Below are 282,365 nucleotides of genomic sequence, written 5' to 3'. Positions count from 1 at the left end.
TTGTAGCTTTCTGAAGCCGCCTCATGTATACGTAAAGCAAAAGAAGTATACCAAGATAGAGGTATAAATTGGAACCCTGGGTGGTGTAAATGGTGTGAGTAGGTATATAATCTGGTGTCAACTTGAGATTATTAAGAGTGAAGCGGTGGGGTTTAGCCTGTCAATCAGGTCGCAGCTTGATGACCTCATGTGGAGGCATGAAGGAAATAAATAACTCACTGGAGGCCAGATACACTCTCTACTTGGTCTTCCTGCTGACAAGACACGTGGAGCTATGCTAATGGAAGCCAGAGCCTTGGAGCTGGAGGAGCCACGTGGAGACCCACGCCAGCGCTGAGCTGCTTCCTCCACCACTGGATCCACTAGACTTTCCACCCACTGGCTTGTATCTTCCTGCATTGGGCATCATTGCATGTGTTGCGTGAGTCTGAAGAGAAATTTATAGACTGGTACCAGACATATTGGCTAATATCAGACTTACGGACTTGATCTGAACCGGGGCTGGGATGTTCTCTTAATATACAACTGCTCTTTGATATAAGGTGCTCTATTAAACACATACGAGTGTCTCTGGATTTGTTTCTCTAGTCAACCGGGATGAACACAACATGCATGGCTGCTAACTGAAAGGTTGGTGGCTTGAGTCCACCTAGAAGTACCTCAGAAGAGCGGTCTGGCCCTCCACTTCCCAAAATTCATCTATCGATAACTCTGGAAACTGACATGAGTCAGAATTGGCTTAGTGGCAGCTGGGTTGTATCAGTCCATTCTGACTCAGCGACCCCATCGCTAGAGACAGACGCCACATTGTGAGAAATGCTGAGAGGGTCGGGGGAGGCTTGCCAGGAGGGGGATCCATCAGTTCTGGCACCTACTGAGTGAAAGCAGGCGTGACCCAGGTTCTAGGGTGAGAACTCATTGAAAAAGAGGAGAATTCCCTGTTCCTCAAGACCCAAAGGAAAAAAAAACAAAAAATACAAAATCCTCACTGCCACCAGGTTGATTCTAATGTATAGCGACCCTGTGGACAGAGTTGAACTGCCCCTTGTGGGGTTCCAACATTCATCATGGGAGTAGAAAGCCTCATCTTTCTCCTCAGAGGCAGCCGGTGGTTTCAAACTGCTGACCTTGCCCTTAGCAGTCCCGTGTGTGAACCACCACACCACTAGGACTCCTTTGTCGCCAAGGTGCAAGCCTCCAATCCCAACCTTAACAGTCCCCCCAGCATTTCCTGGACAACGGAAAGATCATTCTTAGACGAGGGACGGAAACGGGTATCTTTGCTGCGTTATTTACGCTGCGTCACTGATTGCTTTCAGGAATGAAAGGCTAGTCGGTGGCTCACCCTTGACTCTGAGCCCGGCATCCCCGCCGGAAGTGACCGCGAGGCCTGGCGCTCTTCCTGGAGACTGCATCCTCCCTTCTAGGACCCTTCAGGGCTTCCTAGTTCCTTCTGTTGACCAATAGCTGCCACTGCGACCATGTTCTATGGAAGGTAACCCGTGATGTGATATCTTTCTAAGTGTAAGAACCCTGTGCCTCCCTGCCAGAATTCCTCTGCTGGAGGTTCCTCTCGGAGGTAGACCCATAACAGTGTCTCTTGTGCCCTGGTGGTACAGTGGGTTAAGCACCGGGCTTCACACCACAAGGTCAGTGATTCAAACCCACCAGCTGCTCCGTAGGTGAAAGTTGAGGCTGGCTGCACCCATGAAGATAGGCCGCCTGGGAAACCCTATAGAGGATCGCTATGAGTTAGAATCGGCTCAATGGCATGGACTGGGGTTTTATGGGATGACTAGCCGTTGGACTGCAGTTCAAACCCATCCAGCCACTCCTCGGGAGAATGATCCGCTCTGTTTATTTTATTATTTTTTAAAGATCTGCTCTGTTTAAATGTAGTCAGGTTCCTAAAAGTAATTTCTCAACCCCACGAGCCAAGATCTCCGGAGAAGGGTGGTGGTGGGGGGGTGGGAATCAACAGGAAAGAAGGAGAAATTAGCAGTGCATATGTTAGCTGTAGGAGAGCTTCAGAGTGGGCCGGCCGACAGTTTCTTGGCTTGGGTTATGTATGGACTCATTACCAAAATAGCAGGGAACACTTCTTTTATGTAATTTCATTCTTAAAACAGAAGAAGAACTTGAGGAAATAGCTGCCCACTTACAGACCTCGTTTATATCACCATGAAATTCCCTGCCCTTCAGTCTCGTAACTCAGAGCCTGGGGTCGGATCTTTTGGGGTATTCCCCAAAAGGATGTTTCTTTGTGGGGTTTTTTTTTCTTTCCACTTTTCATCTTTGCTTTCGGGCCTCGAGCCTTTGCGTTCACAAATCGACCCAGTGGAAAACGCTGCTTAAACCTAACGACGATTCACCTAGGGTGGAAGCTTAGAGTCTGGACTTAAGAGAGTAGTAACCTGCTATAAGGAAGAAGAGGACCCAGGTCTGGGAGCCGGCTGACCAGGGTTTGAATCCCACCCCTGCCATTTGGTACCTGTGTGGTCTTGGGTCGGTTACTTCCCCTCTCTGAGCCTCCGTTTCTTCCTCCATCCGATGGAAACAGGGGAGGCTGGGGTCCTTCTCACCCCACAAGATTGCCATCGAGATGAAAGATGTTGGCATAGAACACCCAGCAGCTCCTGGCACCACCACCCAGTCTTTCAGTTAGCGCTTCCTGGGTGCTGCCTGTGCCATAAGTGCTTGGGGGGGAAAGTGGGATGGGGGGAGGACAAAAGAGATGCACCTCTTTGCCTTCCTGAAGGGAGGCTCCAGCTTCTCTAACTGATGAGCAAGCCGTGGCCATGCCATTGTAGTCTTGGTTCAGCTCTGGCTCCTCATGACCCTGTACCTACAGAATGAAATGCTGCCTGGCCGGGCGCCATCCTCCTCTCTGTTGGTATGTGTGAGCCCATGGGTGCAGCCACTCAGTCCATCTAGCGAAGGGTCTTCCTCTCTGTCACTGACCTTTTCCAAGCATGCTGACCTTCTGTAGGGACTGGTCCCTGCTGACGGCATGTCTAAAGCCCATGAGGCAGTCTCACAGTCTCTGCCTCTAAGGAGCATTCTGGGTGTACTTCTTCAAGACAGATTTGTTGGTGCATCTGGCCGTCCACAATACTTTAAGTATTCTTCACCAACGTCACGACTCAGGTGCATCGATTCCTCCGTCTTCCTCGTTCAGTGTCCAGCGTTCACATGTATATGAGACACAATGGAAAAGCACAGGGCTTGGGTCAGGTAGAACTTGACTCAGTCCCCCAAATGACAGCTTAGCTGTTGAATGCATTAAAGAGGTCTTGGGCAGCAGATTTGCCCCATTCCGCACTTGACCCTCGACAAGTCATGATATCTTTGCAAATGGATGTGTTCTGAGAAGGAAACAGTACCAAGACAAAGGCCACCTGCGACCACACTGTGACAGTGGCATCGTGTCATAAGCTTAGTCAACATCCTCCGACAAGCAGCATCCCTCAGCTTTATTCCAGATTCCTTTGATCCCAAGGTGCCTTGACTTTGTCAGTAGAGTCTGAAACATACTGGCAAACGCGAGTGGTGATGGTTAGTCGTTAAGTCAGCTTGGACTCCTGGCCACTCGGTGGACGAGAAGACAAAAGTTCGGCCCTGTTCGGTACCATCTCCATGACCCCTGGTCTGCTCAAGTCCACTGTTGTGACCACTGGTGTATTTTGAAGGCCTTACAATCTAGGGACTCAGCTTCCAGCACTCTCACTATCTGACTGGGAGCCATTTCCTAATTTTCAAAAGTAGACCACCAGGTCTTTCTTCTGAGTGCCTCTCACTCGAGAAGCCCTGCTGGAACCTGTCCATGAGAAACCCTGCCAGTATTTGACATACTGGTGGCATAGCTTCCACCATCCTCGTGGCACCCAAGCCACTGTGGTTTGGGCCGGCAGGTGGTGGAAGTGTGAGTTAGAGGCTAGGTTATAAACAAGTGGATTGGCTTTGTCTCCTTCACGACATGGCCGGAGACACTTTCTGATTGGTCTGGTGCGAGAGGAGCCTTCTCGGAGGCTGGACCTCTGCCGTCAAATGTTTAAGGTTCTACCCACAAATGAAGGAGGTGCATGTTCAACTGGGACCCCAAGACCAGGCCATCAGCTACTGGGTGTAGGGGAGGAGGAGGAGACCATTTTAACTCCATAGAAAGGGGAGTCCTCTCTCAGGCAGAGAAGTCCAGAGATCAAAGGACTCCTTTAGGCGGTAATGAGCGCCCCTTCATGAGAGGCATTCAAGGAGAGGCAGGTGTCCCCTAGAGTGGATTCGAGAGTAACATGATGCTAACCTTCAGGCAGCACCTGAGAATGCTCGGACCAAACCCAAGTGTCATACAAATGTCCCTAAATGACCCCTTCAGCAGCCCATGAAGAGTCCACTAAGACCTCCTCCCCCCAGTTGATAGGTAAGCCAACTGAGGCTCCCAGAAGTTATACCCATTGGTGAAGGTCCCCTAGATAGCAAATCAGGAGCCCTGATGGTGCAGCAGCTAAGCGCTTGGAGCCCAGCATTCACTCGGCTGGAAGTGTGCTCTGTCAACATGACAGTCTTGGAAACCCCCAGGGGGGGGCAGTTCTACTCTGTCACATGGGGGGTGGGGGCTGCTGGAATCGGACCCCACAGAGAGGATACAGTTTACTGGGACCCTGAACCAGGTTGCTCCAGAGCCAGTAGTCTTAACCAATCAGCTGATGCATCTCTGAAGGCCACAGACACCCCGTGGGCACCGACGGCAGTGCAGAGTCCCTCCAGGGCCAGCCTCCAGACCTGCTGCTTCGCAGCTGGTTACTGCCGAGGAGGGCCTGGAAACCCACACTGTCCTCCACACCAGTTTGGGACCCCCTTGAAGGCTCTCTGCCCTGCATGTCGTCTGCGTGAGTCACTGTCCAGTCAACTGGACTCATGGCGACCTTCCAGGTGACAGAACTAAACGGGACCTGGCCCTGAGCCACCTCCAGGCCCTTTGATGTGTAGGAGCCCATTCCCAAGGCTGCGGTGGCCGGGTCCCTCTTATTGAGGGCATGCCGCATTTTCTGCTGACCCTCTACTTTATCAGACATGACATGGTCTTTCCTGAATATCTCAAAAAACGAACTGCCATCCAGTTGATTCTGACTCAGAGCAACCCCATAGGACAGGGGACAACTGCCCTGGGTGTTTGAGACGGTGGTTCTTCACAGGAGCAGAAAGCCCCATCTTTCTCCCACAGAGCAGCTGGTGGTTTCGAACTTCCGGCCGTGCAGTTAGCAGCCCAACACATAAGCCATTACACCACTCTGGCACCTTCCAGAATGTCTGGAAGTCTGTGATTAATAGAGATTTTCGCACAGTGTGATTTTGTGTTTCCTGCCACCTTTATCAACTTGGCTAACAGTGAGCTTGTTATTTAGAGAGTCACGAACCTATACTCTGGATACATATAATATATAACAATAACAAATGCTAGTTCCCACCAATTAAACCCTTAGCATATATTGGTAGCTCTGCTCAGTACTGTATGAACACCCTATCCAGGAAACTTTTTGCCCCATTGCTCTGCCCACTTTCCAGATGATGAAACTGAAGACTAGCTTGCAAGTTAGTAGAGGTAGGATTCAAATCCAAGCTGCTGGCATAGAGAGCCCACGGGCTTAACCACTCTCTGACAGGGCCTCAACAGAAGGCGGCAGGGGAGGGGGGTGATTCATAGGCTTGAAGAGGCAGAGGGCCTATGCTGTAACTTTTCCAAGAGATTATCTTTGTTACTGGCCTTCGTGACGAGATCACGGAAGAGATGAAGGATAGAGAAGGTGTGGTGAAGAAACTAGAGGATGTCTGGCTATCAGAAAGAATAGTGTCTGCTCGGGAGGGTGGAGGAAGGTGAGGGAGAAAGGTGGAACAGCTTACGAGGATCGACATAGATCTATATATACATGGGGGATGGACAGCGGAGAAGTGGGTGAAGGGAGACGTCAGACGGTGTAAGATATGACAAAATAATAATAATCTATAAATTATCAAGGGTTCATGGGGGAAGAGGGAGCGGGAGGGAGGGAAAAATTGAGAAGCTGATACCAAGGGCTCAAGTAGAAAGCAAATGTTTTGAGAACAGTGATGGCAACCTATGTACAAATGTGCTTGACACATGGATGGATGGATGGATTGTGATAAGAGTTGTATGAACCCCCAAGGAAATGACTTTAAAAAAATCTGAAGTGTAACTCCTGGAATCTCCTTGTTCATAGCACAAGATAATGAAGACAATTCAAGCCATGAGGACACCATTAGTTGACAAAATTAGAGGACGATTGGAAGCTTAGCCTCCACTGTCATAAGAAGACAAGAATCCCATGGTGCCTAGCTACAGAGGCAACCACCCTAAAAGGGATCAAGGTAGAAGGACTTGGCGACAGTGGGAGTAAATGTGGAACGACACCCAAAATCACGAGAAAAGGAAAACACAGGGCTTATTGGCCAGATAAAGACGATTGAACTCCTTAGTCACTGTCCCGCTCTCAAACTGAACTCACTTGGGTGGCTCAACTTTCAGCCAAACAGTACACAGGCTGTAAGGTAAACCTGGCGATGTTTGCACGCCTTAGAGCAATCAATTATAGGAGATAAAAGGGGCAACATTTGCCCAGGGATAAAGCTCAGAGGCAGAAAGGGATTAAAAAAAAAGACAAATGGAGACTGAAAACAAAGGAAGAAATGGGGAACGTGTTGCTACAATGGTTGGGGTTGTAATCAATGTCAAGAATCAAAATATGTATGGAGTGCTGAACGGAAAATAAATTTGCTATGTAAACTCTCACCCACCTCACAATAATAAATAAATAGTCTTGGTTGACACAGAATAGGCGGGTGGCGGGGGAGAATAGTGTCTGTGATCTTAAAGGCTTGTCTTGAAATAAGCAGCCTGCTACGCGCGTCGTTAACTAAGTCCACATGGAAGAAGCACACCAGCCCTGTGTGAGTCAAGGATTTCAGATAATATATTCCAAATCCGAAGGAGGAAATTGTATCAGAGCTCAAACTGAACACCTGGTTTGCAGAAGGCTATAGGTGATATTTGAAGTCCCGAATCCACGCGCGGGGTCCCCACGTAGATGAAGCCTCTGGTGAATCCCCTCTGACCATAGGGGAGGGATGTGAATAGCTTGTTATCAGACAGAGAAAAGGATAGTAGATATAGTTAGGCTAAAGTGTAACGTCTTATTTGATCCCCCTTGGTCCCATTTAAATGTTGAAACCGTTTTTGTTTTTTTTAAGTGAAGGGGAAATATACATGGATTAGGCCTCTGGCGAATGCCCTATGAACATGGACCAGGTATGTGCATAGCCCTGCTGTCATGCAGAGTGCAATGGAAAGTGGATCGTGGCAGATGTAGCTAGGCTACAGTTTAACACCTTCACAGTGGATCTCTCTTTTGACTCATTTTAAAATTGTTCTAGTGTTTCCTATTTTCTCCTTTCTTTTCTATTGAGGTTTTTCTCTCTTTTGTTATTGTTGTTAAATTGTTTGTGTCTTTGTTTTTGTATGTTTTTCAGTGTACGAAATTCAGGATGGGTGAGTAATTCACTATAGAGACGGTAACTGGATTCGTGGTTTCTTGGGGGGCACGGCGGGAGAGGTTGGGGGAAATGGGGAGCTAATAACAAGGAGTGCAAGAAATATGAGAAAAAATTATAACAAAAAAGAAAGACAATCGTGTTCTAACATTGATTATGGTAATGATTGAACTGTTGAATTGTATGATATTTGGATTATGTCCTGTCGTAGTTATATATCTGGTGTCAACTGGAGGCTATTAAGAGTGAAGGGGTGGAGCCTTGTCTGTCCATGTGACCTGCCGATCAGGTCACAGCTGATGATGCCTCCTTGTGGGCATGGCCTTCTCGTGGGGATTCTGGGAACTTCTCTTTCTACCTGGAGGTGAGACACACTCTCTGCCTTGATCTTTCTGCTGACAAGCCACGCTGATGATGGCAACCAGAGCCCTGCAGATGCGTCCACTGCCATTGGATCCACAAGACTTTTCACTCACTAGCCTGTGGTCACCCTGCATTCAGCATCATTGCATGTGCTGCATGAGTCTCAAAAGGAATTTACAGGCCGGTATTGGACATAGGGGCGAATATCAGACTTACAGACTCGATCTGGACTGGGCTGGGAGGGTTTCTCAATATACAATTGCTCTTTGATATAAAGCTCTCTCTCTCACACACATGAGTGTCCCTGGCTTTGTTTCTCTAGTCCACCGGGACTAACACATGTCCCAGTAAAACTGTTGAGAGAGAGAGAGAATCATTGTAATTTATTCAGCCATATGTTCGTTCCACAAGCCTGCAGAGGGGACATTATACGTGTCTGAGTTCCCGTCATTCCAACTCATGGCTGCTCCCTGTGATTCGGAGAGCGGACATGCATCCGACGGTTTTCCTGGTTCTAATCAATACAGCAGCACATCGACAGGACTTTCTTCCAAGTGCCACTGATTAGCTCAAACTGCTCCACCTTTCCTGTCATTATGTGGTGTCATCGAGTCGGCTCTGACTCAGCCACCCCACAGGCCACGGGACAAAACACTGCCTGGTCCCACACCATTCTCACAACTGCTCCTATGCTTGAGTCCCGTTTGTTGCACCCACTGTGTCAATCCATCTTGCCCAGGGGCTTCCTCTTTACCAAGTATGATGTCCGTCTCCAGGGACTAGTCTCTCCCGACAACAGGACCAAAGTGCAGGAGGTGACGTCTCGCCCTCCTTGTCTCTAAAGAGCACCTGGCTGCACATCTTCCAAGGCAGGTGGCAGAAGGTATTCATAAATCCATCAGGCCCATCCCCATAGCCCAGACAGCCCCGGGCACGTTCATCTGGAAGGAGAATCGCTGGTCATTAAAGCTGAAAATGCCTTTCCAGTGGCCCAGGCACCTCCTGCTATGGCAGGAAGTTAAACCACTTGCCTCAAATCTGACAGTGATTCTTATGCAAATCTGCATAGTACTTTTAGCAGAATGTGGCTGGAACCCTCCTCCCCCCAGAGCTAAGGTCACTCAAGCAATGACCACTTTGCTAGGGTACTCTCTTTCTCTGTCCTTTAGACGAGTCCCTGTGTTGCTGAAACAGCCCTTAGATGAGAAGTTAAATGCATGGTGTCAGGAATTTGGTTTTTATAAAGCAAATTCTGAAGCTCTTCAGACTATTATAACCCCTGACTTTCTTGGATGAAGAAGGAACCCTGGTGGTGTAGTGGGCTATGCATGAGCTGCTAACCATGAGGTCTAAGGTTCAAACCCCACCACCTCCACTGTTCTGGGGAAGGAAGACAAGACTCTTCATCAAGAACCCATGAGGCAGTTCTAGAGCGTGATGACAGACCTTCATCTCTCCTCCTAGGCCAGAGATTCCCCCCGTTCTGCCCTACTGGGCCTCAGGGCTTTAGAAATCAATATAAAACCTGATGTGTACTTCAGCCACCTCCCCTGGTCCTGTGCTTCTAGATGGACATCAGATTTCAAGGCAACACACCTGCTTCCAGCCCCGCCCCTCAAACTTGAAATCCAATCCCTAATGGGGTTAGCCTGGGCTCCCACTGCTTTGGGAGAAGTTCAGGAACAGTAGCTCCGCTTTTTGGCCAAAATGGCCATCTTGCCATCATTGTGTCGCAGTGCTAGGCGTGAAGCAAAGAGGCAGCTGTCTGACCGGATCAGGCTAGCTCCTAGCAGCAAATGACCTTGAATCTCCTCCACCCATGCGGAGCTGGCCAGAGCTGGCTGAAACAACTAGCAGCGAGTGACCTTGAATCTCACACACACACCTGTGGAGCTGACTAGAGATGGCTAATGGCCCGCTTTGTTCTCGGCCCACCGCTCTGCACCTAGCACGAATACACCCGGAACCAGGAAGACACCTTATAGTCCAGAAACCCGGACATACCTGTAGCTCCCAATCCCTGACTACTTTACCTTATATGGACTCAAGACAGCCCAGTCACATATTCCCTGGCCATATAAGCACCACCCCTGTAGCCTGGGGCTCAACTCCCTCGGCCCGGACACTGGGGACTGTGGGACTTTGCCCAGGCTGGGTTTTTCTCCCCAATAAAGCCTGTTTGCTCAAATTCGACTGATTTGGTCTCTGGCGCCTCTCGACTACCATTCATTGGTGCCGAAACCCAGGATAGAGGCCCCCTCAGTGGTCAGGGTCCAGCCCCGCACCCCCCTCAAGGGACCCTTCTACAACCGAACCTTGGCAGTAGAGAAGGGCACGATAAGTTTTGGACTCAGGTAAGTCCTGCCCTGTCACCTCTCCATCTGAGCCCTTCCTGTCCTGTGTCGCGGCTGTACCAGGGATGGCTTTCTACTCCCGTTTAGGACCCTGTGACCTGGGAGACGTCTCACTAGCAGGGGACCACCTCCGTTTATTCTAGAGTTTCCTCTAACATGGAGGATGCCTTGTCTTGGGGGATAACTCTCCGGAGTGTCGGGGCATCATGGGCAATACCGAGTCCAAAACAAATCCTAAGACCCCCATTGGGTTGTCTCCTCCAAAATTTCTCCAAATTAAAATTTTCCCAAAGCCTCTGTTTAAAAAAAAAAAGGCTAGTCTTTCTGTGTACCACTGAGTGGCCTCAATACCCCTTAGACAATCAGTCTAGGTGGCCCTCCGAGAGCACTTTTAATTTTCGCATCCTCACTGACTTGGACAATTCTTGCCACCGCTCAGGAAAATGGTTGGAGATTCCGTATGTTCAGGCTTTCTGGGATCTCCAAGCCCACCCATCTCCATGCATCCAGTGTTCCACCTCACAGGTCCTTTTAGCTAAATCAACTGAGAGGAGCATGGCGGCGAAATCAAAACTTAAAAATAACCCCGACTCTCTTGCGCTTACTGAAGAGCCAGACACTCTTGGTCTCTGGTCCTCGACCAATTCCCAATCCTCCTCCTCCCTCCCAGCCTCCGCCACCATATGCACAACCACTCCCCCTCCCTTCGCCATCATCTTCCCCCTCTGCTGCTGGACAGCTCCAACCCTCCACTCTGGTCCTGCCCATTTCACCACCCTCTGTGCCCCGTATCTCCTCTCCTGTGTTAGCGCATACTTGTTCCCACCTCCTGCCACTTAGGGGAGTTGGCAAGCTGAACCCTAACTTCGGATTGACTCTAAGGGCTGGGGCACAAAGCGGGAAAGGTCCAGCTTGCTGGAAAAGGGGGAGCCTTGCGGAGCGGGATGGAAAGGACAGTGGGGGCAGGCCCTGGCAAGTGTGCCCACGCAAAAACCAATAAAAACTGAGACGGCTCCAGCCGTGGTGTGCGCGCGAGCCCTGCTTAAAACTGGTGTGGACCAGGGGAATCCGACTGTTTAATTAAAACAAAGCATCACAAAGGCCTGCGGCGGGTGTTGACATGATGTGATTTCTGCCCAGTACTCTGTGTGTTAAAGTAAAAATTCAATAAAGCATGGGTAAACGGCGGAACTAACTATGACTCTCTTTAGGTAGTCAACTTTGAAAAACTTAAAGAGGTAACACAGTAGAAGGATAAAAATCCTGCCCTTTTCCTAAACTGCCTCCAGGAGGTCCTCACCCAGTTTACAAAACTGGACCCTCCAAGTCCCTGCCAGGGCAGCTGTCTTGGCCTTCCACTTTATCTCTCAGTCAGCTCCAGATATAAGGGAAAAAATTAAAAAGCAGAGGAGGGACCACAAACCCCATCACAGGATCTGGTAAAAACAGCCTTTACAGTCTGTAACGCCCTGAAGGAAGTGGCTGAATCAGCCGACACTCCAGATTACAACAAAAGGTGGCGCTGCAAACCCAGGCTCTGGGAGCTGCCCTGAGGCCGGCAGGGGAGGGGCCAACAGATCCTTGCACAAAACGGATGCAGCCCCAGCGGGGTCTTGTTTTAAGTGCGGTAAGGACGGACATTGCCCCGCCAATGCCCAAACCCTGACCCCCCCCCACACCAAGTTGTGCCAGGTGTGCCATAAGAAAAGGCACTGGAAGTCTGCTCACGGGCTTCCCCTGGCTGCCTCAACAGCCAGGGTCAGCTGGAGCCTCGCTACAGCCCTTTCTGGCTGGTGAGTTTCTGGGGCTTGATGAAAAAGACTGAAGATGCCTGCACTCGGATACCCCAATAACCCTAGCCGGGCCCAGGGTCACCATCCAGGTAGCGGGTAAGTCCATCTCTTTTTTATTGGACATGGGGGCTACCTACTCCATCCTTCCTTCATATGCCGGGTGTAGTCTCCCTTGCCTGGTCACTGTAATGGGGATTTGATGGCACTTCGTGAACACCCAACAAAACCCCCCTCTTGCCCTGTGTCTTAAACCAATCACCTTTTCCCCACTCATTCCTAATAATCCCCTCGTGTCCTGTCCCGTTGCACAAATGCAACATTTTACAACGCCTTAAGGCCTCCGTTTCCCTAATACCTCAGCAGCTTCACACTGCCCATCCCTTTTAGCCGCTGTAGCCACCCTGGGGCCAGACGCTCCTCCCAGAGCAATATTCAGCCTCCAAAAAACCTCCACCAATTCCATGGGCACTTCCCCAGTGAGGACTGGACAATTGATTTTGAACACACGCCTAAACATAAACATCTTAAATAATTGTTAACTTTGGTGGATATCTTTTCCGGGTGGATTGCATTCCCTACCAGCCGGGAAGCAGCAGATGTTGTTGCTTGAACTCTCCTGGAATCTGGAATTCCTAGGTTTGGCCTTCCACACTCTATCCAGGCTGACATTGGCCCAGCCTTTATTTCGCAGGTGTCCCAACAGGTCTCAGCTGCCCTGGGAGTGGATTGGAAACTGCATATTCCTTATCGCCCCCAGTCGCCAGGCAAGGTTGAGCCTGCCAAAGGACATATAAAGTCCCAGTTAACTAAGCTCTCCTTGAAGGTCTGTCTCTCGTGGCCTGATCTCCTTCCTGTTGCCTTAACCTGCCTCCAGGCTTCCCCCAGGGAGCCCATGGGTCTCAGCCCATTTAAAATTCTATACGGCCGTCCAGTTGCCCTAAATTATTCTCTGCCTCAGAATGAAACTCCGCTTTCAGCTAATTTACCCACTCTATCTTTGCTCCGCAATTTACTCAGGTCCTACGCAGACCAACACTTTCCGGACATAGAAAACACCTCTTCTGGGCACCCAACCCCTAACCTCTCCCCAGGAAATCGAGTCCTAGTAAAAACTCATCCTGCACCTAGCCCTGGACTCCAGACATGGTCTCCCCTGGCAGCAGTACTTTTACCTCAACCATTTAACTACACGGAAAAAACAGATGCCTTTCTGCCAGTAATTGAAGTTCCCCTGTTCCACAATCCACTACTAAAAAATGGCCGTTGTGCTATTCCTACTCGGGACAAGGTTGTAACAACACCACAAGTAAGCTCACTTTTCCCCTCAATGTCCCCCCCCCCCCCAGGAGGATTCTTTTGCTGTAATAGCACCCTGACAAAAAACCTTTCCACTCCATCCCCATCCCATCTATGTATGTCAGTTCCCCTGGCTCCCCAGCTAACTTTGTACACAGTCCCTGAGGTAAACGCTCTGCAAAATCCCTCCCATGGCACTACCAGTGTTCCTCCCTGTCATGGTTGGTTTAAAGGTAGCCTCTTCCTTGATTGGCTCGGGAATGGGGGAATAAACCCTATCCCACTCTCTGAGCTCTTCACAAAGCTGGTCCTCCAAACTGCAAGAAGCAATTGAAGACACTGCATTATCTTTAAATCTCTTACAGCACCAAATAACATCCCTAGCTCAAGTAGCCTTACAAAACAGAAAAGCCCTAGACCTCTTAATGGCCGATAAAGCGGGAACGTGTATATACCTGAATGAGGAGTGTTGCTATTATGTTAACGAATACGGGTTGCTGAAAACCAGTATAAACAAACTTCGTAAGTTAGGAAATAAGCTATCTGGTCAGACCCCTGGTGTCTTATAAGGAGGTTGGTGGTCTAATCCATTCATTGGTTGGGTTGCTCCCTTAATAACCATCTTATAACCATCTACGCTCTGCTACTTCTGGTGCCGTTTGCTGAACTTTTTTCACAACCGAATGCAAGAAATTTCTCGCTAATCAAATGTTATTGCACCCTTACAGTCGTCTCCCACAGGAGCCAGACATTCCCAACCCATAAACCCCTCCCACGCTGTCCCAGTACCTGCAGGAAGTAGCCAGAAGAGTTGTCTCCCCTATCACCAAAGAGTTGGGGATGTCTGGCTGGATCAGGCCAGCTCCTAGCAGCAAGTGACCTTGAATCTCCCTCACCCATGCGGAGCTGACCAAAGCTGGCTGAAACAACTAGCAGCGAGTGACCTTGAATCTCACACACACACCTGCGGAGCTGACCAGAGTTGGCTAATGGCCCACTTTGTTCTCGACCCACTGCTCTGCAGCCAGCATGGCTTATTTGGCTCAGTGCCTGCTTTGTTCTTGGCCCGCCGCTCTGCACCCAGCACGAATACACCCAGAACCAGGAAGACACCTTACATTCCAAAAACCTGAACATACCTGTATCTCCCAATCACTGACTACTTTACCTTATATGGACTCAAGACAGCCCAGTCACATATTCCCTGGCCATATAAGCACCACCCCTGTAGCCTGGGGCGCAACTCCCTTGGCCCGGACAATGTGGACCGTAAGACTTTTCCCAGGCTGGGTTTTTCTCCCCAATAAAGCCTGTTTGCTCAAATTCGACTGATTTGGGCTCTAGGCCTTCTAGCAATGCACCTGTGGATCTCTCAGAGAGGTGACGTGGTAGCCATGCAGGGAGCTGGTGCTGTTCAAAAGGGAACCACCCCACTGCTTCCTGTGACTCTCAGTCCTCTTCCAACACATAGGGACCCCACGAGGGGCCATCCACTCGCAGCAGCTAGCTAGAATAGCAACATGGCAGGCCAGGAAGGCCCTGGGCATGAGAGGCAGTTCCGACACCTAGCAAGCCCACATACAGCAGAACCAAACAGAGCCCTGGCCTGTGCCAGCCTCACAATTTGTCCTTATGTTTGAGCCCATCAATGCATCCCCGGTATAGATTCATCTCGTCGAGGGCCCTCCATTTGACCAAGCACGATGTCCTTCTCCAGAGTCTGGTCTCTTCGATGACATGTCCAAAGTCCGTGAGACTTTTCTGACACTCCTTGCTTCTAATGATGTGGGAAGGTGACAAAAACTGCAACCCAAACTCATTGCCATCGAGTTGATGGGTCTCACAGTGACCTTCAAGGACGGGGCAGAACTGGAGTTTCTGAGATTGCCATTCTTTACAGGAGTAGAAAGCCTCATCTTGCTCCTAGAGAGTGGCTGGCGGTTTTGAACTACTGACTTTGGGGTTAGCAGCCCTACACATAACCACTACACCACCCAGGCTCCTTAGGGATGAGTGATGCTACAAGTCAAGTAGCCCATGATGCTGGAGGGTGGGGGCAGAGGTTGCATCTTGAAAGAAAGTGATGCGCCTCGGCTTTGGTGAGAACGTATGGCTTGAGAGTTGACCAATGGAAAGCATATACCATAGAGAAGAATTTCCTGAAGTCTTGAAGCTGGACAGAGCCTGCCCGGTGTACATAAGGAATAGCAGTCGCAGAGCCACATGAGGGAGGGAGGGGAGGGGGTGAAATGGGACAGGGTCTCAGAGCCTGGGGGGCCTCGTGGCCACTGCAAAGACTTGGCTTTTTTGCACATGAGATGGGAGCCATGGGAGGCGTTTGAGCAGAGGAGGGCAGCGATCTGACTTTTAAAGTCTCCCTGTGGCTGCTGTGTTGGGGACCAGGCTGTAGAGAGGTTTCAGGGAAGCCAAATCCACCAAGGGGCCACTTCAAGTGACCCTGTTGAGAGATTAATTGAGTGGGGGTGGGGGCAGAATGAGCCTGGGGCAAGGTGGAGAGAAGAGGTCTGAGCCTAGCTGTAGCCAAGTCCAGGCAGGACCAGCAGGCTGTCTTGATGGATGGAAAAGGACCTGTGACAGAGGAGAGTCACAATAGACTGCAGTTTGGGCCTGAACAAAGGGATCAGATCACCATCAGCTGAGAGGGGAGGCCAAGGGTGGATCACGGCAGAGAGACCAGGAACTTGAGCTTAGGTACGGGCCTCCACATAGGGGATCATGACTTTCAGGTGTTTACTTTGGGGTCAAGGGGTAGCATGAACCCAGGGTGAAGGAGGACTGGCTGGCATCCTTGCCTGGCTCTGTCTGTCTGTCTGTCCACAGCTCTGCACTGTGCTGAGACCCTTCCAGGGATGCCCCCCACGTGTCTCTGTCACTGTCCCCACTGATCAGTTGACATGGGAGGGAAGGGGGGGACTGTCCAACAGTCCAGGTTTGAACCCAGAAAGCTTGGACTCAGAGCCCCACAGTTTTACCCTTGCTGTAGGAAAGCCAGGACGCTTCGGGAAGAAGCCAGACGGACAGTCACAGAGGCAATGAGCCGCAGCTCAAACTCAATTTTGGAAACTGGGATTGCTAGGGAAAGACCCTGAGGGGATGGAGCAAACACAGGATACAGTCCCGACATCTAGTTGTACCCTCCGAGGTCTTGCCCAGGCTTCCCCGGGCTGCCCCCTACAGCCTCACCAAGCCATGAGCTTGTTCCGCTGTTTCCCTGGCTTGTCTCAGAGGACGCCAGGTGCAGCGCACACATCCACTCACTGCCCCAAAGGCCCCTCAGTAGAAGGCTTGATGGCCTTCCAGTCGCAGTCATGGCCATGAAAACCCTACGGGGCACAGCTCTCCTCTGGCACACACGGGGCAGGCGGGCAGGGGACTCGCATCAGTCGGAATCGACTCAGCTGCAGTTAGTTGCTGGTTGGTCTGATTTTGGAACATACCCAGCTTTTTTCCACCTCCAGGCTTTGGCCCACGTGGCTCCCTCCACCTGGAGTGACCTTCCATGGACCCCTCTTCCTGGGGACTCCCAGACATCTCCGGAGGCTCAGCTCAAATGCCACTTCCTCCAGGAATCCTTCCATGGCCACCCTCACTCCCATCTAGCACTAGGCCTACTGGATGCTACACTTTTCCTTCGCAGGTTCTAAGCCATGTGCAGAAATCTATATCCAGTGTCCAGTTCTTCCAAGAGACCAGTGCTCTCCAAGGGAACTTCCTGCGATGAAAAATGTACCAGAGACCTGGACTGCCCAATGGGGCTGACAACTAGCCACCTGTAGCCATTGGATCCTTGAATGATAATTGCAACCGAAGGACAGATGTTTACATTTTATATATGTCAACTATTTGGGGTTTAAATTCAAATAGCCCTATGTAGCTAAAAAAAAAAAACACCCAAAAAACTGCTATCGAGTTCATTCCGACTCACAGCAACCCTATAGGACAGTGTAGAACTGCCCCTGTGGGTTTCTGAGACTGTAACTCTTTTTAAAAATCATTTTATTGGGGGCTCGTAGAATTCTTATCACAAGCCATACATCCATCCATTGTGTCAAGCACATATGTACATTTGTTGCCATCATCATTCTCAAAACATTTGCCTTCTACTTGAGCCCTTGATATCAGCTGCTCATTTACACCCTCCTTTCCACTCCCCCCTACCTCATGAACCTTTCATAATTCATAAATTATTATTATTTTGTCATATGTTACACTGTCCGACATCTTCCCCCGCCCTCTTCGCTGCTGTCCATCCCCCAGGGAGAAGGGTATACATAGATTCTTGTAATCAGTTCCCCCTTTCTACCCCACATTCCCTCCACCCTCCGGGTATCACCACTCTCACCACTGGTCCTGAAGGAGTAATCTGTCCTGGATTCTCTGTGTTTCCGGTTACTATCTGTACCAATGTACATCCTCTGGTCTAGCCAGACTTGTAAGGTAGAATTGGGATCATGATAGTGGGGGGTGGGGGAGCATTTAAGAACTAGAGGAAAGTTATATGTTTCATTATTGCTACCCTGCACCCTGACTGGCTCATTTCCTCCCCACAACCCTTCAGTAAGGAGGTGTCTGGTTGGCTGCCGATGGGCTTTGAGTCTCCACTCTACACTCACCCACATTTACAATGATATGATTTTTTGTTCCTTGATGCTTGATACCTAATCCCTTCAACAGCTCGTGGCCACACAGGCTGGTGTGTTTCTTCCATGTGGGCTTTGTTGCTTCTGAACTAAATGACCACTTGTTTATCTTCATGCCTTTAAGACCCCCAGATGCTGAATCTTTTGATAGCCGGGAACCATCAGCTTTCTTCACCACATTTGCTTATGCACACGTTTGTCTTCAGTGACCATATCAGAAAGGTGGGCACCCACTGATATGATTTTTAGTTCTTTGATGTCTGATAACTGGTCCCTTTACACCTCGTGGTCAGACAGCCTGGTGTGCATCTTCCGTGTGGGCTTTCATGCTTCTCAGCTAGATGGTCGCTTGTTTATCTTCAAGCCTTTAACACCCCAGATGCTATATCTTTTGATAGCCAGGCACCATCAGCTTTCTTCACCACGTTTGCTTATGCACACATTTTTCTTGAGCAATCCTGTCAGGAAGGTGTGCATCCTGGAATGTCAATTTAATAGAACAATGTGTTCTTGCATTTAGTAAATGCTTGAGTAGAGGCCCAATGTCCATCTGCTGCCTTAATACTAAACCTATAAATATATGCACATAGATCGGTTTCCCCACACTCTTATATAAATATATTTACATATGTACATTCCAGTCTTTAGACCTCTATAAATACCCTTTGTCACCTATTTCTTTCCTCTATTTCCTTTTACTTTCCTCTTGTCCCACTATCATGCTCAGCCTTCATTTGGGTTTCAGTAATTTCTCTCTGTTACCTTGCCCTTGCTGAATCCCTACCAAGCCTCTCACACCCTCTCACACCCTCCACTGATTTTGGATCACTAGTTGCTCCCCTGTCCCTGGGTTGGTCAGCACCACCTTCTTAACCCCACCTCCCCCTCCTGCCTGTCCCCACGGAACCATTGGTCCCGTTGTTTTCTCCTCCAGACTATTCATCCAGTCTATCTTATCTAGATAGATCTGTAGAGATAATAATATGCACCAAAAATCAAGCCATAGCAAGATAGGCGATGAGTGAGAACACAGTGATGACAACAAAAAAGGAAACCAATTACCCACAGAAGAATAAATTAATTAAAACAATTTTTTAAAGAAAGAAAAACCTGTAAATAGATCAAGGTCTGATTTTTTATCTCTAACCGTGTCCTTCAGTAAAGTCTGATGGGGTACCATGCTCTGGCCCCTGAGTCTGTCCTTTGTACTCCCTCGGTGGCTCCCTGCTCTGCTCCCATGGTTGCTCTGCCGCATGCTTGTAGTGGTTTGCCTCAGTGTCACAGGGTCAGTCTGGGCAAGTCCCAACCCTGAGTCTCCGATGGTGACTCTTTAGAATAGAAAGCCTCATCTTTCTCCCCCAGAGTGGCTGGTTTCAAAATGCTGACCTTGCAGTCAGTAGCCCAACACGTACCCGCTGTGCCTTCACGGCAGGCAACCACAGTGGGCTTGGCAGCCCTAGACTGTGAGCTGCTCTGGGTGTGGGATCCTCATCTACCAGCTGCAGCTGTAGGACCCCCTCGTACCTAGGATTGTGTCCAGGTAAATTACCCTAGAAATCACCCTAGAAAGGAAAGACCCAGAAAAGTCTAGCCTGCCCAAGGACATGTGATCAGACGGGATGCACCGTCTCAGTTTCTTAAATCTGCCCTACGTGGTTCTGCCCCTGAATGGACAGCGGGTGAAAGGCAGGCTTGTCCGTGGTCTTCAATGAATCATCCTAGAGCTGGGTGGTAGTGTCCACAGGCCAAAAATGGACCATATCTCTAAGCCCAGCCTTCGTCTCTTCCCTTCTCCCCTGACTCTAAGTTTAGTGGCTTATAATCTATGGACTCTTGGCCTTCCAGGGGACTTAGCCCACTCTAAAGTTCACTCTGGCCAGCCCTCTGCAAAGTACTGATTTTTTTTTAAACCATATTGGTTTCAGAAAACCTGCTGCCGCCTGCCATTGTGCACAATACACGTGGGGTGTGGTTTTACAGCCTCCATAAGTCGTGGTTTGTAACCCACTCAGATTCATGTGACTACTTCTTTTACTTTTGCTGGGTTTTTTTTTCTTTTATCTACTGAGGCCAACACACTTTTTGCCCTTTGCTACGTTTGCCCTTCATTCCAGCATAGTCTGAGCTGTATACATTGCCGTCTCAGAGAGTCTAGCATAGTACTTTGACAAATGGTTTTTCCAATGTAATAAGAGCAACTACTGTACATTTGAGAGCCCTGGTGGCATAGTGGGTTACACATAGAGCTGCTAACCCCAGGGAGAGCAGTTCAAAGCCACCAGCTGCTCCATGGTGGAAAGATGAGGCTTTCCACTCCCACAAAGAGTCACAGTCTCAGAAACCCACAACGGCCATTCTCTCCTGTCCATAGGTCAGCGTAGACTCCTTGGCAGTGAGTTTTGAGAATATACATTTAGTGTTTTGCATCTGCCGGGCTTTGCACACAGATTGAATTTTCACAATAACTTTCTAACTCAAGGACGATTGATATCCCTAGCTCAGGGCTTGCAGAACTGAGTCTCAGAGAAGTTCAAGTATTTGCTCAAAGTCACATGGCCCGGAAGTGACGATCCAAATGGAAAGCCAAGCCTCTGATCCAAGAGGCAGCATGCTTAACCAGTACACAAGGTTGCCCTCCTAAATGGGTCACCGGGAGAGTCAATGACGGCAGTGGTTTCGTTAGAGGGTATTTATAAGGGGTGGTGGTGGTGCAGTGGTTAAGCACTCAACTACTAACGGAAAGGTTGGTGGTTCTAACTCTCCAGCCATTCGGTGGAAGAAAGACAGGGCAGTCTGCTCCCCTCAAGGCTACAGCTGTGAGAACCGCACAGGGAAGTTCTTCTCTGTCCTAATGGGCAATTGTGAGCGGGGATTCCCCTCAGTTCTCAGGGCCAGCGATGGAGAATAGGTGTTGGCTGCCTACAGCATGAATGTCAGATGAGTAAGAGTCATGAAGAAATTGAATCCAGGCTCTTGGACTTGGAGTTGGGAGTTAGGACTTGAGGTTTTATTTTTTGTGCTTCCCTTTGAACTTTGTCATATGCCTATATGACTTTTCTGATCGGAACCTAACTTAAGTTATAAGTTCAAGTTAAGTAGAAAAACCTCTTTCTATTTTTATCTCTCCCGCCCCCCTCCCTTTAGTGAAGGAATCCTTTGTCATAATAGGGCTGTGCTTAGGGACTCAATCTCACTGCCACAAACTGAATCTGACTCCGATTAGCAGATTAAATATGCATGGCTCGTTGCATGATTTGCAAAAGTTCACCTGCTCTGCCATCATTCGACAATTCATCCCGGTAAACGGGCAGTGACACCCCACCACCACCCCCGACACACGCACACGTACTATATTCTCATCCCAGGGGTCAAATGGTATGGCTTTAGCTTCTAGTTTATTTTGCCTTTCTTCGTGGGCCTGTTCCTCAGCCTGACATTTTTCTCTCAATGAAAGCACCCCCGTTTACACTCATTTGCATCTTCCCTGCAAGAGCTGCCCTCTGGAGCTTGTAACTGAGCATCTCTGGGTGTCGACGAAAGAGCTCTGGGTTACATAATAATATCTGATAGGTGGGGATTGATGCAGGAGAAGCTCAAAATCCAAACTTCAAGCCCCCTCCAGCCTTGGAGAACTGCACCCACCCGGTCACATGAAACAGTATCTCGGGAGAATTCTTCATTGGGAAAGAAAAATTTTTTTTTCCTCTTTAATAAAATACACACATGCTAAGTAATAATGTCCCCTGTTCCATCAGACCAAATGGAGTCTCCTTTCCTCATCCAAATGGCTAGGGATTCTTAAAATGAAAACAACCCGGCCCCTGAAATGTTCATTTTAGTGCCCAAGCACATCCGCTTGGACTCCCTTGGCTGGCTCACCATCTGCTGGTACTGGGGGGCCGGGGGGAGGGGACAGGGGGCGGAGAAGCTGGAAGAAGCCCCTCCTCCCATTTACAAGACCCCTGCCTTTCCCTTTCCCTTGTTCTAGCCCCCCACCCCCACCCCCTCCATGCGGTCCAGAGCGTGTGGAGCATCCCTTGAAAATCCCCCTCCTCTAAGCATCGCCACCCTGCGATTCCCGTTGACACCCTCACTAGCTGTTACAAAAACCTTTCATTCAGAAGAAGGCAGGCAGTTCCGGCCACGGGGCACAGCTCTCTCATTCAACACACACACACACACACACACACACACACACACACACACACACACACACACACACACACACCAGGACTTGCTGCAAAGAAGTCCCCAGCTTTTCAGAAACCACCTTGCCCCATCAGCACCGCTGCCTAGTCAAAGACCTTGCAGAGGAATTGGGAATTCCACAGCCTGGGAGAAAGGGCTGGAAAGGACCCGTATCATCATCATCATCATCATCATCATCATCGCACGGGTCCATCAATTTCAAACCCACCCCCTCCGCTTCACACAGCGGCCCCTAAAGCGCCCGTAATGCCCCAAACGCCAAGCTTCCTGGAGGACAGAAATAGTGACCGTGGCCAGCGCCATGCCCGCGGCTCCCCATCCCATCCCTGTGGGTCTGGAAAACGGGATGGAGCCAGCGATCCGGAGGCCAGGGCTGCTGGGGTTGGAAAATGGCTAGTCTTGTCCAGGCCATCATCCCTCCTCCGAGACAGTCCCTTTTAAATGCAAGCAGCCAGGCAGGGATGCCACCCACCTTCCCTGTTGTATTTTTTTTCCCAAGAACACCTCGCTGTCACCCCCACGCGACTCCATACTCACGGCAGCTGCCTGAGCTGGAAGAGGTCTTCCTCCATGTCCGCGCTGCGCCAGGACCAGCCCTGTGCATGGCCCTTACATGGTGGTGCTGGACGGAGAGCCGGGGACCTGGCTTCTGCACAGCGCCCGCGCCGCGTCCTCCCTCGGGCGGCAGCTGTTCGGAGGAACGGAGCCCGCCGCCGCCGCTGGGGTGCAGCCCACGAGACAAAGCCGCCGCCGCCAGGAGAGAGACCGCGGAGAGAGTGGGCGGAGAGGAGGAGGAGGTAGGCTGAGCCAGCTGCGAGGGGGGTGGGGGCGGTTAGGCGGGGAGGGACCTTCTGCTTAGAGGGATTGACAGGCTCTCTGCCCCTGGGGGTGGCTTGCTGGCCAGGGTGCCCATGGGGGGGGCATCACCAGCCTGTGAAATGACCCGTGGGTCAAGATGCCGCTCTCAGTGTTTGTAGGGATTCATGAATATTGTTTTCTGTCTAAGTCTCTAGACCCGGGCTGCTGGCACAGGGAAAGGTCAACATTCAATATCAATAGTGTTTCCTTTACTAAGCAAACAAGACACGGTACACAAAACCAGTTGACCCTCCCATGGTCTTCAGGACGCTGAAAAGCCTCAAACCAAATGCACCGCCATTGAGTGGATGCCTATTCACAGGAAACCCATAGGATGGGGTAGAACTACTGCCCCTGTGGGGCTGTTAAGGATGTAACTGTTAACTGTTTACAGGAGTAGAGAAAGCTTTGTCTCTCTCCCATGGAGCGGTTCGTAGTTTCCAGCGGCTGGCCTTGTGGGTCACAGCCCAGCACACACCCACTAGAGCTCCTTTGCATCCATCAGTGCGTGGTTTTCCCATGAGCCACAAGCCCTCCTTGTGGGTCTGACCAGTTGCCTCGCTATCTCTGCTGATTCAGAGAGACCAAATGTGTGTCAATTTTGAACTCTGCGCCTACGATTTTCAATGACTGGTTTCTCTGGAAGTGGATCACCAGGCCTCGCTTCCAAAATGCCTCTCAGTGGGTTTGAACTCCCAACCTTTCGGTTAGCAGTCGTAGCCTTAGTTTCCAACTTCCTTACTTGCAAGTCATCCTGCATGTTCCTTGGCGGTATGGTCTGCTGAAAGACCAAACCCACACATCCACAGAGGAGCCAGCCACGGGAGCAGGCGCAGAGAGAGGAGTCCCAGGACACCCTCACGATCTCCGCCTAAAGCAGCAGAGACTGAGACGACAGGCATCAAAGACTGGGGGACAGAGCAAAGGAGTCTGGCTGAGGCAAAACAAGAGGAGCAGCGGTGAGGCTAGACCATGGGCTGTGAGACAGAGCAACAGGGGGGCTTTCCTGGTCCAGAAAGAGGCCAAGAGACCAGGTGGCTGAGAGGCTGAAGACCAGAGGGAGCTTTGACTGCTGGCTGATAAGAGGCACTGCTGTGGACCAATTATATCCTTACTGTTTACTGATCCTGACTTGTAACCCGTTACCTCCCCTAAGAAAACTCCTTCATCATGAGTACCGTGTATGAGTTCTGTGTGGCCATTGCAATGAATTAGCAAACCCAGAACAGAGGTATAGTGGGAGGAATGATTGGTGTCAAAATCGGTAATATAGAAGATGGGGGTGAAGGCCTGTCAGACTCCTGCCTTGTGGCAATAGGGAAGCCAGAAGAGGTCACGTATGCCCCACCCCCACCCCATGCCGTTTACATTAAGTGGGTTAACTCTTTGCAAGACCCAAGGGACTCCTTGTGGATATAGTAGTAGGAGGAGAAATTTGACTTATTGAAACGTTGGAGAATGTTTCATGAACGATCAGTGCAGTGTGTGGAATTACTTGATGTGGCTCTTTTAGCTACAGTGTTTGTTCCTCCCAAAGGAGTTCTGGTGGCACAGTGGTTACACACATGCCTGCCATGCGCAAGGGCAACAGTTCGAAACCACCAGCCTCTCCTTGAGAGAAAGAGGAGGGGTTTTAACCCCATCAAGAGATATAGCCTTGGAGATCCACAGGGGCAGTTGGTTCTACCCTGCCCTATAGGGTCGCTGTGAGTTGGTTGGCATCAACTGGATGGCAGTGAGTGTGGTTTGGTTGCTCCCACCAAATGCTTTCCCCAGATGATTCTGGGTAAGGCAGGGAGGGAACGATCCTGAGAGGATGACAGGATTCAGCTGTGAGTGATTGAAAGCAGGGTTCGTTGTGATTGCCACCCTTCTGGGTGTAACACCAGTCAGCTCAGCAGCAGGAAGGGGGGCTCTCACTACCAATGACAGAGAAGAACCCCAAATCCCCACGCATTGAACTAGGAGCCAGAGCCGTGGACTCCCCAGTCCACAAAGCAAATAGAGCTAAGCGCCTATGGGCAGGAGGCTGGTCTGTGGAGTAGGATACCTCGAGGCACTTAATTGGCAGAGCTAAGTTTGCTGACCCACAGAACTAGGGGTGTGTCAGCTTGCCTTTTGGGCATTTCTTGGCAGGCCTAAAAGGGTTTTGTAACATTAGATGGGCAGGGCACAAGCTCAGTGAGCCTTGTGGGCATGTTTGTCCGGTCTGAATCATTGCATCCTGAGAGCGTTCTTAATGAAACCCACAATAGTGAGTACTGTCTGAGTTCTGTGCAGCCATCGCAATGAATGATGGAACCCAGCTGAGAAGTAGAGCTGTGGGAATGGGCTTTGGGCAATGCCAACATAGAATCTGCTAGTCCCCTTCCGCTTGTGAAGCCAGAGGACGTTTGCTATTACCCCACGTCATTTCGTTCTTGTTAACAGTTGGGAAATATTATAAATTATAAAACTCCAGCTCCAATTCATTCTTAATCCAGCGGTCTTTAATTAAGCAATAGCTATGTGCCTGCCCTAAGGCTAGTATAGATTAACGTAGTCAACGGCTGCTTCCGACCAATCACAGCTTTCCCACCCTCCTTCACTGTCCAAAGGAACCTGCCTCACTCGTGTGTGAGCACCCCATTCAGGATCACAGGACTTCTGGCCCTAGCTCAAGAGTTAGACACGGTCCTAACATATCCAATGCAAACACTGGGCAGTAGCTTCTGGTTACAGAGCTGGCTACACAGAGTAGACACATCAGTTTGTTTTCAGTGATGGTATTCAGCCAACTCTGAGAGCTCCTGCCCTCCCTGCCCCCCACCTCTTCCCAGTTCTTCTAGCCAGGTCAGCTCCTCCTGGTTCTGTGAACTCCCTGACTCACCCTAGAGTAGTGGTTCCCAACCTTCCTAATGCCGCGAACCTTTCATACAGTTCCTCATGTAGTGGTGACCACCCACCCCCCCAACTATAAAATGATTTTCATTGCTACTTTTTCACTGTCATTTTGCTACTGTGATGAATCGGGCAATCCCTGTGAAAGGGTCATCCCACCCCCAAAGGAGTTGCGATCCACAGGTTGGGAACTGCTGTCCTAGGGAATCTTCTCACGGTCCAGGTTCTGGTCATCTCTGAGGGAGGATTTGAGGGGCATCTACACGGGCCGACTCAGGTTCCTTCAAAGAAAGGGGAGTTGATTGCGGCCTGAAGCGGCAGTTCCGAGAACCTCCATGTGCATCAGAAGCACCTGAGGAGTTGACGATGTTGATACAGTGACACAGCAGATGCCCAAGGACAGATCCCCGTTCTACAGGACAAGGGCAGAGCCTCGAGGGCTGCTGACCCACGGACTACCCTGAGCCCTAGAGTGGTGCCCAGAGTGAATCTCCCAGCCTACAAAAGAGCAATACCTCCCTGTTGGTCTGTTAGAAAGATAAGATGCTCCTGGCTTCCATGTGGTTTCCTGGACTGGCTTCCCCAGGATTTTCTGGAGCTGCTCCTTCTAATTCTACATCCAGTTCCAAAGAGCTTCCAACAAAGTGGAATGCCCAGTTCTGGTCATAGACCTTCTATTTGGTCTGACGATCCAGGACCATAAAATCACTTAAACAATACAATAAAAAGACACCCAGGGATTCTAGATCCTCCTTGTGGCTTTGCCTGGCCACGGGCTCACAGGTTCGGAGGTCTTCCCCCTGAGACACAGAAGAGCTGCTGCTGGTGGCAGCTGGGGGCCATCGAGCCCGTTCTGACTCACAGCGACCGTATGTCCCACAGAACGGAATGCTGCCCGGTTCTGCGCCCCCCTCACTTGTGACGTCTGAACCCCTTGTTGCAGCCATGCGCTCAGTCCATCTCACTGACAGCCTTGCTCTTTGTCTCTGCCCCTCTACCGGTCCTGATGTCCTTCCCCGGGGACTGGTCTCTCCTGACAAAGTGCCCAAAATACACGAGACAATGACATGTCCTCCAGACTCTACGGAGGACTAGAGACCAGAAGAGAGAGGGAAGAAGACCCTGGGACCTGGCTTCGTCTCTTGGTCTTTGGACCACTCTCTTCTCTGGGTCGCCTTTGAATCAGCTTTGAGTTTTACATTTCAAAAAGAATAAAGTACGGGGGCGGGGGGGCCACAGTGAGAGTGGTGCACAGTGTGAAAAGGGCTCTCTAGACACAAACAGCTCTGATGGCCACGCACATGCTATGTTGTCTCCTGCAATAAAATAAACCAACTGAGCAGCAACGGAAATACATACAAATGAGATGCATCTATTGAAAATAGCTGCCAAAGGCGGATGGATGTGGGGCTGTGGGGTTAAGGCCAGCCCCCCCCCACAACTAATTGCGGGTTCGATAGGCGCAATTGGACGGTTGAGTTATAGAAAGATTATAATAAAGTCATCGAGAGCACAAGAAATAGAAGAGAGATTGAAATAATGGAGTCAGACACATTTCATGGTAGCATGCTCATCTCAGCCCCGCTTGGTGGTTCACTTGGAGAGAGTGGGAGGGGAAGGAGGGCACGAGGAAAGGGAACAGGGAGAGGAGAGGGGGAACCAATGAGAGGCCAAGGGAAGGCCGAGAGAGAGCTCTTCATTGCTAACCCAGGCCTATATACCTTTGGGGGGAGTGCAAGCCCACTAATTACAGGTAAAGGCATACATCACAGGAAGGGGTTGCACTATAGGTGATACAGCAATGAGGAATATACACGCAATAGGGAGCGGAGGGATTTGGGGTATACATGTGACAACATGGGCAGATTCTAGATTCAGGATGGGAGCCTAACTTTGGATGTCACTGAGCCAGTTTGACCTGTTCTCGGATCTCCATAGAAACCATTATCAGTAGGGTGTATAAACCCTACCTACAGGGATCAGACTAATGGTCCAGAGCCCTTAGGGAGAAGTAGCCCATTGTCCTTAACAGCAGGGGGGGGGTCTCTTCCTGTGGTGGGCCCAGACAGTAGTCTGGCAACTGACTGCCTGCAGGGAAGGTAACTTGACCATCATTTACCATTTACAGCAAGCACTGTCTTAAGTCCACCATATATTTGGGGGAGATGCCTTGGGAAAATTTTTCTGTTTCCCACAAGGGGAGAATTCCGATTAACTCCTAAGAGGGACCACTGAGAAGTGATGGTTCAGAATTCGTATCCTAAGGAACTGAGCCTCTGAGCGAAGGAACCCTGGTGGCGTAGTGGGTGATGCGCTGGACCGCTAAGCACACGGGGTTTGAAACTAGCGGCTCCGCGGGAGAACGATGAGGCTTTCTCGGCTGCTGTGAGGATTGACAGGCTCAGGGACTGACAGCAGCAGTTCTACCTTGTCCTGTCAGGTCACTATCAGTCAGAATCGACTCCAGGGCAGTGAGTTTGTTTTATTTTTCTCTTTTTTTCCCCATGACCCATTAGCTGGGAGAATGATCACGGCAGCCAAGCTGTCTCTAAAGTCCTGGCCAGTGGCCGTTATCTTCTGAGCGCCACAGACGCTGACTCTGTCTGATGGATGTCAGATGGGTCCTGCTGGTAACTTGCTGCTGCATTACCATCATAAATGACTGCTGAGTCCCTACATATAAGAGCATCCACAAGGCAATGAGTAGGAGAAAGAGGAGGTTTTCTACACCCATAGGGATCTCAGAAACCCACAGGGGCAGTTCTACCCTGTCCTGTAGGGTCACTGTGAGTCAGAATTGACTCGATGGCAGTGAGGTATTTTTTTCTTCATTTATTTATTTACTTTAATTATTTTATTAGGGGTTCATACAACTCTTATCATAAGCCATCCATACATCAATTGTGTCAAGCACATTTGTACATTCATTGCACTCATCATTCTCAAAACATTTGCTCTCCACTTAAGCCCTTGGCATCAGCTCCTCATTTCCCCCCCTCCCTCCCCGCTCCCCCTCCCTCATGAACCCTTGATAATTTATAAATCATTATTTTGTCATATCTTACACTGTCCGACGTCTCCCTTCACCCACTTTTCTGTTGTCCATCCCCCAGGGAGGAGGTTATATGTGGATCCTTGTAATCAGTTCCCCATTTCCAACCCACCCTCCCTCCACTCTCCTAATATCGCCACTCTCACCACTGGTCCTGAAGGGGTCATCCGCCCTGGATTCCCTGTGTTTCCAGTTCCTATCTGTACCAGTGTACATCCTCTGGTCTAGACAGACTTACAAGGTAGAATCGGGATCATGATAGTGGCGGGGGAAGAAGCATTTAGGAACTAGAGGAAAGTTGTATGTTTCATTGTCGCTACACTGCACCCCAACTGGCTCGTCTCTTCCATGTGACCCTACCGTAAGGGGATGTCCAATTGCCTACAGATGGGCTTTGGGTCTCCACTCCGCACTCCCCCTTCCACAATGATATGATTTATTGATCTGATGATGCTTGATGCCTGATCCCTTCGACACCTTGTGATCGCACAGGCTGGTGTGCTTCTTCCATGTGGGCTTTGTTGCTTCTGAGCTAGATGGCCGCTGGTTTACCAGCAGTGAGATGATCACACAATGACAGCCATGCCTCCTGATTCAAGGGACAGCGAGAGGCAGGCAAGCAGGGTAAATGGTCAAACTCTGTGAGATGCAGAGTGTTGTTATTGCTCACGTGGTGATTATAAGAACTAAGGTGTAGCCCAAATTATTTTACCTACTGTAGTTAGGGGGGAAATCCCCCTTATTAAATGCAGTTAATCTAAGGTTCTTTACTGAATGTCGTCTCTATGGAACTTTTATAACTCACTACATTGCCCAAAAGCAACAGGTTGGATGTGGGTGACACCGAAAAGGACCAGTTAAGGTCAAGGGTCTTCTCTAAGTTACCTGTTAGTGATGAAAGCTAGGCCCTGCGATCTAATCAGCAAAGACATCCTGAGACTCACCTAAGACTGAGCGAACCTTGTTCTGTTTGCTTGCTCCTTGTCGGCCATGATTTCCACGGCTGCCCTGAAACCTGAGTTCATGTAAAACATCTAGACAGGGTTCCCCAAAGTGTAAATATCAAAACCAAAGGTATAGATTCTCTGTGTGTTCTGATTTCAAACAGGACACCCCAAGTCTGCTTTGAATTGCTGTGGCCTCTTCACTTGTACACATCCCCAAACCTTCTCTTTCTTCCGTGGAGTGGGGAGACTGGCTGCATCCGATTCAGGGTAAAATGCCTGCATTTCAGGTCACAAAGGGGACAGGGCATGGAAAATGCTCAGAAATATTTCTGCCTTAACTTTTAAAACCAAAAACCCACTGCCATTGAGTCGATTCCCATTCATAGTGTATTAGTCTGGGTACTTTAGAGAAACAAATCCACAGAAACTCATGTATAAAAGAGAGTTTTATATAAAGGTTAAGTGCACATCAAGAAAACATCCAACCCAGTGCTGCCCAAGCCCACAGTCCAACATTAACCCATATGCCTGCCACCAGTCCACAAAGTCCTCCTCCATCTCACAAAACACACACTATGACCCCGACTGCAGGAGGAAAGCCAAATCCGTGAGCATGTAAGCATCTCAGTGCTGGCAGGGGTCTCCACATGGCTGCTCCAGCACCCAGGGCTGCATCGGGGTAGGTCCATGTGGCTTCTCCTTGGGGATGTCTTGCAGGAAGTGAGCCTTGCCAGCTAAAGCAGGAACTGGCTAAGGCAGCTTCACCCTGTTCCGACCATCACAAAGCAAGAGATCCAAGAACTAGAAAGGCGAGGCTCACCGAGCCATTGATCCCTCCGCCCTTCAATGAACCCCACTAGTGTTTATTGGCCAGATTGGCATAATAAACTAACTATCTCAATCCACCCCTTGCCAACCTGGCACCTGTACATAATTCTTTAGCTTCACAATTGAAATTAAGTAACACCTACACCTTAATCCTATAATCCTGTGAATATGTTCCCCCACCTATGGAAGTTTATAAGTCAAGCACTTCATGCCTTTATTCCCCCAATTTTGAGTATCCAATTTATATACTGCCCACTTACACATAGTAACCCACGACTTACAGAAGAGAGAGCCTCATCGTTCTTCCACGGTGGCTTTGAACCGCCGACCTTGCCATTGACAGTCCAGAGCTTATCCCCCAGTGCCAGAGGATACTCGATAATGTTAAATCATTTTACATTGCTTAGAATGGAGAGGCCACGCAGACTTGCTGGCAGCCATGGCACATCCATCCCAGGTCATATTATTCCTAGAACAGTAGTTCTTAACGTGCAGTTTACACACACACACACACACACACACACACACACACACACACACACACACACACACACCCTGAAAGTTCCCCCAGGCTTTTTCAGAGGGTCCTTGAGGTTAAAACTCTTTTCATAACAGTGCTAACTTTGCATTCCCCACTCGTAGTCTCTCGTGCGTGTACACTGAGTCGTCTAGAAGCTACACCAGGTGTGCTGAGGTCATTGCCCCCCTGGCTAAAGGAAGGTGTGCTCAGGGCGTCTGTTAGTTCTCACCTGTCGTGGGAAATAGGATTTCTCATGTGACTTCCAGGGTCCAGTTTCAGTACTATGTTTGCCAAAGCTCACGCCAAAACAGGGTGGATACGACTGTGTAAATTGTATCTGAATTTAAAAACCTTGATTGTCTGGTGGGATCCATAGGCGTCCTGGTGGCACAGTGCTCACGAGTTGGGCTGGGCTGTGCCATCTGCAAGGTCAGCAGTTCAAAACTGCCAGCTGCTCCATGGAAGAAAGGCGGGGCATCTTACTCCCACAAAGAGGTACCAGTCTCTTTAAGACCCCAGACACGATATCTTTTGATAGCCATGCCATCAGCTTTTTTTACCGCATTTGCTTGTGCACCTGCTTTGCGGCCATCTAGCTGAGAAGCAACAAAGCCCACATGGAAGAAGCACACCAGCCTGTGCGATCACGAGGTGTCGAAGGGATCAGGAATCAGGCATCATCAGAGCAAAAAAATCATATCATTGTGAATGAGGAGGGGGAGTGGAGGCCCAAAGGCCATCTGTAGACCACTGGACTACAGAAGAATCTCGGGGAGGAGACTGGCCAGTCAGGGTGCGATGTAGCAAAGATGAAAGATACAAGTTTCCTCTAGTTCTTAAATGCTTCCCTCCCCAAACCCCCCCACCACCGACTATTATGATCCCAATTCAACCTTAAAAGTCCCGCTAGACCAGAGGATGGACACTGGTACAGATAGGAACTGGAAACACAGGGAATTCAGCACAGATGAACCCTTCAGGACCAGTGGTGAGAGGGGTGATACTGGGAGGGAAGGTGGGGTAGAAAGGGGAAACCAATTATAGGGATCTACATAAAACCTCCTCCCTGAGGAATGTCAGTCAATGTAAGATATGACAAAATAATGATCTTTTATAAATTATCAAGGGTTCATGAGGGAGGGGGGAAATGAGGAGCTGATACCAAGGGCTCAAGTAGTAAACAAATGTTTTGAGAATGATGAGGGCAACAAATGTACAAATGTGCTTGACACAATGGGTGGATGGATGGATTGTGATAAGACTTGTAGGAGCCCCCAGTAAAATGATTTGAAGAGAAAAAAAAGAGGTCCAGTCTCAGAAACTCACAGGACAGTTCTACCTGCCCTATGAGGCCACTGTGAGTCAGCATCCCCTGAGCCAACCCCCTCTCTCTTGTATCACAGAATATCCTGCAAGGGGGTCCAGGCACCTTTTCTTGCTGGTACTAGCTCAGGCAATGACCCAAGTCTTCTCAGTGTTCTGGATCTTTCCCTGTTTCTTCCCTCCCATCACTGAAGGCCAAGACATGCATCCTGGACCTGTCTCTTTGAGACTTTGGGTCTCTAAGTAATAGAAGCTCTTTAACACAGGATCCTATTAAAACAAAACTGTTTTCCTCGCTTGACCCTGTCATTCTAAGATTCGCTTCTGCCTGGAAGAACGGTTTCACTTATCCTGTGAGAACAAAGAGCTGGGAGATGGACATTTGGAAGAAGAATCCCTGGACTCATCCTCCATTCCCCTGCAGCTGCAAATAACACATGGAATCTTTTGAATCCATCTGGTTTCTGTAATCTGGCACCGGTCACCGGGCGATCTGGCCCCTCTTGTGCCCACCCTACAACAACCACGAACAGACAATTGAGGCGCCTTCTGATAAGCTGACACCCACCAGTTGAACTGGTCCCTGCCAGTGGGGAGGCTCCTGTGTATTGTTCTGGTTAGAGAGGCTTGAGACAAGACAGGAGCCCACATGCCCTCGAGCCACCACCAAGGGGGCGTTAACCCCTGAGAACTCTTCAGGTAGCTGCCGCTCTGTCTCCCCATCGCCTGCACCCAGGATTCAAGATTCTAAGCCTCTGGTTTGCCCCCACCTCTTTTGAGTAGGTGCATGCTCTGTCTCTGGTAAGCACACGAGGCTGGAGCTATAAAGGGCCTGCATCTGTCACGACTGTGGGGCTGAGTCTGGGAGATCTCATCTGTGCCACGGGCATCTGTTTAAGAGACCTCATCTGCGTCTGGCGATTGGAGTACTGAAATAAGATGGTAATTCTAGTGGCTTGGGGTAATCTGCGACAGTCGAAGACCTGTGGGCGGACAGCTATAGACCTGACTATGGTCCTCCTTGTACTGTGTGAGAGACACCTTCCTTCTGTGGGGCCAGTTTAATACTAGACATCTGTCTCGTACAAGTTTCTTTCATCCCTCCCACTGGCCCTATATTTATTTTGGAACGATTCCTCTCCTGTAGTCGGAAGTTTAGTTACCAAGAGACTAGCCCGCCTGCTTCTGGAGAAGCGTCCTTTGTTTAAAGCGCCAGTAATATAGGTCCAAGCTTCACCTTTAGAAGCCAGGTGGGGCCTTGCCCCTTTAAGACAGTGCAGCCTCCTCTCACTTTCTCTGCTCAAGAAAAGAAATAGGAAGCTGACTCACAGTGACCCCCTGTGGGTTTCCCAGACAGGAACAGTAGAAAGCCGAGTCTTTCTCCCACAGAGCTGCTGCTGATGGTTTTGAACTGCTGACCACATGGACCGCAGCTCAACATGTAACCATTGTACCGCCAGGGCCCCTAGAAAAAGAAATGAGATTGGGGAAAAGAAAAGCTCGACCAGTTGGCTTGCATTTTACAAGCTCAGGAACCAGGGGAGGCCACTTCTGCTCTATCCGAGAGGTCACTCTGTGAGTTCAAATTAACTTAATAACCAAGTTTATTTTAAGTCAAAATGTCAAAACTTTAAAGAATCTAAGGAAGCTGAAATTGAATTGAAAGCGTTATTTATTTTTTAGAAAAACAAGTTTAAAGCGATTGACCTACATTTCACTAGTCTAGTAGTATGTACATCGTTTTAAACTCTTTTAAGTGATTTGCAAATATTATGATTAAGTTAATAAATATTTCTATAATTAAGAATATATACACCCCTCCCCCCGCAGAAGAATTCATTTCAGAGGACATAACTGAACCTGCAGCTCCAGGAGAGGGCCATGTCTGATCAGAGCACACGGAAGCAAATGAAGGGGGAGGAAGAGAGCATGGAGCACATCCTGGCCGACCAACCCTTGAGGACAATATTCCCGTTCAGAGCAGTCAATCCACAGGGAACATATGGCTGACCCCACTATGAGACACAACATCCCTCACTGAACCAATAGTCCTATAGGGGACAACACTGGAGGCACAGTGTAGGAATTCCACCCGATCTGATCCCACCACACCAAGGCAAAACACTAAGGGCATGCAACAGAATAGCAAGGGAACAAAGCAACAAAGTCCCCAGGGAATACCAAAAATAGACTTTGGGGGCAGAGCTTGGCGCCCCAACAGACTCGATTGGAAAACACACCTAAAGGCCAACAAATAGTCCTTGAGCTAACTACAAGCTTTTCTTTCTTGTTCTGTTTGTTGTCATTGGCTTGTTGTTTTGTTTTATTTTGTTGCTTGGTTTTGCTCTGTCTTGTTTTTGTGCATGTTATTATCTCTGCAGGTCTGTCTAAATAAGATAGGCTGGATGAGCAATCTGGAGGAGAAAACAACGGACCGACAGTTCCGGGGGGACATGGGAGAGGGGGAGGTGAGGGGAAAGGTAGTGGTGTTAACAAACCCAGGGACAAGGGAACAACCAGTGATTCAAATCGGTGGTGAGGAGGGTGTAGGAGGCCTGGTAGGGCGTGACCAAGGGTAATGTAACCAAGAGGAGTTACTGAAACCCAAATGAAGACTGAGCATGACAGTGGGACAGAGGAAAGTAAAAGGAAATTGAAAGAGCTAGCGGGTAAAGGGCATTTATAGAAGTCTAAATAAAGGTATGTACATATGTAAATATATTTATATATGAGGATGTGGAAATAGGTCTATGTGCATATATTTGTAGGTTTAGTATTAAGGTAGCAGCTGGACATTGGGCCTCCACTCAAGTACTCCCTCAACGCAAGAATACGTGGTTCTATTAAACTGGCATTCCATGATGTTCACCTTCCCGACACAATCGCTGATGACAAAGCGGGTACATAAGCAAAGGTGGTGAAGAAAGCTGATGGTGCCCAGCTGTCAAAAGATATAGCATCTGGGGTCTTAAAGGCTTGAAGGTAAACAAGCGGCCATCTAGCTCAGAAGCAACAAAGCCCACATGGAAGAAGCACACCAGCCTGCGTGCTCATGAAGTGTCAAAGGGATAAGTTATCAGGCATCAAATAACAAAATATCATATTACTGTGTGCTCACCTCCCTGATATAATCGCTGAAGACAAATGGATGCATAAGCAAATGCGGTGAAGAAAGCGGATGGTGCCCGGCTATCAAAAGATATAGTGTCTGGGGTCTTTAAAGCTTGAAGGTAAGCAAGCGACCATCTAGCTCAGAAGCAACAAAGCCCACATGGAAGAACACACCAACCGTGGGATCACGAGGTGTCAGATGGATGAGATATCAGGCATCATCAGAATAAAAAAAATCATATCATTGTGAATGAGGGAGAGTGCGGAGTGGAGACCCAAAGGCCATCTGTAAACAACTGTACATCCCCTTATGGAAGGATTGCAGGGAGAAGATGAGCCAGTCAGGGTGCAGTGTAGCAATGATGAAACATACAACTTTCCTCTAGTTTTTAAATGCTTCTTCTCCCCAATATCATGATCCCAATTCCGCCTTACAGATCTGGCTAGACCAGAGAATGTACACTGGTATAGATAGGAACTGGAAACACAGGGAAGCCAGAGTGGATGATCACTTCAGGACCAGTGGTGTAAACGGCGATAGTGGGAGGGTGGAAGGGGGGTGGGGTGAAAAGGGGAACCAATTACAAGGATCTACATATAACCCCTTCCCTAGGGGATGGACAATAGAAAAGTGGTGAAGGGAGACGTCAGACAGTGTAAGATATGACAAAATAATGATTTATAAATTATCAAGGGTTCATGAGGGAGGTGTGAGCAGGGAGGGAGGGGAAAAAATAAGGAGCCAATGCCAGGGGCTTAAGTGGAGAGAAATGTTTTGAGAATGATGAAGGCAATGAATGTGCAAATGTGCTTTACACAATTGATGTATGCATGGATTGTGATAAGAGTTGTATGAGCCCCTAATAAAATGATTTAAAACAAAAAGGAATATACAGTTAATAAATATATAGCTACATATATGTCTGCCAAGTAGTGCGTTCGTTTGTCTTAACTATAAAAAGCTACAAGAGGTACGCAAACACAATGGCTCATTGTTAAATATAACTAAAACTTTACCTGTCTGAAAGTTTAATTAATAACATTGACAAAGAGTTTTTAGGACCTAAAGAAAATACCTTTAATACTTGTTTGGAAATCTAATTCATTCTTTGAATGGTCTGGCCTCTAGGTGGAGGGTGGATTAGATTTACCAAAGCCCATGGTCTCAGAAGGAGACGATGACCCAGCACTTGTATGGTTTAGCCTGGAGAGCCACTTGAGGCCATTCTGCACTCATTAAGGTGTACAAGAAGATTGATAACAAATTGTAAATGTTAGGCAAGCAGATTTGTCTAGATGCTGTAATGTATCTAGTGAGTGTCTTTTTTAAAAATCATTTTCTTGGAGGCTCATACATCTCTTATCACAATCCATCCATCCACCCATTGTGTCAAGTACATTTGTACATTTGTTGCCATCATCATTCTCAAAACTTGAGCCCTTGGTATCAGCTCCTCATTTTTCCCCTCCCTCTCCCACCTTCCCTCCCTCATGATAATGTCTAAATTGTTCATTGATAAATTGTTATTATGTTTTCATGGCTTACACTAACTGATGCCTGCCTTCTGTTGTCCATCCCCCAGGGAGGTGTTATATGTAGATCATTGTGATCGGTTCCCCCCTTTCTCCCCCCACCTTCTCCTTACTCTCCTGGTATCGCTACTCTTATTATTGGTCCTGAGTTTATCTGTCCTGGATTCCCTGTGTTTCCAGCTCTTATCTGTACCAGTGCACGTGCTCTGGTCTAGCTGGATTTGTAAGGTAGATTGGGGTCATGATAGTGGGGGTGGGGGTGAAGCATTAAAGAACTAGAGGAAAGTTGTATGTTTCATCGGTGCTATACTGCACCCTTACTGGTTCAGCTCGTCCTTGTGACCCTTCTGTAAGGGGATGTACAGTTGCCTACAGATGGGCTTTAGGTCTCCACTCTGCACTCCCCCTCATTCACAATGATATGATTTTTTTGTTCTGAGTCTTTGATGCCTGATACCTGATCCCATTGACACCTTATGATGACACAGGCTGGTGTGCTTCTTTCATGTGGGCTTTGTTGCTTGTTGATGGCTAGATGGCTGCTTGTCTATCTTTGAGTGCTTAAGACCCCATATGCTATATCTTTTGATAGCCAGGTACCATCAGCTTTCTTCACAACATTTGCTATGCACCCATAGGTGAGCATCATGGAATGCCAGGCAATTAGACAAAGTGTTCTTGCATTGAGGGAGTACTTGAGTAGAAGCCCAATGTCTGTCTTCTACCTTGAGACTTAATATGTAAACATATGTACATAGATCTATTTCCCTATCATTATATATAAATATATTTATATATGTACATACCTGTATTTAGACCTCTATAAATATCGTTTGCCTCCTAGCTCTTTCTTCTATTTCCTTTTACTTTCCTTTTGTCCCACTATCATGTTCAGCCTTCATTAGGGTTTCAGTAATTCCTCTCAGTTACATTGCCCTTGATCAAGCCCTACCAGGTATCCTATGCCCTTCTCGCTATTGATTTTAGATCACTTGTTCCCTTATCCCTGGGGTCATTAACACCCACTTCCTTCCCCCACCACCCTCCACCCGCCCCTCTCCCATGTCCCCCCAGAACTGTTGGTCCATTGTTTTCTCCTCCAGATTGTTTATCCTGCCTATCTTATCTAGCTAGACTTGCAGAGACAATAATAAGCACAAGACAGAGCAAAACAAAGCAACAAAACAAAATAACAACAAACCATCGACAAAAAAGAAAAGCCTGTAAATAGTTCCAGGTCTGTTTGTTGACCTTTAAGAGTGTTTTCCGGTCAAGTCTGATGGGGTGCCACACTCTAGCCCCAACAGTCTATTTTTGGTATTCCCTGGGGACTTCATTGCTTTGCTCCCCTTGCTGCTCTGTTGCACACCCTTAGCATTTTGCCCCAGTGTGGTGGGGTCAGAGTGGGCACAATTCCCGCACTGTGCCTCCAGTGTTGTCCTTCATCTCGCTGTGGGTCAGTGAGGGACATCGTGTCTTGTGGTGGGGCCGGCCCTCTGGTCCTCTCTGTACATTAGCTGCTCTGAGCAGGCATAGCCTCCTCGGGGCTTGGTGGGCCTGGATGTGTTCCACTCTCTCCTTCCCTCTTCATTTGCTCCTGTGTGCTCTGATGAGATGTGCCCCTCTCCCTGAGCTGTAGCTTCAGTGCTGTCCTCTGAAGTGAATTTTTCGGGGCTGGAGGGGCAGGGGGAGTCCACGTAGTTGGGATTGGGGTCGGCCCTGCATGCCTTATACTAAGGTACAGTTATGATTGCTGGCTTGTTTCTTTTGGAGCTCTCTGCTTGCCTATAGTGTGATTGAGATTTGCAGTTTGTCTTCCTTAGTTTGAAATGTAAGTGTGCATTCAAGTAGTAGAGTGTAACATTTAAGGTGCTAAACCCACGGGGGGAACCTCATATGGTCTGGGCTGAAGGACCGGAAAGAAGACACAGCGACTGGTATGTTTTTTTGTTTGTTTTTTTCAAAAAAAAAAAAAAAGAAAGTAGTCATGTCCTTGAACAGAATGTCTGGTTGTACCAGAATGTGCAGGATAGAAAACCCTGACTTGAGGGTGTGCCGTAAGTTGAAGAAAGTGAGAGATAGTAAACTTTGCTTAGATGTCAGAAACAAGAGGCACGAAACAGATTAAAATCCTCTATGGCATTGAGTTGTTATTCCTGGAATAAAGAAAATTCACGCCTGGCTGTGAATCACTGCGCCATACTGCAGAGGTGATAGTTCATTCTAGTCGTAAACGCAAATGATCGTATTAGATGTGTTTGGCCAGTAGAAGTAAAGTTGAGAAAAGATGGCAAATAGGTCATTCCAACAATTTCTCAGTCATACAGCTGAGAGACAGTGACAGAAAGCTATGGTAACTGAAGTTTGGTTAGATCTGAAACTTTTGAACGTGGTATTTTAAAATGTTTCCTCTTATTAATTGACTTTGTTTGGTTTACATTAGTTTGTGGATTCTCCACTTACATCTTTTAAAAATTGCTGTGTATTTGTATATAAATTTTACTCTGACTTAACCCAAGCTTTTTCACTTACAGATAAACTTTTGATTTGATTTGTAGAGACCCACTGAGGCACTTAACAAAAATTCTTGGCAGAAAATGGACCAAATTGGGCTTTTTATTCTGAGTTGGAGGCCACCAGTCTAAGTCAAGATTCCTGGAACTCTGGAAAGTGACAAGATCGTGAATTATAGACGATAGAAAACTTGCCAAGAACAGAATAGAAAAAGTTACTAACCAGACTGGATGTTTCTGGAGGTTCTGTATGTGGAAACACTGTGGGCATTTTGAATGTGTCTTTTCACAGTTCTCTCAGATTGTTGAACTTGCAGGTTTAAAAGATCATGACTCTCAGATTGAAAGCTTCTATTGGCAGATGTAATAAGTTCATAAAATCATGGTTAAAAAGCTGGTAAGGTTAGAGATATAGGTTGTGAAAAAGAATGACAACAACCAAAATCATCCTGCTAAGTTCCTTGTTCGTAGCTGAAGCTTTCCAGCAAGTTGCTACCATTCCTGTTCATGAGTTCTGTGGTACTTAATGCTCTTTCCAAACTTGTTGCTGTTGTTAGTTATATTGTTAGCATCTCTGTTCAGTCGCTGGCCTCCTTAAAAATTAAAATAATCCACGTGTGTACAATGCACACTAAAATGTTTTCTTTTATGTTTTAGTTTGAGTCTTAAGAACATACCCAAAAATGGATGCTTGGAAGGCATCGTGGAAGTAATTGATAGCCCGGGAAGACCAGTAGCCTATTCTGCTGCGAATCTGCTGCGAGGCTGCTGCGAGGCTGCTGCGAGGCTGCTGCGAGGCTGCTGCGAGGCTGCTGCGAGGCTGCTGCGAGGCTGCTGCGAGGCTGCTGCGAGGCTGCTGCTCTACTGGAGGTTTCAGTCTGTTTAAAGAAACAGACACAAGAAAAGGAAAATCAGACTACTGTCCTCAGAGCTTAGGGCAGCTACATAGTCTTTTAATGTGGTCTCTCAACAAGCAAGGTTATAAGGTGTCTGTCTAGTGCCTATGGTCCATTTGTCACTCCTATATTCGTTCCGCCTGCAGCCAGTCCTTCAAGGGTCTCGCTTCAGTCGGAGACAGTTTTCATTTAAGTGAAAGCAGGGAAGTGCATGACCGGAAAGCAGCTGTGAAGAGAGCGCTCTCATCACCTGTTAGAACACAAACCTGAGAAGAGCAGCCTGCCTTTAGAACAGCGGTTCTTCGCCTTCCTAACGCCGTGGCCCTTTCAGACAGTTCCTCATGTGGTGGTGACTCCCCGACCATAAAATTATTTTCGTTGCTACTTCCTAACTGTAATTTTGCTACTGTTATAAATCGGGCAACCCCCGTGAAAGAGTCATTCAACCCCCAAAGGGGTCACAACCCACAGGTTGAGAAACACTGCTTTAGGGAAATGTTTAACTTGGTTTTTGTTTTGTTTTTTGGAAATTGTTTTTCTTTTTAAAAAAAATCTTTTTATTGGGGGCTCATACAGCTCTTATCACAATCCATACAAACATCCATTGTGTCCAGCACATTTGTACATTTGTTGCCATCATCATTCTCAAAACATTTTCTTTCTATTTCAGACGTTGGTTTCAGCTCATTTCCCCCATCTCCCGCCCTCCCTCCCTCATGAATCCTTGCTAATTTATATATTTTTTCATTTCTTACACTCACCGATACCTTTCACTCACTTTTCTGTTGTCCATCCCCCTGGGAGGGGGTTATATGTAGATCATTGTGATCAGTTTCCCCTTTCTCCCCCCCACCTTATCCTTCCCTTCCTGATATCACTACTCTCATTATTGGTCCTGAGGGGTTCATCTGTCCTGGATCCCCTGTGTTTCCAACTCTTATCTGTACCAGTGTATGTGGGAGGAGGTCAGATGCTTACAGACATCCTCCCTGAGGGCAGTTAGTCACCAGACTACAGGGTAGGCCTAGCTCCCTGCTGCTGGGGACAATGAACTATTTCTCCCTGAGGCTTGTGACCAGACCAAGCGTTCACACCCTACCAATAATGTTCTCTATCAGTTGAGCCAGGGAACAGGCCAAACCGGCTCAGTGACATCCAAAGTTAAGCTGCCATCCTGTATCTAGGATCCGCCCATCTTGCCACGTGTGTACCCCAAATCCCTCCTCTTGTTATTATGTGGATACCCCTAGATCACCCCCTCCCATTACTGTATTACCTATAGGACAACCCCTCCCTGTGATATATGTCCTCACCTATAATTAGGGGGCTTGCATGTCCCCAGAGAATATAAAAGCCTAGGCTAGCATTAAAGTCTCTCTCTCCCTCCACGTGGACCACCAAGCGGGGCTGAGGTGAGCATGCTACCATGAATTGTGTCTGACTCCATTTATTTCAATATTTCTCTTCTATCTCTCATGCTCTCTATAACTTTACTATAATCTTTACTTATTATCGCTGTACAATTGCACCTACTGGACTTGTAATGGTGTGTTAGGGGCTGGCTTCACCTGGCATATCGTGCCCATTACGTGGGGCCTCGTACGTAAAGAACTCTTTTGAGTTATATCCCGTGTAATGATTGTATGGCCTCATCAGACAGTGAGGGTGGATCGAGACATTTTTTAAGTGTGAATTTTTTAGTCCTAGTGAGATATGGGTCAGGCAAAGAGCAAGGATACAGAGTAAGCTATCACTCTTTGCCACCTCTTGAAGAAACAAAATGTAGTAGCAAGGAGTAAGATAATGAAAGAGTTTCTTCGAGTGGTAAAGAAATGTAATCCTCTTTTCCGGAGTCAGGAACCTTTGATACGGAGATCTGGGATAAGGTAGCCATTAACTTAAGAAAAGCTCACAGGGAAGGACAGAGCATAACCATGGAGACCTGGGATCTGTGGGTGCAGATTAAATCAGTGTTGGAACCGCTGCAAGGTGAGATAACGAAAGATCAAGACCAGCAGAGTAATGAGAAACCTCTAAGCTATGCAGACTTAAATCAGGTGAGAAGCAGGCAGAAGGAGTTTCAGGCACATGAGAAGATTTTAGGTGTAGCTGAGAAAACTAAGTTTGAATCAGGAGATAGCAGAATAGAAGCATCTTTCCCGCCAGAATACAGCACAGGGAATCACAATACTATCAAGGAAGAAGAGATTAGATGCAAAGAAATTCAAATAGAGAAATTTAACCTAGAAAGTGAGGTTCAGAAAGTGAGAAGTGAAGAGTCAGGGAGTAGGAAAGCACGTTTGCTCTCACGGGTGGAGAAGAGTATAGCTCAAGAAGCAGACTTAGAATTCAGAATGGTTTATCCCGTTAGAATTATAGACAGGGAGCCTGATGAGCAGCACCCCGGAGGGAGTCAAGAAAGGCGATGTACTGCCTTTCCCTTTAAGCTACTGAAAGACCTCAAACAAGCAGTATCTAGTTATGGTCCAGACTCACCATGTGTAATTTGTAATGGTCAAGAATATGGCAGATATGGAATATTGGATCCCAGCAGACTGGAAAGCTTTGATGAAAGTGTGCTTTTCTCCTTCAGAATCTTTACGATATCAGATACTATGGAACGAAGCAGTCCTTGCACGAGCACGCAGAAATGCAGAAGACGGCATAGATATAGGGGTTCATCAGCTGCTACGAGATGAGAATTATATCACAATTGAGGCACAATTAAAATTTGATGAGCAGACTTTTGCACAGGTACAGGAAGTCTGTCTAAAGGCCTGGGGAGAAATTAATACCACCAGGAAGCAGACAGCCAAGTTAAAGCAAAGGAATGATGAGCCTTATATAGATTTTATATCCAGGTTGCAGGATGCTGTCCACAAGAATGTGGCGGACAAAGGGGAAGCGGATAATCTTATTCTTACAATAGCATTTGAGAACTAGAATACATTGTGTCAGACTGCCACACACCCTTTCAAAAAACAGAGCACGCTGTTAGATTATATCAGGCTATGCAGGGATGTAGGAACAGATGGGCACAGAGCCAATCTCATGGCTGCTGCTTTGGCAAGTTACACCAGACCTAAAGGGAGATGCTTTACATGTGGAGCAGAGGGACATTACCAAAGAGACTTCAGGCAGATATTACAAAAGAACAGGACGATTCACGGGAAAAGACTAAGGGAAAGAGTCCGAGGAAACTGGATTTTGGCCCTGCTGTGATAGAGGTGAGCATTGTCATGTTAAGTTTAGCAATAGAGGACATTTACCTGGAAGTAAGGCCCAGCCCAAAACTGTGTAAGGGGCATGCTCTGAGCCCCTCTGAAGGGAGCACAGGTCATAGAGGAAGGAGCTTGATACAGACCCCTCCAAGCAGAGCATGGGAGGCAAGGTGTCTGCCTGCCTGAGCAAAGAAGATCTTAGAGAGAAACTGCAGGTATCCCCCTACCTCACAGCAGGAGACCAAACCTAGCCAAACAGGCAAAAGCCCAACCCCTGTTCTGGCTGCTATAACCCTGATTAACAGAGACAAGGCTCAGAAACTCTCACATCAGTTTGCTGATTCTGAAACGCAGGAGCCTCTTATTGAAAGAGTAATACAGTTTTTATCAGGAAGTTTTTAACCTAAGTACTCAAGAAATTAAAATTAATACTGGAGTTGATCAGAGTTGTGAGGAAAAGCCAAAAGCTGTGAGTAAGCCAGAAATTATTAACAGCGATAATTGAGGTCCGCTACCTAGATCACCCCCTCCCATTACTGTTTTAGCACAACCCCTTCTTGTGACATACGTCTTCACCTGTAATCAGGGGGCTTGCATGTCCCCAGAGAATATAAAAGCCTAGGCTAGCATTAAAGTCTCTCTCTCCCTCCATGTGGACCACCAAGTGGGGCTGAGATGAGCATGCTACTATGAATTGTGTCTGACTCTATTTATTTCTATGTTTCTCTTCTCTCTCTCATGCTCTCTATAACTTTACTATAATCTTTACTTATTATCGCTGTACAATTGTACCTACTGGACCCATAATGATGTGTTAGGGGCTGGCTTCCCCTGGCAAGTGTACATGCCCTGGTCTAGCCAGATTTTTAAGGTAGATTGGGGTCATGATAGTGTGTGTTTGTTTGTGTGTGTGTGTAAGCATAAAGAACTAGAGGAAAGTTGTAGGTTGCATTGTTGCTATACTGTAACCTGACTGGTTCATCTCTTCCTTGTGACCCTTCTGTAAGGGGATGTCCAATTGTCTACAGATGGACTTTGGGTCTCCACTCCGCACTCCCCCTCATTCACAATGATATGACTTTTTGTTCTTTGATGCCTGATACCTGATCCCATTGATACCTCATGATCACACAGGCTGGTGTGCTTCTTCCATGTGAGCTTTGTTGCTTCTCAGTTAGATGGCCGCTTGTTTACTTTCAAGCCTTTAAGACTCCAGACACTGTATCTTTTGATAGCCAGGCACCATCAGCTTTCTTCCCCACATCTGCTTATACACCCATTTTGTCTTCAGCGATGATGTTGGGAAGATGAGCATCACAGAATGCCGGGTTATTAGAATAAAGTGTACTCAGTTGAGGGAATATACCTTGGCTTCCATAGGTTCCCAGTGAGAGGATCTGCCCTGTATAATGTTACTAATCATTGATTTCTGACAGAATTTATTCCCTGTCTCATGCAGGCTGGCTGCCTGGATTTAGGGTTCATGTTTTTGAAGGGGTATACAGATTTCTTCACAGGTCTGTGTTAGTTTGGCTAGACTAGAGAAACAAATACACAGAGAGACTCATATGTGAATAAGAAAGAGCTTTTTACACAAGAGCAACTGACTATTGAGAAAACATCCCACCCCAGTCCAGATCAAGTCTTTAAGTCCGAAACTAGCCCATATGTCTGATACCATGCTATAAATCCTTCTTCAGACTCACAAAACATGCAATGATGCCAAATGCAGGATGATCACAGGCCGGTGGGTGGAAAGTCTTGTGGATCCAGTGGTGGTGTAGGCATCTCAGCGCTGGCAGGGCTGGCTTCACATGACTTCTCCAGCTTGGAGGCTCTGGCTCCATCAGCCTGTCTTCATGTGGCTTGTCAACCAGAATGCCTTGCAGGGACTGAGCATGTGTCCCTTTAGCACCTCCAAATGAGGTCGTCAAGCTGTGACCTCACTGACAGACTAAACTCTACCCCTTACTCTTAATCCTCTCAAATTGACAACAGATTACATAATTACCAAAAGGTCCTACCAAAGACTTTTTGAGGACCTCACTGAGTGAACTAGATTTTGCCTTAAGCACACTTGCTGCAGATGAAAAGGAACTGAAATACTCCTTTGGACTTTAAGCTGAAACACCACAGGGTGAACAGCAGCAGAGGACTACTATGTGCAGGGAGTGGACTTTGAAATCATCAGACTTTGGTTCAAATCTCTATTACTTTGAGCTTACCCAACAATTAACTACTTAAGACTACCAGACATTAGTCATTTCCGTTTTCTTTGCTTTCTGCGATGTCTCAGTTTTGCAGATAAATTTTGCCCTTTGGTTCTGTGTCAAACCCTTATTTTCTGAAAGTGTTCTACCATTTAAATGTTGAACCTGTACCAGTAAGATTGCATGTATGGTAGTTTTAAAAGGTTTACAGGCATTTAGATTCTACTCCACTGGCTAAGTTAATATTGTTCTCACAAATATTAAATGTCCCATAGAGGTGTATTTATGTTATTTCTGAAGCTGATCATGCTGTCTTTGAATTGGACCATGAATATATGTAGACCTTAGACCAGTGGTTCTCGACCTTCCTAATGCCACGACCCTTTAATACAGTTCATGTGGTGCTGACCCTCAACCATAAAATGATTTTCATTCCTTTTTTTTAAAAATAGCTTTATTGGCATGCACGTCACATCTCATACAATTTATTGATTCAATCATATTAAGAAGATTTGTGCAATCATCGCCATAATCAATTCCAGAATATTTTCTTCTAACACTTATTGTTAATAGCTCCCACCATAAAATGATTTTCATTGTAACTTCATCACTGTCATTTTGCTAGTTAGGAATTGAGCGACCCCTGTGAAAGATAGGTTGTTCAACCCCAAAAGGGGTCTCGACCGACAGGTCGACAGGTCTCGACCGACAGATGTATGAATGGATCTTAAACTTACATTTGCCCTAAGCCCTAACATAAGAACAATCTGTTCTTATAATGACCCTGCTCCATATTCAACCCCTGGTACATTGATCACTGATCACGTAAGTATGTGGCAAAGTGTAGTGATGAGATCAAACGGTTCCTGATGATCAGAAAAAATAGTGTCGGGAGTCTTCAAGGCTTGTCCAAAGGCAATCAAGGCATCTAACTGAAGTTTCAGCCACGTCCACAGAGGCAACACATCAGCCTGCCTAGTCAGAGGATGATTAATAGTATAATCATAATCAGAAGGAAAAACTATATTTGAGCTCTAAATTCTCTGTCCTTTAAAGATTATGATCATGAGGAGCAAGGTCTACTACAAAGTTCTCACATGAATTGAATTCCTACAGAGTTCTTGTGGTCTTCGACCACAATATGTCCATCCCCAGAGCTCACAGATAGGAGAGTCAATCACTATCTTTTTTTATGGTGGAAATATAATGTAATTGGAAGGATATGCCATATATACTCATATAAAAGCCTACTTTTTCAGCACATTTTAAATGAAGTTTTTGTGATAAAATTAGGTGCCTTGGGCTGATATTCGGGAAGGCTTATCCTTGAGTCTATACGGTACTTTGTTTAGATGGAACTGAGCTAGAATTCCTCCAGAGCCGTGACCCTGAGTTAACCCCTCTGTCTTGTCCCAAGAGAGCGTCCAGGCACTTTCTCTGGCTGGCACTAGGTAAGCCAGCCAATGACCCAAGTCTTCTCTGGGTGTTAGGAATCTTACAGGCTTCATCCCTCCTCTCACTAAGGGCCAAGACCTGCATACCTGGCCCGTCTCCCTGAGGCTCGGGGTCCCCAAATAATGGAAGCTCTGAGGGGCCCTGGTGATGTAGTGGTTCCATGCTGGGCAACGATCTTCATGGTTGGCAGTTGGAAATCACCAGCAGCTACTTGGGCGAAATAATGGAAGCCCTATAACACACGATCTTTTTTCAAAGAAAACTTTATTTTCCTAGTGTGTACCTATCATTCCAAGATTTATGTCTGTCTGAAAGAACTGTTTCACTCACTTGTACATATACCTCTAAGAAAAGAGGGTCAGGGAGATAGACATTTGGAAGAAGTACCCAGTACACCACACACACACACACACACATTCTCTTTTCCCATCTTTCAAATCCACCTGGTTTCTGTAATCTGCCAGTGGGAGCCCCACCCTAAAACAGTAATATTTGAGTGTACAAAGAATTCCTGTTTTCAGAGACAAAAAGAGACCCCAAACCTCAAAACTAATTTAAGAACATTTATTAAGTCTTAAACAGGAAGAGATCAGACAAAGACACACCATCCAGATGAGGAAGGCCATTAGTAGGAGACGGAAGGGGTAAGGAAACGGTCGCAAAGCATTGGTGGCAGGTCAATACATCATAGTCACGTGAGACGACAGAAGCAGGCAAGGGACTCCTACTGTGTTAGAAGAGTTTACAAGACTGGTCAAAGGCACACCTTCCAAGCAGTAAGGATGTGACTTATTGACTAAACAATCCGTCACTCAAAATTCCACCCCGACAGTCCTTGAGACAAATTCTTTTTTTTTTTTTTGAGGCAAATTCTTAAGAGCTAGTCTCCCCAGTCCTACTCCGGTGGACTGGTTAGGTGAGTGAGTGGTACTAATCCACTCTCTACTGCATTCTAGGGCAGTGGTTCTCAACCTTTCTAATGCTGCAACCCTTTTATACAGTTCATGTGGTGACCCCCAAAACCATAAAATTATTTTCATTGGCACTTCATAACTGTAATCTTGCTACTGTTATGAATCAGGCAACCCCTGTGAAAGGGTCATTCGATCCCCAAAGGGGTCGCGACCCACAGGTTAAGAACCGCTGGTCTAAGGTCAAGGCCAGTCAGAGGAATGAAGCAGGGGTCCTCAACTTTTAAAATAGGGGGCCAGTTCACTGTCCCTCAGACCTGTTGAAGGACCAGACTAGTTTAGAAAAAAACTACGAACAAATTCCTATGCACACTGCACAAAAACACCCGGAAGGCCGCATGTGGCCGGCGGGCCATAGTTTGAGGACCCCTGAATTAAAGGGAGGCTTCATACAAGTGGCGACTCAAAATGGATTTGGGCTCCCACAAACCGGGTGCTCAGAATGAAGCTCTAATACCGTCCTGTATTTTCCCCACCCCCGCCCCCAGGACAGTTGTTATTATACCTTCTGGAGTTAGGGAAACTGACTAAATTCTCTCTAGTCCTACTGCTCCCAAGGCTGCAAGGCCGGTATGATGTCCACTGACCACTTGTGGCTGTTATACGGGGTACCCCCCCACACCGCACACACACAAAAGGATTTTTTTCAAAGCTATGCATTATTTTAACAAAACCACTTTATCACCTTCAAAGTCCTCTCCATCACCCTTAATACATTTGTCAAGTATGTGATTCCATTCTTGAAAACATTTCTCAAACTCATCTGTTTGGATGGCTGATTGCACCTCCCTTGGTTTTTGAATCGCCTTCAGAGGCACTTAGCAATAAACAACTAGAGATAAGGTGGCTTTGATTAAAGACTCCAGTTTTCCTAACAGTAACATCAAAGTAGGGCCAGCTAGAGAGGACACTCGGCGCTAGCGGACGTCTGGGCCTGATGCGGCCAGTTTTCGGGCGGGAGCAGCCCTCTCCGCCCGGAGCAATTCACACCAGGACCCGCGGCCCTTCCTGCAAGCGCGCACCTGCATCCGTACGGAGAGCCCCGGGTAAAAGCGGGAAAAGCAAGGAGCGCAGGCCTCCGAGACGCCCTCCGCTACCTTCCCCAGCGCCCGGGGCAGAAGGCCGGATGTGGTCCGGCGGCGAGCGCTCTCCGGGGGCGGAAACTTCCGGTCCCTCTCGCGTGCCGGTCCGTCGTGGCCCGGCCTCCCCCTGGGAGCCGGGCGTCTGCCCGCGGGTTCCGCAGCGCGGGAAGCAGCAAGGCCCTCGCTTCGCAGGAGCGGGCAGTGCGGGGCGGCTGCGGCCGGCATGCTGAGCTCCGGCGGGGCGCAGGCCGCACTCTCGGCGGCCGACAGAGCCCTCCATCGCTTCCTGCGGACCGGGGCGGCGGTCAGGTGAGCTTGGCAGCGGGGTGGCCGGGGTCCTCAGCTCCGGCCAGAGACAGCTTCTCCGGCGGTGGTAGCCGGGGCGTCCAGCGCCCGGGCAGTCATTCCAGAAGCTTCCACGACCCGGAGGCTGGGAGACTCGGGCCCGGGAGGCGGGGGGAGGGGCCGTGGGCCTCTCGGGGCTCCCAGACCTTGGGGGAACAGCAGTTCTGTCCGCCCGCGCTGTCGGCTGGCGACCCCCATTCTGCCAGCGCATTCCCCGCTGTGCCAGCGCCCCATCTTGTCAAGGCACCGAGGCCTGTCAATGCCCGGCCCTTCCGAGTGCCCCCCAGGACTACTAAGAACTCCACCCCCACCCAAGTCTTTCTAGGAATGCCTCAAACCTGGGTCCTGGTCATGTCAGTGCCGCACTGCCAGACCCCCGCCCCCCTCTCTCCTGCTAGGACCCCACAGTCCTGGTTGCCCCACAGCCTGCAGCCACTACACAGTGCTGTCAGCAGCACCCCCCTACCCCCACCCCTGCTCTTTCCTGGGCTTCCCCTAGCTTTGCTCCCTCCCCGGGTTTCCCAACATGACCCTGCCCCCCAAATACCGCTGGGGTTGCTGCCCTCACTACTTTATACTCAGCCCTCCTCCTGCCGCTCCCCACCAGAACCTTCCTTGATGGATCAGAACCTAGTGTTCCCAGAGAGCTTAACTTTTGTCTGCTTTCTCGCGCTTAGTCATGACCCCCTTTACTCGCTAGGATTCCTGAACCAATCACAGCCCCTGCACCTGTTAAGCAGATCCCATCCTTTTAAAAGCCTTCCTCCTGCCAGGGCCTACAGTGCCCCCAGCCCAGCAGGCTGCTAGAGCTCCCGTCTCCTTCCTGGTTACCCACCTTTCCCTGTTCTCCAGGTCTCTGCTCTTCCGTACCGCCTGCACTCAGTGCTGACCCTAAACGACCGAGGCTGTTCCTCAGATCTGCTTCGCTAACTGGGGCAGGTCTAAAAGAGCTATTATCCCAGGGCTGGAAGCAAGGTCTCTGTTCTGTGCCGCTTGGTGCCCCCGTTCCATGCGTGGGAGCTGGGTCGTGAGACAGCCTTGCCTGTAGACTCACCTTTGAACGGATCACAGAGTTGCTAGGAGAAGCCAGATCTCACGGCCAGGCCCCTGTAGCTCCCTGCCCCCCACCTGTCATTTGGCACAGAATTGGAGTTTCCAAAGTCTTTGTATGCAAACCCTGCAAGCCGCCAGTTACCAGTTGGCATTGAGTTGATTTCAACTCCTGGTAACCCCCTGTGTGTCAGAGTAGAATTGTCCTTCATGGGATTTTTTAGTGGCTAATTCCTTTTGTTCTGAACTAGATGGCTAGGTTTTCCTCCTGAGGGGCCGCTAGTGGGTTCAAACCAGGGACCTTTCCATTAGCAACCAAGGACTTGACCTCTATGCCACCAGGGTTCCTTATGCTCTGGGGGGGTGGGGTGTCAAGATCTGAGGGAGAGCAGTGCCAAGGCCCTGGGACCAGAGCATGCCTGGAGAGGTGGCCAGTGTGTTGGAACAGGGGTGAGTGGCTTTTCCTCCGAGTGACATGGGTCCGTTGGAAGATTGTGATCCGACTTGGGGTGTCAGTTCTAATGTCTAATCAAGTCGATTTCCAAGACATAATTCTAGGACCGTGCGGGAGATAGATCAGCTATCCCGCACCAAGCTACATCTGAAGTGAGGAGTGCAGATTAAAAGAAAAAAGACAAGTACAAAGTTTGGGATTGGGAGGGCAACAGTCTGCTTGACTGAAGCCACGAGTTTATTTTTTCATACTCCTTATATCCATGCAGAAACAACCCGGGGTTGATTATGTCATTGTTAAGCAAACACATTTGATACACATAGCAACTCTATCTTCTGCCAAGCCAGACATTCTTGAGAAAATTAAACAACCTGTTTCTCCCAGACCTTGCGTACTTTCTTGTCTTTGACAGTCTGTTCAAAACGTAGTTACAGAAGAAATCAGCAAACACTGACACATAGGTCACGAGACTTCTCGGCTGTTTCAAGGCTGAGTCTTAATGGCCTTCAACATCTCTCCCCCTCTTTTATTCACTGAAGACGTCTTTACTCAACATGTCGGCAGATGACTGTGCCTGTCAGGTTGTTGAGTCCTGAAATCGCCCTTACCTGTCATAAGTCACAGTCCTCCAGGCAACTATGACCTGTTTTAGGTTGGGACACTCAGACTCGATCTTACCTGTCTCTGACTGACCAGTCTCCGCCTTACACCCCTGTTTGGGGAGGGGGCAAAGTGCGCAGGTGCACTTCATGAAGCTTTGTTCTTAAGGCCAATATTTCAACCATAACCTTGCACAGTATCATAGGGAGTATGCATAAGATCAACAATGCACACACTCCTGCTGTGACCATGGACGTAAGCATGTGAGGCAGGCCTCCGAGATTTCCTGATGAAGGGAAAACATCTAGAAAATGCTAGAGCCAATCCTCAGCAACCTTAGCGGCATCAAAATCAAGAGACTTAGCATCTTTTATGGCTAATATTTCTTGATGGAGTTGTACTAAATCTAAAGACTCATTAGCATTGTGCCAAATACCTTGAAGATGACTCTTCACTGTAATCCAGCGATGCTGCCTGCTGTTTTACTGTTTAGGAGTAACACAGATCCATGCATGTACAGCATGGCACTGTAGACTAGACCTGGCCTTAAGCCCTTGCGCCTCGTTACCTAAATAGACCATGTCATAAAGAGCATTTGCTTTTTGTTCTAACTTCCTGTTTATATATCTTCTTGAGTACCCAACACATTAGTCACATTGTTGGATAATTCATTTACACAGTGGGCCATTTGTATGTTTTGTGAAAGTACAATTGCTGAAGTAGTAGCAGTAGCAACTAAACTTAATATAGCTAAAATACTTGCTATAAGCGAACCTACAAAGCACTTAGGTCTGGTTAATGCTTTTTCAATCTCTTCTAATACCTGTAACCCTCTTCTGAATACCAAGGCCCAGTAATATTCACTGGCAGCGTAACAAAAAAAGGTTGATACAAATGGCGATGACAATACCTTCAGAGGTCCAGGTAATACAATTAGACAAATTACAATTATTACAAGACATGTTAAACTTAGAATCATCATGATCTATAGTAATATTCCCTGCCAAAAGTACATAAGGCAGTGGTACGCAGGCAGTAACGTTTCCCTGCGGTCTGGAAGAAGGGCCCATAAGCGTCACGTCTCCCAAAGCAGCCGCCTTTCCCATTCAGCAGAATTTTTTTGAGTATTGTCCTGGTTGCCGGACCAATTGATGATATATCTCTCTTTTGTGATGTTATACTGGATGGGCTTGTCCGTGAGACATGATCTCCACAATATGGTTCTATTATTCTTTCAAGTTTCTAGTCCACGAGGAGAAAAAGACTGCAGAGTGGATGAGATTACATTTCCTTCACCTTGTGCAGAGAGGGCGTGATTCATTAACCCACACCGTGATTTCCAGACCTTCCCAGACAGCAGGATGTAAGAGGGGTGGATCAGGAACGTAAGCTCAGTACTGCTCACTGCGCGATGTCCCCAGAAGCACTCTGAGGCAAATTACCATCTGCATGGTTTGCAAACAACACCAACCGTTCCAGCAGCCACCGCGCTCCATCAGCATCCTGCGGAAAAACACAAACATGCCCTCTTCCCCATATTAATACCGGGTCGGGGCCATGCCATGAGGCAAAACAAGCCGATGATATCTCTTCATTTTGAAGAGAACTTTGAAGTTGGTGGAGGGAACACAAAAGGCAAATATTTTACAATCATTTGGATCCAACGGCATAGTATAAAAACTATCTTTTCCGTGTAAGATGATCTTACATGTATTGGCTGGAGTAGCAGAGAGGGAAGGGAGCCCAGGCTGCAGGGCTCCCATAAGCTCCATAGAATCCTTTATCCTCCTTTACTGTTTTCCTTGCAAAGCAGCTGCTATAGCAAGCCCCTGGGTAAATGAAGGTCCAGTGTCCGAGCACAGTCTGACATAATTGGACAGAATGCCCTTTTTTCTAAAAGATCTCAGCGCTGCCTGGCAGGCAGTGTTTGCATTTTCAAAAGGCAATTGTTTCCATTCTGCGGGCACCCCTACTGAAAGTGAATCTAATAAAGATTGAGTAAAAGGAGCAGTCGGGCTCTACTGGGCACAAGCAACCTTGAGTTCTTTTAGCTGTTTGAAAGGAATTGGAGTATGATCTCTAACCAGATTACCCTGGGCATCCTGTCGCTCAATCACAGGGAACAGCATACTGAACTCCCCTACATCCCCTCCTTGTTCTGCTGCAGCAGGTACGGCAGCACTAAGATAGATCCTTTCCCTGGAGCCCTAGTCACAGCTGGTGCTACAACTGGCAAGTCTTCTAGAAAAGGATTCTTCTCGCTGAATGCACTCTGAGGCTTCTGAAATACCTTGGCCCCAGTAAGTTTTGGCACCCATTCCTGGGTGTCTATCAGAGAGTGCTTTTCTATTAACTTGACTTGCATCTCCCTCACTTTTGCATAAGCTTAGGGATGCATAAGCTTCCTTCCAGCCTACCACCTTTGCTTCATCCTGGCAGGACTCCTGAGTCTCTTGCACCGGGTTATGATTCTCAGGTTGAAGTGCCTCGGAGGTGGCAAAAATTCCTAAGTCCTCATCATGATAATGTGCCCTCTCTTCCTCTAACTGCTTCCCATCTCCAGGATCAAGGGGCTCCTCGCCCTCGCTTTCAAAGCCCTCAAGGTTACTTTTCAGCGGCTTCAGCAACGGATGGGGAGGAAGCGGAGGCAGAAGGAACTTTACTTTCACTTTTGTTTGAGCATGCAAATGAATTATTCTCACCCTGGAGTCCCTCATGCCTAGGGTCCAGGCTATCCCTAACTAAATTCCACAGACTAAACGTGTCTATGGGAACCTTACTAGGTCCATTAGCGGTGTAGAGATCTTTTAACCGTTGCCCTACTTTTTGCCAAATTTCAATATTTACAGTCCCGTCCTCAGGAGACCAAGGACACACCTGTTGTATAAAGCAAATAAATTGTTCCAACTGATCTCTACTGACATTAGTTCCTCTATTTTTTAATATATGATGTAGCATATTTACATACATACATTTACTAGAAGTCTGTCCTATTATTTATTACTCCCAACTTTTCACCACGTACCCTTAATTTTCTCTGTAAAGATTCATGGTCATGCTACTCAATCGTGTCCATCACAGGAGCCTCAGTTTTCCTGCCCCACATTGGGCACCAAAATGCCCGATAGACCAGCTATACCGCACCAAGCTGCATCTGAAATCAGGGGTGCAGATTAAAAGAAAAAAGACAAAAAACAAAAGAAAAAAGACAAGTACAAAGTTTGGGATTGGGAGGGCAACAGTCTGCTTGACTGAAGCCATGAGTTAATTTTTTCATACTCCTTATATCCATGCAGAAACAACCCGGGGTTGATTATGTCATTGTTAAGCAAACACATTTGATACACATAGCAACTCTATCTTCTGCCAAGCCAGACATTCTTGAGAAAATTAAACAACCTGTTTCTCCCAGACCTTGCATGTTTTCTTGTCCTTGACAGTACACTGACACATAGGTCACGAGACTTCTCAGCCGTTTCAAGGCTGAGTCTTAATGGCCTTCAACAGGACCGTGTGTTACCATTAACGTGAAAGTTGAGTGCTTGGTAAGTGGTGGGTTATGTTGACTTATTTCTCTGTAGCAGTGTATTTATAGACCAATGGTGCTGTCGGGTAAGCCTTGGTTAGTTAACTGCAAGGTCCGTTAAAACCCACCACTGCTCCTTAGGAGAAAGATGAAGCCGTTTGCTCCCAGAAGGATTTAGAGCCTTGGAAACCCGGTGTTCAGGGTCACTGTGAGTCAGAATCAGCCCGATGGCAGTGTGGTGTTTTGCAGGGGTTAGGGGAGAGAGAGGAGAGAGAGAGAGAATGTATGTGTAAAAGGTTCCTGGTTGGCACCGTTTGTACTGAACTGCAAATCTAAAAAGGTCATCGGTTCAAAACCATCCAGCCCAGCCTTGGAACATAAGGACTGAGGGCCTGCTTTTGTTAAGATCGGCTGTCCTTAGGTGCCATCCCATTGACCCTGACATTGCGAGCCCACAGGACAAAGTAGAACTGCCCGTAACATTCCCAGGGCTGTGTCAGTCTTTATGAAAGCGTACCGCCCTATCTATCTTCCACAGAGCCCCTGGTGGGTTTGCACTTCCAACCCGAACACTCAACCACTGTGCCACTGGGGCTCTTTCCGTACGATTACAGCCAGGCAAGCCTCTGGGGCCGGCTCGCGTCTGTGGCCCACGGGGCCCGTGAGGTGGCCTTAGTGCTCAGCCATGGCCCGCGCTCACGACGAGGGAGGACAGTAAACGCCTTTTGTTTTTTCAGATATAAAGTCATGAAGAACTGGGGTCTTATCGGCGGTGTGGCTGCTGCCCTGGCAGCAGGAATCTATGTCATTTGGGGCCCCATTACGGACAGAAAGAAGCAAAGGAAAGGTAAGGGAGGCGAAGGGGGGCATTGCAGGGACTGCTGCAGACAGGACCCACTCCCCTAGGAGCCCCTGATCGCCAAACACTGTGGCACGAGGGCAGCGGGCCCTGCTTCCTTCTCTCATATCCTTAAACCGGGAGCTCGGCCTTGAACACAGGCCTTCCTTTGAACCTGACCTTCATTTCAGTGACTCATTATCTTGCACCCGGCGTGAGTCGGGAGCGTTCTCCGTCATGCGAAGCCCGAGTGGCTGACGGTCACTCTCAAGTCTTGGGCACCATGGCGGTTGTATTGTTCCAGCTGCTCCGCCTCTGAGTAGGCGATGCAGCCGGGGTGTGGTGCCGGCAAGACGAGGCAGTCTCCGATCTCAGTGGACAGACGGGGCGGGACTCCTCGGCCGCCACCGTCATGGATGCCCACCGCGAGGGCCTTGCTCCCTCCGCACTGCTGGGTGACTGTTGGGTTAGCAGCTGAGCCCTCCACCGTGCGGCCCCCAGAGCTCCTTGCCTGGCTGCCCCCAGCACACGGTTCCAGGGAGCTTCTTTGTAAATCACACATTGCTGCCTGTTGTTGTTGTTTTATAGTCTCCTTTGAGAAAATGTGGTGGTTCTACTATCAATTGACACTCAGCAAAAAAAAAAAAAAAGGTGGCGGGGAGAGGTTCAACGAAACAGGTTCAATCTAGGGGCAGGCCCGATTTGCTTTTTGCGTCTCATTTTGTGTGCATCTGGGGACCTGGGTCATAGAACGTTGGTAAACATTTTTTTTTTCCAGCAGGAGAGGAAGCACTGCTCTCTATCGTGGCCTCGTTCCCACTGATTGGGAGCCAGGGAGCGCAGTCCTCGCTCTGTGTGTGACCACAGCACAGTCGCTTTCTCCTGTGCTGGGGGCTGCTGCTTTCTTACTCACGTAGAGAGACATGCCCACCCTGTGCCAGCACCTCCATGGGGTCCGAAGTGACACAGGCAGGGGACCCTGCTGTGACAGACAGTCTCCCTTAGAAGCAAGGGCAGGGCCAGGCCTCAGCCTGGGCAGAGCTGTTGGCCCTGGATCTGGGGGGCAGGAGGCTCTCTGAGACTTGAGCCCGGACGCCAGGGCACCGAGCAGAAATGGGCCCCAATGGAGAGCTGGGCCCCGGGGTGCACTGTTCTTCTTACCTACCTCACCTTGTCCTTTCTTTTGCTCGTAGGCCTGGTTCCGGGCCTCGTCAACCTGGGCAACACCTGCTTCATGAACTCCCTGCTGCAGGGCTTGTCGGCCTGCCCGGCTTTCATCAAGTGGCTGGAAGAGTTCACCAGCCAGTACACTCGGAGTCAGGCGGAGCCCCCCCCACACCAGTATTTATCTTTAACGCTGCTGCACCTCCTAAAAGGTAGCCACTTGGGCGTGGAAAGGGGGTGGATTTTCAAAGAAGCCCAGGTGGCAGGCAAGGGGTTCACAGCCTTGGGGTGGTGCCAGAGGGGCAGGGGGTAAGGATAGGAGATCACACAGATCTTGACGGGAAAACGGGCAAGTGGACAGCTCCTGGAAGTCCAAGCAGGATGGTTGGTTCTTAAATCAAAGATGCCACCATGCATGTTGAAAAGTTGCCAGTTATAACGACTGCATTGTCGGGCAGGCAGCAATACACAGGGTGCAGACACATGAAACCGTGTGTCTCGGGCTGGGCATTCGTCCCCGACAGACAGTCCACGTCATCCCAGAGACGCACACCATCAAAGGTCTCCTGTTGGCCACAGCCTCGTGCGGAGCATGCGGTGCCCGGTAGTGCCATGTCGCCGGTGATGGGCAGGAATGTGGGCAGGGACTGGGACTCATCAGGACAGTGGGGTTCCAGGAACAGGTTCGGGCGCTGCCAGCCACCGTCCTCGGGCTGGAGAGGCGCACTGTCTGCTGTTGGCTCCTTACAAGTGTAAGCCGCCTCTTCTGACTTTAGTTCCTCTTGCCCTTGTTGCTGTTGTCGAGAATGCGCATGGCAGAGCAGACGCCCGTTCAGCCCGAGTTCACGTTGAAGCTAGTTCGACTGTCGAATTGGCCTTGTTCTCTCCTCCTAACTGTTAGCACCCCGAAGGCTTTTCACAGGAAACGCTCGTGAACGCCCAGGTATCTCCGACCCCCAGTGATAGGGAGCATGATGAAGGCCCATTCACTTAGAAATCGGGAAATTATATCATATTGGTTCATGTTTGTTTTTCTTCCCATAACCAAATAACATCACATTCCATGAAACCAAAACCAAACCCTTAGCCATCTAGAGAATTCAATTCCAACCCTACGGGCCCAGGATAGGGTTTCTGAGGTGGTAAATCTACCTGAACAGACAGCCTCAGTTTTCTCCTGAGGAGCAGCCGGTAGGTTTGATCTGCCAACCTTCTAGCTCAGGGGTCCTCAAACTTTTTAAACAGGGAGCCAGTTCACGGTCCCTCAGACCCGTTGGAGGGCCGGACTATAGTTTTTAAGATATGCACACTGCACATTTCTTATTTTGAACTAAAAAAGAAAATGAGGCAAAAGCACCCGGCGGGCCGGATAAATGTGGGCTGTAGTTTGAGGACCCCTGCTCTAGCTAGTAGTCCAGTGCTTGCTTGCCCCACAGCCCACCAGAGCTCCTTGGGATACTATGTAGCTGACAAGAATCCTCTTCAGAAAGTGTTTTTACGTTTGGGAACTGACAAGAAGCACAGGATACAAAGTACAGAATTTGACTTCTCTCCAAGAGCTTCCACAGAGAAAAGCTGTACAACCAAAGTCCCGGTGTCAGCAGTGGCACTTGGGGTTGTTCGTTTATTCACACCGCTGGGGGTGCGGAGGGGCCGGCCTTTGCCCTTCACTGAGGCAGTTCCCGCCAGAGCTGTGCTGGCCCGTGGGAGATCTTGGTGAAGCCAGTGCTGCTCTTCTGAGGCGGCCCGGGGGTGCCGTGGGTCAAGTGGTGGGCTGCCATCCACCAGTTTCTCTTCGGGAGTCTGCTCCGTAAAGACTCAACGGCCTTGGGCAGCCCTAGGAGCAGCCCTGTGCTGTCCTACGGGGTCACTTTGAGTCAGAATCGACTGGGCAGCAGCAGTGAGTGTGCGAGTCTTCTGTTTACGAGGTGACGTGGGAGTCATTTTTTTTTTATTTCTTTTTTTTACTGTACTGCGGTAACAGGACGTTCCAACACCTGAGGAACTGAGGGCTTCTGAAGTAGGGCAGCCACACGTGTGGCTGGGGATCAGAGCCACCCTGGGCAGCTGCCCTTCTCTCGCGGGCACTGAGCGGCGGTGGGATTCTTCCCCGATGGTCTCGAGCCCCTCGTGCATGTGTTCGTCCGTGTCCTCTCCTCTTTCCTTAATTGTTGTTGGAAAAATCCCTCCAAGGGGCTTGTGTGGGACAGTGGAGATGAGAGAGAACATTGTGACAGTGATCGTCAGTGGCTGTCCCGGTGAGGGCAGTGCAGCGACACGTTATCCCCCGTTCAGCCGTCGCCAGTCCCAGCCCCTATCGGCAAAGCTTCCATCACCGCCGACAAGAAGACAGCAGCATCGGGCTGCTGGGACACGGCCGACTTGACAGCAGACGGCAACAGCGTGGAAACGGTAGCCTGGCGTCCTGAACAGTGGCTTCCCCTACCTCCCTTCACGCCACCCCTAAGCCTTCCCCCCACCCCAGTGTCTTGTCTTGGGGTTTTTAGACGTCATTTTTTTAACAACACAAGCAGAGCTTGAATTCCTTCTCCATGTAAAACGGAAGCATGACCAGCAAGGCCAAAGTCCTCTTTATCACACGCCGAGTCTGTCCCTGCCCGTCCTCCCCAAAGGGGGATGAGAGCATGTCCTCCCAGACCATGTTCCATGTCCCCACAGAAACCATGTCCTGCCGGTGGGTGCTGTGTCAGTCCGGGTGGACTAGAGAAACAAATTCATAGACACTCGTGTGGATAAGAAAGAGCTTGATGGACAAGAGCAATTGGATATTGAGAAAGCATCCCATCCCAGTCCAGATCAAGTCCCTAAGTCCGATATATCCAGCCCATATGCCCGATACTAATCTATAAATTCCTCTTCAGACTCATGCAACACACGCAATGACACTGAATGCAGGCAGATCACAGGCCAGTGGGTGAAGAGTCTTATGGATCCAGTGGTGGTGTGAGCATCTTAGCGCTGGCAGGGGTCTCCACGTGGTTCCTCCAGCTCCGAGCTCTAGCTCCATCAGCGTAGCTCTTTCAGGCTGGTCATCAGTAATGTCTCACAGGGAGTGAGCGTGTGTCCCACCTCCAGCGAGAGCTTTATCTCCTTCGCGCCGCCAGATGAGGTCATCAAGCTGCGACCTGATTGGCAGGCTAAATAAACTCCACCCCTTCACCCTTCATTCTCAGATTGACCACAGGTGATGTAATTGTCACACAGGCCCGCTTCATGCAGCGTGAGCGCCTTCACTTTTTTGCCTTTAGCTTTGACTTTGTGAACCAGGTCAAGGTGTACAGAGCCATTCAGAGTTTGACACTCGCAATTCAGACACATTTTGTTTCACCAGTGCCCTCCATGGACCCTGGCTTATCCAGCCGGCTTCCTCCCCTTTCCCACCTCTCTGCACTTGGAGGACTGCTGCCCTCAATCTTCCGTGGGGGTGACTCTCACAAGACACTGAGTTCAGCGCCAGACCCGAAGGGGGACTAAGTATCATAGCCTTGATTTGCCACCAGCATCGATCCTACCAGCAAGCCTGGTCTCTCAGGATTGTGAGTTCTCATCCACATTTCCCCTACTCTATCCAGGACCATCTAATGTGAATCCTTTTCAGAGCAGCTGGGCACCGTCCAGTTCTTCTGGGTCTCTGGGTAGTGGAGACTGATGTTCACGTGGCCCATGGTCCATCGGCCTGCTTGTTTCCATGCATCTGCTCGTGTCCATCACCCTTTTTCCCTCTGGACTGGGAGAGGCCAAGAGGCGCCCTGTGGATGGCCACTCACAGCTTTTGAGACCGCGGTCGCTGCTCATCACAGTAGGACGTGACACACTGTTGTTGTGACTTGTTAGACCAGTTGACCTCGGTGGCGCAGAGACTATGACCCTGAGCCCCCAGGCCCGGTGACTCATTCCCTCCAAGTGTTTGCATATGGCTAGACACGGCTCATAGCTCTGCTCCCTGTAAGCTCCACATTCGTGGAGGGATCGGTAGCAAAGGAAAATGCCTGTATTCAGCTATCCTCTGCCAAACCCACGGGTACCCGTGGGCACATCCCACCCTCCCACCCGCTCAGCCTTGGGATCTCCTTGCAGGTCCCCACTGTTGCGGGACTGCGCGTGTAGCTGGATTGCCTCTGATGCCTCTAACTCGTGCGCGCTCCCCCATGTTTCCCTAGGCCCTCATACTGACCTCATGCCCACTCATTCACATTCAGGGTAGCTGCACTGAACCCCTAACAACACTTACCTAGTCACTTGCTCCCGTTTACTGTCTCGATCCAGAGGTGGCAGTCAGCACCCTGCCCTTGCTGTCTCCAGCACATGGGCACCTGTTTCTCTTGGATGTTGTCTGCCACACAGTCAGCCCCTAACTCCTGGGGACCCCCGTGCCAACAGCGAGCTACTGCCTGGACCCGCATCATTCCCATGGGGGACGGTAGCTGTGCTGGAAATCCAACTGGGGGCTCCCGAGTGTTGCGTTACGTGCCCTGCAGCCGGCTCTGACCCATAGCAGCCCCGTGTACAACAGGACAGGACACTGCCCAGTCTGGCGCCAGCCTCACCATTGTTAAGCGTGAGCCCAGGTTGCAGCCACCATGCCAATCATCTCCTTGAAGGCCTTCCACTTGGTTACTGCCCCTCCACTTTACCCAGCACGATGTCCTTCTCCAGAGACTGGTCTGTCCCAACCACACGTCCAATGTACGTGAGCTGGGAGTCTCACCATCCTCGTGTCCAAGGAGCACGCTGGCTGTCCTTCCTCGGGCGTCTCTTCCTGTGACCCGTCTGAGGAGAATGGCGGGGCTTTGATGGCTATCAGCAGACATTTGCTTGTTGGCCCCTGAAAGCAGCCTCTGAGATTTTTAGACACTGGTTGATTATGACTCCAAAGAGGAACCTTACAACCCCTCCCACACCTGGAAGGAGCCCAGTGCCACAGTGGTCACGCACCTAGCTGTTAACCAAGGTCAGCTGTTCAAGACCACCTGGTGCTCCTTGGGGAAATACGGGGCTTTCTGCTCCCGGAAAGAGTTACAGTCTGGGAAACACGGGCAGTTCTGCCCTGTCCTGTCGGGTCGTTGGGAGTGGACAGTGAGTTGGTTTGGGGTGGCCACACCTGGGGGTGACTTTGTTGTGCTGGGCAGGCTGGGCTCCCTGGTTGGACTGCAGAGGTGGGGAGCAGCCTAAGCGTCTGCCCTTCTGTGTTCCCAGCTTTGTCCTGCCAGGAAGTCCCTGATGACGAGGTCTTGGATGCAAGCTGCTTGCTGGACGTCTTGAGAGTGAACAGGTGGCAGATCTCCTCATTTGAAGAACAGGTGAGTGCTGTGTCCTCAGTGGGTTTACCTGGGGTGGGGGGGGGGAGGATCCCAATGGTGGCTGACTGGCCTTGACCTGGGCTGCTCTTCTGAGACCAGGGGGCCCCTCTGCCCAGTCCTGTGCTCAGAGAGGAAGCAACACTTTCCCACCGAGAGGAGGGGGTGAGGAGCCCTGGGAGGCCTGGTTGAGTGTGTCCCAGGCTGCTGGGAGGCTGTGTCTGGGACATGCTCCGGGCCAGTGACCCTGCAGGGGAGGGGAGGGGGACCAGGGGAGCAGTGGGTTTCAGGGGATCAGTGCAGTTGGAGGAGAGTGGTGGTGCCCGGGGCACATGGGCATCTGGCTTTTGTTCTGCATTGCTGCGGTGAGCAGGGTCCTGGGCTGGCGGGAAACTGGCCGCTGGGGGGCAGTGGAAGTGGAGAAAGATGTGGTCCTGGAGGGCCTTGGGATGGGCAGGCTCCTTGAACCCCAAGGTGTCACTCAGGTGGGACTGAGGCAGGGCAGCAACTTTGTCAAATTGGCTAGGGAAGGTGTCTCTGTCCCGAGGAAGCCATGGCCGAGCCCTGAGGCTGCGCAGCGTGACTGACTCTTCCCGCCTCTTGGGCCTGTTCCTCCGACTCTGGAGATGCCCAGGATGCGCCCTTCCTGCTGGATGCACCGGGCATTGCGATGGTGGCCCTGTTGGGTGCCAGAGTTGTTTTTGACTCGTCGACCCCGTGACAGAAGGTAGCTGACACCGAAGCTCCAGGCTGTCATCAGAACCGCCTGTCACGCTGTATTTGTTTCATTCTTTATGTTCCGCAGGAAGAGAGGCCTGTTTTGGATGGGGTCTCTGAGGAAAGCAATTCCAGTTGGCTCTTCCCGGACAGTTTTCTTTTTTTATGTGCCTAAGGTGTTTCTCCCACGTGCCGAAAACAGAAGGGGTGGGTTTTGAAGTCAGCTCCATAGGCGGCACCTCTCTAAGACAGCTTGTATTATGGGGTCACCTTACCTCACCGGCTCAAGTGCCAGCCTTGGGGTGAGTACCTGCACCCTGAGCTGGTGCACCTCCTGGGCGCCCTCTAGTGGCGGCGGTGAGCACCGCGTGCACCTAGGGCTACATCAGCCTCAGAAAGGCTGCGCAGGGCCTGTTGCCCTGGAGAGACTGCCTATGGACGGCAGGTGGAGGCCGAGCGAGGGGTGACTCCACCCGGGGCTGCTAGCTGCAGAGTGGGCGGTTCAAACCCACCAGCCACTGCAGGAGAAAGATGCCAGCCTGGGAGACCCACGGGGTCGACTTGGCGGCAGTACGTTTGGTTTCTGGTTGAAGAGAGAGCAGTGCCGGGGTCCCTCCTCGGAGGCCCTGCTGCTGTCCCAGGCCGGCCCCTCTGATGCCCGCTGCCCACACAGGACGCTCACGAGCTGTTCCACGTGCTCACCTCGTCGCTGGAGGACGAGCGGGACCGGCAGCCCCGCGTGGCGCCTTTGTTCGACGTGCACTCCTTAGAGGTGAGACCCGCGGCACCCGGGGCCCTTTGCCCGTGTGGAACTGGGCCATCCCGGCATGACTTGAAAGGCCGAAGCTAAGAAAAGCCAGGTGTGGGAGGGAGGGAGGACGGGAGGGGGTCAAGGCGCCCTGTACAGCCGGTGATGTGGGTGAAGTGACAGCAGGGGGAGTGCTTTAAAGTGGCCCCTGTATCAGCTCTGGGGAGAAAGAATGTAACACACACACACACACGGAAACCCAGGGGCTTCAGAACCTCAGTCTCATTAGCTATGGCAAAGGGGACTGCGTGCCCCGAAACCATGGGAAAGCAAGGTATTGACCAAAGGGTGGGGACACTTTTAGTGAGGGGAGGGTGTGGATCACCCTTGGTGACAGGGCCTGGCCAGCAACCAGCCAGAGGGGCTGAGGGAGACCCCTGTGGAAACACGTGGCTTCCCTAGCCACCCTCTAGGACAGGGTAGAAGCGCCCAGACTGCCATTCTTTATGGGAGTAGAAAGCTCGTCCTTTGGAGGAGCGGCTGGTGGTTTCAAACTGCTGGCCTTGCGGTTAGCAGCCTGATTCGTATCCCGACACCACCAGGGTGCCTCCTTTGTAAGAAGTGAGCCTTTAAACCGCTGTGCAGTTAGCACAGGGCGCGGGGGAGTGGGGACGGTGTGAAACTGGGACTGCAGCCTGGGGGGGCCTCAACCTGTGTCTCTGGTCCCACAGCAGCCCATGGAGGCCGCCCCCACACAGATCACCTGCCGCACACCAGGTAGGCGGCGTCCGTCCGGGTGGGGCACAGGCGATGGGTGCTTTGGCAAGATGACTGTCATTTTCATCTATTTTTGCCCTGGTGACGCCCAGTCCACAAGGAACCCAGGCTCTGCTTGCAGAGGCACCTGTTTGGGACCCACCTTTAAATGAACAACCACTTATGAGGTCTAAAACGGGACAAGGACAACTGTGCGGATGAGGGAGACGTTAGCCCAAGGTCACCATGGGGCCTAAGAGGAGACACGGAGCTTTCAAAGGACGTGGGAGGGCAAAAGAAACGGTCACAACCACACAGCTGGCGGCAGGGGAAGCCATCCTAGCGATCCGTGGGACTCCCAGAGTGGGATCGGGCCGGGACTGGCACACGTGCGCCACGTTTGAGGAGCTTGCAGGGTTGGTCTGGGTTGGAGACACCTTTCAGTGGCTCCCTGATGCTTACTGCGATGAAGTGGCCTCCCCTGGTGCCACAGCTGCCATGGCTGAGCCAGACCCCAGCCCGGGGCTGGGGCCGCCTGCATACTGCACCCCACCTTCACAGAACAGCCTGCTCTACAGGCCACGCTTACCCTGAGATCTCAGCCGTTTCTGCCACCCACTGAATGGTCACTGGCACCACCCTGCTTTTGGCAACTCGCACATGGGAACCCAGTCTCTCAAACACACACCCACATTCACTGCTACGCAGTGAGTCCCCATTCAGAGCGAACAGGGCAGACCTGCGCCTGCGGGTGTGTGAGACTCAACCTCTCGAGGAGAGCAGAAGGCCGTCTTCCTCCCGAGCGCCTCACAGAAGCGTTGGGCGGGTGTTGCGGGTTCAGATACCTGGCAGCACCCTCAGGTCTCGATATTGAGAAAACTCTATTCGGTTGTAACCAGACTGCGAGCATCTCAAAGGGACTCCTTAATTGCTTTCCCAAGTGGACGTTTCAGTCCCTCGTTAAAGGCAAACACTCGTGCAGCATTGTCAGGACTTCAGCAAGCACGGACGCAAAAGCAACGTTACTATTCTTTAGAGTCAGTGAGCGCTGCAGGGTATAGCACTGATTTTAACATCCTGATGCTGAATAAAACGGGAATAGTGATATCCTGGTTACAGCACCAAAAGGAACAACGTGATTAATTACGATGTTCTGATCTGGAGAACCTAAGCGTACATTCTAAAGTCCATTACAAGTGGGACTTTCTGAGATGGGAGGGGAAAGGAGGCAGGCCATTCAACAAGATGGCCTTACAGTGGCTCATGCTAGTCTGTCTCCCAAAGTCAGCAGTTTGAAACCAACATAGTTGCTCCACAGGAGGAAGGCGAGGCTCTCTGTTCCCGGGAATAGTGACAGTCTCGGAAACCCTCGGGGGAGGGTCTGCCCTGCCCCCCAGGGTAGCTGAGAGGAGAGACTGGTGGCAGTGAGTGTGCCCATCACGCATGCAGACAGGACATGTACAGACCACTAGCAGTTCTCCGGCAAAGGGGGCAGGGTATCTCTTTGGATGGAAGTCAGTCAGGGAAAATCCATTTCTGCTGACTCTTCTGGAACTTTGTTTATCCACGGGGGAGCTCCTACCACGTGCAGACGAAGGCGGGTGGGTACTGAGAGCGGCCCCGAGGACTGAAGGTGGCCTCAGCGACATGTCTGTGTTCCAGGGCCAGTGCCGCCCCCGGCCAGCCACTTTACGTCTCCACACCCTTTCCACGGGAGACTGACCAGCAACATGGTCTGCAAGCACTGTGACCACCAGGTGAGCCTGGCCCCGGCCTGGGGTGGGGATGGGGTGTGGGGGGAGTAACACAGGTGCACGCAGGGGCTGGGACTGATGGCCATGCCCCCCTCGAGTCACCACTGGCATGCCTTCTGGTCCTCAGATGGCGAGCGCCTTCAGCACCAAGCAGCAGCTGCACTGCACCGGCTGAGTCTGAGTCCCAGCGTTTAGCCGGGACTGCGCTCACAGACCGTCCACATCCTGGGTCTAGCCTCCTTTGGTTTCTCTAGATTTCCCATCACTGATACTATACAAACTGCCCTCGGGAGTACAAGTCGGAGAGAGCTGTAAAACCATCAGCACGAGCAATTTGTAAACATTGTTGTACCTGCTCAATAGCCATTAATCCATCAGCAGTCTCTCCCCCAGGGCCCCTCCCTCCAAGTGCCTAGCCCAGGAAACCACTAATCCATGGTGTGTGTGTGTGTGTGTTGTTGTGGGTCCCCTCCCCCAACAGCCTGAGGTCCACACTGCCTGTGAGTGGACTCATGCAGTAGAGATCCTCTGCACAGGTGTTCTCAGCAGGGTGCCTTCAGAGTTCTGCCACAACCTTTCATTCATTCATTCGCCTTTGTTCCTGAGAAATAGTCCATCCTATGAACGCGCCCCAAAGGAGCCCTGGTGGTGTAGTGGGTTATGCACTGGGCTTCTAACTGGAAGGTCAGCAGTTCAAAACTACCCGCCCCTCAGAGGGAGAAAGAAGGGGCTTCTCTGAGTGGATGGCAGGGAGTTTGGATTTTTGAATGTGCCGCCTGTTGATTCTCCATTTGGGTTGTTTCTGCTCTGACTGCTCTCGTTCCTTGCTTGTTTTCCTTTATAAGGAAGACCTTTCCCTCCTGCCACACCCATCTTAGAATGGGGAGCCTGTTTGTGTTGTTAAAGAAGCCCGCAGGGCTGAGGATGGGGATGGCGCCCAGTTTGGGTGCGGGTGGGTTTCCTAATCTGTGACAGCCTGGTTCCACTCTGTTGACGTCTTCTTTAACCCACCCGGGATCCTGCTCCGGGTGTTCCTCCTTTACATGGGTGGATGCTAGTGTGGGTGGGACTTTTTTTTAATGTTGCCTCTTTGCCACAAAGTATCTAGAACTATATCCTGGATACCTCTCTTGACCTTTTATCTAGAGACCTTGAAAACCGTCACTTCCTGTTCTGGAGGTTTTTGCTGTGGCTGCGGTGGAACTCCACGTGTCTATGAATCACTGGGCTTGGGAAGGCACAGCCTGAGCATTATACCTTTTGTTCACTTTGTAGCCTCCTCCCCGGATGACTTGCGATGGCAGCATCCTCCTCCCTGCAGTGCTCTCCGTCCGCGTGCCGTGGCTTATTTACCGCAGTGCCCGAGACGCTTATAGGCACTGTTGCCATTTTATGCTGGCGCCAGGAGTGCAGGCACGGCCGTCTCTGTAGCTGTGCCCAGGGTTACTTACTGGGTAAACCCCAGAACCTCAGGGCCAGGTGTGTGCGCTGCCAGCTTGCGCGCCCACGTTGTCCGCTCATGTTGCAGGCTGGGTCTCAATGTTGGGCATCTACGCGGGAGCCTGTTTCATAGCCACTCAACCTCCCACCCCTAACGCCCCGATCTTCGTGTAATCCCATGCATCGTTCCTATTTTTTCCAGAGCCCTGTCCGGTTTGATACCTTCGACAGCCTCTCTCTGAGTATCCCGGCCGCCACGTGGGTACGTACTGCTCTTCCGTGCACTTAGCATCTGTTTCAGAGACTGTTAAATGGAGCGGGCCTCAGGCGTTTGGTGTGGCTCAAACCATGCGGTGGCTTGAACTCCGGCTTAGCTGCCATGGGTTGCTGGGGCCCGAGGTGTCCCTGGGTGGTGCCCATGGTTAGCACACTGGGCTACTGACCAAAAGCTGGTGGTGTGAGTCCACCCAAGGGCAAGGTGCCTGAGGGAAAGCCTAGCACCGGCTTCTGAAAGATGGGCCATTGAAGGCCCACAAAGCCAGTCTGCTCTGACACACTGGCACCGCGAGTCCAAACGCACGAGAATCCTCAGATGGCACTGACTGCCATGGCCCTAGTATGGGGTGGGGGGGCGTTGGCTGCAGAAATTGTGTGTGTGAGGAGAGAGCACATGTGTGTACACAGCTCGTCTTCAGAATTGTAGAGGACACTGTGGGACCAGACGAGAGAGAGAGAGAGAGAACACACATTCGGAACTGTAGGGAGCACTGTGGGGCCAGACTTTCCCGAAGTGTTGGCGTCCTCAGAGCAGGAGCCTGGCAGCATGGGGCACTGCAGCTATGCTGAGCGCCACGTTACTTCTGGAAACGTCTACGTGTAGGGAACTCCCCTGGCTCCCCGACTCCATCGAGAGGCTTTCCTTCTGCTCATGCTCTAGGGCCACCCGCTGACCCTGGACCTCTGCCTGCACCACTTCATCTCCTCGGAGTCCGTGCGGGACGTGGTGTGCGACAACTGCACGAAGGTATGGCCCTGTGCAGCCCCTCGCCACGCTGGCCCCCCTCCTTGGTGTGGAAATGGGCAGTCCGTGGGCTGCTGCTTCGCCCTCCCGAGGTGCTGTGGCCCACCCACCAAAAGCATTCCAATTCATGGAGCCCCACAGAGCAGGCTGGGCCCCGTGGGTTTCTGAGGCCGTCTGTCGCCCTAGGAGCAGTCGGTCTTGTCTGTCCAACCCGTGCACTCGTTTGCCACTCCCCCCACCAAGCTCAAGTGTCTTGCCCTTTGCCTGATCCCCCCCTCCTCCTCCAACCCCCAAGAGCAATGGAATTTGACCCTCAGAACTAAGAGCATCTGTGTGCATCTCCAGTGGCCAGGTGGGATACACTTTGAGCTGCTAACTGCAAGGCCCGCAGTTCAAAACCACCAGCCTCTCCATGGGAGAACGATGAGGCTTTTCTGTGCCCGTTGAGAGGTCCAGGCTCGGCAGCCCCAGGGGTAGTTCTTACCCCATCCCGGAGAGTCACGCGTTGGAAACGACTTGAGGCAGTGAGCTGGGTATGTGAGTGAGGAGCCCTAGTGGTGGAGTGGGTCACGCGTTGGGCTGCTAACCACAAGGTCAGCAGTTTGAGCCTGCCAGCTGTTGTTCCCGAGAAGGATGAGACTGAGCCAGGGCCAAGCCAGTGGCAGTGGGTTTGGAGTACGGAGCAGAAAACAGCGTGGTAGTGCAGTGGTGCGGCCAACAGGAGGGCCAGCAGCCCCTCCGTGGGAGAAAGGTACAGCCGTCTGCCTCCATGAAGATGAAAGCCCCCAGCCGGGCCCTGCTATCCAGTGCCGCCGGCGCGAGCTGCCCAGGGCAGAGCCGCCCTGCCGCCCAGGGTGTCCATGCCTTGAAGCTTCACGGGAGCAGACCACCTCGTCTCCTTCCCACAGGATAGCTGGGGGGCTCGAACAAGCAGCCTTTCCGTTATCAGGCAAGCATGGAACCACTGAGTCACCAGAGTTCCGCCGCTTCAGGTTGCTGTGAGTCAGAACCAACCCGATGGTGGCGGGCTTGGTCTCTGGCTCTGGGGTAGAGTTTTTGAAGACAGAATAGGGACCATGGGCCTGGGGACTCCAGCTTTCAGGCAGCCGGCCTGGTCTGCTGCTCGCTCTCCACAGGCCTCGCTGCCAGGAGCGCTGTGTCTTCCCTTTCAGGTGGAAGCAAAGGGCACCTGGGACGGGGACAAGGTAGAACACCAGAGGACGACTTTCGTCAAGCAGTTAAAACTAGGGAAGGTGAGGCCGCCCACCCAGCTTGCCAGCGTGGCTCTGCCCCTGGACCTTGGGTGCCCGGTCCACACGGCTCCTCTCCCCACAGCTGCCGCAGTGCCTGTGCATCCACCTGCAGCGCCTGAGCTGGGCCAGCCACGGCGCGCCCCTCAAAAGACACGAGCACGTGCAGTTCAGTGAATTCCTGACGATGGACGGCTACAAGTACCACCTCCGGGGACGGAGGCCCGGCCCACGCAGACCCACGCAGGCGGAGGAGCCTCCGGCGGGTAGGTGGAGCAGAGTCCCCTGGCATCTGTGGGGCCACTCCCTTCTGGAGCCCCTGTGAGATGAGGGAGTGCCAGCCGGTGTCCTGAGAACAAGATTAGGGGACGAGGGGCTCTTCTGGGAGGAGGGAATTCCCTGCCACTGTGAGGAAAAGGCCTTAGAAGAGCCTCACTTCTCTGCTCTCCTGCCACCGTCGTCCCCCGCACGTTGCTTACTCCGACAGGGCTTGCCTTATGAGCCTCTGCTGCCCTCACTGGCCAGAAGTTGGGTGCAGTTCTGACTCATAGAGACCCAACAGAACAGGGGGAAACTGCCCCTGTGGATTTCCAAGGCTGTAAATATTGGTGGGATAGGAAGCCTCATCTGTCTCCCAAGAAGTGGCTGGTGGGTTTGAACTGCTGACTTCTAAGTCAGCAACCCAACAGGTAGCTCACCGTCTATGCCAGGGCAATATAGAATCATCCAGCCACCCAAGGTCTAGATCAGAAAGCCACTCAGTTGGCCGCTGCTTACCTTTGACCCAAGTCTTTAGCAAACGGAATGTCAGTGGCTGCAGGTGGTGGTCGAGGCCCGCGGTGGGCCAGGAGCCAGGCGCACTTCCCCCCTTTGGGGCTGAGAGCGGGGCCAAAAGGCAGGCGAGGTGACGAATGGCTAGACTCTGAAATGCCATCATTGTCTTTGCAGCCCTGTCCCAGAGTCGCCTTCCTGTCACCTTTCTTTGATCCAAAGGGACGGCTGCTCTTAGTCCCCTTGGGCCTCTGTTCTCTTCCAGCTCCGCATCTTCCAGGGGGCCCCCCGAGACAGATGTTCATGAACGGTGCCTGCTCCCCAGCCTTACTGCCACCCCTGCCCAGCCTGAGGCCCGTCCCCGTCCCTGTCATCCCAGACTACAGGTGAGTTCTGTGGTCTGAGCCTGGCCTCGCTCCCTGGCAGCTTCTGAAATCCTTAGAGACCGGGCTTCCTGTGAGTTGGTAACTAAACCCACAGGGTAAGAGGCATCAGCCATTGAAGGGCACAAAAGGTACAGCGCTGACCCTCCAGGTCAAGGGTCAGAAGGTGAGGAGAGGAGGAACCAATGATGCAGGAAATGCAGAAGTAAGCGGGCTGGGTGGGGCTTGGTGCCCTGAGGGGTGGCAGTGGTTGATTGGTCAATCAGAATGTGTCTGCGTTGTGGATGGTCAGACTGCCCTCGCCCCATTCACACAAAGTCCAGCGCTCCAAATATAAGCAGCTCTGCGCGGAGACGAATTCACGAGAGCGCAGCTGCAGCTTCCTCTCGGGTTAAGGTAGAACTTCATTGCTTTGCTCTTTCCCCAAAGTCCCCGGGGGCGGAGCACAAGCGGTTTGTCTGTGACTGAACCTCAAGGTTGGGGGATCAGACGCACCCAGCGGCAGAAGTACTGAAAGCGAATGGGCCCAGTGATCTGCCTGCATCTTGCATCCACGAGGGCAGCCAGGCAGGCACGCTGGAGCAGCTAGGTCTGTGGCATAGTGACCCCAGCCAGAAGTCACTGCCACTGCCACCTTGCCTTCTCTTAAAATGCAAACAACTGTGAATCCCTGAGTCACCCACTGCCCCTGGAGATTTCCCAGACTGAGTCTTCAGTGTAGACAGCCCTGCCTCTCTCCAGCAGGGCGGAGCGGCTGCTGGTCTCCAACTGCGGACCTTGTGGCCAGTGGCCCATCAAGTAGCCCGCTGCACCACAGGGCTCGCACACACCAAGATTCAAATACGTTGTCGTGTTGCACGTGACCGTGCCCACCGACTGACTGAGTTCCCCGCCTCTCGCAGCGCCCTGCTGGAGGACAGCGCAGACATGCCCGTGTGGGTTCTGAGACTGGGTTCCAACCTCAGACCTTGTGGCTAGCAGCTCAGTGGGAGTCCTCTACACCACCAATTCCAAGAAAAATGCAAATTCGAGATGCCACCCAGGGATCCCCAGTTCTGTCTGTAGGGTCTCCCACTCTGAGTGGTGTTGTGTGCGTCCACAAACGCACCCCGGCATCCTGCCTTGCTCTGTACTGTCAGGGCGCAGTGGGCACGTACCACGCACGGTGTGGGTCCCCAGCCAGCAAACCTCTAGGAGGCACCATAAAGCCTGCCCGGCTCAGTTGCCAACGGCAGGCCTCTGCTCCTCCCTTGCAGCTCTGCCACCAACCTCTTCCGGCTGATGGCAGTTGTCGTCCACCATGGAGACATGCACTCGGGACACTTTGTGACGTACCGGCGGTCCCCACCCTCGGCCAGGAGCCCGCTCTCCACCAGCGGCCAGTGGCTGTGGATTTCCGACGAGACGGTGCGCAAGGCCAGCCTGCAGGAAGTCCTGTCCTCCAGCGCGTACCTCCTGTTCTACGAACGTGTGCTTGCCAGCACGCAGCCCCAGGGCCAGGAGAAGAAGCCCGCTGAGGAGTGACGGCCCAGCACCAGCCAGCTCAGAGCCAACTCCCTGGGCCACCCCGCCCCATTCAGGAAAAAGAAAAGGAGGCCACTCAGCTCGGTGTCCTGCAGCTGGTGCCCCGCAGCCGCCCAGGGTGTGCTCACAGCAGGGGCCGGGGGGCTGGGGTGCCCGATCTCAGCACACCCGCTCGCTCGGGGAAGGAGGGCAGGGAGGTAGGAAGCGCGGGTGCAACCACCTCACAGTCATTCCAGACTCTGGATTTTAGAAGCCCTCGTGTCCCCCGACTCTGGGAAGCCCTGCAGTGTAACTGTTTCTTAACGAGCAGGCCCAGACGATGGCTGACAAGAATCAGCGGCGTGATTAAAGGCAGCAACCCGGAGGAAAAAGTGCCTTTCCCGTCACGGACAGCGTTTGTGGCGCCCCGTTCTGGACGGTGGCAGCAACTCTTTTTCAAAAAATTCTGTTTCTCAGTCATGTAGACAGAGCAAGAGCAGCCCTCGCAGCCACCGAAGAGCACAGACGGTCCCTTTTGTACGCCTTTTAAGTCTTTGGATCGTTTATACGTAGTAGCAGGGGCATGCTAGCCAGACCCCAGACTGGGTCCCCACGGTGGGGAGGGGGCTGTCTCTGCTTGGTCAGTGCCCATGTGGCCGGTCACGGAGGGAGAACCCTTTGAGAAGGAGAAGCCAGACTGCCTTTGTCCTGAGGACACCCTGTAGCTCCCTGGGCTCCCCTGAGCTATCTCCGCATTCACTGCCTGCCCGCGTCTGAGTCAGGGACACCCACCAGGAGGCCGCGCGGGCTCTGGAAACGGGGTGATGTTGGACAGCCACCTAAATACGTGATTCCTAGTCTGTCCCACAGACAGGAAAGCGGCTCCCTTCTGACTTACTCATTGCCTCGCGGCCACAGCTAACCTCTGGCATCACCTGGCCAAGGTTGACATCCCACTGACCCCCCTGTTCCAGTAGCCTCATCCAAAAAGACATAGATGCCGCACGTCCCTCCCTTGTGAGGTGCCTCAGGAAGCCCCGCCCTGGGCCACAGGGTTCTGATGGAATAACACAGTACTACCTACAGTTCTGGGAGCCCCACCACCACCACTCTGCGGAGGTGGGAGGGGCAGCCTGGGGAACCTTGGGGCAGCTCCATCCAGTCTCAAGCGGGCTTCAAGTAGGAATTGACTCTGGCAATGGGGCATGGGATTGCCTAGGGTGCAGTTAGGTTTTTAATCTTACAATAAAAATGAATACTAAATGCATGCAGACTCTCAACAGACAAGGCTGGGAGCTAGCCTCCCCTCCCATGACCTGGCTGCTTGGGGTGAGTCGGTGTGAAGCTGCCCAGTCCCTTCAGGGTGACACACTGCCTGGGTGTCAGCCGAAGGTGGGAGAAGCCCCAGCCCCAGTGTGCTGTGTTGAACCACCTGCTGCCCCTTCAGCCCATGACCAGCCCTGCCTTTGATGTGGAAGTGAACACACCTGCCCCACCCCCACCCACCCCCACAGCTAACACAGAGACCCAGGCCAGCAGGGGGCAGCCCTTTGAAGTCAGGAGACTGACAAAAGGGTGGCTCGGAGTCAGAATCAACCCAAGTCAAGGCGGTGGAGCCAAGGCTGTGGGTGTGAACAATGCCTGCACCCAAACGGACTGGCGGCAGCGCCCTCATCCGGGGAAGTTGTGGGGACCCAGCAGCAGCCGAATGGACCGCCCAGCTGCTGCTGTAAGTTATTTACACGGTTCGCCATGGTAGCGTCTCTGGACAGAAGCCTCCGTTTAAGCTAGTAGTTGATGCCGTCACACGGCTGACATTCCTATGTTTGCCAAAGGGGCGTTTTGTACCTGCCGTGCACTGTAGCAATAAAAGCATCGTTTTGCTAGGGGGAGACAGACAAACCTCAGTTATCCTTCCGTCATTGACTGGTTTGACACCCTCATCCGCTGCGGGAATCCTGCTTGGCCGTGTTGGCCTGGGCCTCGGCTCTCCCGGGGGAGGAAGGCCGGCAGGAGAGGCATCGAGCCGTCTGCAGTGGCTGGTGCCTTTACTTTGCCGGGGGCAGGATGTGTCGGAACGTCAGATTGATCCGTGCAGCCAGAACCCTCTTGCGGGTGGGGAGGCTGTGGTACCAGTGGGTGTTGGTCGGGGGGTTCATCACCAGTAAACTCCCGTGGGCCAGCGGGAGCCTGACCACGTCCACCTGCCGAGCAGGGCTCCGCCCTCGAGAGTCCTTATGCCGGAAGATGAAGTCCCTGCAGGCCCCGAAGGACACGGAGGCGATGGGGCTCCCGGGCGCCAGTTCCCGCTCGTCATCCCGGTGCTCACCGATGTGGTCTCTGCCGTCTGCGTACCTGCGGGGACACCGCCAGGGCAGGGTGTGAAGTGCTTGGGCTCCCTGTTGGTTGTCTCCCAGAGGGTGACACTGCTGCGAGCAAGCGCTGGAAGTCTCGGGAGAGTTTCGCAGCGGGGCCCGGCCACAGCATTTCACCTTGCTGTCTTGCCGCCGTGATCTGCCTTAAAACTCACTGGAAGCCAAAAACGGGCCTTAGGGCTTTCCTCGTCGGGTTGCTACACACAGAAGCTGTGCTGGCACAGTCTGGCCCCTCCCTCCTGCCCCTGCACCCGGCTGTCCGCTCTCAGGTTGTCCCTGGAGCTGGCTCACCCTCCACCTGGCAACCAGCCCACATACCACTGCTTCAGGGAACCCTCCCCGGCCCCAGAAGAGGGGGCTCTCTACACAGGGGGCCACGCGCCATGGAGACACAGGAAAATGGCGAGACATCACTGGTGGCCCCGACTCCGGGAGGCCCCTCGGTAGGGTACAAGGCACAGGCCCGCCTCCATAGCCCGGAACGGTCCAACCCCAAATGCCAGCAGCAATGCTCCGGAGTCACCTGCCTGACACCCCGGAACCGCCCACGGGCCTGCTCACTCCCTTCGAGTCCCCAGTGAAACTTCCTGAGTCTGCTCACCAATCCCACCCCTCCCTGCGCTGTGGGTGCCATCGCCCCACTCGTGCCACGTCCCCGAGTGCTACAGCTGGATCCACCCTGCCCAGGGCCACAGGCCGCCGGCCTCTCTCCTGATGGCAGCCACGCCCACGCAGCACAATGCCACTGACACGGGGTGACCGCAGTCACATGCAGTCCACACGGAAGCCGCCCCATGTGTGCGAGAGGGTCTGTACCGATACTGGAGGTGTCACCTGTTCACCAGCACGAAGTTGAAGGTCTGTCCGGTCACCCGAGAAACACGATCCCGCACGCGTTCCAGGACGGGAGTCCAGGGCTTTGGGGACAGCATCAGGCCGGAAAAGGAGTAGGTCATCCCTGTGTCGCCATAGGCTGCCTGCTTCCTGGGCACCTGGTACCACTTCCCGAACACCTGCACCCTGGCCAGCGCCCCTGTTCAAAAGGCAGCAGTCAGCACCACGCTTTGTAACCCAGCCGGCAAGCACCCCAAACAGGGCTACCGTACTTGGGGGGGGGGGATTTATTTTGTTTTTGAGAAAACGCACCCACGTAAATAAAACAGCAGACACACAATGTCCCCACACTAGAACACGCAGGGAGGATGGTGTCACGCTGCTCTGGCATAGAGACCATGTGTCTACCCTGCCCAGCGTGGGACACTTCCAGAGGTGAATTCCGGCCTGGGTCACCTGTTGTCGCCCCGCATAACACGCACATCTCACCCGGCTCGTTTTCTGTAACTGCCTGCTTGTGTATGTAACATTCACAATTCCACACTCTTGATCAGAACCGGAGACTAAAGGTAGAAGCCAGGAAGGAGGCAGGCTCAGGAGGCCCTGAGAACCAGGAATAAACCATCCCAGCTGCAGCCATTCCTGGGCCTTCGAGGCACTGTGCCTACTGTCAATGAACTTGCCAAGTGATAAGAAATCAAAACTGAAGACAGCAACACGGGAAGACAATAACAGAATAAGGTGTTTACAGGGGCGGGGGCAGGGTTGGCAAAAGAATGTGTGTGCGTGTGTGTGTAAGGCGGGAATCCCAAATGCCCACTGCCCGTTCAGTCGTGTGTGTGTGTGTGTAAGGCGGGAATCCCAAATGCCCACTGCCCGTTCAGTCAAGTGTGTGTGTGTGTAAGTGAGGTGGGAATTCCAAATGCCCACTGCCCGTTCAGTCAAGTCTGACTTCAGCCACCCTGGCTAGGGTTTCTGAGGCCGTCAGTCTTTACCAGAGCAGAAAATCACCTTTCTCCCGCTGTAGTTTCCCTGGTGGACTTGAACTGCCCACCTTGCAGTAGCTCACCCAGCAGCATCACCAGGGCTCAAAGCAGGGATAAGTCAAACACGACCATGGAGTCAAAGTTGACCCCAGCGACCCCTGCCTCTGTGGGTTTCCCAGCCTGGAATTCTTTATGGGATGGAAAGCCATGTCTCTCTCTTTGGAGCAGCAGCTGGTGGTTTTGAACTGCTGACCTGGCAGTTAGCAGCCCAACACGTACCCACCGCACTACCAGGGCTGCCTACTCAAAAGTCAGCATGGATTGCGTAGAGTTCCACGCAAGGGCAGTGGGCCCTAGTCTTAGAGAAAGACTGCCCAGGTCTGACGCACTGTAACCGCTGCCCTCCCGAGAGCAGGCTGGGAAAATAAAGAGGCTTTGCACTGTCCAGTCGGTTCTGACTCAGAGTGACCCTGCAGGACAAAGTACTGGCTCCGCAGGGCGCCTGGGCCTGTCCTTCCTTCCAGAAGCCAGCTGCCACCTCTTCCTCCCACGGGGCTGCTTGTGGCTCCCAACTGGTGACGTTTAGGTTAGCTGTCAAGTGCTCCCCGCTGCAACACCAGGACCCCGGTGGCCACACCCTCAGGTGCCACAGACGGTGAGGCGCTCTACCGGCCCCTGAGGGGTGGGCTCCAGGAGACAGGCCTGTCCACCTGCCCACTGGAAGGCCACAGCCCTGGAAACCCTACGAGTCAGACTCGCGAGATGGCAATGAACAGCAATAGCAGGCGGGGGGTAGACGTGGGGAGGGGGGCCTGTGGACCATGAACGATGGGTTCACACTGCTCCGGCTATCAGCGGGGTGGGCAGCTCTCCATGTGCCCTGTGGGGTCATCGCAGGTTGAAGCTGTGGGTCAATGTGTGGGTTCCTGGCCAGCCCAATGTTAGCAGCAGCACCGGAAGCTCTCTACATTCCCAAACATGGCTGGTCACTGGAACCAGCCGGAGATCCAGTGCCTATGCAGATCCCAGGGCTCCATGTGGCACCTGAACAATCAGGATCTCTAAGGGGAGGGGCTCAGGGATGGGTGTTTTCATCAGCGCCCCTGGTGATTCCAATGGTCGGCCACATTTGGAAACCCAGGCTGTTAGACAGCGAGACTGAGGGGCAGGACCCAGCACTCTGAGTGCCAAACAGCAGCCCCCTTCTCTCCCAGGGGCTGGCGAGGGACCACCTTGCTGCGAGATCGTCTCTCTCACCAAAGCAGTGAGTCTCCATCCTGAGGCACAGGAGAATCCCCTGGGAGCCTTCAACAAATGCCAGCATCTTGGTTCTTAACAGAAAGTGGAAAGTGAATGTTGGCCAGGATGCAGGTCAAGAGCTCTGGTGGCCTAGTGGGTTACAAGTTGGGCTACTAACCACAAAATAAGCAGTTCGAACCCACCAGCCACTCCATGGAGGAAAGAGGAGGCTTTCTGCTCCCGTAAAGAATTACTGAGGCAGGAACCGATCACAATGATCTACATATAACCCCTTCCCTGGGTGATGGGCAACAAAAAAGTGGGTGAAGGGAGACATCGGATAATATATGATTTGACAAAATAATACTAATTTATAAATTATCAAGGGTTCATGAGGGAGGGGCGAACAGGAAGGGAAGGGGAAAATGAGGAGCTGATACCAAGGGCTCAAGTAGAAAGCAAATGTTTTGAGAATGATGATGGCAACAAATGTGCAAATGTGCCTGACACAATGGAGATATATATAGTGATAAGAGTTGTATGAGCCCCCAATAAAATGAATTTTTAAAATGTATTGCTACAAAATTATAGAAACTTTATTAAACAATGATACCAAACTGTGAAGAAGGAAAAATTTAAAAAGTTACCGAGGCTGGGAAAACTCACAGGGGCAGTTGTGCGCTGCTGTTATCGGCTTGCTGCGGGAGCTGGAGCTAATGTTATATTATACTAGTTATACGTAGCACAGCCCTAGCGTTACACCACTACAGTATTTACGCCTAGGATGAGGGTAACTGGGACCCTGGTCCACGGCAGCTGGTGCCATTCCTATGCCCACGAAGCAAGAACACGGTGAGACCCCCAACCACCCCCACATGTTGCAGAACTGACCTGCGCTCCCCAATCTGAGCTTCTGGATACAGTCTGCCTGGTCTTTTTTCTGAGGCACTGCCGGTTAGTAACCCTTTGGTTAGCAGCCACACACGACATTACCCTAGGACTCCCGAAACTTCCTCAAACAAGCCTCTGAAACGCACACACCACACACACAGCCCTCCGCTTACCTGTAAAATAGTCTACTTCTTTCTCCAACTGCTGGAATATCTCACTCGCCTCTGCTCTCTCAAACAGGACAGTGTAGTCACAGTCTAGGCCCTCAGCCCGAATGTGCTGCCAGCGGAGGCCTCCCTCCTCCGCGGGCTCTCTCCTGAGCCTCTTCCTTGAGCCCCCTGCCTCTCTTCCCAGCAGAGCCGCCGCTTCACCTGTCGGATCTCGTTCTTCCTCCAAGCTCCTCTCCTGACCCTTTCCCAAATGGTCCCCAAGAGCCTGCTTCACCAGGAATCTGTCCATCCTGTCTCGGCAAAGGGAAGGATGTGGCACGTGGCTGAGAGCCTGGGAGAGGTTGCACACGGGCTCGCTGGTGGGAAATGTTCTGCAAAGTGGTCTCGCAGCACTCTATCTCCTCTTCGCTAATTTTAAGTTCCCATTTCAAAGCTGCAAACCCCAGCCTACGAGGGAAACAGAGGTGGTTAAAGGAATCCTTGGGATGGTCCCACCCCATGGGTGGGTGAGGCTCCCAGACAGGGCTGTGCATCAGATCAGCGGGTGCTAGCAACAACCTTCCAGCCTACACCCCGTCCCCAAGCACCTGACCGCTTAAGGAGCTGGCGAGGGAATTTACAGGCCACAGTCAAAGGTGGAAATTACCCTCCAGTCCAAACCCCCTCTTAGGGATACTGACTCCATCAAAGCTGACAGGATTTGCCCAAAGTCACCCAAGAAAGCCTGCCCTTGATCGCCTGGTTCTCACACCTACTCCCTGTCCAGCCCACTTAGGAGAAGGGGTGGAGGTGGGATGGATAACGAACTACCCACCATCAACACCAGTTTAAAATGGACCAGTATAATAAAGTTTAGAAAACCTGAACCCAATGCCTAGAGTTGATTCCAACTCATACTGGCACTGCAGGGCAGGTACGAACTGGCTCAGGGAGTTTCTGTTAACTGCCAGGTCAGCAGTTCGAACCCACCAGCTGCTCCACGGGAGAAAGAAGAGGCTTCGTGCACCTGCAAAGATCCAGTCCCTGAAACCCACGGGGCAGTTCTACTCCGCCCTGGATGAGTCGGAATCGACCCGCTGGCAGCAAACGATTTAGGAATCTCTACGAAAGCAGACTGCCACATCGTTCTCCTTCCTGTGCTACCAGGACTTCTTCAAACTCAGACGCACTGCCATCGAGTCAATTCTGACGCACGGCGAGCCAGGGTCGCCCTGACCCCCGGGGGTCTTGAGACTGTCAATCATCACGGAAGTAGAACGCCTCGCCTGTCTCCTGTGGGGCGGCTGGCGAGTTCGAACTGCTGGTTCCCGAGCTTCGCAGCCGGACGCGCATCGCGGATATACTTAAGACCGCGAGGGTCTTAATTAATCGCACACGCCGAAATCGAAAGTCAGAACCGTAGCAAGTGCGAGGGGTGCACGCACAAGGGGTGGCGTGCTGGGTTCTCCGTCAGGTCTCACCGTGGCACTGGGCATCCGGCGAGCACCCGCCTCCGAAGGCACCGCCCCTTCCGGTAGGCGTCGGCACGCACGCCGGAAACGCGCCGACGTTGCAAAAACGAGGCGGTCTCTTGGCGCCACCTGCTGGCATCGCGGGCATTTCCGTTCTTTTTAACCGCCTCTGCGCTGCAACCCAGGAAGGTCTTTGGGTGAATGGGGAGCTGTCGTTGGTGTTCCCGCTGCACTGGGGACGATTTCGGTGTCGTGGGCGGGTGGCAGCGGGAGCTTTGCTGTCGGACCCGTGGCTCCCGTTTCTATCTCCTTGGCTCCAGCTGTGTGGCCGCCCTGCAGCCGGTCACTTAAGCACTCTGGGTTTGAATGGTCCTCCTTGTGAAATGTTTGAGGACTCCAAGTCTACGTCCCTCTGATTTGCTTTTTCATATCCAGGACTGGTTTCTTTCCTGTGCCATGCTTTTGAGATGTACCCCTGTTGGGTTTTTGTGCCCGTAGCTGCGGAGGTGGCTTGTGTATAAGCAAGCACGTCATACGGTTCGGTTCAGCCGTTTGGAGGGCTAGGAGCATGGTTGCATGAGATACTCCAGTTAATTGGTCTCAGAACATCATTTGTGACTGTATTCTACCTCTTAATTCAATGCCTAGTGCCTGGGATCTTAAAACCTTGTAAGTGGCCATTGAAGGCATGGCAGCTGGTCTCTGTTTACCTGGAGACTCAGAGGAGAGTCAGGATGGGGGAGGGGAGAGGCTATGAGACCAGAAGAATTGGATGGAGCCCACCTACCATGACTGGACGTTTTGATCAAAGACTCCCAGAAGAATCCCGAACAGGAAGGGAAATGTATAGCCATTTCAAGTTCTCTTAACTCTAGAGTGAATGGCTCACGTAGAAACGGTGAAATTAGTGTATGATTTGCTGCATGTATTCTCTAACACAAAATGAAGGAAACACTGTTGACGAATGGAATTGAGTCCTTGCACACATCTGTGTGCCAGTTTTTGTGTGAATGTAGATTTTCCTTTCACGTGGAGCAATACCACAGTCAGCGTACAGTTGACTTTAGAGAAGTCAACGATCTATCCAACTGTTCTCCAAAATAGCTGTGGGGGCGGGTGCCAGAAAGTTGGAGGTTCAAATCTACCCAGAGAGAAACCTGCGAAGAAAGGCCTGGCAAGCTAATTTCAAAAAGAACCGCTGAAAACCCTGCAGTGTCAAGAATAAAATAAAGGGAACCAACTGCTCTAGAGGACTAGATTCCCAAGAAGGCAAGAGAACAAGGGATATCGTTGCTGATGTCAGATCGATCTTGGCTGAGAACGGAAGATACGCAAGATGTTGACTTGTTTTACTGACTGTCAAGAGGAGCTAATCTTCCCGGCTTTTTGTTTTTAGTTTTAAAAAAATTTTTTTTAAGCTTAGTCAAGTGCAGTAGTGAGGGGGGGGTAGACAAATAGGTCGACCAGTAATTGACTGTAAGTAATCGTTGTGAGATCTCACTACCTTCAAACCAGCCTAGTTTTTTAAAAAAAATTTATTTATTTTTGAGCTTCCGGTTTTGAGGGGAAGTGGACGCATCTTGGTGAAACTGCTGGGTAGGGACTCGGTGGGAGGGGCCTGAAGAGAGGTGGGCGTGGCTCGGAGGCGCTTGCGCCTTTCGACCACACTGCCTCCACTGCATCCCTGCAATGCTCTCTACGGCCAGAGAGGGCGCAAGGGGGCGAGGCCGTGCAGGAAGAAGAGCCTGCCCCTCCCGGAAGGAAGTGGGCGGGGTCGTCTCCAGGCCCGCGGCTCTGGTTGGTCAGCACATCTCAGGGGCGGGCCCTGCGGGGGGCGGGTACAGTGGCCCGCGGAGCTGAGCCACCTGGCGTTCTAGGTTGGAGGTTGTAACGGAATATTTGTAACGGGAACTCGGGCGGTCGCAGCTCCTGAGGCTCCTGAGGCTCTGGTAAGCGGCTCGACCCGGTTGCGTTTATCGAGCTGTGTGTGCGCTCTGCGTCCCCAGAGGAACCAGATGTGGGGTTTGTCCGCAATGGACCCAGAGGGGACCCCTGGGCCCAGCCCTAGAGAGCTCAGGAGCGCAGCGATGGAGGACACTGGGGCGACCCAAGGCGGCGCCTCCAAGATACCATGTCCTTAGGAGTCAATGGACTTGGGACTTTGGCCAAGAACTGAGTTAGGGTCTCACTGCCGGTGTTATTTTAATTTCATGGTTTAGATACACAGGCGGTCACTTCCTTTTCAACCGCACCCCCCCCCAAAAAAAATTTACTCAGCGCCTCCCTGGCAATGAAAATGTTCGTACTGTAAGGTCTTTCAGAGACAAGAGACAGAGAAAGACCTTTAATTAGTAAATTTATTGAGGGAGGTGAGGTGTGTACGAAACAGGAAAGCAAAAGAAATGAGGTGAAGCGTGTAGGATACCCGCATAAAGGTTAGAGCTGCCCTTTATCTAAAGCCGAAGAATTAGCCAACTTAAAAGGTGCAGAAGCCACGAGAGCTGCTATCACAGAAAGGAAAGGAAACAGGTTTGATACAGATAGACCCACTAACAAACTACAACAGAGCCTGGCGAGGAAAGAGTTAAACGGCTCTGGTGCCCCAGCCACTGCTTTTGCTGAGGGATCAGGAAAGGAACTGCGGAAGGCGTCCTAAAAAAAAAAAAAAAAAAGAGCTGTGGGAACTGATTACAAGGATCCACATGTGACCTCTTCCCTGGGAGAGGGACAGCAGAGAAGGGGGGAAGGGAGACTCCGGATAGGGCAAGATATGACAAAATAACGATGTATAAATTACCAAGGGCATATGAGGGAGGGGGGAATGGGGAGGGAGGGGGGGGAAAGAGGACCTGATGCAAGGGGCTTAAGTGGAGAGCAAATGCCTTGAGAATGATTGGGGCAGGGAATGTATGGATGTGCTTTATACAATTGATGCATGTATATGTATGGATTGTGGTAAGAGTTGTTTGAGTCCCTAATAAAATGTAAAAGAAGAAAAGAGAAAAAAATGATTAGGGCAAAGACTGTACAGATGTGCTTTATACAATTGATGTATGTATATGTATGAACTGTGAAAAGAATTGTATCAGCCCCAATAAATTGTTAAAATAAAATAAATTAATTAATTAAAAAAAAGCTGTGAGAGAGAGAGAGAGAGAACACAAAGGAAATTCCACAGTATTGATGTTTTGGGGTCATCTATACATTTTGTAGACATGATGAATCCGGTTGGTGCGGATAACTGGCCTGGCCGGGTGCCAGCTTCGGTGAGCTGTCGTCACTTAACCTGGCGGGAAGATGGGCGGAGTATGCTTTGTAAACCGAAGATATGTCTGCCTCTGTCTTCAGTCATGCTGCTGCCGGACCCTAGATGTACTATAGCCCATAATCCAGGATAAAGTGTAGGTATCTGCTTTTGCAGCCACTGAAGGACGGGGGGGGGGTGGGGGGGGCGGGGGGGTGTCGAGTTGCGGGGACCATCATTGTCGTGTGGTCCCAGTGCCTCCCAGGGGACAATATGGGTCACTTAGGGAAAGTGGTTTAGAAGACGAGAACCCACCATTCACATTTGAAAAACTGGTCTAGGTTGTGGTGGTGACTGCTGGTTGGACTGGCTTTGTAATTGCATTTGTGTGGGTGTGCCAGCGTGCGATATTTCTGGCAATGTTGAGAGATTTCTACGAAACACAAATGCACACAGCTGGGTAGGAATTAATGGAAAGCCCCGCCCCCCAACCGGTGGTTTAAGTGTTGGGCTGCTAACTTTTGTCTCCACCAGATGGGCACGCACCACCAGGGTGGGGGTGGGTGGGGCGGAAAGTGAGGCTGTATGTCAGAAACCCCAGAGAGCCCTTCTACTCTGTGACTATGAATCGACTGAACAGCTGTGGGTTGCACAGTTGTGTCCTTTTATTTGGCGCTGCAAGGAGAGGTAGAGAATGGGGAGAAGGTGGGGCGGGGGAGGGGGGGGTTCTGTGTGCCCAGGTATTGGACAAGCCGTGGAATGTGATTGGGCCATCCCAGATTCCATCAGAGCCCCGGACTCTTGTTTCTTCCGCCGTGCTTTATGCTGTGGATGAGTGCCGGAGGCACCTGGGGCAGGAGCAGTGTTTGCAGCTGGCCGGTGGGGCTTTCTGGAAGGCTACTTGTGACTGTAGTGTCCGATGGCCTGAGTCTGAAAGCCCAACTCCAGGTTGATTCACAGATGCGCTGCTCTCTTCTCTGGCTTTTAGCAGGTGGGGAGTTGGGGGGGGTGGATGACTCAGTTGGAGAGTCCGAGGGGTCCCACACCTGGGCCACAGCTGTAGAATCTTGTGCCTGGGGGGCCTTGAGATGTCAGCCCTGCCCTGATCTTGGTTTCTGCCTTGAGATTGCATGTGGAACCCTGACATCCCATTTCTTCCTCTGAGTTGTCACTGGAGCCGAAGAGCTAGACGGATGGCCTGCTGTGTTCAGTTGTTCACATTCCTTGAGGAGCTAGTCTGAAGGGTCTCCTTTCTTTGTTTAATGGCTGGGCCTCTGTGGCCCTTTCCCCCTCTCCCGCCCCCAGGCTGGGGCTGAGCGGTGGCAGGCGTCCTCCTCCTCTGTTTCCTGTGGGAATCCCTGGGCGGAGCTGTAGGAGCTGGTGATGGCATTGAGTTAGGGACGCAGTCTCTAACAATTGGTTTCAGGTGGCTTGATGGAGTGCCCTCTGAGTTCCTGGATTGGAGAATTCTCTCCAGATGCTCAGGCTGGGGCCCAAGGGAAGAGAGGACTCCATTGACAGTCAGGGGCCTCCAAGTGCCATTGGAGGCCCCTTCTCTGAACTGCCTGCCTTGCCCCCAGTGCAGGATCGTCCTCCTCCCTGGCCAGCCCATTCCCACGCTAGCTTTCTTGGCCATCCTTCAGCACAGCCTTCTCTGAGCCAGAGTCCTGGGGCTGAACCAAGGGTGGATTTGTCCACTGGGATTTCTGGGCTGCCCCAGCCTCTCCTGACTATCTGGGGTACAGGTCCAGGCAGCAATGCAGAGTCCACAGGACCCTAAAAGACTGTGTCGGAGCTGCTGTGACAGATGGCTGGGATGGGTTCACTGGATGTTGGTAAGGTAGCCTTCCAGGCTATTTAGGGGTAGGGACAACTCGGGGACCAGGACTAGCCAAGGGAGTTGAGTGGGAGTGGCAGTCTTACTAGAGACAGCCAGGTACCTCCAGTAGCTGCTTACTCCCCTGGGCTAGGAGTGGACACAGCTTGCTCAAGAAAGTGCTCTTCCAAACGGAGGCAGGAGAGAAAAGCGCAGAGCCGCCTTCTTGAGCTGCAGGTTGGGCCAAAGGCAAAGTAGGTACGCACAGGGTGGCACGAGGCTGAACCGCATCTTTGGAACCTGGCATCGAAGCCCGGTGAGCCACAGAAGCTCAAGGTGTGGACACAACGCATGGAGGAGGGAGCTAGTAGTTCAAGTGCACAGAAGGAAAATCACGTTGGGGAATGTGTGCACAAGGCTTCCCGAAGTCCCTCTGCCGCCGCTGCAGGTGCCAGGAGAGATGCTCACTGGCAGAAATCAGTGTTCTTCTAATATGGCCAGATCTGTCTGGGGACTGAGTAGGCCCTGGTACAGCGAGGTGTCCCAGGTGCTGAGAAGAGCCCAAAGGGTGGGAGGTGGCTCTTAGGAGGTCAATGTGTGTATGTCCACCCCACCTGGACGGTGAGCCTCCCCAAAGGGCATCCTCCCCACCAAGAGTAGATGATGTGGGGGGACTGACTGGCCAGGTTCCGTTAGGGTGCCGGGCAGGCAGACACTGGCCACAAGACTCAACAGATCAGCTCCCAGTAGCCAACCCAAAGAAGCATGGCCCCACCCAAACCTGGAGGAGGATTGATTCCTGTTTGCTTCCTGTCTCCTTTTGTGTTAACACCCACCCGGGCTGATCCAGGCTCCCCAAGGGGCATTGTCACTCACTGGGGATTTAGACTTCTGCTCTACATTTTTCTCCCACTCTATCCAGGAACTTCTAACGGGATCCCTTTCAGAGCCGGTGGTGGTGGTGGCCGGGCCCCACCTCATTCTTCTGGCCTCAGGGCGGTGGAGGCCGGGGTCCACGTGGTCCCTTAGTTCATCGGATGAATGCAACTGTGTCCAGGCCTCGCTCTTCCTTCTTCCAGCTGGTGAGAGACCCAGTAGTTGCTCCTTAGACGGCCACTTGTAGGGACGCTAGCTAATGCTCCCAAATGGTCACACCCAGTTAATCAGACTTTCCCAGTGTGCCCCTGGCTCACCCAGACACCTTCCCCACCTGTAGCCGGGCCAGCGGACAGCCAGGGGCATGACGAATGCTTCATCCTCCCCTCGCCCCCCAATCACAAAGATAACCCAACGATGAGCTTCAAAAACCTAACTTCATAGCACAAATAGTTCCACTAACCCATTCCCTGAGTGGTGTGTATATATACATATATATATTTTTTTTAAAAGAGCCCCCATTCTCACACGGGCCACCAAAAACATTAAAAAGAGCCCACATAGTTACCCCTGTCGGGGATCCTTTCTTGCTTAGCCGACCATCAGTGCTGCTTGCTGACTGTAAGCCATCGGATGCGGTTGAGCGAACATCTCTTAGATCCTTCTCTCAGTCTCTGTGTCTAAGGGGTCTCTCCCTCTTTGGGACTTGAGCCCAAACAGTTGGCGAGCCAGCCAGGCGATCCGGAAACCCTAGAGCCTCAGAGATGGGCTGGGGGTGGGGGGAATCTGGGAGCAATCCTGGAATGGCTAGAGGCCTTGGCACTGGGTCCCTTAGCACAGCCGTTAGAAACCTGGGACCAGCACGAGAGCCAGGGAGGCCTGGGAAAGGTTGCAAGGATTGTTGACTGGAGTGGGGGTGGATGTGGCTAAAAAAAGACACCCCCCCGGGGGCCTGGTCACCTGGGTAGCCTGCTGCAGGCAAGCAAGTGACCCAATGTTTCCGCATCCATGGCTTCTCCCAGCTGTGTGCTACCTAAGGCACCCTGGCAGATGCTGACAGCAACCGGGGACCCTGTTCACCAGACGCAAGGTACGGGGCTGGCTGACAGCATGGGCAGAGCCTGGCATACCCTCGTCCCCTTACCCTGGCAGACTCATGGACTGGACGCACGGAGTCCTGAAGAGAGCAATGCGACATGCCACCCTCCCTGCAGCTGGGGGCCAGCTGCCTGCCCACTAGAGGCCACGTGATGCCTCGAGGAGTCCTAAGGGCATGCCTTCCCATTGCTGAACCCAGGACCATGGAAGGCCACGGGCCCTCAAGTATCTGGGAGAGCCGATGGATGCCTTCTCTGCCTAGGACCACCAGCAACCTCCTGCTGACCGAGCCCCTGGGGAAACTGTTGTCTCCCCTCCCCCCATGGATGAGCTGTCCTAAATAGCTCCATTATTTGGGAAAAGGGCTAGAGTGGGGGCTGCAGGTGTCTGATAGTTACACCCAACACCTGGCTCATGATTGCAGGTGACTAATCCCAGTGGGGAGACAGTCCCCGCAGGCTCCCAGTTTTAAGCGAGTGGAGCACTGAAGCTCTGGAATTGGATGATGCTGGCCTCCCTGTGTAAGAGGCCCCACAGGGACTGTGGCTCTGTCTCTGTGATGGCGAGCCTGGAGGACTGCCCGGGACTGGGGCAGTCTGCGCACCTCTCCACCACGGCCTGTCTTCTGCTGGATGCCCAGAAGAGTGCCTCTCACTTCTCTGTCTTTCCGCCCGGTTTTCCTGGCATCTGTTCGTCAGCTGGGTCGCTGTGTTTGCTGATGTGGGGAAATCCCATTGTCCTCCCTCTGCCAACAGCAGTGCCCAGGCCAGCCGATCTGCAGGCCGGACAGGACCAGTGCACCCCCAAACCACTTTCTCTGCTTGGCTTAACACTTCACCTTCCGCACAGCATACTGCATGTTTTTGTCCATCTTGGGACTCCTGGATCCTGGGAGTGGTATTTTGTTGGGTTTTATTTGCTGTTGTGGTGGCTGGAGGCACATCCCTCGATGCCCAGGCCTGAGGGATCATGCGGAAGAAAGGCGGTAAGACTGTACGGGCCATTGTTGGGCACTGGGGCAGACTGTAGGGACAACTAGCTCACACTCCAGAATGGCCACACTTCAGCGAGGCAGGCATTCCCAGGGTGTCCTCTGGCCTCACCTGGAGGCTGCTCCTAGGCTGGAGGCCAGCCAGGGGCCTCGTGAATGCGTCCTCCTTCCCCGTCACAGACATAACCTGACGAGTTTCAGGTTCCTAATGTCATGGAGGTCTTGTGGGTTACGACTTGGGCTGCTAAGAGCAAAGTTGGAGGATGAATCCAAATCAACTCAACATTTTGGGGGGTGGGGTTATTTATTTATAAAACATTTTATTGGGGGTTCTTACAGCTCTTAAAATAATCCATACATCAGTTGTATCAAGCACATTTATACATATGTTGCCATCAATTTCAAAATATTTTCTTTCTGTTTAAGCCCTTAGTTTTTGAGTTTAACGTCATAGTGTAAATAATTCCAGTAATCGACCACAGGACCTGGTATAAAAGGAGGTCGGTCCTTTCCTGTCCAGGTGGCCACCCCTGTCTGTAAGCCTCCTGATGCCAATAAAACAATGTCTCTTAGATCGGCTCCAGTCAGTTTTTCATTCTCTCAGCCTCCAGTTATAGAGTTTCTCTCTCTTTCTTTCCCTCCCCGGCTCCTCACCAATCATCTTGGTCTTAAGCCCTGGGACACAAGAGTGCCTAGGGGAAAGGACCAAGTCTCTGCCCTGAGAGTGGTTATACTTTGGAGGAAGAGAAAGATAATAAACAGATAATTTCCGGTCATGAAGGAGAAGGCCTCTCTGAGGAAGGGTTCCCCGACTAAGACCGGGGCAAGGGGCAGGGGGAAGCTTTGCAGCCAGGGGACAGTAGGTGTAAGGGTATAAAGGCCATCTGGGGGGACAAGCTGGGTGTGTGCAGTAGATGTGCAGAGAGGCAGGGAGTTGAACTCTGTCAGAGCGAGAGCAGTGATCACAGTGCAGGCCACGGGGCCTTAGGGGGAGGGGCTGTTGTAAGCATATGTAGAAGGAAGCCACGGGAGGGTTTGAACCAGGGACTGTCCAGGCCTGTAGGAAATGGACCCACTGGGAATGCAGCTAGAGAAGGGGGCAGAACCTGGGTGGAACTGGCGGTAATTTTTGCTCTAGAACCAAAAGGACACGTTGGGAGTTTGTGGGGGCAGAGGGCGGACAGGAGCATGTCAGGTCTACTGGGAGGGCCAGTGGTCCATTGGAAGATGATTTAACCTCCAGTGATCTCACAGTCTCCCCACAATCCCTAACATCTAGGCCACCGAAGTGATTTGGTGCAAAAATAGTCTGTCAGCTGTACAATCTACGTATGGGGCAGTGGCTCTCAAACTTCCTAATGCTGCGACCCAACTATGAGATTATTTTCATTGCTACTCCATCACTGTCATTTTGCTACTGTTAGGAAAGGGTCATTCGACCCCCAGGTTGAGAACCGCTGATACAGGGCTTCCAAAGGAGCCTACGTCGGGTTTCTGAGGCTGTAAATCGTTGGGAGAAGTCCTTGTGGCTCTTGTTACGCAGCAAGGTCAGCAGTTGGAAACCACCAGCTGAGGCGCTGGAAACCCACAGGGGCAGTAGTTGTACCCCAGTTCTACGGGGTCGCTCCAAGTCTGACTCGCTCCACAGCGGCAGCAAGCCAAATCTTTGCGGGAGCAGACAGCAGCCTCACCTCTGGCCCACGAAGCAGCTGGCGAGTTTGAACCGGGTGACCTAGCAGTTACATCAGCCCAACGTTAGGCAACAGAAGCGCGCTGTGAGAGTTAGATGAGAAACGGTACGTCGTGCTCAGGAAGGATCCTGATGCTCGTTTTTTCCGCGGCGACAACCCCACAAGCCCAAAGACAGAGGTGGGACGAATAGAGGTAATGACGGCCGTCCGAGATCAGTAGAAGGAACGCACAACCGCGACCACTCCGAATCCCACCCAAGGCCCGCCCTGCACACGCGCACGAGGCCCGCCCCGCCCCCAGCCAAGCCCCCACCCCGACGCCCGCTCGGAGCATGCGCGGGCCGATTGGCGCCAATTGCTGCGACCTCCGCGGACGCCTGGAAGCTCGCGGGCTCCGGGAGCTGTGCGCGTTCGCTCCTTGCAGCTTCGGGATGATCGGCCAGAAGACGCTCCACTCCTTCTTCTCCCCGAGCCCCGCCGGGAAGCGACGAACCCGCAGCCCCGAGCCGGCCGACCCAGGGGCCGGCGTGGCCGCGAGCGCTGAGGAGGACCGGGACGCGGCGGTGAGGCGCGGCGGGGCCGGGGTGTGGGCTCGGGGACCCGGGGCGGAGGGCTGGGCCGCGGCTGCCGGCGGCGGGGCACCGTGTGGGGACGCGGGCCGGCTCGGCACTCGCGAGGCCCCGTGTGGAGAAAGAGCCTCCACGTTTTCAAAACAGGCGCCGCCGATGCTCGGCGGCGGCCATGCTTAGAAAGCAGCCAATGGGAGCGAGCCTCGAGGCCCGAGAGTCCAATCAGCGCGTGTCGGCCCGCCTACCCCGCCCGCCGTCCAATGGGAAGAGGGCGGATGTGTGCCCTCCCTGTGGGAGGGTTTTGCCGCGAAAAGGCCGCGTGGGGATGCTGGAGTCCGGTCCGGCGGGGCGGGGCGGGGCGCGTCCCCGCTCTGTTTCCCGCGAACCGCTCCGCAGACTGCGCGGGGCTTCGCCGCCGCCCTCCGCTTTTAATCTGAAACGCACCAAAGTTGGGGCCAGGGTCAGCTGACCTGGGGCTGGCCCCGCCCGGGGATTCCCGAGCGGAAAGACCCCTTCCCACATGGGCCTCCTCCGCGCACGGGCCTGGGGCTGGAGCCGGAACCGGAGCCGGGGGCAGCGCGCGGCCTGGGCCTGGACCGGGCCGCCGCCGCTGATCGGCTGCCGCCGGCTGCACCTGCAGGCCAGCCCCGCCAGGAAGGCCCGGGCCGGGTCGGACACGCCGCCCTCGTCGCCGCTGAGCCCGGAGCAGCTGGCCCGGATCCAGAAGAACAAGGCAGCGGCCTTGCTCAGACTCGCCGCCCGCAACGTGCCCGCGGGCTTCGGGGAAAGCTGGAAGCAGCAGCTCCACGGGGAGTTCGGGAAGCCGTATTTTATCCAGGTAAACGCGAGCGCCGGCGGCGGACGTGGCCCTGTTGACGGTAGAGGTTCGAGTCGCCCTCTGCAAAACAGACCCATGGTAGATGGAGGGTTAGCTCCTGTGTTAGGTGCAGATTCAAGGGCCGCCAGACCGTAGTCACAAGAGGAGCCCCGGCGGCAGTGGGTTAAGCAAGCAGGGCTGCTAACAGCAAGGTGAGCAGTTGGAAACCACCAGCCGGGAGAGAAAGATGAGGCTGTTTGCGGAGCTAGTCTGGGTGGCCAAGAACCCTGATAGCATCGGTAAGTGAAAGGGGTTGACAATCTGAATCTCCTGCTAGACCCTGGGGAAGACAGGTAGGGCAGTCTTCTTCCTTAAAGACTGCAGCCAGGAAAACCCAATGGAGCAGTTCTAAGTCTCCCAGAGTGGCCGGAGTCCATTGGACTCCAGGACACACTCCACAGGGTGGCCCAAACAAATGAAGTTATGTGCAAGGCTACCCGAACTGAAAGGCTGTTGAAACTCCCCCGTCCATAGGTACCCAGGAAGAAAGGCCTGGTGATCTGGCTGCCTAGAGAACCCTATGCAGCACAGCTGTACTCTGCACCCAGGGGTCCCAGGAGTCTGAATAGACAGATGCCACGGGCAACTAACAATGGCATTAGGATGTGATACAGGCACATTTTAATCCAGGGAAGATTGGCACGTGAAATCCACCAGCGGGACCTTATGAAACCTGGCAGTGCTGCTTTTTTTTTTTTTTTAACTTTTTTTTAAAGGCGTTAATAAGAATTGAAAGTAGCCGGGGAAATGGTTTGATCCAGTGAAAGAGAGGGGGAGGGAAGGAAGCAAAGTCACTTTCACTCCTGCTGACCGAGACCAGAGTAGAACTTTGTGTCCCAGGCTGTAAGTCTTTATGGAAGCAGACTGCTACATCTCTGCCCCTCGAGGGGCTGGTGGACCCCAACCACTGACCTGTGAGTACCTGTTGGGTGCTTTAACCACTGTGCCACCAGGACTCTTAAAGGAAACCACTGCTGTGGAGTCCGTTGCATCTCGTAGTATGCAGCTTTTAGGGCAGGGCGGGGTAGGCCTGTTCTTGTGAGTTGAGACGCTCAATCTTTTTTTAAATTTATTTAATCATTTTATTGGGGGCTCATACAATTCTTTCACAATCCATACATACATCCATTGTGTCAAGAACATATGTACATTTGTTGCCATCATCCTCAATCTTTTTTTTTTGAAAACCAGATCAGGCCCAAAGCTTTTTTCATTTCATTTATTAATTTCCTGTTTGGGTTTTTTTTATTAATCATTTTATTGAGGGGGGCTCTTATAACTCTTATAACAATCCATCATTCGATTGTATTAAGCACACTTGCACATATGTTGCCATCAACATTTCCAAAACTACTTGAGACCTGGGTATCAGCTCCTCTTTTTTCCCCCTCCCTTGAGACTCTCAATCTCTACTGGAGCAGAAAGCCTTGTTTTCTCTCCCGAGGAGTGGCAGGTGGTTTCAAACTGCAGCCCAATGTGTAACTCACTTGGCTACTGGGGCTCCTTCAAAAAAAAGAAGGGTGAGACTAGAATGGGATGCAGGTAGTTGGTTGTGTTTTATGAAAACAACGTGCTTGTAGAACTTGCCAAAAAACCAGGTAATTCAGCCACTTTGTGTTAGAAGCTTTCTTCCAGAATGCTTTGGGCTTCCTCAAAGCCTCTGATTTGAATCCTGATTTATCCTTAAATCAGCTAATGGGATTTGTCGCAGAAGAGAGAAAACGCCACACTGTGTATCCACCGCCAGACCAAGTCTTCACCTGGACACAGATGTGTGACATCAGAGATGTAAGTACAAGAAAGTGACTTGTTTTCTTTAGCGAGCAGAAGCAGTAAAACATTGCTCTCTAACTTAAGACTCTCCAGGTAAGCCAAGGTCTGCGATCTATAAGACACAGATTGAAATTGGTTTGACTGGCTCAAAAAAAAATAAATAACTTTAAACTTAAACTGCCATTGAGTCGATTCCAACTCACAGTGACCCTGTAGAACAGGGTAGAACTGCCCCGGTGGATTTCCAAGACTAACACTACAGGAGTAGAAAGCCTCATCTTTCTCCTGAGGAGAGGCTGGTGGTCTTGAACTGCCGAACGATCAGATCACAGTCCAGTGCGTAACCACTGTGCCACCAGGGCTCCTGGCTATACGTGAGTGAAGAATATCCATTCAGTTCTAGATTGCAGCAAAAACACCCTTCCATTGTCTTTTGAATTCCAGTTTCCTGTGAGCTTGTTGCAGCCCCTGGCTTGTATGTTAGTGTGGGTTCACACGTTGGCTGTTGTTTTGTGCTGCTTCTGCAGCCAAAAAGAAAGGAAGAACCACGTGGCTAGAACAAGTGTCCGCGATTCTCATTTTTCTTCTTTTTGAAGAAGCTACTGATGGAGTCTTTGTTTGCTGCACGTCAAACTCAGAAATTTATCGCTTCTACTTTTCAAGTCTTTAGGAGTCTCTATTTGAGCATCTGGTTCTGGTATTAAGCTCACCCCACGCCACTATGAAGTACTGTGCTGTGAGTGATAAGAGCGGAGCCCTGGTGGCGTAGCGGGTTACGCTCAGGGCTGCTCACCACGAGGTCGGCAGTTTGAACCCACCAGGTCGCTCCATGGGAGAAAGATGAGGCAGGCTCCTGGGAAAGATTGACAGCCTCTGAAGCCCTTGGGTGTGATCTGCTCACTCTGCCTTAAACAGGGTCGTGGTGAATTGGGGAGGACTTCATGCTACTGGGGTTTTTAGGGGGTGAGTGGGTTACAGGCCTCCCTGTCCTAGTTGGTAGTGCCAGGCCTAATGTTCCGAGTGGTCAACTAAAGGCCCTGTGTGCACGGTGTCACTGGGGTGGCCCAAGTGGTTAAGTAATCAACTGCTAAGGGAAAGGTTGGCTGCTCAGTTCCACATACTGGTTCCTCAGAAGGCAGCCTGGTGATCGGCTTCTGAAAGGCTGCAGCCTTGAAAATCCCACGGATTAAAAAAAAAAAATAAAGAAAATCCCACGGAGCCCTGATCTGCTCTGACCATGTGGGGGGCGCCCGAAGTTGGACTCGAGGGCAACTGTTGGGGTTTTGGGGGTAGCTGGCCCCACCACTGGCCCAGTGTGCTCTCTGTCCGACCACACTTGTCCGTGTAGTTGGCACTTTGAAGCTTCCAGCTGGTCAAGTCTCCGTAACCTGCGCACAGATACCTTTGGCTGCCGTTTGTCCTTCTGCACAGACGCTGCTGGTGGGATCTGTGAGTGGCTGGGCCGCGTAAACCAGGCAGAGCTTGAACACGGACGACCCGCCGGATGTGTGGCCATACCCTCCTTCCCAGTCTCACTGCCACCTCAGGGGTGGTGGACCAGTGTGGTACCACCCTCTGCGTTTTGGTCTTGAAAACCGGTTTCATGGGCCCATGGCTGGTACCTACTCGGAGCCTCTTAGGCGTGACCCTAGTGAGCTGGAAATCCCTGCCCTGGGTTCCGGGTCCGCTCACTCGCGTTGCAGCACTTGGGGTTTTGTCCTTGGTTCCCTCCCCAAATGGTCAGCTGGAGGCGGAAATCCTGTGGTGGACTCGAGGTCTCTTAACCAAACGGAATCGGTGGATGAGCCCCTTGCAAAACAAGCCGCACATGAGATGCTTAGCAAACGTCACACAGGAATGTGGGTCGTGTTGAGTTTGGATCGACTTGTGACTTGAACGAGGAACGTCACCCATCCAGAACCAGAGCCCTGAACACCAAAGCCCTCCTGCCGAGCACAGCCTGTGTCCCTGTAGAGAATGTACCAAGGACTTAAAGAAAGGCCGAGTCCACTACCACGTGACACAGCAAGACATCTACCTCCTGGCGGGAGTCTTTCTCCCCCAAACTGCTGACCGCGTGGTAAACCTTAACCTAGGTTTTTGAAAGATACGGTGTCAGCTGTGGAGGAAACCGGAAGCTGCTGGGCAAAACCATGAGAATGACAGAAGATGGGTGTCCACTAGACAGAAGGTCAGCTCTCCCATTTCCACATCGCCGGGCCCTTCTCCAGCTCTCCTCAGCCTTCATCCAAGAGGGAAATGCGGGGAATGGGCATTCTTCCTGCACTCGCTGGGGCCTACTTGAAATGGTCCCACTTCACTGACAAGTGATTTGGGGAATCGATCTGAAGTGTATTCTTTGAGCGGTATCTCCACTCTTAGAAATGAAAGGCAGAATTTGGGGTGCCGAGAAGGAATAGTGTGGGAACATGCTGGTTACGCACGTGATGGTCTTGAAAGACAGCCAAAATGTCGGACAAGGAAAATGGGAAACATTGGGCGGTGGGTACCAGACAGCCGGGGGGTTTGCAAGGGGGAGATTGGAGTGGGATAGGCTGACCTGCAGAGAATGGACACCTGGGTGCGTCTTGGATGGCGTGTTTACTTGTGCGGGGCCATTGTGATTCCGAGATCCGTCGGTCCCCCCCAAGTAGCGTTTGCAAGGAAGTTCTTCCATCCTTAGGGCGCTCAGGTGGGTCAGGAGGCGATGGCCTTGTGTGTTCAGTGAAAACCCACTGCCTTCAAGTGGATGCCACCTCCTAGCGGCACCGCAGGACAGAGTGGGACTAACTGCCCAGAGGGTTGCTGCTGGCCTTCGGGGAGCGCACTGCCACAGCCTTCACCCACTGAGGGCCTCATAGGTTCAAACCGCAGGCCTTTCGGTTGATGGCTAGGCACTTGACCACTGCAGCACGAGGCAGGTGTTCATTCAGTGCTTCCCACAGTGGGCGGTGCTGCCTGGGCAGGGTGGGGGGCAGGTGGTAGTTGTGGGTGCAATTAGGGGTCATTGAATAAAACTTAAGGGGGCGGTGGAAGCATGAACTGTTTGTACATGTCTCATCTGTTTCCAGACACGGGCTGCAGGTGGCAGGCCAACCAAGTTCAGGAACCTCCGGCCTGCACTCTGGTCTTGTTCTAACTTCCTACCATCTGGCGTTTGCAGGTGAAGGTCGTCATCCTGGGCCAGGACCCATATCACGGACCCAACCAAGCTCATGGGCTCTGCTTTAGTGTTCAGAGACCTGTGCCACCTCCACCCAGGTACGGTCATGCTGCAGATGGTGCCGATGGCTTGTGAATGACAGACCGGTCAAGGGTGGCTTCGAACGGCTGACCTTGCAGATCGCAGCCCAATGCATAGCGACTACGCCACCGGGGCTCCTAAACGCTTAAGGAGACTTAAGTAAATGAGCAAGCACCAACTATCTCTCACAAATGCTGCTTCCAGCTTTATTTGATTCTACACAGGCCTGCGTGCAGACACGGAGCCCTGGGGAGTCGCACTGGTCCTGGGAGCCGGGTTCCTCTGCCTCATCTCCATCCTCCATGCAAGTGCTCCCTTTGTGTTAGCCTGGCCTGTCCTGCCTTGTGTCACCTGGGACAGTTGGCAACACCCCTGCCGCTAGAGGGCAGTAGCACCCTTCCCCTGCTCCCAAGCGTGTCCATAGATAACTACCCAAGGCTGCCCTCTTAGAACCGCCCGCACTACCTTGGAGGATTGTGGGAGCTGAGTGGGGAGTGGCAGTCAATGGCAAACCCATTGACACTGAGTTGACTCCGGCGACCCTATAGGTCAGGGTAGAACTGCCCACAATGGTTTCTTGAGTGTAACTTTTCACAGAAGTAGAAAGCTTCATTGCTCATCTGTGGGCCTGGTGGTTTTGAACTGATCTTTCCATCCATCCACCCATTGTGTCAGGCACATTTGCACATTTGTTGCCATCGTTTTTTTTTTTTTCCTTTTAAAATCATTTTATTGGGGGCTTGTACAACTCTTAGCACAATCCATCCATACACCCATTGTGTCAGGCACATGTGTACGTTTGTTGCCACCATCATTCTCAAAACATGTTCTTTCTACTTGAGCCCTTGGTTTCAGCTCATTTCCCCCTTCCCCCACCCTCCCTCGTGAACCCTTGATAACTTGTAATTTTATAATTTTTTTTTTCATGCCTTACACTGACGAATGCCTCCCTTCACCCACTTTTCTGTTGTCCGGCCCCCTGGGAGGGATTATATGTAGAGCCTTGTGATAGGTTCCCCTTTTCTCCCCCTGACCTGCTAATCTTGTGGTTTGTGGGCCCAACCCATGGCCCACTCTGCCGCCAGGGCATTGTGTGTGCATGCGCACTTGAGATTAAACTGCTCCTTTGTGAGAGTAGGCTGCCTGGCTCGTTTCCATAGGTCCCCGCCAAGTGCAGGAGCCGTGGTGGCGCAGTGCTGCGTGCTGGGCTGGAACCCGCAAGGTTGCATGGGCAGCTTCACTCTGCCCTACAGGGTCGCCATGAGTCACAGCCACTCGATGGTAGAGAGTCGATTTTGGCTTCGTGTATTAGGCTTGTCCAAACGGGGGGGGGGGGGTCTTGGGCAGACAGATTGCGCTGTCAGAGAAGACCGGCTTTACCTCCTGGCTTTGGAGCTCTGGAATCCACCCCACAATGACCCACATCGGACTTTTCACTCTGACCTGTGCTGGCTGGATTCCATCGGTTGCTGCCCTGCTCTGCACGGCAGAAAGCAAAGGGGCGTGGGGGGGGGGGCGCTATGTAAACATTTGCTAATCATCTGGGGCAAGTGTGCAGGATTTAACCTCTGACCTTTTTGCAGGTACCCCTGCAGCTAGTTGCTGGCTCTGCAGAATTATTCTGAAAACGCTCCCTGTTCCTTCTGTCTTCCAGTTTGGAGAACATTTACAAAGAGCTGTCCACGGACTTGGATGACTTTGTCCCTCCTGGCCACGGCGATCTGTCTGGGTGGGCCAAGCAAGGTAGCCATGCTTCAAGTTCACTCCCAGTGGCCATGGGGATGGCGCAGCTCACTGAGGGCCCCTCACTTTGGGAGGGCCCCGACCAACCCTGAGGCTCGTTTCTACCTGGGGGGCGGCGCTAGCGAGGGAGTCGAGGTCTGTTTGTTCTTGCTTCCGGGGAAGGTTCTGGTTTGCTTTCTTCCGTTTGTTCTGCTGCGCGACTCGCCACCCAACTACGGCTAGATACGCTTGTGTTCTTTTCAGCGGCTGTCTTTCCGTCCTGCTTGCTGTGTTTTGAGAGCGCTATAAAAAAAGATTAGCGCACTCTTGAAAAATGGTTAAATTGTATGCACTTAAAATTACATGTATTTAATTTTAATATATCTAATTTAACTTTAGTGAGGCGGCAGAAGGGCAAGATTATATGTATTGTCTTTGTTTAAGGAGGCTTGGCATTGAGCTGCCACCTGGCAGGCCGGTGGTGTGAATCCACCGGTCTCTGCGGGAGAAAGATGAGGCTGTGTGTCCCCGACAGACTGAAGAGTGTCAGAGACCCAGAGGGAGTTCTGCGAGTCAGATGGGCTTGGCGGCGGAGAGTCGGTGTTTTCTTTCCGGTTGTAGTCGTCGTCATCTGGAAGAGGAAAACACGTCCTTTAGTATGGTGTTATTACTGCTTTAAGTTTTCACTCAAGGATTCCTCATTGGGAGCCTCAGAAGCACATGCTTCCTTTTAATGTACGTGTGTCTCTCCGCACATGTACCTATGTCCTTATAGAATTTCTCATTTACTTGTTGGTTTTCACAAGAATCCATTGTCTATACAGTTGGAATAACGGGAAAGAATGTCCGGGGGTTGGAGCCCTTTGCCACTAACCAGAAGGTCGGTGATTCAAATCCACCAGCTGGCCGCTGGAGGACCCGTGGCAGTTTGCACTGTCAAGATGTGCAGCCTGAGAACCGTGAGGGGCTGTTCTGCTATGTCCTGTGGGCACAGAGTCGAGACTTGACTCAGTGGACACCAGTGGGCTTTGCTTTGGGTTTGCTTATTCCAGCAGTTCTCTAGCTTCCTCATGCCAAGACCCTTTCATCCCGGTCCTCATGTGGTAGTGACCCCCCCCCAACCACTTTATTTTCGTTGCTGCTTCATCAATGCCAGTTTGCTACTGTGAGTAATCTGGCGACCCCTGGGAAAGGGTTGTTTGATCCCCCAAAGGGGTCGCGACCCACAGGTCGAGAACCGCTGGCTTACGCAAAGTATGCAAAACATTCCCTTTTTTTTTGGCTGTTGTACTTTTTTGTTGCTTTGTTAGTGTTTTACTGTATTTTCAGGGGAAAGAGGACAGCAGAACCCATTCAACCATCCCCACATGTTGTGTTGAGGGACAGTGGTTACGGTCTTGACCTTGTGTTAGCATTGTCATTAAACCCTAAGGTTCTTCATGTCTGGGAGCTTCTTACCGTGGTCTTGCAGAACCCAAGCGTGGCATCTTTTCCTTTGGGCTCGACCCAGCTATTTCCAGATGAGGAAAGGGCAGAGTTCGCGGCGGGGTCTAATGAGTACCTCAGGACCAGAGTGCAAGGGTTTCCCCAGTCTCCGAGGTTCCCACATGCTTGGTGGTTCCTGGCCTGTGGGTCCCCCCTTCAAGGCCATTCTCAGCGACATTGACTTGCTTCCGTTTAACTCTGGCTTATGCAAGACGAAGGTGTCAAGGAGGAAGACTCCGTGCATTTCCCCTTGGAGGAGTGACATAAAAGTGGTAAAGCCATGTGCTCTCCAAGGCAGACGACCGGCACCATCTTCAGATGACAGTATATCTGTCTCTCTGCAATGACCTTTGAGTTTGGGGGACCAACGGGGCCAGAGCAGGACTGTTGGGTGGGTCTGAGCTAAGGTTTCCTATACAATTGCTGTCAAGGGGCCGCGGCAGTCGTGATGGAAAAGGACTTCTCAGCAAGACCTTCCTGGCCTTGGGCTCGCCAGTATGATTTCCTATTCTCTTAGCCCTTCCTGTGTCCTTTGAGAACATCTGCTTTGATTTCCAACTGCCCCTGCGGGGTTTCTGAGGCTGTGAGTCCTCGTGGGAGTCGGGAACCTCATCTTTGATGGCTGGTGGGTTTGAACGAATAACTTACAGTCAGCAGCCCAGTGTTTGGCCTGCTGTGCCGTGCGTCCGTGCCCGCCCGCCCGCCCCAGGACTCCTTTGGGGATCCCTGTAAACAGCCCCCCTAACCATCGGAGCTGCCCTCTCTGCCGTTCACTGACCTCGCTCACCCAGCAGATCCCCACAGATGCCACTGTGGTGATGAGATTTTTTTTATGTTTAAGGCATCTCACCATGACGGAAACAAAACCAAACTCGCTGCCATCGACTTGACCCCAGCTCACAGTGCCTCTCTAGGACAGCAGAGCGGTGGCCTCTGTGGGTTTCCCAGAGGCTCACTCTTTCTGGAAGTAGAGTGAGCGGCGGGTGGTTTCAAACCGCTGACCTTGTGGTTAGCAGTCCAACACCGAACCGCTCGCTACACCACCCCGGCTGAAGACAAGGGCAGCCATCCACTGGGTGCAGGGACAGGTTCCAGCCCATTTTTGTAGTCAGTCCATGCAGAGGTGGACTGGAACCTTAGCCACAAGACTCTCGGATCCAATCCTGTATTTCCTGGGGTCGTTGAAAGTATTGTCGTCCGCCAATGGAAAGAACCATTCTTCCCGGGGCCAGTGATAGCGAGTGGGACCGTTGGCCTCACAGGGCAGAGCTGGCAACCAACTGCCCCGTGGCCTGATCACCCAGAGGGTGCATGCTTGTTTCTCCACTGCCTGCTGCCCGGCGCCTGCACGGTTTCTCAAGTACGCAACCTCTGGGCTGGGTGCTCAGCCAGCTTGGTGTCACCAGCCTTTGACCCATTCCTCCCGGGTGTCTTCTTGCCTAGGCGTCCTCCTCCTCAACGCTGTCCTCACCGTGCGGGCACACCAGGCCAACTCCCACAAGGAGCGAGGCTGGGAGCAGTTCACCGACGCCGTCGTGTCCTGGCTGAACCACAACCTCAGCGGCCTCGTCTTTCTACTGTGGGGCTCGTATGCGCAGAAGAAAGGCAGTACAATCGACAGGGTACGGAGGGTGGGCGCTCGCTTGGGAGTTTGGGTGGGGTCTACTCAGCCTGGTATTTGCCCTGGTGACTGCGGCTCCATCGAACTCCCTTCACTGAGCCACGTTGCTTTTTAACGTGATCACTTTCAGCTGTGTTGACCTCAGATGCACGCTCTCCCCACCCTTGCTTGGCTTGGTTTCACGCTGAACCCCTGGAGAGGTCTAGGCCTGACACCAAAGCCCCACTGCGGACCACACTCAGTTGATTGTGACTCACAGCGACCCGAAAGGAGAGAAACATGTCGGAAAATGCTCACGTTTTAATTCTCTCCCCCCACCCCCGACACTTAAAAGCGAGGCTCCCGGCACCGAAGCCTTTTGCCCGGCGAGGCAGCAAAGCAGATAAACGGCGGAGCCAGAGCTCTCGAGTCTGTCAGCTCCAGGCTGGGCATGCACTGCAGTCTTGCCACCAGTGGGTGCCAAGCCAGTGGTCACGTTGACAGAGGTGTGATAAGGACAAGAGGCCATCTTGCCTGAGTGAACCCAACTGCCAAGACAGGACTTTTAGGTGCGTCTGAGTGTTTTACACTCCCTCTGCCAGTGGAGCTGGTCCCTCGGCATAGCTTTGATCCTGCACCTGTAGGTCTTTATCCTCATGGTGAGACTCTCTCGTGCACTTGGCCTGTGCTGCCTGGAGAAGGGCATCTTGCTTGGTAAAGTAGCGGGGCAGCAAAAAAGGAAGCCCCCCCCCCCCATGAGGTGGGCAGCGGCTGCAGTAGTGGGCTCACCACAATTGTGAGGCTGGCATGGGCTGCACTGAGTCAGAACCAGCTCGATGGGGCCTAGCAACATGCCTGCGGGTGGACTGGTCTGAATGTGGACCCACTGCTCTTGTAGGTTGGTCACAAACCAAATTGTGTTCAGCCCTCACAGCCATGGAGTCGGTGCTAGCTGATGTTTTTAAACCGCTGACCTTGCCGATTGTGGCCTAACTTGTAACCACTTCCCTACCAGGGTTCCTAGCTCCAAGCCCATACTTCCTAATGGCTTTCAGTCAGCTGCCTTTTCATGAACAACAACACAAACCTCTCAAACTTGCCAGTGCGTGAATTCTAACTTCCAGCCACCCTATGACTTTCTTCTTCGTGGGAGCAGACAGCCTCATCTCACTCCTGCAGATCGCCTGGTGGGTTTGAACAGCTCGCCTGGCAGTTAGCCGGCCAACAGCTGACCTGCAGCACCACCTGGATTCCAACTCACCGTGACCTGGACACGTTAGATTTGGCCTGTTTGCTCATCCATTTCTCACTAAACCTGCTCGTGTGGGTTCCCCCATGACGAAAAGCTTGCACCCTCCACCCCATCCTCTAGGCCAGGAATCTGTCGCTTTGCCCTCTTCCCCATATAATCATAATCTGCACCTACGTCCCCCCTGCCGCCCCTTTCCCACCTCACCTCTGCCTTACTTTGGGCAGGCTCACCCAAGCCTTTCTGCTGCAGGCTACTCTTGTTCCCATTGTCCCCTCCTCCGGGCCCTTAGGAACGGAGCCCAGTATTCATTGGGCTGCTAACTGTAAGGTGAGCAGTTCGAAGCCATGGGAGAAAGATGAAGCTCAGTGCTCCAGGAAAGACTGCCAGTCTTGGAAACCCACAGGGGCAATTCCACTTGGGGTTACTGGGTCACGGCGTCCCTCAGTGGGAGTGAATTGCTTCGGTTTGAGTCCCTTCTTGAAGCCCTGATGGGGTGTCAGGTAGCTGGCTGTTTAAACGCACCGTGGGGACTTCACTCCCACTAGCCGATCTGCTGGAGAAGGATGTGGTTGCTTAGGTACAGATGGGCAGCCTCAAACCCAAAGGGGCCGTTGAAGTTCCTCTGTCCTGTAAGGTTGTTCTGAGTTGGAATTGACTCGCTGGCACTGGAGTTGGGTTTTCTGTGTGAAGGTCTTGCCCCGGAAAGTCTAGTGGTGCCGATTGCCACGTGCTCAGGCTGGCGATTTGAACCCCACCAGCAGCCTGGCTGGAGAGAGACCTGGCAGAGATGATAGTTGTTGGGTGCCGTCGAGTGGGTCCGGCGGTTCTGACCATAGCGACCCTGTGCACTACAGAATGAATCACTACCCAGTTGGTAACAGCCTAGGAAATGGAGCCAGTTCTGTGACAACATGGGATGGCCGAGAGTGACGAATCAACTCAATGGCGCCAGACGACAGCACATTCCCCTTACAGGCTGAGAGGCAAACCTGATCGTGTCTCACCTGGTGAAACCAGAAAGGCTGTGGGAAGCAGGTAGAGGCCCTTGGCTGCTGAGATGGTGTCCAGGGCTCCCCTTGCCTGCCTCTCCCTGCAGCCTCAGCCTGGCCTTGACTGCTCTTGCCCCACCCAACTCTTCCTGTCCTGCTTCCTCTGCCCCCAGCACGAGCTCTTTACTGTCTCCAGAGGCTGGCTCATCCTTCCAAGTGGAGTCCTGCCACCCTTTCCAAGGGATTCGGCTTGTCAAACCCCGTGGAAAACACTTCTGCTCATTCCGTTGGTCCTTGGCATTTTCAAGGCTAGCTGTGTAGATTCCCAGATAACAAGTTCAAATGCAGCTTAGAGAGGTTTCACACTTCAGTGGTATTCATTGGCAGAGCCGGGACTTGAACCCAGGCTGTTCTGTTGGGCTCTAGGCTCTGCTCAGCACCCTGCTGGACAGCCTCCCTTCAATCAGTGGCCCTCGAGAGCGCGTGGGCTGGTTTGGTTTGAAATGGACTTGACTTTGAAAGGGGTCTAAGTACAGTGGTTAAGCAGACTGACTGCCAATGGAAGGTAGGTCGTCTGAAGCTACTGGTCGTTCTGTGGGAAGAAGACGTGGTCTCTGTTTCTGTACAGACAGTAGCCCTGGAAGCCCACTAGAGCAGGTCTCCTCTGCCCTGTGCTTGGTTGCTGTGCATCAGCAGTGGGTGCAAGCTCGGCACCACCAAGTTGCATCTGGTTCGGAGTGACCCAAGGAGGCAGCATCAATGGTCGTGTGGTTTCCAAGGCTGCAGCCTTTACAGAAGCTGGCTGCCTTAATTTCCTCCGCAGGGCCACTAATGGGTAAGAATGCGCCTAGTGATTTACCCCGGGTTCTTTATGTACAATATACTCACAGCCGTTAGCTTGATTCCCACTCAATGACGGCCCCATAGCTTTCCAAGACTTCGTGAATCCTTCATGGGGCCGACAAGCAGGCCAGTGGGTTTGACCCACGGGCCTTGCTGTTAGCAGGCCAGTCCTTACCCAGCTAGCTCCGCCAGACTGAACTAGAAAGTCAATGCCACTGTTTGCTTCCTCTTGAACTCTTAGAAGTCATTTTCCATAGCTCTTGGGAGTTTTTGGGTATGCAAGTCTGTCTTTAACCCTTTTTTCCTGGTCTTTGACCTCTGGTGCTTGGATCTTAAAAGACCTTTGATGTGTTTATCCTCTTACTCTTTATTTACTCAGAAGGAACTGCCCCCTCCCCCCCTTCATGCCTTGTGATTGTATCTCCCTGGACACATTTCCTAGGGGGTCCTCATTGCCCCCCACCCCCCAACGCAGCAGGGCCATACTGCACCCGGGACATGGTGCCCCCACGAAGGTGCTCTGGGCTAGGACCCCAATGGGACACCACCCTCCCTAACTCTCACTTCCCTTTTCAGAAGCGGCACCACGTGCTGCAGACCGCCCACCCCTCCCCGCTGTCGGTGTACCGGGGCTTCTTCGGCTGCCGGCACTTCTCCAGAACCAACGAGCTGCTCCGCAAGGCCGGGCGCAAGCCCATCGACTGGAAGGCGCTGTGATTCGGTGAAGGGCTACCTGGCGCTGGCCAGGTGCAGGAAGCCACCACTCTCAAGGGATTGGATGTGAAGCCCACTTTTAAAAAAAAATTTTTTTTTTCCTCAAGTGCCTTACTGCCCACGTGGCCAGTTGCGCCTTCTTCGCACGGTGGCTGCCGGTCAGTTTCTTTACCACCACGAGCTGCCGCCTGCACTGTTAGGGCTACAGGGGGGAACGGACACCCTTGTAGGCAGTTAGGTGACTGTTGCTGCCCGTTTTCACCTGGTGGGTTAGGCTTTACGTTTGAAGGTGGTGGGTAGTTTTGTTTGGGAAGGCCCCCACTCACCAGCCTGCACCCTTGTTTCTACCACGGATCTCAGAACAGGAAGAAACGGGGACATTGGGAAGCCCCAGGGAATCTCGGCTCCCTCCCCAGTGGGCCTGTCATGAGACCGCCAGGATGGGCAGTGGAGATGCACATTTCAGCATAGTGGTGGTCAGTGTCCACCCAGATCCCACCCCCTGGGTAAAGTGAGGATTTAGAGAGTTTCTTGGAATGAAGGGTGGAAGTTGGTGAACAAGGTAGGAAAAGGAAAAAAGGGTTTTCTTTTATGGGGAAGATTGTTTTTCTTGGGAGTTGATCCCGAGTTGTTTTTGTTTTTTAAGTTTTATAATTTTTTACTAAGAGAAATAGCCCCCAATGAAGGACATTTTCCAACAAAAAAAGTTCTCTTTTTAAACAACTAGTACGGGTTTTAATTTCTGAGCCATTGCTTGTACTGCTGAGTTGTGTGTGGCTATATGTGATGGTGTGTGTTGGGGCAGGATGGACAAGACTATAAATACTGTTTTTTAAGGGCTGAAATAAGTTTAGGGTGTTTGTTTTTCCTGGAACATTGGAGAAGCGTTTTTTTTAACTATTCTTTTAAACAAGTGTGTATATATATTTAAATTGTTCAGGCCTGCACCTCCATCCTGTTACGGGAGCTGGGCGGAAAGTTAAACCTTGCTCGAGTTTGGTAATAAAAGATTGCTGCCGTTAACGTTTAGTGCCTGGCGTGTCCTTGGTCAGCCCCTCCCCAGTGTCACCCCGGGGCTCTCCTCCCTCTGCACACTGGGTCAAGTCCCCTCCCCTCAGTGCCACCCTCCCCATGGCAACCATTGTCCCCAAGAAGGGCCGCCTTCACAGGCTGGCCCCGCCCTGCCCCTCTGCCCCGTATGGAACCTCCCGCCCCTCCAGACCTCGGTAAGCCCTGGGCAGGCTTCCAGGAGGGGCGGGAGCATGGCGCAGCAGCTGGGTGCCTCTGAGAAGGGTAGCACCCCAACTCCAGAGTTGCTACGGGAGTCCCATTGCGGTCAGGGTCAGCTGGGGGCTCAACAGCTGCGGACACGGCCTTCAGGGTCCTAGTACGGCCTTCAGGGTTCCAACTGGCCCGTCCTAGGGGAGAGAGTCCCCCTGCTGCCCCTTTGCCTGGTGCCCCACCTTCAGCCCGGGGAAAGGGGACACCCGGAGACTAGGAACTGCCGCAGGCGGTGGACCTGCCTTCCACGGCGTCCAGTGAGGAGAGCGGAAAGTGCAGCGGGGTGGAGCCGGTACTTTCATGCCCAGGGCAGGAAGCCCGGAAAGGCGCCCAGCCGGCTGGTGGCACGAGCTAACAGCCAAGGGTGTGGGGACTACTGCTCTCTGGACCTTGGTTCCCGCCGGGAAAAGCGAGGTTTATGATCTCGTAACCCGCCCTCTGCCACCGCTGGAGTCCTTGCCAAGATGACAGGCTCAGGGGGAAGGGGGGGACAGTACAGACCAGTTAGATCCTCTACCCGCTCCCCCGCCCATTCACTCCATTGCAGTTCTGTAAGGAGATGCTGACTGTCCACGAATTATGAAAATGGCCAATAATTCCTATGCTTACCCCACAGACACCACGCTGTCGACTCAGACGCAACGATCCCATAGATTCGGACTGGTACCATCCGTATCGGACGGGACAGAACTGGCTGTTGTGGGTTTCTGAGACTACAACAATTTCCCAGAGTAGGTAGAACGTGTTGTCTATCTGGGGGGTTGGGACCGCTAGCCTTGTGGTTAGTAGCCTGCTGGAGGTGTACCAGCTCGTCAAACCGTGCACAGACAATCACAGATAAAGGGGTTCCCAGTCTGAACCACAGCTCTGTTCTAGAGCAGACATGGGACGGAGTCAAACGGATACTGATGGCCGTCCTGCAACCTTGGGCTTCAGAGGCAAACACGGGGAAGTGGATTGAACAATAACGGGGGCGGGGGATGACGGCGATGAACAAAGGCAAGCCAGAGAGGAGACAGTTGTGCCGTCTTGAACCTCTAGAAACAGCATTCCATTGAGATGGTGTTCATAACAGCGCAAGAATACACTAGTGTCTTGTTTCTTACATCATGCTGATGGCCAAAAGAATGGGCAGCCCCTACCCTCTCCTACCCACCCAGTGAGCCCCACCCACCCCAGCCCATGTTCTGCCTGAAGTTGGAGTCTCCCTCATGGATCAGGCTCCTGGTATGCCGCCACACCCCCACCCCTGTGTCTGAAGGGACCTGAGTGCTGCCTCATCCTACCAGCAGAAAGTACAGGGCTGGTCAAGTGGCCTGTCACTGGCCACCCTGGGTGGGCAAGAACATCCACAACACCCACACTACCACCAGCTACCCTGGGTTCAAAAGAGATCCCCCCTGAGACACTAACCTCCGCCGTGAACTGACCCAGACAGCAGCTGAGCCAATAGAACTCTGAACATAGCATCCTGCCCTCTCACTAAGCACCGTCTTTCCTTTCCCTTGGTTTGTATTTTTCCCCTGCTTCTCCTTTTTTCTATGTGATTTTTTAATTTTCCCGTCCCCTCTTCATTCTCACTTGAGAGAGATGGGGCTTTCTACTCTTGTAACGATTTCTCACAGGGGCAGCTCTGCCCCCCGGGCTGCTGTGAGGCTGGACACTGGCGCTGGATGAGTTTCCTTCATTCTCTTTTCTCTTTGCCAGTTTTGCATATTTTTTCCCTTTTTCTCTTCTGATTTTTTATTCCCCTTTCCTTTTAGTTATTATGTACTTTTTTTGCTATTTGCTTGATTTCCTCTGCATGTTCCCCCCCACACACAGTTTAAACTACTGTTTCTTATTCAAAAAAAAATTTTATTATAAACTTAAAATAGGAAATATCTCCACTCCATAGGCGAAAACAGCCCCACAGCCCAGTTACACCCACAGCTCCTGCTGTATCGGCATCCTGCTCAGCCTGTGGGTTATCAACCTGGGGGTCGCAACCCCTCTGAGGGGAGTCAAAGGACCCTTTCTCAAGGGTCGCCCGATTCATCACAGTAGCAAAATGACAGTTATAAAGTAGCAACGAAAATAACTTTATGGTTGGGGGTCACCACTACATGAGGAACTGTATCAAAGGGTCCTTGCATTAGGAGAGTTAAGCACCACTGCGTTAGATTCTGTTGAGTGGACTCTGGCTCATAGTGACCCTCTGTACAACAGAACAAGCCACAGTCTGGTCCTGTGCCGTCCTCACAATTGTTCTTAGGATCTGCAGTCACTGTGACCAGCCCCCACAACTAGTCACAGGTTCAATAAGCCCAATTGTAGGGTTGTAGTGTGTGTGTGTATAACAAAGTCATAGCGAATAATGAGAGATTGAAATAAGGGAGTCAGACACATTGCATAGTAGCATGCACACCTCAGCCCCGCTTGGTGGTCCACCTGGAGAGAGAGACCAGAGGGCAGGGGGGAGGGGGAGGGGAAAGAGGATGTGTTAGTCTTTAGAGAAATCCACAGAAACTCGTGTATAAGAGAGTTATATAAAGGTTAAGTGCACATCAAGAAAACATCCCAACCCAGTGCTGCCCAAGCCCACAAATCCAACGTTAACCCATATGTCCAACACCAATCCACAAAGTCCTTCTCCATCTCACAAAACACACACAATGATGCCGACTGCAGGAGGAAAGCCGAGTCAGTGAACGTGTCAGCATCTCAGCGTTGGCAGGGGTCTCCTCCACATGGCTGCTTCAGCACCCAGGGCTACATCGGGGAAGGTCCATGTGGCTTCTCCTCAGGGATGTCTTGCAGGAAGTGAGCCTTGCCACCTGAAGCAGGGAACTGGCTAAGGCAGCTGCACCCTGATCCGACCATCAGAAAGTAAGAGACCGGAGAACTCGACAGGCTAGGCTCACCGAGCCATTTATCCCTCCGCCCTTCAATGAACCCCACATGTGTTTATCGGCCAGGCCAGTTTGGCACAATAAACTACCTCAGAGGACAAGGGTAAAGGGAACAGAGGAGCAAGGATCAGGGGAGAGAGGACTGGGAGAATCCGCCCTCCTTTATTGCTAACCAAGATTTATATATCTTTGAGGGGAGTGCAAGCCCACTAATTACAGGTAAAGACCTATGTCACAGGAAGGGATTGCACTATAGATTATGCAGCAATGAGAGGGGGACAATCTAGGGATATACACGCAATAGGCAGAGGAGGGATTGGGCCACACGTGACAAGATTCAGGATGCCAGTCTAACTTTGGATGTCACTGAGCAGGTTTGACCTATTCTCTGGCTCTCCATAGAAACCATTATCAGTAGTATGTGAACCCCTACCTACTGTGGACCAGACTGATGGCCTCAAGCCTTTAGGGAGAAGTAGCCCATTGTCCTTAACAGTAGTCTGGCAACTGACTGCTTTCAGGGAGGATGTCTCGAAGCATCTGACCTTCCACCATATGCTGGCAAATAGCTTAGAATATTTGGCAGATCTTTGGGGGAGACAAAGCTAGGGAAAAGTCTCATTATATCCCACAGTTCATCATGTCCAGGGCCCCCCACTTTTTTTAAGCCCCTCTGCTTTACCAAGCATGATGTCCTCTAGGGACTGGTCTCTCTCTTTTTTTAAGCTAATAAAATTTTATTGTTCAAAATGTACAGTTGGTTGGACCTGCTCACGCATCTTCACCAGCTGCTGGGGCGTCTCCACCCTTGGTGTTCCTGGTGTAAATGACTTGAGCTCTGTGCTTGGAAACCAACTTGATAAGTCCTTTACTCAGCAGCTCCTGGAGGGCTGCCCTGGCCAGGGAACCGTGAATCTTCAGTCTCTGAGACAACAGCTGGGGTGATCAGCTTATAGTTGGGAACTTCTTTACAGAGCTTGTCATAGGTGGCTTTGTCAAAACAAGACCAGGTTATTGAGCTTGTCCCGAACTTTGCCTTTGGACCACTTCTTCTTTTTGGCCTTGCCCCCAGACTTGTTCACTGGGTCTTTGTCCTTGGCCGACTTCCCGGCATCCTCCTTCTTCTTGTCGTCTTGGGCGGCATCACGAAGCTAGAGAGCAGCTACCACCGCGGCAGCCTCGCTAAGATGTCGAACAAAAAGGAGGGACTGGTCTCTCTTGATAACATGTCCAAACTATGTGAGACAAAGTCTTGCCACCCTTTAAGCCTTCTGGCTGTACTTCTTCCAGACACTGTTTGCTCTCTTGTCAGTCCGTGGTACTCTCAGTCGTCCTTGTCAGCACCATCCATCGATACATCAGTTCTTCAGCCTTCCTTATTCGATGTCCAACTTTCCCGTGCATATTAGGTGATTGAAAACACTGTGGTTTGGGTCTGGAGCCAGTTTGCACAGATGAATGTTTAAAAAGAGGGAATAAAGTAACTCTGATTTCCACACTGGGTGGCTACGTACCTATGCTCTTGTAACAATCGGTTCGTTGGACCGAACCAAAAAAGTGAGATCTCGATTCTGCCAAACTGGTGTGAACTGGCTGAATCTCCCTCCTGTCTTTTTTTTTTTAATCATTTTATTAGGGGCTCATACAACTCATCACAATCCCTACATACATCAGTTGTGTAAAGCACATTTGTATATTCATTGCCCTCATCATTCTCAAAACATTTGCTCTCCACTTAAGTCCCTGGCACAGCAACTAATTTTCCGCCCTCTCTCCCCTGCTCCCCCCTCCCTGATATCCCTTGATAATTTATAAATTATTATTATTTTGTCATATCTTACACTGTCCCACATCTCCCTTCACCCACTTTTCTGTAGATACATGTAATCGGTTCCTCCTTTCCATTCCACCCTTCCTCCACCTTCCCGGTATTGCCACTGTCACCACTGATCCTGAAAGGATCTGTCCTGGATTCCCTGTGTTTCCAGTTCCTATCTGTACCAGTGTACATCCTCTGGTCTAGTCAGATTTGTAAGGTAGAATTGGGATCATGATAGTGGGTGGGGGAAGGCATTTAGGAACTAGAGGAAAGTTGTATGTTTCATCGTTGCCAGCACTGCACCCTGACTGGCTCATATCTTTCCCGCAACCCTTCCATAAGGGGATGTCCAATTGCCTACAGATGGGCTTTGGGTCTCTACCCTGCACTTCCCCTCATTCACAATGATATGATTTTTTGTTTTGATGATACCTGATCCCTTCGACACCTCGTGATCGCACAGGCTGATGTGCTTCTTCCATGTGGGCTTTGTTGCTTCTGAGCTTGATGGTCACTTGTTTATCTTCCAGCCTTTAAGACCCCAGATATCATATCTTTTGATAGCCGGGCACCATCAGCTTTCTTCACCACATTTGCTTATGCACCTGCTTTGTCTTCAGCAATTATGTTGGGAAGGTGAACATCATGGAATGCAAGGTTAATAGAACAGTGTTCTTGCTTTGAGGGAGTACTTGAGTGGAGGCCCAATGTCCATCTGCTACCTTAATACTAAACCTATACATATATGCACATAGATCTATTTCCACATCCTCATATATAAATATATTTACATATGTACATACCTTTATTTAGACCTCTATAAATGCCCTTTGCCTCCTAGTTCTTTCCTCTATTTCTTTTGACTTTCCTCTTGTCCCACTGTCATGCTCAGTGTCCATTTGGGTTTCAGTAATTCCTCTTGGTTACATTACCCTTGATCACGTCCTACCAGGTCTCCTACACCCTCCTCACTACCGATTTGGATCACTTGTTCCCTTGTCCCTGGGTTTGTTAACACCACTTCCTTATCCCCCACTTGCCCCTCTCCCGTGTGCCCCCTGGAACTGTAGGTTCTGTTGTTTTCTCCTCCAAATTTTTTATCCAGCCTACCTTATTTAGACAGACCTGCAGAGATAATAGCATGCACGAAAGCAAGACAGAGCAAAACCAAGCAACAGAAAACAAAACAACAATCTAATGACAAAAAAAATAAAACAAACACAACAACAAGAAAGAAAAGCTTATAGTTAGTTCAAGGATGGTTTGTTGGGCTTTAGGAGTGTTTTCTGGTTGAGTCTGATGGGGGGGCCAAGCCCTGGCCCCAAAGTCTATTGTTGGTATTCCCTGGGTAATTTGTTGCTCTGTTCCCCTTGCTGTTCTGTTGCACGCCCTTAGTGTTTTGCCTTGGTGTGGTGGGATCAGATCAGGCAGAATTCCTACACTGTGTCTCCAGTGTTGTCCCCAGTAGGGCTATGGATCAGTGAGGGATGTTGTGTCTCATAGTAGGGCCGGCCATATGGTCTTCTCTGTGGACTGGCTGCTCTGAGTAGAAATCTCGTCCTCCAGGCTTGGTGGGCCAGGAAGTGCTCCACTCTCTCTTCCTCCCCCTTCATTTGCTCCCGTGTGCTCTGATCAGACATGTCCCTTTCCTGGAGTTGCAGATTCCATGCTGTCTGCTGAAATAAATTCTTCTAGGGGGAGGGGCAGGTGTCCACATAGTTGGGATTGGGGCCACCTCCCCCGCCTCCCCCCCCACTACTGTCTTTACAGGGCAGAAAGCCCTGTCTTTCTCCCAATCAGCCAATGGTAGTTTCTGGCTGTGACCTGGCTTTCAGCCGCACTAGGGCCACCAGGGGCTACTGAATTGTGGTCTTTATCCATTAGTCTTGTCTAGTTATTTAAGCAAGGTAATACAAGACTTGTTTGTGTGTTTGGCCTGTGACTGGCTTATTCCGCTCAGCATACTGTCTCTCTGAGCTCCATCCGTCTTGTACATGGAGCGAGGCATCAGTTCTCCTACTGGTTGAGTCGTCTTCCGTTGTATGTACGGACCACCTTTTGTATCTTCCGGCATTTGATGGGCAGGTCGATGGTGCCCACCTTTTGGCTATCGTGAACAGTGCTGCAAAGAACATCGATGTGCAATTCCTAGAGTAGTTCTGGTTTTAGGTTTTTCTTCTGTTTTTTTTTTTTGTTTTGGGGGGTCGTGGGGACCACCACACTGTATTTCATAACAACTGTATCATTGCAAATTCCTTCCAGCCATGGATAAAGGTCCAGATGTCCCTACGTCCTTGCCAACATGCTATTGTTTGCTCGTTTTCGTCGTAGCCATCCGATGGCTCGGTGTCCTTGAGTCGGTCCTGACTCACCGTGACCTTGTGAGCGAGAGGGAACCCCCACTCGGTTCTGCACCATCCTCACAATTTTGATTTTTGTCTCATCCTCAAAATATCTGAGCCCCTGGTTGCAGCCACTGGGCCAGTCCATCTCATCAAAGGCCTTTCTCTTTTGCACAGATCCTCAACTTTACCAAGCATGTTATCCTTCCCCAGGGATTTGTGTATTCTCCTAATACACGTCCAGCGCACTGGAGGCAACGTCTCGCCATCCTGGCCTCTAAGGAGCACTCTGGCCATACTTCTTGGAAGACATCCCTGTCTGCGTGTTCTTTGACAGTCCGTGACACTTTCAGTGTTCTCCACCCGCACCATGTTCAAATGCACCCTTTCTTCTTCTGTCTTCCTTAGTCAAGGTCCAACATTCACATGCATGTGAGGTGGCAGAAAAGACCATGGCTTGAGTCAGGCACACCTTAGTCCTCAAGAAACCTCCTTTCCAACATTTTCAAGAGGTCTCATGCAGCTGACTGACCCAATGCCATGTTTCTGGTGACGTCCTGACCACTGCTTCCATGTGGGAGTGAACTGGTTCTCACTTGCATCTGACGGCTCGTGATTGATGGCTGAGCACCCTTTCAGTATTTGGGAGGCCACATGAATACCCCCTTTGGTGCAATGTCTGTTCCAGTCTTTTGTCTTGGACATGCACCGTTCATTTCAACTCCGGTCACAGGTACACAGTGTTGTCCCACATGATGGCTGAATACCAAGTCTCAGTGGCTGTCAAGTCCATGCTGACTTACAGTGACACTACGCACCGCAGGATGAAGCTCTCTGGTCCTGTACTGTCTTCAGATGGTCAATCTGTACAGTCTTCCGATGGTCAACCTTCGCTGTCATGGTTACCCTCCTGACTGGACAGCATTCTCTTGTGATCCACAGGCTTTCACTGGCTAATCATCATTAGGCCTTTAGATCACTAGCTCTTTCTCCCTGGTCTGTCTTAGCTTGGAAGTTCTGCTGAAGGCTGTGTACCGAGGTGGCAATAAAAAGAAGGTTGTACGGGAGCCTTCTAGCCTCCTCTGGGTTCACAAGAGGGTAGGAGGATCATTATCAAGGTGAACAGCCCAGGGCTGATTACTATGAGGCAAAGGTCACCCATGCTTCAGCTCGCTCATTCCGACAGGGTGGCCCTCCCACGCACTCATTCATGTCTGGTGGGTTCAATAACCCTTTTGCATTGGCCACGCAGAGCGCGCAGTCCACGCTCCTGCTTATGCGGCATTCCGAGGGAAGCGATGGATGCGGATCTAATTAGGGAAGCAGCCGTGCATTTGGTTTGCAATACTGGTGAAGATCATCAAAAGCACCATGGGCCGCCAGAAGCACCAACGAACCTCTCCGGGAAGGACGGCCAGAATGCTTCTTGGGAGTGAGGATGGTGAGCCTTTCTGGCTCACGTGCTTCTGGACATGTAAGGAGAGGAGACCGATCCCTAGAGGAAGACATCAGACGTAGCAGCCCAAAAAGAGGGAGGGCCTCGACGAGATGGATGGACAGAGTGGCCACAACAGTGCACTCGAACAACCACTGTGAGGCTGGTGCAGCACTGGGTCGTGTTCCGTTGTGTTGTACACCGAGTCTCCGTGAGCGAGAACTGACTGGATTGCACACAGGGCCCCCCCACCCCGCAAGGAGTAACTGGTTAAGCTCACCTCCACGCATCTCTGTTTGTCACGCTGTGGTTGGGGGCTTTGTGTGGCTGTGAAGCTAGAAGCTGCCCCACTGGCATCTCATGTCAAAGACCAGCAGGAACAGCCCTGGCAGACAGGTTTCACCGGAGCTTCCAGACTCCGACAGACTAGGAAGAAGGAATAGGACTGTCTGTGTATGGAAGAAGAAGAAAAAAGCCACCGAGAACCTCACGAATAGCAGTAGAGCGTTGTCTGACATCTACACAAGAGGAAAGAAGACCCTACAACACGGCCCCTCAGATCGGAAGACACTCAAAATACAGCTGGAGGAGAGCTGCCTCTTCACCGTAGAGTCAGCCTTGATGGTGTGCATGGTGTAAAGCACGTGAGCCCTGCATTGGATGGTGTGGTCTAGTTCAGAAGGAGAAGAAGCAGCTGTCAATATCCATTAATAAGCGGAGTGCAGAATGTAAGACCCATCCCTTGGAAGTCGTAAACAATGAACTGGAATGCCTGAAGAGCTCTCCTGGCATGAGTGAGCGGAAATGGAATGGGACTGGCCATTTTAAGCCAGGGATTTAGATTATCCCCTAGGTCACGAATGACAGATTGAAGAGGAATGGCATCTCATTCATCATCGGAAAGGACATCTCAAGATTTGTCCTGACTTACAGGTGTTGGCAATGACAATATCCATACGCCTTCAAGGAAGACCAAGGAATACAACTATTATTCAAACACACCAATCACCAGTGAGTTCCAACGATGAGGAAATGGAAGACTTTATCCCAACTTCTACAGTTTAAAATTGATTGGACACACAACCCAGATACATCGATAATAACTGGTGGTTGGAATGAGAGAGGTAGAAACGAAGAAGGTTCAGTAGTTGGAAGTCGTCAAGGATTTAACTCGGATTCATTTAACTCGGATTCTTCACAAACAGCACTCATCGAAGTCGCAGACATGAGAGACCTGTGTGAGTCCTGGTAGACTAGAGAAATATATTCATAGACTCTCATAGCCAGAAAAATGACTGAATCAGTCTTGGAAGAAGTACAGCTAGAATGCTTCATAGAAGCAAGGGTGGTGAGACTTTGGACATGTTGTCAGGTGGGACCAGCCCCTGCAGTAGGTAGATGATGCTTGGTCAAGTAGAGGACCAGGGAAAAAGAGGGCACTCTCAAGGAGATGGATTGGCTCATTGATCGCAACAGTGGGCTCAAACATAGTGTGCTAGTTACAGAATCCGGTGTCCACTTGAGACTATTAAGAGTAAAGGGATGGAGTTTAGCCTGTCAATCAGGTCGCACGCAGATTGATGACCTCATTTGGAGCTGTTGTGGAGATAAGTAGCTCACTGGAGGCCAGACTCAGACTCTGCTACACATTCCTGTTGACAAACCACATGGAGCTACACTGATGGAGCCAGAGCCCTGGAGCTGGAGGAGCCACATGGAGACCCCTGCCAGTGCTGAGATGCTTCCACTGCCACTGGATCCACAAGGCTTTCCACCCACTGGCCTGTGGGCTTCCAGCATTCGGTGATATTTCATGTGTTGTGAGGGTCTGAAGAGGAAGCTTATAGATTGGTATCAGACACATGGGCTAATGTTGGACTTATGGGCTTGATCTGGACCGGGCTGGGGTGTTTTCTTAAATATACAATTACTCTTTGGTATAAAGTTCTCTATTAACCCAGATGATCGTCTAAGAATTTGTTTCTCAGCTCAACCCGGACTAACACACACGGCAGTGATTGACCAGGTGGTCCTTTGTTCTCTAGTAGGAGGTTCACTATGAGCTGGAGCTGATTCCAATGCACCTAACAGCAGCAACAACACATTATAATTCAGGACCAAAAATGATTCCCAGGACAGCTCTTCGATCAGGGCAGGCTCTCTTCAGCCAGGCCTGCAGGCAGACTCTCTCTGACCTTTGGCCTCACCCTTGCATGTTCAGATGAGTATTACAAAGCTTTTTAGCTCTGTGGGTAAGTGCCGGAGGCACCCTCCCGCTCCACTAACAAGGTTTCTGCCACTAGTCACTCAGTTTTCCTGCTCCACAGGCCAGGAAGCCACCTCTTGCCACTCTCCTGGTCCTGCTGCCTCTGCTGTCTCCATTTCTCTGCAGCCGCTCAGTGTTGTCTCCAGTGTTACAGTTCTCTGTCTCCCGGGTCTAGGAGGTTCCCAGCCTTTGGACCTCATGTCCAAAGGATACACCTCACTCCCATTTCTTCTCTTTGCTGGTAGTCAGAGGTCCCCCAGGACCCTTGGATTAGTTCTCTTTTAAGCCATTGGCTTGACCAAGCTGACTAGTCCCCACTTTAGAGATCCACACATCTCATTTGCATGGCCCCACTCCCACCAGGGTGCCGTGCACCTTATTTACCTTACTAGCAATGCTATCCAATCCCCTTGGTGGTCCACAAGCACCTCATTTGCATAGACCTAGCCAGCCATTAACGAGCCCTAGTGGCGCAGTGGTTACAGCCACTCCTCAGGAGAAAGAGTAGGGTTCCCACTTCCACAAAGCGTTGTCGTCTTGGACACACAGGGCCAGTTCTACCCCATCCTGTCGGGTCACCATGGGTTGGAATCCATTCGATGGCATTGAGGTTAGTTGTTTTTTTCCCGATAGCGTAGTGGGTTCCATGTCAGGCGGCTAACTGCAAGGTTGGTGGTTCAAGCCCACCAACCCCTCTGTGGCTGAAAGATGAGGCTTTCTGCTCCTGTAAAGGTGTACGACCTTGGAAACTCATGGGCGGCGGTTCTACCCTGCCCTGCCCTGCCCTGTAGAGTCACCCTGAGCTGGAATCAACTCGACGGCAGCGGGGTTGGTTTGCCTAGTCTCTGGGTGGGCATTACATAGACCATGGCTAAGATGGGCCATGCTAAGTGACTGCACCCTGCGAGTCTGTGAAATACAGGGGGGCCTAGCTCCCAGCACCCTAGTAACACTTAAAGAGCACACGGTCATCAAGGAGTACAAGGGACCTTCCCAAAACTCACATACAACATGCAGAGAAAAGATAAGGGCATTTGTATTCCGGAACATTTGAAGTTTTATACTCTGTGTCCAGTGGAGTAAAATTGGAGAAGTCCAATATTTGATGCCTTTACCTGCTTGGTGGAACCCTGGTGGTGTGAGGGTTATTATGCCTTGGACTGCTAACTGCAAGGCTGGCAGTTCGAAACCACCAGCCGCTCCTTGAGAGAAAGATGAGGTTTTCTCCTCCCTTAAAGAGTTGTAGTCTTTTTTTCTTAATTAAAAGATTTAGTTTTTAAAAATCATTTTATTAGGGGCTCAAACAACTCATCACCATCCATCCATCCATCCATTGTGTCAAGCGCATTTGTACATTCGTTGCCCTCATCAGTCTCAAAACATTTGCTCTCCACTTAAGCCCCTGGTATCAGCTCCTCATTTTCCCCCTCCCTGCTCACTCCTCCCTCCCTCATGAACCCTTGATAATTTATAAATTATTATTTTGTCATGTCTTATCCTTGGACACACAGGAGGCCAGTTGTACCCTGTCCTCTAGGGTCGCTGCGAGTCAGCGTCCACTCCCTGGCAGGGAGTTAGGGTTTGAAAGGACAACAACCTTCTTGGGGAAAGAGTCCCTGCCTGGCGACACATTGGCAGGTGAAGGTGACAGGTCACAGCAGGACTTTACACTGCTCCCAGCAACCGACCGCTCCTTCCCCGTGGAGGTGGCCCCCTTTGCTATTTCGTAAAAGCAACTGCTTGGCTGAATTCGGGCCACTCACCTGTGACTCTACTTTCTCTTTTGTCTGAACACAGTGAGCTTCTGTGGGCCTCTGCTTTCACCCCACTGGGCCCTGGTGACCTTTGTCCCACATTCCTCCAGCCTGCAGAGCCAGCCGCTTGTCACCAAACGCTGAATCACCGCCCTCTCCCCGCGCCAGCTGGCAGACTCAGGCTGTGAATGGAGCTCTTGTTTGTCCCCCTGAGTCCTGAGAAATAGGAGGCATTTATTTGAATGGAGGGAGCGGGCAAGAGATGGACACTGAATCTTTCCAGGCAAGAGAAATCAGGTGATGTTTCAGGAGCGAGAGCCTTGAACCCAGGCTGGCTCCCACGTGGGGCTGGTTTGAGCAGACATTTCTCCGTCTCCTAGCACCCTGCCTTGCAGTGAGTGATTTTGGGGGCCCATCGTAAGCCCAAACCCAAGCCCACCGCTGCCGAAGTTGATCCTGATTCAGAGAGACCCCCTCCCTCACTCAGGACAGAGTAAAACTGCCCCCGTGGAGTTGGCAAGGCCGGAGCCTTTGCAGAAAGAGACTGCCCGCATCTTTCTTCCGAGGCGCAGCCAACCGGTGGATTCAAACCGCCGACCTTTTGGCTGACAGCCCAGCATGTAAGCACTGCCCCTCCAGGCCTCCTGGCCAGCACATCCCAGGAGGGCCGACTCGGCTTTGTTTGCCTCGCTGACGACAAGTTGGACTTTAGATGCCTCGTGCCTTAGATATCTCCCGAGTCGGAAAGGAAGCCGGTTCGGGGACTAAAGGTGGGGGCTGGGGGCCTGGCATGGCAGGGGCTGGACACGCGGGTCCGGGCTGGCCCTCTCTCCCCCCGTGCCTGGCTGCTGCCTGCCGGCCATGCCTTGAAGGTTACAGGCTACAAGGATATTTTTAAACCGCAGGGGCCAGTTCATCTACAAGTGACATTTAAGGCTGGTACTGGCGGGGGCCAGCAGCTAGAGCCGGGCGCTGCGTAAACAAGGAACCCCGGACCCTGGGAAGCTGAGCTCTGGTGGCGGGGAGGACGCGAGGAGGAAGAGGAGGAGCCTGCGGCGGTAAGTCCACATCTGGAAGTCAGCCCTGAGGGAGAGCTGTCCCTTGGACACAAGCTGGCAGGTGGGGTTCCCAGGGGAGCCCCCTCTCCCACTAACTCCTGGCATGTGGGGAGGACGTGGATTGTAAGGGCTTGAAAGGCACCGAGCACGCAGCAGAAGAGCGTCCGTTGGCTTCCATCGATGGTGATGTTGCTGCAGGCAGATCGGTGTACAGGCGCCCTGGGCACATGTGCGCACAGCCTCTCAAGGACACCCTTGGGCCCCTCACTCCCCCTCAGAGCTCCTGGTTTCCAGACAGATGGCCTGTTTCCTCTCCCAGGGGTCCCCGTCTCAAACCATGGCTTTCGGTTTTGTTTTTGAAAGCAATTGCTTGGGAAGTGAATTCCTGTCTGGAACGACCTGCTGTTCTTCCGGTCCAGAAACAGACGGGTGGTAAGTCTCCTGGAAGGGAGGCAGGCAGGAAGAAGGAAGTCAGCGAGGGGTGCACCTGCTAGTGCAGGTGTCTACCCTTCCACGCTCACACGGCAGCCCCCCATCCCACATCTGGATGCTATGATGGCTGTTGGTACTTCTCACATGGACAGGCCTCCTCACCAACTTCTCCAGGTGTAGGATTTCGCGGTGTGAGGTGCACTGCCCTGCCCCCCATTTGGAATTTTCTTGGCTGTTCGGTGGGTGTGAAGGACTGGCCTCCACTGCCCCCCGGAGTGGCGTCGGCTCCCGCTCAGGTGTTGTATAAATACCCTTGTACTTTCTCGATGTCTTGGTCACCTTCAGGCCAGAGGCAGAGAACAGAGCCCCGGCCATGAGGTCAGGTTGGAGGAGAGGGACGCCGGCTCTCCGTGAGGAAGCAGACGCCTGTTACAGGCTGGGGTTCTTGGGGGGCAGCCGCGCTCCGATCCGGTGGCTCGCAGGTGGGGCTGCTGACCGCCAGAGCGGTGGTTCAAATCCAGAAGGAGGAGGCCATCTGCTCCCATGAAGAGCAACAGGCTCAGAAACCCACAGGGGCAGTTCTACCGTGTCCTAGAAGGTCGCTGTGAGTTGGAATTGACTCGATGGCAGCAGGTTGGATTTTATGCACAATTCAGGGGCGTCGATAATCTCCTTTGTGTGTCTTTAAGGTTCCTGTCTGACCTAAGCTTGCTGTCCTTCTGATCTCATATCCCAACCCCAAACCAAACTCAATCCCAGCCCATAGCAACCCTAGAGGGACAGGGCAGAACTGCCCCTGTGGGGTTCCTAGACTGTGACCTCACAGGCATAGAAAACCTCCCTCCTCTCTGCGGAGGAGTGGCTGGTGCTTTGAATACAGACAGTTCTTCAAAGGGCATCCTGCTCCAGGCAGCCTGTTTTCACTAATGCGGCTGAGTGATGGCATGATTTTAAAGAAGACTTCAGGGGAGACTGGGGGTTTAAGGTTTAAAGATTTCAAGACAGTGGTTTTGACGTTTACCCAGCACCTCCCCTGCACCCCACCCCTGCACCCCACCCCCCTGGCTCCACTACGTCTGGAGAGATGGCGGTTCCCTCAAAGGTGTGTCCCAGTGGAAACCTTGTGAGGTAGTTAGTTTACTGTGCCAACCTGGCTGATAAACATATGTGAGGTTCATTGAAGGGTGGAGGAAAATGGCTCGGTGAGCCTTGCCTTTCTAGATCTCGGGTCTCTTGCTTTGTGATGGTCGGACCGGGGTGCAGCTGCCTTAGCAGTTCCCTGCTTCAGCTGGCAAAGCTGACTTCCTGCAAGACATCCCCAGGGACCTACCCTGATGTATCCCTGGGTGTTGGAGCAGCTGTGTGGAGACCCCTGCCAGCACTGAGATGTTTACACGTTCACTGACTCAGCTTTCCTCCTGCAGTCGGCATCATTGCGTGTGTTTTGTGAGATGGAGGAGGACTTTGTGTACTGGTGTTGGACATATAGGTTAATGGGTGAATGTTGGACTTGTGAGCTTGGGCAGCACTGGGTTGGGATGTTTTCTTGGTGCACATTTAACCTTTACATAAAACTCTCTCTTATACATGGGTTTCTGTGGATGTGTTTCTCGAAGGTACCCAGACTAACACACCTTGTCCCATTGTGGCCCCAGAGGGTCAAAGAAGAGCAAGTCTGTACCCAGCAAGTCCTGGAGGCCTGGCCGGACAGCTCGTCTTTTATCTGAAAAAATAATTCATATATACACTGGTTGCTTTCTGTCCCCCTGGGGAATTCTTTAAGAACTTAAAAACTTACTGCTGTAGAGTAATCCTCAGGGACCTCAGCCTGCTCATTTATTCTGGGGGGGTCCAGGGCCACTTTTTACCAAGAGTCCAGACTAAGCACAACAGGGAAACTGAGGTAAGGCTTACTGAGCAGTGGACACCTAACCTGGTCTTTTTTTACATTTTATTAGGGGCTCATACAACTCTTATCACAATCCACACATATATATACATCAATTGTATAAAGCACATCCGTACATTCTTTGCCCTAATCACTCTCAAAGCATTTGCTCTCCATCCACTTAAGCCCTCTGCATCAGGTCCTCTCCCCTCCCCTCCCCGCTCCCCCCCTAACCTGGTCCTTAATGACCCGATGTCATTCGACTCCCAGGACAACCCTAGGAAGTGGGTCTGATTTCGCTCCTGTTAGTTGGGGCGCTTTTTCGGAAATGTGTTGTGAATTGGCTTATGGAGCGGATGACCCGTTTCCCATTCAACAGCCCATCCACATCTTGTTTCGTCGAGGTACTAGCTCGTATCTGCATCCAGCCTCCCTGGGCTTCCAGTCTCCATTCTTCCCCAGCCCTTCTGAACTTTGTCCTTGGGGAGACGCTGCTCTTTGGATCTCAGATAGTTGATGATCCTGTTGCACTAGTATCTCACTGGTGCTACTGTCCCCTTACAGGCCTGCCGAATATTTGGCTCAAAGAGCCCTGCTGGAATAATGGGCTGCTCATCACAAGGCTGGCAGTTCAAACCCATCGGTCACGAGTAAGGAGTTACAGTCCTGGAAACCCGCGGGGCAGTTCTGCTTTGGCCAATTGGGACGCTCCCAGACGGGACGGACCAGCTGGCAGTGAGGAGCAGTAGTATTGCTTGGCTGGACATGGATCCAGGGGGTGGGGGGACGCCATTCACAGATGAGGGACCTGAGATTGGTCAAGGTCAACCAGGTGGCAGAGGGCAGAGCCTCCATTCCCTCCTGCTTGGCTCCAGAAATCCTGCTCTGGATGTCTGGGTCACGTGATGACCTCATGAATTTTGCACATCTCCTTCCAATGGGTCCCCTTTTCCGTGGGCGTCACCAGCCTGGTACTGTCCCAATGACCCTTTCCGTTTGGCAAGACAAACCCCATTCGGTTCTCTTTTCTTTCAAGTAGAACAAGCTACCCAGGTTCCCTGCCCCCTGCCCCCGACCCCCAGCCCAAGAATCAGCCACCTTCCAGGAACTCCAGGTGCCTGTTAGAGGCAAGGGGCCTTAGACACCATAATCTGGGCAGTGTGGATGAACGTTGTGAAGGGGCCTTTGTTCTGTGGAGCCTGGATTGGAGAATGCTGGACTTCCTTTTTTTTTCCTTATGGCCATCTGGTCTTGGCCCTGGGGCCCTGAGAGATTGCCCACGTCGTTGCAGTACCCCTGGTCATAGAGTGGGTTATGAGTTGGCTCACTAACCACAAGGTCATCCGTTTGAAACCACCTGCCGATCTTTGGGAGAAAGAGGAGGCTTTCTGCTCCCATAAAGACCGACAATTCCAGAAACCCACAGGGGCGGTCTTACTACCGGGTCACCACAAGTCAGAAGGGACTCGATGGCAGGGGGAGCTGAGTGTGCGTTGGAATCCACTCAATAGCAGAGCATTTTGATGGCTTGTTTTTGAGTTTTGTTCGTTTTCAAAATGCGTGTGAGGTAAGGCATTCCGATCAGCATCGTTATAGACACGAGAAAGTCAACTCTCAGAGAGGTGAAGAGACTTGCTCCAGGTCACTGTTACTCGGATTAGCTCTGAGCTCAAAACCTGCTCTGTCAGCCTTACGGATTGAGAGTGTTCCCAGAGGAGATGTGCAGAAGCACAACCTCTATCCCCCTGGTTTGGGGGAGACAGAGTGAGAGTAGAGTAGGGGGACGGGCTTCTCCTCTATGGCTGGTGTCTTATAAAAAGGAAACCAGACACAGCCAGGCATCATGGCAAGAGGCCACATGAATCTATCTCTCTGGGCCACCCAGGGGTGCCCATGCTAGGAGTTGGAGTGGGGGGCTGGTTCCAGGAGGAATCCACACATCTCAGACCTCAATTTGGACCCCTAGTTTCCAGAACTGTGAGGGGCTACTTTAGTTTTTTATCCACCCCTAGTTTTTTTGTATTTTGTTCGGCCGCCCCAAGACTGTCTGGGAGGCCTGACTGCCCACACATCATGAGATGGCAAATTAGGGGTGCAGCTGGGGTCCTTCAGGGCCTCTTCCAGCCCCTTGAAATGAGCAAGAGAAGGAGCTGGCTCTGAACATGGCTCCTGGATGCCAACAGCACAGCCCAGAAGCCCTCTGAGTCCATGCACTCCCTCGATCGTCCCAGGCGCTCTGGGGGGAGCTGCCGGAGGGTGGGTGATTCCAGTGGAACAGAGCCACCCCGGAGGGATTTCCTGAGTGGTTTCAATGCCTCCAGTTCTGTGCCAGAAGCTGGCTTTGCATTTTTTATCTGGAAGGGAGAGGAGGACAAAAGGGCGGGGCCTTATCTGTCGGGGCGGCCCGTCAGCCCCTGACAATGGAATCCAGATTCCCAAAGCTGGAGGGAAGCCCCAGGCAGCTGTGCCCAAGAGTGAGGCTTCTAACGGGGTGGGGGAGAGGGCAGTTGGCCTCAGCTTTGGAGACACGCATGGACTCAGGCTGACCTGTGATTGGGGTAGGCCAGGTCGTCAGCCCCCTCTGGGTCACCCCATTGCCTTCCTGGTTAGGTGCTGCTCTGGCACCTGAACCCTAGCCATACTCTTAACCCTACTCTTAACCAGAAGCATGATCCCAGATCTTAACCATAGCTATAGCCTCTAATCTTAACCATTAGCCCTAACCATTACCATGACCATAATGCCAAATTTTAACTCAACCATAATCCTTAATGTTTACTTTAGCCCTAACCCTTAATGTCAACCCTAATCCATCATCTTAGCCTTAACCATAACCCCTAATATTAACCCTAACCTGAACCCTACGCCTTAATCTTAACCCTAACCCCTCATTATAACCCTCACCCCTAATCTTAATCATAACCCTAATCTTTTTTTTAAAACATTTTATTAGGGGCTCATACAACTCTTATCACAATCCATACATATACATACATCAATTGTATAAAGCACATCTGTACATTCTTTGCCCTAATCATTTTCTTCTTCTTTTTTTTTTTACATTTTATTAGGGGCTCATACAACTCTTATCACAATCCATACATAAACATACATCAATTGTGTAAAGCACATCTGCACATTCTTTGCCCTCATCATTTTTAAAGCATTTGCTCTCCACTTAAGCCCTTTGCATCAGGTCCTCTTTTTTTTCCCCTCCCTTCCCACTGCCCCCTCCCTCATGTGCCCTTGGTAATTTATACATTGTTATTTTGTCATATCTTGCCCCATCCGGAGTCTCCCTCCCCCTCCCCCCCTTCTCTGCCGTCCCTCTCCCAGGGAGGAGGTCACATGTGGATCCTTGTAATCAGTTCCCCCTTTCCAACCCACTCACCCTCCACTCTCCCAGCATCTTAACCTTAAACCTGAATCTTAACCATGATCCCGAATCTTAATCACAGCCCCTAACCTCAACCCTAGCCAGAACCCTGAGACTTAACCATAATCCCCGAGTTTAACCCTCACCATGGCCCTGGCGTTAAGCCTAAACCTAACATTCACCATGCTCCTAACTTTAAGCTTAGCCTCGAGGCTAATCCTTGGTCCCAGGCCTCTCCCTGTCTAGGTAGAAGAAATTCCCTACCAAGTAAGAGCATCGGATCCAGAACAAGCATTGCAGGGAGAGCCGTGGTTTCCCCAGGGCTGGGTGGTCACGACCACACTCACACCCAGGATCTCAGCCCACCCTGGTGGCATTGTGGGTACGCCTTGGGCTGCTAACAGCAGGTCCAGCAGTTCAAGACCACCGGTGGCTCCCCGAGAGAAAGACGAGCCTTTCTAGTCCCTTGAAGAGGGACAGTCTGGGAAACCCACAGGGACAGTTCTACCCTGTCCCACAGGGTCACTGTGAGTTGGTGTCAGCTCAATAGCAGGGAGGTGGTGGTTTTTTTGCAGGGGACGCAATGTACCCACTTGAGCTCATTCCAGAGGTGGGTACTGGTCATACCCCCATTTCACAGATGGGGGAGCTGCGGCGAGTGCAGCCGTATTTTCCCACAGGCACGGCTTGTAGGTGGTGGAGCAGAAGCTCAAGCAGCCCCGTCTGGCCCAGTGCTCTGGCACCTGGGTTCCCTATTGCCCGAGGGGAAGAAGCCAAACAGTGGCCATTAAGCGGATCTGACTTGTGACATCAGGGTCAAACGGGGCTCTGTCGTGCCCTGTCAGAAATGGTCACCCGACCTTCCTTCCTAAGTGCCTCTGCTTGGATTCAGGGCACCAGCTTTTTGGCTCCCAGCCCAAACCACTTGTGTCCCCCAAGAACTCCCAAACTGCCCATCAAGTTGTCAGCCCCATGCCATGGGAGACCGTGTCCCCTGGCCCTTTTCCCAAGGGCTGAGTTTTAGAAGTAGATCCCCAGGCCTTTCTTCCTAGAGCCTCTGGTTGGACTCCAACTTCCAACCCCACCACAACCCTCCCCTCCCACCCCACTCCCTCCCTTTCACAGCTCCAAGGGGTCTGGCTGCCTCCCTGGAGTTCCTGGAAGGGTCAGCTCCTTCCTCCTGGTTTCTCTGCATCCTCTTTCCTTTGCCCAGATTGTGCTTCCTCCACCCTCATGTCCCCTGGCCCCTTGGCCCAACAAAACCACCCCCACTTTCAGACAGCCTTCCTCAGGAGAAAGATCGGCTTCCTGCTGCCTTAGAGATGGACAGCCTGGGAGACCCATAGGGGCAGCCCTACCCTGTCCTCTAGGGTCTCTGGCAGTCGCTGACAGTGTAGTCCTTGACCTTCAGACAGAGGCATGGTCAAGTGTTCTTCATGGGTGCCGGACACACATCTCCTTCCCTGCAGCTTTCTCGGCCATGCCCTTGCCTTGCCTGTGGGTTTCCCCGTGCCCCAGGGAGCTGAGCAGCCTGGGAGGACAGGGCTGTTCTTTCACGTTGACTCTGCGCCCCCAGCAACGAGCATCCTGCCTGCGGGGGCCAGTGCACATGAGGCGGAGGCCCATGCAGGCGCGGCATGGACAGAGCAGCAGGCGGAGGCCAGGACTCCCATCTGTGAAGGTGGCAGGCACCCAGGCCTCGCAGGAGATGGAAGGTCTTGTCTTGTGGGCTGAGGAGCGCGTTTTCCACGGAGGGGTCAGCTGGTTCATCTTGCATCTGCCTGGGCTGTCACGGTGGCCACCTCAGACGTTCCTTTGGCTCGGTTGGCATTTGTGCCACTCCTAAGGTGTGCCAGGCCCCTTGCCAAGTGGAGCTGCCAGGCCTAACATGCCCGGGGGCCTGGGAAATGTGACCACTGAACATTTTCCTGATTGCGGGGCACAGCTTGTCCTTACAGGAAACACTCAACTGTTTCACTCTCTGAGGTCACCTTGAAGTCTGTGGCACCCAGCTCTCGGGACACGTGGGTAGGGACTTAGCTCCGAAAACAGTGAAAACTCGAGACTTGCTGCCATCCAGCCCGTGCCGACTCACAGCGACCCCCACTGTGGGGTTCTGAGACTGCAACCGTTGACCAGAGTAGAAAGCCCAGTCTTTCTCCCGAGGAGGTGCTGGTGGTCTCGAACTGCCGACCACACGGATGGCAGCCCAGCGCCTCACTGATGCACTACAGAGAGGGAATGGCTGGACTTGCTGACCGGCCCGCCCTCCATCCCTTCTGAACGTCCTAGGATGGCCAAGTCACACGCCACAAAACTGGTGGTTTTTCAAGAGCAGAGTCACCGTCTCATAGATCAGGACTTGAAAGTCCAAACCAGGTTCTCGGCAGCATGGATTCCTTCTGGGGGCTCTGGGAGAGGAAACTTCCTCACCTCTCTTGGCCTCGGTGGCCCTGTGCTGCTGAACTTGGGGACTTCCCCCACGTGTGTGTCTGGATTCCCCTTCTGTTTTGTAAGACACTGCACCTAATAGAGATATCTCATCGTAGGACATGTTATACAGGACAGGGAGCCTCCCAATTCACGAACTTCACTGACCCTATCTTCAAAAAGGGTCTTCTTTCCCCAAACAAGGCCACCTTCTTACATCCGGGAGTGGGACTAAAATCGAACTTGGGAAATGGGATGGGGCGAGGTGAGGTGGGGCTGGCTGGGGGTGGAGGACACAGGGCAAACGACGGGGTGGTTCGCTAAGTGAAGTTGTTGACCACAAAGAGGATGATATGACATGTAACCCCTATCTAACTCCCCCCAAAATAGTTAAAAAAGACAAGATCTTTGAGATCCATTAACACCCACCCTGGGCCTTGACCTTACCCCCTACCCCCACAGGCTTCATGGTCTCCGCTATCTAAGCGGGGGGGGGGGGCGGGTGTTCATCAGTGGGACCCACAGCCTGTGCACCTTCCACCTGCTGTTCATCTGGGCAGGGGAGCCCCCCCCCCATGGGACTGTCTACTTCCCTGTAAACTGTGTGACTTGATGCAAGTTGCTCCGCCCGTCTGGACATCCGAGTCTCACCTGAGAAGCGGCCCAGCTGCTTAGCCTGTGGGACGGATGTGAGGATCTGGTGGGTCACATTTAGGTCATGCGCCTTGATATGTGTTAGAAAATACATACAAAGGAGAGGGCATTGCCATGGCCTGTTATTACAAGGCTGAACGAGTGTTGCCAGACAGAGAGGATCAGAGTCTCTCCTGGGCCGTGACAGTTGCTCGTGGGGGGAAGGGGGGGAGAGGGCAGGGGAGGGACCGCACAGCCCCCCACAGTCGCCATCACAGGAGAGAGCAAGGATGCTGGATGACGCAGGTGTGTGTGCCGAATTTTGTATGGGGAGCGCCCCTCTCTCCATTGCGCCCCAGTGGTCGCAGGCCAGCCAGGCGGGCTTCATGGGAGTTCCCAGGGAGATCAGGCCTTTGATCCGTGGGCTCTTGGGAAGCCCCTGCACAGAGTTTTCTTCAAATTCAAACGTCGGAACAGCAAACAGCCTTGCCTTTCCGCTCTGGAACCCACGTGCTCCTTGCTGCTCCTGGTGTAGTGGTTGAGGCAGGCTTCCAGGCTTTAGCTGTGAGGGTTACGGGCTCACTGTTTAGTGCAGTGGGTACATTTGGCTGGGAATGTCTCCTGCCTGGGGAGCTCCCGGATAGCCTTCAAAGGCCAGAGGAAATGTCCCCGTCTTCCGTCTTCATCTCAGGAAGGCGTTCTCTCTGCACCGCCTTCCAGAGGCGGCTTTTCCGGGATTCTAGCTAGTTAGGGGGGATCCCGACTCCCAGCGACCCTCTAGGACAGAGTGGAACTGCCCCCGTGGGTCTCCAAGACAGCCTCCCCTCCTCTTTCTCCCTCAGAGCGGCTGGGCTGGTGGTTTTCCGCTGCTGACCTGTGGTCAGCAGCCCAAGATAGAAAGATTGTACACTAGACTCTACATGGGGCTGACAGGGGTCAAGAGAACAAGCAAATCTGTCTTGGAAGGAGTACAGCCGGAAGGCAAGGATGGCGAGGCTGCAGAGGGTCACTATGCATCTACCCCCGACACGGTGGATGGCGGCAGGGTTGGTTTGGCTTCAGTAGCTCGGTCTTGGTTGAGAAGGCGTTTTCTCTGTGTGGACAGAATCTTAGGCCTGGCCCCCGAAGGCTCACCCAGAAAACCTTGAAGTCAGGAGAAGTCGGCTTGCTGCTTATTCTTTGGCAGTGTTGAGCGCCTTGAGATTCGGTGTAACGCCACACCCAGGGCCCTAAGAAACCATCAGCAGCCCCCACGGTGGTGCTGACCGTCCCCAGGTGTGTGGCGGGGAATTCTGCCCACCAGGCAACAAGTGGCAGGAGACTTAGCAGCGTGGGCTGCAAAGTCAGGCCACTCTGGAGGGTCCCCAAAGTGTGAACTTAGGCAGTACCTCCCTGACCTTTGGCTTCCTCATCTGTCAGAGGGGGCTGGGCGCATTGTCAGGAGAGGCAGGGATGCACACACTCTTAGCTCAGTGGCCACGACAGAGCATGTGCTCAGTGCATGTGAGACAGATGGTGGCTGGCGAATGCTGACTCATGACCTGCTGTCCCACGCCAACCTCCCCCCGCCCCCCCCCCCCGCTCCACGTGTTATCCTCACCACCACCAGCGTGCGTCGGATCCGCCGTAGCAGCTGCTGTGCCAGCCCAGCACCGGCCCTCCAGGACGTGTACAACACCGGCCAGACAGACAGCTGTCTGCTGCGATCGATCTGTAAGGGTTCCCCCCCGCTGATTTGGGAGGTGGATAACCAGCCCTATATCCCCACTCCTCCTCCTCCTGGGGGCTCTGTCGGCATGCCTTCCTCAAGGGGTGACCCTGCTGGGATTTGACATGCTCCGTGGCCCCGCGCCCAGCACCGTGTGTCGTCACTGTGGTGGCTGGCATGGTGTCTGGCCGGCCAAGCATGGATGAAGGAATCTCACTGGAGCCACCCAGTGATCCTGAGAAGTGGGGAAGCTTGGGCCCCCGCTGTTAGTCTGGGTCGACTAGAGAAACAAATCCAGGGAGATTCATAGATGTGTGAGAGAGAACTTTATATCAAAGAGCAATTGTATATTAAGAAAACATCCCAGCCCAGTCCAGATCAAATCTGTAATTGCGATATTCACCCATATGTCCGATACTAGTCCATAAATTCCTCTTTAGACTCACCCATCACATGCAATGATGCTGGATGCAGGAAGATCACAGGCCAGTGGGTAGAAAGTCTTGTGGATCCAGTGGCAGTGGAAGCATCTTAACGCTGGCGTGGGCCTCCTGTATCTCCTCCAGCTCTCTGAGTGTCTCAACAGCAGGAAAGGGAAGGCAGAGAGAGTGAATCTGGCCTCCAGTGAGCTATGTATCTCCGAGGCCCCTCCAAATGAGGTCATCAAGCTGTGACCTGATTGACAGGATAGACTCCACCCTTTTGCTTGAGTTGACAGGAGATGATGTACCTGCCACACACAGGTACTGCATGGGGAAACTGCAGTTGGAAGAGGAAGTGTGATTTGTCCAAGGTGGGGTGGTGCCCAACCTTCCCAAGACCCCCTCAGCTTAGACCATCTCTAGCTCCTCCCGGAGTTAAACAGGGACTTCCACAGGACCCAGCAAGCCCACTCCTGGATACATGCGCCAAAGATGGGGCAGCAGGGACCCAGAACAGATGGTTACACACCAGTGCTCCTGGCATCCAGGGCGCCGCAAGACAGAACAGACCTAAACGCCCATCCGCAGGCGACGGTTCCACAAACCGTGGTCCAGCCATAAAGACAACGTGGTCTGGTGGACCCAGGTTAGCCAGGAAGAGCAGTGCGGTCTTGATGCCACGTCCTGAAAGAAAGAAATGAAACACCCTAACTCACTGCCGCCGAGTCTCGTAACCCAACTGCCCCTCTGAACCGCCCACGCTGTAATTCTGAACGGGATGAGAACGTCCCATCGGTCTCCCGAGGAGTGGTTAGTGGTTTCGAACTGCTGACCTTGGGGTGAGCAGCCCAATCCGTAACCACGACACCAGCAGGGCTCCTGCTACGTCCTGGAGGAATCTTGACAACATCCTACAGAGCGAAAGGAGGCTGGTGCCCTGCTTGAGCGAACACCGTGCCCTCCGTGGCTACAGGGACCAGGCCAGTGAGGTGGACAGTGGTATGTTGTGATCCACGGGGCTCTCTGACTGATTTTTTTAAAAAGAGATGTAATACAAGGAGAACGTTTACTGAGTCTTCAGAGGGACCCCAACAACTCAAACCCACAGATACATCATCCAGATGAGGAACACCAGTAGCATGAGGTCACAATGGCTTTCAAGGACTCGTAATTAAGGAGTCAGGGAACAAAGGACACTGCCACACATTCACGACTTGTGGCATGATCAACGCATCACGGTTACAGGTGGGACCACAGGAGTGCCCACAGGAGCCTGATTGGGACCCCTACTTTGGGTTAGAAGAGCTTCCGAGATCCGTCCAGAGTCTTCTCACCAAAACGGCAAGACTGATCGGCTATGTCGTGGTACACGGTAGACTACAACCACAAGGACAGCAGTTCAAAACGATCCACAGCTCTGAGGGAGAAAGACGAGGCTTTCTGGTCTCAGAAACACACAGGGCGCTCCTGCCCTGTCCTAGAGGGTCGCTATGCGTTGGCATGGACTCAGTGGCAGTGAGCTTAGTTTGGTTTGGGGGGTAGTGGCCCCAGTATGGTAATCTCTATCAAGGACACATCCAGGCAAGTCCACCTCCCGCCAACCAAGAGGGACTGCCCCTCCCTGGACTGGCTGTGAGCACTTTCCAATGTACGCTGCTTGAGGGTGGGACCGTCTGCTCATTTAACTCACGGCATGGAGTGGGTTCCGACTCAGAGCGACCCTATAGGACAGGGTGAACTGTCCCGTGGCTTTCCGAGACAGTCGTTACGGGAGTAGAAGTTTAGCAGACTGACGAGTTACCCCCACATCACGCGGGCTCCTCCTATCCTTGGTTATTGATCGCAAGGAATACGCAGGAAGGAGCCTTCGCCTGCAAATGGATTCTGGGCTTTCTTGGCTATCCACAGCCTTTGAGTGATTTTCGGAAGGCGGTTTGCCGGAACTTTCTCAGTAGCTGGTCTTGGTCCCAAGAGCTAAGTTCCCTCACTGGTACCCAGGCTGGGTGGGTGGATGGGGTGGGCGTAGGAAGTAAGGATCTATTGCTGACAGGGATTGCATTTCTGGGTGATGAAAAACTTTGGGGAACCAGATAGCTATGAGTCAGCTCATGTTGGCGAATGTGAATTTTGCCAGTGAATTACCGCCTTAAAAATAGTTCAAGGACACAGGGAATCTAGGACAGACGAACCCCTCAACACCAGCGGTGGGAGTGGCGACACCAGGAGGGAAGGGGGTGTAGAACGGGAGAACTGATCTCGGAGATCTATGTGTAACCTCCTCTCTGGGAGATGGGCAATGGAAGGGGGGTGAGGGGAGACTCCGGGGAGTGTAAGATAAGATATAATAATTATTTATAAACTATCAAGGGACCAGGGGTGGGATCGGGGAGGGAGGGGGATGGGGGAAAAAAGGGAAACCGAGCTGATTCCAGGAACCCAAGTGGAAGGTGAATTATGAGAATGACGAGTGCAACGAATGTATAAGGGTGCTTTGCTCAATTGATGTATGTACAGATTGTGATAAGAGCCTTATGAGCCCCAATAAAAAGATTAAAAAAATAGTTCAAGGAAAAAAATATATATATAATAAAACAAAATAAGTAAATGAAATAAAATAAATGGTTCAAGAAAAATATCAATAAAATTTTAAAATAGTTCAAGAAAACTATGAATAAATTAAAAAATAGTTTAAGAGGTACATTTTCTGGATGTACATTCATAGATGTCTATAAACCACATGAGCAAGAAAAGAGAAAAACAAAGAGGCTTGATGTATGGACTGTGGACTGCAGCTGGTTCTGTGCTAAGTACTCTGGGTAGATTGGCCTGTTGCATTCTGGGACTGCTCACAGCAGCCTGAGGCTCAGAGAGGACACTGAACTTGTCCCAGGTGTGGGTGGCTCACCTCGCCCGTGAGTGGCTGAGCCCACTTCTGTTTCCAGAAAGAGGAGTAACCACAGCCGAGCGGTACCCTGGTTCAGGATCTAATGATGCCCGGCCTCCTAGGTGCGAAGCCTACTGCTCTGGGCCACCCCCGCCCCGCCGCTGGGTCTGTTGGCAGTTGGGGTTTCCACCCCCACTTGACTTGCTCCAGCCATTGTGTCAGCCACCTACCAGCCCCAGGGTCCCCTGGCCACCCACTCTTCATCTAGGACGCTTTGCCTTCTCTCTGCGCCTCCCCAGACTCTCTCTCTCGCAGGGCCATGAGCTGTGAAAGGACAGGCCGGGTGGCTGTCCTGTTTACCTGGGTTGTCATGTCAGCAGGGATGTTCCCGCAGTGCTCCGTGTTGGGCAAAGGACTGATTGCATGTGTCTCAAAGTAGGCCTAAGAGCAGCGATGTGGCAAGCTGCTGGGAGGTGGCCCTCCTGACCGGCAAGCCCCAAAGAGGCAGGCCCTCTCAAATGCCTGACCCCAAGTCAGGTGAGGGGCTGAGCACTGCCCTCAGCGAATGGCTTCCATTATTCGGGTGACAGATAGGGGTGTGCTGCGTGTGAGGCTGAAGTGGCGGGGGGTGGGGGGAGACTTACCCGTTGGGCACTGGCCGATCCAAACCCCTCCCCCCACCGTGGCCTGATGCATGACACCAGCCTCCCACTGAAAGGTGACACTCCTCAGGCCAGGTGCCCTCAGTCACTGCGGGCGGGTGCCTGTCAGACCCACATGAGCATGGAGCCCGTGGCCCTGTCCCCAGTCACGGTAAGTGACAGCGTGCAGTTGAATGTGCACCTGGCTCGGGAGGAGACACCCAGGGGTGGGGGATGCCCATGTAGGACTGACCCCTCCTTCCCTCCAAAGCCTGGCCCTGTCTGGCTCCTGGGGGAGGGTCTGGGAGACAATCCCAGGACCCCCTCCCTGGCCCTGGCTGGTTGTGGTCTTCAGCACTTGTTGGAACTGGGCACACTGCCAAGGCCACAGCTGAGGCGGCTCTGGTACCAGACAGCTGCTGCTGGGTTTAGCTAGCAAGAAATCAAAAGTTGCTTTGGCTCCCACATAAGGTTTTCAGGTCAGCCGGGCTATTCCAGAGGGATCTACCTGGCAGGACAAGGCGTGTGTGTGGGTGTGGGTGTGTTTGAAGGACTCCCCTGGCCTCTCTCACACATGGGATCAGACCCCGTACCTCACACTCACTCCAGACCCCTGCTCATGAGCCCCTGGGGTGTTCTGTACTCACCCCTGCTCCTCTAAAAGTGCTTAGCCAGGCATCTGGTCTGAGAGTCTCAACCACGGGTCGGTGTAACACCCTCGGCCTTGGGGAGCAGAGAATGGATTGAGCACCCCCCCGGTGGAGGCAAAGCCGAGGGGCTTGTGGGTAGCGTGCCTCTCAGCCACATTTGGCCCTGCTGCCACTTGGAAGCATGACAAGAGGAAGGGGTGCCGCGGGCGGGGGTGCTTCTGCAGGGGAACGGGGAGGGGTGAGAAGGCTCGAGGGCAGGGTGTGTGTGTGCGTGCGTGCGTGTGTGTGTGTGTGTGAGACAATTGCTGCAGAGTGGGTTCTGACCCTTGGCCAACCCTGCTCACGTCAGAGTTTTCAAGACTGGGCTTCCTGGGGGAGGAAGAGGCTTTCTGCGCCCGTAAAGCATTGTTACCGTCTTGGAAGCCCCCCGGGGGCAGTTCTCCCCTGTCCTGTGGGGTCGCTGTGCGTCAGAACGGACAGGATGGCAGGGAGCTGGGCTCTGAGGCCTCAGGATGGGTTGGGTTTCTCTCCCCCAAGGGCTGTCTGAGTGGATGCCAGCTGCAGTGGACGTCGAGAACATGACCCATTTTTATTACCCCAGGGACTCCCATGGGCGTGTAAATGCCATATACATGCTTGCGCGCACGTGTGTGTGTGTCCTTTGAGGGCCACAAGAGTCCTCGTTCCTAACTAAAGAAACGGAGAGTTTGGTTGAAAGCAGTCTCAACCCGCGCCTCTGCCATCCCAGTTTTCTTGGGGAAAGGAAAGCTGCTGGTTCTGTGCTAACCACACTGGGCTGCTAACCACAAGGTCAGCAGTTCGAAACCACCAGCTGCTCCCTGGGAGACGGTTGAGACTTCCCCTGCCCTCTCCCTAGAAAGAGGGAAACCCTCGGGGGGAGGCAATTCTACTCTGGCCAGAGGGTCATTAAAAGAGTCCTCCTGGGGTGGCCTTTTGTGGACTTGCCATTGTACTACAAGAGGAGGGAAAAAAACCCTTAGGGTGTGTGTGTGTGTGTGTGTGTGTGTGTGTGTGTGTGTGTGTGTGTGTGTGTGTGTGTGTGTGATGACTCCTGCCAGGGAGGCAGTGAGGTGTTCGGCTGGCTCCTCTGAGAGTCGTGGCAGACTGTAGAGGACATGCAGTGTGACATGGGGACAGATGAGAGATGAGCTGGTCACCCCATTATTCTTGGAAGCTTTTGATTTGGAGCTCAGTAGCTTCTCCCAACCCCTCAGTTACTCACCATCCCTTGTCTGTCTGTCCATCACGGCCATCCACCTGCCTACTGTCCCAGTCAGCCGTTCCTGACAAGTCCCAAAGCACCTGATCCGGCAGCCCTGGCGTCCTTCCCGGGGTTCCCAATGGGAGTCAGTATGGAGATGGAGAAACATTCTCTGGTTCCTAAATCCCAAACCACCATCCCGCGCTTTTGCGCTGACTCTGTCTTTTGCTTTTCTCAGCCGTCATGCAAGTATGTCTATCAGGGTGAGGGTGATGGATACTCAGCATGTCTGTTGCATTCACTTACTACTTAAAAAAAAAAGCGCTGTTGTAAATGTGCACCTTTATATTATGCTAAAAAATTTTTAAAATAGAGGGTTTAATAGGATATTGCTGTTGATTTCATTTCTGGAGATGGGCTGTGTAAATATATGTAGTCTGTTTCTTTTTAAAAAATCACTTTATTGAGGACTCTTACAGCTCTTATAACATCCCATACATCAATCGTTTCAAGCGTATTTGTACATAGGTTGCCACCATCCTTTTCTAAGCATTGACTTTGTATTTGAGCCCTTTAAAAAGAAAACAGCAAATCCCTCCAGAATCCTTATCCCACAACCCTAAGTTTAAGTCTGAATAACTTTTTTAAAAAGAGAGGAAAATTGAAATGGACTTGGAGTCTTTAGTGACAAACAAGTTCATTGCCAAAATTTTATTTGGCCTAAAATTGGCTTTATTTGTATCAAGTGCTGCCTCAGAATGCCCATGGAGACTCCCCATGGGTTTCCCGGGTGTTTCTGAACCCAGGTTCAGGAACGAGACCCTCCCAGTCCCAATTCCAGAAGCTCCAGTCGCCCAGTGTCCGTGTATGTGCACGGATTCATTCATATCATCCTCACATGCTCTCTGAGTGCCTTCTCTGTGCCAAGGGGTCCTGGGCTGCTACCCACAGGGTCAGCAGTTCAAACTCACTGAACGCTCTGTGGAAGAAAGATGAGGCTTTCTATTCCCATAAAAGAAGAGCTGTCTTGGAAATTCTTCGAGTCAGTTCGACCCAGTCTTGTAGGGTCAGTAGGCACTGGAATGGATTTGATGGCAGTAGGGTTTTGTTTTTGTTTTTGGGCGGGGTTGTTTGTTTACTATGTCAGGTATCAAGCTGGGTACCAGGATCCAGAAGTGAATGACTCCACAACATTCCTCTAGTTCTTTAATGACATCATGACCCCGGTTCTACCTTACAAATCTGGTTAGACTGGAGCATGTACACTGGTACAGATAAGAGTTCTGGACACGTGGACTCCAGGACAGATAAACCCCTCAGGAACAATAATGAGAGTAGTGATACCAGGAAGTGGGGGAAAGGTGAGGGAAGAAGGGGGAGAAAGGGGAAACCGATCACAATGCTTGACATATAACCACCCCCCCCAAGGTGGAGGAACAACAAACGTGGGTGAAGGGAGACCAAGGGACCGTGTAAGATATGAGACTAACAATAATTTATCAATGATCAAGGGTTCACAAGGGTGGGAGGGTGGGGAGGGAGGGAAAGATGAGGAGCTGATACCAAGGGCTCAAGTAGAAAGAAAATGTTTTGAAAATGATGATGGCAACCTACCCTGTTTCCCTGAAAATAAGACAATGTTTTATATTAATTTTTGCTCCCAAAGATGCGCTAGGTCTTATTTTCAGGGGATATCTTATTTTTCCATGAAGAAGAAAACGGTACACAAACCAGCATAACCAGACAAACTGTGAATCCTACAGTATCAAGAATTCTTTGTTACTACCATTGTTTCCACGTACAATAATCTATGGTGCATTGACTCATAATCTATGGTGCATTTACTTGCACCTCCTGTCTCCCCGGCTGCACTGCGGCCAACAGCGAGCTGTGTGGTGGCGCCCACCACTATGGTCCAGAGTTACGGTAGCTTCGGGGAGCTTTATTATCGGGGAGACCTTATGTTTGGGGAGGTCTTATTTTCGGGGGTGCCTTATATTTTGGCGAGAGTCAAAACTGTAAGTAGGTCTTATTTTCGGGGGATGTCTTACTTTCGGGGAAACGGCGATATGTCCACGTGCTCGAGACAATGAATGGAAATAATTTATTAAAAAAGAAAGAAATGATCGACCCGTGGCCCATGCCCCCAAGTGCCTGGGGAAGCCGGCAAGCGGGCAGACTGTTTGCACAGGACGTGTTACTGGCATGGGGCATCGCTGAGGGAGCAGCCGCCTGTGAACAGTTCAGCAGCAGAGGGTGCGAGAGAGCAGGGGCTTCTCTGTAATTCCGGAAAAGCAGACTCACTGCCATCGGGTCAATGCTGACTCACAGCCCGTGTCTCCCTGTCCTGCAGTTGCCCCGCCATCCCCCCCCCCGTGGGTTTCTGAGACTAACTGTTGACAGGAGTAGAAAGCCCAGTCTTTCTCCTTTGGAACTGCTTGTGGTTTTGAACTGCCAACCATGCGGACCAGAGCACCTTTAGGCCTAGGAGCCTCCATGGAAGCCTGGATGATAGGCGATGTCACCCCCTGGAGGATGCTGGCAGGATGCAGAGGGGGGCTGAGCCAGAGCAGAGACCCACACTGGATCCTGCATTATGAGCTGGGCATATAAGAAAAGGGTTTTCATGGCCAGGGATGTGCTGAGTCAAAAAGACTGAAAGGGGGCAAGGGGCGTATTTTTTTTTCCTGCAAGGAAGGGTGGGGTGCAGGTCACATCAGTCTGGGGACCTGGGGTTCTGCTGGGCTTTCTGCCATCAATGGCTTGTTTCCCGACTCGTCCCGAGAACACGTGTGCATGGGCTTGTCCCGGTCTGACCTTGCCTGCTGGTCTCACTGTGTAAGCACCGCTGGTGGGCTCCCTCGGCGTAAGAATGAGAGATGAGTAAGAAACAGATCCTGCTTTTCTTCCAGAAGCTTCCAGCTCACTACCTGGAGGTGGGAGGGAGCGGGTAGGCCAGCAAAGCAGTGACTTGGGGCTGTCCCAGCTGGTGTGGAGGTCGTGCTAGCCTCTAGTGGGTAGAGGCCAGGGATGTTGTTCAACACATCGCAGTGCACGAGACAGCCCTCACCACAGAGAATGACCCGGCCCCAGCATCACTAGTAGGAGCCCCGGCAGGGGCGCGATTGCACGGTGGGCTGAGAACCCCAAGGTCAGAGGTTCGAAACCACTAGTGGCTCTGGGGGAGAAAGACAAGGCACTTCCACTCGCGTGAAGAGTTACGGTCTCGGACACCCATGGGGGCAGTTCCCCCCCTGCCCGGCAGTGTGGCTGCTAGTGGGTATGGACTCGGCGACAGTGAGTGTGGTTTTCAGAGTCTTGGAGGTTTCTTTGGGTGTCGCCACTGGGGATCCTGGGGTTCGAGCGAGGACTGGACCCCAAGCAGAAGGACCTGACTCTGAGTCCTACATAGTCATCGTGTCTGTGGCTGAGCGGCTACCCTCCCTGAGCCTCAGGCCGCTGACCCCACATTGGAAAACAAACATATTGTCATCAGATGGATTCCGATCCACGGCAACCCCGTGGGGTGTGGGGGGGCCACTGTAGTAGAATGTGCTCCTTTGGGGCTTCTGTGGCTGGGAACTTATGGCAGGTGATGGCCAGGCCTTTCTTCCGCGGTGCCACGAAGCGGTTATGAACAGCGGATCTTTTCTTTAGCAGCCAAGCACACCACATTGTACCGCCCATCCCCAGGACCTGGCTCATCAAATGGGGTGCATGATGATGCATCTGTGTCCCTTGAGGGGCCAGTCAGCGATGACCTTTCCCTGCTGCCCTCCAGGGCAGGGGCCACAAGCCGTACTCTCTCACAGGGCACCAGCCTGGCCCGGGAATGAGAGTTAGATGGGAGTAAACCACAGGGAGCCGTGGGGACGGTGGCACACAGGAGCACCCCCACCTCAGCTGAGCGCTATCCCCAAGAGCAAAAAAAGCCCCTGTTTAACTAAAGAGCATGGTCTTTTCTTTAAAAAGAAACTTGAAAAGAAAGGAAAACAAAACCAACAAACCCCTCCGGCTTACCTTGGGTAATACCTAGAAACAGCCTGGTCAGCCGAGATTTGGCACAGTCCACTGAGGAACATTTACAGGTGACACTTGGATCATCGCGTTTGTTTTGAGATGGCCCCATTCTTCTTAGGTACATGGTGTCAAAATGATGATATAAACAATAGAGGTATTGCACAAAAGGACGTATAGGAAGCCGCTCCACCCCCCACCAAACTCACGGCCACTGAGTCCCTTCTGATGCAGAGTGCCCGCTTAGAGGACACGGCACTAGTGCCCCCGGACAGCCCACGATGTCTCCAGGGGTCTTGCCGGAAAGAGCCATTGCTGTTAGTTGCCCAGGTGTTGGTTCTGACTCGTGTGGCCCAGTGCACAGCTGAGCGAACCGCGCCAGCTCCTAGTGCATGCGCACACTTGTGCTTACCTTTGAGCCTGTCCGTTGCCGCCGGTGTCAGTCCGTCTTGCCAGGGGACTTCCTCTGGTGTGCAGCCTTTCGACTTGACCAAGCAGGACGCCCCCTCCCCAGGGACAGGTCTCTCTTGACAACGTGTCCAAAGAACGTGAGAGGAAGTCGCGCCAGCCTGGCCTCGAAGGAACATTCTGGCTGTACTTCTTCCAAGACAGATTTGTCTGTTCTTTTGGCAGCCGTGGAGCGTTGGGTATTTTTCGCCAGCACCATGGCTGGCACAGACTAAGGAGCAGAGACATGAGTTTCGGAACGGTGACCAGGAGCTGGGGAAAGGGGCGGGGCGGTGGGGAGCTTCTGCTGAAGGGGGACTGAGCTTCTGTTTGGGGTGGAGAACATTTGCTGAGATGGCTGCATCTTGCCTGCTGGTCTCACCCTGTAAGCCCCGCTGGTGGGCTCCCTCGTGAGGAACACTAAACTGCACCAAAAAAAAAAAAACAACTGGGTAAAATAGCAAGTGTTTTGCTATTCTATACATATGTCCGTGTTTGGTATGCCAAAATCAAAATAAATGGTTTTAGATGCTACATAGGTTTAAGCTTTGAGGCCCCTGCTTTTTAAAAAGCTTCTAGTGGCACCATGGATGAGGTGTCGGGCTGCTAACTGACCGATCAGCAGTTCAAATCCACCAGCTGCTGTTCAGGAGAAAGGAGAGGCAGTCTGCTTCCATCAAGATGGACAGAGCTGGAAGCAGGAGAGAGCAGTTCTCCTCTGTCCTCCTGGGTCACGATGGGTCAGAATTGACCCGATGGCTGGGTTTTGGTTCTTTGTAGGGCTTTGATCAGAGGAATATCAGTACAGCAATGTGTTCATCCAGATTGACTAGAGAAACAAATTCATAGACACTCATCTGTGGATAAGAAAGAGCTTGATAAAAAAAAAATAATAAAAAATTTTTTAAAAAAAGAAAGAGCTTGATATAAAAAGAGGAAGTGCATATTGGGAAAACATCCCAGCCCAGTCCAGATCAAGTCCACAAGTCCAAAACTAGTCCATAAATTCTTCTTTAGACTCAGGCAGCACATGCAATCAGGGTGCAGTATGGCACCGATGAAACACACAACTTTCCTCTAGCTCTTTGGTGCTTCCTTTGCCCCACTATCATGACCTCAGTTCTACCTTACATATCAGATTAGACCAGAACATGCACACTGCTACAGATAAGAGCCCACAACACAGGGAATCAGGCTAGATAAACCCCTCAGGGCCAACAAGGAGAGTAGAGACACCAGGAGGATTACAGGAAGCGGGGGAGGAGAAAGGGGGAATCGATCACAAGGATCAACCTAGAACCCCCTCCCAGGTGGACAAATAAGCGAAACGTAGGTGAGGAGCAACGAGCAACGGAGGGCGATGTAAGAGATGGAAAAAATAATCTATAGCTTATCAAGGGCTCATGAGGAAGGGCGGGTGGGGGAGGGAGCGGGAAGAAATGAGCAGATATCAGGGACTCAAGTGGGAAGAGAATGTTTTGAAAATGATGATGGCGGCATATGTGCAAATGTGCTTGACACACTGGAGGAATGTGTGGATTGTGATAAGAGATGGAAGAGCCCCCAATAAAAGTATTTAAAAAAAAGAAACAAAGTAAAAATTTTGTGATAACTTGAAAAAAATTTAAATGACATGACCAAAAAAAACAATTAAACTGCTATTTAATATTAAAAGAGAGAGAGAGAGAGAGAGAGCATTTCTTTCAAACAACTCCCAGGTGGGGCAAAGTTCGTGTGTAGAAAGTGGCTTAGAAATAGAAAGTGAAAAAAAATAAAAAAAATAAATAAAAACAACAACAACAACAACAAAAGAAATTGCAAGTGCTGCGTTTACGTAGTCAGCAAACACACGTTAAACCCTTGCTCCACCAGGTAGCCATTCTCATCTCTTAAACTCACTGCCAGCGAGTCAATTCTGACTCACAACGATGCAATGGGCAGCGTAGAACTTTCCTGTGTACAGGAGCAGAAAGTCTTATCTTTCTCCCGAGGGGCGGCTGGTGGGTTCCAACTGCTGACCTTGCAGTGAGTAGCCAACCAGGAACCTACTACGCCACCAGGCTTGGCCCTGGAATAGAAAGGACATTTCCTCTTCTGGTAGGATTTCCACTTTAATTGTAAGCAAATGCCAGGACAGATGTCCAAGTGCTATCAAGAAAATAAGACCCCCCCAAAAAAAGAAAGAAAATTAGATAGGGCGTCCTTCCTTCCTCCAGAGCCAGGATGACAGTGATGATGATGATGATGGATTCGTTACTAGTCCTTCATGATGAAGATGATGTTGCTAGCAGCAGGAATCCCCTTATATTTGCAAAGTAGAATAGAGTGAGGGGTGGTTTTTCAAATGAGCTTTACTGATTTAAAATCAATAAGTCATATTTATTGATTTTTTTAAAAATCAGCTTTATAGAAAGTTTACATACCCATTTAAAGTTGGCAATGCAGTGGATTTTAATAGACTCACAAAGTTATACCCCAGCATCATAAGCCGTTTTAGAACACTGTCATCACCCTGGAAGAAGTTCCACCTCGTTGGCCATCATTGGCACACACCCCCAACTTCTTTATCCCCACTGAAAACAAACAACCCCTCAAAACCAAACTCCCTGCCCCTGGGTCGATGCCAACTCACAGTGGCCCCGAAGGACCGGGTAGAACCGGCCCTGGGGGTTTCTGAGACGCTCAGTCTTTCCAGGAGTAGAAAGCCTCCTCTTTCTCCTAAGGAGCAGCTGGTGCTTTCGAACTGCCGACGTTGTGGTTAGCTGCTCAACCTGTAGCCCCTGCTCCCCCAGGACGCTTCCCTCCGCTTGAGCTCCAGGTCACCACCCATCTGTCCTCTGTCTGTGGGGTGGCCTGTTCTGAGCGTCTTCCATCCACGGACTCCTGTGATAGGCGGTCTTTCATGACCACCCAACCGGCACAGTATTTCCAGGGTGCATCCAGGCCCTGTCAGGATCTCGTCCCTTTTCCTTGGTGAGCAGTATTCCGGTTCCGTCTGTAGCTCGTCAATTTGACGGTTAGTAGGCTTTGAATGGCTCCCATGCTTTGGTATTGCGCACTGTGCTGCTGTCACGCCCTTTGGCGTACGTGGCCTCGTTTTGCTCCCTCCATGCAGTGGCGGTGAATTCACGGAGCCTGGGGGTACTCTTGGGTAAATGTGTTGAGCCATTAACCACCAGGTCGCCGGTTCATACCCAGCAGGTGCTCAGTGGGAGGAAAAAGAGGCTGTCTACCCAGTAAAGGCTGACAGTCTCAGAAACCCACTGGGGGCCGTTCTCCCCTGTCCTGTAGAGCTGCTTGTGAGTCGGAACCGACTTGAGTGCAGTCGGATTGGGATTTGGGGGCTATGCGTTGGTATTCTTCAATGACAGACCCAGAGGGGTTTAAAGGGCGTTCCGAAAGCGAGTGACAGAGATGTTCTCAGCTCAGTGTTCCTCCCGTCTGTCCTCTGACTCCCTCAGCCGCCTTTAGGAACAAATGTACAAAAATGTACAAATGTGCTTGACATACAATGTATGGATAGATGGATGGATGGATGGATGGATGGTGGTAAGAGTTGTACGAGCCTCCAATAAAATGATTATTTTTTTTAAAGAGAGGAACAGTTCAATGCTGTACCCTAACACACCTCTTCCTCTGTCCTTACAGGTGTCCTGAATGATCCTTCTCCTCTGCGTGTCCCTCCTGCTGTTCTCCTGCCTCACCTTCTCCTGGTTCATACTCGGCAAGACCATGACAGACTCCGGCCCGGCCCCCAAGAGCAGACCCAAAGCCATGCCCGACCAGCAGCCCTTTCCGGCCTCAGACAACTCAGAGCAGCCACTGCCCAAAGATGATGATGGTGGCAATCACACGCTGCCAAAGACGCCCACGCAGGCCGAGCCACCTCCCCTCACAGACCCCAAAGATGCCTCTCGGCGGAGGACTGCCCGGCCACCCCCACGCCAGAAACCTCCCAGAAACCCACCTCCTTCCATTGACCTATCGCCCCCCCCAGAATGCCAAGCCAGTGGGGCAGCCCCAGAGGCCAATAGCCTGTCCCCCCCGGCCCAGGCCCGGGCCCAGCGAGCCAGAGAAGATGAGAAGCAGGCCCACATCAAGAGGCAGCTGATGACCAACTTCATCCTGGGCTCCTTTGAGGACAATTCCTCTGACGAGGACGCCGGCTCCAGCGAGTTCCGGGAATCCTTGCGGAAGGACAGCCGGTCCAGCCTGGGGACCCTGCCCCTGGACCCTCCACTGGCTGCTGGCGAGTGTGAGACCACTGTCCCCAGCATGAGGTAAGTGTCCTGTCCCCGCTCCCCCTCCCCTTCCTTTCATCCACAGCATCAAGTCCCCTGCTGATGGGGGTGGGAGAGCTATGGAAAATCACTGGGCCAATAGTCTAAAGGTCGGTGGTCCAAACTCACCCAGTGGGGCTGCAGAGGAAAGGCCTGGCGATCCCCTGCTGATGGGGGTGGGAGAGCTATGGAAAATCACTGGGCCAGTTGCCTAAAGGTCGGTGGTCCGAACTTACCCAGTGGGGCTGCAGAGGAAAGGCCTGGCGATCTCCTGCCATAAAGATGACAGCCAGGATCTTGCCGCTCCGTGACTTAACACACGAGGCTGCCGGGATTTGCAGTCAATCCAACGGAGCAGTTGGTGTGAGTTTCTTCTGGAATGTAGTGGGTTCCACATCGGGCTGCAGACTGTGAGGTCAGCAGGTCGAAACCACCAGCAGCGGCAAGGGGGAAGGATGAGGCTCTCTGCTCCCAGGAAGAATTACCGTCTCAGGGGCAGGTCGTCCCTGTCCTGTGGGCTCGCTTTGAGTCGGCACCGACTCATTTGACAGTGAGTCCGGTGAGAGGTGGACAGTGTGTAAAGGGCCCCAGGCCAGGAAGCAGATCTTTCTGGAAGATCATGGCCTTGCTGGGGAAGGTAACCTTGGGTGTCCAAAACCCAAACCGAAACCGGAACCCACTGCCATCGAGTCGATCCCAACTCGCAGCAACCCTGTAGGGCAGAGTAGAGCTGCTGGGTGGGTTTCCAAGGCCGTCAGTCTTTACAGGAGCAGACAGCCACTGGACTCAAACCGCCGACCTGTGGTTAGTGGCTCGGCACATCACCCACGAGGCCTCCGGGAAGCCTAGCCTGTGTGCAAATGGTTATCATGTCCGCAGCAGGAGTGCAGGCTAGAGTGGAGGGAGGTCCTCCCTCTATCTCCGTTGCGCTCCTTAATTTCATTTTCCACGGGCTTTGTCATGCTCCCTGGTACCTTTCAGAGACGCTGACCGCATTCTTCGAGCTGTACGGGCCCCTCCATGCTCCTTTTCCGAGTTCTTCCTCCCCCATTCACGCAGCCTCACTGCCGCCTGTTATCCACTGGGTTCCTTAAAAGACCATGCGCTCAAGGCAGACCTCCTTAACGAGACAGCTATACTTGTGCCCGGTTTTAGGGAGACTTGTGGGGATAGTTTTGGCTGAAGGTTGAAAGATGATTTCAGGGTGACAGTGCATCTAGCCCCCATGACTGCACAGACTCTGGAGTTCATGAGAAGTTAAACATCGCTTGTGCATTTCCCCCCTTCGATCGGGATTCTTCTGTGGAATCTTTGATCACAGTGTTTAGGGATGGCTGTATACATTTGCCTTCTTTTGCCTGTTTCTGTCAGGGAGGTCATTCATTCAATACTTGTCCTTCCGGAACTAGCTTGTCTCGCTCAGCCTAAGACCTTCAGTCACCATCCGCACTGTAATGCATCACGGTCTAATGGCTCTGACTGGTGGACTGGTAGTCCATTGCATGTGTGCACTCTGGGTTGTGTAGCCACACTCACCCGCTGATGGGCATTTAGGTTGTTTCTACCTTTTGGCTCCCTTGAACAGTGCTGCAATGAACACGGGCACACAGTCTCACTGGGATTTTTATAAATATCTGTCAGATGCGTGGGTAAAAAGAGCAGCACAAACTGGCTAAAGACAGAATTCTGCCTGCCCAGGGCATGCGGAGGACTGGGTGAATGCTTGCAGATGTGGATGGATGGATGGATGGATGGATGACGGGTGATGGGTGATGGATGAATGGAGGGATGGATGACGGAAGGATGATGGAAGCTGGGTGGATAGATGGATGGATGATGGGCGGATGGAGGGATGGATGGGGATGGATGGATGGATTGGTGATGGATGGATGATGGAAAATGGATAGATGATGAATGGCTGGATAGATGGATGGATGATGGATGGATGGATGGATAATGGATAATGAAGGGATGGATTGGATGGATAGAAGGATAGATGGATGGATTATGGATAGATAGATGGACAGATGGATGGATAATGGAGGGATGGACAGGTAAACAGGCATCTGGTTTTGGCTATTTAACTATGAAAGAAGTTTTGTTTTCACAAATACTGTTGGCAGAGAGGCTACGACTTTGTAGACAACTTCCGGGATTAATCTATGATTTAATTTTTCTCTTCTGTCTTGATCTTCATTGATGGCCATGGAGTTGGCACCAACTCATGGAAGCTTTGTGTGTGAAAAACAGAACCAAGGGTTGCCGGTGCCTGTACTGTCTTCATGGCCATTGGTTTGTTTAGACCATGGTCGTGGTCTTGATGTCATGCCATCCCGCCCAGGACAGTCTCCCATGGTGCACCATAGGGTTTCCATCGGTAGGTTACCAGGCCTTTCTTCCTAGTCTCTGTCTGTCTGTCTGCAAGCTCCAGTGAAACCTGTTCATCATAGACGACCTTGCTAGTATTTGACATAAAAGTACATCCTAGCTTCCAGCATCCCAGCACAGCTTTTGTCTCTACTACGGTGGCTACAACGTTGCCTTTCTTCCTACCTGTGGATCACTGGCGAAACAAAAATGAAAAGAAAAAGGAAAAAAAAAACATCCTGTCTGTTGGAGTTTTCCCTGACCTCTCTTCCCTTTCTGGTTCATCTGTGGGCAGGAGCTGGGATGCAGCTGGCCTCACAGGACTATTGGGTTCGAGGGGTGGGGAGGGTCTGCTGCAGGCAGCCCACGGGCCTGCCCAGCTCCCATCAGTCCCAGGGGCTACCCTCCAAAGTCTTGGATTCTGAAACAGTCCTCCGGGTTTGGCATTCCCAGGCAACCCTCAGAAGCAGAACTCACAAGAACATTAGCTAATGTGGCAAAATAGTTGTGTGGGTGCTATTAAATGAAGATGGGTATAGACCATTATCCTGGGTGAAAGATGAAGTTGCCTACTCCCCTACAGAGTGACAGCCTCCGAAACCCAGAGAGACAGTTCTACTTTGTCTCATAGGCCGGTTGCGAGTCATGAGGGACTCGCTGACAGTGAGGTGCATTCTATATTGTTCTAGAAGACACACACAGACTGAATGGGTTTGAGTTCTTTACTGTTCTAGAAGACACACACACAGACTGATGCTCAGAGAGACACCCCACTCCCCTACCAACCTTTTTCAACAGTGTGACAAGTCCTGGGGTCAGAAACCCAGGCTCAAAGCCCCCTCTCAAGGTAGCACCCACTCTGCTGGCAGGCCGTGGGGAAGGGTCCCCGTGGGGAAAGAATGGAATGCAGAGGGTTCCGAACATGCCAGCCTGAGGTTAAGACAAACCACAAGGTGGAAGGGAGTGGGTTTTCTGAGCTAACAGTCAGCTCTCTTCCCGGCAGAACCCTGCTTCTGGCCCCCCGGTCCCCCCATGTGAGTAGCAGCGAGCTCACAGCCAGTGTCGTGGAAAGGCCCCGGTTCGGCTCTCAGCACAGCCCCTTACCCTCTCCCAGCCACAGCCCCCGGCCCTGTCAGAGTGGGGTAACAATAGTGCTGACCTCACAGGACTGCTGAGCTCTAGGGGTGGGGAGGGTCTGCTGCAGGCAGCCCCCAGCCTGCCAAGCTCCCAGCAGTCCCATGGGCCACCTCCCAAAAGTCTTGGCCATTCCCCAGCCCTGGCCAGGCACTCACCTCTAAGATGTAGCACCTGGGGCATGTAGGACGAAGAAGAGCTTTCGAAAAGGCAGGTGCAGTCCCTGACACAAGGACCAAGTCACCCACAGGTGTGGGGGCTCCCCTTCCCCCCTCCCCACCCTGTCACTTCTCACATGTCCTCTTCCCAGAGGCACTGGTGGATGAGGGAAGGAGAGGGAAGGCGGGGGGATCTCTAGATATGAAGGAGCCCCCCCACCCGCCCGTCTGGGAGGTAAGGAGAGTCCAGGGGGGGAGGAGCCAGGCTGGAGGCATTGCCCTTCCTCCCTGCCCCACACGGAACCCTGGGTGGGCTTATAGTCCCGACGTCTTCCTGAGAACCACCTGCCCCTCTGCCATCAGTTCCGGGAAGCCAGCAGATCCTAAATCAGCAGTTCTCAACCTGCGGGTCTCTACCCCTTTGGAGGTCAAACAACCCTTTCACAGGGGTCGCCCGATTTATCACAGTAGCAAAATGACAGTGATGAAGTAGCAACGAAAATAATTTTATGCATGGGGGGTCACCACCACATGAGGAACTGTATGAAAGGGTCACGGCTTTAGGAAGGTTGAGAACCACTGCTCTAGATGTGGTTCTACAGATGTGTGTGTGTGCGTGCTTGTCTGTTCCTTGTGGTAAACACCTATGACCAACGGGTCTGTCTTTCAGGGACATTCATTGCATGCCACTGTCACTGAGCAGGTGGTTTTATTTGTCTCCGAACGGAATGTCAAGGGCTTTTCTATTTAAAGTTTTGATTTAGTTTGGAAGAGGCTGGCAGAACCCTCCTTTTCAAAATCACATTGGCTCCTACAATGGTCTCCGGGAGTTTGAGAGAAAAGAGATCCTCCCTCATTGAGTTGTCCTGTCTGAGGTTTTGGGGGGTGTGTGCAGTGGTGGCTGTTAAATTCAGCTAGCGTACAGAGTAACTGGAGTGCCTGGTGGTGCAAAGGTTGCTAATCAAAACGTTGAAGGTTCAAGTCCGCTTGGAGGCACCTCGGAAGAAAGGCGTGGCCGTCACACACACACACACACACACACACACACACACACACACCAGGCCGACACACACACACACACACACACACACAACCAGGCACTGAGAAGTTCTTGGAGGCACCTCAGAAGAAAGGCCTGGCTAAAAACAATGACCACTCCTGCCCTTCACTCGCTGCCATCGAGTCATGGCTGACTCCCAGCAGCCCTGCAGGACAGGGTAGAACTGCCCCTGTGAGTTTCCGAGACAGTCACTCTCTGAGAGTAGAAAGCCCCGTCTTTCTTCCATGGAGCGGCTGTGGTTTTGAACTTCTTACCTTGCAGATCAGCCCAACTCAGAACCACTGGACCCCCCAGGGCTCCTATCCCCTGCCCTTAGGCTTCCTATTTTTAAAAACAGTTTCATTAGCATCTAATTTGCATAGCATACAATTCAATAGTCCAATCACATCAAGAAGAGGTGCACAGTCACTACCACCATCAGGTTTAGAACATTTCGTCATTCTTGTCCTCATTGTATTAGCATCATTTCCCGGGCACCTCCCCAGCCCCCCGCCCCCCACCCTCAAGGAGCCTTCCTCCAGTTACTGTCTCTCTAGATTCACCTATCCTGGATTTCTTTTCGTTTTTTCCATAGTTTTATCGAGGGGGTGGGGTCTAGACTTTATTCACATGACCTATGCTTCCGTAGTTCAGTTATCAACACATCAGCACAATCCGTGCGAGAGCATCCTCCCCTCCCCTGTATTCAGTACTAAGCATCCTGCTTTAGGAGATCAACTCACTTCTGCTCTGTACTTATGACAAAAAGTGCCTCATCGTATATAGGAAAAACATTATTTCATCCCCTTTTTCTTTTCCATGAAAACACAGTACAGTGGGTGCTGTTCTAGACAAGCGTTCTCCTTGGAGAGAAGGAATCTGCCGAGGTTCACACAGCCTGGGGGAGCAAGGCCGGTCCTCCAAGGTCTGTCCGCTGGGCTGCTCTGAGCCCGCCTCCCTATCTTCTTACTGACTGTGTGTGTGCACCAGTCCACCGGGCTGCGTTTCCCCTCCGCCGTGCCAACAGGTGAAATGTAGCCTCTGGTGAGTCTGAAAGGATGTTGCTTTAGGCGCTGTCCAGTCTGTTATAACGCATAGCAGCCCCGCCGCCTCCCAAGGGCTCTGATGTGTGAGTCCATTGCTGCAGCCCCTGTGTCCGTCCCTCTGGTTGAGAGCCTTCCTCCTTTGCCGTCCCTCCGAGCATGACGTCCTCCGCCAGGGACTGGTCTCTCCAGCTCACATGTCCAAAATAGATGAGATGAAATATGGATAGTATACATTTAATATATTTGTGACACACAAAGTATTAAATATATTGTATCTACAACAGATGGACTGTATGTCTATACAGTATTGATGGGACTTATAAAGTCAGGGACAAGGGGGTTGCCCCTCCCATACCTGCCAAGGGCCCCATAGAGGAGATTGGAAGGAAATCAGGTGACCATCAGATGCCTAGGAAGACACCTAACTGAGCATGCTCACACTCAAATCCCCCCAGCCAGGTGGGAGTACACCTGGGCAGTCCAATCTAGGCCGAGGCTCGTGAACTCACCCAGGTGGGCTTAACCCAGCCAATGGGGTCAACCAATACAATCACTCACGCCTCCCCAGCTAGAGGTTGGAAAAGGCTTGACTGTGGGAAGGCCACTCTTTACCCTGCTCCTGGTCAGAGGCAGTTCTGAGGGTCCATGTCCTCTTACTCTCTTGAGCCCCGCTGCCCGACTCTCCTGTGCCCGCTCATGCCACAGCCTCTCTGGCCCAGTTCCGACCGGGTGGGCACGCTGTTCCACGAGGTTGCTCGTGCCTAGTTGTGAACCTCAGCTCGGCACACTTCCCTGAAATAGCGGGTACCTTTTTTGAGAGGGTAAAATCTGACAATTGTCCTATCCTTCGTAAAAACCCACTTGGATTACAAGATGGGCTTTGGGTTGACTTCTCTCATTGAAAACCCCAAGTGCTGATGTTTGTATCGAAGTGGGGTTATGCACACAGATGTGTATTCCTCTTGCCCGCCCCTGTGAGACAGGCAGAGAAGAATCCAAGTTACAACTAATGAAATACAAAACCCTCTGTGAAATGGGGTGTTCTTTCTGCAGAAACTCAGAGAGAATCAAGGAGGGTCCAGCTGTCTCTGAGGGTGTCTCCCTGGAGAAATGAAAACCCCACGCGGCATTCAAGCGGCCTTACGGTTTGGACAGGGCAGTTGAACCCGCCAGGAGTTCTCTAGTGAGTCTACCTGTCTGGGGAGGGAAAGGCTGAGTCTGTTTCCTGATTTTAGTAGAGTACTGAGTTGATGAGGCTTCCCGCTCCTGTTAAGATCAACAGCCTAGACCCCCCACAGAGGCAGTTCTACTCTGTTCTGCAGGCTCGTTACAAGTTGGTATTGACTTGATGGCCAAGGGTTTGGTTTTTGGTGGCAAATTTAAATTTAATCATTGGAAGCCAGGAGCTGATACCAAGGGCTCAAGTAGAAAGCAATGTTTGGAGAATGATCAGGGCAACAAATGTGCCCATGTGCTTGATGGATTGTGCTAAGAGTTGTATGAGCCCCCAATACAATTATTTTAAAAAGAGAGAGATGTCGAAGAGTCCAGGAAGAAAAAGTCTGGTTGGGAACTGATTGTGGAAGCAGTTGTACAATTCTTCTGGACATGACTGAACTATAGAATGATATGATATAGACATTAACTCCCAATGAATAAATTTTAAAAAATTTAACCCTTGGATGGCATCAGTGGTTAAGTGCTCAATTATGAACCGAAAGGCAGGAAGGTTTCACACCTCCCTCGGAAGACAGGCCCTGCGGAGCTGCTTCTGAGAGGCCACAGTCTTGAGCACCCAAGGGAGCAGACCCCCTGCACTGTGCACAGGGGTTGCCCTGAGCTGGAATCAACGTGAGAACAACTGGCGCCCCAGAACACCTTTAAATGCGGGCCCTTCCGCAGATGAAGCCCTAGATTCCGGTTTGAAACAATCCACAAGACTCAGCCTAATGAGGGTTTCTTTAAGGAGGGAGTGAAGTCCACAGGGACCTTCTAGAAAAATCAGAACTGAGAAACCTTAACGACCCGTTTTCAGTGTTCGTTTTTTGTTTCATGGTTAAAGGAATTATTAGGAAGAAAACAAGTTGTAATGCCCTGCGAGAAAAGCTCGGAGGTTTTTGTTGCTTTTTTTAAAAAATCAGGACGCGTTACAATGTTCTTCCAGGTTTGCTAATTGTTTTAAATCTCGCCCTGTTCTCTATGGTTAGCGCGCAACTCAACAGCGCCCTCTGGGCTCAGCTTTCTGAACTTGAACTCCGAGGGCGGCACAGTTCGCACCGGTGGCCAGACCGATGGCGCCCCTTGCAGGTCAGGCCCGGCCTGCGCCTTTTAAAAGGATAACCTTTCTCAAGCATTTACCCTTTTGTATTCACGGACTGCCAGAAGAAGAAGCCAGGCTGTCTCGGAAGAGGTACAGCCAGAATCCTGTTCTCAGAAGGAACTAACCCCCCCGCCCCCCAAACAAACAAACAAACAAACAAACAAACAAACCCGTAGCCATCCAGTTGAGAATAGAACTGCCCTCGTGGGTTTCCAAGGCTGTCGATCTTAAAGCCTCATCTTTCTCCTGTGCAGCGGCAGGTGGCAGGGAACCACTGACGTGGAGGTTAGCAGCCCCTTGTGCTCTTTCTCTGGAGAGACTGGTTCCTGGACAAGGGCGTCATGCTTGGTCAAGAGGAGGGTCGGAGGAAAAAACAGGAGGAGCTTCAAGGAGAGGGATTGACCCAGTGGCCACCACGGTGGGCTCGAACGTGGCAGGATAGTGTGGATGGCGCAGGACCAGGCGGGGACTAGCAGTGTCTGACTCGGTGCTGAACAGACTCCATGATCCCTCCACCAACGGTGTTTGGTTGCTTGCTTTTATGCAAGTGACATGTTGTATTGCACCGGTTTTTTTCCCCCCTCTGGGAAGTGTTTAGCAAACGTTGTACGGGTTTTAACGACCGCTTGGGCAGGGATCACTCTGAGTCTCATCACCTGCTTCCTGACCCACTTGGCGGTGTTTGGTGTTTCGGTAGCTGTAACCTGGGTGCAGATCAAGGCACACCCGGGCCCGAGTATATTCGTTGTTGTTTTTAAAAGCGGATGTGCAGTCCTCCGAGTACTAGAAGCGTACTCTGGGCTCACGGTGTCTCCTAGAAGCTCACGGGGGTGGGGGGGGGGAGTGTGGAGCCAACACGCGTCTGGGGAAGAAATGCAAGAGTAAAATAGTAGGACCTTGGAAACCCCAAGCTGACTTGACCCAGGGGAGTTTTAACAGGCACAGGAGGGGGTATCTGACTCGCCCTTAAAAACGTCCCCATTTCCTACCCCTTCCCTATTGGAACGGACTCGTTACCAGCACGCCTGGATTGTGGGTTCTCTATGGGGCTTGTGCGTATTCAAGGGGACTATTTGCTGAGAATTTTCTGCTAACATATGGCCAGGCAGACCATTCTAGAACGCCTGCCTGCTCCAGCCTGGGCAGCGGGAGAGGCAAGTAGAAGTGGAGTTTCTAACTGACGCAGGCGGCTCTTGCCTGCAACCAAGGTCAGCCAGAGTCTTCCTTTCAGCTGTGCCCCGAGGACGCCGGTCCAGGGGCGGGGCCTCGTTCAGTGGGCGGGCCCGGGGCCTGGGGCGGGGCGTGGGCGTTCCGGGGGCGGGGCCTGCCTGCGGCGGGGGAGGCGCGGGCGCGGGCGCGGACGCGCGGGCCCCAGACCCTTCCACGCAGCGCGCATTTCGGGATGGAGGAAGCGCCGCGCTGGTTTGGGGGCCTGCTGGCTGCGGTACAACAGGGCCCCAGTCGCTGCAGGATCGCGTCTCCGCTTCCCTGGCTCCACGGGGCTGCCTTGCCGAGTCCCAGGACCCGCGTCTACTTCAGAGCTTTAGGGGGTGCGTGCTGTGCACCCCTGCCCGGCGGGATTGCTCTGCACCCTAAACCCGGTGGGATTGGCTGGCGGGACTGTCAGCATGAGCCCTGCTAAGTGCAAGGTCTGCTTCCCTGAGCGCCAGATAAAGTAAGTAAACCTGACCTTCGGGTTACCTTTATCAGGCTCAGTCCGCCTCCCCCCGGTTCCCCCAAGGGTGGAAGAGTGGCCATGTGGCTTCTGGACAACACTGCCTCCTTGTCCAGTCACCCTCCTGTCCCCAGGGAATGCCAGCTCCAGCTTGGCCGCTGGAGTGGGGGTGTCCTCCTAGCAAACTCTTCTCTGCCCCTAGCAGAAGCGCAATGAGCAGTGGGCTGGAGGGGGCACCAGGGAGACCACATGTGCTTGGACTGACCAGCATGTTGGGAGGGGGCTGCCCTTTGAGCACAGCGATGCTTGTGGAAGGCTTGTCCTTATAACGCCTAGCGCTGTCAAGCCCAGAGGGAATGCATGTGGATTTAAACAGGTGACAACACACTGAAGGTCATTTTTGTCCCCCAGCAGATTAGGATAAACATGGCTAACGGGCCCAGCTTAGTCCCCCCCCCCCCCGACACTTAGAAAATTATCCATAAGTAAAAAGGAACAGAAACCACCCATCACTTTTATCTTTGTGAGTAATTGTCTCCCCTTGCTGCCTTTTTTCCCCCTGCACAGATCTATTTTTCTTTATAAACTGGAACCATACGGAATATTTGTGTTGTAGCTTACGTTGGCACGCAACATGACGCGTGTTCACCTGCCCTTGAGTTTGGCCATCTACCAATGGCTCCCCCGCCTGGTCTTGTGCAGCCTGTGAGCTGAGAGTGAATGGTTTTCATTTGTTTGTTGGTTTGTTTGTTTTCCAAGTTGACCTGACAATACAACGCCAAGCCAAGTGGTGACACATTTCAGTTACAGTTCAGGGCCCTTCCGTAACAGCCACACGTGTCTGATTCTGCACCGTCTGCGGCGGCTCCTGGGTTTCACTGGCGGAGCTGGACAAAGCTCATTGAACCTGCAGAGCCCAGAGCTATTTCTATCGGGCCCTACATGGGAGAGATGCTTTTCTGCATAGGACCACCATCGTCACCAAAAGGCTGTGCATCCCTGGCCTGCAACATTCTTTTTGCCGGGTCTCTGATGCTTCCTGTACATGGGTGTATTTAAAATGAATGGCTAACAGGTGAGAGGGGGATTTTTCGTCTTTCTCATTATTTTGCTGTCATGGACACAGCACACTGAAGAACGTGGGTACCTAAGTCTGCCTCCATTCGCTGTTCTTGTCTTAGGATCCGATTACCTGGCCCATAAACAGTCCTTGAACTCCCATGTAGCAGGTCTGTTACATATGGGAGCAGGAAGGGACAAAATATCTGGGGACCATGACTGCCTACAAAGAGCCCAGGTGGCATAGTGGGTTGTGTATCGGGTTGCTAATGTCGAGGTCAGTAGTTCCAAACCACCAGCCACTCCTTGGAAGAAAGATGAGGCTGTCTGCTCCCGGAAAGACGGACAGGCTCAGGAACCCACAAGGGCAGTTCTAGCCTGTCCTACGGTGTCGTTGTGAAGTGGAACTAACCTAATGGTGTGTGGTTTTGGGGTGTTTTTTTGCTTATGAAATGGTCCTCCAGGGGGAGAGCTGGCTGTTGGTGGGTGGGGGGATCTTAAGCCATCCTAGGACCGTCACCCTAGGCCCCTGAGTGGTTGTGGCCTGAGGAGATGGGGGTACTGGGTTGGTAAGACTGAAACTGGGATTGGCACTCGAGCTGCCTCCAGCGGCCCGCTCACTCTGGACCTCCAGGTTCTATTGCTTTAAAGCAATCACCTGTTTGAGTGGAGTCATTCCTGTTAGCTGCTGTCAAGCTGGCACCGATTCCTGGTGACCCGGTGTGTGACTGAATGAAACGTCATCCGATTCTGCGCCACCCCCAGAATCACGGGGCGATCGGAGCCCCTTCATCTTAATGTTTTAAATCATGCTTTCACTGAGTTTCCGCTGAAAGTTTGCCTAACAAGTTCAGTTCCCACATGACCATATCTACCCCGGTTACTCAGGGACATTGGTTGTATTTTTTACAGCGTGTCTACACCCGCCTGCTGTTCCTGATCCAGGATTCTGGTTTCCCTGCCCGAGATTCATCTTTGCCTTAATCGCTGACCTTGTGGTATCACGTCCTTGATTTAAAACAAAACAAAACAAAACAAAACAAAACAAAACAAAACAAAACAAAACAAACTTACTGTGCTTTAGGTGGAAGGTGACATAGCAGGATAGTTTTTCCAATTGGTAGTTCATGGGCAGGTTGCCCTGGGCATGATGCAGTCCTCGCCGTGTATCACCGCCGTCCCTGTGTCCTCCCTGGGTCCCCCATTTCCGTTTGCCTGGCTCCATGTTGCCCTGGTGCTTTCATGTCGTCGATTGTCCTTAGGGACACACCCATCACGTTTGGTTTATAGACCCCTCTCTTATTTGGCTCACGGCCATCGAGTCAGGCCCCTGTGGGAGAAGCTGGAACAGCACCTGTGGGTTGTTGAGACCATCATTCTTCACGGGAGTAGAAAGCCTCAACTCTCTCCCTGGGAGTTGCTGGCGGTTTTGAACTGCCGGCTTTGCACTTAGCAGCCTCTTGGGAATACCTTCTGTTTTAAATCTGAAGGTTTGTTTGGTTTTTTTTTAAATGTGTCTGCGGTTTTGTGTTTGGCCACTGTCTTTTCTCGTGGCCCGGGGCAGAGTTGTCAGTAGGGTGTGGCCGCCAGGCACCAGTGAGTTCTTCTGGTCTCCATTAGATCCACCACAGTGGTCCCTCCTCCTTGCCTGCCATCCCCTCAGCGTCTTCCTTCGCCTCAGTCACGTCCTGCTGATTTCTCCGTGCTGTGCGTCGCCTGCCTTTCCCTTCACCAGAATGAACTCCGGGGAGCGTCACGGCGCTGTGCTTACCTCAGTCACCAGTTGAGACACCAGCTGCGCTGCTTTCTGTTCCTTTAAAGACGGGCAGTGCCAGGGACCCACAGGGGCAGTTCCACCCTGTCCTATAGGGGCAGCTACGAGTCCAGTTCTGACAGTCTCCCACGGTGCTCTGTTGAAGTAGATTGCTAGGCCATTCATCCCAATCTTCCGTCTGGAAGCACCACCGAAACCTGTCCACCACCTGGTTGTCAATTTGTGGTAGCCTGTGAGGAGCCGTCGTGAGTACGCACTGGGCCGTTAACCGCATGGTCAGCAGTTCAAAGCCACCCGTCACTCCATGAGAGAAAGATGAGGCTTTCTCCTGCCATCAAGCGTTGTGGTCTCAGAAGCCCACGAAGGGCAGTTCTATCCTGCTCGAAAGGCTCACCATGCATTGGCATCAACTCCATGGCAGTGAGTTGTTGGTTTTTTTTTTCATTTATTTTTGGGTGGTAACCTATGTATCGCTACAAGGCCAGTAGGACCATTATGATGGACATTTTAATACTAAGAGGTCCCCTCCTCACATTGGACCCGTCGCAAGATCAAGGAGGCTGGCCAAGTGATTACAAAGAGGCTGTGACCAGGAGCATTCTGGGAAATAAGGACATGTGGAGTCACAAGGGCCCCCGAGGTCATTGAGCCCCACAGCTGGGGAGGTCCAGATAGACATGCAGGCAGGCAGACAGAAAGGAGGCTGGCTCTTTCCATTCTGTCCTTTCCACACGGGAGCCTAAACTGAGCCATCAAGGGCACCCTCCTTGGAAGACTCAGAGCCGGGCGGGAGCAATGTTTCCATCTGGCGCAGAGAATGGGGTTTGTATCACCGTCATTCTCACGCCCTAAGCCTCTTGTGGGGCATGGAGGTTGGGATCCTTCTACCGTTGGGGCCTTAATTGAATTCTTTTGGTAAAACCACTCAGTTCCTAGCGGGCACCCAAGTCAGGCCACTCGATCCGCAGAGGATTGTCCCCAGCCCTGGGATCTATCAACCTAATGACATGAACAGTTGAACATTGAGACCTCGGATCACACTCAACCGTGTAGGTTGATCCCAAAGAACACATCTGGGGAACCACTGGAGTCTCAAAAACAACGTTCGGGAGAGGGTGGAATTCACCCAGGCAAAGCCCAAGACCTGTTGTCGCCGTATTTGTAACCCCACCGACGTGCTTCCGTAGAGGTGCGGGGCATTCACTTCTTAGCTCCGACTTCCCACTCTGATGGAGTTGGACCATCTGACCCTACCGCTTAGCAGGCCTGAGACCCTGACCCAGTGCCCTCAACTCTTACTGGTCAGTCTTACTGCCCAGCAGTGGGCCTGGACACTGCCTCCCCCTTGGCATTAACTGATACCAGGAACACCACAGTTGCCCGCAGGGTGCAAGAGGGCTTGGGGGCCTATCCAGACAGCCTTGGCCGGCGAGGTGAGGTGCCAGAAGGAATCAGAAGATGAGGTCCTAGCTGCTGACCAGTATCCCCGGTGAGCGACCATTGCCAGGGTCCAGGGGCTGGAGAGGAGACTGATTGATTGGTGTGAAATAAGTTGGGAGGTGAGGGGGAAAAGTCCCATCTTCAGGGATGTCACCATGGAAGATTGCAGGGCAGGGGACGGGGCTGGTGGTGGATTCTGTGCCCGGGTGAGGCCAGCTGCCTGTATGGGAGGCCAGCTGCCTGTATGGGAATGTTGATTGCTGATCTATTCCTGGTTCTCCTCCCTGGGGGATGAGAAGGGGCAGCGAGCCAAGTGAGTTTGGGAATTGATGCTCTCCAACAGGGGTAGCAAGACAGACATGGCAGTCGGCTGCTAGAAAGGTCATGGTTCGGTGCCATCGAGTCACTCGCCGTGCCCCAGAGAGAAGTACTGCCCGGTCCTGCTCCATCTTCACCATCGCTGTTCTAGGTGAGCCCCTGGCGGCAGCCACTGTGTCCATCCGTCTGGTCGAGGGTCTTCCTCTTTGTCACTGCCCCTCCACTTTACCCTGCCTGATGGCCTTCTCCAGAGACTAGTCCCAAAGGATGTGAGCAAAGTCTCCCCATCCTCAATTCCCAGGACGCGTCTCGCTGAACTTCCAGGACGGATTCGTTGGTTGTTGTTGGCATTCCGTGCATCTTTAGTACTCTTTGCCACCAGTGTAGTTCAGCGGCATGAATTCGTCTTCAGTCTTCGTTCAGTAAATGCTTCAAGTCTTCTGTGCCTTCAGCAGGCAAAGTTGCATCCGCCGCATCTTGTAGGCTGTTGCTGAGCCTCCAATCCTGATGCCGTTCTCCGGATAGTCCACTCACTGCCACTGGGTGAGTAGCCCACCTGCTTAGCCACCCTGTAGGACAGGGCAGAACTGCCCCGCGGGTTTCCGAGACCGTGATTCTTTGCAGGAGCTGAAACCCTCATCTTTCTCCCACACTGCAGCTGGTGGTTTCGAACGGCTGACCTTGTGATGAGCAATCCAGGGTGTAACCCACTATGCCACCAGGTCTCTGCCTTTTGGTGTCCTGGGGGGGGTGCTGTTAGAGTGGGATAACTTTGCAACAGGTGCAAGGCACACCAAGGGACAGAGGAAAATCGTTCCTCCAGTGGGGGAAATGAAGGAACGAGAATTGGGTGTATAATGATTACAGGCAAATGACCCACTGAACGTGCATTTGCGAAATGCCCCATAAAGGACCCTGTGGCGGTTGCTTTGATTCTGAACTCCCAGGGCCCGCATAGGACAGAGCAGAACTGCCCCCACAGCGTCTCCGAGGGTGCCAGTCTTGACTGAAGCCCAGCCGGGCACATTGTTCTCCCCAGGAGCAGCTGGCCCGTGAATCACCAAGTTTTTGGTTAACAGCTGAGCGCTTTACCCTCTGCACAACCAGGGCTCCTGTATTACATGATAGCCCGGGAGGGGGGCGCTGCGAAAAGTCGGTAGGGGAACTGCAAGATGTTTTAACTCAATTTTTTCACGGGCTTTTTGAAGGCCCCTTCAGGAGTTGGTGGGCAGGGAAAGCGCCTGGCATGGGGTGGCAGGGGCAAGGGAGCATCAGCTGAGGGTCCCTCAAGAATGAGTGCCCATCAGTGGGCCCTCCGACAGAGGACTCTCAGAATGACAAGCTTGTCCTGTTCAGGACTGTTGAGTCAACACCCGTTCATGGCGCTCCCAACCCCCGTGTGGGTCAGAGGTGGAAGCAGACCACCAGGCCTTTCCTGGGAGGGGCTTCTGAGGGACGGGGACCCCCACCCTTGGGGTTAGCAGCCGAGAGAGCCTGCACCACTCTCCCAGCTCAGAGTCCGGCCCCTCACCGGTCTCCCCTGAGTCAGGTGTGACCCAGCGACTCTGTAGGACAGGCTGGAACTGACCTGTGGGGTTTCCAAGTCTGTGATTCAACAACCAAACCAAACACATTTTTCCTGTGATTTAGGTGAAGGTTGACATTCAGCAACCTGCAGTTGACACCCCACGTCCCGTTCCAACTCCTTCATTCTAATCCCCTCCATGGACTGGCTCCGCTTGTCCCACTTCCTCCAGTGGTCACTGACCACGACCAAGACCAGCACAGACACATCTCTTGGGGACACCCTCGCTCCCTGGCCCTGTGATCTGAAATGGTTGATTATTCTAACAGGGGTGGCCCCGGGGGAGTGGTGAGCAGAGTGCAGATCCAGACCTGGAGGGTAACTCAAGAGGATAATCTTCGGGGAGCAGGCGGGCTGGCAGGGGGTGTCCCACCAATATGAGACGGGTCCCATGCGGTTGTGAGTTTGGTCTCACATCTTTCTCCCACTCTCTCCAGGCCCTTCCATGTGATCCTTTCCAGGGAGGGTGGTAGGGGGAGCTGGCATGATCTGATTTTCTTCTGGTCTCAGTGCTGTGGAGACGGTGTGCTGATCCGTTAGGCCACAGGATTAATTGTTTCCATGCCTTCGGTTGTGGTTCTGGGCTCTGGAGACCAATTGTGAGCTGCACCTTAGGTGGCTGCTCACGAGCTTGTAAGACTCCCCCGTGGTGACTCACCCAAGGGCAATGCAGAACACTGTGTTTGAGAACTGTTCATGCCAATGGACCGGGGTGTCACCTGAGACCAGGGTCCTGAGCCCCCGGGCCCGACCGCAACTTCTCTCAAGGTGTGTGGTCAGGCCTAAGGAGTTCTTGTAGCTTTGTCCTCTCTGCGGTCCACCACCTTCATGATGTGTTCTCAGTCAAGGGGAATACACATAGACATAGCCTCTGTTAAGTGTATGTGTGTGTGTATGTGTGTGTGTGTGTCACTGTGTGTACATATAGGGATATGTGCCTGTCTATCTATCTATCTATCTATCTATCTATCTATCTATCTATCTATCTATCTATCTATCTCTCTATCTATCCTCCCTGTTCAGCTTGTGTATCTATCTAGGCATTACTTGTCTATCACCGCTAGTGTCTACTACAGGATTGTGTATATCACAATATTTGCCTCTGCTGCCTTTCAACCTGGCATACCTCACAGTTCCTTCCCCTGCCTCCATAGTTTTCCCCTGAGCCCTCCTCTTCCTGCGTCTTGCCTTCCCCTCCACCCACGTGAACGCTTGTCTACATTCTAGCCCAGGACTTCTCCTCCCACCCCTGCGATCACCAAAGAATGCTTCTTCTCTTGGGAAAACCTTTTCTTGAGTCTCCCACACGATTTTGCCATTTGTGCCGGACTCATTTCACTCATCCTCGTATCCTCCGGGTTCATCCCTGCGCGTTGCCATTCTCTCTCTGATGGGACATTTGGGACGTTTCCATCTAGCAGGTAGGGTGCAACTCGGGCTTTGATGGTTAAGATCCTGTGTCAGCTTGGCTGGCGGGCGATTCTCAATGGTCCGTCGGAGAGGCATGGGATGATGTGATCGAGCAGTCATACCGTGATGTCGGATGTGGGGATCCGACGTGGTCATCCTCCATTTTCACATCACACCTGTTTGTACCTGGCGGCCGGGTCTCTGGAGCCTAGCCATGTCAGTAAGTGAGGAGAGGGTGGACTTCGGCCCTGATCGGAATGACCAACCAGGTCTCAGGTCTCCAGGGTACACGAGGCTGCTGTCCTCCCGTCCTTAAGGAGCGTGTCACGGCCTCTGGCCGAGGAGTGTGGAGCAGAAGCAGGTGGACTTCTGTGTGGCCCGTGCGCTAGGGCCCACAGCCTCCACGCACCCCCAGCCCCCCCACCCTGAGCTCATCTGGCTTTCCCTCCACAGGCCCAGCATGTCGGGACTCCACCTGGTGAAGAGGGGCCGTGAGCACAAGAAGTTGGACCTGCACCGAGACTTCACGGTGGCCTCCCCGGCAGAGTTTGTCACTCGCTTTGGGGGGAATCGGGTCATTGAGAAGGTACAGCGTGCCCTGGCCTGCAGGGTGGAGGTTGGGGCCGGGTGGCGGGGACCAGAGAGCCCTCTCACAAGCACAGTGCTGGCTGTGTGACCTGCAGGGGGGAGCTTTTCACCCACCGTCGTCTCTCCGAGGAGACTCAGACCTCCGAGCCTAAGCCAGGGCTCTGAGGTGCTACTGGGAAATGGGGCCCCCAGCCTAATGTCATCAGGTCATCCCCCACCCAGGGTGACCCTGGTGTGCCCAGGTAGAACTTTGCTGCTGGGGGTCTGGAGTGACCGACTGCTTTGCTTTTCTTCCAAGGCACATCTGGGGTGGGCTCGAACCTCTGGCCTTTAGGTTAGCTGTGGACTGTGTTCATGTTTCACACCCTCAGGTTGTTAGAGGGGAAGCGTGAAAGCCAGCTTCACTCTCCTGAGGTTTGCAGCTTCTTTCTAGAGGAGCGGAGACCCAGGGGCGGCGGCGGACAACGCAGGGGAGCAGGCTGCTAAGAGCCTCCATGGACAAAACTCGGCCCCTTCCACGTGGGCACATCCTGCTGCAGTCTTCTCTGTAGATATCACGGGGACGTTAGGGAGACAGAGGATCGGCCTGCGTTGGCTGAGGCCATGCAGCTAGTACGTGGTGGAGCTGGGGTTTGAACCCAGGTCAGCTTTGGTTCCACTTGAGTGGTGGCCTTGATCACAACAATTAGAAGGTGAGCACCCCCCAAAAAAGTGTTGCTATAAAACCCAAACACAAGAATATAAACATGTGAAGCTATTGTTTCTCTGCATAACCTGCAGCTGGGTGGACGCACCCTGAAGTGTTCCCATCTCTCCAGCCCTCCCCCGAAGACGTCTGCACGCTCTGCCTTAGGGCGGTTTGGGCCCACGCGAGACACTCAGATTGTGCACATTTTAAATCGAGATTGTGGACCATACGACGGGGCAAGGTCAGGGCCGGAGTCAAGTTTCCCAACAAAATGGTCGCAGGAAAGCTGGGATGCTTTCCTGACCCTTTCCTCACTAGGGCTGTTTTTAGATTTCCTTAAAACGGCCTTGAGCCTGTGAACACCCTGTGCCCTTGGAGAAACAGCTTATCAAGATGACCCTGAGGGATCGGGTCTCGAAAAACAGCCGCTGTCACCTTCTGAGCTGACCTCTCTGCTTTGAATTCCACTGGCCCAGCAAATCCCCTCGGTAGCCAATTTTGGTTTCTTTTTTTTTTTGGACGGCACCCTACTGAGACTAAGACAGAGAGAACCTGTCTGCGGCCATCCACTGAGAGCAGAGATGTGTTGAAATATGTTTGGATTCAGTCCAAACGCATGTAGACTGGCGCTTCTCACTGGCCCACTTCCATCCACGAGGAACTGCAGGGTCAGGCGCTACAGCAACCAGGTTCCGCCCTCCTGCCTTATTTCACTATCCTCCCAGCCTTACTCATGGGCATCGGTTTCCACAGGAGGAAACTGAGGCTCAGAGCAGGGAGGCCACCAGTCGCTTAGTGGCGGAGCCGCCACGTGAACAAGGCCACCAGAGGCCAAGTCCTCACCCCCAGCTGTAGTCAGTGCCCGCGCCAAGTGACCAAGACTGATGGTGATTCCCACTCTTGCTGGTAAAAACAGCATCCCCCATCCCCCAGCTCTAGACCCAAGCGTTCATTGGCTCAACCCTCACCTAGCCTGAGTGCCCCTCCATGCTGGTATGCTGGCAGCGCCGCCGTGGAGGTACCAGAGATGAGGCAGTTCCTGCAGGCCCGTGGGAGGCCCTGCCCGCTTACGGCCACCCCACAGCGTGAAGCCCACGTGCCTCCTTTGCTCCCCCGCCCTCAGGTCCTCATCGCCAACAATGGCATTGCCGCTGTCAAGTGCATGCGCTCCATCCGCAGGTGGGCCTACGAGATGTTCCGCAACGAACGGGCCATCCGCTTTGTGGTCATGGTGACCCCGGAGGACCTCAAGGCCAACGCAGGTACCTGGGCTGCCATCTTTGCTGCCACCCCGCCCACCCCGCCCCTCTCCATGACTCCCCCACCCCTCTCCGGAGTGGGCCCCAGGCATCTAGTGATGTTTTTCTTTGCTGACCCCTGGTGGTGTAGTGGTTACAGTCGGACTACGAGAACCCCACCAGCTGCCCAAAGAGAGATAGATGAGGCTTACTGCTCTCAGGAAGAGCAGCAGGCTCAGAACCCCCTAGGGGCAGGCCTAATCTGTTCTGTAGGGTCGCCTCGATGGCCGTGAGTGAGTTTTGCTGATCAACTGGCCCCAGTGCCTCAGGAAAGTCCCATCCCGGAGAAACGCCCTCATTCGAAGCACATTGTGCGTCCTGTACCTTCAGTCCGTCCTTCATTTTCTGTTTGTTTGTCTAGCCTCCCATTTCCAGGAAGACGGTCCGTTCTTTAAGTAACTGTTAAGGCAGTTGACTCCCCCTCTCGGACAGTCTGTCCCTTCATAGGTCATAGTATAGGCACAGTGATTTTTTAAGACACTGCCCCGCTTTAAAAAAATATTCCCAACTCACTGCCGTTGAGTCAATTCCGACTCATAGCGACCCTCGAGGACGGGGTGGCACTGTTCCTGTGGGTTTGCGAGACTGTAACTCTTTACAGGAGTAGAAAGCCTCGTTTTTCTCTCGAGGAGTGGTTGGTGGTTTTGAACTGCTGACCTTGTGGGTAGCAGCCCAACACGTCACCAGTACACCACCAGGGCTCCTTTATAAAGCACAGCTCGGGGAAAATCACGCAAAAGGCAGCTGTTTAAGAAGTGAAGCCTAGAGTTGCTGTCTGATCCAGCAAGCACGCTCCTGGCTGTATGCCCCAGGGACCTGAAAGCAGGGCTCAGAAACTTGTATGCCCCAGGCTGGCAGTCGCCCAGGACGAAAACAACCCCATTGTCCTCCAGCAGATGACTAGGCAAACTTCCTGTGGTCCGCACGCAGTGGAAACCTGCTCCACCATCGAGAGAGAGGAGGTTCGGATCCACACCGTGGGTGAACCTTGACCACTGTCTGCTGAGTCAGATGCCTGCGGGCAGATGTCCATTTGCACTTGGGTGAAATCTCTAGGACAGGCAGATGCCTACAGACCAAGGATTGTTAGAGGAATAGGGGGAAACAGGGAAGTTATTGCTTAAGGCGCATTTTTTTAAAGGCTGTTGGGGAGGAAAAAATGGGAATTGTGATGAAAATATCACCAATTTGGGCAAAGAAAAATGACAGAAATGTGGAATGTTTTGTTCTGTCCCTGGCACACTAAAACCAAAGCAAAGCAGAGCTGAGATCCTGCTATCCATGCTTGCTGCCAGTGTGGGCCACTCCAAGCCCTGTCGCCTGAGCTGCCCGTGGCCCTGTCTGTAACTCACAGGTTCCATCAGTCAGGTCTGGTGCTTAGGTGGGACATAGACAGCTTGCCTGAAAATGTGATACAAGCAGGATGGGTGCCTTGATCTCTACCTTATCCAGAGCATTCTCCTCCCATCATGCTTAGAGTGTACTTGCCCCCACACGTGACTCTGTCGTCCATCTGATGGTGCGGCTCTGACAACAGTCCCCCATCCCCCCCTTTGTGGCTTCAGGGCCCCAGCTCAAGCTGTGCCTTGGGCATCAGGTTCTCTCCCACAGTTCCCTCCCCGTCTGCCAGGCCACAGCCAGACACGCCTTCTCCGAGCAGGCCACCTACTTCCTGCCTGCTGCTCTCCCAGAGAAGTCTCGGGAGACTTCCTACTATGGACCACACCTGCAGCGCAGTGGTCTCTCCGCTGCTTTTCTGATTCGGTCCACGCCAACCAGAAATGGGCTGAAATCCGCCTCTGATCCTACGGTCCTGGTAGCTTGCGTCTTCCTCCTGAGAACAGAGGCCCCTAATCAGAACTGTGCAGCCCCATGTGTTTGGCCGGGTTGTCTAGAGGCACGCATGCAGCAACACTCATCTATGGATAAGCGCTTTATATCTATCAGTCACGGACGGTCACGAAGGCATCCCAGTCCTGCTCAATTCAAGCCCCTAAGCCTGACGCTGGTCCGTAGATCCCTCTTCAGACTCACGGCAGCTGCACACCATGGAGCAAGGCGATCACGGTGGGGTGGGGGTGGAAACAGGCAGGGCGCTGGCAAGCCCTCCGGGTCTCGGGGCTCCCGTGGGCCACTGCTCAAGGCAGGCCGGCAGGCACAGGGGTGGACATGCATCTGTTTGTGCTGTGTTCCTGATTTTCGAGGATGTATGCCAGGTCGAGCAATCGCCGGGCCCAGCGAGGGTCGTGTTCTCAGCTGTTTGTGAAAGCGTCCTCCCGCTTTCCTGGGCAGTTGCTCGGGACTCTTTAACGGCAGAATAATACTTTGGGTGTATAGGCTCCCCCACCGTTTGGTTATCCACTCCTCCGCTGGTGGGCATTTGGGTGCGTCCCACCTTCCAGGTGTGCCCCCCCCAACCCCCACCCCGATACACACACAGACAATATTTCGTCTTTTATGAGCCAATCTGCCATTCAGCTGAAGGATGGCCTCAGGGGTAATTTCAGTTTCCGCTTTGAAGGGTCCGTTTGGAAATCCTCTACTGGTCCAGCAAGTCTGGGCTTTTTAAGGGTTCGAATCCTGTTCTATATTCGCCACGCACCCCATCCAGGCCCAGCGGTGCTGACCCCGACCAGGGCAATGGGCAGGGGTTCTGGAAAGGGGTCCGCACCAGGGCAGTGGGCAGGGGTTCAGGAAAGGGGCACACACCAGGGCAGTGGGCAGGGGTTCAGGAAAGGGGCACACACCAGGGCAGTGGGCAGGGGTTCAGGAAAGGGGCACACACCAGGGCAGTGGGCAGGGGTTCAGGAAAGGGACCCGCACCAGGGCAGTGGGCAGGGGTTCAGGAAAGGGACCCGCACCAGGGCAGTGGGCAGGGGTTCTGGAAAGGGGCCCGCACCAGGGCAGTGGGCAGGGGTTCAGGAAAGGGGCACACACCAGGGCAGAGGGCAGGGGTCTGGAAAGGGGCACGCACCAGGGCAGTGGGCAGGGGTTCTGGAAAGGGGCACGCACCAGGGCAGTGGGCAGGGGTTCTGGAAAGGGGCACACACCAGGGCAGAGGGCAGGGGTCTGGAAAGGGACCCGCACCAGGGCAATGGGCAGGGGTTCAGGAAAGGGACCCGCACCAGGGCAGTGGGCAGGGGTTCAGGAAAGGGGCACACACCAGGGCAGTGGGCAGGGGTTCAGGAAAGGGGCACACACCAGGGCAGTGGGCAGGGGTTCAGGAAAGGGACCCGCACCAGGGCAGTGGGCAGGGGTTCAGGAAAGGGACCCGCACCAGGGCAGTGGGCAGGGGTTCTGGAAAGGGGTATGCACCAGGGCAGAGGGCAGGGGTTCTGGAAAGGGGCCCGCACCAGGGCAGTGGGCAGGGGTTCAGGAAAGGGGCACACACCAGGGCAGAGGGCAGGGGTCTGGAAAGGGGCACGCACCAGGGCAGTGGGCAGGGGTTCTGGAAAGGGGCACACACCAGGGCAGAGGGCAGGGGTCTGGAAAGGGACCCGCACCAGGGCAGTGGGCAGGGGTTCAGGAAAGGGACCCGCACCAGGGCAGTGGGCAGGGGTTCAGGAAAGGGGCACACACCAGGGCAGTGGGCAGGGGATCAGGAAAGGGGCCCGCACCAGGGCAGTGGGCAGGGATCAGGAAAGGGGCACACACCAGGGAAGTGGACAGGGGATCAGGAAAGGGGCCCGCACCAGGGCAGTGGGCAGGGGTCTGGAAAGGGGTATGCACCAGGGAAGTGGGCAGGGGATCAGAAAAGGGGCCCGCACCAGGGCAGTGGGCAGGGGTTCAGGAAAGGGGCCCGCCGTGCCGTCGATGATCAACACAGGTTACTAACCTGGGCGCGCATGCGCCGCAAGGACACAAGCTCCTGCGGAGTCCCCACACCGTCTTGCTTAGAGTCTTTGCCTCCATATCCGTTTTTGGCGGGGCTACCGTCTCGCTGATTGAAGGCCGGGCCTGGCACCGCCCGACACCTCCCTCCTCCTCCTCCTCTCTCCGGTCTCTTCCAGAATACATCAAGATGGCAGACCAGTATGTCCCGGTCCCCGGCGGGCCCAATAACAATAACTATGCCAACGTGGAGCTGATCGTGGACATTGCCAAGCGGATCCCCGTGCAGGTAGATGGACCCACAGGGGGACGGAGGCCCGGGCGTCCCCGACGACTCAGGCAGCGGAGGGTCAGTCTCCTGGAGGCCTCCACTCATGCCTCTCCCGTCCGGTTGCAGGCAGTGTGGGCTGGCTGGGGCCATGCTTCTGAGAACCCCAAGCTGCCGGAGCTCCTGCACCAGCTTGAGATTGCTTTCTTAGGTAGGAGTGCGTTTCCGGTGTGTGACACGGGTAGGTGGGTGGGTGGGGGTGCGGGGTGCAGATGGAGAAGTTGGTGGGCCAGGTTCTCTTTCTAGCTCACTCCTGCTCCCCAATAGTGAGATAGGCTTGGTATCCAGACCGCAGGCTTCCACTGTGGGCCACAAGCCAGCAGAGCAGTGGGCAAGGCCTGTGGCTGGATGTGCGGGGCCACAGAAATGGGAACCATTCAAGTGGTGGCCGAGCAGAATGAGGCGGCGACCAGTGTCCACTGCTGGCGCCTCTGTTGGTCCATAAGATGTTAGCCAGCTTCAGATTTCTGACTGGGTTTCGGGGTGGGGTAGGGGGAACGGTCGGCGCATTTCTGATATGACATGTTGCTTAAGACCCTCTTGGACCTCCTAGAATGCCCTTCACCCCCTGGGACCAGAGTTTTCCTTCTCTGCCGCTGATCCGCTGGGGGTGATGGCACCTGTTTGTATCAGGATCGCTGTGCTACTTGACTTTGACTAACAGGAACCCCGGTGGCTTAGTGGTTCCTTGTTGGGCTGATAACTGCAAGGTGAGCAGTTCGAGACCACCAGCCGCTCTAAGGGCGGAAGAGGCGGCTTTCTACTCCTGTAAAGAGTTAGAGTCTGGGAAACCCACAGGGGCCGTTCTACCTCCTGCTCACCCACTTGCTGGCAGGTAGATTTTTTTTTTAGCTTGGTCTCAGTGCTGACCTTCCTTAAGCAGTTAACCCCGGGTGCTGCCCCTCGACTTCCGGTCTGCAGCCCAGACCTGCCCATGTCCGAGGCCGCTTGGGAGAAATGCACTCCGGATGTGCCAAGGGTCTGCATGGTGACAGTGGCTGCTGACACACTTGGGGGGTGGGGGGTGGATGGCCTTGAAGGATGGCCCCAGCAGCCTCTTGTTAGCCTTCAGTTTGGGCACCTCTGAAAGGGGGACAGTCAGAAAACTATAGCCCTCAAGCCCAATCTGGCCCACTGCCTGCTTTTATAAATAAAGTTTTATCGGCACGGGGATGCACCCATTCATACATGCCTCGTCCTCTGTACCGGCAAAGCAGAGTAGTTGAGCTCACAATGCTGAAAATATTTTGCCTGGATCTTGGATTTTAAAAGATTGTTGACCCTGCCCACCCCCCACTGCTCCCACCAACCAGGTTTAGTTCTGTGAAGTGCCCCCTCTCCTCGCTTGGTCCAGCTTCCTGCCTGCTCCCAGAGTGAATTTGTGTGTGGCGCTGCCCCATGATTGCCAGTCAGAGCTGGTTGACAGGCCACCAGCATGTTGAGAAGTGGTGGGCACGTGAGGAGAAAAGGTCTGTCTTTCTCGACGTGGGTGTGAGGGCTGCGAGAGCTGGCAGCTTGTGTACCCCACCTTGTTGTCTGCTCCTCACCTGGCCCCACCACAGAGCCCTGGGCCAGGGTTTGTCCCCAAAGTGTTTGATGATGGTGCTCTGCCTCTTTCTGGTCCCTATCCTGCAGGTCCGCCCAGTGAGGCCATGTGGGCCCTGGGAGATAAGATCGCATCCACCATTGTGGCCCAGACGCTGCACATCCCAACCCTGCCCTGGAGCGGGAGCGGTAAGAGCCGCCGGGCTGCCCCAGGGAGTTTCTCAGCCCATGCTAGTGTGAGCAGTGTGTGTGTGTGAGCTGTATGTGGACAGTGTGTGTGTGTGAACAGTGTTATGAACAGTGCATGTGTGTGAGCAGTGTGTGTGGACAATGTAGAGGTGTGCAAGCCGTGTGTGTTTGTGTGTGTGTGTGTGTGTGTGTGGTTGAGTCTAATGTGTGGTGTGTGTGTGTTGGGAGGAGGGTTGACTTGAATTTGTTTTTTTTCCTATTCTTCCATTTAAAACATTTTTAATGTTGAACCAATGGTACCATTCCATTGGAGACAAATCTGGGGAAGAAGACCAAATCATCCCTGACCCTGCGGCCCAAGGGCGACCATGTTAACTTGGCCACAGTTGCCGTGGGGCGTCTGCCCCTCCAGGCCTTACCCTGAGGCAGCTCTCTAAGAAATCAGAGGTCTTAGTTGGACTCATTCACGACTTGTCTTTTTCTCAAGAAAGACTATCTTTCTTTAATTGGTAGCCGTGGCCACAGTTGTAATGCCTGCCTTGGATGATATATGGATGCCCCACCATTAACTCCTCAGTAGTGTCTAGCCCCGCCCCCTCTGACCTCCAATTTAAAGAATCAGTCAAAGGGCGGAGCATTGGTGATCCTGTAGTTGAATCCTGTATGTAAGTCTACACACTGCCTCTGGTTAAAATCCCCCAACTGGAATTTCTAGGACAAAGAAAATCCTCTTACATTTTAATTTTTGCCTCTAAAGCAGTGGTTCTCAACTTGTGGGTCATGACCCCTTTGGGGGTCGAACGACCCTTTCACAGGGGTCGCCAGATTCATAACAGTACCAAAATGACAGTGATGAAGTAGCAGCAAAGATAATTGTATGGTTGGGGGGGGAGATCACCCCCACATAAAGAATTGTATGAAAGGGTCGCAGCATGAGGAAGGTTGAGAACCGCTGCTCTAGAGCTTGAATTTTTTTTTCTTTGAACTTTTTAAATCTTTTTATTGGGGCTCATAAGGCTCTTATCACAGTCTGTACATACATCAATTGAGCAAAGCACCCTTATACATTCGTTGCACTCGTCATTCTCATAATTCACCTTCCACTTGGGTTCCTGGAATTAGCTCGGTTTCCCTTTTTTTCCCCCATCCCCCCCCTCCCTGATCCCACCCCTGGTCCCTTGAATAGTTTATAAATAATTATTATATCTTATCTTAAACTCCCCGGCGTCTCCCCTCACCCGCCTCCCCATTGCCCATCTCCCAGAGAGGAGGTTACACATATAGAGCTTGAATTTTAACTTTGGAATAGAAAGGTTTTTTAAAAAAAAAATACATTGTAGAGCTTTGGCCCATGACAATTTGCATAGGAACAACACCCCAGAGTAGAGTTGGGATTAACAATGAGACGTATTCAAGCTAATATAGTGGTTCTAAGGAGCCCTCGTGGTGTAGTGGTTACGTGTCAGGCTGCTAACTTCAAGTTCACCAGTTCGAAACCGCCAGTCCCTCTGAGGGAGAAAGATGAGACTTTTTACTTCCACATAGAGTTTCAGGCTCAGAAACCCAGAGGGGCAGCTCTCGCTGACCTGCGAGTCACTACGAGTCACTGTTGACTCAGTGGCAGTGTGTGAATACGGTGGTTCTGGTAGGTGTCGTCTGAATTTCCCCCCTCGGGGTGTGAATGGAGCCCTCCTGGTGTAGAGGTTACTAACTGCAAGATCAGCAGTTTGAAACTACCATCTGCTCCAGAGGAGAAAGATGAGGCTTTGTGCTTGTGTAAAGAGTGATGGGAGTAGAGAGCCTCAGGAACTCATGGGGGCAGTTCTGCCCTGTCCTATCGGGTCGCCGTGAGTCAGAATTGACTCGATGGCAGCGGGTTTGGTTGTTGGTTTTCTTGGGGTCTGAACATTTCAGTTTTTGACTAATATTTTATCGTGTTTCCGCTAAAAGTTTACCCAGAAGCTTAGCTTCCCATTCAGCCACGTCCACACACGTTGCTCAGTGACACCGGCTATGTTCCTCACAGGGCCTGGGCCTCCTCCTTGCTCCCTTCCATTCTGGTGGTCCCGTTTCCCTCCGTCTAGTTTCCCTGCCCCCTTACATTGGCATCCTGCTTTCAAAGTCACTTTTGAGCCGTCAGTCCGTCTGAACTCGGGAAGCTCGGGTTTCCCCTGCAAGGTCGAGTCAAATGGCGGAAGGCCATGATGTGTCATGGGACGCCGGGATCATCTGCGACAGAACAGCACTGCAGCCTGCAGGGTGTCAGCAGTGCCCCGCAGTGGGGCAGGGAGATGCACGCGGTTGCATTGGTGTGTGTTCTGTGTGTTTTTTCAACGATGGTGATGGATAAAATAAATTATTAAAAAAAAGAAAAACCCATCTGCCGCCATTGTAGACAAGGGAAGGAAAGGTGTCTTGATATTTTGGTGATCTTGAGCATTCTGGGTGAGGAGGGGGCCCGGTGGTCGCTGCGTGTGTGCGCACGAGTGTGCCTGCGCCCCTGCCCTGGAGCACCCCACTCTGACCGTGACCCATGACCCCGCAGGCTTGGTGGTGGAGTGGTCAGAGGACAGGAGACAGCCAGGGAAGACGATCAGCGTGCCAGAAGACACGTACAACAAGGGCTGTGTGAAAGACGTCGATGAGGGCCTACAGGTGAGCACAGAGCCGCCTCACCTGTCTCTGAGAGGTGGCCGATGGACTCCAGAGACATCTGCTTGTCCTTTCCGCCCAGGCGGCTGAAAAGATCGGCTTCCCATTGATGATCAAAGCTTCCGAGGGCGGTGGAGGGAAAGGAATCCGGAAGGCTGAGAGCACCGAGGACTTCCCAATTCTTTTCAGACAAGTGAGTGCTTTCGTCTTTTTCTTCTCTTTCTTCGCGTGTCATCAATTCCAAGCCGGGGCGACCCTCTGCCCATCAGAAGGAAACCCTGCGCCGTCCTCCCAGTGGTTCCTGTGTTGGCACCTGCTGTGGCAGCCACTGTGTCCACCCAGCTTGTTGCAGGGCCTCCCTCCTGTCGCTGCCCCTCCCCCTTACCCAGCTGGATGCCCTTCTCCTGGGACTGGCCTCTCCTGACAAAGTCTGTGTGGCAGAGGGAGAATCTTCGCTTCTAAGGAGCATTTTGGCTGCACTTCTTCCAAGACAGATGTTTGTTCTTTTTTTTTTTTTTTTTAATCATTTTATTTGGGGCTCTTCCAAAATCTTAACGACAATCTGGCCTTTCATCGTGTCAAGCACACTTGCACATAGGTTGCCACCATCATTTCCAAAACATTTTCTTTCGCCTTGAGCCCTTGGTATCAGCTCCTCTTCCCCCCCCCTCCACCCTCCCACCTTCGTGAACCCTTGAGCGATTATGTGTTCTTGTTATTTCATGTCTTACGCTGTCTGTTGTCTCCCTTCACCCACTTTTGTTATTCATCCCCCTTTGGTGGGAGAGGGTATATATCCAACCTTATGATGCCTCCCCCCACTGTTTGTTCTTTTTTTAAATACATTTTATTGGGGGCTTTTACAGATGTTATAAAAATCTATAAATCAATTATATCAAGCGAACTTGTACAAATGTTGCCACCATCATTTTCAAAACAGTATCTTTCTACTTGAGCCCTTTGATGTCAGTTCCTCTTTTTTTAAAAATCATTTTATTAGGGGCTCATACAACTCTTATCACAATCCATACATACATCAGTTGTGTAAAGCACATTTGTACATTCATTGCCCTCATCATTCTCAAACATTTGCTCTCCACTTAAGTCCCTGGTATCAGCTCCTCATTTTTCCCCTCCCTCCCCTCTCCCCCCTCCCTCATGAACCCTTTATATAAATTATTATTTTGTCATATCTTGCCCTGTCCGATGTCTCCCTTCACCCACTTTTCTGTTGTCCGTCCCCCAGGAAAGGAGGTCACATGTAGATCCTTGTAATTGGTTCCCCCTTTTCAACCCACCTTCCCTGTGCCCTCCCGGTATCAACCCTCACACCACTGGTCCTGAGGGGATTATCCGCCCTGGATTCCCTGTGTTTCCAGTTCCTGTCTGTACCAGTGTACATCCTTTGGTCTAGCAGACTTACAAGGTAGGATTGGGATCATGATAGTGCCGGGGGAGGAAGCATTTAGGAAAGTTCTATTTTTCATTGTTGCTACACTGCACCCTGACTGGTGCTTCTCCTCCCCGAGACCCTTCTGTAAGGGGATGTCCAGTGGCCTACAAATGGGCTTTGGATCTCCACTCCACACTCCCCCACCTCATTCACTATGGTAAGATTTTTTGTTCTGATGATGCCTGATACCTGATCCCTTGACACCTTGTGATCTCACAGGCTGGTGTGCTTCTTCCATGTGGACTTTGTTGGTTCTGAGCTAGATGGCCACTTGTTTACCTTCAAGCCTTAAAGACCCAAGACGCTGTCTCTTTTGATAGCTGGGCACCATCAGCTTTCTTCGCCACATTTGCTTATGCACCCATTTGTCTTCAGCGATCGTGTCAGGGAGGTATTACACCTGATCTGATCCCACCACAACGAGGCAAAACAGTAAGGGAGTGCAACAGAACAGCAAGGGAACGGAGTGGCGAGGTCCCCAGGGAATGCTGAAGGTGGACTTTGGGGCCAGGGTTTGGTGCCCCAACAGACTGGACTGCAAAACACTCCTAAAGGCCAACAAACAATCCTTGAACTAACGACAGGCTTTTCTTTCTTGTGTTTTGTTTTTATGTCATTGGTTTGTTGTTGTTGTTTCATTGTATATTGTTGCTTGGTTTTGCTCTGTCTTGTTTTTGTGCATGTTATTATCTCCATAGGTCTGTCTAAATAAGATAGGCTGGATGAACAATCTGGAGGAGAAAACAATGGGACCGACAGTTCCTGGGGGACATGGGAGAGGGGGAGAGGGGGAAGGTAGTGGTGTTAACAAACCCAGGGACAAGGGAACAAGCGATCCAGATCGGTAGTGAGGAGGGTGTGAGAGGGCTGGTAGGGCATGATCCAGGGTAATGTAACCAAGAGGAATTGCTGAAACCCTGGTGGGGACTGAGCATGATAGTGGGATAGGAGGAAAGTCAAAGGAAATAGAGGAAAGAACTGAGAGGCAAAGGGCATTTATAGAGATCTAGATAAAGACATGTACCTATGTAAATATGTATATATGAAGATGTGGAAGTAGATCTATGTGCATATATTTATAGGTTTAGTATTAAGGTAGCAGGAGGACATTGGGCCTCCACTGAAGTACTCCCTCAATGCAAGAATACTTTCTTCTATTAAATTGGCATTCTATGATGCTCACCTTCCCGACACAACTGCTGAAGATAAAGAGGGTGAACAAGCAAATGTAGTGAAGAAAGCTGATGGTTCCCAGCTATCAAAAGATATAGCGTCTGGGGTCTTAAAGGCTTGAAGGTAAACAAGCGGCCATCTAGCTCAGAAGCAACAAAGCCCACATGGAAGAAGCACACCAGCCTGTGTGATCATGAGGTGCCAAAGGGATCAGTTATCAGGCTTCAGAGAACAAAAAAGTCATATCATTGTGTGTTTGTTCTTTTGGCAGTCCATCATGCTGCCACAATTTGTCTGCAGCACCATAACTCAAGCTCTGTGGCCTTCCTTATTCAGAGTCTCACTGTCACGTGCCTATGAGTGTTTGCAAATACCAGGGCTTGGGGTCAGACTTTTTGACCCTTTGCACTTCAGGATTACAGGGACATGTCACCTTCTAAGGCAGTGGTTCTCAACCTGTGGGTCATGACCCCTTGGGGGGGGGGGCTGTCAAACGACCCTTTCACAGGGGTCGCCCGATTCAGAACAGTAGCAAAATGACAATGAGGAAGGAGAGACGAAAATCAGTTTATGGTTGGGGGGTCACCACCCCATGAGGAACTGTCTGAAAGGGTCGCGGCATGAGGAAGGTTGAGAACCACTGCTCTAAATGATAAGGCTTTCTCAGTGTTTGATTTAAGTCCCTCTCCCCAAGGACATATGGGTCCCCTTTCTGTTTTCAGTCAAACACTGCTGTTTGTAAGAAACGGAACGTGATGTTCTTAGAGAGAACGACATAAGACTAAAAATATCTTGGGCTGGGTGCCTGCCTTGTGTGTACCCAACTCACCCCTAACTCCCTGCCCTGTCCCGGTCTCTTGCCAACCCCAACCAGGTACAGAGTGAGATCCCAGGCTCCCCTGTCTTCCTCATGAAGCTGGCCCAGAACGCCCGCCACCTGGAGGTCCAGATTCTTGCTGACCAGTACGGGGATGCAGTGTCCCTGTTTGGCAGGGACTGCTCCATCCAGCGGCGGCACCAGAAAATCATCGAGGAGGCCCCGGCCACCATCGCCTCACCAGCTGTGTTTGAGTTCATGGAGCAGGTGGGCTTCCCAGGACCTGGGAGGGGCGGGGACGGGGGCGGGCTTCTGGCGAGAGCTTCCGATGAGTCGGGGTTGCCGGAAGGCGGGTGGGTGTCCACCATCTGCTCTGTGAGTGAGCACATGGTTTCAGCATCCCGGGGCAGCGTGAACGACGTTGCACATAGTAGGTCTGCAGCGAGTATGTGGGGAGTGTGTAGGCAAGTAGTCAGCTGCTGCCCCCGGGTCCCAATGCTGGTGTGGCGTACACATCCCACGGGTGGGGCTCTAGGGACCAGGAATTTACCGCAGAAGTTCGAACCAGGACATGGATGACATGGGGTGGGAGGTGGGGGGGGGGTCCTTCTTGCCATCACCCTTAGGTGCTTCTGGCATCCCCTGACTGCTTGCAGGTGTCTCCCTTACCTTTTTGGAAAGCAGTTGGATTTGTTTCGTTGCTGTCGAGAATACACAACAGCAAAACACACATCAAATGTAGGGTTGCTACATTTTCAATTCCGTGGCATTATGGTCGCTTCTCCGCATGTGTGCCCCCGCTCTGGGTCTCTGGGTGGCCCCTGTTCCTTTTTGTAAGACTACATTCAGAAGCGACTCAGCTTAGGAGCTTGACATGAGTTCATTCAGGGACAAAAGGAAGTCTATCCAAACAGGGTCACAGTCACAGGTTTAGGTGTTGCAAACTCTGTGTGTGTATGTGTGTGTGTGTATGTATATACATATACACATATATGTGTGTGTGTATAGTTTTTTTTGGTGAGGAGGGGGGAATTCCACCTGTCCATAGAACTGTATTGGAACTTCAGGTAGAAAGACCATTAGGAACCTCTTGCGAGGCCTTCTGTCCCTCTCGTCCCCACAGTGTGCCGTCCGCCTGGCCAAGACCGTGGGCTACGTGAGTGCAGGGACCGTGGAGTACCTGTACAGCCAGGATGGCAGCTTCCACTTCTTGGAGCTGAACCCCCGCCTGCAGGTCGAGCACCCCTGCACTGAGATGATCGCAGACGTCAACCTGCCGGCCGCCCAGCTGCAGGTGAGGAGAGGCGGTGAGCCAGGGCAGAGGCTGAGTCTCTTCATGGGGTTCATCTCTCGGCTGGTTGTCCCTTGACTGCTTTTGTTTTTTCTTACCCCCCCCTCAACTTTATTGTGAATTAGGTTGGAATGACATATCAGATGATATATATATTTTTTTGCCTTCAACAACTTAAACAACTGATCAGACCTCCCCGGGACTTTCCCTGGTTTCTCCGTCTCTCACACACAGTTCTTCCTTGTTGGATATTAGCTTCCCCTTCAAGTTAGAAGGAGCCCTGGGGGCACAGTGGTTGGGCTGCTACCTGTAGGGTCAGCGGTTTGAAACCACTAGCCGCTCTGTGGGAGAAAGACAAAAGCTTTCTACTCCCACAAACAGTTACCCTCTGGAACCTGCGGGGGCAGTTCTGCCTTGTCCTGTTGTGGTCCCTGTGAGTTGGAATTGACTCGGTGGCAGTGATTTTGAGGTTTTTCTTTTTTTAGTTCACCTAAGTTAACACCTGTCTACCCTCTAGCCACCTGAAGGTATCAGAATGACGCTCCTTGCTCTCTCTCGCTCTCTCTCTCTCTCTCTCTCTCTCTCCTCAATCTCTTTAAAATCAAGATCTACCCCCACATGCCTCTCACGGTCACATCTCCTCGTCTGCTTAATCTGGAACAGCTCAGAGTTTAGATTTTTCCGCCCTGACATTGGCATGTCAGTTTCCCGCAGGGCACCCCGCCATTGGAATTTGTCCGATCCCTTGTTCCTGATGAGATCCAGGTTAAGGATTTCAGCAGACTGTGCTTCACACCACCCACGTGTCCTTCCCCACACGGCCATCGGGGAGGCATGGGTGACGATCTGGCTCTTGCCTGCTGCTGGTTGAAGCTGACCCTTCAGTTATGTCAACCCCCAGATCTGTCTCCCTTCTCACTCATTCAGCCCAGCTCTCGGATGCCCTCTGTACCACCTCTTATACTCTGCAGCCAAAGGTTGTTCCTTCCCGTTTACCTGGAAGGAGCCCTGGTGGCGTAGTCGGTAATACCGTGGGCCACTAACCTCAAGGTCAGCAGTTCAAACTCACCAGCTGCTCCTCGGGAGAAAGAGGAGGCTTTCTGTTCCTGTCATGATTGATAGCCTTGGAAACCCTCTGAGTCAGAATGGCCTCGATGGCCATGGGATCTATTGGTATATAATTCACGTACTGTACAATTCAGCAGTTTAACCACATCAAGGAAAGTTGTCCAATCATCACCGCAATCAGTTTTAGAACATTTTCTTCATTCTTGTCCTCATTGTTATTAACTCCCCATCCCCGCCCCCCAAGCCTCCCCTGGCGTACTCCCAAGGGACTATTATTCATCCAGTGACTGGCTCTCTAGACTTACCCATCCTGGATTTCATGTACAAAGCAAAAGCAAAACTAACAGCAACAAAGTAAAACAGATACAAACCTCAATCGAAAAGAAAGCCGAAAACATTAAAAGCTAGAAAAATGTTAAATGAATCCTCATGGAGATCAGATAATAAGGTGCTACCTTTTAACTTAGCGGCTTCTGCAATAGTCCACTCTCCAAGGCATTCTTCCTGACAGCGAGACTCCACATCCCTGGTCCATGGGCAGAGGGAATTCACTGGAGCCTTCATCCACATGCATTAACGTCACTTTTTTTTTTTAAAGGGGAACAACTTTAAAATGGGTCCGAAGGGAGATCAAAAGATAAGATGTTAATATAATATTTAACATAACTACACCTGCCATAATTGGCTTTCCAATGTTCTCTGTCTAGGCACAGGCTATTCACCTCCATCAACTGTGATCCGTGGGGATTCACCAGAACCTTAATCCATGTGGGGACCCTGCAAATGCATGTTGGGCTTCCACTGTCAGCCACACCCCTCTCCAAACCAGGCGTCACAATGTAGCCTCTGGTATCATTCCCTCCTTTGGATTTGGATTATATTCTTATAGTCTTTGGCTCACACAGGCTGATGTGCCTCTTCCACGTGGACTTAGTTGATGCCTCACTTAGGTGGCTGTGAACATACGGATCTTCTTGTGGCATGACATTTCATGAAATGTTGCTTGAGCCTTGCACTCTGAGGGGCAGAGTGGAGCTGGGGACTTTTCCTGCCTTTGCGTCTCTGTTCACAGTATGGAATGCGGTTGTACACATAAGTGTCAACCAGTCCGACACAATGTATTGTCTTTGTGTCTCTGTTCACAGTATGGAATGCGATTGTACACTAAGTATCAACCAGTCTGACACAATGTATCCAGCTCCTTTCTAGGTTGCATCCTGCGCTGCGGTTGGTCTCATCATCTGCATGTGCGTTTCTTGGTCTTATCTTAGATCGCCATGGGTGTGCCATTGCACCGGCTGAAGGACATCCGGCTATTATACGGGGAGTCGCCGTGGGCGATGACACCTATTTCTTTTGAGACCCCTGCCAACCCTCCACTGCCCCGAGGTCACGTCATTGCTGCCAGAATCACCAGCGAAAACCCGGATGAGGCAAGTAGTGGGGCCCCTGCATTCCCATGATCTCAGATCTCCCAGCTTGGGGCTGACCCAGGCCCCTCATCTTGGAAGGTGTCTACCGTGGTCCAGAGGGGATACTGCGCTGCAGGAGTGGCCAGGCACGGTCAGCACACAGACCCTCAGTGTCCTCACCACTTGCTGTAGGTCAATCGCAGCCACAGCGGGCCCACAGGCCCTGCTCTGCAGCTGGCAAGGCTGCTGTAACGTGCCCAATGCCTCCACCTGGGATCTGCCGGACCTGTAACCACACAGCCCGGTCAGTGCACCCAAGAGGCTACGTTGGTCCTATCACCTCACCGTGGGGCATCTTGTCCATGAATGATAAGGTCACAGGACAAAAAAACTAGCCCTTCATGAGCCATTCATGATATAGAGACTCACAAAGGTCCGTTCCTAACCATTTCCCATCACCCCCCGGGGCTGAGTTCGGATCAGAGTGTTGGGAGAATTCCCGTGCTAGGATTCCTGCGTCCTCCATGCAGGCGATGACATTTTTACCCCCAGCCAGTGCTTCTCCGGCACTCCTACCTTCTGTTGGCTGACACGGGGTGGGTTTTCAGTGGAGCTGCCAGACTAAGATGAGGAAGAAGGACCTGGCGATCTAGTTCTGACAGCCAGGCAGTGAAAAACCCGTGCACCAGGATGGTCCAGTTTCGTGCCAGGGTGGGTAGGGCCGCTGTGACTGGAGGTTGATTCCATTGGCGGCCTTATCAATTAATCTGGAGTGACCATTTCTTCCATTTCTGTTTTTTTCCTTCTCCCCTCCGGGCTCCAGGGTTTTAAGCCGAGCTCCGGGACGGTGCAGGAGCTGAATTTCCGCAGCAACAAGAACGTGTGGGGTTACTTCAGCGTGGCGGCGGCCGGCGGCCTGCATGAGTTCGCCGACTCTCAGTTCGGGCACTGTTTCTCCTGGGGAGAGAACCGAGAAGAGGCCATTTCGTCAGTACCTCCCTCCCGCCCCCTCTCCTTCTTGGGCACAGACGGTTAGCCCGTGGCTTTGGGTGCACGGCTTCATAGGAGACAAAGGCAGGAGAAACACAGGGCGGACCGTTTGAGATGCCCTGGGCCTGTGTGCCCAGCGCTGAGCCTCTGCCCTTGGTTGTGTGTGGGAGTAAAGTCGAGGGAGCCCACCCACGGTCACTTGTCCATCATGTAGCGGAAGTCTCAATTAGTAGAAGTTAAGGGCTGAGGACAGATTTGCTGAAATAGACTACTCCAAACTTGAACCTGAAACCGTTCTTCCTGAGGCTGCACCTCCCACCTCCGGCTTCCTAGGCATGTGTCTGCTACAGTGGGCCCTAGTGGTGCAGTGGTTAGGTATGCAGCTGCTAACTGCAAGGCCAGGGGTTTGAACCCACCAATCACTCCTCGGGAGAAAGATGAGACTTTCTGCTCCCCTAAAGATTTATACCTTCAGAAACCCCCAAGGGGCAGTTGTGCTCTGTCCTATGGGGCCACTGTAAGTCCAAATTGACTTAGTAGCAGAGGGTTTTGTAGTCCCCAAAAGAGTTACAGTGGAAACCAACCGGGGCAGTTCTTCCCTGCCCTATTGGGTTGTCATATGAGTTTTTGGCTTGGTAGAATGTGGTGAAGTGGTTACAGGTTGGGCTGCTAACCACAAGGTCAGCAGTTCAAAACCACCAGCCACTCTGTGGGAGAAAAATGAGGCATTCTACTCCCGTAAAGAACTACCGTCTCGGAAACCCACAGGGGTAGCCCTACCCTGTCCTAACAGGGTCACAGTGAGTCTTGATTGATGGCATTGGGTTTTATCGGTGTCTGGTGTCTGCTACAAACAGCTCACCACACTGAGGGTTGGGCCCACAACCCCTGCCTCCCCTGTCCAGAGAAGTCCACACCTGGCACTTTCGGCAGAGCCGAACACCCCCAAAGGGCACCCCCAGATTCTGAAACACCCACGCTTGACATTTCTGCCCTTGACTTGCAAATGTAAAAAGTTGTTTCTATTCTCATTCAACCTTTGGTCAGTGGAGAGCTGCCCTTGACAGTCGAAACCCCCAAAGGCACTGTGGACACCTCGTTTGTAAGAGCCTGGCCTCATGGCCAGGTATGCTTAGCCGAGACTGACGGGGATTTTGGTTCTGCTGAACTGGCTCCCTTGGCCGACTTAGAGTAGTGAGTTTTAGTCCTTGTTTAACGGAAGGAGGTGGGACCGGGTCAGCCCAGCCTGCTGTGAATGCAGTGACCTGTGGCTTGTCCCAGGTACTCACTGACCCACCCGCCACACCTCAGTGACGTTCAGCAGGAAAAATAGTCGCTTCTCTTAGCCTGTTGGTCAGAACCCAGAGGGGTGGGCCATCTATCCTGGTATTCCAGGACTTCCCAGGAAGTCTTTTGGGTCTTTTTGGTGTGAAAAATGGGAAAGTCCTGAGATAATGGATAAACGGGTCACAGGAGAGCAGTGCTTCCCCAGGTGGGTGAGACATCCTGGTGTCACTGGAGTGATGGGGGGTGTGGGATGGGGGATGGGGTAGGGTGGCCCTGCAAAGACAGATACCTACACATTAACCTGTACTTGAGCTACAAAGTCATAGGGACCCGATAGGACAGGGTAGGACTGCTCCTGTGGGTTTCTGATACTGTAGCTCCTTATGGGAGTAGAAAGCCTCGTTTTTCTCCCACAGAGTAGCTGTTGGTTTTGAACTGCTGACCTCATAGTTAGTAACCCGAAACTTAGCTCACTTGGCCACCAGGGTTCTATGAGTCAGCATTGACTGAATGACAGTGAGTGTGGGTTGATAAGCTCTAGTACAAAAGTGTTTTGTTGCCAGGGAGGGTGCTAAGTTTTTTTCTGAAAAGGGGCTGGTGGGCCAAATAAGTTTGGGAACTGATGTCCTAGGGTCCAGTGGCTTAACCTCCCAGGTGCTGGCTCCTGCTCTACAACTGACTGTATACCCTCATGCCCCCTCATTTGACCTCTCACCCCAAAGAAAGGCCGGTCATCATTCCTTCCTCACACCTGCGGACTCCACGTGGGGCTCTGTTTTGTTTCTATTTTAACCACTTTCATTGAGTTTTACTGCCGTGAAGCAGGTGCACCACAGACCCAGCACCGACTCGGCAGTTTCTACAGGTACCGCCCGGTGACATTGGTGACAGTCTCCAAGTTGGGCAACCATCCCCCCACTCTTGGTTCTGAATTATTCCTCCTGTTTTAGCGTAGGCTCTCTGTACTCCAAGGTTCCTGTCTAACCTTTTGAGTTGCCCTGCTGTTGACCCCATAGAGATAATTCTAGAAAGGAGTGTCAAGCTTGAGGCAAACACTGGAAGAAAGCCTCAGGAGATGCGCTTTTGGTTTAAGACTTAAAGGTGATATCTATCCGGGCAATAGCTTCTGGGCCTTATTCAGCCTTCATGGATTCTCAGATTCTGGATTCCCAGAGAGTCTGGATTCCTAGAGAATGCCACACGTGGGAACTTCTAGCATCTCCCAGGAAGAGATGACTGTAAAACCTTGCCTGCCTTTGGTGTATTTCTTCTCCGTATATTCTCACTGCAATTCTATCGCTTGGGAGGGTTGGTCTTCAGATGGGGGGGACTCATTCAGGTCAGAGGGAGTGTTAGCAGCCCAGCCTATGCCAGCTGGTGGCCTGGTGATCGCCATGCCCCTGTGGGGCCCATGAGGGGGCGAGACCACCCTTGGTGACATGGGGTGATCAGAGTGGGCTACATGGGGTGGCAGAGAGTGGCTAATCAGAATTGGCATGACAGCCATTGGCTGTGTTCCCAGCTGTCAGCATTTTATGGATCAATTGCCGGGTGCTTTGCATGAATTTCCTTGTGTGCATCCTCAAACACCTGTGTGGAGTTAAGGCTCACTCACTCATTCACTGCCATCGTGTCAATTCTGACGCTTCCTGCATGGCCCTATAGATCAGGGTAGAACTGCCCCTGTGGGTTTCTGAGACTTTTAACTCTTTACTGAAGTAGAGAGCCTCATTTTGGCCGTTCAGAGCGACAGGTGGTTTTGAACTGCTGACTGTGTGATTAGCAGCCCAACGCCACCAGGGCTCTTGGAGCTAGAGTTAGTGCCCCATTTCTCAGCAGAAGAGAACGGCAGACCAGAGTGGTTATGATAAGTCACTTGGCGGCTGGGACACAGCCAATGAACAGAAGAGCCGGGTCATCCGCCCCAATGCCCTCCCTCATCCACTGACGTTTCCTGGCTGCACAAACCCGAGTCATTGTAAACACAAAAGTCATGGGAGATCGATTGGCAAGTAGGATGATTCGGAAAACCTTGTGTTTTCCCTCAAGGAACATGGTAGTGGCCCTGAAGGAGCTGTCCATCCGGGGCGACTTCAGGACCACCGTGGAGTACCTCATCAACCTCCTGGAGACCGAGAGCTTCCAGAACAATGACATCGACACTGGCTGGTTGGACCACCTCATCGCCCAGAAAGTGCAGGTAGGAGCCTGCTGGGGAGCCCCGCCCCAGCCCCACCCTGCAACACACCCAGAGCTGGAGGTGGGGGCTGTGGCTGCCATGGAGACTGAAGTGCAGCCTCTCCCAGGCCGAGAAGCCGGATGTCATGCTCGGAGTGGTGTGCGGAGCCCTGAATGTGGCCGATGCGATGTTCAGAACCTGCATGACGGACTTCTTACACTCTCTGGAAAGGTGGGGCTCGTGGGTACCTCTGGCCCTGCTGTCGTGGGTGTCAGCTGCACGAGAGAGGCAGGGTGGGCACGTCAGGCACCAGGCCATCCGTGACAAGCAGGGTGGAGGGATGAGGGAGCATGGCTGGAGGACTGGGGGCGGGGTGAGTGACTTTAAGGCCAAAGCACTGTCGGCTGCTGCTGCCTGCTGACCGGTGTACCCTACTGAGCAAGGGTTTGCCAAGAGAAGGAACGAGTCGAATGCAAAGCAGGTTACAGGTCGCCTGTACAGTAGCTGGCTGCCTAGACCTTCACCTGACTTGCATGGTGGCAGGTAAAGTGGGTAAAAGTGGGAGATGACCAGGTACCCCTGGTAGGAGAGGCCAGGTCTCTCCTGTGTGGGGCGGAGCTCTTGGCTGTGGGTGGGATGTGTGGTGGGGTGCAGAGCATCTCCTCTCCCCTGCGAGTCTGGACAGGCAAATCTGTGTCCCCAGGCATGTCCACATGTCCCCTCGGAGGCCAGAGGCCCCACAGTAAAGCCCCAGGGGAATGGGCAATAAGATTGAGCAAGAAAAAGGAAAAGGACAGTAGCCCTCCATATATAGTCACGGGGCCCTCTTCCCGAGATGCTCGCTACAGAACGTTCCAGAGCAGAAACTTCCTGACAAGCCTGTTAAGCGGTCATGTCCTCCAACGGCTGCTGCTTCCTATGTTCTCAGGAATGTTCATCTCCTTGGGAGATGTGTGCATGTATGGGTGCATGCACATGTGTGTTTATGTGTGTGGCATGTATGCATGCACACGTGTGCATGTGCACGAATGTGTGTTTATGTGTGGGTATGTACGTGTGTGTATGTGCGTGCACATGTGTACTGTGTGCACGTGTGCGTGTGCTTGTGTGTACATGTGTATGTGTATTCATGTGCATGCATCTGTGTATGTGTGTATGTATGGGTGTATGCACATGTATCTGTGTGCATGTGCATGCATGTATGTGTGCATTTGTATGCATGTGTGCATGCGCATGCATAAGGATGTGCATGTGTGTATGCATGTACGTACATGCGTGCGCACGCATGTATGGGTGTCTGTGTACATGAGAGAAAGAGAGAGAGACATGGAACATGATGTTCTCCGTTTCACCCATCTTTACATGTTCACTTCGCTGACCTTAACCACGCCCTATTGTTCACACGCCCTACATGTTCACTTCGCTGACCTTAACCACCCTATTGTTCAGTGGGGACCTGAATGCCCCCCACCAGTAACCAAGGCTCCATGTCCTCTAAGCAGCATGCCCCCCCTGCCCCTCCCCATCGATGAGCTTCGGTCTCCACACTCTGGCCTACTGGAGGCGTGTCCTGTCAGCAGGGTGGGGAGGGGCACACAGTGCTCATCCTACTGTGACTAGCGTAGGTCCCTCAGCAGCGTGTGTCCCAGGCTCCCCGTGCTGTTGGCTGTGTCAGGACTCTGCTTCTCTCCATAGCCGAGTGATATGCTATGGGATGGTTACGCCACCTGACAGGTTCCTGTCTGCCCAGAGAGCTCATGGTGGGCATCCCGCCGGTCTCCTGGGACTTCTGGGAAAAGCCATGCAGTGGACCTTGCTGTCTGTCTGTGTTCCAGCTTCCAGTTCTTTTGCCGCATCTTCTGGTCGTTTCTGTGTCTAGCTGTCTGAGGAACGGCCAAACGTTTCCACGGTGGCTGTGCCTTTGTACCGTCCCACCGGTTGTGGAGGGAGGGGTCTCGGTGTCTTGTTGGTGTGGTTCCTTGCCTTTTCATTGGAGTTCACCTCTTCAGTATTATGTGGTTCACCAGTGGCGTAGTGCTTACACGTTGGTCTGCTAATGGCAAGGTCGGCAGTTCAAACCCGCCGGGCCATCAGCAGGAGAAAGGGGGTGTGCACTCTACTCCTAAAGGAGTTCTCGTCTCAGCAGCCCCCAGGGCCCGTCCCACCCTGTCCTAGAGGGTCGCTGAGAGTCGGACTGAGCTCGTTGGTAAGGAGCCCTGGTGGTGTAGTGGGTTAAGTGTTGGGTTGCTGGCTCACCACAGGGTCAGGGGTTTGGAACCACCGGCCGATCTGCGGGAGAAAGATGAGGCTTTCTGCCCCTCTAAAGGGTTACAGCCTTGGAAACCCACAGAGGCAGTTCTACTCTGTCCGACGGGGTCGCTGTGAGTTGGAATCCACCCGTGGTGGTGGTGAGCAAGTTGAGGAAAGGCGGAGACCGGGGTGCTTGTGTCGGCCAAAGGGGAAGGCCTTCGCCAGGTGACGTGCCTTCTCTCCCAGGGGCCAGGTTCTCCCGGCGGATTCCCTGCTCAACATGGTGGACGTGGAGCTCATTCACGGAGGCATCAAGTACATGCTCAAGGTGGGGCTCGAGGGGTTCCTGGAGGCCACCCACCAGACCATTTCTTCCTGAAGGCCCTTTGTGTCACCTGGGGCTGAGCCTTTATGCCCCCCATGCAGCCCTGTGCCTTTGGAACCCCAATAACCTAGCTGTCAGCAGGCGTGTGTGGAGATGAGGCATACGTGGGGGGCATGGCGGAGCGTGACTGGGCTGGCAAAGCCCCTCAGGTCTACTTCCAAGTGCAGGGCCAGGGCCCATGTGTAGTCTAGCTGCTAATATCATAGGCTGCCTGGCACCTTCCTGTCCCACAAGGTGGTCCCACTTGGGTGGGCTCACACTGGGAGACGGATGCAGACGGAAGGCCTCCAGCCCCCAGAGCTGGTGGTGCTAGCTGGACTGGGATTCGCTTCCCCAAGGCAGGGAGGCTCACCCACCCTAGACCCCTCTAACTGCTCCCGGGCCAGAGTAAGGGCTGAGGCTTGAGAGATGGAGCCGCCCACCCCAGACCCCCTGCAGCAAAGGGACCAGGTGAACTGGCAGGCCTCCTGCCTCCAGGGGTACCATCGAGCTGGTCCCCACAGGTGGCCCGCCAGTCTCTGACCATGTTCGTGCTCATCATGAACGGCTGTCACATCGAGATCGACGCCCACCGGCTCAATGACGGCGGACTGCTGCTGTCCTACAATGGGAACAGCTACACCACCTACATGAAGGAGGAGATCGACAGGTAGGCGTGGGTCAGCTCCTCCTTGCCCCCCTCCCCCCCCCCAGCTCGGGAGATGCAGAGCCGGTGTGCCTGGTGGGTCCTGGGAACAAAACAGGACGCCTGGTCTGACGGTCCGTCCTCGGGCACAGGGGTGAGATCAGCCTCGTGGCTGGAGTTCCATTCTGTGATGACGTCTATGTGAGGCCAAGCGGTCTAGAGAAACAAACCCGAGACATGCGTGTACGGCTGAGAAAGTGCTTTGCATCACGCCTAATTAAATATCCATGGGGCATCCCAGCACAATCCAACTCAAAGTCTCTGAGTCAGATGCCAGGTCTTAAGGCCCTCTTCACACTCACGTAGCCACATGCCGGTGGCGCAGGAAGGCGAACGAGGAAGCAGGAAGGTCACTGGGCGGTGGGTCCAGACTCGGTGAGGACATGGTGAGGTGCCGCCAACCCCTCAAGGAAAGAATTCCAGCAAGCAAGAAAGCAGAGGGGCAGAGGGAGAGGCAGTCAGTGCTCATGGTCCCTACACCTTCAAGGGAATGTCGTCAAGCTTAGAGGCTGAGATTATCTACCAAATAACATCTACAGAAACCATTAAAGATTATCAAGTACTGAGTGGCGTGCTGTCCCCAGTTCCATAGTAAGGTGAAGCCCCTCAGTCAGTAATGAGATAGTTAAAGTTTATTGTGCCAACCTGGCCGATAAACACATGTGGGGTTAGTTGAAGGGCAGAGAGAGAGAGAGAGAGAGAGAGAGAGAGAGAGAGAGAGAGAGAGAGAGAGAGAGAGAGAGAAATGGCTCCGTGAGCCTTGCCTTTCTAGTTCTCAGGTCTCTTGCTTTGTGATGGTTGGACCAGGGTGCAGCTGCCTAAGCCAGTTCCCTGCTTCAGCTAGCAAGGCTCACTTCCTGCAAGACATCTCCAAGCCGCATGGACCTACCCCGTGTGGAGATGCCTGCCAGCACTGAGATGCTTACACATTCACTGACTCAGCTTTCCTCCTGCAATCGGCGTCATTGTGTGTGTTTTGTGAGATTGAGGAGAACTTTGTGGATCAGTGTCGGACACATGGGCTAATGTTGGACTGTGGGCATGAGCAGCACTAGGTTGGGATGTTTTCTTGATGTGCACTTAACCTTTATATAAAACTCTCTTATACATATGAGTTTCTGTGGATTTGTTTTCCTAGTGTACCCAGACTAACACAATTAAGTACTGATTGAATCCTATCGATTGACTGCCTTCACTCTGCCTGGCCTTGGTGGAATTCTGTAGGTGAGAAGGACAGGTTGTTAGATGGAAAAACTTACCATCCTGAGCTCGCTGAGCTCTGTATTGAGCTGTCAGGGATGGTCCACCTGGGTCTATTTCTCGACTCTCCTTTCTGCCTCTGTGATCCATTTACCAACATCCTCCTGCCAGTCTTCTTCACTGTAGCAACATGTGGCTAGGTGCCACCCTGTCAGTCACAATGCCTATCTTGACCTTGCAAAGGGTGAGGTGGTGGGAGGAGGCGGGGCGGGGAGTGGTCGCAAGTAGAAAAAGTTTAAGAAGCTCTGCTGCTGCTTCAGCATCACCTGGCTCTTCTAAGTCCTTCCTTTTCCATGTAACCTTTCTGATCCGTTTGCTCACATTGCCAAAAGTAATGGCTAGGACCTGGATGGAGATGGCATTGAATCTCCAGTTCCAGCTGGGTGAAAGTCTTCCTATCCAGGAACATGGGCTACCTCTCCACTTACTTAGACCTTCATTGATGTCATCCATCTGAGTCTGGTAGTTTCCCCACAGATAGACCTTGTTTGCTTAGCATGATCTGCAAGTATTTCCTTATTTAAGGAGCCTAGTGGCACAGTGGGTTAAGTATAGGGCACCAAGCCTAGTGATCCTTCGATTTTTACCCACCAGCCTCTCCGTGGGAGAAAGGTGTGACATCCTGCTTCTGTGACAGTGGACACCCCCAGAAACCCGTGTGAGTCTGGGTGGACTAGAGAAACACATTCATAGACTCTCACGTGTGTATAAGAAAGAGCTTTATATACAGAAGCAGGTGAATCTTGAGAAAATATCCCAGCCCAGTCCAGATCAAGTCCTTAAGTCTGATATTGGTATATGTCCAATTGGTATAATATATGATCAATTGGTATAGTATTGGTATATGTCCAATACCAATCTATAGATTCCTCTTCAGACTCACACAACACATGCAATGATGCCAAATGCAGGAAGATCACAAGCCAGTGGGTGGGAAGTCTTGTGGATCCAGTGGCAGCAGAAGCATCTCAGTGCTGGCAGGGGTCTCCACGTGGCTCCTGCAGCTCCAGGGCTCTAGTGTAACTCCATGTGTCTTCTCCACAGGACTGTCTCGCAGGGACTGAGTGAGTGTCCTGTCTCCAGTGAGCTAGTTATCTCCTTAGGCCTCCAAATTAGGCTCATCAAGCTGTGACCTGATTGACAGGCTAAACTCCACCCCTTCACTCTGAAGTCTCAGATTGACAACAGAGGATGTAACGACCACAAACCGTATGGAGCAATTCTACTCTGCCCTATAGAGCGTTATGAGTTAGAATCTACTAACCAGCAGTGGGTGGGCTATTGACTCATGGTGCTTGTATAAGAGAGTGCTTTTAGCTTCAAATTCCTTTGGTTTGTGGCTGGTGTCTACGGAAGCTGTTGACTTTTGTATGTTAATGTGGCCCACAGCCCTGTTGTGGTTGCCTATTATTGGAGAATAATGACCAGATGTCCCCGCTTGGGACCGTAGCCTCTCCAAGGCAACGCAGAGGGCGACGCTCATGCCTGCCTCCGGCACCATCGTGGGAAGCCTGATTCAGGCTTGAGTGGGTTGAAAGGCTTCCTGTCCTCCCCACCCCTCCCCTCTCCCAGTTACCGCATTACCATCGGCAACAAGACCTGTGTCTTCGAGAAGGAGAACGACCCCACGGTGCTGCGCGCGCCCTCTGCAGGGAAGCTGATTCAGTACACGGTGGAGGACGAGGGCCACGTCCAGTCTGGGGACAGCTATGCGGAGATGGAGGTGACCACAGAGAAGCCCTCTGGGGAGGAGGGGTGGGCAGGTCACCCTCCTGCCCTCACACTCGACCCCCTCCCCAAGAACAAGGTTCTGGCCTTGCCGCCATGTCCTCGGAGACCGCAGATCTTACTTTGGCCACTGGCTGCCAGGCGGGCCCTGGATCAAGCATTTTAACCTAGCTTTGCTTCTCTCTCTCCGTGGCAGCTCTACGAACTGGGCATAAATATGACCCCCAGTTTTCACATGCAAAACCCAGCTCCGGGCGGGCACAGGAAGTCACCAGAGGTGTCACACAGCTGGGGTCCAAACCCGGAGTCCATGCCCGGCTGCCATGGAACCTAGCGATGGTAGTCGCGGGAGTAAAGGGACACTAGTGGCTAACACTTAGGCACGGCCTGCCCCGTACCCAGTTCTCCCTGTCTAATGCCAGAAGGGACACCTTCAGTAGTCCCTAGTTTGCAGTCAGGGAAACTGAGGCTAGGAGAGGGGAGCGTATTTGCTAGAGATCACAGTGGTGATGCGGGGTGGCACTGCCGGGCTGCCTCTGTAGGATACCAAGCTACGAACCGATAAGCCAGACTCAGCATGGCCCTGATTTCTGTCTGTCTCGGGAGCCCTGGTGGCCTGGCGGGGTACATGTGGGCTATTAACCACAAAGTCAGCTGTTTGAAACCGCTAGTCGCTCCAAGGGAGAAAGATGAGGGTTTTTACTCCTGTAAAGAGTTACAGTCTCGGAAACCCACAGGGGCAGTTCTGCCCTGTCCCGGAGGATTGCTGAGTTTGGGAGTATTTCTGTCTTTCTTTTTTTTCTCAAGAAGTCTTTCTGTAGCCAGTTCCACGTAACAAAACATTCTCTCCAAACACACAGAGAAGGGGAGTGCCCGGGGGCTGAGGACTGTATCGCGCACAGCACGGTTTTACAAAAAATGATTCCTCCGTGGAGAATCTGATCCAAACCATCTGATTTGTTCACCACCTATGGGCAGGAGCATGTCACTCAGTCCCTCCCTGCTCTGTGACCTGCCTCTCTCTGTGTCTGTGTGAGCGAGGACCGGCTGTGGAACAGATCAGTTTCCCAAGTGAGAACGAAACGCCTCCCCCCGGGGCTGGTTCCAAAGACAGAGCGCATCCCGTGGGCTTCCGGGAATGCTGGCTCCCGCTGGCCTTCCCGTGGGAGCTCCGAGCAGGGCTCCACCGTGTCAAATCGAGGCCATTCTTGCTCCCGAGACCCTGACTGTGGGCCATCCTGGGTAGGACAGACCCAGACCAGCCCTTATTCCATCTCCCCCCCCCCAGGTGATGAAGATGATCATGACCTTGAACGTTCAGGAGAGTGGCCGTGTGAAGTACATCAAGCGCCCCGGGGCTGTGCTGGAGGCGGGCTGTGTGGTGGCCAGGCTGGAGCTCGATGACCCATCCAAAGTGCACCCGGTAGGTGGGGTCCAGCCAGGTCCTCTCCCGTGGCTTCCGCCCCTCATTCCCCTGAGGGGCAGCGGCTGCCCATCCCCCAGCCGCTCCTCTGCTTTCCCCCCATCCTTCACACCACGGGCAGCCTGCTGTGTCCTCACCCCACTCAGCCTGAAACCCAGGTCCCTCCAGCAGCCTGACTGCTGCCCGCTGCTGCCAGGGGCAGGGTGGGGGTGGACGTCGGCCCCTGCCGCATCGGGCAGCAATGCCCCCTGGTCCTGGGTCACCCTCCTGATTGGGCGCAGATGGGACCTTTTGTGATTCCCTCATGCTTTTTCATTGGCCAATTCTCAGAAGTCTGTTGCCAGGCCTTTTTTCCAACCCTGTCGCTGACTAGAATCTAGCCACATATAGCCCTCCCTCATTCACAAGACCAAGAAAGTCCTCTTTCCAAGGGCACTCACACCCGCAGACACGGGGCGGGGAGGACTTCCCACCCCTGTTTGGAGAAGGGGTGCCATTCCAGCCCCAAGAGGGCCCTAACCTGTGCCCTGTGAAGTGGTAATGGGGGTGATTTAAAAAAAACTTGCTTCGTGGTGTAGTTTTAGCAAAGGTATGGGTCCGGGACAGTGTATAGCATTTTTGCAGGTTTGGTGTGTTGGGGTGGGGGATCTTCCTCTCTCCCTGGCCCACCCGCCCCACTGGGGACACCTCAGGCTCTTGACCTCTCGTTTGCCTGTCTGGCCAGGCCCAACCGTTCACAGGGGAGCTGCCCACCCAGCCCACGCTGCCCATCCTCGGGGAGAAGTTGCACCAGGTATTCCACAACGTCCTGGAGAACCTGTCCAACGTCATGAGCGGCTACTGCCTCCCAGAACCTATCTTCAGCATCAAGGTGAGCCGCGTGGGGGGCCCTGTCAGGTGCAGGGCTGGGGAACCTTTTTTTTTTTTTTTTCAGCCAAGGGCTGTTTGGATATTGAGATCATCATCCGCAGGCCACGCTGGTCCCACATTTAATTAACCCGCCCCTGGTGTGATGGGAGAGCCGTGGTGGCGTAGTGGTGACGCATGGGGCTGTTAACCATAAGGCCGGCCGTTCGAAACCACCAGCCGCTCTGCAGGAGAAAGACGGGGTGTTCTACTCCCCATTGACGGTTACCGTCTCGAAAGCCCACAGGCCAGTTCTATCCTGTCTTGCAGGGCTGCTGTGAGTCAGCATCGACTCAACGGCAGTGAGTTCGTGTGCTTTGTAGCCTGGGTTTGCATTCTGGCTCTCTTTCTTCCCAGCTGGGAGCCTTAGCCATCCTCTCTGTTGTGGTTTCCTCAGCTACAGACGGGCAGTAGCGATGGACACTTTCTGAGGCTCCCCTGAGAGGGAGGAGCAAAGGCACGTCCATAATGCTGGCTCCTCTCACGGCCAGTGGATGAGTGGAGAGGGCTGCGGGCCACTGCTGTGTGGGCAATCTGGGTGTTTCCCCAGCACCCCGGTGCTCAGGGGCTGGGCACATCCCACCCTGGAGGCTGCTGGGAGTAGCCCGTCTTTGGGGGTATGGGGTCTGGGCTGAGGCTGTGTTCCCTGTTGCAGCTGAAGGAGTGGGTGCAAAAGCTCATGGTGACCCTGCGGCATCCGTCGCTGCCGCTGCTGGAGCTGCAGGAGATCATGACCAGTGTGTCAGGCCGCATCCCCACGTCCGTGGAGAAGGCCGTGCGTCGGGTCATGGTGCAGTACGCCAGCAACATCACCTCCGTGCTGTGCCAGTTCCCCAGCCAGCAGGTAATGAGCCCCGCCCCACAGCGGTTCGAAACCACCCGCTGCTCCTTAGGAGCAAGACGGCGTTTCTTACTCCCACAAAGAGTGACTGTCTCAGAAACCCACAGAGGCAGTTCCACCCTGTCCTGTAGGTCACTATGAGCCGGCATCGACTTGGCGGCAGTGAGTTAGGGTTTTTTTTTTTTTAGTTTTGCGTGAGCAGAGAGAAAAGCGAGGCTTTCTACTCCTATCAAGAGTTAATAGTCTCCGAACCCACCGGGGCAGTTGTGCAGGAACCCGAATGGGATAGAGGGCCTGGAACTTCTGATTCTCTGAGGGAGCCTTACGGGAGCCCCGGTGGCTTCATGGCTTTCACTTTGGCTGCCCATCACAATGTCAGCAGTTTGAAACCACCAGCTACCCCACGGGCGTAAGGCGAGGTGTCTTGACTCCCATCAAGAGTGGCAATCTCGGGAACCCACAGGGGCAGTTCTACCCTGTCTTAGAGGGTCCCTGTGAGTCGGCATGAACTCGATGGCCGTAGAAGTGGGTCATAGGCAGGCCCCTGTAGGAGCCGTGGAGGGTGGCGGGTGTTTCCTTGAAGTGGCTTCTGTAGGTCACGTCGAGTGGCCCACCCTTCTGTCCCGCCAAGATCGCCACCATCCTGGACTGCCACGCAGCCACGCTGCAGCGCAAGGCCGACCGCGAGGTCTTCTTCATGAACACCCAGAGCATCGTGCAGCTGGTTCAGAGGTGAGCGCCCGGCCCCCATGGAGCAGCCGTCAGGCACCATGGCCTGGGTGGGCGTGGCCCGCACCCAGGTCCATCTTCCACCGCCTTTTTAATTGTGGCGAAAATGAGCCACATCAGAACTTGCTTCCGTCTCGCGATTGAAGCGACAGCCCCTCTCCCTCGGGCTGGCTGCATTTGGGGTTTGAACAGGTTTGAGCGCTCCTGATCCCCCACCCCCACCCCCGCCAGGTACCGCAGTGGGACACGCGGCTACTTGAAGGCCGTGGTGCTGGACCTCCTGCGAAGATACTTGCATGTGGAGCATTACTTCCAACAAGGCAAGCTGCACCCGGGGCCTGACGCTGCCCATGAGCCCGCACGGTGGCAGGGGAGCCCCAGCCTCACCCCGTGTCCTTCCTGTGCACCCCCCCAGCCCACTACGACAAATGTGTGATCAGCCTGAGGGAGCAGTTCAAGCCAGACATGACCCCGGTGCTGGGCTGCATTTTCTCCCACTCGCAGGTGGCCAAGAAGAACCAGCTGGTCATCATGTTGATCGTAAGCAGAAACAGGACCTGGGAGGAGGTGGACGTGGGGAGAGGGCGGTCAGGGCAGCCAGCTCTTTCTAGAAGAGACCAGAGAGCAAATATTTTGGGGCGTCTGGCACACAGCTGTTCACGGAAAGCAGCCACGGACAGTGTGCAAGCTAATAGGTGGGGCCAGGTGCTGATAAAACTTTATTGCAACAGCAGTAGTTTGACAGCCCCTGGGAGGATCTCGGTCGACCTGGGCAGACCTTGTGCTCACAGCATGTGATCCATGTGCTCACAGCTGCCCCAGCGGGTGGGGGCTGGTCCCCTCTCCTCTCTGGCAGAGCCCAGAGAGGTGACGGCACTTGCCCAAGGTCACCAGCTTGTACACGCGGAGCTGGGATTCAACCCTCCAGGGGAGGAGACCTTAGGGAAGACTGCTTTGGCAGGCCTGTGGCCTGTCTGCCATTTTGCCCTTTGGAGAAGCACCAGGATTGGTCCTGCCCACTTCCTCTCCTGTCAGATAACAGGCATCCTTGTAGCGGGCAATTCCTCTTCTTTGATATGGGTCCCTAGGACCGGATTTGGGAGATGTCAGCTCAGTAGACAGAAAAAGCATGGGCTTGCATGGCAGCAAACTTTCCGCAGAGGTCGAGATAGTGAAATAAAGAAATGTATACTTTACATATAATTTACATACATATATACTTACTACATATGCATATAAGTGTGTGTGTGTGTGTATTTTTTATGTCGTTAGGTCGTAGCCACCGTGCGAATCCGTCTCCTAGAGAGAGCCTCCTCTTATTTGCTACCTCTTCACTTTACCCAGCACGGTGTCCTTCTCCAGGGACGGGCCTCTCCCCACAATATGTCCAAGATGCACTCTTGCCTTCCTGGCCTCTAAGGAGCACGCTGGCCGTCTCTCTTCCGAGACAGATCCGTTGTCGATGGTATTGTCAAGATTCTTCCCCAGCACCGTCGTTCCAATAGATCAATCCTTCCTGGGTCTTCCTTATTCAATGTCCAACGGTCACATGCACATGAGGCCATGGGAACTGCCGCGGCTCGGGTCAGAAACGCCTTAGTCTTCAAAGTGACAGCCTGGCTTTTCAGCCCTCTAAAAGGGTCTTGTGGACCTTTCTATCTGTGTGCATCTATCACTACACACACACACACACGCACACACACACACACACACACTGTAAATATTGGTGCTGGTCAAGTGTCCATTCACTTCCGACTTACATACAACAGAAGGAAAACAGTGCTGTCCTCACGGTGGCTGTTATGTGAATAGGATCTTGCACGGCATGCAACCTTTTTGAGGTTTCTATACTGTAAAGTGCATCACAAACCCACTGCCATTGAGTCAATTCCAACTCAGACGACCCAGTGGGATCGGGTGGAGCTGCCCCCGTGGCTTCTGAGACTGTAACTGCTGGCGGGAGTAGAAAGACTTGTCTTTATCCCACAGAGCCGCTGGGTTGCAAACTGCTCACCTTGCAGTCCAATGTGTCACCCTTTCCCTAGTAGGCCTCCTTTTATTGCTATGTAATCAACTGCAGATGGCTCCCGGCTCCACGACCAGTAGATGGCGATGTGGGTGCAAACCTGTTCATTTGTGTGCAGGTTGGCTCTCTCCGTGGCCGCCGGAGGACTAAGTGGGCAGTGCAGGCAGCATGTCCCCAGACCAGAGAGCCAGGACCCTGCGTGAGGTTCTGCTTTCACAAGCCCAAAAGCAAACTCCCTGCCATCGGTGGCTGCTGACTTACAGCGACCCTATAGGACCCCATAGCACTGCTCCTGTGGATTTCTGAGACTGTCACTCTCTACGGGAGTAGAAAGCCCTGGAGCGGCTAGTGGTTTGGAACTGCTGACCTTATGGGAAGCAGCCTAATATGTAACCCCTAAGCCACAGGGGAGGCTACAAGTGTTCGGTCTGTCGTGTGCTTGGGGCCGTTATTTACCGCTCCTTCTTCTTCGGGCCGTGGCTTTCCTGGTGTCACCTGTTGGGGGGTAAGATGTCCCTGGCCCTACTCGTCTCTCATCAAAGACTTGTTCATTGAGGGGTGACTCTGAAATGGATTTTCTTTCGCATCTTGAAGGGGGCTTGCCTTTTCCAAGTAAACTCACTGTTTGTGGGACATAGGGACACAGCGGAGCAAGCAAAACATGCCACCGTTAACTAAGAACAACGAGAGGGGACCCCTTCAGACACGTTCACCAAGATACATGGTGCATCGGTGGCTCACGCGGTTAGGCAGCTGGCTGCTAAGCAGAAGAAGGGAGGGGGGCGGGTGCACCTCGGGAGAAGGGCTCCTTCTGAAAGATCAGCCAGCGAAAGCCCAGAGGAGCCACGTTCCATGTGGCGTTGTCACCGTCAGAACCAAAGGCAGCTGGTCTCTGTTGGCTGGTCTCATGGCTCACGTGCTGGGCTGCTCGCTGCATGGCCGGCCATTTGACCCACCAGCTGCTCCGCAGGAAAGGGGAAGCTGGCTGTTCCCGTAAAGACGGACAGCCTCGGAACCCCAGACCAGGGTTGCCGTGCGTCAGAACGGACCCCGTGGCAGCGGGGTTTGGGTGTCGGGGAGAACAGGCTAGTTGTGTGCCCAGCACATTGTACGCACCTGGTGGCAGCGTGTTACAGGCAGGGGCTCGGTCGCAGCCTTCTTTGCGTGAGGCATTGAGGGCATGTTTTGGGTGGGGGATTTTTCCAATAGAAAAGGAAGGGCAAGGGGCCTGCGTGTTAGGTCCTGCGGAGTGTGTTTGGGTCGCTGAGCGGTTGTCTGGTCTACTGGGGCGGAGGGCGGTCGGTTGCCCGTTGTCCCTCTGGCAGAAGGCAGCCCATGGAATGCCGTGCTTCGTCCCTGCAGGATGAACTTTGTAGCCCCGACCCTGCCCTGTCGGATGAGCTGACCTCCATCCTTAACGAGCTCACCCAGCTGAGCAAGAGCGAACACTGCAAGGTGGCCCTCAGGGCCCGACAGGTAGGCACACGGGCTGCAGGCACTCCACTGCAGACAGCCCTGCTAGGCGCACCATGGACCGGCATCTCATGTGGGGCCGCCCCACGTGCAGCTCCGCTGGGTGCGGGGCCCTTGTACACACATTGTACACACCCTGTGGGTGGTCCCACTGTGTGCTTCCCCCTCCTGTGACGTGCATGGTCCCATTGTACGGAGTCCCACGGGGCAGTGCCGCTGTATGCAAAGCCGTCGCAGGTGGCCCTGCCACATGCAGCCCCACTGTGTGTACCCTTATCATGTGGGAACCTACCATGAGTGTTCCATTGTAGATGGTACCACTGTGTGCGGCGCCATGTTAGGTAAACCCCTTGCGTGTGGCCCCATTTCATGATGCCCCACTGTGTGCATCCTTATCACGTGGGAACCTGCCACGTGCCGGTCCATGGCGCATGGCCCCGTGGTGTGCAGTGCCACTATGTGCTGCATCATCGTACACAAACTCATTGTGCGGATGAGTTCACTCGCCCCACTGTGTGGCAGCCTCGTCATATACAAGTCCCACCGTATGCAGCCCATTACACGTGGCCTGACTACATGAGTCGGACTTTGCACGGCTCTACCACATGCAGCCCCACTGTGGGCAGCACCTTTGCGCACAATCCCCTTGTGTGTGGCTACACTCTGTGCGGCCTGACTGTGCAGCCCTAGCATGTGGGGAAAGGATGCCCCCTGTGGTTCCGTGGCACGTGGCTCCACATGAGCAAGTACACTGTGTCCATGCCCATTCTGTGTGCAGCCCTACTGTGTGCAGGTCCATGTCCGGCCCCACACACAACCCTGCCCTGTGACCCTGATGATACCCCGTCCCCCCCCACACACACACCAGAGGCCCCTCCGCCCAGCCCCTCCTCCCTCCCACTGCAGGTGCTCATCGCCTCCCACCTCCCCTCCTACGAGCTGAGACACAACCAGGTGGAGTCCATCTTCCTGTCCGCCATTGACATGTACGGCCACCAGTTCTGCCCAGAAAACCTCAAGGTGAGGCCCTGCCCTCCTTCCCACCATCCACCGTGGCCCCAGGGTGGTACCCAGGGAGGTGGGCTCCCGTGTCCGTGGCACTACGTGAGGCATGGTGGCAAAGGCAGGCAGTTCCTCCCAGAGGGGCAGAGCCCGTGGAGGGTGGCCTGCAGCTCGGCCTGGAGGCATGGTGCCGTGGGGGGCAGAGAGGGGGGTGTAGTCCAGAAGAGGGGACAGGCGTCGGGGTGGGGGTGGGGGGCGTGCAGACTCATCCCTGCAGCTCGTTCCCTGATGTCCATTTACAACCCCCCATACGGCGTGGGGGGCCCTGGAAGCGCGGGTGCTGCAGCCTTCAGCTGTGCTGGTGCCACAGCCCCCTCCTCCCCCCCCCTGCTCAGATCTCATGACATCTGCTTTCCCCTCTGTGTCTCCTGCAGAAACTAATACTTTCAGAGACCACCATCTTTGACGTCCTGCCCACCTTCTTCTACCACACCAACAAGGTTGTCTGCATGGCGTCCTTGGAGGTAAGGGGGGGGGAGGCGCTTGTCATGGTTGCAGATCACCCCCACCCCCCTTTCGCTCCCGGGCCAAGCAGTGCCGCATAAAGGTTGTACGCTCACTCTCTCCACAAGGCCGGTGTGTTAGGCCGGGTTGATTAGAGAAACAGGCCCAGTGGCACTCACTTGTGTAAGAAAGAAGTAATTGTATATCGAGAAAACGTCCAAGTTCAAGCCAACTCAAGTCCCTAAGTCCGATGATAGTCCAAAAGTTGCTTTTCCAGCTCACCCAGACACATGCAGTGATGCAGGATGCAGGGAGATCGCAGGCTGGTGGGTGCAGAGTCTGGTGGATCCAGTGGTGGTGGGTGCATCACGGGGCTCTGGCAGGTCCCAAAGTGAAGGTCAGCAGGAAGGTGAAGGCAGGGGCAGGGTGGGGGAGGTTCCCAAGACCCTCCTTATGAGAGGGCCACACCCACAAGGAGGCACCATCAGGCTGTGACCTGACCGACAGGTTTACTACCACCTGTACACTCTTAGATATCTTCAAGTCGACATGGAATGATGGACCTATTGCAGCCAGTGTGCTTACTCACCCATTACATAGAGTGGGCAACTGAGGCTCGGGGAGGCCAACGCCTTGCTGAGAGTCGCAGAGCCAGGATTCAGGCTTTGGTCCAACATCCTGGCGCAGAGTCCCTGTGCTATGCCCTTGGTGGCCCCTGCCTGACCCGGGCAGGGCAGGTAGTGGTAGCTGGGTGCCACTAGGTCAGTCCCCACTTGTGGTGATGCTGTGTGAGTTGCGGAATGGCCCCTCCGGGTTGTCTTGGCTGAGATCTTATGGGCCTTTCTCCTGAAGAGGCTCCGGGTGGGTCCCAACTGCCAGCCCGCCATTTAACCGCACATTGCTTAACCCCTGTGCCACCGGGTTCCTTAAGCAGGGCACTGGTGAACGTTAACCTCCAAGAGTCGCGTTCGAGCCCCTCTCGGGCCGTGCGTTGGGCTGCGAGCTGCACGGTCTCCTGCAGATATCAGCAGCTCTGCTGGGGGAGGCGCGGCTTCCGACTCCCGAGCAGAGCTGTTGTTGGGGCCTGTCGGGTCGGATGCAACCCCCAGCGTCTCGCTGTGCCACAGAAGGAAACTGCCTGCTCCCACGCCACCCTCACAGCTGTTCTTAGTGTGAGCCCGGGCATGCAGCCCCTGGGCCATCCATTTCGTCGAGGGCCTTCCTCGACTTCCCTGCCCCTCCACTTTGCCAAGCACGATGTCCTTCTCCAGGGACTGGTCTCTCCTGACCACATGTCCACTACGTGAGATGAAGTCTCACCGTCCTGGCCTCTGGGGAGCCCTCTGGCCATACTTCTGAGACAGAAAGAATTACTTCCAAGCCTGGAACAAGTTACAGCCTTGGAAATCCACACAGGCGGTTCCGCCCTGTCCTGTAGGCTCACTCTGAGTTGGAACTAGCTTGATGGCGGTGGGTTGGGTTTGGCTTTGATTTTTCAAGTTCCGAGCAGAACTGAGGAGCTCGGATGGAGGTCCTGATGGCCCACAGAGCCTGGGCTGTTTGTTCTCTGGCTTTTCAGATGACCTATGCCAGCCACTGCCCCAGGGGGAGGCAGGGCTGAGGCTATAGGTCTTTGCCTGGCGCTGCCCTTGTGGTGTGTCCCCAGCCTTAGTCTTGTCGGCATGCGGGGAGGTCTTCCGCGCCACCTGAGCTGCTTCCTCTGTGCCCCTGTCCCAGGTGTATGTGCGCCGGGGCTACATCGCCTACGAGCTGAACAGCCTGCAGCACCGGCAGCTCCCCGACGGCACCTGCGTGGTAGAGTTCCAGTTCATGCTGCCCTCCTCCCACCCCAACCGGTAAGGGCATGGGCACCCCGCCTGATGCCGGGGCGTCTCTCCTCACCCCCGCTTGGATCCATGGTTGGCGGAAACAAAGCCGGTCCAGCACTGGCCTTGCCGACCCCTGCCATCAGCTGGGGTGGCCACTGCCCACGTGTGGCTGTTAGACAAGCGAGCATGAATCTGCCGGGAAGAGTGGCTGCCAGCTGTGCACTCCTCGGCTTGTGTGGCCCGTGGCTCGCATCTGTGGCCCATGGTTAGGGACAGCGTGGCTGGGGGAAGTAGGAAGAGGTGCATGAGACAGCACCGAGCTTGTCTCGGTGGATGCTGTTGGGGGCAGGCAGGCTCTGGGGGAGCCCTGGAGCTCTCTCACCCCTCACTGTCTCTCTGCCCAGAAGCGATTATGCCCTCATACTGGCTCACTGCTCAGGAAGCCCGGTTGTCACTGGACACAGGCCACTCTGCTTGCTAACACGGAGCTGGGGGTCCACCCTGGGTGACCTGCCCCAGCCTCACTTTTTCAGGGCACCGAGTGGCCCTGGCTGGTGGGGGAGGGGAGGCTGCAGGGCACAAGGGGCCACTTGTTTGTGTCTACGCAGCTGGGTGTGGTCCCTGATGGGCAGAGGGTGTCCCAGCACCTCTGACTTGCTCGTCCACCATCCCTTAGAAAAGAAAAGGGTAGGGGGGGAGCGTGTTGTTCATTAAGGTCAAATAATTTGTAACATAAAATTAGCCATGTTCACCATTTTTTAAATGTACTGTCCACTGGCATTCGGTTACCCTTCACGGTGGCACGTGCATTCGAGTTGAGTCGGTGCATTCGCCCTTGGCGAAGAACGCTGGCAGCACCGTGGACTGGCAGGAGGCGGAGCAGCTGTGTCCTGGGAGGAAATACAGAGGCTCCTTAGAAGCAAGGACACTGGACTTTGTCTCAAGCACGGGGACATGTGGTCAGGAGAGACCAGTCCCTGGAGAAGGAGGTCATGCTTGCTTGGTCAGCAAAACAGAAAGAGGAAGGCCCTGGGCAAGATGAGTGGACACAGCGGCTGCGACCACGGGTTCACACACGAGGACAGTTGTGAGGGTGGGGCCGGCTGGACGGTGTTTCGTTCCATTGTGCATGGGGGGGTCGCTGTGGGTCAGGACCGACAAGATGGCACTTTGCCACCTCCCATGTCCCACACCTTTTCTTTACCCCTGGTAGAAGCTCCAGCCCCCTCAGCAGGGCCTCCCCACCATCCCGTCTCCCCAGTGCCTGGTGGCCACCAGCCAATGTGATCTCTCGGCCTGGGTCTCATCTGGGACCCCACACTATTTGCCGTCTTGTGCCTAGCTCACTTCACTGAGCGTAACTTCAGAGGTCCAGCCTCGCCGTAGCACGCCCCGGGACTCCGTTCCTCTTCATGACTGAGTAATATTCCACCGGCGGTACCATGGTTATCACTTGGCTGCCAATGGAGAGGTCAGCGGTTCGATCCTGCCAGCCTCTCTCTGGGAGAAAGAGGAGGCAGATGTTCCCGCTTCTGTAAAGACTGGCACTTTGGAAGCCACCTGGGTGATTCTTCTCTGCCCTATCAGGTCCCTGTGTGTTTGAACCGACACGACCACGGGTTTAATGTTCTTTTGTATGAATGGACCATGTTTTGGGTGTGTAGGCAGCACACAAGCTGTGTCGACCCTGCGGCTAGGCTATTGGGAACAGCCCTGCCCTGCACACCTATGTCCAGGCTCACCATCTCCTTTCCCTGGAAACACAATAAACCACAAGTCGCCGCCATCGGGTCGATGCTGACCCATGGATGTCGACCCTCTAGGACAGGGAGGACCTGCCCTTGTGAGTTTCTGAGATGGTAACTTTACGGGAATAGAAAGCGCCGTTCCTCTCCCATGGAGCAGCTGGTGGGTTTGAACCGCTGACCTTGTGGTGAGCTCCTCACCGTGCAGTCCCCTCAGCCAATAGGGTGCCTTATCTCTTTTCTAACCCGTCTTCTTGCAGGGCCCACAGTGCCTTCCTGGTCAGGTAGAGTGGATGCTGCTCTCCCCACAGCAGCCGTGGGCTCTGGGCTCTGGGCTCTGGGCTCTGGAGGGGCCCCCTCGCTCTCTGCCGTCTCCCTGTTTCTGCTTCTCAAAGGCCTGTGCTTGTGGCTACAGCGGTCACACTCTGATTCGGGGGCAGCGTCGATCAGATCTTGCATCTACGCGGGTGACAGGTTTCAGGCTGTCTCTTGGGGTTTTCAGAGACGCATCTCTTGCCTTAGGGGTTGGTCTCTTAACGGAGGAAGAAAAACAGGGCTTCCTGGAGGGCACTTCCTGTTGTTGGTCATCTTACTTGTGTCTTTCTGGTCTCTCCCCTCCCCGCCCTACACACAATGGATGGTGACGGGGGCTGAGTGGGGTTGTGGGCCATGATTCTGAGATGATGGTCCGCTGCCTGATCTTGGCTGCCCGGAATCTGGTCAGCCCCGCAGGGGCACGGAGGGGGGGTGGTGACTCCAGGGGTCTGTCCCTGGAGCACACACGCAAGCCCTGCCACACCTGTTGTAGGGGGTCCCTAATACCACCTCCTGGTTTCGATGTTTCGCTGGGGCTGAGGGGGCGGTGTCCCTCACGGGGCTCAGCATAGTAGTCGTCATCCCATCCCTGATCGGTTTCCCCGAAAACACACGAAGGGAAATCAACAAGGGGACAAGATGCAGGAGCCGAAGTCCCTGGGAGACCTTGCTTCCAGGGGGGTGCTCACCAGCCCAGCCTCTCGGGTGGCAGTTTGGGGACCTTCATCTGCGCCCCTCAGGGGCTCCCATCTTGATCCCTCTGGCCCTCAGTTGGGCCGACCCAGGTGAAATGCTGCCAACCCGCTGGTTTGAGAGTTGGTGCCCTGGGCCTTGATTGGGAAGGGGGTGCTGGGATTCCAGGGTCCAGGCGCTGGGCCTGTGTTTTAGGCACAGCGTGACACTTGACTGGCTCCAGAAGCCAGTAGAACTGCTGTGGTCCTGAGTTCTCAGGTCCCAGCGAAGTGCCCACCTGGCAAGCAGGCCGCCTTCGTCCTCCGCGCCTTCTGGGGAAGGAGGCGCCCTGGTGGCACCGCAGGGTAAGCGCTGGGCTGCTAAACCCACTTTCAAAACCCGCTGGCCACCGGGGCCGGCTGCTTCCGTAAAGACAGACAGCCTCGGGAACCCGTCGGCATCGGGTGAGCCTGAGTCACTTTGATGACGGCGTTTGGTCCTGGTTACCTGGTAAATAATGCTCCGACATGGAAGTCCACTCCCCACCCCCCAGGTGACCCATGCGGGCTGGATCCTGGTGGCTAGAGACCCCCCTAACCTCAATAGGCTGTTACTGGTCTTTGGGTCAGGTTGGGGTCTGACCAGCGAGCAGGTTTGCTGGTGTGAGTACAGAGCGGTGTGAGCAGAGGCCTGGGCCACCTGGCTGGGTACAGCCCACCTCTCCGTGCGGGGCTGGGGGCGTGGTGGTGGTGGGGTCGGGATATTGGCATTGGGCATGTTCAATCCATGGGTCTAAATTCACCACTTTGGATTTACATCAGCACTGGGTCAGGACTGGAGTTGGGCACCTTGCATGTGTGCATGCATGCATCATTCGTTCGTTCATTCATTCATTCGTTCACTTGAGGAGCTCTTCCTGAAATGCGCCAGCCCCCTGGCCAGCCTCTCCCCAGCACAGGCTGGGTCTGCCAGCTTCGAGTCTCGGGTTGTGTGCGCTAGCTCCCCCACCCCCCACCCCTGGCTCAGTCTAGGTCTGTGCACAGCTGCTGTACCCCAACCCACCCCTGCCGCCCTGCAGGATAGCGATTCCCATCAGCATCACCAACCCCGACCTGATGCGGCACAGCACGGAGCTCTACATGGACAGCGGCTTCTCCCCCAAGTGCCAGCGCATGGGGGCCATGGTCGCCTTCCAGAGGTTCGAGGACTTCATCAGGTACCCGCCCCGACCCCCCACACCTAGTGGTCTTGTCCATGATAGCGTTAGCCCACGCGGGCACCCACCCCAGCCCCCGTCTCTGCACCTTCCTAACTTAACCGCAGGGCCCAGAGCAGGTAGCAGGAACTTCTCTCTGCCCCGCTGCTCCTCAGCTGTAAAACGGGTACCAGAGTGAAAGACCTGCTTCGGAGGGCAGCCGTGACCCTGGGGCAGTGTACAGGAAGCTGTAGGTCTAATGCAGCCAGCGTGCCAGTGGCTCAGGAAGCCCTGGTGGTCAGCACCGTCACGGCCTGTCCCACCTGCCGTGCGTGCTGTGCTGTGAGCCCTGGGCTGAGGGGAGGGGGCTGGGGCTGGATTCCCCCCAGCCACCCGCAGCGGGAAGGGGAGGTGAGAGCTGAGTTCCAGTCCACTGCTGCCCCCTCTGGGTGTGACCTGGGACCTTGCAAGTCTGTTCTTCCCTCTGCAGGAAGACCCCAGCCTCTGGCCTGGTCTGGGGACCAGTGAGGGTCTGGCCAGGTTGGCTAAGATCAGCGAGTGTGGGTGGGAGAAAGAGACCCAGGCCTGCTGCTCCCATTGGCCAGCATTGGGCAGCTGCCCCCCTGTGCCCCTAGGAACTTTGATGAAGTGATCTCTTGCTTCGCCAACGTGCCCAAGGACGCCCCGCTCTTCAGCAAAGTCCAGAGCTCCCTGTATTCCGAAGATGACAGCAAGGTACTGGTCCCAGCCCAGTGAGGGAGACACGTAAGGGCTTGGGTCCAGGGAGGTGTTGGGGGCCGGTGGGGCGGGGATGATTTCCATCCAGTTCACGTTTCCTCCTTGTAGTACCCACGGGAGGAGCCAATCCACATCCTGAACGTGGCCCTGCAATCCACGGACCACCTGGAGGATGAAGACCTGGTGCCCGTCTTCCGGACATTTGTGCAGTCCAAGGTGCTCGGGCGGGGGCGGTAGGCAGGCACTGTGCCTGAGTGGTGTGAGGAGTGCGTCAGAGAGGCCTGGCTTCTGCGGAGCGGGCAAGCTGGGCAGCAGGGGCAGAGCATGGCCGAGCCTCAGCTTCTCCATGTGGAACGGATGCAGGCAGCTTCTTTCGTTGCCAGTGGTGGCGGGATGAGGGTGGTCTCGCTGGAATGACCAGAAGCCATGACACTAAAACGGCCACGTACACGGACAACCACGAGTACGTGTAACTGCGGCTGCTTTTTCAGAAGTCTCCTGGAAGCGTGTGTGGCCATTTCCAGCACACGTTCTCTACCGTGGTGGGGACGAGGGTGATGTACCTGCAGGGGCCCCAGGGGGACAAGTGAGGCTCAGCCAGCAAGCCAGGTGACAGTACAAGGTCACATGCCTGCACACACGCACAATGCTTATATGCACACAGTCCACGCCTGTACACACAGCCCCACATTTACACACATGTACACAGCACACACAGTTCCATATGTGCACGCATCACACATGCATACATATAATTCTCATACACCCTCCTACTTATACCCATGCACACACACCACCTACACATATATAATACACTTGTACACACATTTATACACTTATTAACATATAACTTACGCTCACATGCACACACATATACAATACACATGCGCACACATTTATACACGTGCACATGCACACGGCACATGCATCCACACATTACATATGTGCACAAGCCACAGATTCATGTGTACATGCACACTTATCTGACTGCTATGCACACTCATGCTTATACACACGTGGAATATGCACATAGTATATATGCACACGTTACATATGTGCAGTCACGCTCATGTACACACATGCACATGTATACACATAGTACACAAGTGCACATTTATGTGCTGGCCACCTACACTGACTTATGTAACATACTCAATGTGAGTATGTGTATCTAGACTTACGTGCACACTCATGCTCATACATGTATGCACATATTGACATGCATTCACATGTGGACCCATTGTGTTAGTCCTGGTTGACTAGAGAAACGAATCCAGAGATACTCATGTGTGTGTAAGCGAAAGTTTTATATCAAAGAACAATTGAATATTGAGAAAACATCTCAACGCAGTCCAGATCCAGTCCATAAGTCTGATATTAGCCCACATGTCTGATGCTAGTCCATAAAGTCCTCTTGAGACTCACGCAGCACATGCAATGACACTGAATGCAGGAAGATCACAGGCCCGTGGTGGAAAGTCTTGTGGAACCAGTGGCGGTGGAAGCATCTCAGTACTGGCTGATATCAGCATGGCACCATGTGGCTTGTCAACAGAAATGTCAAAGAGAGGGAGAGAGAGAATCCTCTCTCCAGAGAGAGAGGAAGGTCCCAGAATCTTTATGAGAAGGCCACGCCCACATAGGCATCATTGGCTATGGCCTGATTGACAGGCTAAACTCCACCCCTTCACTCATAATACTTTCTAGTTGACACGAGATTACGTAACTACCACACTCATTCATGATACATTTATACACACGTAAGTGCATGGATCCATACACAGACGTGCGTACCTGGATCCACACACACGTGTTCACACACATGTATACACACATTCGTGTATGATGTGTACATAACCACCCCCACACTCACATGGACACGTGGACCTGCACTTACTTTGCTTTGCAGGTGCCCTGTGAGGGCCAGCAGTTCAGCTCTCGGTGGCTGGCTGGTCCCCTTTCATTCCACAGCCCCTCCCTCCACCCCACTCCCCACCTCCCACAGCAGGGGTCTTCTGCGCTCTCACCTCTCAGGAACAGGCCCGGGCTCTATGTGTCCCCTAATCATTTCCCTCACCACCCTGACACAGCAGGCAGCGTCTCACTCCCCTTTCCCCTGACAGTCTCCCAGGTTCATCCCAGTCATGGCCCGGACCAGGACTTCGTGGATGGGCCTTCTTGGCCCAGTAATGGCCTGTTACATGCATGGGGCACCTTTTGTTTGCCCATCCATCACCAGCACCTCTTCATTTGCCCCTTTTGTAACAGTTTTGGGGAGGTGTAATTCACAAACCATACGACTCTCCTCCGGCTCATGCGTTTGAAAGGTCTGCCTGGAATTGCACGTAACCACCCCTCCATCTGATTGTAGAGTCCTCATCACCCTCAAAAGAAGCCCCTCTTCGCCTCCACCCCCAGCCCCCTCGGCCTCTGAGCTCGGTTGGTGCTGGCGGGTGTCGGTGAGACCTCGTGTGACCCAGTAGAACCGCCCACAGGGTTTTCTAGGTGGACCTTACAGGGCTGCTGGTGGGCTGCCAGCCTGGTTGCGGGGAGCAGACATTTCCAGCCTGTGCTAGAAGACTGATGCTTCTCAGAGTTGAGTCGACCGGTGTGCCAGCAGTCTGCACGCCTGGCTTCTCTGACTGCCAGGACCCATCCAGGCGGCAGCCCGGGTTGGGTTGTCGTGTCCCTGTGGCTGACTCATGTCCCCTGTCTCTGCTTCTCAATGCAGAAGAATATCCTGGTGGAGTATGGACTCCGGAGAATCACGTTCTTGATCGCCCAGAAGGTCAGTCTGTCTGTCTGACTCTCGGCCCTCCTCCAGAGCCCCGTCCCGGGGGTCCGATTGCCACCCTGCAGATTGGGTGGGAGAGATGGATCACTAGTTGGAACACGGAGCCTGTTCTGACCCAGAGTGACCTGTAGGATGGAGTAGAACTGCTCCCCAGGGGGTCCAACCCCCCAAATCTTTACGGGAGCAGACAGCCTCATCTTTCTGCCTTGGAGCAGCTGGTGGATTTGAACTTGCAACCTCATGCATGACAGCCAGGTATGAATCTCTGGTACCACCAGGGCTCCTGAGACAGGAGGAGGCTTTCCAAAGGAACCCCTCTAGAAGCAGATTGGGTTATGTATTTTCAAAACAAACCACCAAGTAAGTGCACCAATTATTTAACCAGCCTGACTTGACGGATTTGTCTCCTGTTGTCTTTTTGCAGAAAGAATTTCCCAAGTTTTTTACATTCAGGGCAAGAGACGAGGTATGAGCCCCTTGAAATCCCTGTTTCCTCTCCCTGATGCACCTTTACCTCCATGGAGCGCGTGGCCCCGGTTCTAGACCTTGGCAGCTGTGGGTGGGTTCCGTGTCCTCTGGGGTTGCGAGTCCAGCTGGAACATAGGTTTCTGGAGCAGAACCCGTGCTCAGCCCTCCTAACTCCGATGGGACGCCTTCTCACTTGGGTCACTTGTGAACTTGTGATGGGGTCAGTCAGACTATTTAGCCTATCTCTTTTCCTTAGAAGCTTTCTTTTTCACCTAGGACCGAGGCAGCCAAACTATGCCCGGCTGGCTGTTACTGTAAATGATGTTTTATTGACAGCCGTGCCACTTCTAAGCATTTATCAGTTGGCGGACCTGTTCCCAACACAGGCCCAGACCTCATGCAGGCTTAGTGTTTTGTACTGGAATTGACCCAAAGAGGTACCTTTCCTAGAAAAGAACAATTACTCCTGGGGGTTCTCTGCTCCCTACTCATCTTGGTCTTCAACACGACCAGGCGCTTCTTTTGGGGGCGTGGGGGGCGTTTATCACAGAGAAGCCAGGGCTTCGTGACGCCTGCAGGGGATCTGCCTGCTGGCTGTGTTGGCAGATCTGCTGGGGTCAGCTTGGTTCACCGGGAGCTCTGGAGCTCCGAGGCCGACCACACGCCCATCTGACAGCGACTCGGCCACCTCTGAGCCTTAACAGAGGCCGAATGTCCCCAGCCCTCCAGGCTGCTCTCCCGCCGCTTAGCTTAGATCAGGAATGCTAGGTTCATGGACACAAGGGTCTATAGATAGGGTGTGGCCCACACAGGGGCAGCACCCTGATGACCAATTCTCTGTGTATGTGTCTCTGTGCACCTTGCTGTGTATGTATGTCTGTGTGTCTTGTTTCTGTGTATCTGGCATGTCCACATCTCTGTATGGGCCTGGCATGTTTGTGTCTTTGCCTGTGTGCATATCTCTGTATGCCTTTGTATATTTATGTTTGTACCTGTGTATGTGTGTGTGGTGTCTATACATCTGGTTTGTGGCTATACACGTGTCTCTTATCTATATATATTTGTGTGTCTGGTATATGTCCCTGTGTGTATCTGTGTGTCTTCCCGTGTTTCCATCCCTATCTATGTGTGATCTGTCTGTGTCCATGGGTCAACATGTATGTATTCTTCACACATGCATGTGTGTATTCAACCTGTGTGTATTCTTCATGCATGAACATGTGTCTGTTCATGTGTGTGCCTGTGTATTTCCACACGTCCATCTATGCATGTACCTCTGTGGCCATGTGTGTATTTTGGTGTGTGTCCATGGGTTTGTCCGTGTGTATCTCTGTCTGTCTATGAATGTATCCGTGTGTCTGTGCATGTTTCGGTGTGTCTATCCATATGTGTATCTTCCTGTGGGTCGCTGTGTCCGTTTGTTTCCGCCCGTGTGTATACCTCCACGTGCCTGTCCGTGTGTCTGTCCGCCTGCAGTTTGCAGAAGACCGCATCTACCGTCACCTGGAGCCGGCGCTGGCTTTCCAGCTGGAGCTCAGCCGGATGCGGAACTTCGACCTGCAGGCGGTGCCCTCTGCCAACCACAAGATGCACCTGTACCTGGGGGCAGCCCGTGTGAAAGAGGGCGCTGAGGTGACAGACCACAGGTTCTTCATCCGGGCCATTATCCGGCACTCGGACCTGATCACAAAGGTGAGTTTTAAGGCCCCCCACCACCACCCCCTGGGACCCAGACTCCCAGCCCAAGTCCCTGCTCTGGACTGGCTGCTGGGTGCAGTGCACCCCCGGAATCACCTCGCCCCTGGGATGCCCAGCCTCAGGGAGCAGCTGGTGAGCACATCCCTGGCAGCACCTGTGCCGGTCTCTTGTGGCTCTCTCTGCCTGAGGAGAAGGGTCGCCACCGTGGAGAGATGCTGGCCAGTTAGGGGGCCAAGTGAATAGCCGGTTGGCTTTCCTGGCGTCCTGCAATTAGAAAAGCCACCCAGGATTACCTGAGGAAGTTTCAAACGGTTTTGGCTTCAAGGTGTCACCCTTCCTGATTTAAAAGAGTCACCTGGGATGGTGACAGGCACACCTCAGCGGAGGTTCGGTTGTAAAGGTCCAGCTTTCAGCATCATCCGCCACAGATGGGCGCTCGGGGTACGGGTGGTTTGCAGATCTGGCTTCTTGGTATGGAGACACCTACCTAGTCACTGTCTACACCCTCCAGGGTCACCGGCGGGCATGCCCTTTCCAACAACTTCTTATAATACACTCTTGGGGCGATTTTAGGTTTACAGGAAAAATGGTGCATAATACTCCCTATGTGTGCCCCCCTGCACATGCTCTCGTGCCCCCTGGCATCTGACTTCCCATCCCAGGTGCAGCAGTGCTGCCCGGGGCTTCCTGTAGGGGTGTCCTGTGCACCAGCCAACAGAGCACCCTGGCCTCCGTTTCCAGAGTGGATGATGCTGCCCCCTGGGGGGGAGTGCGGGGAGCACAAGCAGATACCCATCCTCCTTTCCGGACACTGGGCTGGTGTACAAACATCATCCATTGCCAGAGGGTGTGGAGTCGTTTTTGTTGCTGTGAACCAGGCAGGAGACCCACAAATCTGGGAACCTGTGCTCAAGCGACCAGACCTAACTCCCCACCGCTGCCGAGTTGATTCCGACTCATAGCGACCCTGTAGCACAGGGCAGAGCCGCGCCCGATGGGTGTCAGAAACAGTAATCCTTTACTGGAGGAGAAAGCTTCACCGCTGCCCTGACCTGTAGCCACACACGGGAGATGATTACTTTATTTTATTATTGTTGTTGTACATCATTTTATTGGGGGCCCTTACAGCTCTTATATCATTCCTTACATCCATTGTATCAAGCACATTTGTACATCCATTGCCATCATCGTTTCCAAAACATTTTCTTTCTACTTAAGCCCTCATTTCACCCCCTCCTTCCCTGCCCCCTCCCTCATGAACCCTTGATTATTTATAAAATACTATTACTTTGTCATGTCTTACACTGTCCAACGTCTCCCTTCACCCACTTTTTAGTTGTCTGTCCCCCAGGGAGGGGGTTGTATGTAGATCCTTGCGATCAGTTCCCCTTTTCAACCCCACCTTCCCTCCACCCTCCCGCTATTGCCACTCTTACCACTGGTCCTGAAGGAATCATCCACCCTGGATCCCTTACGTTTCCAGTTCCTATCTGTACCAGTGTACATCCTCTGGTCTAGCCAGATTTGTAAGGTAGAATTGGGATCATGATAGTGGGGGAGTGGGGGATAGGGGGAGCATTTAGGAACTAAAAGAAAGTTGTATGTTTCATGGTTGCTACACTGCACCCTGACTGGTTCATCTCCTCCCCATGACCCTTCTGTAAGGGGATGTCCAGTTGTCTACAGATGGGCCTTGGGACCCCACTCTACACATCCTGCCCCCCATTCAAATTGATACAAATTTTTGTTCTTTGATGTGCCGTGACCCTTTCATATGGTAACCCCCAACCATAACATTATTTTCATTGCTACTCCTTAACTGTAATTTTGCTACTGTTGTGAGTCGTCATGTAAATATCAGATGTGCAAGATGTGTTTTCATTGTTACAAATTGAACATAGTTAAAGCATACTGAATAACCACAAAACAATATATATTTATTTCTAATGGCAAATACATGAAATTTTGTCTGGAAGCATGGTGTAGCGTGGGTAACAGTGTTACTATAACCACAGTAAGCTACATTGCTACATTTTGCGACAGTATCCGTCAAAAGCCAACATCAGTGGGAAGGTTGAGAAAGCTTCTTTCTCTCAGATCAGCCTATCTGCATGTGGGTAGACCCCCCTGGAGACAGATAGAGGAGCGGTGTCTCAGTTCCTAAAACCATCAGAAATATGTTTTCTGATGTTCTTAGGTGACCCCAGTGAAAGGGTCATTCGACCCCCAAAGGGGTCATGACCACAGGTTGAGAACCGCTGGTTGAATTTTTTTCTTGGTTCTCTCTCTCTCTCTCTCTCTCTCTCTCTCTCTCTCTCTCTCTCTCTCTCTCTCTCTCTCTCTCTCTCTCTCTCTCACACACACACACACACACACACACAGTATCTTGGGTCCGCCGTGACAGCATCACGCAGGCTCCATTACTTACTTCCCTGAAGTGTGTTTTGTCTGCGGCACCTGTCCTTGTCAATGGCAATTAAGCTGGTCACAGTCTTATGCTCCCTGGCAGCCTTCTGCTTCGCCAGCCTCCTCCGCAGGCCTTGCCCAGCCCTCTGGAGGGTGGAGGGCAATGCTCCCCCTACTCCCAGGCCCCCGCCTCAGTGCCTGACACATACACCCCCCCCGCCCTCCCCTGCAGGAAGCCTCCTTCGAGTACTTGCAGAACGAGGGGGAGCGGCTGCTCCTGGAGGCCATGGACGAGCTGGAGGTGGCCTTCAACAACACGAACGTACGCACCGACTGCAACCACATCTTCCTCAACTTCGTGCCCACCGTCATCATGGACCTCTACAAGGTCTCCTCTCGGGCGGGGGCGGGAGGTCCTCACTGGGCCCGTGCGGCTCGGTGCACACTGGGATGGGGGAATTACCCCCCCCCCCGGGCTCTGGAACACCAAGGTGTGGGGTGGGTTGGCCAGTCCCCACCTGCCAGGGGAGAGAACGAATCACCTGTCCTTCCAATTCCAGAGCCCTTGTTGGCCACCACACCCCTCAGCTCCCCGCCTGGCTCGATGGCACCCCTACCAGGGATATGCTTCCCGGGGAGGACAGCATGGGCACCCAATGTCCTGCAGACAGAATCGTGTCCTCTGCCTGCTTCCAGGCTCTGCAGGGGGTGGGGGTGCTTTGCATGCATGCCCGGGGTCAGGATGGGGGCCAGGGCGGCGCTTTGCTGTGGGGGACAATGCTGGGTGAAAGGAGTCAAGGTTCATCAGCAGAGCACCTGGGAAGCACTGAGTGGTCATGATGTGACATCCAGCACCCCCTCCCGCCCCCCTGTAGCCCATCTGCATGACTCCAGAAGCAAAAGCACACTCGCACGATGGCAGGAGCAGGCTGGTGTGACCCAGGAGCGCTCGCATTGCTCCTCACCTGCCTCCGGCTCCTTATCTGTCCACGGGAGCCTGTCCCTGGTCCTGAGGAGGCTGGAGTGAGAGCCTGGGTCCTAAGTGGGGAGCAGGCAGCTAGTGGGGAGCAGACAGCTAAGTGGGAAGCAGGCCGGTGAGTGGGGAGCAGACAGCCGAGTGGGGAGCAGGCCGCCTGTAGGGGGACCCATACCAGCACAGTGGGTACTTTGCACTCCACTCGTGGTGGTGCGTGGTGCAGAGTGGGCGCTGACTGACGTGGCGTGCCGGGCGGGGGCGGGGTCTGCGGCAGATCGAGGAGGCGGTGCGCTCCATGGTCATGCGCTATGGCAGCCGTCTGTGGAAGCTCCGCGTACTACAGGCCGAGGTCAAGATCAACATCCGCCAGACCACCTCCGGCCTGGTCCTCCCCATCCGCCTCTTCATCACCAACGAGTCCGGCTACTACCTGGACATCAGCCTCTACCAGGAAGTGACTGACCCCAGATCCGGAAACGTAAGGCTGGGCCCGGCCACCCTCTGAACCAAAGCGGAGGGCGGGGTGGGCTGCTGGGCACAGCTGGCCTCGAGTAAATTGTTCGATGTGGGGTTCAGTGGCTCTCTGAGGGAGAAAGACCCCTCAGAGGCCGAATTGAGAACAAGAGAAGCAGCCCAAAGAGGCAGTGGTTGCAGTTGGCTTCTGTCAGGTTGGCAGCTCTGGACACCCAGGGGTGCAGTTCTGCCCCGTGGTGTAGGGGCACTGTGCATCTGCATCACCTCAGTCCCAACAGGCCTGGTCTATTTTGGAAAAGACACGGAATACCATGGCAAACAGTCCCCAAATTGGCCCACTTCAGGACGGAGATATTTTCCCAAACCATGTTTTAGGACAAGCTTTTTTTTTTTTTTAATTAATAAATCGTTTTCTTGGGGGCTCTTCTAGCAATCCACACATCAAGTGTATCAAACAGACTTGTATATGTTGCCATCATCCTTTTCAAAACATGTTCTTTCTGCTTGAGCCCCTGGTGTCAGCTAGGACTGATATCAGCAGTCTGTTGGCTGTTCTTTTACATACATAGCCCTCTATAGTACATATACATCCAAAGCACACTCACTGCCATCGAGTCGATGCCAACTCATAGCCCTATAGGATGGAGTAGATTTCCCACGGAGCAGCTGGTGGGTTTAACTGCTGCCCTTGCGGTAATCTGGCCAATTTAAGGTAACCCACCAGGGATCCTTAGATACATGTACGTGTAGAGACGCTTTATTTTGAATGAATTTAAGACTCCCAAGAAGTTGCAGAAACAGAGAAGAAAAAAATAATCAGGACATTCCCACAAATCCTTCTGCTAACTGACCCCACAGACTGTCTTACAAACCAGAGCCTGTCGGGAAGAGCAGGCCGCTTCAATACCAGCCCTATCGAATACTCCGTAATACACTTTAGTTTTGGAACAGTATCCGTCTGCCCCCCCCGCCCACCCCCGCTTCACACACACACCCCTTTCCTGATCCTCCACTGTGCCTCTTTGCTCTGGAGGGGAATGAATGTTCGCCATCCCAAGCCCTCTCCCCATTATACGTTGTACCAGGCTCTGTTCCCCCCAATGTGAATAGAAATAAAAGGGGGAAGGGGCATGATTTCCAGAGACTGGGAAGCTGGCCTCCCTGACTCTCTGTCCGTCTGTCTTTCCGATCCAGATCATGTTTCATTCCTTCGGCAACAAACAAGGGCCCCAGCACGGGATGCTGATCAACACACCCTACATGACCAAGGACCTGCTGCAGGCCAAGAGGTTCCAGGCCCAGTCCCTGGGGACCACCTACGTGTATGACTTCCCCGAGATGTTCAGGCAGGCAAGTCCCATGCCCCGATGCGGCGCCGCGCCCTGGGTGCCCCCCAGACCAGTGCCGACCCTGCCTGGCCCTAGTCAGTTCTCCCAAAACCCGGGAGTCAGGTCTTCCTGGAGGAAAAGGAACAAACATCGGGAATCGTGCAGTAGCATATGGATCTGAGTGAAATGGGATTTTCTCTCCAGATCCAAGGGGAATGTTTTGTAGACACGTAGGAAAATAAGAGCGAGTTGGAGGAAGGAGAAACGTGGGTGGAATTTCCTGTCCTGAAGACCAATGGTTTAGCCTCTTGGTGTGTTTTGCTTTCAGCCTTGTGGTGGCAGGTGCATCAGAAGGACACACTGCCCGGTCCTGTGCCATCGCACCATTGGTGCTGTGGTTGCGCCCCTCCCAGCAGCGCCTGTGTTAGTCCAGTTCATTGAGAGGCTGCCTCCTTTCTGGCTGACCCATTACCAAGCATGATGCCCTTTGCTAGGGACTGGTCTCTCCTGACGACGTGTCCAAAAGTCCGTGAGACAAAGCTTCACCAGCTTTGCTTCTCAGGAGCACTCTGGCTGGACGTCTCCCAACACGGATCTGTTTGTCCTTCTGCCGGCCCGTGGTTCTTTCAATATTCTTGGTCAATAACCTAATTCAAGCGCATTGATTACTCTGAGAAATTCTCTAGCCATTGTTGTTCAACTTTCACGGCATCCGAGGCGACTGGAAGTACCATGGCCCCGGTCAGGTGTACCGTAGTCCTCAAAAGGGACCACCTTGCTCTTCAACATCCTACAGAGGTCTCGGGTAGCAGATCTGCCCGACGCAAGACAAGGCGCATACTGGGCTTTCCTGACTCCTTACTTCCACGCGCAGTGACTGTGGATCTAGGAAGGTGAAATCCTTTGTGACTTCAGTCTCGCATCTATGTAGTCTGATGCTATCTCTCAGTCCAGTTTTGTAGATGTGGGGTTTTCTTCACGCTGCGTTGCCCTCGGTCATGCTCATTTATTGTGTATCAGTTGCTTTTCTGCTTGGGGGAGGGACAGCAAGAAGAGAAGAGGGGTGGGTGGGAGTGACTGCTTTCAAGGAAACATTAGTCCATTAAAAATAAATAATGCTTTTCCTTGTTCTTCTGATTATTAGGAAAAAACTCACAGCCATCGAGTCGATTCCGACTGACAGCGACCCTGTAGGGCAGGGTGGGACTGCCCCGTGGGATTCCCAGTCTGTCACTCACTCGTTATGGGAGTAGGAAGCCTCCTCTTTCTCCCTTGGAGTGGCTGGTGGTTTTGACCTGCTGACCCTGCAGTCAGCAGCCCACCACATTGTAACTCACTATGTCGCCAGGGCTCCCTGGTTGTGAAAGTGTATACCCTGGGAAATGTAGGAATAGAATATAGGGATTAGGAACTAAAACCTCCCCCAGATGTTGTTTGCTCACCAGGGCTGACTGTGATAGCAATTTTGTTTTGTGTGCAGGGGTACAGAGGAGTTTAGGTTCCCTTTAAGGATTTCCACTCAGGTTGTTGGTGAGATTGGCTACAGTCGGTGAGATTAGCTACAGTCTCAGGTTGTCGGTGAGGTTGGCTACAGGGTGTGCATACCTTCATGGTTTCCATTCTGGTGGTTCCGTTTCTGTTGGTCTAGTCACCCTACCCCTTTACATTTTCACTTTTGTTATAAAGTCAGAGTCTGGGCTTGAGGTCTTGGAGACCACCAGGAGAAAACAATAAGCAAGAGTAAGGCTGATTTTTCTTTAAAAGAAAAAAATGAAGGAAAGAAGACTTAGCACTATGAGAGGCCGTGGATGTGTAGTGTGTGAGGTGGTAAGTTAGCTGAACAAAAGTGAGGCATCCCCGTTTACCTGGCAAGCGTGTTTAGAGGACCATATGTATGTGGTAGGCGCTTAATAAATAACAACTTCTTCTTCTTAAGAATAATTCTGTTTGTGTCCTTCTGCCTCTGACCTCAAGCATCATAGGACTAGACGCCTGACCCAACTAGCAAACTCTCCTCTTTTCTTTTATTCCCCAACAGTTTTATTGGCGCTTAATCCACACATCATACAATTCAACGCCCTTCTCTTTTCTTTAGATAAACTGTAGGCCTAACTCTGTGCCCGTGAACTTGAAAACTAAGTTGAAGTGGTATCATATCAGAACTGGCTCCAGAAGAAGTCGGAAGCCTGAATAGAATGACCGTTAAAGGAAGTAGACAGTCTTTTTCTTTTAAGATCTAACAAAAATAGTCCCAGATGGGTATAGAGCAGTTCGATCACATTTTCTAGGAATAGATCACTTTCAGCGTATGCGCATTGTTTGAGACTGTATGGGGAAAAAGAGGGGTGGGAATGTTGATTTCTGAGCTCATGAGGTTAGAATTACCTACCTTTTGAGTCCTGAGGAGGGCAACAGGAGGAAGGGGGCGGTTAGCTCATCTCTGAAGCCGGGCACAACAATCCTAAAAAAAAAAAAAAAAGCAATGTTACTTAGTAATGGATTTTAAAAGAATAACCACATAGGATCTATCTCGTGACTGCTTCTACAACTTGGTATTTAGAGCTCAGACTCCTTGTCATTGAGTCTGTTCTGACTTTCCGCGGCCCTGCCAGACTGAGCAGACCTGCCCCGGTGAGTTTCGAAGGCTTTTACTCTACGAGAGTAAAAGGTCTTGTTCCCCACGCCCCCCAAGGGGTAGCTGGTGGTGTTGAACTGCTGACCTTAGGGATAGCGGCCCAATACATAACCACTACATCCCCGGAGGCTCCTAGTAAGGAAGACAATGCTGTGCTATTGTGAGGGAGGGCAGGGCTGGCCCCTGTGGTAGGACTCTGGCCTTCCACGTGGGAGACCCAGGTTCAATTCCAAGCACAGCCACCACCTCTCTCCACGCAGAGCCCTGGGTGCTGCTGTCATGCTTGCAGTAGAGCTTCCAGACTAAGATGAGGAAGCAAGGCCGGGGACTCTCCTTGTGAAAAACTCGTCCCTGAGACTCCCACGGATCGCGATGTTCATGGGAGAGGCGTGGGATTGAGCAGCATTGGGTCTCGCTGTGCTCACACCATTGGGGGGCAGCTCTAGCAGCAGCAGCAGCACCACTGATGTCGTGGAGCCAGGGGAGTAGGCCAGTGGAATGGAGCAGAGAGCCCGAATTTGAGCCACTCGTGCCAGGGCCGGATGCCAAAGTAGGTGTGCAGAGCAGGGCGGTGGAGTCCTTGCTCGTCAGGAAAATGGCTTGTGTGGTGCAAAAGAAGGAACGCCAAGGGCATCTGCCTCGTGGTGCTGGAGAAAGGGACTGGAGGCACCGTGGGCTGCTAGAAGGACAACCCGGTCCTGTCACGGAAGAAGTACGGCCAGAGTGCTCCATCGAGGCAAGGACGGCGAGGCTTCGTCTCATGCACTTTGGACGTGTGGTCAGGGAGAGACCAGTCCCTGGAGAGGGACATCATGATGGTGAAGGAGAGGGGCAGCACAAGAGGAAGGCCGTCGATGAGACGGGTCCACACAGCGGCTGCCACAGTGGACTCAGGCGTAGGAGCCACAGTGAGCATGGCACAGGACCAGGAGGTGCTTCGTTCTGTGGGTCGGAACCCGACTCGGCAGCACCTACCAACAACCACAGCGCAAAAGAGGAAAGCTAAGCGCCAGGTTAGGAGAATATGTGCCATTACCTGCAGCCTGCCGAGGATTTGAATCTAGATGGAAATCCCTTGGGGGAAAACGAAAAACGAAACCCAAATTCTAAAGGGAAAGTGGGCAGGTGTTAGAAACAGAAAGGTGACAACCATAGCTCACTAAGGAGCTGCTGGTGGCACAGTGGGCTAAGCATCGGGCTGCTAGCCACTAGGTCAGCAGTTCAAAACCACCAGCCACTCCTTAGGAGCAAGACGAGGCTTTCTACCCCTGTAAAGAGTTGCAGTCTCAGAAACCCACAGGGTCAGTTCTACCCTGTCCTAGGGGGCTGCCATCGACGGGATGGCATGAGTTTGATTTCACCTCACTCATAATCGAAGTTCGGATCAATCGCAGTTTCACGCCAGGCTTTAAAACTGGACAAAACCAAGTGCGAGCCGGCATGTGTGGCTGGCCCCCAGGGTGGTGTCGGCTGAGCGGATTCCGACTCCTGGTCTCCAGCGTGTGCAGAGAGGGCCTGTGCTCCTCTGCAGGGTTTCAAGGTTGGCTTTTCAGAAGCAGATGTCCAGGCCTTACTTTCAACGCACCTCTAGGTAGGTTTGAGCCGCCGGTCACTCAGCGAGCAGTTCAGTGCTCACCCCATTGGTGTGCTTACTCAGAGGTGCCCCCAAAACAGGGAGAACAAACCCCATGTGAACTGTCTGCCTTTCCACTCCTGGTAACATCCTCACCCCTGTTGATAGAAGAGCCCGCCATCAAACGGTTATCAGAGTGCGTGACAGAGTGGTTACTAACCCCAACGTCCACAGTTCGAAACCACCAGCCTCTCCTTAGGAGCAAGACGAGGCTTTCTACTCCCATGAAGAGTTACCATCTCAGAAACCCACAGGGGCCATCCTGCCCTGTTCTGTAGGACCGCCATGAGTCGGACTGGGCTTGGTGGCAGGGAGTTTGATTTGGGGCTGGCCGCATTGGTAACAACAGGATGGTCCCTAAACCAGGTGACCAGTGAAGCGTCCCCAGGGAAGGAGTTCATGGTCAGTAGCGTGCAGGGGCAGCGGAAAAGAGGACAAGCCTGGACGAGACGGGCCGACCCAACAGCTACAACAGGGGCTTGTGCATCAGAACCAGGGACCAGGCGGTATTGCTTATGTGGGGCACGGCGTCTCTGAGTCAGAACCGACTCGGCAGCACTGAACACCCACCTCAGCAGCAGCACCAACACCATCACACCGTGGACGTGAAGAACGAACCGTGGGGGAACCTTGGGAAGCAGAACTAAAGGCCTCCACGGGCAGAATCGCATGACAGGGTGTAGGAAAAGCGAGGTGCAGGGAGGTACCCCCAACTGCAAGGCCAGCGATGGAAAGGGTCCGTCTTTCAGAACAAACCTCCTCTAAACGCATGCACAGGAGCCCCCCCCCCCCCCCCCCCCGGCGAGGTGGACACTCAGTGCCCAGCTTCACACTGAAAGGCTACTGTTGACCTTCACCCAGAGGGCCGGCTGACTTATCCTCTTCAGGAAGGTCACGGCCATGGAAACCCCAGAGCAGATCTGCTGCACTGGTGGGGTGGCCGTGAGTTGGATGTTGTCGACTTGGCGGTCGTTAACCATGCTCAGGACGTACCAACCTAAATCCCGGGCGATGGCTGCCCGGCAGCAGTGGGGGGCTGCAGGGGAGTCGACAAGAGGCTCCCACTGCATCGTCCAAGTCTCCTTTCTTAAAGGACTCTTAAGCAGCTCTGGAAAATGTTAAAATTGTCCCAGGTCTCAAGATTCCGAGCCTAGGCTCAGGGCCGCCGAGTTGATTCCGACTGACAGCGACACGCCAGGGCACCGGCGAACACTTCCTCTGGATTCCGAGACTGGAATCCATCACGGAAGCAGACAGCCTCATCTTTCTCCTGCTGAGAGGCTAGTGGGCCCGAACTGCTGATCTTGTGGTGAACAGCTCAACACATAGCCTGCTGCACCACACCAGGGCTGTAAGCTGTTAATTAGCTCGTGATGTCAAGAGAGAGAAAGCTAGAACATTCCCCAAGGATCGGCTAAGTTGTCATCATCAGGCTTTTTTCTCTCCCCTTCACAGGCTCTCTTTAAACTCTGGGGCTCCATGGAGACGTACCCCAAAGACATCCTGACGTACACCGAGTTAGTGCTGGACTCCCAGGGACAGCTGGTGGAGATGAACCGACTTCCGGGAGGCAACGAGGTAAGCGCACCCAGCTCCAGGTGTGACTCAGCCCCGGCCAGGTGCTCCCTGCAGGAGAAACACACCTGGTCCCCTGTGCCCTCTTCTTTGCCAGGTGGGCATGGTGGCCTTCAAAATGCGGTTCAAGACCAGAGAGTACCCGGAGGGGCGGGACATAGTTGTCATTAGCAACGACATCACGTTCCGAATCGGGTCTTTCGGCCCCGGGGAGGACCTGCTGTACCTGCGGGCGTCGGAGATGGCCCGGGCAGAGGGCATCCCTAAAATCTACTTGGCAGCCAACAGTGGGGCCCGCATCGGCCTGGCAGAGGAGATTAAGCACATGTTCAACGTGGCCTGGGTGGACCCTGAAGACGTTCACAAGGTAGGTCCCGAACCATGGTTCTGCTCAGCTAGGCTTGCATCCTCCCTGGGGGGAGCATGGCCCTCCAGGGGAGGACACCTCTCTGATCATGCATGCCACTGTCCTTCACTACTGTTGAGCTGAGTCAGCCCCAAACTCAGGGTGACCCCCCCCCCAACCCCCAATTGGCAGAATGAACCTGCTCCCCCTGTACTGACAAAATGTACAACTTTCCTCTAGTTCTTTAATGCTTCCTTCAACCTCCGCCCTTCCACTATTATGGCCCAATTCTACCTTACAAATCTGGCTAGACCAGAGCATGTACATGGGTACAGATCAGAGCTGGAAACACAGGGAATCCAGGACAGATAAACCTCTCAGGATCAATAATGAGAGTAGCGATACCAGGAGAGGAGAGAATGGGGGAACCGATCACAAGGATCTACATATAACCCCTTCCCAGGGGGACGGACAATAGAAAAGTAGGTGAAGGGAGACATCAGTGGGTGTAAGGCATGAAAAAAATGATAAATTATCAAGGGTTCATGAGGGAGGGTGGGAGGGAGGGAGGGAGAGTGGGGAAAAAAATTGAGCTGATACCAAGGACTCAAGTAGAAAGAAAATGTTTTGAGAATGATGAGGGCAATAAATGTGCTGGACACAATGGATGGATGGATTGTGATAAGAGCTGTAAGAGCCCCCAATAAAATTATTTTGAAAGAAAGAAACTGCTCTCCCTGCTCCCCCATGGTCAGTGGCAGATGGGATCTCTGTGAGCCGAAGGCTTCCCAAGGGCTGGTCTTCAGAGAGATCCTGGCCTGAGCCCCCCCTAAAACCTCCTGATGAATAAGCGCAGCCACATGGACGGCCCATTAGCAGACCTGGCAGGATTCCTGCGCCCATAAGATTGTACGGATGTGGTGATTGGGGACAAACTTGCTCTTCCGTGTGTGTGGCGGGGGTGGGGACGGAGAAACGCTGGATCAGAAGGACCAGGCAGAGAAAGCATGAGGTCGTGTTAGAAGGATGAGCAAAATCATAGCTGATTAGGTTGCTCACCACAAGGTCGGTGGTTCGAAGGCACCAGCTGCACCGAGGGAGAAAGATGAGGCTCTCTGTTCCCGTAAAAACCGACAGCTACGGAAACCCACGGGCAGTTCTCCTCTGCCCTGTGCAGGGTGGCCATGTGTCGGGATCGACATGATGGCAGTGAGCGGCTTGTTTGGTCAAGACAAGGCAAAGGAACCCAGCCAGGTGCCAGGGAGTGAGTTCTGACTCAGAGCAGAGCAGAGCTTCACACTGGGGGCATTTTAGTGGCTGAGGTTTTCAGAAGTCGATCGCCAGGCCTTTCTTCTGAGCCACCTTGGGGTGGACTACCACCCCCACGCTTCCAGTTAGACAGTCACGGGCCTGACCATTTGCAGCCAGCAGGGACTCCGGCACGTGGTGGACATGATGCTCTTGTGAGCCTGATCAGGACAGGCCCTGCAGAGCAGGCGTTAAAAACAAGCAACGAGGAAAACAGAAGCTGGTCTGCAGCCATACTGCTCTGAACATACCCAATCTGGTCCTAAAAACCCTGGCGAGTGAGGGCATGGGTGCGCACGCACACATGTGTGTGTGTTGGCACAGTGGTTAAAGCAGCCGACCGCTAACCAGAAAGTTGGCAGTTCGAGCCCACCAGCTGCTCTGTGGGTGAAAGATGAGGCTGCCTGTGCCCGTAAAGATGTGCAGCCTCAGAAACCCACAGGGGCCGCTCTGCCTGCCCAGAGGGTCTGTGTGAGTTGGAACTGGCAGTGGGCAGGGAGCTGAATTTGGCTCACAGCCTCACCGAAGTGTGTATTTTGAAGGGATTTAAATACCTGTACCTGACGCCCCAAGACTACACGCGAATCAGCGCCCTGAACTCCGTCCACTGCAAGCACATCGAGGAAGGCGAGGAGTCCAGGTGAGCCGCGTGTCGCTGCTGCTGTTGCGCTGGCTGGTGTCGGCCTCCACCCCGGTGCCCGCACACAGTCGCTAGAATGTTGCCGGATCCCGCACCGTATTCCTGACCGCTGGTGGCACCGACTCAATGGCCAAGAGTTTGGCTTGGAGACTTTGTCCAACCCAGAGGGCTTTACTTCCAGCCCAGAGTCCAATGGGGTTCCGTGGGGCGCCGTCGAGCACCCATGGGCCCATTGGTTCATTGTCAACCACGTGGGTCCCTCACAGGCCAGATGCTCTGGCAAGCTGCTCTTGGCCACGCACGGGGTGGTGGAGGGGACATTTTGCTGACACAGCCTCCCAGCAGTCAGGCACCACCGGTTTGGTGGGACGAGATCGCCAGTTGTGTTCTTGGCCTTTTCAACATGTCAAAGGCAGTCTTGGGGGCGTCGCTTCTCTTCCCACCCCACCCCCTCCCCTGCAAACCCCTCCAGCCACGAGCCCCGGAGAAGCCCGGCAGCCTCGGCGTGTCCGAGCTGGAGCCGCGTTCTCCCCGGGTTTGGCTCTCGCAGGTACGTGGTCACGGACATCATCGGGAAGGACAGCGGCCTGGGCGTGGAGAATCTGAGCGGCTCGGGCATGATCGCCGGGGAGTCCTCCCGGGCCTATGATGAGATCGTCACCATCAGCCTGGTGAGCTTCCGCTTCACGCGGTTTTCTTTAAATCATTTTATTGGGGCTCATACAACTCTTATCACAATCCATCCATACATCAATTGTGTAAAGCACACTTATACATTCGTTGCCCTCATCATTCTCAAAACTCACTTTCTGCTTGGGTTCCTGGAAACAGCTCCTCATTTTCCTTTTTCCCCTCCTCCCCCCTCCCTGCCCCCACCTCTCTCATGAACCCTTAATAATTTATAAATTATTTTATCTTATACTGCCAGGTGTCTCCCTCCACCCACTTTTCTTTGCCCATCCCCCAGAGAGGAGGTTATATGTAGATCCTTGTGATCAGTTCCCCCTTTTACCCCCCCCCCTTTCCCTCCTGGTATCACCACTCTCACCATTGGCCCTGATGGGTTCATCTGTCCTGGATTCCCTGTGTTTCCAGTTCCCATCTGTACCACTGTGTGTCCTCTGGTCTAACCAGGTTTTCAAGGTAGAATTGGGATCATGATAGTTGGGGGGAAGAAACATTTAAGAACTAGAGGAAGGTTGTGACACACGGTTTTCTTAATGGGAACTTAGAGATGCACCTCCAAGAAGAGAGAGGTCCTAAGGAGCAGCCCCACCCCATGCCCATTGCCCAGCATCAGCAAGTTCTGCCCCACGCCATCCTTGCACCCCAGCCCTGTTCACATGCCCATAGCGCTGCCCGGCGGGACCAGCAGTGCTTTTTAAAGGGGGCGCTGTTGCTCAGCTCAGTGGCAGTTCTAACGGTGGTGTAGTGGGTATGTGTTGGGCTGTGATCTGCAAGGCCGGCAGTTTGAACCCACCAGCTGCTCTGAGGAAGAAAGATGGGGCTTTCTTTATACGTCCACCAAGAGCTACGATCCTGGAAGCCCACGGGGGCAGTTCTGCCCTGTCCAGAGTTGGAATGACCTTGAGGGATGGAAGAGTAGAGTTGGATTGTTTGACTCTAGCTCTGACCTCTCCCTGTCGTCAAAGCACTGGGGGTTGAGATTCAGTCCGACTTTAACTGCTGTAGACCAGGAGACACCCCCCTTTCTGTGGCCTCCCTCCAAACTGTTTCCGTGGAGCTGCTGCGAGTTAGAACCGGCTCGATGCCAGGGCATGTGAGTTTGGTTATTATCACCAGTAAGGCCCACTGGAGGTAAGCGTGGGACTCGGACTGCCGGGTCAGAGGTGGAAAGGTCAGGCAGCCTGCTCCCTTAGCGGCCTGCAGCCTCAGAAACCCACGTCGGGTCCCAAGGAGCTGGGGTCGACTCAATGGCAGGCCAGGGCTCGTAGTAGCAGCAATAGCAGTCTTGGGAATTGCGTTAGGCTCGGTTGAGTAGATAAACAAATCCAGGGACACCCAGATACAGCTAAGGAAGAGCTTCCGATCAAAGAGCAATTGTATGTTGAGAGAGCATCTCAGGCCAGTCCAGATCAAGCCCATAAGTCAGATATTAGCCCATGAATTCCTCTTCAGACTCACACAGCACATGCAATGGCACTGAATGCAGGAAGATCACAGGCCAGTGGGTGGAAAGTCCTGTGGATCCAGTGGCGGTGAGAGCATCTCAGCGCTGGCCTGGGTCTCCACGTGGCTCCTCCAAGCTCTCCAAGTGTGGCCTCTCAACAGCAAGGCGAAGCAGAGAGAATGTGTGTCCCACCTCCAGGGAGGAGGCAGGAATGTCCCAGAATCCTCATGAGAAGGCCACGCCCCCAAGGACCTTCTACTCTCTCCTGTGGGGTCGCTGTGAGTCAGAGCGGCCTGGGTGGCTGTGTGTTCGAATGAGCGGACGGTCGACCATCACTCAGGCCTGCTTTTGACGTGTGACGTGAGAGCTTCCGTTTGCAAGGTGGAGAACTGAAAGCTATCAGGGGTGTCGTGTTCAGGCCCTCCTCGCTCCCCCTAACATAGAACCTATCACTTTGAAATAGTGTAAGACACCCAAGAACTTGCACGAGAAACACAGAGCAGGCCTGTGGATCCCCGACCCCGTTCCCGGCTCAGCGTGTCTCCTGCAACCCTGGTAATGGGCTTTAGGGGACCACATGGAATGTGTGAGCTCTGCACGGAACGTGAGCTCCGCACAGAAGGGGGCCCCTCCTCACACGAATGACTTGTGCAAGAGGCTGCATTGGCTCGTGACGGGCAGAGTTCCGAGCGGCTCCGCCTGAGTGGCCCGAAGCAGGCCGGGACCTCCAGAGCCCTTGGATTGCCCTAAAGCATCTACTCTGTTCACCGCCAGCCGCCTCCGTTGGGGATAGGAGGCTGAGGTCCGAAAGGACAGGCTTTTGTCTCTTCTCTTTGGCCCCCAGAGGGGTCACCAGTGGCCAAGACGCCGCCTCCACTTGGGCCCAGCAGGCTCCTGGGTTCTCCCTGCTCTAGGGGCTGGGGCACCCTCGCGCTTTAAGGGTCCTGCCTGTCTCCACAGGTGACCTGCCGATCCCTGGGCATCGGGGCCTACCTGGTGCGGCTGGGTCAGCGCGTGATCCAGGTGGAGAACTCCCACATCATCCTGACGGGAGCAGGGGCTCTCAATAAGGTGATTGGCAGGGAGCCTGGGGAGTTGGGGTAGGATCGCTTGCTTTCCCATAGCATCCCCGGACAGCGGGCGTGGATATCACTTCTTGTAGAAGAGTTCATTCCAGACTGGAATTCATTCCAGAGCTGGCGGCAAACGATGTCCCAGAAGCCCAGCATCTCCTAGCTGCTCGGCTCCATGTCCCCCACCCCTTCCCCGGGGGGTGGGTTCCCTCCTGGGGCCGGCTTCGAAGGAACTCACCAGACTCTGAGGAAATGCCTCACCTGGGGCTAGCCCATCACAGAGCCTGAAGCCCCAATGCCGCCCCCCCCACACCAAACACCCAGCATGTCTCTGCTTTTACTGACGCACAGTCACAAAGTCTGAGGCCGGCCTTGTTGGGTGATGTGGGGCAGAGCTGTACAGGGGCACCCAGCTCGTTAGACACCCAACCCAAGGAAGGACAAGGTCACACCCTCTAGTAAGGTCATCGCAAAGATGCCCCACGGCAGCAGAGGGTGTGACTGGGCTCACACCTCTTCGAGGGTTGGGTGGTGATACTGCCCTCATCCTGTCCATCAGTCCAGAATGTTCTTTTACATGGGCTCACAGCAGCCACAGGCAGGGAGCCCAGAGCTGTGATGTGTCCCTTAGGGATGATGGCGAGCAGGGCCACGATTGTGTCCCCGGTGGAGTGAGAGCTCACCTTCCCGTCTGAGGCAGCACAGCATCCGTTCCTCGCCCCCCCCCCCCCCAGCGTGGTGACTGGCTGTGGGGGATACGCAGAGAGGAGCAGGGCCCTTCCCATCAGCCTGGCCAGGGGCAGCCGAGGGCCAGAGCGTTAGCTGCCCAGTGCTCCCTGTGGAGGGACTGTGGAGCTTGGGGTCCTTGCACCCCCACTTCCAGGGGGCTCCGGGCTGTGGCCTGAGAATCTGCCTCTCCTCACACACTTGCAGGAGCCCTGGCTGCTCACAGCAAGCTCACTGCCGGGGCAAGTGGAAGCACCCAGGGGGTCTCCAACAGGTGGCCGAGGTGGAGGACCGCCAAGCCAGATGGTGGGCTGCAGGGTGGGCTGTCCTGATTGTGGTGTGTCCACGCAGGTGCTGGGCAGAGAGGTGTACACATCCAACAATCAGCTGGGTGGCGTGCAGATCATGCATTACAACGGGGTCTCCCACATCACCGTGCCTGACGACTTTGAGGGGGTGCACACCATCCTGGAGTGGCTGTCCTACATGCCTAAGGTGAACAACCCATCTCCGGGACCAGACCCCCACCTCTGCTCCAAGGGCCCCCTTGCCTCCTAGGTGGGGTGGGGGACATGGGAGGTGGGAAGCCCTGCAGGTGCTAGGAGGGTGCCTGGACTTTACCCTCCTCTCCTCTTTGGTGTCCAGGCCTGCACTGGCTGGGCCGGCTGTGTCCTTTTGGTGGCACCATCCCATCTGCAAGGATGTGTAGTGGTGGCATAGTGGGTGTGCACTGACCAGCTGCTCTGTGGGAGAAAGATGAGGCTGTCTGTTACCATGGAGACCGACAGCCCTGGAAACCTACTGGGACAGTCCTACCTTGTCCTTTAAGGTCTCGGTGGCGGGGGCGGGGGTCAGAATGGACTTGATGGCAGTGAATTTTGGGGTTTTGGAATGCACAGTGGGTTAAGCATTAAGCTGTTAGTTAACCCAAAGGTTGGCAGTTCAGTTCCACTCTCTGTGGGTGGAAGGTGTGGCCAACCTCTTCTGCACAGATGGGCAGCCTCAGAAATCCTATGGCGCCACTTCTGCTCTGTCCTAAAGGATCTCTATCGGATGGGTAATCCTTCTCTGAGATTTTTCCCCACCAGTCATAGGTTTGCAGCTCTACAGAAGGGGGCATTGCTGCATAGCCTGGCACAATCATAGCCAGAGGAAGAGCCATTGTAGAGCACATCACAGGGGTTACTGATAACCACTGGAGACTGAGGTGGGATCTGTTTTCTTTTCTAGGACAATAAAAGTCCAGTCCCTATTATCACGCCCACTGACCCCATTGACAGAGAAATTGAATTCTACCCTTCCAGAGCTCCTTATGACCCCCGGTGGATGCTTGCAGGAAGACCTCACCCAAGTAAGTTATAAAGTGTTCTGTCTGTCCAAGACCTCTGGGTTCCTTTCCTGGGCCTGGGATGAGGAGCACCGGGGAGATACACTGTTACTTGATCAGATGTCCCAGAGCAGCACCCTGATAGCAAATGTAGGAGATGGCTGCAGATTTTGCTTTACATTTTCTGAGCTGCGAACCACAAAGGTGTGAAAACCCCTGGCTTCTTGAGCTGGTAGACAGAGGTGAGGTGCAGCAGAGGCAATGGCCTCCCCAGGGTGCCCCGTGGCAAATGGCAAATTCACTGCTGCTGAGGTCAGAGAGTAGACGGCCCTCTCTTGGTCCCTTTCTCTCATTTGGCTAAACCTTGCTGAAAAGGAAACTGAGTTTCCCGGGGTAAGCAGCTTGGCCTTTTCCACATGCATGTGCACACACACACACACACAGATAAACACATTCACACGTGCACATGTGTACACAGGTGCACACATGCTCGCATACATCTATGTGGTATACCTGCACACACCTTGCATAAGGTGCTTGTGCACATCCAAGGAGCAGATATGCATAGACACACACATGCACACATAAGAAACATACAGAGGGACACAATATACATGTGCATGCATATGCATATCTGCCCCCCCCCCATATCCAGGTATACATACAAATACACATCTGCACACACTATAAATGTTAGCACACACATCAAGGCACACATATGTACACACCAAAGTACGCACACATGTACCTTCTCATAAATACACTAAGTGCTCATTTGTATGCACATGAACATAAATACACCAGGTGCACACACACAAATGCACATAAATAAACCAAGTGCACACACAACTATACCTGGTGTGCACACACACATAAATATACCAGGTGCGTGCACATCGCGCACATAAGTATGCCAGATGCACACACATGCACGTTCACATAAATACACCAGGTGTACATACACACATGCACATAAATACATTTAGGCACATTTGCATGCACATGCATATAAATCAGGTGCACACACACACATGCGTGTAGATACACCAGGTGTACACACTCATGCATATAAATACAATAAGGCACATTTACATGCACATGCACATAATACACCAGGTGCACACACACATGCACATAAATATACCAGGTGCACACACACACATAAATATACCAGGTGCACACACAGACATGCACATAAATATACCAGGTAAATACACACACATGCACATAAATATACCAGGTAAACACACACACATGCACATAAATACACTAAGGTACATTTGCATGCACATGCACATAAATACACCAGATTCACATACATGTGTATATCCACATATGTATACCAGGTGCGCGCACACATGTATATCCACATATGTATGCCAGGTGCACACATGTGTATGTGCACATATGTATACCAGGTGCACACACATGCGCGTGCCCACGTGCTCCCTCTCGGATGACAGTGTCTCTGTATGATTGCGTTCTAAGCAACCAGTCCAGCAAAGCTAAGCCGCGGCCACCGTGGCCTCCTGCCTAGAATTTCCCATTGCTGCTCCTGGAGGGCTCAGCTTGCTCACCCCATGCTGAGTGGCCTCCTCAGGAGCCAGCAGACACCCCACCAAAGAAGCCTGGCATCTGGTTTCTCCCCTTGCCATTTCTCTCAGACTGCCCCATCCGTGAACATGAACTCCCCCATCTGCAAGCACTGTGGGCTCCCCCATCTCTGAGCACTGAGGGGTGCCCCTAGGCAGGTAGCTCACCTGGGCCAAGTACTCAGCCTCCCACATTTGTAACTCAAGACACAACACCTGCTTGCTTCCCGCCCCTCCTCAGCCACCTGCCACTCGGTCCCCATCGCCTGCGTCTTGAGAAGCCTTTTGGAATTGCTCTCTTCCCAGTTGTCCTGGTGCTGCAGGAACACAAGTGCCACCCTTGGCAGCTGGAAAGGGCAGCCAGTTTTCGCTCCATTCTAGGGACCAAAATCCCAGTCGGAGTTATAGCCATGCCCATCCCTGCCTTGGAGGGGCTCTTGGCTTCCTTGGTCCTGGTGATACCCCCTCGGCACTTATCTGCCCCAGGTTGTGCCCATCTGGGCCTCACTTTTTTTTTAATCACAGTGAGATGTTTAAGGCTTACCCCATACATTGGGGTGACCACATCCACATCACCAAGAAGCCCCCATTCCCACACACTCCCAGGATAACCCACCCTTTGGTTCTGACTGATAATGCCCACGTAGGATGGTGTGGGCACCCTAGAGTGGGTCATGGAGGTAGGCTGCTGGCCGCAGAGCCCACAGTTCAAAAGCACCAGCCGCTCCTCGGGAGAAAGATGAGCCTTTCTACTCTTGAAAAGATTCACGACCGTCTTGGAAACGCACGGGGCCGTTCCAGTGCCGTAGAGCTGTAGGCTCCATGGCTGTGAGTGAATGAAGTAGGATGGGGGTAGATCTGTCCCTGTGGGTTTCTGAGACTGTAATTTTTATAGAGGCAGATGAACCCCTGCTTTCTCCAGTGGAGCCCCTCTGGGGGGCTGGGGGTATCCAACAGTGGAGTGTTCCTACCGCCGAGCCCCCAGGGGCCCCATGTTCATGTGTGCAGGGTAGGATGCCAACCCATTTGGGGAGAGCGGTGTTCAGCCCATCACACTGATGAAGTGGTCGGTAAGCTGCAGGGCGGGCCTGGGTTTCTCGGGGCAGGTGGGCAGCACCTGGACTGAGCCGAGGGTCTCAGAGGAGGCGGCGGGTGGGTGGGTGTTCTGTGTACTTTGAGAGGTGACTGTCTCAGGGTGAAGTGCCTGGCTGTCGGGTTTCGGTTCAGCTGCCCAATAATCGCCTGGGCCTGCACTGACCTCTCTCCCCTGCCCACAGCTCAGAAGGGCACCTGGCAGAGTGGCTTCTTCGACCAGGGCAGCTTCCGGGAGATCATGGCGCCCTGGGCCCAGACCGTCGTGACGGGGCGAGCAAGGTAATGGGGTTGGGTGTGGGGGGCACACATCTGGTTCCATCCCCCATCCCCGGCAGGGGCCTTTTCTCTCTGGCCTCAGGATTTTCTGAAAACAGAACCGATTAGAGGAGCGTTTATCTCAATGATGGATTTCTTGTCCGTGGCCTTAACTTAGTCCCAATGCAGTGCTGAGCACCAAACCCGCACTTAGCACCAATGCAATGCTATGCCTTCCAGGCTGGGGGGCATCCCTGTCGGGGTGATTGCTGTGGAGACGAGGACCGTGGAGGTGGCCGTCCCTGCAGACCCTGCCAATCTGGATTCCGAGGCCAAGGTGAGGACTGAGATCCCCGCTGGGCATGTGCTGCCGCCGGCAAGGTCCTTCCAGTTCTAGTGGGGCAGGCAGAGCACCCAACACAGGGCGCCCGGGCCCTGCTGGGGTCACACTCACTCCCCCTGCAGTCTGTCCCTCTTCCCCAGGGGACGCCCTGGGGCTCTGGGTGGCGCTAAGTTAACACGTTCAGTTGCCTCCACCTCGAGGTGCCTCAGAAGAAAGTCCTGGAGGTCTCTATCTGAAAGCTCTGTGGGGCATGGTTCTCTCTGGCACACAGGGGCCAGGGGTCACCTGCCCACCAGGAGTCAGGAGCTACTCGGTAGAGCTGGCTAGAGGAGCCCCGCCACCCGTGTAGCTACCTCTAGGCCATGCTGTCTTGGGGAGTGTGTGTGTATCTGTCTCTCCCTCCCTGAGGCTCCTCTCTAGTATCAGGGCTGCTCCAGACTCCTTGTGGCCTCAGTTCAGCACCTGTGAAGATTACAGAAAACTAGGGGGCTGCAGAAGGAGGGACCCCACTGCTCTTTAAAAGGCCCTCCCTGAGAGCCTGTCTCAGGCCCCACGGTGCTGCAGACGGCTCCAGGCTGCGCAGGCCGGGCTCACCCCTGCTCCCCCTCTAGATCATCCAGCAGGCCGGCCAGGTGTGGTTCCCAGACTCTGCGTACAAGACCGCGCAGGCCATCAAGGACTTCAACCGCGAGAAGCTGCCCTTGATGATCTTTGCCAACTGGAGGGGCTTCTCTGGTGGCATGAAAGGTATGCCAACCTCCGCCCGAGGTCACCCAAGGCCACAGGATCCCACCCAGGGCAGCTGCCTCAGGAGCTTGCAGTCCGCTTTCCTCGTTGTCGCCTCAGCACAGCTTCCTGACAGCCCCAGGGCCCGGAGGCACACTGTCCTCCTGTGTGTGGCCTGGGTCCTGTCCTCCCCGGGCTCAGGCCTGCTAAGTGACCGGGCCACTTGCACCCATATCGGTCAACAAGCAGACTGTGGTCTTGCTGCCTATCTGCCCGAGTCCAGAAGCGCTGCTTGTTGTTGGATGCCACGCAGTCTGACCATTCGTGACTCCGAGTGACAGTGGAGCTGCCCCATGGGGTTTTCTAGCCCCTGCGGGCACCGTGGTTCGGCAGCAGGCTAAGAGCTACAAAGCAGCAGTTCGAACCTGCCCACCACTGTGCAAGAGAGAGAGACGAGGCTTTCTCTGCCCGTGGGGAGTGACAGCCTGGGAAACCCACAGGGGCAGTTCGGCCCCGTCCTGCAGGTTCGCTCAGAGCCGGCGTCTATCCACTCGATGGCAGTGAGTCTGGAGATCCCCAGACCCTTCCTCCACCGCACCCCTGGCAGGGTTCGAACCTCTGATCTTTCTGCAAATAGCCAGGTGCCCTCCTGGGGCTCCTTCAAGGGGCCCTGCAGCCGTGACAGCACCCTTTGCCACCAAGCAGACTTTGAGAGAAGGTGGCATTCAGCATGTCATGGGTCTGGCGGCCTCTCTGAGCCCCCGTTTCCCCCTTTATGAAAGGGGCTGGGATCGGACCTGCGTGGAGGCCTGGAACTGGTGGTCACCGGTGTCCCTGTCCCTGGCCGGTGCCTCCCGTAAACACGTTCCTCCTGGTGCTCACCGCAGCCTGGGCTTGAGCCTCCACCCTTCACGGCCATCTGCAGCCAGCAAGTTTGCCTGCAGTTCCGCTCTGTAGCACATGGGGCCGCCCACGAGCCGGAGCGCCCACACAGCCAGGGGTTTGAGTCTTTGATGTGGTCACTGTGTAGGGTGCCTAGGTTATTGGAGGGACACTTACTGGCAGAAGGAAGGGCCTGTGTGATATGTGTGTGTATGGGGGGCGGTTTCTAGAAGCGGTCAGCCAGGGGACCGGCTTATTGAGGACGGCTGAGATCCAGAGCCGACAGGGATCCCGGAGATTAGTTCCACCATCCTGCTGCCAGAGGAGGGCACTGACACCAGGCCTGGCCCATGCAGGGTCATCTGCCCACGTCAGGAGCCGTCTGTGCCCACACCTGCTTCCTGGCACCCCCACCCACACCCCTACCCCACCGCCCTGGTCCGAGGCCACCTCGCTCTGTTTCAGACATGTATGACCAGGTGCTGAAGTTCGGCGCGTACATCGTGGACGGCCTGCGGCAGTACAAGCAACCCATCCTCATCTACATCCCCCCGTTCGCGGAGCTACGCGGAGGTTCTTGGGTGGTCCTGGACTCCACCATCAACCCCCTGTGCATAGAGATGTACGCCGACAGAGAGAGCAGGTGGGTGCTGCAGTGTCTGACCCTTGGGAGACCCAAGCCAGAAGAGTGCCCCCACTCCGCACACCCAGACACTGTCTTTAGGCGAGATGTCTCCGGTACAGAAAAGACAGTGGCAGGGGCTGCTTATTGCACAGTGGTGGCCAGGGGGCACCCTGTGCCAGGGCTCTGTGGGATCCAAAGGGGGCATGGAGTGATGCCCTAAATGTGAGCACCAGGACCAGCTGGTGCTGGTGGCGAGAGCCCACCCGGAGGCACTGCGGAAGAAAGGCCTGGCGATTTTGCTTCTGAAAGGTCACAGCCTTGGACACGATGGGGCGGGCACGCTTCTGCTCCAACGTAGAACCGGGCTCATGCGGGGTCAGGATCTCTGGGTGGCCCCTGGCTCTTTGTTCCTACATCTACTCCCGCATCGGTGCGTTCTCTCGAAGCCCGTTGAGCACGTAACTGCTCACAAGGCACCCTGTTAGGCCCGGGTGTCGGCCAAGAGCAGTCAGGAGGCCGCCAGACGATCAAACTGGAAGAAGGGTAGCCAGAGCTCCTTAGAAGGGAGGCTGGCAAGAGAGCCTCGGTCTCTGGGTATGTTGGACGTGCTCCCGAGGGCGGATCCAGTCTGTGGAGAAGGCCATCGTGCTGGGTACAGCAGAGGGCCAGGAGGAAGAGGAAGACCGCCAGTGAGACAGGCGGTGGGCTCAGACAGAGCAGCGAGGGTGAGGGCGCGCAGGACCGGCCATGTCTCATTGAGTGGTTCACAGCATCACCGTGAGTGGGCACTGAGCCAGTGGCACCTAATGGCATGCCAGAGACGGACGGTGCTGTGGTGACCAACGAGCCCAGCTTGTCGTGCCGTCAGGGCACGTAAACCCTTGGGGGACATTGCTAAGTTCAGCCCTGCAGGGAGGCTCAGGCCAGCAGGCAGTCTTGAATAGTGCCCTCATCCACTTTTCACTCTGGCCACCAGGAAGCTCACAGGGGCAGCGTGCTCCTCAGGCTTCCAAAGGCAAAACAAAGGTCTATCCGCAGCCCCACAGGGAGTCAGAGGAAGAGCCGAGAACTCCCAGCCGCCTCGTGCCCCTCTGTTGGCGGTCCCTGGTACATCCTGCCCCCTCACCTCCGTCTCCTCTTCTTTCTCAGGGGGGGTGTTCTGGAGCCCGAGGGAACTGTGGAGATTAAGTTCCGAACTAAAGATCTGGTGAAGACCATCAGAAGAATCGACCCAACTTACAAGAAGCTCATGGAACAGCTAGGTGAGGCGCGCTGGAGCGGACCCGGCCAAGGTCAAGTGCGTGTGTGGGTGATAGTGGGCTGCTCAACACGAGGTCAGCAGTTTGAAACCACCCCCAGCTCTGAGGGAGAGAGACAGGGCTTCCTAGTCCCATATAGAGTCGCCGTCTGGGAAACCCACAGGGGCCGTTCCACTCTGTCCTGTGGGGTCACTGTGAGTCTGCATCGACTCCGTGGCAGTGAGTTGGGTGTGGCGGCTTATATGTGTATACACACACAAGCACATATATAAACACACAGGCGCGTAGACGAGGGCTGGTGGTAGATGGGTGCCCTTGAGCTGCTGACCACAAGGTCACCAGTTTGAACCCAGCTGAGGCGGACAAGGCCGCCTGCTCCCGGAAACACAGAGGGTCTTGGAAGCCCACACGGGTGGCCCTGCTCGGCCCTGCAGGAGTGCTAAGTCAGAATCGACTAGACGACAGCAAGCATTTTTTAAAAATAAAAGTACACGCGTATATCTGCACACACGGTGCCACTGTGAATTTATTTCTCTGCACACAGAAAATAGACGTTTTTGAGGCCAGTGAGTAACACGGAAGTTTTGGTAGCAAACTGTCTCTTAGAATTCTGAACCACATGTGTTTTGCTAGTTTGGTGTGAACGACGGGTCTGTTTCCGGCACACTCTTTAGATGCACTTCTTCTACATGTGTGTTGAGTGGCAACATAGGTCATAAGGTGTGGGGGAGGGGTGGGGAGTAGTAGCTATCCGGGTGATCCGTGACCTCTCGCAGAATGAGGTAGGAAGCGTTTCCTCCGTTTTCAGTCTGTGAAGGTTCGATACTTTGTCCTACTAGTACGTCGTAGGAGCTTTTTAACTACAAACCTGGCTTTCTGATCAGTAAGCACGGGGCCGTTAACCTCACGGTCGGCAGTTCAAATCCACCCACCGCTGCCCTGTGGGGGAAAAAGATGAGGCTGTGTGTCCGCGGGTCTGTTTTTTTATCTGTTTACAGAGCTGTGTAGGTTGTCAGTTTCTCCCTAGGCTTTCTTGTGAAGTTCAAAGGGCTTGTCCGTTTCCTCTAACTGGCTGTGCATCCAGTTGTTGGTGATGTCCCCTTATCCACTGGACAGTACTCATCACGAATGACTACTGACCCCGTGGGTCTCACGCCCGTTCCAAGAGGGGGCATTTCTGATCCGGCGTGAGCCACTTTGGCAGGGGGGCACGTCCGAGCTGCAGCTCCAGGGGCAAGGCCACCTTCCGTGGCTTCCCGTGAAGCTCCCTCCTGACCGGCTTTCTCCACATGTCCCCAGGGGTGTCCAATCTCTCCGACAAGGACCGCAAGGACCTGGAGAGCCAGATGAAGATCCGGGAGGACCTGCTGCTCCCCATCTATCACCAGGTGGCGCTGCAGTTCGCCGACCTGCACGACACGCCAGGCCGCATGCTGGAGAAGGGGGTCATTTCGGTGAGTGCCTGTAGGGCCGAGGGCCTCATCCCGTGTCCAGCCCAGGGAGGGTCTGGGGTGGGGCTGACATGGCCCTGAAATCATATCATAATCTCTGGGAATGGGGAGCCTAGGTCTTATCATCACTTTAAAGTAACAACCCCCCCGCACCCCCCCCAAAAAAAGATATTCCAATAGGCACCAAAGCTGGAGGTTACCAGGTTACCATTCTGACCTCTGGACTACTAACCACAAGGTGGGTGGTTCAAATCCCCCCCGCCCCCAGGCTCCTCGGAAGACAGGCCTGGCAGTTATCTGCAGAGCTGTGGAACTCAGTGGGCAGAGCAGATTCTACTCTGCCCACACGCAGCTGGGGTTGACCGTGCCCCTGGGTCGGCCCATGGTCTGGCTCGCTGTGCCCTGGCTTGACCGAGGTAGAGGCCTGGCTGCCGTGTTTTTCACACAAGGCTGGCAGGGAGTCGGGGTGGACACCGCCCGCAGGCAGCAGGACCTGGGGTTCAGACCCTGGGTCTGGCCCGTGCCTCCACCCTTGCCACCCTGCCCAAGGGGACCCGTCACAGGGCCCGGTGCTCGCCTCGCTGTGCGGTACGGATGCTCAGTCCCGGGCTTGTGCACAGGACATCCTGGACTGGAAGACGGCGCGCACCTTCCTGTATTGGCGCCTGCGCCGCCTGCTGCTGGAGGATCAGGTCCGGCAGGAGATCCTGCGGGCCAGCGGGGAGCTGAGCCACGTGCACGTGCAGTCCATGCTGCGCCGCTGGTTCATGGAGACCGAAGGGGCTGTTAAGGTGGGTTGGGGCTGCCTGGCCGGCAGGCAGGTGGGGGCCTGGGGCGCTGGCCAGGAGGGCTCTGCTCTGAGGCCACCCCTGCCCACCCCCTAGGCCTACCTGTGGGACAACAACGAGGTGGTAGTGCGGTGGCTGGAGCAGCACTGGCAGGTGGAGGACGGGTTGCAGTCGACCATCCGAGAGAACATCAAGTACCTGAAGCGAGACACTGCCCTCAAAAGCATTCGAAGGTGAGGGTCTCCCCGCTGGCCGGCAGGCAGCACAGCTGAGCTTTGAATTCAGGTCAGGTCCCTTTAACCCCCATGTATATGCTCCTGGGGACTCAGCCCCAGGCCTCCCAGCCACCTAAGTACCACCCTCCCTCCCCCCGCCCCCCGAGACCACAGCAGGAAGGGGCTGGGGGCTTCAGAAACTAGCCCTAACCCTGCCCCTCTAGGACCATGAGCGTGGCGCTGCCCCACGCAGAAGGCTCTGCTCCCCCAAGCACCCATGAGCCAAATGACTGCCCCGCAGCCCCCAGCATGTCCTTCTGCCCCGCAGCCTGGTCCAGGAGAACCCAGAGGTTGCCTTGGACTGCCTGATCCACCTGAGCCAGCAGGTCAGCCCGGCCGAGCGGGCCCAGGTCATTCATCTCCTGACCACCCTGGAGAGCTCCACCTCCACCTCCTGACAGCTCCCCCCAACACCCAGGACGACGCCACCCCTCACCAAGGACAGGAGCTGCCTGTCCCCCATCCTGGCGTTTGTGCCGGGCCGCCACTCCCCTGGGCTCGATAAAAGGCCGGTGCACACGGTCCCGCCACCACCTCCACCGTGAGGAGTCCGGCTCCAGTTGTCCCATCTGCAGACACGGTTTCACTGCACCGTGGGACTGACCTGCCACCTGCCCCTGTCCCTCTGCCTCTTGGTGCCTGGCAGGCAGGAGCCACATTGTGCTTTAGACCTGTTTCCTGTCCGGTTGTGCAAGATTTTTGTTTGTTTGTTTTTTTAAACGCGGCGACCAGCTCTCCAGGGCAGGATGGGAGCAGGCCCTGGGCGGAACCACAGGCAGGAGGCGGCCTCGTGGTGTCAGGACAATGTGGACTCAGCCACTGCCGGTCTTCCCCAGGAGGGGGGGATGGGTGCCAGGCTGGTGGGTTAGGAGAAGACAGAGGATGTGCCTCCCCATGGCCCCTGGTGGCCATCAGCGTGCCTCTCAGTGCTCTGTCCTGAGAGGGAAACCATCCAGCCTGGCATCCACCCACCCCTTCTTGGAGGCTCACCCCTCGGCCTCCCGGTGCCCACAGGCCACCCCATTGGGTGTGCAACCTGCTGTCCAGAAATGGAGGGGGTCCCCACCTGAGCCCCCTGGGGTGCTCACTTTCCCCCCACGCTCAGGAGGGCCACCGGCCTCCCTCACCAGTTGCCTGGAGGTCCCTGGCTGGACCAGGCCCCAGGGGCCAAGCTGTTGCTATCAGGGACCAGGCCACTCTCTCAGAGGAGGACTTGATGCCACCCTCAGCGCCTTGCCACCACGTGCCCCCCCAGGGGGGCAGCCAGTCCCAGGGTCACTGAACCACATGCTCCCCCGGAAGCCAGGGTGGCCACCCCAGGAAGAAGCCTCCGGGAGCCGGGATGCTGGAGGCTGTTGGAGCTTTTCCAGCCAATGACAGCCTTGGCGTGGGGGCAATGAGGGCCTGGGTGCTGCCCCCCCACCCGAGATCCTGTGTGAGATGGGGACAGCGTCCAGGGACAAGCGCTGCTGCTTTGGGAGTGGAGAGCGCCTGGTTGCCAGAGGCCCTCATGTCCCGGGCCACAGCCGCTCACGACTCCAACCACGTACAAGAAACTCCAGGGAAGGTGCGAATAAACTATTTTTGGAAGGAAGCACGTGCTGTGGTTCACTGGGAGCCGGGAGGGGTGGTCCCCCTCCTGCAAGCATCTACCTTTGCTTGCTGAGCTCCAGAGCAACACCCCCCTCCCACCCACCCAGGCATTCAGGGAGCAGCTGGGGATTCAGCGGGGTTGGCAGCTAGACTGAGCGTGCCTGAGGGTCTGCAGAGCTGTCGGTCCGCAGTCCCAGTCTCAGGAGCTGCCCTAAGAGGGGCGCTGGAGTCCCTAGGGACTGAGGCAGTGAGAGTTTTGTGTGTTTCTCAAATCTGTGTCTGTGCAGCGCGGCGCCCTGGTGGCGTAGTGGTTGCACGTGGGGCTGCTGACTGCACCGTTAGGTTGTCGTTGGTGCTAAAACCACCAGCCACTTGCGGGAGAAAGAGGAGGCTGGCTGCTTCCCCAGCTCCTGTCTCGGGAACCCAGGGCGGTTCTGCCCTGTCCTGGGAGGTCGCTGATGGAGGCGGCATGCCCTTGAAGGCAGAGTGTGTCTGTCTTGGAGGTTGGAGGGAGGAGAATGATCTCCACACAGGTGACTGCAGTGAGTGAGATGAATGATGACAGGTGGCTTGTGATACACGGATCGGCCCTGCCAGCCTTCGCCCAGTTCCCCCTGACAGACAGTTTCAAAGAGCGCACTCAGAAGACAAGCTAGGGAGCCGGGGCTGGGGGTGGGGGGGGGGTCGGGCAGCAGCAAAGATGACACGTGAAGAGGGCAAGTCACTCCATTGTTCGCAAAGAGGAGCCCTCATTGCTGTCAGGTAAGCGCTGGGGCGCCAACCACAGGGCCGGCAGTTCAAACCCCACCATCTGCTCCGTGAGGGCCGGCAGCCCACCTGGCCCCACACCAAAAAGGGGATTCTCTGGGAGTCGCCGTCGGGTGGCCCCACCCCCAACAGTGGGAGCCCCACACTGCCCTCCCCACCATGGCCGCAGGCCTGCCCACTGGGGTTCGCTTTTAGGGGTGGACTGCCGGGCCTTTCTTCCTAGCCTGCTCAGGAGGACAAGGCCCGAGCCACTGCCCACCTGTGGACACCCCATGCCCCCCCCTTGCCCCCCCCCCGCTGCTGCTGCTCCACCTTCTCTCAGCACTGCCACCCTGCAACCTGCATGCCCAGAGGATTGGGAGGGTGGGGGAAGGGGACAGCCAGGCCATCCTGCTCACCATTCCTATTCCCTCCTGGGACCCTCTCCCGGCCTGCCCCTCACCCGTGCTTCCGCATCTTAGCCCCCTCCCCACTCTTGATTATCTCATTTTCTACAAGTGCTTTTTACTGTGCGTTGGGCACCGTCCCCCAGCCAGCCGTGCTCCACAACAAGGTTTGTTTCCACCTGTGGATTACGCCCCCCCCCTCCATACTACCACCTACCCCACAGCTGTACCCCTCAGCAAACCCTCTGCCCCTTTGCTCCAGTGCCTGATCCCCCTGCACACCTGTCGGCCTCTGACCAGTCCCCACCAGGGCCCAAGCACAGAGTCCAGAAGGTTCCAGTGAGCGCGTCCCATAGGCTCTGGTGGGGGGCGGAGGCAGCAGAGCCACTGCATGTCCGAGTCCCCAGGTAAGCGGTGTGCACCCCACCCCTTCTTGGGTGCTGTTCATGTAGCGGTGGGGGTGCTGGGGGTGCGGCAGCCCCTCCCTGCAGGTGGGTCTGAGGCCTGGCCTGAGTGCCTTTGGTTGCAGATGAAATGGCCCGTCTCGGGCATGAATTTGGGCTGTGTCTGAACACCCGTGGGCCCGAGATCGGAGGCCCTGCTCTGGGGACAGGAGGCAGGCCAGCTCAGGGGGAGTGCCCGACTCAATGTCACGACTCCACAAGTCCCATCCACAGCGCCCTGACCCACACCTGGGCCTGGATGTGGGCAGGGTCAGGCAGTGGGCATCGACCCTCAGTGACCCAGGTCACTGGGCCTTTCCTTCCCAGCGCCGCCAGGGTGATACTGTGCCTCCCAGGGTCGCCTAGCCCTCTGAGACGGGGCCTGGTGGGGGTAGGGGGAGGACAGGCTGCCGTCTGCATCCCACCTTTAACACAGGCTATTTAGCCTCTCTGGGCCTGTGAAATGGGAGGCTGTCTGCCTTCTGTGGCCACTCCAACAATGACCAGCGGGGGCATCAGGACACGAGCCTCCCTCGGGGGGCTGAAACCAAGCTTTCGGAGACTCGGGGGCAGGGAGGAGCTAGCTTTGTTCATGAGGACTGCAGCTTCCAGGTGGGGAGGTGGTGGCAGGGGCCAGAGCCCAGAGCCCCCCTAAGTCACAGAGGGGGTAGTGGGTGCTAGGCCGGGCAAGAGCCCAAAGTGGGCACAGCACCCAGCCCTGCTCCTCGCGACTTGCTCATGCGGATCGCCCCAGGTGGTCACCGCTCCCCAGTGTGTCCAAGGCCGTGTCCTGAGTGAGCAGGCCAGCAGGGCCGCCCTCTGCGGTGGTGCCGGGCAGCTATGAACCTGGCCTTCTGGCCAGTCATCAGTGTGACCTGATGCCCCCTGACCTCACGGGGTGCTGCTGGTCTCTGTTCAGTCCCTGCTTCCCGCCCCACGAGGCCTGCCCAACCTCGGCGTCCCAAGCTCCCCTTGAGGTACAAAACCGAGAATGGTGGCTGGCCTTGCTTTATCAGTCATGACATTCCCCTACCCCCAACACCCACCCCTGATGTGAGTGGGGCTCAGCGTGGCTGTGGTGGCACCCGGAGGGGCCTCAGTCTTCCCACTTATGAGTGCCGCAGCTGCGGCACCCTCCTGCACAGGCCTGGTTCCCTGCCCCTCAGTCTTTGTCAGGGGGCACAGCCCCCAGCTGTCTCTGAGGCTCCTGAAGTGTGGGTGTCCTGCTGTGTCACACGGAGCCTCCTCAGCAGTCATCCTCACAGGCCTGCTGCCCGGGCCTTTCTTCCGCACTGCCTGCCGGGCAGGTTTGACCCACTGACCTGGGGCTTCATGACCGACGGCTCCCGGGGTATGTGCCAACAGGGCTCCCCTCCCAGTTCCAGAAGGGTGGAAGGGAGGTCCTTCGCCATGGGGCTTCGGGCCCAACCAGCCAGGCAACCGGTCCAGCTGTGGCCCAGCCAGCAAGTTCTGGTCCCCGGGCTCACTCTGGGATGCGCAGCTGCAGAAGCCCAGGAGGGCCGGGCAGTGGTGTCTCAGACCCTGCTTGGCTGGAAGGTCGTTTGTGAAGCATCTCTCTGCTGCAGTCACTCCCACCCCCGGCCCCCCACCACCCCCTTTCCATGCCACCCGTCTGCAGAATCGGCCCCTTGCACAGCCGGATAAGTGGCAACGGGAAACAATGGAGAAAAACAAGCACCATAAATATCACAGTGCCTGCCCCGCCCCCGCGACGCAGCCGACACGGTTTGACGGTTCACACGCATCCTTCTATGAGAGTCTTCGATTCCAGCACCAAAGTGACCACGGCCCTCACTCCCATCCAGATGGGCCTGCAAGGCCAAGCCCCACAAACTCATGCCCTCCCCCGCGCCGGCCCCCAGAGGTGCACATGGGAGGGGTTTGACTTCTGACACTGCAAGTACAAAAAGTATCAGCCCGGGGTCCGGTGTTGAAGGGCTGGATGCTTCCTGGTACCGAACGTGCACCGTCTGTCCTGCAGAGCAGCTCAGGGGCCAGTTGGAGACAGGGCTCAGTGAGGAGCTAGGGCTGCCGGGCTGCCGGAAGTCTCACTCCAGGGCCCGGAGCCGGGCTTGTGGAGGTGGTGCGCACAGGCCACAATAAATATAAATACATGGACAGTCGCTCACGATGCCCAGCTGGCCCTGCCCTGCTGAATCGAGTCAGAGGACAACTGGACTCTGCGGGTCTCCGGGAGGGACCCTTTTGCAAGTAGCTCGCCAGCCCTCAGCCATCACCGTCCACCTTTCGGGGGTTAGCAGCTGAGCTGGTTGCACCAGGGGCTGGGCTGGAGTCAGGTGTTCCTTTGTCTCACCCTGTTGGCTCATGCCAGGGTGCTGCCACTGCCACCAGCTACAAGGGCTGCAGATGGTTAGAACACAGCCCCCCTGTCCAGGCCTGGCACCTGGGGCTCAGAGGGGGGTGTGGGCAGCTTGTTTTCCCTGCTCCTCTCCTTCCGACTTGGGCGCATGATGCAGGGTGGGGGGCCTGAAGGTGGCAGGGTCTACTCAGAGGAACAGCTTCCTGGCCCAGCTGGGGGGCTTCGGCAGGCATGGGAGAGACACCTTCTCCAGGTCTGGCCAGCTCTCTGCCTGGGTCTGGCCCTGGGAGCTTGGACCCCTTAGCTCACAGCAGGGCAATGGGCTTGTTCCCTGGGGTGCCCAGGTACTGGGAGGAGGGCGTGGCCGCCGGGGCCGCCACTCTGTCCGGGCTGGAGTATGCTGTGTAGAGGCCGGTCACCTGCAAGTCTGAGAGGGACTGGTGACTGCCGCCAGAGATGGGGGTCAGGCCAGGGCCCCCCAGGTCACAGTCAAGTGGGGCATCTCCGAAGGCCCCCAGGGCATCCAGGCTGAAGCTCTCGTCCTTTACCTCTTCCCAGAGGTTTCCTTTCGAAGACAAGAGTGGTGGGTGAGCAGGCTGCATGCCAAACAGAACCCCGTGTGAACCCTGGTATAAGGGGCCAGCCCAAGATCCCATGCAGGGCTCAAGTCCCAGCCCACCCTCTTCCCCCTCCCCAGGGGGCCCCGGGGAACTTCCTTCACTTCCTTGCTGAGCCTGTTTCTTGGGCTAAAACTGGGGCCATCAGAGGGCAAGAGTTAAATGTAAACCAGAAGCTGTGTGTGCCCAAGGCACTGGGCCTTCATTGTGGCTCCTGCTTGGCCAGGGCCAGGGTCCCACAGCCAGGGGCACCCTCCCCCCGCCCTCAGCGCCTATTAGGGAGACAGTGACCTGGGGAGGGAGGCCGGGCAGTGGAAATAGACCCATTTCACAGCTGCAGACACCTGCTAAGGTATCCGTCTCCCTCTCAGACACAGAGCACCTGGGGGCTGCAGCTGGCACAGAGTAGGTGCACAGAGAAAGGAGGAGTCACAGGCCCGCCTTGACGTTCCTTGCTCGATTGTGCGTTCATTCATTCACTCGCTCATTCAATGCTCACTCATCCGTCTCCCTTTGTCGGGATGCCCATGCAGCTGGCTGGGGATCAGTGGTGTGTGGTCGGCACGTGGAAATGACCTAGGGTTCCATGTCCGCTACTGTGGTCTGGTCCGCTGCTCTGCTCTCCGGGACGTGACCCTTGGTACAAGAGGATGCTCCCCACCGGGTGCCATCCCCACCATCGGCCGCGGGCGCCAACTCGTAACCACCCACAGGACTGGGGAGGCTTTACTAGAGTCAAAAGCCCTGTCCACAGGGCTGCCCCAAACCAACAGGTCAAATTCACTGTACCCAGTGCACCCTGAAGGGTAGCCAGAACCGCCCGTGGGTTCCCAAGGCTGCCAGGGAAAAAAGAGCCTCCTCTTTCTCCTGCAGAGCTGCTTGTGTGCTTGAACCGCCCAACCTGTAATCCACTCCGCCACCCGGGCTCCCCACAGAGTTGTCAGTGTCTGGGGTTGGGAGGGAGATTGCCAGGCCTTTCTTCCTAGTCCACCGAAACCTGCTCAGCAGCCTCCAGCTCACACACAAGCCTCCCCCCACCTGGCAGATGTTGGGGGGCAGCTATGTAGGAGGGGCACTGGCACTGACATCCAACCCGGACATCCCGCTCGGAAGGCAGGACCTGTCTTAGGGGAAAGCTACCATTGGGTTGGGCAGAGCTGTGTTTGAATCCAGTTACTAGCTGGGGGACCCTGGCCAATGCCCTATCTTGCCTTCCTCACCGGGGCATATGAACTGGGGGGGGGGGTCTGAGCACGGTCCCTGACTGGGACAGATTCGGGGCACAGTAGGTGTCTGTCATCTGCCGCTGACCACTGTTCGGTGGCTTGGCAGTGTTTGTAGGGAGGAAAGGGTGGTGGGATGAGGCCGTGGGGGTGCCCCTCTCCCTGCCTCCTTTCCCATGCCCTCACCTTGCAGAGCAAAGTCCATGATGCTGGGGTTCAGTGCGTCCACCTCAGGGTCCATGTCGGTGGAGATGTTGACGAAGTCCACGGCAGCCCGCCCCAGGGTGGGGTGCAGCAGGGGGCTGGGGCTCAGGTCCGGCAGGGTGTGCAGGGGTGGGGTCTGAGCTGGGGCTGGTGAGCCCGGAGCCAGCTGTGCCTGGGACTGTGTCTGGTGGTGCAGAGGGACAGACTGCAGGGACAGGGTCACCAGGGGCTGGGGCGGGAGCTGGGGGATGGCCAGGCAGCTGTGGGCCATGGCCACCGGGTTGGCACGGGTCAGCACGGAGGTCTCTGGCTTCCCCAGCTTGCCAGGGCACCGGCAGCTCTCTGGGCGGTCCGAGATCAGCTTGTCCAACTCCTCTGCAGGCAGGCAGGCAGAGAGGCCACTCAGAACCCAACCCCAATTCCTTTGAGCTGGGTTCCAATGCTAGTGTTGCCGCCTGCCTGAGCTCAGCCAGCCTCTTGGGCCCTCTGATGCCCTGGCAGCACCCACTGCAGGATGAGAGGTGGGGAGACTATACAGAAACCACTGCTGGTGCAGGGGCTTCGAGGAGCGGGAGGGGCCAGTGGATCTACCCTACAGGAACAGGGTAGAACTGATCCTGGGGGTTTCTGAGATTGGACTTTACAGGAGCAGACAGTCTCATCTTACTCCGGAGGAGCGACTCGTGGGTTTGAATTGCCAACCTTGTGGTCTGCGGCTTAATGTGTAGTCAGTCCAGTATGCCACCTGGGCTTAACTCTCTAAGATTAAAGTTGCCGCCATTGGGTAATTCCTGACTCCTGGCGAGCGAGTTTACGGGGAGGGTGGAGCTGCCCCTGTGGGTTTCCAAGACTGCCCTTCCCCCACCCTCTTACAGAAACAGAATGCCTCATCTTTCTCATGAGGAGCGGCCAGTGGTTTCGAACTGCTGACCTAGTGATTAGCAGCCCATGAGTAAACCGCTATGCCCCGCTGGGCTCCCTCCCGTGAGATCAGGATATGGTAAGGAACCTGCAAGGGCTCCCTGCTGCTGGAGCTGTTACGGAATGTTCCTGAGGGGCACCAACAGTACCCCTACATGCTCTTGGATAGAAGCAAGGAAAGCCTTTGTCCTGCTTGGCGACTGAGAAACCTCGGACAGCGAGGCAGTACAACAGCGGAGATGTTCGATTCCCCATCTCTGAGAAACGGGCTTGCCGCGCAGGCCCGGCACATGTTCACCTGTCTGCCGGGTCTCGCAGTTTACCAGCCTCCAGGGGTCAGGTGGGCACAAGTTCCCCAGGGACCTGCCCGCCCACCAGTGTGGCCAGGCTGTGTGGCAGGCTGGGTAAGCAGGGAGGGGCTGGGGAGTGTCAGTGGTGTAGGTGGGGGCAGTGTGTAGGTGTGGGGCACAGGGAAGTGTAAGGGAGGTGGTGTGGTGTGTGTACGGTATTGTGCAGTCTGTAGAGTGTATGTTGGGTACCGGTGTTTGTGCAGAATGTGGGGGGGAAATATGTGAGTCTGCTGGTGGTATGTGGTGCGGGGTGTGTGTGGATGTGGTATATTATAGCGTGTCTAATGTGTGGCCTGTACGTGCGTACAGTATGTATGGTGTGTGTGTGTGTGCAGCGACTGGTGTGTGTACTGTGAGTTACAGATGTGTATGTGTGTATGTCTGCAATGGGTGAACAGCTGGGGGAGTGCGTGTGTTGGGTGTGTGCTGTGGGCGGTGTAACTGTGATACCTGGATGGTGTCTGCCGTGTGAAGGGATTAGTGCATTGTATGTGCACGTGGGTGTCTGTGCAATGTGCGTGTGTGGATCTGTAATGTGCCGTATGCACGTGCGTTGTCGGAGCGAGGGCACGTGCCCAAGCCCCTGCTCGCGCGTGTGTGGCGGCTCCTCACCCGGGTTGGCCATGCTGCGGTGGATGGCGGCGAGGTCCTTGCGCTTCCCCTTGTGCATCTCCTCCTCCATCTTCCCGATGCGCGCCGCGTTCAGCGCCCACAGACAGCCCTTTCGCGAGGAGCCGCTCGTCTTGTTCTCCACCTTCTCGAAGCACTTGTTCAGGGACAGGTTGTGCCGCACGGAGTTCTTCCACCCATCGGGGGCCGTCTGCGGGCGCGAAACGGACACTCGGGGACCCCTCCACCAGTCCCCTCGGCCGCCTTCCTCTCCCCGCAAAAACCAAACCAAACTCGCTGCTCACAGCCACCCTTTAGGACAGGGCAGAACCGCCCCGGTGCATTTCCGAGACTCCTTACGGAGGAGAAAGCCCTGTCTTCTCCCGGGGAGCAGCTGGTGGTTTTGAACCATGGACCTTGCAGCTCTCGAAGTCCAGCATGTAACCCCTGCGCCACCAAGGGGTGCTTTAAACACAGCCTAGAGGGGCGGGGCGGAAAGGGGTGGAAAGGGGGCGTGGCTACACGTAGAGACCGCTGCAGCTGGATCTGGGCAGGCGAGAAGGAGTGGGGCTTGTGGCTAAGGTGGCAGTGGACACCCTGGCCGTTAGTCACCAAGATGCCAGGCTGCCAGATTGGCCTCTGAGCGGGAATGATGCTCACACGCGGGAAACCCAGGTGGTGTATGAAAGGCAGCTCGTTTTGAACACCTCATAGATTTGCACCCATTAACCGGCGGGTGCACCTCACGCCTTATCTGGGGGCACCCACTACAGGGCTGCCCTGTTTCTGCTACGCTACAGACACTGCCGGGGCCCTGGGGAGGTTCCTAGACACCCCACCTCCCGGGCACTCCCAGGCTCCCCTTTTGGCTTTGCTGCAAATGAGAACAGAGCTAATGGCCAGCCCTAGGCTAGGCGGGGCCGCCTCCTAGCTGAGCAGGTGGTAGGATTCTCCTATCTCCCGGATGAGGGCACTGGAGCCTGCTGCCAAGTCGCTGTTTCGCACTGCTGTGCTCTCCTCAGCCAGGTTGCCCCCTTCACCTTGTTGGCGCTGCAGGCTAAGTAAGGGCTAGGCTACCCACTTCAAGGCCGGTGGTTTAAGCCCACCAGCTGGCCTCTAAGATGGCAGTTGGAGGCCGGGGGCAGGGGCTCTCTTTGCTTACTAGGGGTGGCATGCCTGGTGAACTCCTCTTCATCCGTAAGAGCCCAACCCAAATGCCCCCTTCCCTTTCTAGAGGCCTCTGCCCTTGTCTGAGGGTGAGTGCCAGGTGCAGGTCTCCTTACCACGAGGCTTGTAGGCACCGCTGGGGCGGGCCCGGGCCCTGAGGTCCAGCAGGCTCTGTGCGCCCCACCCCCACACCAGGCCCTCACCTTGAAGTAGGGAAAGTGCTCCTTCATGAAACTGTAGATCTCACTCACGGGCAGGCTGCCTGTCTTGCTGTTCTTCAGAGCCATGGCGATAAGACAACTGGGGCAAAGGGGAGGCAGGTGGGTATGGGGGTCTCCGGCTGACAGCCGGGGGGTGGGTCATGCCTAGATGGACCCAACCCATCCCTGCCTATGCACCCACATGGCGTCATTGGGGGATGACTTTTCAGGCCCCAAGGTCTTCCCCATCCCCTGGCCTGACCTGTGAGCATGGCATTGAGTAATTCTATCTCGCCCACTCTAGCTCCTTTCCCCCAAAACGGATGTCCGTGGGGCTTTCTTCCTGTCCTCCAGTCCATGTCAGACTCACAATGACGGGGTAGAACCACCCCTGTAGATCTCTGAGACTGTAACTGTTTATGGGAGTAGAAAGATCCCCCTTTGGCCCCGCTTAGACTTCACCTAAACCAATGGTTCCCAACCTTCCTCATGCCGCGACTCTCATACAGGTGGCGGCGACCCCTCAACCATAAAATTCGTTTCGTTGCTACTTCATCGCTGTCATTTTCCTACTATTATGAATCGGGCGATGCCTTTGAAAGGGGTGCTTGACCCCCAAAGGGGTCGCCAACCACAGGTTGAGAATCGCTGACCTCAATACTTCCCTCCCACCAATGGTAAGAGGTACCTTTGATAACACTACAGAGGGGCTGCCCCACTGACTGCCTGAGGCCACCCAGCATATGAGCCATGCGCAGAGGTCACTGAATTCTCATCCTGGCACATCCCACCTGGGGGTCCCCGCACCCCGATGCCTCCCAGAGAAGTCTGGACGCCGCCCCTAGCCGTCCCAGAGGGCCTAGAGCCAGCTCTCAGCCTCTGCTCCCCAGACCTCACCTGTAGGAGTAGATGGGCTTGGGGTAATGTTTGGGGTGCAGTTCCTGTGATGAGTGCCCAGCCATGCGCGGCTGGGGGTATGGAGGCCGTGCCCCAAATGGGGATCCGTACAGGCCCGCAGGGGGGCACTTCCGGTGAGCAGGGGCAGGGCAGTGGAAAGGAGATGAGAGAGACCAGAAGTCAGTCACCGAATGCCCCCCACCCCCAGTCCCCCACCATCCCAGGAGACAATTTGTCCCATCCATGGTACGAGATGGGGGGAAGTGGGTGAGCAGCTCTCCAACCTTGAAGAAGTCCCTGGCCCACCCAAGCCAGGGGCATCTGCTCAGGAGGCCAGGACTCCCCGAGTGCTCCCATGGTACCTGCTGTCCCTGGGAGAACGGGAAGGGTGGTGGAGCAGCCAGGGAGTACAGCTGTGGCTCCTGCAGGCTGGCAGAGGGTGGGCCCCCCACTGGGAACGGGCTCATCTGCAGACCCTGGGAGAAGATGAGACAGAGGGTCAGGGTGGAGACCGGTGCACCTCAGCCCAGTGGGGCAGCATCCTTCCTCCCAGACACATGCAGTGACACTTACGCTGGCTCCATGGTTGGCCAGGGGTCCTAGGCCCAGGACGCCTGGGGCAGCCATTGTGACAGGCCCATGGAGCAGGGGGCCTGGGGCGGCGCCCACGTGTAGATCAGCTGCCCTTGCCAAGGCTCCTGCTGGAGGGAAGCATAGAGATGCCACCAGGTGGGAGAAATGGTGGCTTTGGTCAAGGACAGCCAGGTCCCTGAGTTCCCCAGAGAGTAGGGCCACCCCAGAACCTCAGGACTAGGTGCTTAGCAGGTACATGCAAATCACTTCCTGGGGTACAGAGGCCAAGACTGAGGCACCTCCCAGCTGGGTAACCGTGGGCCAACCTCAGTGTTCCTATTTGGACAGCGAGGCTAATGATCTTACCACACTTGCTGCCAACGAGTGCGTTCTGACCCATCGTGACCTTATAGGACAGGGTAGAACTGCCCCCTTTGGGATCTGAAGCTGGAACAGAAAGCCTCATCTCCCTTCCGAGGAGTGGCTGGTGGTTTTGAACTGCAAACCTGTGGTTACCAGCCCAACACATAGCCTACTGTGCCAACAGGGTCACAACTGGCCTCCAAGCCTGTGAGGGGAGAAAGGAAGGACCTTCTCCCATAAAGAGTTAACAGTTTCAGAAACCCACAGGGGGCAGGTCTTCCCTGCCCCGCGGGGTCACGTGAGTCAGCATTGACTCGATGGCAGGGAGAGGTTGGCCGTGAGGGTTAAGCAGGGGGAGTCTATGGAGTGCCGAGCACACTGTTGGACATGAGCTCGTATTTCCGTAGAACAAGTGTAGTACCAATAAGAATGATGGTGACATCTTGCTTCCTGTCCTTCATGAAACAGACACACGTTTAGTGTGCCTCTCTCCGTAACATTTCATGACTCCCGAGTGCCTCTAGGTTTAGGTCCAAGAGCTCTCTTAGAGATTTTCCCGTTTCTCCCCTTTGCGAAGCCTTACTCTTGGGCCAAGGACTAGCAGGTGCACCCATGCCTCCCATACCTGGCCTGTGACAGACATTGCTAATCCACTGCAGAGTCTTACTGTAGTCAGGCAGCCGCCTCTCATCAAACAACCAGCAAAGTGATCCGGCCACAGAGCCACCTCTTCCAGGATGCTTTCCAGAGTTCTGGTGGCCGCCTGGGTTTATCCTCTGTGCCCTGTCATGTCTGCCTTGCCCTCCTGCCCTGCCTGCGTCAGGAGATCCCTTGGCTCTCTGGAAATCAGGAGCACATTGGGCGAATCTCAGTACCCCAAGTCCTGGCCGAGTGGCCCTCCCAGTGGAATTAGCGAGGGAGCCACTCTAGAATCTCTCCACTGTGAGTGTCCGCTTCAAATGCCGTAGCCTAGCTTTCGGCACCACAGTAGCACAGGAGCCACCGCAGCCTGAAAAACCCACCGGTGGACAAGGGACGGCCGCACCCGCATTCACAGGGGCTGTGTTTGCTGAGCACCTGCTGGTGGCATGGTGGTTATGCGTGCGTTGGGCTGCTAACCTCAAGGTCAGCAGTTCGGCCCCACCAGCCGCTCCTCAAGCGAAAGACAAGGCTTTCTCCTCCAGTCGTGAATCATGGTCTCGGAAACCCTGTTCCACCCTGTCCTTCAGGGTGGCTGCGAGTCGGCATCGGCTCGAGGGCAGTGAGTTTGGTTTGGGTCTATGGCACGCAGGAGACGTTCTGTGTTGACTCCGTGACCGTCCTTGCAGCCCCTTCTGATGCTGTCACTGTGGGTGAGGGGCTATTCGTGGAGTGCTGTGCTATTTAAATGGTTTGATGTCAGCTAGACACTCCTGGCTAGGGGTGGAGTCAACCATGTCCATCAAGTCTCAGCCTGATGACTCCCCGACGGTGTCATGGCGAGACACTGGGAACTGTGTGCTCTCTTCCCCTGTGCCTTCCTGCCTGCTGGGACTCTGCTGCTGAACCTGAGCGCCGCCACGTTTCCCCCCACCTTGGAGCCACACTGGCCTGTGAGCTTCCTGCATTCTGCATCATTGCATGCAGCCATGTGAGTCTAAAGTGGTCATTTTAGACTTGTATTGGACTTATGGACTTGAGTTGATCTGGGCCGGGCCGCTGTCTTGATAGAGAATTACTTCTCAATCTAAAGCTCTTTTTATACGAGTGTCGCTGGATTGGTTTCTCTAGCCAACCTGGCCTAACACAAGTACCTGCTGTGCACTCAGTTGTACCCCTACTGTGTGTACAGGTTTACCTACTGCGCACCCAGGCACTGGATTGTGCTCCAGTGGAATCTGTACCCAAGCCAAGAAGAGGTCCTTTGGGTAGGTAGGATGAGGGGATACTGCATGGCCTAAGATCAGCTAAGGTATGTGGCCGGGTGGTGTCCTCTTGCCGGACTTATTCGAACTGGGTACTGAGCAAATAATCTGAGGATTCTGGGATTCTGAGAAGGATGCTGTGGCATTGGGATTGGAGGAGATGACTCCCCCTTGCTTGCTGGGAGCGAGCGAGCCAGGAGGACTTGAGGCCTGTAGCATGGATCTCGACTCACTGGACAGGCAGACGGACGCCGCACCGTGACGGACCAGTGGGCATTATGATGAGCAGAGGGAGGGAAGAAGCACCAAGGTCGGGGCGGGTCTGTCGGTGCTTTTTGTTGGCACTGCGATAGGCGCAGACTGCACGGTCCGCGGGGAGACACGTGTGTCCGGTGGCTCCCAGGTAAGTGGTGTGTGTCATGTGGGGGCAGTCCTGCAGATGAGGGCCTCCCCCACCCCACTCAGTCTGCTCCTGATCCCACCTTGCCCTGGGACCCACCTGGGTGCGGGTGTGGTGCACCGGGGCTCCCCAGGTCCAGCCGGCCACTCGCCATCTGCTGCAGCCGCGGCACATCCACAGCCGTGAGCCATGACAGAGACTGCAGGTCCCCTGGAAGGTCGTCCTCGCCAGTGGTGGCCAGGAGCCTGCAAGGGGGGCGGGGGGGGGCAGGGTTGAGAGCTGGCTATGGACTCATCCTTTTAGCCTCCCTCCCAGGCCCTCCAAACTGCCCTTCCCCAGGGCCACCATGCGACCTGACCCCAGGACACCCTCCCCTCCCAGCTCCTGTAGCCAGATGGCACTTGCTCAGACCGGCCCCCACCTCTCCCTCCTCCACGTAATGCATGAGCAGAGAAGAGCCGCCCACGGGGCCGCTGGGAGTGAGATGTGTCTGAAGTAGTTGGCCCAGCCTGGCTGCCAGGGACCTCTGAGTGGGCCTGACACGCCCTTCCCGCCAGTCGTGAAGTGCTGACCCACGACACCCCACCCCTGCCACGATGTGCACTGGTTGGGACTGAGAACCTGTACCGTCCTTCCTGGGCATTGACCACATGACACACCCGGTCCCGTGGGTGGCAGCCGTCGTTGAGCTGGCCTGGACTCACGGTGACCCCATGGAGATCGACGCGCGGGCTTTCTCGGGCTGGGCTTTGGAAGTCGAAGGCCAGGCCCGCCTCCCTACTCTGCCTGTGTCTAGACGCTCTGCTGGGATCCGGGCGGCATCCGAGTCACCCCAGGCCTCCCCTGGCGGGCGGGCGGACGGTGGCTGCACATGACGTGCACCGGCCAGGTGTGGAACCTGGGTCTCCCACGAGGAAGAGGAGAACCCTGGGCCACTGACGGGGGCAGCTGAGTGTTGTCCCACTTACAAGATGGGGAAGGAGAGGCTGCCTCGGGCTGCCGTGGAGCTGAGCTGGGGCCCCCGCAGGGCAGAGTGGCAGGGCTCCCTCCCGCCATGGCAGAATCAGGGCAACCTCCACAGAGCCACGGCGTGAGTGGGTGCCACGGCTCGCATGGGGTGGGGAGAGCGGCTGAGCCGCCGACAGGGAGGTGGTATCCCGTGATGGCGCTGCCCAGGGTCCTGAGTGCCGGTGACTGCCTGGCTTGGGCTCAGGGTTCAGGACTCCCAGGCAGATTCACATTAAGTTCCTGCCGCAGCCTGGTGAGGTCAGCTCTAGCCACAGTCCTTTTGCACAGGTGAGGAAACTGAGCCCCAGGGCACCCAATCACGTGCCCAGGTTCACACAAGACGGCAAATGGAGGGGCTCCAACCCAGGCAGCCTGGGTCCGAAGCCTGACTTCTCACGGCACTCCCAAAGCTTCTGGGGGAGCCCCCAGCCCAGCTCCACGGGCAAATTAAAATGCTTCCCATTGAAAGAAAAGGCTGCCCCGCTGAGGAGGCCACCCAGGGAGAACAAGGGGTCTGCCCACCCCCACCCCCAGGCATCACACTGTCCGTGTGGGTGCAAGGGTGCACCCTGAGGACATCAGGGGCCATGCCAGACTGCCACAACTGCCACGCTGCCTGCCACGGGCTTTCTACTGAGGGCCTGGAAGACCCGGCCCAAGACCTAAGCTTCAAGGTCAAGGCCAATGAAGTGTCCTAGGGCCTTAGGGAGAGGGAGAGAGGGTGACTCGTGTGTGTGTGTGTGTGTGTGTGTGTGTGTGTGTGTGTAAGAAAGCAAGCAAGGTCCTTGGTGAGTTGGATTGGCACAGTGGCTGGGACGGCAGACTCGCGCAGCTGGGCGGGGGTCCCATATGCTGTAGGCGGGGTGTCTGAGGGCGGGACTCCAGGAGCCCTGACAAGGGCATCGGTGTCCCTTGTGTGTGTGTGCGCGATGGGGTGTTAGCCTCTCTGTGGTTCCCCTCCCTGTCCCCACCCACCACTCCACCGGCTAGCTCTGTCCTGTCCCCGTGTTTAAAGGCTGCAATTAGTGTTTCCATGGCCACTGCTGCTAGGTTGCCACCAGGCCTGGTCCGACAGCACTGCCTCCCACCCCCTGCAGACTGGCATCAGGTGACATCCCTGCTGTCCCTGCGATTGGCTGCCTCAGAGGAAAAAACGGGGCCTGGGAATGATTTGAACACTGGCCGGGCAAGTGTCACCAGCAGCAGTTGGCCTAGCTGTTGTCCCCTGCGGCCCATTGTGCGGCAAACGACTGTTGCCCGTGGCACATGGCCCCCATTGTCCCAGGGTCTCAGTGCCATTGTCTCTGCTGCCCACCCCGGCCCCTCCCCCAGCTGTTCTCCCTTCAGCCCGCTCACAACTCATCTGGCCAAGTGACATCCGGGCCCAGCCGGAGAGATGCCATCTGTCCGCGTGGCCCGTGGAGACCACGGGGTGGGGTAGGGAGGGGAGGAGGGGCAGGGCTTGATGGGCTACACACTGTCAGGGGTGCCCGGCCAGCCCCCACCCGTCCTCAGCCCACCTTGGGCTGGGGCCAGGCCAGGCACACATCCCCATGGTCAGCCAGCCGAGGACAGACGCCCTGGGGGCTGCGGATGGAAGCCCCTCTCCTGCTCAGTGACTCCCCACTGCTCGGTCTGATGCTGAGAGCAGCAGGGAGGAGGTGAGTCCCAGACGGCAGGTTTGTCCAGGTGGGGCCCGCCCCCCACAGCACCTGGCTGAGGGGATGTGTAAGCAGACTAGATTCCTGGGTGCCGCCGTGAGGAGCCCTGGCAACCTAGTGAATTACGCGTTGGGCTGCTAGTTTCACGGTCAGCAGTTTGAAACCACCAGCCGCTCTGTGGGAGAAAGAGGAGGCTGTCTGCTCCCTGCCCCGGAGGGTCTCTGTGAGTCAGCATCAACTCGGTGGCAGGGAGCGGGGGCAAGACCTAGTGCTCTGGGCTGTGACATCCCCTTCCCACTCCCCTGTACAGTGGGCACGATCGTTGTTAACCGCCACCAGGCTAGCCCTGGCTCCTGGCAGCCACGTGCAGCGACAGGACACACAGCCCAGTTCCACACCAGCCCGTGCTTGGGGCAGATCTCCTGGGTTCTCACAGGCTGGTTTTCAGACAATCTCCAGGCCTTTCTTCCTGGTCTATCAAAGTCTAGAAACCCAACGGAAAGCTGTTCAACCGGGAATCGGACCTGGGTCTCCTGTGTGGAGGGTGCAAGTCTGGAGGTTCCTGTCCCATGGGGGTGGGGAGCTGGTGTGTGTGTGTGTGTGTGTGTTTGTGTGTGTGTGTGTGTGTGTGTGAAAAGTCCTTGGCCCCATGCTCGGTGCAGATTGAACGTGACATGAGTTCTTTGCTGCAGCTCATGGCATAGTGGGTGATGCATTGTGCTGCTCATTGGAAGATCAGCTGTTCGAAACTACCAGCTGCTCCGGGGGAGAAAGACGAGGCTTTTTTGCTCCCTGACAGAGTTCCGGCCTCAGAAACCCACCAGGGGCTGTGGTTCCCTGTCCTGGGGAACCACTGTGGATCAGAATGGGCTCGACGGCCGTTCAGTTTGGGGGTGGTTGCATCAGCCTGGGCCTGTCTGGAGTCAGGCCTGCTCTGTCACGACCACCACTGGGCATCATGGAGTCTGTTCTGGGTCATCAAGGGCGAGTGGGGCTGCCCCACCGGGATCTCGTGACTGTCACATCCTCCTGGGAGCAGACACCCCACTTTCTCCCTCGGTCACTGGGTGGGTTCAAGCCATCAGCCTTTTGTTCGGCCACTGAGCACTTAACCTCCGTGCCACCAGGCCCTCCTGTTTGCCAGCCCTGGGACCACATACCATCCCATTCTGGAGCCAGGAGCACCTTGAGGGGTCCCCTCCCCAGCATGGAGGGGATGGAGCGGCGGGGGTGGGATGCTCTGCAGGTGCGGCTGAGGGAACGGTCTTGTGCCCCACCCCTAGGTGACTCCCACGCACCTGGAGTTGGGGAGCAGGGTCCCCCATCCAATCTCCAGGCTCAGCGGGCCAAGGACCTTCCTGTATACCGCTGCCCATTCTGTTCTCACACAAACAACACGCTTCCTGCATAGCCCCCTCCACTTCCTGTGGCCAGCCCTCAAGCCAGTGTCCCCTAGGAGGGCAGGGGGGACCCCTATTCTTGGGGACCTTGAAGGTCTGGAGAGGAGGTGCTCAGAGCAGGGGCTGCAGGCAACTTAGGGAGGGTCGCATGCTGAAACAGCACCTGCACCCCCTGGAGGGGAGGGGGTGGCTGCTCCCAGCACCTAGCGCAGGACTGGACACCAGCAGGATGGAACAAAAGCACCACCAGGCCCAGCCCCCCAGACACCCTACCCCTAGGGATGTTAGGGTTCCTGGCCCCCGAGGAAGGAGCTTTACATGATTAGAAAACCAAACCAAACCCAGGTCACGGCGACGGAGTCGGTTCCAATTCACAACGACACCGTGGGACAGAGTAAACCTGCTCCTGAGGGCTTCCGAAGCGGTAACTCTCGATGAGAATAGAAAGCCTCTTCTTTCTCCCACGGAGCGGCCCGTGGGTTCGAACCGCTGATGGGTAGTTAGCAGCTCAGTGCATAGCCCACTGTGACTCTGGGGCGCCTACCAGGCTGGTGTTATCATGCCCACACCTGCCCATTTGCCAGGGCCACTCTGGAGTCTGGGTGGGCATTCGTCCTGCCGTCCCGGCTCCCTAACAAAGGGTGGCAGGAGTATGTGTGTCACCTCCTGGGCAATCAGTACTGCTACCACCCAGGCCTTGTGTGACTCACAGATGCCAGCATCCACCACGGCGAGAGAGAGTCACACGGCTGGCCCAGGGTCGCACCAAGGACCCTCCAGGTGCTCAGCACCCTCACGCGACAACACGGTTACAGCAGGTTTCCATCACTGTAGGAAGTTCCGGAAGGCACCTGTCCGGAGCAGCCTTTTCCAGCTCAGCAGGAACACTCAGGATGTTTTTAAACTGCCTTAAAGCAACTGGAGGCTTGGTGTGGGCTTGAAACGATGTGGAGCGAATTCCAGGGGATTTTGCGTAGGGGTTACGTGTTGGGCTGTTAACCGTAAGGTCAGCAGTTCCAAACCACCAGCCGCTCCTTGGGAGAAAGGGGAGGCTTTCTACTCACATAGTTTTCATTTCAGAAACCCACAGGGCAGTTCTGCCCTGTCCTATGGGGGTGCCGTGAGTCAGAATTGACTCCCTGGCAGAGAGTTTGGTTTGGGAGCTTTCCCACCTTCCCTAGGGAGGAAGTTAAGGGGAAGGCTCTGTAGCCATGGAAGCCCTGTACTAAGATGTTTCACAGGTAGTGAGCTCCCCATCTCTGGGAGCATTCAAGCAGAATTGAAAGGACGGCTGCTGCTGGGCCCCTGCTGAATGATAGATAAGCCTGAGTGACCTCTAAGTGCCTTTTGATGCAAAGAGCCCACTATTGGAATGAGAGTCGGCAGGTAAATCTCCAGAGTTTAGTGGTCTGGGGCCAGCCCCTTTCCCTCTGCGGGCCTCGGTTTCCCTAGGAAGCAGCAGTGGCTGAGTGGAGGGCACTGGTGCCCCACCAGGGCTAGGGCTCCCGGGGCGGGCAGGGTGGTTAGTGGCACATGTAGCTCCAAGGCAGCCTCTCCTGGGTCTGAGTTCTTCCTGGCTGTGTGACTGCCCCCATCCCCACCCCTGCCCCGGGCCTCAGTTTCCCTGACACACCCGCTGTGGTGGTGGAGACGCCTACTGCGGGGCAGAGTTGGTGCTTTATGAGGTCTTCAGAGGCTGCAATGCAGGGAAGCAGACTGCCAGGCCTTCCTTCAGGCGGGCAGCGGGGCAGGGGAGCGGCAGCCCCAGCACAGCTCTGGCTTGTCACGGCCAGCCTCTCCGCTTGTCTTTCCAACCCAGAACCCGTCACATGTGAACAGCTGGAGGATAGAGGGCCGGACTCTTCCGCCCCACCTGCTAGACTACCTGGTCTCTTGGTGCTGGCTTCTCGCTGTCTCCCTGGCTCCTGAATCTCGTCAGCGGGTGCTGGGCTCCCGAGGGGTCCCCGTATGGGCACAGCACACAGGCTCATGTTCCCAGGCTTGGCTGTGAACACTATGCAGTGCCCATGTTCCAATATATGCTGCTCGTCTAGGGGTGTACTCCACTGGTTTGGGAATGATCTCTCCCGGGTGGAGTCGGTAGGGGCACCCGGGTCGGACCCAGGGTCAGTGGCCCGAAAAGAGGGTTGCTTAAAAATGCAGAGGGGCACGCTGAGCTTAAGGGTTTCCATGTGGATTCTCTGCTCACTGAGCACATCCAAGTGAACAAAGCCCCCCAAGAGACGCCACCAGACTCACAGAGCTCACGGCCGGATCAATTCATCCATGACCTCCCCCCCACCCCCCGGCCACGTGGAAATGACCCCAACTGAGAGGGAACAATCGTCCCTAAACCAGAAGAGGCGGGTACACAGAAGGAAAACACCTCCCAGAAGAAACTGGAGAAGCAGAAACGTATGGCTCGGGAGTAAATGAAACTTAAAATAAAAGTTAAAGAAGAATTCTATCTCCCTACTTTCATAACATTGAGGACTGAGGTGAGGACTGAATACTTCCTTCAAAGACTAAGGTGTGTCTGACCCAAGCCACGGAATTCTCATGGTTTCGGATGCATGTGAAGGCTGGACATTGAATAAAGACTGAAGGAGAATCGGTGTCCTTAAATTACGGGGCCTGGGAAGAATAGTGGAAGTGCCACGGACTGCCACGAGAACCCCAACAACCCTGTCGTGGGAGAAGTACCGCCAGAGGGCTCCCTGGAGGCGAGGACGGGGAGACGTGGTCTCACGTGCTGTGGTCGCGTGAGCAGGAAGACCAGTCCCTGGAGGAGGATGTCATGCTTGGTGACATAGAGGGACAGAGGGAAACAGGAGGGCCCTCGATGAGATAGACACAGTGGCTCATGCAGAACAACGTGGGGACAGCGTTTTGGTCCGTGGTGCACAAGAGTGGCTGTGAGTCCTAACAACAACCAGCTACTAAAGGAGTCTGGTGGTGAGGTGGGCGATGAGCTTGGCTGCTCACTGCAAGACCAGCAGTTCAAGTCCACTAGCTGCTCTTCCGAAGAAGGATGAGGCGCTCTGTTCCCGAGAAGATTTATAGCCTCAGAAACCTCACCTAGGGTCGCTGTGAGTCTGAATCGGTTCAGTGGCAGTGGGTTTGGTTGGGTTTGGCTTGGGGTGACTGTACTGTACTAGGAGCCTTGATGACCCACAGACTCGGGGGGGTCAGAGAAAGGTCTGCGGTTCGAATCCACCAGCTTCTCTGAGAGAGAAAATGAGGCAGGCTGCTTCACAGCCCTGGGGAATCCCAGGGGAGGGTGGGGATCTGCTCTGCTGATACAAAGCAGAATCAACTCAAAGGGGGACTGGGGTTTGGCTGTAGCTTGGGTTTGGTGGACCTTCACAGGAGTCCCTGGGTGGTGCTACCAGTTAAGCCCTCAGCTCCCAGCTGGAAGGATTGGTGGTTCTAACCCAACCACAGGCAGGGAACCCACACCAGCAGGGGTACTCTGTTTCCAAGCTTGCTGACAACGGTCTTGCTGAGTTTTGTGCAGATGCCTGGCTCTGTAGGAAGCCCAGCCCATCCTCCGCCACATTCCTAGCCTACCCACGTTGGGGAGCCCCAGCAAATCCACCCCTCCCCACGTTCTCTGCAGCATTACAGTGCAGTGATTGTGGTCAGCGTGGAGAAGGTGGCTGTCCGACCACTTCCAGATACAAAATACTCTGAGCGGCCAGAGAAGGGCTGATCCTGACCAGCTCCAAGCTTTCTGTCCCCTGGGAGCGTGCCCTGCTTCTGGCTTCAAGTGCAGGAGGTCAGGCTCCAGGGTCAGGCCTGGTTGCCTTCCAGGTTACACATTGGGCTGCTAACCGCAAGGTGAGCAGTTTGAAACCACCCGCCACTCTGAGGGAGAAAGACGAGGCTTTCTACTCCCACAGAGAGTGACAGCTTCGGAAACCCACAGGAGCAGGTCTCCCCATCCTAAAGGGGCGCTGAGTCAGAATAAACTCCAGGACAGTGGTTTTGTTTGTTGTTGGTTTGTTTGTTTGTTTTTTCTCCAGATTCTCAGCACTTTGTGGGTGGGAGGCTAACCCAAGGCAGCCTTGATCTAGAGAAGCGGTTCTCAACCTGTAGGTCATGACCCCTTTGGGGTTCGAACGACCCTTTCACAGGGTTGCGCCTAGGAAAACATATTTCTGATGGTCTTAGGAACCCAGACACACTCCTCTATCTGTCTGCAGGCGGGTCCACCCACATACAGAGAGGCCCACCTATGAGTACCCGGCGTGAAGACTGTAACTCATGCTACACCGTGTTTCCAGACAACATTTCATTGATTTGTAATCAGAAATAAATATTTCACAATATAGAATTACATATCCTTTTTGTGATGAATCACTAGGCTTTAATGATGTTCAATGTGTAACAATGAAAATTCATCCTGCCTATCAGATATTTACATGATGAGTCATGACAGTAGCCAAATAACAGTGATGAAGTAGCAACGAAAATAATTTTATGGTTGGGGAGTTACCACCACATGAGGAACTGTATGAAAGGGTCACGGCATTAGGAAGGTTGAGAACCACTGCTCTAGAGCCTCAGTTTGCTCCTCTATAAAATGGGGCCATGCCCAGCAGATGGAATGAGCTGATCCGTGCATCCTGTCTCCCTGCTCTTTTAAGAGACATGCACTGTGAGATCTAGGAGATCCCGGCGCTGTGCTGCCCTAGGCCATGGGGAGCTGCTTGCCTTGAAATGTATTGAAATGCAGTGGAATGGTGGCTCCTGGTCCTCAGTCACACGGGCTTTGGACCACAAATCCAAACAACGCAACCCTCTGCCGCTGAGTCGGTTCCGACTCACAGCGACCCCTTGAGACAGAGTAGAGCTGCTCCTGTGGGTTTCCAAGACTGTCGGGTCTTTATGGGAGCAGACAGCCTCCCCTTTCCCTGGAGGAGTGACTGGTGGGTGTGAACGACTGACCTTGCAGTTGGCAGCCCAACGTGTCAGCCACCAGGGCTCCTGGTGTGGCCATTCCATCGGGAAAATACATGGGAGGACCCCATCACCCTAAATGCCCTTGGGTGACCATGGGCCCCTGCTGGAGTGCCCAGGGCTACCAGCAGCGTGCCTGGCCCTTGGTCAGTATTTATTTCATTCCACCAAGATCTCCCGAGCCCCCACTAGGTGCCCAGCCCTGTCTGGCAAAGGGACAAAGTCCCTACTGTGAGCAGGGCGACCATGGCGTGCCTGGCTCCTGCCAGCCCCTGAGCCCCACCACCTTGGTAGTCCCCTGCAGCCTGCCCCTTAGCACCTCCACATCATGGACGGGGGTGTGGCGATGCCCCGGTCATACAGCGTGCACTGAGGAGCTGGGGTTCCCATTCGAAGGCACCTGCCCTAGGCTGGAACTCTTTGGTCAGGGCTCTGCCAGCCAGGCTGGGGGCACTCAAGCTGGGAGCTAGAGTGGCAAACCCTTGGTCCCATCATGGTCGGCGGTGTTTTTATTTTGTTTAAAGTGAACACTTAGTAAGCCTTGACACAGGACGAGGCCAAGATCACTCGAGAGTCACGTCACCGGACGAGGGAGACCGTTCACCCAAGGTCATAATGTGGCCTAAGGGTCTGCCGAGAGAGCAAACTCAAAACTAAACTCGCTACCATCGAGCCGATGTGTATGTGTTGTGAGCTTTTAGGACAGGGTAAAACTGCCCCCCTGAGGGTGTCCGAGACTAACTGAAGTAGGAGACCTCATCTTTCTCCCAGGGAGTGGCTGGTGGTTTCGAACTGCTGACCTTGGGTTGGCAGCCCAGCAAGGAACCCACTTCGCCACCAGGGATCCCTGGCCAAACACAGCAGGCTAATTTTTAAGTTGCTTTTTTTGTATGGTCCTCAAATGACGTCATCAATGCCCGTTTTGGGGTGCGGGGGAGAAAGGCTCCCTGCCCCTGATTTAACCCTTTATTTCCTATCTGGGGCCCCTCAGAGTTGATCTAGCCATCAGGCAATGGAAGGAACATATTTGGGGTTCAAACACTCTTGTGACCTCTTTGTTGCTGTGTGACCTTCACCTCTCTGCACCCCAGTTCCCTCTGGGGGGATAGTTCTATCTGTCCCAAGGGGTCGGTGTGAGTTAGAACCGACTCAGTGGCAGAGGGTTGCGTTGTTTGGTTCTGTGGTCCAAAGCCCATGTGACTGAGGACCGGGAGCCACCATTCCACTGCATTTCAATACATTTCAAGGCAAGCAGGTCCCCATGGTCTAGGGCAGCACAGCGCCGGGATCTCCTAGATCTCACAGTGCATGTCTCTTTAAAGGGCAGGGAGACAGGACGCACGGATCAGCTCATTCCATCTGCTGGGCATGGCCCCATTTTATAGAGGCGCAATCTGAGGCTCAAGAGCAAGGCTGCCCTGGGCTAGCCTCCCAGCCATGAAGTGCCGGGACACCCCCCAGTGCCCCCAAACCCCAAAACAACCCCACTGTCCTGGAGTTTATTCTGACTCACCGTGCCCCTCTAGGACAGGGGAGACCTGCCCTGTGGGTTTGGAATCATAATCATGCCCACCCCCCAAAGTTGTGGATCGGGTCAGTGACCCTAAAGGTCAGGGCTTGGCCTCTTTCTCCCTCCACACTTGTGCTGTCCTTTGGTCTCGCTTCGTTGCTGGGAGGGGCTGGCCCTGCACATACCGTCTGGTGAGGGATGGGGGCAGGCAGTGCAAAAGTTGTTTAAGATCACCAGCCCCGCACTCAGAGGCATGCCCGGCCCGGCCCTGCCGGGGAGGTCAGGTCACCTCCACCCTGGGGACAGCATAGGGTTTCCCTGTGCTCTGAGTCCACTCACTGCCGTCGAGTTGATACTGACTCCTATGGAGCCTGCAGAACAGAGTCCACCTGCCCCTGAGAGCTTCTGAGACTGTGATTCTTTGCAGGAGTAGAAAGCCCCGACTTTCTCCTGCAGCGTGGCTGATGGTTTTGAACTGCCAGCCTTTGGGACCAGAGACCAACAAGTATCCACTGAGCCACCGGGCTCCTGAGCCACTGGCTCAGCATGCGTTTATTCAGCCTTTAGGGATACCCTTTGTCTCCTTTGACTGGAAAAGGAAAAGCAACTTCGGCTTAGTTGGCTCAGGAAATTTCTGGAGGGCCAGGGAGAGAGAGAGAGAGAGAGAGAGAGAGAGAGAGAGAGAGAGAGAGAGAGAGAGAGAGAGAGAGAGAGAGAGAGAGAGAGAGAGAGAGATGGTTTGCATGTGGCACAGAGGTGCTTTCCTGCTCTGGAGAGGGAAGAGTTTACAACTGACTCCGGACTCCCTCCCCAAGGTTGGAGGCTCAGACCCACCCAGCGGCACCTTAAAAGAAAGATCCACTGTCTGCCTCTGAAAGATTCCAACCAAGACCACCCTACTGAGCTATTCCCCCCATAAAACACACACACACACACGCACACACACGCACGCACACACTGCATCCCTACGTCAGTGGACTCTACACCAATGGGTTTGGCCTCTTTTCTAGAATGGCAGCTGCCTAGGGGCTAGGGCTGTGTGCATGTGTGTGTGTGTGTGTGTGTGTGTGTGTACATGTGTGTACATTTCTCAGCCGGGTGAAGGAGGGCTGGGCACCAGAAAGCCAGGCCCAAGGGTGGTTCTGGCCACCCCGGGGCGGATAGGAGCTGTCCCCACCCCTGACAGATGGAAGTGGAATAAATCAGCCCCACAAATTAAAACGGGGGTGTCTTGAGCCGGGCCCCACAAGCCAGGGCTTTGCATCCTTTGAGCATGCGGCTTCCCGAAAGCCCCCCGCCCGCAGTTCTAATGTGGCAACTCATCTGCCCATCTGTCCATCCAACGAGTTAAGAATCCACCGCGTGCCGACACGCTGGCAGTTTGAACCCACCAGCTGCTCAGCAGGAGCAAGACACAGCCGTTCTCTGGGGGTGACAGCCCGGAACGCCCTATGGGGCTACTCCTGTCTGCCCTGGAGGGTCACTATGGGTCGGAATGAACAGGGGCCAGGGCCAGCACTGGGAGTCTCCACTGGGAGCACATATTGTCCGGGGGTAACTGCTGTACCTGTCAACTGGCTTCTTAGAGGAGGGGCTGATGGTATGGGAGCCTCGTGGCCCTGTGAGCAGGTTAGCATGTCAGAGACTCGAAGCCCCCCGCCCCCAGGTTCTCGTACCTCTCAGGGCCCCACTTTCCAAATCTGTACTCTGGGGGTGTTGGGCTTGAACTCTAGAATGTGTGCGCTGGCGGATACCGTCCTCAGTTCTGCCCCTTCCTTCCTTGGGGCAAGTCACACGTCTGTGCCTCAGTATCCCTATCTGCACGCATGGGTGTAGCACCTGCTAATGAGCTCAGCAGGGGCGGGCACACAGTAGGTGCTCAATCTCACAGCGACCCTGTAGGACAGCGCAGAACCATCCCTGTGGGTTTCCGCCATTAGCCGTTATTTCTCAGTCCCTCACATCCTGGCCGCCTCCTCAGCCTTTGAGCTAAGAGAGGCCGTGACTCCCTATGGTCTGCATAACCCCCCCACCCTGCCCACTGCCTGCCATTGCCAAGAGGTCAGGGCCACCACCTCCCAAGCCCCAGGGGTGGTACAGAGGCCGCAGATGCCACCTGCTGCCTCAGCCTTGCTGCTGGCTCCCTCACGGCTCCCCGGAGACCCCTGGGGCCACCCCCAGCACAAACACTGAGAGTTAACGGCCAAACACTGGGGTGGGGCTGGGGGTGGGCAGGGCAGCCCAGCCCAGCCCAGGCCAGCAGCCTGAGCATCCCTGGTTCTCTGGAGACCCAGAGGGCAGCTGGGAAGCCCCGAAGCTTCTCCCGGGCTATTGTGCAGGGAGAAAAAAGGGGCCTGGTTGGCGGAGGATGGGAATGGCTGCAGAAAAGCGCAGGCTCCGGGGCCAGCAAGGGAGTGCCACGTTCCAGGGTTTACTCTCAGCCCAGATGCAGGAGCAGGGGCTTGAGACTCCCTTTCTCGGAGGGGGAAACTGAACCTGGGAGGAGAGGCAGTGGCTTGTCCAGGGGTGGAAGAGCTAGCTGCAAGAGAGGTGCAGCCCACTGTCCCAGCACCTGGGGGTCAGTGGGCATGGCTACGTGGCCCTCTGAGTCTGACAGGCTCAGGTTGGAGGCTCCGCTGACTGACTGTGTCCCTTTAGCTGCCGGGATCTAAGCCCTGCTTTCCTGGCCTGTCACTGAAGGCACCGTAGTGACACTCCCCTTGTGGAGGCTTGGCGAGGCCTTTTGTGCAGGGAGCCTGGCCCAGAGCATGCTGGGTGGCAGGCAAGAAACCGCCAGCTACGTGCTCTGGTGCCGTTCTGTTGTCTGGCCTCCCTGGTAGCCTAGAGAGTCCGTAAGAGAACAGCCCAGGAGGTGAGTGGACAGGGCAGGTTTATACCAGGCTGGGCATGCAAGACAATTCTGGGCCACAGGAGCTCTTCGGGTGATAGGTTCAAGCCTGCTTCTCCACCCTGCCTCCCTCCCCAGCTGGTCAGAGGACGGGCTAAGCACAGCCAGGCCACCACTATGCTCCCTGCCGGCCCTACCCCGCCTCTATCAGAGATCCCCGGGCTCTCTGGTCTGAGCCACACCCGGGCATCTGCATTCAGGGCAACCCCTCCTGCATATTCGCCACCCCATCTCCTGCAGAAAGCTGGGCTCCTGGATATTATTAAGCGGCTGTAATTATGAGATGTGAGATGCGTGTCTCACGCTTGGCACACGCTTTATGGACTTAATCCTCACAGCAGGGGAGGGCCGTGCCCTGGTAGAGAGGAGGAAGCTGAAACTGAGGAATAGGGCCTGTCTGGAAACGGGTCGTACATTTGACCCCTGGTGCTTTTAGAGCGGGCTGGGGAAGCAGCCAGGATCCCTGGTGGCGTAGCGGTTACACGATGGGCTGAACTACCAGGTCAGCAGTTCGAATCTGCAGTTGCTGCTCTAAGGGAGAAAGAGGAGGCTTTGTCTTCCTGGGAAGGGTGCCATCTCGGGACCCCCACGGGGGCATTTCTCCTCAGTCCTACAGGTCGTGTCAGGACGAACTCAAGAGCAGGGAGAGGGAGGCAAGGAGGAGCCCTAGTGGCACAGCGGTTAAGTGCTCAGCTGCGACCAGAAAGACGGGCGATGTGAAGCCCCACCCTTGGTGTCTGCAGGAGAAAGATGTGGCAGCCTGCTTCCCTGAGCACCCGCGCGCACACGCACCCACGCACGCGCACGCACACGCACCGCAGCTGTGGAAACCGGCCAGGGCCACTCCCCTCCTGCAGGGTCGCAGTGACTCTGAACTGACTCACAGGCAACGCGCCCTAAAGAAGCCACGGGGTCTGCAAAGAGGAGGCGAAGCCAAGGCAGGGTGCAGTGTAGCACCGATGCAATACACAACTTTCCTCGAGTTCTTTAATGCTTCCTTCCCCGCCCCACGATCATGATACCTATTCTACCTTACACATCCAGCTAGACCAGAGCATGTACACCGGTACCGATAAGAGATCCCAACACAGGGAATCCAGGACACATAAACCCCCTCAGGGCCAATAATGACAGTAGCGATACCAGGAGGGTAAGGAGAAGGTGGGGGGAGAAAGGGGAAACTGATCACAATGATCTACTTATATAACCTTCTCCCAGGGGGATGGACAACAGAAAAGTGGGTGAGGGGACACACCGGTCAGTGTAAGACATGAAATAACAACAATAATTTATAAAGTATCAAGGGTTCATAAAGAAGGGAGGGTGGGGGAGGGGAGGAGAACAAAAATGAGCTGATACCAAGAGCTCAATTAGAAATGTCTTGAAATGATGTTGGCAATCAATGTACAAAAGTGCGTGACACAATGGATGCATGGATGGATTGTGATAAGAGCTGTACGAGCCCCAATAAAATGATTTAAAAATAAATAATAATAATAATAAAAAGAAGCCACCGGGGCCTTCAGGGTCCCAAGTCGTTTCTGCTCCGCTGGTTCATCCGAGGGTGGGCAATTCGAAGCTACTCATTGGTGCCGAGGAAGAATGCCCTGGCGAGCTCATTCTGAACACCCAGCCATGGGGCACCCCAAGAGCAAATGGACTCTACGCATCAGGTCCCCGGGAGCCAGAATCAACTCGACAGCAGCAACGGACACGACTTAAACCCGTCTGGTGCTGGTGATGCATTGGGCTCAGAGAAAGGAGGTGAGTGAGGGGCTGGTATGTTCTAGGATGCAGTGGCCCACCCCACCCCCACCCCAGCAGGATCGGCAAATAACGGCTTGACTTTGGATTTAAGCAGCAGCCTCTAGTCTAGGTCCTTGGAGAGTAACCTTGTCTAATTGTCCATGAATCACAGTGGCCACAGAGCCCTAGAAAACAGGGTCAAGGCTTAACCCTCACCCTAACCTAAGGTAATAATAGCCTGCTCTTCCCGGGCCAGCGATGACCTGCCCCAACTTTGTAATCTGGGCTGTTTCCCCCTCAACCCAACGGGTGGTGCTGGCCCTGAACGCAGAGTCTTGGGAACCAGGTCAGGATCCCACAGCTCAAAGGAGGGTAGGTGGGAGGGGACCCCAGTTCTTTCCTTAGCTCCCTCCCTGCTCCTGGTGGCCTTGTGACCCTGGACAGTGCCTATCGCTTCGTGGGGCTCCTGTATCCCCATTTGTAAAAAAGGGGGATGGGTTACCCCAAAGACCTTTCCAGTTCTGAGGCTGGGTGACAGAGAGGGGGAGGAGCTCAGAGGACCCCCCCCCCCAACCCTCCTCACTTGCACTTTGCTTCACCCACTCAGAAGACCAGTGTGCCATGCACACAAAGGAGACTTGGAAACAACTTAAAAATTAAAAATAAAGACAAAGGCCAACATGGAGTCATTTCAGACGCGAGGGACTCCACGTGTGTCCGAACAGACCTGGGGTCCGCGGGGTTGTCAATGTCTGGGTTTGGTTTTGGTTTTGTTTGAAGGATTGCCAGGCCTTCCTTCCAAGGTTCCCCTGGGGAGACTCAAACCCATAACCTTCCCAGTGAGCAGCTGAGCCTGGGAACCACGACACCACCCAGCCACTCCAGAAGAGACTTTAAAGGCCATTATCACTTAACTGAAGGGGCACTGAGGCCCAAAGAGGTAAGGGACTTGCTGAAAGTCACACAGTCAGGGGTTAGAAAGTTCTCAGAACTTTCTGGAACATCCAAGGAGGACGGAAGGAAATTCCCCCTCATACAGCTTTTGGAGGACATATTCTAGAGCCCCGTTAGAGTCACTAATTACTCTGTTTCTACCTATAGCCTATAGGGCAGGGTAGAACTGCCCCTGTGGGCTTCCAAGATTGTAAATCTTTAGGGGGCATTAAATTTCATCTTTTTTCCTGTGGAGCTGCGGGTGGTTTTGAACTGCTGGCCCCAGGGTTAGCATTCCAGCATGTAACCAGCCGGGCTCTCCACAGGAGCAGCAGCGACTGCTATTGTCATCAATCAAAGTCACCAGGAAGCCCAGGCTCCAGCCCAGGAAGGGACCATTCCTTCCAGGAACAATGGACTTTAAGTGCTCACTGGCCCACTTCCCCAGGGGGTCGGGAGCCCAGACGCCACAGAAAGACCCGTGTGGAATCAGGACCTTCGAGCTGTCCTGGAGAAAAAAAATCCCAGGACCGAAAGTCACAGAGGATCTCCGGCAGATTCAGAAGCTATAAGTGGTACCAGAAACACTTTAAACGCTTTCAGCACAGACATAACAGACTTTGTTGTGGTGGATCCCCTCACCTGTATTCCTGTGGAGAGGGGGGGTGGTTTTGCCCCGAGTTTTGAATAATTCCTGCCATTCTGGACGAGGTGTCACTTTCTATCATGTCCTTGGAGGAAAGACAAACGGGGAAGAAACAAAACAAACGCTCCTGTCAGCAACAGGGGGACAACCAGGGATACTTAAGAAAAAAAAAAAAGAAGAAAGAAAAGTTCTAGAGGCTTATCTGGGCGTTCAAAAGCATGTTCCCAGGGAAATCCTACCAGGTTCGGGGGGAGACAGGAGACGCAGGCTCACATAGCCAGGTCTCAGGAAATGTGGGCTTGCCAAACAGGAGTCAGAAAACTCCTATACCTTCCCGGGTCTCCTCAAAAGCACAGTTCAGTTATGATTACTGTGAAAACTAAAAAAAAACCACAAAAAACACACACACAAAAAACCCTCCCCCCCACCACCAAAAAAAAGGGGCAGTTGGAGGGGCCCTATATATTTGGGGTGGGAAGCAAACAAATTCCTACTGGTTTAGGGAATAACCGCTGTATATGCCACCAGATGTGAAGCACACCTTGCAGCCCTGCCTCGACCACTCAAATGCACGGTCTTAAAAAATATATTTTTTTAAATGGAGCCTTGCTAAATGTCTCCAACTGCGGACTTGAAGCGGACCCGAGAGCTCCCCAAGGGAAGGCTCTCAGCCTGCCCCAATCCTCATTCTTGGGTTCCCAGGGAGAGGGGAAGGGGCGCGGGGGAGACAGTCCACGCGCGCTGGGATTGTGCTTGGGAGGTGGGGAAGGCAGCCCTGCAGGCTAGTACCTGGAGCCGATCCTGCCCGCCGCCGCCGCTGCAGGCGCCTCTGGGGCGCGCCGGCCTCTAGCAGAGGGGCTCCCTGGCGCTCGCCCCTCACGGTCCGTACTTTGGCCGCCGTCGCGGCACGAACCGTTTTTAAATTTCCCTCTCTGGAGCTGTCCAGCTCGGAGCATGCGCAGTAGCAGTGCCGGGGGCGTGGTGGGGGGCGGCTCCCCCCCCTCCACCCCAGGGTCAGTTACGGCGCTGGGTCCAGGGGATTGCACACGGTGTTTCCCAGCAGCCCAGAGGCTTGCACGCTCTGGGGCTCCGAGGTGGAGGCGCAAGGACGCCCCTCTGCACACTTGGCCAACAGTGGCAGCCACTGTCCGCATGCTTCGCGTGCAAGCGTGGAGAGGCAGTGGAGGGTGACTTAGGTCCCAAGGTCAAGTTGCAAAAGGATGCTGGGTGCATTGCACTTGCACGCAGGCCCGTCCCGAGTCCACCGGGACAAGGTGGGCGGAGAGACCCACCGCAACACTTCTCTCCCCCGCCCTCCCTAGGGACTGGCCTGAAGGCCTTGGGGAGCCCCAGGTAGAGGCGCATTCTGACTACCTGTCCCTTTAAGAAAGTTGGGTCTGCGCGGCGGGCAGGCGGGGCTGGCGCGGGGAGAGCGCGGCGCGCGCCTCCACCTGTTGGCCCCGGCGAGGGGGGCGCGTGGGGGAGCGAGTCCGGCCAAGAGACTAGGCTTGGGGAGGGGGCGCCCCTGCGTGGCGCGCAGAACCCCCCCTTCCCTGCCATTCCCCCCACCCTCCCCCGGGCCCCCGCGGACGGTGACAGTGAGCTCGCTGGGCTCCGCAGCCCTGCTGCCAGCCGTGCGGGCGGCCGCGCTCGGGCCGGCGCCGCAACTGGGGCGGCGAGCCAAGCGGCCAGGCGAGCCGTTGGGGGCCGCTGCCCGCCGGCGCGCCCGCCCTCCCGCCTTCCCCGCCGCCCGGCCCGCGCACCCCGCCTCGCCTGGCCCAGCCGCGGGAAAGGTGGCGCGAGCGCGGGCTGCGGGAGGGGCCCGGCGCCGAGGGGGCTCCCTGGAGCCCGGCCCCCCGGGGGGACGCCTGCCTGCGGGCGCCTTTGCGGCCGGGCCTCGGTGGACGTGCATTCGCAGCCATGGTCACAACCGCCCTGCACGCCTAAAGCTCCTTGACTGGAGAGCCTCGAGTAGACGCAGGTGTGCCCACGGTATAATCGTAGTCACAGTACTCGTCCCTTCTTTACGCCGACCTTCCGTGACAATAAATACGGCAACGGGAACAGCGTGGCAGATGCAGAATTCGAACCCTTTCCCACCCCCCACCCCCCAGCCCTGCACCCAGGTGCACCATCCAGGCCAAGCTCCACACCCGCATCCGGTGCTTCTAGAGTTTCTGCGACCGCCAGGTCCCTGCACCCGCGGCTGGCTTGGACACTGGGCACCCTGTGTGACTTGGATTTCATTCCGGGAGGGTGGGGGTGCTGGGGCTCGGAGCTCGTGCGTGCGAGTTCTCTGGAAGGGGTTTTCTGGCCTCACCTGGGCGCCCTCCGCCTTTCTTCTCTGGCAGGAGCAAATAGATCGGTTTGCATTCAGAGAAGGAGGGAAATGGAGTTGAGAAATGTTAGTTCAGGTCATTGCCCTGCAACAGAGCGGCTCCGTTTTCATCTCTTCGCAGCCTGCGTTTTGACAGGTGCTAAAGGGATTTGACAAGAGTTTGTGCTGGTTTGAATGCCCCTTAGTGGGACCTACAATTAATCCAGTGGTCGACTTGTGGGCATTCAGAGTATTGGGGGTGGGGGTGGATTATTTCTGTTAATCCTCCAGCCTCCGGATGCAGTAGCGTTCCTCTCACTTCGGCCTGGTTCTATATCGTTAGTTAGTAAGTGGGAGGACATTCTCCCTGTTGAAACTGATGGATTTGGTTGGGGGTGCTTTAAAAATAAAGACCTAAACGACAAAATCTGTTGAAAATGAGAAAACAGAGCAAGGACCCTTTATTAAAAAAACATAGAAGGAGAGAGAGAGAGAGAGAGAGAGAGAGAGAGAGAGAGAGAGAGAGAGAGAGAGAGAGAGAGAGAGAGAGAGAGAGAGAGAGAGAGAGAGAGAGAGAGAGAGAACGAACTATACAGAATGTATTAGGCCGTCCTGTGCTTGGCTGCTCTGTGTTGGTGTTTTGACTGGGGATTGTACTAAAGAGTGGAGCAGGATTTTGTTGGTACTGATGGTCTTTTTTTTTTTTTGAGTTCTTTACTGCAGGGTTGCTTGGCGAGATGTTTGTCCCCCAGTCACCCCATGCTCAGGTGGCTAAGAGAACCCCAGCTGTCAGCAGAAAACCTTTGCTTGATTTGTCACATGGCTGCGTGGTGTTTCTTGAGGCAACTGAGTGGCAGTGGTCACCTGGGGTGAAATTAGAATGGACTCTTAAAGGGAAGGGCTTGGGATGCCTTCTTGGGTTCACAAGGGTCTCCTGGGATCCTGGGATGAACAAGCCAACTGGGAACACCTGTATTATGAAGGTCAAGGGGATCAGGAGCCTCCCCCCCCTCTTTTAACCAAAGGATATAATGAGCCCCTGTTATGTCAGCTTTCCTGCGCCCTACTGCTGTTTTTCACTTGGGGGAGAGGATTCCAAACTTTAAACAGACCCAGAGGTTGCAGACATTCCCCAGAGTCCCTGCCAGTGAGATGTCCACGTGGCTCCAAATGAAGGCCCTTTCCCTGAGGTCTGATTATACGGGACAGCTCCCAGAGAAGAGACAAAGCAGCAGGCTTGTGGCTTTTCTTTACACCCGCGTTCTTTGCTGTGGAAAAAGACTCAAATCTGGTTCTGTGTGTGTGCGTGTGTGCTTAATGTTTGATTGTTTACCAGCCCTGTTAGTGACCTACCTGGTCTATGCGGGGCTGGCGTGCTCAGGTCCCGTCGGCTAAACACATCCGTGACATCGATGGTGAACTCGGAGCCAGCTCGTGTGGCAAGACCAGTTCTCAAGAAGCACCAGGTAGGGTTAGTATTTTGGACAGGGGGGATGATGACAGACCAGGAGTTTCCTTGGCGAGTTGAAACCAGGTTACGTTTGTTCAAGAAGAGGTTGGTTCAGTAGGTGTTACTGGTCAAGGCCGTTTCTTCTCCTTGACTCCTGCTTGTTTGCATTTCTGATGGTGAGGAGGAAAGGGGGTGGTGTGTGTGTCTGTGTATGTTTTCACAGAGTTAAATGATCGCTCCCCCCCCCCTTCCACTCTGGTGGCTCACGGGTTAAGCTCTCAGCTGCTAACTGAAAAGTTTGTGGTTCATCCCACCCAGGCACAGTTTTCTTCTGTCTTGTGGGTCCCCCAGGAGCCAACAGCACACCATGAAAGCATACTAGACTAACTCTGATGAAGCGCCCTGGGCCATGTCTGGCCGGCAGTCGGGACTGTGGAGCATTCAAAGTGCTGGTTTCCTTGCTTATCCATTGCTTCTAGCTGTTTGAAGCTGGCATCTTAGGAGAACCTTCTCGATGGGGCATTTATCTACCACTCATTTGCCCAGGTTCATGCCACCTCGGAAGCACTGTCTGATGCTGCTTGAATGACAGGTGGGGCTGCTAACTGCAAGGTCAGCGGTTCGAAACCTCTGCTTTCCATTCCTGTCAGGCGTTAGTCTCTGAAACCCACGAGGCAGTTGTATCCTGCTGTACAGGGTCGCTGTGAGTCGGAATCGACTCGATGGCAGTGAACTTGTGTTTGGCACGGTTCCGCAGCACTGCTGAGCCATTTTAAAGGTGTCTGAAAGCAGCTTCTCAAAACAGGAGCACCCCCTTGGGAGACAGTGGGAGGGGCTGCTCTGTCGTGCATTCTCCTTCTTTGGGGGTACGTCTGGGGAGGGTCCTGCCTCTTGAATTGCTGTTCTACATCTGATTCAAAGTAAGACTGCCAAACCCTGCTCGTGAATGTAAACTTGTCACATAACCCATGTGATATTTCAAATGCCAGCAGGGTCACCCCTAATGGACAATTTTTGGTGGAGGTTCTAGACTAGGAAGAAAGTCCAGGTGGTCCACTTCTGAAAGACATTGTCTATTGAAAGCCTCCTGGAACGGCAGGATAACGTTGTCTGAAGATGACCCTTCAGATTGGACAAACAAAGACAAAACTCTCAGCCATCAAGTCTATTCCAGCTTATAGTGACCCTGCAGGACAGGGCAGAACTGCCCTTGTGAGTTTCTGGGTTGTCACTCTTCATAAGAATAGAAAGCTTCATCTTTCTCCCAAAGAGCCTCTGGATTTGAACCACCGACCTCGTGCTTGGCAGCCCAATGTCTCACCCATTGCACCACATGACTTGGGCAGAGCTGCCTCCTCAGCATTCATGGAAGATGTCCATTTGCTGATGCGGTATGGCTCAAAAGAAGAAACAGCTACAAACACTTATTAATAACCGGGATGTGGACTGATGAAGGAATGTGGGATGATGGGAAATCGTCACAAACGAAATGGAATACTTGAAGATCAATATCCGAGGATAGGATACCCCCCTGGGTTAGGATAGACATTTGGTTTGCTCTGCCGGAAATGACAGACTGAAGAGGGAAAGCATCGCGATTCGTTATCAAAACGAACACTTCAAGGTCTGTCCTTGAAATCCAACACCGCCGGGTGGTCTCGCCCTCCCTCTTGAACGTGTCCAACGGCAAAGACATCACTCTGAGGACTAAGGTGATGCCGGGCCCAAGCCACGGGGCTTTCAGTCCGTTACCTCGGAGGCACCTGAAAGCTGAGCCGGGAATTGGGAACACCCAGGAAGAATTAGTGCATTTGGATCCCGGCGTTGGTGAAGAATGTTGAATACACTGAGGCTTGCCCAAGGAGCAAACGAATCTGTCTGAGAAGTGCAGCCCAGGTGTTGCTTAGAAGCTAAGGTGGGCATGTTCATCATGGGCATGTTCATCATGGGCATGTTCATCATGCGTGGTAAAGTGGAAGGACGGGGAAACAAGGAAGACCCTCCCTAGCACCGTGGCGCAACCATGGGCCCCAGCACAGCAAGGATTGTGAGGGTAGTGTAGAGTTTCAGTCTGTCGTGCACAGGATCACTGTGAGTCGGAGCCAAGTGGACGGTACCTAACGCCACCACCTCTTTGTCCCTTCCAGGAAGGGGCTGTTAGAATGGCTTTGTACCTTTCTGATGGATCACCTACTGCTTTCCCCAGAGTTCACCTCAGTCACGTAGCCTGCTTCTCGGAGCGGCGGTCAATAGCTAACACCGCTAAGCACAGTAAACAATAGGACCCTCAGATGGGACGCGAGCACATGGCAGGAAACCCTGTTCAGCAGTGGCCAGTTGGCGAGGGCCATCATGCTCCTGAATTCGAAAATGGACTCGATCCGGCCAGTTTATAGATCTCAGAGCATGTTTTTTTTCCAAACCGCAGGGATTTCCCACCCACCCCCAACTCTTGATGGTATAGGTACGATGGATGTGCAATTCCACATCTAATCGGAATCTGTAAGAACTGTGATTATTACATGCCTTTATTTTTTTTAATTTCCCCCCCTCCTTTCCTATAATAACCTCATTTAGTGTTTGTTTGTTTGTTTGGTTGGTTGTTTGGTTGGCTGTTTGGTTGGTTGTTTGGTTGGTTGTTTGGTTGGTTGGTTGTTTGGTTGGTTGTTTGGTTGGTTGTTTGGTTGGTTGGTTGGTTGGTTGGTTGTTTGGTTGTTTGGTTGTTTGGTTGGTTGGTTGGTTGGTTGGTTGGTTGGTTGGTTGGTTGGTTGGTTGGTTGTTTGGTTGGTTGGTTGTTTGGTTGGTTGGTTGGTTGGTTGGTTGGTTGTTTGGTTGTTTGGTTGGTTGGTTGGTTGTTTGGTTGGTTGGTTGGTTGGTTGGTTGGTTGGTTGGTTGGTTGGTTGTTTGGTTGGTTGGTTGGTTGGTTGGTTGGTTGGTTGGTTGGTTGGTTGGATAGATCTGGGATCACTATGTCCAGGCATTCCGTTACGGAAATGTTTTATTGTCTCTATACGGTTGTGTTTTTCCTTTGAAGGATATCTTCTTGGAGGGCCCAAAGGATGGAAACTAGAGGCCTTGGCCTCGTCCTACAAAGAGTTGAGGACTCAAGGGTGTAGGTGGCGGGGGTTTGTTTTAATCAGCGGAAGAGAAACCTGCCTGTCAAGGGCTGCCCTGCCAGCCGGCCAGAGCTCCTCTGACAGTGGGAGGCCCCACTGGCTGCGCTGTTGGCCCAGAGGTCGAGCAGAGGTCTAGGGGAGCCACAAAACTGTGACAACATCCTACAAATCACCCTTGAATTTCAAGGCAAAGCCCGCGTACACAATGGGAGGTTTCCGTGGAAGGTGGACAGTCGGGTTTCTGGTGATTTGACAAACAGGGCCTCTACCTCTCATTGTGACGACGCCTGTATTGGACAGGGTTCTCTAGAGAGACAAACCAGATTGCTAGTAATTATATATAAATATATTTATAAAGATAGATATATAATTCAAGAAATAAACCGTTAAATAATATACAGATAGATAATACAAGAAATTAACAGTTAAATTATAAAGCAGTGAGACACTAGCAGTCCTTCAAGTTTTGAGAGCTGCCAGTTGCCAGTCCCCTTCTGTAGAGAGAGCTGGGCTATATATACCCAGGCAGCAAACAGCAAGGCAGGTCCCCAACTGTCATCAACTGTCGGTTCCCAGCTCCAGAGATGAACATTCCAATCATGTGGACTTAAAGGGACCTCAACTTACAGCGACACAGTCCACAGGCTAGGCATCCCACAGGTAGTGTACCCCTTTAAACTGAGGCACAGAACAACCAAGGTGAGGCTCACTGAGCCATTTATCCCTCTGCCCCTCAGTTAATCCTACTTGTGTTTATCGGCCAGGCTGGCACAATAAACTATAGCAACGCCCAAGGGCACACAAAGGAAAACCCGTGCTTCGAAAGGCGCAAAAGTGCACCGTCCGTTTGAGCGAACGTGTATTTTAAAAATAAATAAATATAATATGGGTATATATTTAAACTGAGAATTAGGATCAGGTTGACCAAGCAGATCGTCGGATTTACATTCAAGAATCCACCCAGATTTTGTTTTAACTCCTCCACTGCTATCCCCAAAGGGGTCTGTCGCTGGTCGCGCTTCCACCCTGCGTGTCTTGTTCCCTTTTCCTGCTCCTTGCCTAACTGGGACCACTTTGCCACTGGGGACAGGGCTGCCCTTTGGATGTTAAAGGGTTGGTGATTCTAACACGGGTGATGAAGACCCAGAGCCTTGGGGGCTCTATGAGTCTCTAGGCAACCAGCAAGCCCGGTCTTTATGACTTGGAGCTTTGTTGCCCAGGTTCCTCCCGCTCTGTCCCAGACCTTGTACTCGGTCCCTTTCAGAGCAGTTGAGGGTAGTGGCCGGGCACCATCTAGTTCTTCTGATCTCAGGGTTGCGGAGACGGATGATTACGTGGTCTGTGAGTTCATTGGTGTCATCGCTGTGAGTTCATTGGTGTCATCGTTTCCATCAGTCTTTCTGTTCCCGTCCCCTCCTCTTTCCTCTGGGAAGGGGGAGATCAATAGTTGCCCCCTGCGATGGCCACTCATGAGCTTTTAAGACCCCCGTCGTGCCAAAGTAAGATGCAGAACATTGCCTTCGTGGGAACTGTGTGGAGCAAGGGGATGTTAGTGCCCCCTGAGACCGGTCTTCCTCCCTCCAGGACCAGCAACGCATTCCCACATGGTGTTTGGCTACGTCTCAGACGTTTTCACCATTTTAACCCCCTGTATGCACCACTGCACTGGTGGATCTATTCGGAGCAGAGGTAAATGGAGATGTACAAAGATCCTGGCAAACCTGTGTGTCTTCATGGGTGACCCTGCTGTCTCTCCCACACCTGTCCAGCCTGCTTGTCTAAGCATCTCCTCATAGCGCCCCACCGTGGCGGGATTGTGTGTGCATCACAGTATTTGCCTCTGTGGCTTTGAACCCTTGCAAACCTCCCGCTGTCTTCCCTTGGCTTCATCATTTTTGCTTTTGTAACTTGTGAGTTAGGCATGAGTTTGCAGGGCCAGCTCCTTCTGATGAACACACCCATTGCCATCCCGGCAAGGGCCCATCCCTTATCCCACCTTCTCCCAGCGTTTCCGGTTTCTGTTCCCCTGACCTTCCTTAGCCGGCTTCACTTTGTCCATGGGTCAGGCTGCCCTTCTGATCCTAAATGGCTGGTTTCTGCTAAAGCCGTGGTGAGTGCTGTTCCAGACCCCAGGGGTAAGGGCCATAGTCCCGGGCTGGTAGGGATGGGGTGGGGGTGGGGGGCTCACCAGTCTCCATCTGACAAGTAAGCCTGGTGGTGGTGGCTTATGCTTCCATCCCCCCCCCACCCAGCTTCCCTCTTACTGTGTGCATGGCCTTCCTCTTCACTCAGGTGAACACGTGTCCACCCTCTGGTCCTGGGATGCCCCTGCCACCACCACCCTCCCCCCCCACAGCTGGTAACCATCTTTAATCTGTATCGCTGTATCACCAATTGACAACCTTTCTGAGACTCTGGATAGGAATGACCTCGATCCAGGCGGAGGCAGGCAAACCCCGCTAGATCCCAACGTTGTCCAGTATGGTGTTGTGAAGATGAGCTTCCTGGGGCACAAGGCACTTGAGACACGCAGTAGCCCCAACCCCAGACTCAAAGGGTGCAGGCTTGGGCACATCAGCTCCTCAGGAAGCAAAGCTAACGCGAAGGCGGCTGACAGCACAGTGAGCTGGGACTCAGAACCCCTGTGTCTTGGGGGTGCACAAGAATCTGAGAGGGCACCTGGCTCACCTTAGGAGAGTCACAGCAGAGCGCTGCATCTCCAGGGGACTCGGCATCCCCAAGGTCGACTCTGATCTATAGCCAGACTCTCCTCCAGGCAGTAAGGACTCCGTGGAGTTGCGCTGGGAAGCTATTTAAAAGCAGTGGGACCTGGATTTACTCGCTAAGGCTGAGCCAGCCTTTCCCTGGCATCCTGGGAGGATCTAGTGTCTGTTCCCTCAGGACAGCCCTTGAAATCTCTGTGGAAGCAGGTCGCCAGGCCTTTCCTGAACAGTTAGCAGTTAGCAGCTGTCTAGTCTACTCACTCTGAGTAGACTAGAGAAACCAATCCAGGGAGACTCATGTGTATAAGAAAGAGCTCTGTATACAAGAGCAGTTGAATGTTGAGAAAACATCCCAGCCCAGTCCAGATCAAGTCCATAAGTCCGGTATTAGCCCATAGGTCCAATACCAATCTATAAAGTCCTCTTCAGACTCACAAGAAATATGTAATGATGCCAAATGCAGGAGCATCACAGGCCAGTGGGTGGGGAGTCTT

The 282,365-nt window shown here is 53.6% G+C and overlaps 5 protein-coding genes and 1 pseudogene across 8 annotated transcripts; 3 read left to right on the top strand and 3 right to left on the bottom strand.

Moving 5' to 3' along the window:
• The first annotated feature begins 49,778 nt into the window (after nucleotides 1-49,778).
• On the top strand, nucleotides 49,779-75,329 carry USP30 (ubiquitin specific peptidase 30). Its single transcript, XM_075534956.1, has 13 exons — nucleotides 49,779-49,948; nucleotides 56,352-56,461; nucleotides 57,646-57,828; nucleotides 62,834-62,937; nucleotides 64,325-64,423; nucleotides 65,131-65,176; nucleotides 66,818-66,912; nucleotides 68,552-68,611; nucleotides 69,287-69,373; nucleotides 70,543-70,623; nucleotides 70,706-70,886; nucleotides 71,657-71,777; nucleotides 73,031-75,329. The coding sequence occupies exons 1-13, from the start codon at nucleotides 49,863-49,865 to the stop codon at nucleotides 73,296-73,298; spliced, it is 1,521 nt and encodes a 506-aa protein (XP_075391071.1). The 5' UTR covers nucleotides 49,779-49,862; the 3' UTR covers nucleotides 73,299-75,329.
• Nucleotides 74,473-81,284, bottom strand: ALKBH2 (alkB homolog 2, alpha-ketoglutarate dependent dioxygenase). Of its 4 annotated transcripts, none has more exons than XM_075534960.1 (4): nucleotides 81,233-81,284; nucleotides 79,776-80,219; nucleotides 76,487-76,685; nucleotides 74,473-75,632 (listed from the first exon to the last, which is right to left on the bottom strand). In XM_075534960.1, exons 2-4 carry the CDS (start codon nucleotides 80,059-80,061, stop codon nucleotides 75,326-75,328), a joined length of 792 nt encoding a protein of 263 aa, XP_075391075.1. In that variant the 5' UTR covers nucleotides 80,062-80,219; nucleotides 81,233-81,284; the 3' UTR covers nucleotides 74,473-75,325. The 4 variants fall into 4 exon arrangements, with proteins under 4 accessions (XP_075391075.1, XP_075391074.1, XP_075391072.1 ...); XM_075534959.1 differs by having other exon boundaries at nucleotides 81,197-81,242; XM_075534957.1 differs by lacking the exon at nucleotides 81,233-81,284 and adding an exon at nucleotides 80,742-81,226.
• A 10,005-nt stretch (nucleotides 81,285-91,289) lies between these two features.
• On the top strand, nucleotides 91,290-107,020 carry UNG (uracil DNA glycosylase). Its single transcript, XM_075534332.1, has 7 exons — nucleotides 91,290-91,502; nucleotides 92,149-92,346; nucleotides 94,078-94,173; nucleotides 97,322-97,419; nucleotides 99,057-99,145; nucleotides 102,053-102,231; nucleotides 105,870-107,020. Exons 1-7 carry the CDS (start codon nucleotides 91,371-91,373, stop codon nucleotides 106,008-106,010), a joined length of 933 nt encoding a protein of 310 aa, XP_075390447.1. The 5' UTR covers nucleotides 91,290-91,370; the 3' UTR covers nucleotides 106,011-107,020.
• Nucleotides 107,021-110,901: 3,881 nt separating this feature from the next.
• On the bottom strand, nucleotides 110,902-115,240 carry LOC142429627 (small ribosomal subunit protein eS25-like; annotated as a pseudogene).
• Nucleotides 115,241-145,259: 30,019 nt separating this feature from the next.
• ACACB (acetyl-CoA carboxylase beta) lies at nucleotides 145,260-242,099 on the top strand. The gene is made up of 52 exons (XM_075534329.1): nucleotides 145,260-145,883; nucleotides 163,662-163,794; nucleotides 165,608-165,746; nucleotides 169,793-169,902; nucleotides 170,011-170,092; nucleotides 171,577-171,675; nucleotides 174,221-174,330; nucleotides 174,410-174,520; nucleotides 177,828-178,037; nucleotides 178,894-179,064; nucleotides 181,401-181,562; nucleotides 182,365-182,528; nucleotides 185,868-186,018; nucleotides 186,125-186,228; nucleotides 188,494-188,575; nucleotides 189,136-189,281; nucleotides 192,150-192,300; nucleotides 193,594-193,728; nucleotides 194,453-194,599; nucleotides 195,290-195,478; nucleotides 196,107-196,207; nucleotides 196,436-196,524; nucleotides 196,620-196,744; nucleotides 199,593-199,706; nucleotides 200,610-200,723; nucleotides 201,140-201,229; nucleotides 202,947-203,065; nucleotides 206,849-206,986; nucleotides 207,601-207,700; nucleotides 207,812-207,919; nucleotides 210,435-210,491; nucleotides 210,922-210,963; nucleotides 212,442-212,657; nucleotides 215,302-215,457; nucleotides 216,320-216,523; nucleotides 217,714-217,869; nucleotides 223,571-223,693; nucleotides 223,788-224,057; nucleotides 225,887-225,984; nucleotides 226,535-226,655; nucleotides 229,076-229,186; nucleotides 230,266-230,409; nucleotides 231,145-231,265; nucleotides 234,111-234,207; nucleotides 234,424-234,520; nucleotides 235,138-235,273; nucleotides 236,600-236,777; nucleotides 237,909-238,021; nucleotides 239,318-239,472; nucleotides 240,090-240,260; nucleotides 240,354-240,490; nucleotides 240,801-242,099. Exons 1-52 carry the CDS (start codon nucleotides 145,261-145,263, stop codon nucleotides 240,928-240,930), a joined length of 7,350 nt encoding a protein of 2,449 aa, XP_075390444.1. The 5' UTR covers nucleotide 145,260; the 3' UTR covers nucleotides 240,931-242,099.
• Nucleotides 242,100-246,368: 4,269 nt separating this feature from the next.
• FOXN4 (forkhead box N4) lies at nucleotides 246,369-272,347 on the bottom strand. The gene is made up of 9 exons (XM_075534944.1): nucleotides 272,262-272,347; nucleotides 255,591-255,736; nucleotides 252,825-252,949; nucleotides 252,614-252,718; nucleotides 252,252-252,379; nucleotides 251,358-251,454; nucleotides 249,991-250,198; nucleotides 248,090-248,482; nucleotides 246,369-246,628 (listed from the first exon to the last, which is right to left on the bottom strand). Exons 1-9 carry the CDS (start codon nucleotides 272,345-272,347, stop codon nucleotides 246,369-246,371), a joined length of 1,548 nt encoding a protein of 515 aa, XP_075391059.1.
• Nucleotides 272,348-282,365: the final 10,018 nt, after the last annotated feature.

The sequence above is a fragment of the Tenrec ecaudatus genome, chromosome 16 (genome assembly GCF_050624435.1).
Source record: "Tenrec ecaudatus isolate mTenEca1 chromosome 16, mTenEca1.hap1, whole genome shotgun sequence".
NCBI lineage: Eukaryota > Metazoa > Chordata > Mammalia > Afrosoricida > Tenrecidae > Tenrec > Tenrec ecaudatus.
This window is presented reverse-complemented; position numbering and strand designations above follow the sequence as displayed.

Excerpts from the sequence above, each read along its gene's own strand:
- ACACB (XM_075534329.1), top strand. The coding sequence starts at position 145,261 with ATGATCCTTCTCCTCTGCGTGTCCCTCCTGCTGTTCTCCTGCCTCACC. Across the intron at positions 189,282-192,149 it reads ATGAAGGAGGAGATCGACAG|TTACCGCATTACCATCGGCA; the intron begins GTAGGCGTGGGT and ends CCCCTCTCCCAG. Across the intron at positions 196,745-199,592 it reads AGCTGGTCATCATGTTGATC|GATGAACTTTGTAGCCCCGA; the intron begins GTAAGCAGAAAC and ends TCGTCCCTGCAG.
- ALKBH2 (XM_075534960.1), bottom strand. The coding sequence starts at position 80,061 with ATGGACAGATTCCTGGTGAAGCAGGCTCTTGGGGACCATTTGGGAAAG. Across the intron at positions 76,686-79,775 it reads AGAAGTAGACTATTTTACAG|GGGCGCTGGCCAGGGTGCAG; the intron begins GTAAGCGGAGGG and ends CCTTTTGAACAG. Across the intron at positions 75,633-76,486 it reads AACTTCGTGCTGGTGAACAG|GTACGCAGACGGCAGAGACC; the intron begins GTGACACCTCCA and ends GTGTCCCCGCAG.
- USP30 (XM_075534956.1), top strand. The coding sequence starts at position 49,863 with ATGCTGAGCTCCGGCGGGGCGCAGGCCGCACTCTCGGCGGCCGACAGA. Across the intron at positions 57,829-62,833 it reads GCTGCTGCACCTCCTAAAAG|CTTTGTCCTGCCAGGAAGTC; the intron begins GTAGCCACTTGG and ends CTGTGTTCCCAG. Across the intron at positions 66,913-68,551 it reads GCAAGCACTGTGACCACCAG|AGCCCTGTCCGGTTTGATAC; the intron begins GTGAGCCTGGCC and ends TATTTTTTCCAG.
- UNG (XM_075534332.1), top strand. The coding sequence starts at position 91,371 with ATGATCGGCCAGAAGACGCTCCACTCCTTCTTCTCCCCGAGCCCCGCC. Across the intron at positions 94,174-97,321 it reads AGATGTGTGACATCAGAGAT|GTGAAGGTCGTCATCCTGGG; the intron begins GTAAGTACAAGA and ends TGGCGTTTGCAG. Across the intron at positions 97,420-99,056 it reads CCTGTGCCACCTCCACCCAG|TTTGGAGAACATTTACAAAG; the intron begins GTACGGTCATGC and ends TCTGTCTTCCAG.
- FOXN4 (XM_075534944.1), bottom strand. The coding sequence starts at position 272,347 with ATGATAGAAAGTGACACCTCGTCCAGAATGGCAGGAATTATTCAAAAC. Across the intron at positions 252,950-255,590 it reads TGCACCACACCCGCACCCAG|GAGCCTTGGCAAGGGCAGCT; the intron begins GTGGGTCCCAGG and ends TCCCTCCAGCAG. Across the intron at positions 251,455-252,251 it reads AAGCCCATCTACTCCTACAG|TTGTCTTATCGCCATGGCTC; the intron begins GTGAGGTCTGGG and ends CCTTTGCCCCAG.